Here is a 288358-nt window from a genome sequence, read left to right on the forward strand (position 1 = left end):
TAATGATGCAGACGAAATGACATGTGATAGTGAAAACGATGTTAAGCATCAGTGGCACGTGTGGGAGAAGAACTGTTCGCGATAATGATGATGATTCAAGAAGAATTGTGAAAGAAAAGAGAAAGTTTGCTATTTCTGGGGTGGAAAAAAGCATTTCGGTCTCCTGATTGGAAGGCTGCACTTTCAAATCGAATTCGTTTTGTGAGAAACCTGACGTATTTTTATGTTTTCGTGCCCAAAGAAAATTTTTCAAATTGTTTTATACCATATAGATGTAAATTAAGCTCTATTTTTTTCTCCTTTCACTTCACTTTAACTTGATGTCCTACGACTGGAGTATTTTTAATGAGTTTGCTAACTAATGAAATATTAGAATACTTCATATTTAAGATACTCCGGTATAATATAGCATACTTAAGAGCTCATTTTTTTTATCTTTCCTCTTCATTATTCAGGACCGAAGGGATTAATTATGAGAAAAATTTGGAAGAATTAGTTATTTTTGAAAAATGCTCAAATTATGAAGACTAATCCAAACGTTTCTATACTTTTACGATAAAAACATGATTTAAGATATAATTGAGTAAAATTAACTCCATTCTAATTTATTAGAAATTTATAAAGAATTGAACTTGTATGTTAACATATTAAAGACAGAGAAGAATGTGGTATACTTTCAGGTCGTCCAGTAAAGAATATTTCATAACTCTGACTGTAAAACAAAAATAACACGTTTGCAACAGAAATTCTATTTTTGTTCTACTTTTAATTAAATTCTGACAAGATTCCTTTATCACTTCCTCTCCGTAGGATAAAAGACAGTTTTTGTGGAATCAGGAGTATTAGAATTCTAACCTTAGACCGAAGATCAGGGAGAAATTTCTCCCAAAAAGCTGTAAATGTTCTTTTTTTTTTAATGTCAAAGAAACGATATTTTACTGCTTTTACATTTTAAAAACTCTTCGATAAATGTAAAGATACATTTTTTGAAATATTCAATATATTTCAATATACTATATTTGAAATGTTTCAATAAAATGTATTAAGAATAATGTCTTTTTTTTTCACTGTTATACTTGGAAATTAACTTTAAGTATATTGTTATACTTCTTCTTCTTGCGTACAGCCGACCACCCCGCCACCACTGAACGTAGCAGTATCGACAGGATTTGTTGTGGCCGACTGCTATCTTGAGCATTGTCCATCCTTGCATTGACCGATTTGTCAAACTGAGATTCTCCTCGAGGTAATTGGCCACAAAGTGGTCAATTACTGTCCTTCTCTTTTATCTACAAACTCTCAAATAGTTGGTAAAAAAATGACAATTTTCGACATCATGTCCTTCAGAATTTTAAGATTACCTGGTACCATCAGTACTGTACTAAGGTCATTATTTAAAATTTTCAGATTTTTTCTTAACTCCGAGATTTCAATACATTCCTTTAAATAGTGGTAAACAGTACCGATTCCTCCACAAATGCATTTATTGTCCTGCATTCTTCCAAATCTTTCGAAATATGCAGGAAATCTCCCATGTCCTGATATAATTTGAATTATCAGTGGATGGTATCTTCTTATTTTTATTTCCGAATTAGGAATAAAATCGAAAGTTACTCTTCCGTTTTTGGACATATACCATCTGTCAAACCATTGCAGCTTTATTTCTTCTCTTAATTCCCATTTTAAGACACCATTTGATTTGGGGACAACCATATCAACACCCTCTTTCTGTGCCGCCAACTTTGCATATTTATCCGCCTTTTCATTACCATATATCCCAATATGGGCCTTAACCCAATTCAACTCTATCCACTTGTTAGTTTTGACACTTTTTATCTTTTCTTTTATCGTCCATATTTCCTTATTACAACTGTGAGATGATTGTATGGCTTGTAGAACTGAGAGAGAATCTGAAAAAATTGAGCACTTCTGTCCGTCTTCCACCCTTTCACAATATTCAATGGCCATCTTTAAAGCTTGCACTTCTGCCTGGAAACTTGTGGCATGGTTCGATAATTTCACAAGACTTTTATCGATTTCTTTCCCATAGTAGTATACTACTATTGCATCTCCTACTTTATTTTCATCTTTTGAACCATCCGTAAAAATTTCTATTCCATCCATATCTGGGATTTTAATTTGAAAACCGTGAATAAACCATTCTGCTGGATGTTGTTCGAATTTGTCAAAATACATCTCATAATCTTTTTTGCTGAAGCATTTGTTTCCTATTTTAACTTTATTACTAGAAGTTCTTATTTGAAATTTAGTGAAAATTTCCGTTGCTCTGAGGTCCATTGGCAAAATTCCCGTTATCACTTGAAGGGCTTCTGTAGAAATGGTTCTATAAGCCCCAGACATAATGATGAGAGGGCGCCGTTGGATTGAATTTAATGCTTCTCTGATTTTCTTTAGATTTAGCCTATGTCCCCATGCTCCGTGCCCGAAAACAACAAATGGCTCAATGGCCCCAGTGTAGATTCTTCTTAGATGGTATTTCCTTTTTCCATAAAATTTATCCGCAACTGTCACTAGTTTATATGTTAATACATCCACTTTTTTCTTGACCTTATTAAAATGTGACGTAAATGTTAATTTACTGTCCCATGTAACTCCCAAGTATTTAATTTGATTTGACACATTTATATTGTTATTGCCCATTTTTATGTTAGGCGGATATGTTAATTTTAAACGTTCTCCAAATGTAATAGGCATTTGAATTGTTTTCCTTTCATTAAACTCAAGTTTATGTATTTTGCCCCATTTTACTAGCCTATGAATTATTTGCTTTCCTTTAATTTCCAGTTCATCTTTTGTTCTTCCCGAGATTATTAGTAGCACATCATCGGCATACGCCTGCATAAAGCAGTTCACTGGAAGATTGATTTTAAATGCAGAATTCATAACCAAGTTCCAGAATAACGGTCCGCTGCACGAGCCCTGTGGCACTCCTCTATCCATTATAAATTCCCAATTATTCTCTCCATCTTGGTAAATACATTTCCTTTCATTTAAGTAATCTTTAATCAATTCAAAAAGATTGCTCGGGCAATTCATTTTTATAAGGCCATATAAAATGCTTTTCCTCCATACGGAATCAAATGCTCCAGCTACATCCAAAGATATAACTGTTGTTTTTAGTTTTTGATTCATCGCACTTTTTATTTTACTCCATAGTGCATTTTGGGCTGTTTCACAAGAGTGGTTATATCTAAAACCATGTTGATCCTGATGCAGTCTATTTTGTGCCGTTAATAAGTGCTGTACTCTTTGAGTTATCAGTTTATCCAAGATTTTACTTGCTGTTGTTAGCAAACAAATTGGTCTATAGGATTTAGGATCCTCTAAATCTCTATTAGTTTTAGGAATTAAAATCAGTTTTGCTACCTTCCACTGATTAGGGAACGCACCTAATTCTAGGCACTTGTTGTATAACTCTAAAAGTATGAATGGATTCTTTCTGTTAATTTCAGCAAGCATCTCCATTGGGATGTTGTCTAATCCAGGTGTTTTCTTTTTGGCCATTTTATTAATCGTTGTTCTTATTTCATTTATTGTGAATAATTTATCTTTTTCTTTTGTTTTATATAACTCAATACTTTTCCTGATTTTCTTCTGCTTTTTACTTTCTTGTTGGGATTGTTCCTCTTTGAAAAGACATCTCACAATAGTTTCAATAGTTTCTTTTGTATTTTTGGTTTTTGTACCATCCTGTTTTTTGACACCGTGCAAAACTGTTTTCCTTTTCATTTTATCTGCCGCTAATTTATAAGGTAGCTCAAAAGGGTTCATTCTCGTTATTTCGCTACATAACTTTTCAAAGCATTCAATACTTTTCTTTCTTAACATCCCTCTGTATATTGATTCATTCTTTTTATAAATTTGTCTTCTCTTCATTCTCTCTTCAGTGTTTTTACATCGTTGGTATCTATGCCGCAAGGCTCTTGTCAGTTTTCTTTGTTTCTCCAGTTCAGTGTCCCACCAGGGGACCCTGAGATGATTTGTCTCTTTACTGTTCGATCTTTGGCTAATTCCTTGAATGAATTCTGTAAATTCTACTACCCATACTTCTAAATCTTTTTTAGTTTTTATCCTTTGCATTGTTTCTCTTATATCAGCATATTTTTCAGCCACTTGAGAACTAATTTTTCGAATTTTCCACTTGCTTAGTTTAAATCTTTCTGCTGAAACAACTTTGCCACCTATATTAATTTGAAAATCCAAAAAGCCATGGTCACTCAGAGTACTTCGGATTACCTTCCAGCCCATTACTTTGTCATGCAGGTCTTTAGTTGATAAGGTGACATCAATCCAGCTTCTTCCACGTGCAGATTGAAATGTTGGCAATGAGTTTGGATCATTCCAAATAACAAGGTTCTTCTTAAAAATGAATTCTATAAACGAGCCGGCTTCATCTCGTGGTCTATGATCAGGAATTTCATTTCCCCACAGACGGCTATGAAGATTGAAATCTCCTCCAATAAGTATGGATGATGTCCCCAACTGTTCAAACAGATTTCCAAGTTCTCTGCAGATTTCTTCTTTATTGTGAGTCGGTGGGAAGTATGCCGATACCATAGTAATTTCAGTATTTCCCACTGATAAATTAGCTGCTACTATGTTTTCGCTAGTAAATCTTGTCAAAACAGAAATATCTTGGTTTCTTACTGCTATAATCGCCTTCCCGTAAGGGTGAGAAATTATTCTCCATCCTAGGGGAAGTCCTATTATTTTTCCTTTCATTGTATATGGTTCTTGTAACAAGTAAACATCTGGAATATTGTCCCCAAACAAATTTGGAAGTTCCTTTGTCGCATATTTACCCCGACCTATATTATGTTGAATAACACGCCAAGAATTATCATTGAAAGGCTTATTATTCATAATTCGTCTGTTTAATCAACTGATCTCTCTCCCTGATAAATACAGGGCAATGCTCCGATGTTGCAATATGATCCGTTCGAATCATAATTTTTGTTCTTTTCCGATACTCTTTACAGTTTCTGCATTCTGGATTTTGCTTTGTGCAATTTTTATAGTTATGCATTTCCAAGCACTTGGAGCAGCTATCTTCTTTTTGCATACATTTAGATCGAACATGCCCAAATTTGAGACATTTGAAACATCTAAGAGGTTCCACAAATTCTCTAAATCTATACGATCCGAAACCGCACTGTAATCTTGCTTTATCTTTAATTGTTCGGAACGCTTTCGGGTCCAAACTTATAACCCAATGAAACGAGCTGCCTCTTCCTTTTTTCCTAAATAGAACCCGCATATTCCCTACTATGTCATTGCTTAGTTTGATTTGATTGAGAAAATCCAATTCCTCCTCCTCCCTGGGTCTCTCACTCTTTTCCACATCATATATAATGATTTGAGGCATTCTTATCTGTGGAGTAGTAGCCTTGCATACATTTTGCAAATTTGTATGACTGTTAATAGCATCTTTTAACTTTGTTACCATTTCCGGTGTTTCAACTTGAATCAGAACTCCATTTCCCATTGCTGGCTTCAAACCCATAATTTTAATTTCCATCCCCTTTGGGCTGATATTCGCTTCTAATGTCTTTCTCATTTTAATCGATGAGTCTATTGTCTCTGTAATTGGCCTAACCACCAGTGTAGGCAGGTTTGCTTTAGGTCTTAGCAATGGTGTTGTTTTATTATCGTTTTCCTTCTCGTTAATTATTTTTTGTTGAATTTGATTCCTTTCTTCCCCTAACAGCTTTTTAGAGGCTTGGATCCTTTTAATAAACGTTAAACCTGGTTTTAATGGAATTTTTTTCCCCACTATGCCATCACTGTTAAGATTTTTCACCACATTTGCGAATGTTGGTCCATGATTATCATCTGTTGAATTCATTTTGGTTGCTGAAGAATTTGACAAAACATTCAAAAATAAGTCTCTCAATTCTTCAGCCGCTTTACCTTCAATCCTATATTTATTGATAATATTTTCAAATGTTTCCAATATTCCCAATGGTCCAAAGGGTTGCTTATTTTCCTCTGGTATTTCGTTTTCACTTGTATCCACATTCTTTGTCTTTTTAGCATTTGCAATACCATCATTTCTTTCTTTCTCTTTGCTTTTACGAGGAATGCACGGTCTTTTATCTTTGGGGAGATTTTCCCCTGTTTTCATTTTTACATTTTTCTTTTTCCGTTTTGTGGCCATTTGTATTTTGCTGTCCGTCTGCATTGACGGTTCAATTATCTCATTTGAATCAGAATCCGACGATTTTTTAAAGTCTTTATATGTCAATCCTTTAAATCCTTTAATTGGAGTTGGTGTATCGGGGATTATCATTCCTGCGCCTTTTGGCGAATAAAATAAATTTTCATCATCAGTTAGAATATCGCTATCATCAGCAAAGTGTTCCCTATCCGTCTTGTTTATGTCTGATTCCATTTTTTTTTCTCCACAAAGTCTAAATTTCTAGTGCAACAGAGAGTAAAGCTTAAGCAAGCTTTTAATGAAATGTTTGGAAAGCTTTCCCAATTTTAAATTTGAATTATTAAAAAAAGAATGTAAAAAATTGTCCAAATAAAATCTCAATAATTTTTTTTGCACTAAAAAACAATCTAAAGCGTAACAAGAATTTCTTCTAATTAGATGCACTAAAGAGAACTGATATTTTCCAAACAATTTTGTTGTCAACTAATATTCAACACATTTATGGACACTTTCCATAAATTGGAATTTATAATTGGTAAAAATTCACAAAATAAGAGTCTGCACAATAAAGAAATCTTTAGATACAGAAGGACAATAGCCGAGTCCTGCAAATAGTTCATGCACTGAACGCGGATATCGATAGCAGTTTCTAAAATGGTAAACAAACAACAAAATGGCTACCCAAACAAGTGGGCGTTTCTGCCACAACTACACTTCAGAAAGTCAAAAACTTCTAAGATGCTAAAGAATTTTGGAATAAAATTCAAAAACCTGTTACTCCAGGGTTTCAGCTACACTTGATCATCACATTCAACAGAAATTATCCATCATTTTTCATTTTATAGCCATATTTTGAAGAGCACAGGAAAATATCAACCACGCCGATCACTGCGGATCCGAATCTCAGTATATTGTTATATTATTCATAGTTTAATAAGTGTATTTTTGATGTTACATAAATCAGCTATAACAGCAGATCGCTAACGTCGATTCACAGTTTTCAGCATTTGCTAAATACCAAAATGATGGTTTCCAGACATTGGTAATAGTCGAAAGAAAAGTTTATTATGGTTCTTAACACGGATCACTGGAAGGCGTCAATTTCGGAGAATTAGATACATTCTAAAATTGGCCGAAATCTAACTACTGTCTAATAATCTACTGTCTCACAGTAGAGTTATTTACAACCTTTAAAAATATTGCTATAATTTCTAATTTTCATTTTTTTAAAAGATGGAAATAAACTAATAAATTTCAACTTTTAAGAAAAAATTTGTTAGCTAAAGTTATACGAACTGTAAACGAAAACCAAAAATAATACTAGTATATAAATATGCAATTGGGAGATGTAATATTAAAAACATAAAATGCGAGGGACTTTTTTCCAAACTCTGATAGATCATTAAAAAAAAAGGCAACGGTAGACAGCAAAAGGGAGATTACCTCCAAAAGTTATCTGCAAACATGGTTACATTTCCACATAATCGTCATGAAGATTCAGGCATTTGTCATATCGATGGACCAGACTTTCGACTGCAATTGATGTGAGATGAACTCAAGATTGCCTCCTCCTTACTCTGAAAGCTTTGGCTTTCAGCCAATTCATTAAATCAGAGAAGATAAAAAAAAACTCACTCAGCTCTAAGACACGTTCTCGATGAAGAAGGATAAGGACCCAAGTCTGAAGCAGCTGAAGACTTTGTTAAACGAGTTTATGATATTATATGAAAGAAATGGAGGATTTTGGAAACCTAGAAAAACAGCATGATGATGCCAAAACTGCGAATTTGAAAGGTGAATGTTTAGATATTCTTGCTCCCTACTTTTTCTTTGAAATAAATTGTTAGACTATTGAGGAGTCTCAAAGTAGCCTTAAGCCTTTTCTCACATCATTGGCAGAAACGTTCTGCAAATAGACATTGAAAATCGGATCCACCGATATGACTAATGTCTGAATCTTCATGGCATATGTCGAAAAGTAATGTTTGTATATATCTTTTGATAATAAATTCATTTTATCCTCAACTCTTGTCCCTTTTTTTCCCCCCATCGGAGCTTGAAAAAAAAATTGTCCTCGTATATTCAGTTATTTTAATAACAATCAGAGTAATTAAGCAGTAATTTTTTTAAATAAAATATGTAGATCATTCTTAAAATAATTAGTTATTTTTCCATTCATTTCATTTATTCTATAATATAGTTCTCATAGCTTATTTCGTTTAAAATAATTTATACTATTTTTTTATTTGTTTTTTATACTGGAGTCAATTTGAAGTTACCATGTCGGTGCATCTTGTATCTAATCTCATATCATATTTTCAGTTTCAGATTTCTTTAAAAGTAATTATAAAATTATTTTAAATAGAAAATAAGTAGATATTATTTAAATTTCTTCCTTAATGTACTTCAGGGAATCGCAGATTATTATCTTATACAGATTGCACAGGAAATACCTGGAACCATTACGAAAAGAGATAGTAGCAGCAAAAATAAACATAAATTTTTAACAAAATGTGTACTTGGATATAGGGTGTTCAAGCGCTAGGGAGGTTTAAAAAATGAAGAGTGAGTTGAAACAGAAAATGAAATTGATCAAATTGTTTAATGAATGCTACAACAAGCAATCGACCAACAGCACGAACACATGCATCATATACTTAAGCATTCAGCGAGTGAATGATGGAAACATCCTAATATCTTCAATCGCAACAGACGGTCAGGCGACGAGATTTTGTCTGTGTCTGTGGGGATAAAACACTCGGTGCTTTTGAATATCCCCAGAACAAAAAAATCCGGTCAAGACAAATCTGGGGATCACAGTGGCCAAGAATCAGGCTCATCGTAACTTATCCAACGGTATGCACACATGACTCCTTGGTATCACACCATTTACCGGAGCTTAATCCGGGCACACATTTTATGATTTATAAAAGTGCTCATTTTAGTCTTCTCTGCAATAATTAAAAATTTATTGCGAGTGATTGGAATTTCAAATCTAAGGAATTATAAAATGAAAAAAGAATTATGATAGCTTCATATTGGCTTTGTAAAGTTGGAATAGCGTTGAATAAGAAATGCCGACATAAAGAATGGAAATGCCCACATACAAATGATGTTGCAATGTGGACAAAATTCAAACAAAGATTATAAATGAAGGAGAAAAAGTCAGGTCATAAAAACATTTCAAAAGAAATTCCAAATGTGAATTATTCTTTCAAATGTTGATATATTTCTATATAGAAAATATTTAGAAAGAAATTTATGACACTTTTTATTTCTTGAATTTTTATTTTCTAAAAGATAACACTCTACATTCTTAAGAGTAATACTGCAGTTTTATTTGTTGAAGGGATGTAACGTTTCAAGATTCTTATAAAGATTCGCAATTAAAATGACATTAAAGCATGAGCTGAAATCTCTCCTTTAAAATTTCATTCCCCTGCATAAATATTTCGCTGTTTTGCTTAATTTAACCAGTGCATTTGTTCTATTTTTTTGAAATAATGACTATTTTACACTAACTACTTTTTCGACATAATTTCAGCTCTAGTACCATGATGTGTAAATACCATCCTGCATTTTACATTCTCTAACGGCAATCTATTTAAAGCGGCCTTTTCAGAATTTACTTTGTGAAATAATGAAATCCTCACTATATAATTAGAGACTAAAAGCAGTTTGAGAAAGCTTAAGAATCTAAAATCTACTTCTTAAAGAACATATTATATACAAACTTTGAATTTTCCATAGATTGTCATTTGTAGAATGCTATCTACATTTAATATAGTGAAGAATTTCTATATCTTGATTAACATGATATAGATATCTTAGAGAAGGTTTTTCATCCTTCCATGGGCCGCAGAATATAACAGTTTTTATACATTTACAGGTAGAATTTACATGGATGTTTTATCCAATTACAAAATATCTTAATTTAATATCTTATTTTATAATATATATTTATATGCATGGAGTTGCTAAAAATAGACTCTGAATTAATAAAGGAATAATTGTGGAATGAAGGAAATTTAAAAATAGGTGCCAGCGTAAAATTGATTTCATTTACAATTTGCGCAGGTTTTGTGTTTTATTAAAGTTTAGTGTCAAGTCTTCCAGATCAATTGTAGTTTATAATATTTGACAGTGACCTTTTTGATAGCGATTTTCAACTAAATCCTGTCTCTTAAAATCCATTTTGAATTACAAAAATATTTTTGAATTAATTTTCTCTTTCATCAAATCTTGAAATGGACCTGAAAGGGAAACATTTTTGGAAACAACCGTAATATATCAAGCTTGGGATATTTTTGTCCAGAAATTATATATAAGAGTAAAACTTTATTTTCAACTTTCAACATGATGAAACAGATATTTGTTAATAAAATATTTCCTTTTTGAATTAAAAATATCATTATTAAATGTTTCGTCAAAAGACGGAAGGTTTGTAATAGTAAGAGACTTCGATCCAAATCTATTACCTGCCTAAATGCCTTTGACTTTCTGTTGAGAAATTTAGGTCAGGACATTTTAAAATCATAGGAAAATTGCTTTATACTCTTATTATATGTATAAACAATGTCAAATTCCTCTAATTTTAGGCAGATCACTGGCAAGAATTACCGTAGTGCCATTTTCTACTATCATCCAAATGATGAGTAATTTTTTTCCATCTGACATCGAACAAGAGAATATGTGAGCCAAATTATGTTTTGATACAGCTTCTATTTTGCCCCAGGTGATTCCTCGGCACTTCTTGTTCAATTGAAATCCTTCTGTATATTCTCTTTATTAAAATCAATGAGAAATAAATGTAAACTAAAATATCCTTAGCCCATGGAAGGATTACTTTCACTACAGAGGCCAATATTTTTACATAAACTTGGAAGTAGACAGCTAACATTATATAAATATAGAATTAAATAATCACTTAACAACCAGTAATACAATGTTTTGTTTTCCAGTATATATATTTGTATATAATGATGTATTCATTTAGCAACAAGAAAACGAAGAATTCAAGATTGGACTATAACTTCTTTAGATAAAATACTTGCGCTAAATATTAAAATTTTTAAAATAATTCTACATTTTGCTATCTTGATACTCTACTCTCTTTGCTATTTTTCTTTTCTGTAGAAACTTTTCATTACAACAAAACTGATATTTTTTTGATGTATCAACTAGAAGTTCTTAAACTGCTTTTTCTAACTCCACTCGATCCTCGAGGCTTGGTTAAGACTTCCTATGCATCAGTTGGACGAACGATGCATCTGTCGCTGATTCTACTTTCTTCCATCTTGAGGAAGCTCATTGAGATGTAGTTGCTCCTTCATCTCTCAGGGTTACACTTGATGGAACTACAAATAAAAAAATAAAATACGCTAGATCATTTGCTGTGGAAGAAAATTGTTTCCATTATTAGCTTCAATTTTATTGCTCGACTGTAAACTCCCACATTTTTTTTTAAATATGAACTAATGACTTCATTTTCCTATTAGCTTCGATCACAAACCTCGTGGATGCAAATTTATTTTTATTATCATTATCAGAATTTTTATGCCGGCGTCCTGGCATAGGGGTAGCGCGTCTTCCCCGTGATCTGGGCGTCCCGGGTTCGAGTCCCGGTTTGGGCAGGGTTGTTGTTCTATCTGTGAGATGTGTGAATGTGCCCTCCTGTAAAAAGGGGTTGTGCAAGCGAATGAATGATGCGTGAGTGGCAAAGTCGTACTCTTGGCCCTAGTTGGCGCTGCTATAAAAAAAATAAGAGACGTCCCCCTCAGGCTTAAATCGCTGTCTTCGTAACAGCGGGCTTGTCAGTGGCAGTGCCATAAGAAACAAACAAGAATTTTTATAGTTAATATCTTCTATGTCTACTGATTGCCTAAAGTTTAATGGTGGCTTGTTATCAAGGTTGTGTCATTGGATATGGAAGGCTAGAGACAATGTACACGGTTGCAGGAACGCTCCTATGATGGAGAAAAAAAAAGCCAACTTAGGTACCGGTCCTTATTATCTGACTAAGGTTGAATATATGAGGTCCATATCTAAGCAATCCTCCTGCAGCATCGAAATGGGCGAATATCTCATAATCAATTTATGACCGATGGAAAGGCCGTTAAAAACGCTAAGGAGAGAATAATTCACAGTTAAAGAAAGTGTTAATCATTCTCTCATTAGCGTTATTAACGGTCAAACTTCCTAATGAGTGAAGAATTGATTACCGCAGATAAAAATTTAAGAAAAATATATTCATTGGTGAAAAGGTATAGTAGAAGGCGGAAAATGTCCCGCGAAAATACATATTTTTCTAATAATAGACTGATAAACATTTTTCAGTTTTGTATACTTAAGAATTTTGAAATAATTTACACTCCCTTGACCCAATAAAAGATGCTGTTAAATTTTTTATCGAGTCTTAAAATAATATTAAAATTAAGCTATAACACATTTTATTTATCTACAGTGTTATCGCATGTTCATGTTTAAAATATAATGATTTTACATCTATTATTGTTTCATGACTTATTTCAAGAATTTTTTGTTAATATTTAAGAAAAGCAGCTCATTATTATTACGTGTAACACAAATCGATAACGTTAATTTTTTCAAAATTCTCGAATTTGAATACTTTAAATATATTTTTCAATGTGTTTGTCTGCAAGCTCTATTGAGTAAATGCTGCATCTAAAATATTCTGGTCTGATTGCATCGATAATATTTTCGTAACATACTTTTTTAACACTCTTTGAACACCTGAGTGAAGTAAATGGAATGTACTTTGAACAAATGTTGTGATTAAATGAGTTTTGTCTTTTTTCTTGATGCGCTGCCTTTTCGCCTCGAGGTCGAAATTTGAATAATTAATTTTTATTACAGATTTCTTCTTCCTACAACCAAAATAACGTATATACTATTAACAAAATACGTCCACTAGAGAAGTTTGGATAGGGTAATTTTAATTATAGCGCGAATTCAAACTTGAATGTGAAATCAATTATCTCTTTATTATCTATGAAGCCCCATACAATCAATTCCAAAAAGTAATTATCCTGAGGGAATCGAATAGCCTTCCAATATATAGGGTGGTTATAGTTAAAGTTACCTTGTTTAGACCTACGTGGTGTCCGCTCTAGAGGAAGGATGTCGAAGAAACTTGATATTTAGGTTGTATGGATCATGGGAAAAAGAAATCTGCAATAAAAAATAATTTAAATTTCGGCCGATAGATAGCGGTTTTCCTATACGATAAAGGCCGTTATGCAAATTTAGAGTAATTTAAAAACCCAGTACTCATTGCCGCAAAATCATTCTTCCCCATGTGGTTAGAGAAGAAAGGAAGAGCTTTACTAATAAAGTTGTTTTATTTGAACAGCAGTAATTTGTCAGCTGCATTACGAGAATATCGGCGCTTGAAAGACTTACGGAGAGGGCCTATGATCAAGCAGTCTCTGAAAAAGATGATTATTAAATTTGAAGAGATTGGAGAGTTGCGCATGATACAACGAAGAGGACGGAAACGGATTTCAAATGAAATTGCGGAAGAAGTCGCTCTTGCCGAAAGAATGTCCGATTCGTAATATTCTTCATCAAGTACTCGAGCGGTGGCACGTGATTTGTCCCTCCCTTAGTCTACAGTATGAAAGGTTCTTCAATCCTTTGTAAAGTAGTATCCATACAAGATCCATCATGTGCAAGCACTGAATCCTGCAGACGCGGAGAAACGAAATCAATTTGCTAGATTTTTTTTTTATAGCCGTTGAAAATTCATGGCTTTGGAACATTTTGTGATCGGACGAGGCTCATTTTACCCTAGACGGAGCAGTTATTACTCAGAACAGTCGCATATAGGGTACTGCCAGTCCGAATGATGTGCATGAACAGTCTCTATATCCTGATTACATTACTGCATGGTGTAGTGTTACTGCTGATTTCATTTTTTTTTTTTGAGGAGAACACTTCTCATGGCCCTTAAAGGTGTTCCGTTACGGCTGCCCGTTACCGCGACTTTCTTCAGCAGCAAGTCATTCCTACGTTACAAGAACGAGAATGTTTAGGGACTACTGTCTTCATACAAGATGGTGCACCACCTCACATTGCTCGCTCAGCGACGGCATTGCTTCGTGCCTACTTTGAATATCAACGGGTAATTTCAAGAAGTTTTCCGACTGCCTGGCCTTTGCGTTCTCCGGACTTGAATCCCTGTGATTTCTAGTTGTGGGGATTCCTGAAAGATCGTGTCTGTAGAGGAAGCATACGGACTCTGCATGAAATGAAAGCAATCATAACACGTCATGTTGCTGCAATTGATAGAGAAACCCTTCGTGCCACTGTTGAACATGCCCTAACACGCTTTGAACATGTGCTTGACGTAAATAGAATGCACATTGAACATATATTGTAATTAAATAAAGTTTTTAAGTTCCAAATTGTGTCTTTTGTTTTTCATGCACCACCTTCTCACCTGGCGGTTGAAATTTGAACTATTTTTTTATTGTAGATTTCTGTTTCCCATGATTCATACAATCTAAGTGTCAAGTTTCTTCGACATCCTTCGACTATAGCGGACACCACGTAGGTCTAAATAGGGTAACTTTAATTATAACCACCCTGTATATCTTCCATTGGCACATTTAATAAAGAAACCAAATAATTGGCTCCAGTCGGGGTTAGATGCTATTCAGATTACTGTCATTGTATTTATAGATTTAGTTTTAAAAACATTTAGCATAAATGTATTGAGGAAATGATATCGAAAGCGTCGTTTGCCTCCCTTCTATTTCTTAATTTTGAATAAAAATGGCTTTCACTTAACGGGTAGTTCAATTAACTTTACAACTATATTTTGCACAACGCTATTTTTTGAAAAAGTAAAATTGTGGAAATATTTTACTTCAGGTGAAGAAACTAATACCTCTTTCATGATGCCCTTAATTCTCTGCCAGCACTAGGACGGAGTAAAATGTGCTATGAATATCAAATTACAGTTCCGTGCGACATACAATGACAGATCCTTTTAAAGAGGAAACTTGGACCCCGTAATTGTCGTAGGCCAGCGTTTTATTTTATGGAAAATAAGCTTCAATTTTCTGAATCGAGAAGTTTTAACACGCAAGATATCGTGTTGTTATATCTCGTTAATATTAATATTTTAGAAAACGTAAAGTCTTTATTCATCTTATTTGTAACAAAATAATCGTTTGCGCACCTACATCTTGTGTTTAGAATTTATTAGTTGGCATAACTATGTTATTACCTTACTGAATATGTTTACTTACGAATCAATTCAATATATTTTTCCATAACTTCTAGTTGATGAATCAATACTCTTGAAATGTGGCCCTTTAATGCTATGAACGTTAATTTATCATAACAGAGATAGGGAAATTTACTGAATGATTTTAATATACTTGAAACTCTGTTGCTGTTACTAATCCCCTTGATCAAGACTAACAAATCAAGTTCATAAATTACGTGGTAAGAGTAATATCTAATCTTAGTCAAAGCGACTTTGGGTACCCTAGATAGAAAAAGTCTGATTTTAACTCCAGGAAAGGGGGTTGCTTTCCTACACGATTAGAGGGAATTGGCCTACATTTGCGTTACTCTTCGAAAGAACCCTCCAGCAAGCAGCAAATATTTGATAGATTGCCAATCGATCAACCAATGTTTGAATAATGCTAATTCATATGAAAGCTGTGAATAAAACTAAAATCCTTCTTTCCCAACTGATGTTCTAAAAATATTAGAGTCTTAGACCATAAAGTCATTGTTGGACTTTCCCCATACAATTAATAAGTAATATTATGGCAATTAGCTGGGTCGAATAAACCTATTGGCATAGATACCTACATTTTTTCCAAGCTAGGGTTTATGTGAGATGCAATGCGAATGAAGAACAGTTATTTATTAAGCCTTCCACTTAGATCTTCTTTTTTAAGTTATTAGCCAAGCAAATTAATATCTTTCCAGTTTTTATTATTATAAGTCTATAATTCAATAATTATAAGTCACACACTTATAATTATTCTTAAGAACTCAAAGTATAATTATAAAATAAATATAAATCATTGATTTGGAAGAAGAAATACACTATGCAAAAAGCAACAATTTTACATTGAAATTTTACATATTTAAAGGTATTTTCTAGCCGAAAACAGGACTTTCGCAGATTTGAGAAATTAATCCGGATGCTCTCTGCTGTGAATATTAAAACTGAAATTGCTACATTTTCTCTCTAAGAAATGTACATAATTTGAAATTTACCAGTAAAAGAAAAGTACAGTGGCCTGTTTCTTCTACGATATCATGAGAAAAATTAAAGGGCTTAGAAAAATTCTATGATATAAAGGCAGTTAAATAAAGAAAATGTTTTGCGAAGAATATAAAATGCTCTTATTTTACATAAAATCTCTCTCTGATTATCGCTAAATCTAATATATGAAATTTATCCTTGAAAAATATGCGAAAAAATAAAAAAGATTGAGATACCGTTTAAACAGAGCCTGTCCGTACCCTCCCGTTTTCTCCGTTTGGCTCTCCAGTGATCGACATTCGAACTTTTGATTTCATGGCATCAAGCAAGCTCATCTAAAAAAAAAAAGATTCATTTCAGAAAAAGAGAAAGTCGGTGCAGTTTGGATTCAAATGTCTATTCCTGTCGTTATAGAATGAATTTCTTTTCATGCATAATCCATGCAGATTGCGATTATGATAACATCTGATCTGAATTATTTTCTATCGAATCATATTCAAAATTTGCTTTTCCTAAATATAATAAATGCAGAAAAAGATAAAAGCACATTCCATCACTTTCCAATATTTGCTTATTGCATTTCACTTCATAAAATGGATTATGATAATTGTAAATTAACATAAGTTAATCTCACATTTAAAACCAATTATCGCATTATTTCATACAATTTTTAAACTACACAATATGAAGAATTCAATTGCATCGATTGTCTCTTTCTCTATAAATACATTTCTTTATAAATCTAAGATAGAACACTTGTTATTTTAGAGAAAAGTTGAGATCATGAGCCTCACAATATTAATATTTGTTTTACCAACTTACACTGATTAACAGCTAACAACTGAGAGAAAGAATAACCCTTATGTAGATGCGAACTTGGGGGCCGGGATAGTCTGGTTGGCAGGGCGCTGGATTCGCATCCCTCAGGCTGTGAGCCCGAACCCCGCCGGCCGAAAAACCCCGCGCATGTGGCGACTGTTGCACGCATAAATCTGTCATGGCCACAAAATCCTCAAAACCAAGACAATACCACTGGGGGCACTGGATCAGATGCGATCGTTCTCTGATTCAGGCCTAAATTATGATTTGTAATGAATGAATGAAGTCCGCCCCGTGAAAAGGGTTGTGGTGCATGAGTAGCTAAGTCGTGCTCTTAGCCTCAGATGGCGCTACTGAAAAACAAAAGACGCCAAAAACTATCGGCTTAAGATCGCTGACCTCGTCAACGGGCTTGTCTATAACAAGTGCCATAAGAAACAACAACATGCGAACTTAAAAATGCATGTATGATTTGTATATATTCCTTCTGTGCCTATGAAGCGCCGATCACTAAACACGAAAGGATTACAATAAAAAGTATATACAGTTAGCAAAAAGAATACTTCCCATATTCAAAAGGTTCTCACTACAGAGAGCTACTTGTCCCAACATTAGTATTGAAATCCTCTGTGGGCACAGGAACTCAATCAGAAGTGCAATATTCTCATCTTTATTAAATGCATTCCTTCCTAAAGACCTTGGGGAACAATGAATTACTTTCGTCATTTACTTAATAAAGTAAACTTCTTGATCGGAATGATGCGATAAATATCAAATCCTCTACTACAGTATATTAGGACGGGGCATTCTGTTAAATCAAATATTTGGTATTCAAATATCGCTTTCAAAGAGACAACTTTATTCAGATTTATACTTATCTCATTATTCTGCAAATAATTTTCTTCCTCTTGTGAAGGTTTTTATTGATCAGTCTATTTCAATGTAGAAGTCATCAGTGCAACGAAAAAAATCGATTTGAGTAGGTAGAAAAACTGAGAATTCATTATTTGAACACTTGCATCCTCAGGTGATAACAATACATTGCTCGATATTTCCTTCGATTTAGTATTAAAAGGGACACTTCACAAGGATATTTAATAATGCATATTGAGTTTATTTATCATATGCTCAATTCACACAGACATCACTTTCATCCAAATGATCAGTTCCATTCGATTAAGCATGTATGGTGAGGATGCTATATTTTTTTACAATGTTTATTCTCTAATGATTTTCATATCTAAAAAAATTCTAATTTTTAGAATAAAAATAAACTGGAATAGTCTTCTTGAAGCTTTCCCGCATCAAAACTGAGCCAAACCTTGAACCCATTCCCGTACGAGAGTCTTTTGGGCTTCGGAGTATAAAGAGAAAGGCGCCATTTGGATGTCTAAAGACTGAATCCAAAAAAGACATTTGTTGTGTCAAGGTTCTATAATAAATTTCATCTATCTCACTTGTTGTATTATAAAATTACAGTTGGTAGATAGGGTTGAACATTTCATACAAATCTTTACCTTAAATTCAGAAACTAACTTTATTCATTTTCTAACTATCTTGTTCACTTCTTTTGAGATTGACTGACAAACTTCTTGGGAATGGATTTCATTCAAAATTGAATGAAAATCTACACATTGAGTATTAAAATCATATATTAAATGACATTTGTCAAGCTCAACCATTTTTTCAATGAACGTATTCATAGGTAAAAGCAGATATAATTACAAAAATATGTCTTTCAGACTCTGGAAAGTCCAAAATGAGGATATTATTGGAATCCGGTGGTCGAATATTTTATAGATTACAATATTTTAAAAATCAGAAAAAGTGGAATGCATCTGGGATAATAAGGCCTCCAAATACTTTAACATCTCATATTCTACAAGTCAAATGTTGCATTTGGCATTCCAGCAAAAAATGTAGGTTTTATAAAGTGTAATGAAATTTAAATTGTAATTTATGCCCTCGCCTACCTCTGTAAATTTTGTATTACTTTAATACATTCTTTGAATTTTTAACTACCATTCGTGATTTTTTTTTTTTCGCTTAGAGAAAAAAAAGTGGAAGGTCATTTCAATAATGTAGACACTGCTGCATTTGTAACGTCATTCATTTGAAGAGAATTGAAACATTCAAATCACTGCACCTAAATGGTGCTCATTTGTGAATAACGGTATTTTCTGTAGATAAAATAGTCTTTTTAAAACTATTATCTTTTAACTTTTCATTTTAATAGAATTGCTTTAATGAGATGTTGCAGATTTGATTGTCTCGAAAAAGAAAACCACAAAAATATTTTTCTTCTATGTCTATCTTTTTTTCATACGCTCTTTATTATGCGCAATTGTTGAAAAGTAAAAATTAAATAATCCACTCAACTGATAGCAGCATCCTTATGAAATCAACAATAACATAAACATGAAAGCATTATGCCTGGAGAGAAATAACCCATGAAATTATTGTTTTCGATCCATGGGTACATTCAAAACGCAATTTTCTATATGTATAACACCTCGATGCATGCGCATGAATATATAGTAATATACATAATGTATGGCTGAAGAATAATAAGGAATCGCAGGATAATAAAGTGGAGTTTCAGACATTCTGTAAGGACATTTTTGTACATTGTATTGTTTGCACCTGCATTTTGAAGACAGTTATAATGGATCCTTAATATTACACAGCCGTCATCATCTGGCTGAAAACTTGGATCATCTTTAGATAAGGCATTTTTAACAAATATTATCCCGATAACACTAACGCCCATCAGATACATCTAACTTAACATTTCTTTTAGTTAAATAATAATATGTCCATCCATTTTGATGCTGTGTGTGTGTGTGTGTGTGCGCGCGCGCGCGTGTGTGTGTCTAAACATAATTTTGAAGATGCGTGGTCGAAAAGACGAAACTTTTGAAATTTTAACTTTGATTTATTTTAAACGGGATGCATATTATGTACAATGAAAACGATAAGACAATGTTTCAGTCTATGTCGCGACACAAGCGCAAAAGAGAGAGAGATTTGTCCCTGATTTTATCACGAGATTTTGATTCTTATAGTAAAATCTTTCTTTTTTGATTCTCATTTTGAGACATTTCTTTGTCATATGTCGACTTAGGCAAGGGAATACCATCTTTTTAAAAAGAAGCATAGCTATTAAGGACTTGTATCCCTTCTCCCCTGTCATGAAAATCACGGAGTCCGCAATTTTCTTAAGCTCGTGTTAGAAATAATTAAATAAAAAAGTAGGAATTGGATCAGGAAATAGGAGAATATTTTTGAATAGCATAGGCTAATTTAAGATAAAAATTAGGATATTAATTAGGATTTAAATTAAATTAAGAGATTGATTACACACACACACACATATATATATATAGCATTTTATGTCATTTAATAAGTGTGCAGAAGTTAGTCATAAATTAAATCCTAGAATCTTAAAACTAAAAGCGATTTATTCTGTGTTTTAATTCACAAGATTAATTAGCGAGTGATTTTTGCTACTAAAAGTCTTCTAAAAACTTCAGTTATTTTATTTTCTGCATCTGGTTTTATATTCTTTATATACTTTTTATAGGACTTTTTTTATGATTCCAGTCAGCTATTTTAAGACAAGATTAGGCATGTATTATTTTTTTTCTAAAGTCTTAGTAGCTTTTTTTTCTTTACTAATGGTTGTACAGGCAGTCTTTATTGCCTATGCTCTATCTTCTAAGCAAGACTATTAAATATTTTATATGACTTTAAAGTTATTTTTTATTTGAAGCAAAACGTAAATAATCTGGCTTTACATATCCATTATTAGGTAGAAAAGTTACACAGTTCCTTCCCAAAGTACTTTTCCTTGGATTCTGCATCTGATCCATTGTTTCTTATTTTCTGAAAGCAGCCATTTGATTGATGTAACCGAAATTTTCTCTTTGAGTAGTCATCTGTACCATTCACGTTACTTCTTTGCGCCATCAAAACTGTTTGAAATTCTTCTGGGGTCCTTTTTCAGGAAGACAATGAGCATAACCAACTTTTCTCTCTTTTTAAAAATAAATTGAAAAATCTAAGAGATTGTGCTTGGATAGAAATAAGAAGCTCCAAATTTTCTAACCAATAAATTAATAAACCCTATAAAATAAGCAGTAAACGATGATTTAAACGATCATAGAATTTTCTTACGAGTAATAATCAAATAATGTGGCGATTCATCCGTACATTTTAAGATAAGCATATGTCATGCCAAATTGCAGAATATTTGGAAGTGTGAACATTATTAAAATCATCCTTCTGAATATCTTATTATGTGTTGGAAGATGGATTTTATAGATTGGTCTCTAAATTAAGTGTTAACTGGGTGCTACTTCTCAATAACAATATTTATATTATTGAAAAGTTTTATGCATTGTATTGAGAGCATTATCAGACTGTTTGTTATCTCAGATTACTTTAGAATCTAATATATACGAAATTGTTCTTGATCTTGAAAGTAGTATGGATTAGTTTTTCTTTAAACAAAAAAATGAATGAAATTCTAATAAGTTTTTTTTCTTTTATTTTTTTTTTTGCTTAATCTTATGAGAATAATCAACAAAGTATATTTTATTGCCACAATGGAGCAAGTAAAATATAAGTAAAATTTTATTTCATGAATAGAAAGAATCAAATTAAAACTTTAATTACTACTGAAACTACTAAAAGTAATTCCTTATACTGAAAGATCGGTATATTATTATGGTACAACCAGATTTTAAAGAATTCGGACAACAATTGCAGCTTGCAGCTGATTGTGTGTCGTTTTGTATGAATAATGAAAACAGATCCAATAAGCATATAAAATTAAACATTACGCAATACATAATGCAATGGTTGATTTTTGAAAATACAATCTCCAATACTTTGCGAAAACAGCCACGTTTCAAATTGTGTCTTACTGCTCTCGTTGAATGCATCTGGAATAGTTTCTGATACTGCACCATTCATCTGCGGTATCAGAATCTGCATCAAGGAGGTGTCACTTTTTAAATGAATAAGACAACAATCCAAGAATGGAAAGGAATAAAATTTTATTCAGAAAAAAATTCGGCATTAAACAGAGGCCTGGCGGGCTGATATGACTTTCAGCTGACTGATGTCCTGAAAGAGATATTGGAATATGTATTATGATATTCTCTGCGGCTTCTCAAGAAAATTTATTGCTGCCTTAAAATGATATCATGGAAAAGAATAAAATTAAATTAAACAGAAAAATGCAAAAAATAAATTACGCCGTGCTTTTTCAAAAGTATGCGTAAGGAATCGTACTCTGATTCCCTTAAATTAAAAGAAATATTCCCAAAAGGGCAATAACTCGTTGAAAATAATATGTTTCTTTATACTGTAACTTTAAATTGTACTTTAAATACTGTAAATTATACTTTATACTGTATTCAGTAAAAAAGCTAATAAATGCACAGGTACTCAAAACACTGTCACTACAAATGGAATTCTCCATCTGCTGTTAGCATAAAAATGCGTCTTTAAAAGTAGAAAGATAAGGTAATATTTTCAGGCTCAGTTTGATTTTATGCATCCTATCGGTTTTCTGTGCATAATCAATAGAATTCAACTGTCATTTTTTTCTTCTGATTCTTGTTCATTTATAGGCACCAGTGCTTGCAAGCAGAAACAGTGATCACATTCATCTTCTCTTTAAATTACTTTGTCCTGAAGCCGTAAAGAGATTAATAAATTATAACAATGATTGGAATGAATTCATTTGGTGCTAAATATAATTTTGTGTATTATTTATTATTTGCTGAATATAAGTAGTAATAAGTTGAATATAAGTAAAAAGTATATGAAAATTATTCATCATTTGTTATTCTTTTAAAGCCCCTGCCAAGCTTTTTTAAGTCTGCCACAGTGTCCACCTTCTATATTCAACCGCTTTCGTGCATGAACGCAATGACATTACCATTAGAACCGGGCCTGTTAGAAGGAAATGAGAATCAGTTAACTTTCCCAGGCACATATAAAAGTTTTAAAGAGTATATCGATTTTTTGCCCTGACACTGGCGTCCAAAAATTAACGGGATTGCCACTCAAATCTGAAAAAATAGACTCTGTTTTATCCCTGTATGTATATGCAATACAAGAGAAATGCACGAACATCATTCATCAGCTAGTTATAATGGAATAACTATACTGCATAGTTTAATGAGTGACAAAAGCAAGGTTCTTCAATAGATGTGGATTTAAACAAGGTACAGTTTTTAAAACAGTAACACTTTTGGACATTCATACATATTTTTATAGTTTTCTTCACAAATATAAAACACATTGCTAGAAAGGTTCTTTTTTTCAGTTTCAGTAGCTCCACTAGAAATCGAGTAATTTGTAGTCATTATTCCAATATCGGTATTTTTTTTTTCTCAGCCTCGAATTCTTAGGATTATCAAGCTTATGCTCTTGACAATGTTTATCATTAACAGTTTAACAAGCCTTAAACGATTTTCATATAAGAAAGGCGCCATTGGTTCAGATGCCTTAACTTTCCAAAGAAATGGTTGACGAATATTACCAATATAACAGGAGTTAATTTTCGAATCAATTTATCTTGACAAGCATTTATAATATTATCACTCGCTGCAGATCTAAGAAAAGTTTTTTTTTTTTTTTTTTATTTATTTAAATCTATGTATTTCTTTATATTGTCAAAAAACTTTACAGCACTTTCGCAAATACTGATATTTTCTACCCAATGAAAGGAATAAAAATTGAATTAAAAATTCAGAAAAACTAGTAATTTCCAAGAAATCAGCGCGTCTAGCTGGATTATCTTTAAATATAAGTTAGGATAAGACATAAAAGTCAGGATTCATATTTTTATCCATCTACGTGTATTAAATACGGATTTTGAACAGCTCATTGTTTCAAAAATTTCTCTAATCCAATCTGAATAAGCTAACAATTATTAAAATAATAAACTATTCAATAAAACTAACGTGTGAGTGACTATAACACCACTGCGATGCTTCCACAGACTGAATGTTGCTATAACCGCCAAACAAATTTAATCTATTCACTGACGCAGATATAACAGTCTCGCGCATCCTCATTAGCTGCAATCAGGAAATCAGCTGTCGTTGAACTCGAAATAAGATTGATCTGAATAGGGGGGGGGGAAGGAGTAGAAAAGGGGTGAGTTTCCGTCATTACACGGCCGTGCTATGGCTATGGTCTTTCTTATTCTTGCAATGTTCAGAGATCACCATGTTTAGATGGAAAAAAAGAATTAAAAAAAAACTTAAAATTCCCTGTATTTTCCCAGTGCCGTGGAAACCCTGAATCAAGCAAATAACGAAGAAAATCTACGTTGGAGTGGCGGGAAACGTGATATGCGAATATAAAACGGTAATAAAATAAGAAAAAAAAATGAGAGAAAGTGATTATAATCACTATTTTAAAACAAAGAAAAAACTGGTCATAAAAGAAGTTTTTATTTTAGGGGGAAACAAAGGAAATAAAAACGTGGTGATATACCTAGCTGTGATGATTTCTAACATCTAGGTACACTGCACAGTGATTCCCCAAACTTTCTACGGCATTGTGGATAAGTTATGGACTCAAAAGAGTTCCAAATGTCACAAAGAGCTCTTTTCAGCTCCAGAACGAAGCTTAGTAAGTACCGAAGGGCTTCAAGTTGTTTCCCAAGCATACTATACACATTCTCCATAAGATTCAAATCGGGTCAATGAGCAGGTCATTATATGTATTCGATATTTTCCATTTCAAGGAATACGTCGATCGGACTCACACGGTGACAAAGTGGGCTACGACACTTAAATAAGAGATCAGAACCGACAGAATCTGGAAATAAGTGCACATAAGGCTCCAGAACTTCATATCTGCATCTTTTAGCAGTGATAGACCTCGTTCCCAAGGTATGGAGGTCTGATAGGCCGTTTAGTATAATGCTTGCCCTTTCGTTGGAAAACAAAGTTTTTAAGTGATGTTTCCCTGAAAAAAAGTTTCATGTTCTCGCCAAACGATCAGCCGATAAGAACCAGTGTTCAGACTAGATTCCTCACTGTACATCACACAGTCTCACTATCTCAAACTCCAGGATTGATGTATAAAACTCCAATTTAAGCGAGCATGTTTATATGTAGAAAATGCAAACTGCTGAGCATCTAACATAAAGCCTAACCAAACTGAAGTTTGCTGTAAACAGTTTGTTTGGAAATTCGTATACATGGGGGCGACTGGGGGCATTGAACACAGTTGTCTGACGCAGCTTCACTTTGGAATGCTTGTTTATATGCATTCCAAAGTGCACAGGTGCTTCGCGTATGCAGACATTTGCTGCAATGTTATTTTTAAATAGAAAGTTTCACCTTCAACAGATAATTCTCCGCAAGTTATTTCGGATACTCAATACATACTCACATTCCTATGCATTTTACGAAATTGGACTTCTGTGCAGTAGTGTACATTCCCTTGTAATTTGTTACTAGCCGTATAGGTGCAGCCATTTCTGGGCTCATTGGTTTGGAATATAATAAATTAGACCTGAATAGCAGTCGTTTGGAACTCTCTTATTATAAAATAGCAGAGCAATATGTTAACTTAAAACCGGCAGTGAAACTCAGTAGCTTTTAGACAGTAAAATCAGTATTACGAGGAAGCTTGAGAAAAGTTTTGAGTTTTTGTTAATGCGATTTTTTTTTAATTTTTATTTATTTATTTTTTTTACTTCAAATATTCAAAAATAATACTTTCCTTTCTTTTTATTCGTTTGAATTAAAATGTCTGACAGTGAGTTGGATGACTTCTTTCTAAAATATTAGGATCAGGTTTTCTCCATACTGGATCTTATATTTACATTTTATATTTTCTAACTTTTCTATTACTGCAATAATTGTTTTAATTGCAAACAATGCTGATCCTTTCCTCCACTCACTGTAAACTGCTATCGTGTTAAAAAATGTATGGTAGTTCTACATTTTCATCAGAATTTAAAAGTTAAAAACCTTTCAGAAACCCTGATCCAGAGCATTAGATTATAAAAATGCAGTTGTTTACATGAATGAATTAATTTTGTTATATTATTATATAGTGTTGGGGTGAATGAGTTCGATGATGTCTTGTTAAATTATACGTAGAGAAAATTAAAAACGTATGTAAAAATTATTAATTCAACTAATCCTACTAAAATAATTGTTATTTTAATAAAAGGGCGCCCTCTTTTGCATGTCAATTTTTTTAATATTAATTTACTTTCTTACAATTTGAATTGTAAATAGAGTTCGAAAACATTATAATCAATTAAGTTTGGTCAAGCCACATTACGTTTGTTTCTACTATTCATAACTACTCTACTTCAAAATGTTGCAGCAGATATGTTCAATTATAATCTCACTTTTGATCGTCTGGCTTCAATTCGAGCTTTGTAGCAGAACTCCATCAATGCGACTAGCATGGCTAGGATTAATCCACCTATAAGGATGTAAAAGCATCCTGCAACATTGCTCAAAGTTAATTCGTTTTGTGTAGACTCCTGGAAAAAAAAGTCAATGAAATATGTTAATTGATTTACTTTTGCAAATATCAAAATATATTGATGATAGTTACATTAATGAAAATAATAAAATGAACTCATAATGAAATTTATCCATGCTCACATTATATTAATAAAATGCAAAACATCAATTTATTTTGAAAATTTATTTTGCATCTTTCAGACATGGCATCATTTCTCAACGAATAACAATGTAGAATTAAATATTAAAATGAACCCTAGAAAGCAGGTTTTTTTATTTCTTCATTTCACAAGGGCGAATAAATAATTCTTTTTGCTTTTCATTTAAATCTAGGGCTGTAATGTTAGCATCACTGGGTTTAATTTTTAATTTTTCAACTTTCCATTTCAAGCAGATTCATTTGATCATTGTAACTGAATCAGAAACTGTATAAGGGAATTTATTCGATGGTGATATTACAGAATTTACTTCCACGTATACAAACTTCTGGAAAGATAAGCAACTCAGATTAAACAGCAATGCATGAACTGAAGCACAACTGTAATAGTTTGTAATATCTTGATCAAGATTGATCAAATAAGAGAGGAGCGTAATAAAACAATTCTTATACTTACATGTACAAAAAAAACTTGTTCTCATCTAGGTTAATATTACTGACAAAAATCAAATAGCAGTTCAATCACACAAAATACTTCCTCGATCAAATCGGGGGAAAAAGTCACCAAAAAACCGCCAGCCGGCTGTTAACTCTAATCGGTTTCCCCAGGGCCACTGCAGAAATCCACCGATCTTCATCGGAATCGGATCTTCATCATGAATCACACGAAGCTTTTCAAAAAATCAGAAACAACTTCTCCGAAAACTGACGTCTATTAGAAGCCTTTGACTCCTCTCCTCTGAGGAAAAATATCTCATTTTATTTCCCTCAGATATCCGCCTCTGATTTCTCATTGGTGAACTTGAGTTCTCTATTACCCAATAGCTGCTAAGCAACGCTTCCTCAATGGTCTCAACTCTATCGAGGGAGTGTCTGTTAAAGATCCATCTTTGTGGCTGACTGCCTCTTCAGCGTATATTAATTATAATCAATTCGCAGCTAACACGGGCTGAAGTGTACCTGGGTTTGACACTTAATTGCAACGGCTGTTCGTGATTCATTGTTTTTGATGACTTGAGGAGTTTCTTGATAAGAGAAAAAATGTTTAGCATCTGAATGTTTTAACGTTCCTCTCCCTTCAAGAAATGAAGGATCTATTTGAGAAGATAGGACACACAACTGTGTTTCCACACCTGGATAGTAACAAATGATCAGATACAATGACTTTCCTAGTGAAAGATTGAAATCTGGAGGTCCGTATACCCTTAGCTATGCGTGGGAAAACGGGAGATGCTACATCTGGTCTGAATGCCAGTTAACATATGCGGGAAGAAGGAAAACGTTACAAGGTTAAAGGAAACAAATGAAACGTCCTCGTTATTCCGTCATTCAATAAACCTCCCTTGAAATAGTATGAGTTTATGAAAACCTCTGTAATTAATTTTTTTATCAAGGTTTTTCTGACCGAACGTCTCCTTCTAATTCATTAAAATTATTTTTCCGACTCTGCATCGCGATTCCTTTTTGAATAAACTACTACTTCCTAGAATTTGTGCACGCTATTGTGAATTGAAAGGTATATTATCATATAAAAGTCATTTTAAACAAAATATTTAATATTTTTAAAAAATAAAATCGATATAAATTAATGAAATAGGTAAAGCCGATTTTGCTATATAATTTTATTAATTAAATTTGTGTGAAGATGTATCATTTTTAACAGATACCAGACATCTAGACGGATATTCAATCTAATAAATTTTACATTATTGATTTTATTTTTAAATTTGTAGTACACACATAACATAATATTTCTTACCCAACCACCCTTACTACATTCAAGTACCCCTTTTGAAAAAGTTTGCATTTGGCATAAATACATTTCCATTAAGCTATTATCTGTGATAATATACTTGTATATGACTCACATGCAATAATATACCTTTTAATTCGCAACTGTATACCCCCTCAAACTACCAATAGAGGGCGTACATAAGTTTTTAAAGTGAAGGCGTTCAAGTTTTAAGCTATTCATCATTTCTTATATTTAAGTGAATATTTTATTTCTTATAATAAGCGATCGGCTTTAATAAATTGAAACATAATTTCTTTCACAAATCTGACTGATTATTGTAGTGCTGATTGAAAAAATATTTTTTTTATATCCAGATCAGCACATTAGATTATCATCTTATTACCAGAAGCAGAGTTCAAAAGTAATTAAGAAAAAAATGCAATTGTCTGTATAAAATTGATTTTTTTCTCAAATTTACAAAACTACTAAAATGCATAATTCGAACTTTAAAAGCAGAGTAATTTTATTCCTGAGCTAAAATACAGAGAAAAAGCAAATTAAAATTGATAACAAGTGTTTACTTGTTTTCTAAATGTGTTGCTTGTAAAGCTTTTTCTTTTAAACTTATTTCTTTATGCTTCTTATTAATGAGAATCCTAGACAGTTGGATTAAAGATGGCTATGACTATATGATTATAAATAGGTTCATTGATGCTTTTTTACTGTTCATATACATTTCTTTTTGCTGCACGCACCTTAAATTACATCTTTTTTTTTTAAATTCGCTTTTGATAAAGACGGTGTTTGTAAAGTGTAAGCCAAAAGTTGCAGCTCAGTCTACAATATCACCTTTTTCTGGTGCGGCTTATTCAATCCCTTATTTTTTGGACCGTACAATTTGGTTCTGTTCAGTTATGTTTGATAGGGCAGTCCTAATCTTTGATGTTTTCCCTTTAGATGTGTGTGTTGAGTAAGAAATATTTTTTAATATTTTTGTATTTATTTGCTTGTGTATATATGAATGTTTTCGGCAAACTTTATGTGAAAAAAGCAATATTTTATGAGCTTTGAAAGAATATTGGATCTATGAAAAATTTATAATGATAAACCTAATTCAGCTAAGGTCGGTTCTCGGCTATTTTGTTTTCTTTTTAAATATTTTCTTACCAAAATTTCGCCTCTGTTTAATCCATGAAAAAAAGGTCATTGCCATTGCAATTATTTAATACCTCACCTCAAAAACATCTTATTTCTCACAGATTGTTTGCTTGTATGAAGAACTTATTTATTACATTTCATATAGTACCTCAAATAAAAATCATCCATAAACGGTAAAAAGAAGTAATTTCTCATTTCAAAAGTAACTTTTTCCTGTATTTTTTTTTTTTTTTTTTTTTTATCGCGGAACCGCGAGATTTTCAGTTCATTTCAGCAATCTTTACTAATAACGCTGAAGACGCTACTGAATATTCTAAGCAAAGAATTCTGACGAAGTGTTTGTTCGTGTACCGCTAATTGTTTCTCCCACTTTTGGGGAAAGTTTGAGCTATTATTCTCAAAATTTTTATTTAAACTCTAATCTTATTAAATTGCAATGCCTAAATGAATACTTTTGAAATTCAAGGCACTTTCGTGAAACAAAGAAAACACTTCTTTTGAAGTTATCTGTTGCTTCAATTAGACCGGTCGAATCTCACGGAACATTCATGATTTTTCCTATTCCTCTTATAATTGAAACCTTCGAGGAGCTTCTCCAACAGAAGGACACTATTCCTAATTGTCTTCTTAATCGTTCAGGTATTCATTAAGCTATTTACTGCTACATACACTGACCATTTATTTATTGGAAACTAAAGTAAAAGATGCTAAAATTAAAGCTAAAAATTATTTGCAAATACTGTACAGAAAATAGCCAGCACTTCGCAATTTGAATCCAAAGTAAGAGATAGTTGCCAGAAAAATCCATGATATGGAAATGAAAAATCCTATTAACTTCATTATGAAAGCAATACTGGAAAATTACAAGGTGTGATTTGAAAAAAAAATTATTTTGTCAATGAATATAACTGAAAATAGTTAAATATAATTGAAAATAGTCTTTTATAAGCGGAAGGGTAAATATTAATTTGGATGTTATATTCCTGTTTGTATTATTAGATTTCTGACATCTGAGCCGTATTAATTATTTTGAAATAATAATATAAAAAATTACCATATCTTTAAAAATATTACATTTAGATCTATTATAAATGAATACCTTATACAATATGCTAGTAGCCGCACTTTTTATTTAAGATACTGAACCACCTATCCAAATGAGAGAAAAAATGAAATCAAGCAAACCTTTTCATTTATTGACACAATAATATTTAATGATAATGCAATAATTCAGAGAATTTTGCCTATTTTTTTTGTCCCACTGGCATCATTTGTCTTTTTTTATTCTTATCTTCTATACACAATTAGTTTTAGCAAACACTGATAATTTGTTGCAATTCTTTGTATTAATAAGTTTCTGAAAGTCTAATTTGAAACTCAAAGGAAATTATTCAATTTGATATCAAACCAGCTTAATATGCCTAAGTGATAATATATACTGTTTGGAAAATGTCACCTTGTTTGAGGGAATAACCAGAAATGAAGCCGCGCTTGATGCAACTGTTCCTGTACTATTTACCTAAAATTTTGAATCTGAGTCTGATTCAAAACATAAAATTCCTCTCTGTCTGTTCTGTTTTTTCACTTCATTTTTTAAGTAGTAAATGATGCAAAAATAATGCAAAACCTACTCTTATATTTATTTAGAAAATATAAAAAACAACCGCACGAATCCAATGATTGTTATTTTACATCCTTTATTTAACTAAAGCTATTTCAGTATTAGTCGAAATCCAATACAGAACAGATAAATAAAAACTCATCAGTCTTTGATCCTTAAAAATACATTCATAGCAACATATAGCGATTAATAATTCTATCACCATTTTGTCGTTCAGAAAATATTACGACATTCAAGTTTTCTCCCTAATAACATCTAACAGAAGCATATAACTATCGAAGATTTTTGAGGGACAAATCTAATAAATGGTTTTGTTTATCTTCATGTCAATTTATAACTTGAAAACTTACGAAATAAAGTAATTTGAAAGGTAACTTGATTTACCGCATCTCCATTCATCTTTTAAAGCTTCGTCATCGTTATTCGCCAATTATGCTGCCTCGTCATCTCATCGCGTGTCAATTATCTCAGTCTCTTTGTTTGGACAAGGTCAACTAGAGACAGAGCTTTTCATTTAAACTCCGTTGATTCGAATCCAAAAGGAAAAAGATTCGGACATCCGCCAAATATTTCAAATGGAGATTTTCATACGATCACGTCTTTAAAGTAATGTTGAATTTCACACCGTTTATTGTAAACACATGGCTTGAACATTCGATCTATAATTAAAATTTAGAATGTTTTTCCATGTGTTGAAAGTCTGTGAGCTGTTGTAATAACAAGTTTTCCTTCATTTATTTATTATAGCCTTCTTTATTTAAATTTACATTAATAGTAGTGTGCATTGCTAACGCAGAGTATTTCTTAAAGTTAGATTATATTTTACAAAACTAGTAGTTTAGTATCAAATAGGTTTGGATACTAAATTGTAGTGAGTAATCTATTTTAAGGTTTCACTTGAATTTAGAATGTCAAAAATGTGGCTTGAACATTCGATCTATAATTAAAATTTAGAATGTTTTTCCATGTGTTGAAAGTCTGTGAGCTGTTGTAATAACAAGTTTTCCTTCATTTATTTATTATAGCCTTCTTTATTTAAATTTACATTAATAGTAGTGTGCATTGCTAACGCAGAGTATTTCTTAAAGTTAGATTATATTTTACAAAACTAGTAGTTTAGTATCAAATAGGTTTGGATACTAAATTGTAGTGAGTAATCTATTTTAAGGTTTCACTTGAATTTAGAATGTCAAAAATGTGTTCAAACAGTTTTACATTATTATGGATTCTAATAATGTAGAAATTCTATCCGTATTTCATATTTTATCTAGTTCTTTTTTTTTTTCAGAAAATTGAAACTGAACCTTGAAAATATGTGTTTAAAAGCAATGTTTCATAACAAGGTCCTTTTATAATCCTTTTAAATTTTACTATTTGAGATTTTTCTTAGTTTATATTTTTTTCATACATTCAATAACTTATTTTCGAGAGCATTAAGTAGCTGAAATTGGCGCAGTATCAATTTTTATTTCTCTAAAATTTATTAAAAAAGTCTTGAAATAATAAAACTTAAAAAAAAACGTTTGTTTAATAAATACAAAAAAAAATTACCGATGCTTTGATTTCATTATAGATGTTCTCGCATATTGGACTATTTACTTATATTTAAGTTTTATATATTTATTACTTTTTCAATTTTTTATGTTGTTGAAATAAATATATTATTTTGGCCAACCATTAAATGATTTTATTATTATCTAAACAATCTCTATTTGTTTTTCGCTGACAAATATTTACTAATTTCCAATTCGACCAATTTATGTACTCTTTTATAAAAGTTTCTGAAATTTGCTTTGCTTATTCTTGTGTTTGAGCATGTACCAAGCATTTATTTTTTCAAAATCCACTCCTATTCTTTTCGTTTTGTTTTCGATTTCCAACATTTGAATCATCTTTTCTCTACCAGTAATCTTATCCTCTATTCCCGAACATCTCAGTGTCAGGCTATAAACATTGGTCCTAGGTAATTGCACTTGAAATAGATGGATCACAGAAAAGGATTCCCCTCATAGTCTGAATATTCTTATTTTTTAATGTAAAAATCCATCCTATGTTTTTCACTGTAGCAGACTACTTAATCTTTCCCTTTGTCCAAAAATATACAACAAACGAATGTCTTTCAGCTTTAATACATAAAGGAAAAGACAATTTTAATGTTTACAATATTTAAATTGCATTATTAAATTTAGTTACATTACAATATTTAAAGGTAAATATTAGTTTAAAGTATAGCGATAGTTATATTTCGAATTTTGTTGGAAAGCAGTTTGAAATCAAATTTTAATATTGATCGAATAGTGCAGAAAAATCAATGACTTTTATATAAGGATTTCAAATCATTTTGTTTCACTTACCTTGCTGTCTCCATTTTTACATTCACTTCTGTCGTACCACCATTTGTTTTCAAGACGAGCTAAATCGCCTTTTTCTTTCATTGACAGTACAGCCAGATTCAAAAGATCCCTATTTTGAAATAAAAAATCTAAATCCATTTAGATATGATTTAATGATAATTAATAAATAGATCAGTGTTTTGGGTTTCGATCATAGTATTTTTAGTATGTCTGGTTCTTTTTAACCATTATATTAGTTGATAATATGAAATAAGCTTTTTACGTATTTTCAACTATGTCCGATTCAACTTTTAGCACTAATTTTTTCTACTAATATTTTTTTATGGGGATATACTAATTTTGAGATTATATTTACATGTTTTCCTTGAAATATAACTTGAAACTTTACTATTGGTTTTTTCAATTATTTTTCATAAATTTGTGAATTTATTTACTAATTAGAAGTTATGAAAAATTAATTTTCCTTCTCCACAACCACAATCAAAACGATTCAAAACAGAATGGAAAGAGAAGAATAGAAAGTTGTATGAAATGGATGATTATTTTCAAGATGTAAGGAAATATTTTTTCACTTCAATACAATTTAAAGGCTATTAAAATCGTTTATGGGCTCAAATAGATAAATTAGACAAAAAGTTGGTTAATGAACATTCTTTTAAACAATACGGTTGCTATGACTATTCATATGGTCCTTAAAGAAGACCAAAAATTTGCATGCATATTTTACATAGCTATCTTAAAACGTTGATTAACTTATTTAATAATACGTTTGTCGGATTTTGTCAGTTATTAGATACATTCGAATTGTTGATTGAATAACTGTCCAATAACTGTTTTTCGAATAAATATCCAATAGAATGGTAAACGGCATAAAACATATCAATTAGCATTTGGGGGAATTTTCTTTCAATGAATGTTCTCAGGTTGTTGCTGATCTTGATATTTAAGGATTGTTTTCGTGAAATACGTCTGAGGAAGGGGAGATTCTGTGGCTGTGGGTGAAGTTTCAATTTTATATTTGCCTCCGAAATATTGGTCATCAAGATGGATCTTTGAGTAAATCAGACCCGTCTAGTTCTATCTTATTGAAAGAACCTTTCTTCATTTTGAAACATCTTAAGAATACAAGGCATAATGAATTTCTTCTGTTAAATTCTGGAAAATATAAACAATGACAGCATATCAAGAGAAGAAAGATTTGATTACCGCACTAATAACTAGCAACTCTACACAGTTATTGCTTAGTAAAATCAAATAATGTTTCACTATAAAATGAAGGTTATCAAATGTAAAATAGTCGCAATTATGCTGATTAAATTCAAACATTATTGATGAAAAATCCTCGTTTTAATGTAAAAATTGAAAATTATTATATTTAATAATTATGTTCCAGAAATTTATAATAATTATCTATACTTGTAATTATTAATCTAAGTTATAAATCATTATTATATATTATTATGAATGTAAATGCTTTTTCAATGAGCGGATGTATTTTATTCACCATTATTTGCTTTAGAGTAGGGGTTAATTTAGGTATTTTAAATTTAATATAAAAACTAATTTTCCAATAAGGGCTAAAGGTTGCGTATTTACATGGCAATGAATGGAAAAATATTGAAACAAATTTGCTTTCCATCTTCAAGTCACTCAAAGGGAGCTAAAGGCACTTCGAAATATTCGAATAAAGATAGTTGATTTGAGACTGGCTCCCATTGATTTAGTTATGCCGAAGAAAAAAATATCTGCGAATACCTAGAGGCGAACGTTCGGTGACCATTTTATTGAAAGGGTAACTTTAGCGACAAGGTTCTGAAAGATAAAAACAGTACAATGATCTTTTTTTTTTTTTTATAGAATTCTGTCTGGAGTTGGAAGGTGATACCTTAGGCTATTTGAAAAAGAACTTCTTTATTGTTAAAAATCACGTGAAGATTTCTATAATATTAGAACTGAAGTTAAGTTTATTGCTACTATTGCAGATGTAAAGAATAATACTGGTTATCGAATGAAACTTTTATATCTGAGGAAATAATTATTATGCGCTTTTTTGCTTTTTTAAAATTATGAATTTTGTCTTTTAGTTGTATTGCATGGTTTGTGGACTTTTCGTTCTTTACAACAATTTCATATGGAAGTAGCAAATTGTTTTGACATGGTGATATAGTCTTTGTAAGAGAATTTTTCAGTTTTTCCAATGTTGGGAAGATGCATGATTACATAGGGTGATATGAACTGAGGCTGGATTCGTCCTCATGAAGCTGTACTATAATTCATTTCCCCAAAGATGTAAGAAAATAATGAAGTTAATACATCTATTGAAGAGGATATGAAGAAGGACTTGGAAATGATCGCTTATTTGTTACAATCTTGTATTTTCAATTGAATCGAAACCTTGTGCCTTTCTAAATTAAGGAGGACATATTTAGTTTCATTTTGTAAAAGTAGTGGTTTTAGGATGAGTTAAATGGTTGCGACATCTGATATTTATGCTTGAGAGTTGAGAATTTCGTGGATGAATAAGATAGTTTCACCTTCGTTTCAATACCGCAAGGATTATGATATTGACTTTAATGAACTGAAACAAAAGATTGTGATGTTGTAGTATAAAACCTAGGGAAAATATATCATCCAAAATATAGCATCTATTGTAGTGGTTAAATTATTTATTTCACTTCAATGAGGCACCATTCATATATTTATGGATGGAAAAACAACTGAGATTAGAGCCATTCTATAGGAAATTGGATAAACAACTACCAGATTATAATAAATCCCCTTAATACATTTCAAATTTGAACTGAATGAAATCAAAGTAAATAAAATCGATCTTAGTAAAGACCGATTGCACTATCTGGATATTGCCAAATAAATCTAATCTGAATGCATGGGAAATGGTTGCATCATATAAATTAATTAATCATATAAATTTAAAGGGTCATATAAAAGGGTCATCGTATAAATTTAAATAATAATCAAAATAAATCTACTGGGTCAATGTGCTCCAAATTCTGCCGTTCAGTGTGGCGATTGTACACAAGAATAAGGGCAATATGCTCAGAATCTGATACTGAAACTTTAAGTCACTCGGAATTATTAACATGTACGAGCCACACTTTGTGACTGTTGATTTCTTAAACAAGTTCTACAAACGATTGGAATTTATTTTCAGACTTCACTGTGATAGCATATATTTCGAGCTGGTTTTCCAGCTTGTGAAATAAGCTTCTACACATAATTTGAAGGTTATTCAAGCAACGAGGCATTAGCCAATCGACAATAACGAAATCCTCGATTCTAGTGGATGAGAGATAGTATATACGACAATTGGGTTACGGAATAATTCAGAGGCAAGAACTCAAAATCAGAAAACAAAGAATTTTTATTCCACGGACTATATTGAGCTGATAAAATGTAAGCTGCAGTTCTCTCCAAATATGAAATGCTTGATCTAAGAGAGAATTTCATTAATTCAGTAAGATAAAACTCGGCTTAAATTAAAATTTTAAAATTTATATGCTTGAAACTAGTCACAAAATTTGTAGAAATGGTAAATGGAGATGGGAGAAAAGAAACGGGTATGGCTACATTCAATCGACTTTACTTTCAAGATCCCTATGTCAAAATGTATTAAAAATCTGAATTTAAATCAGTATTCTTGATTAAATAAAATAAATGCAACGCACTTTAATTTGTTGGATTACTTCATATGTTGCGAGTGTTGTGAGAGAAACTCGAGTTGTGGGGGTCTCTTCATTGATGACGAACTAAATGATGTATTTTTATTCTAAATAGAATCACCCACACTATTGATTCATTCAGAAAGGTGACAATTTATAATTTAAAATACTTTCAATGCGTCTGCTTTTAAAACTGCAAAAACCGCAGTACTTCGCCTAATAATTTAGGCATGTTATGAAATTTCAATATGTAACGCATAGTTTTTAAATATAATTTTTGTCAACAGGAAATAAAAATAAAATGAGGCTTTTAGATAACAAAATGTTTACCTTATAAAATTTTTAACATATGTTTAAATAATTACGCTTTTGCTATTTTTTTCCTGCTTAAGGAACCCATTTCGAAATACGAAAATTCAAGATATAATTTTTTTTCAATATTTTCCACCGATTAGCAGGTAAATGAAACCTTGTAAAACTCAATATTCGGAAAATTAATTACACTAATAGACAATTGCTAAGGACGGATCACAGACAGCCACATAGCGCATGAAAAATTAAGCGTTTTTGGATGCAAAATGAAATAAAAGACATTACAATAAATAATGCATGTTAGGGCAATACAATAACAATATACTTTACTGCGGTCTGAAATCCAGAAAAGTTTGAAAAGTGTTCAAAGAATGAAATGATTATCTTGAGCTAAATACGTAAAAGTGAAATGCAATTACCGTCTGCAAATAGTCTGGCAGAAGTTATCAATACGAAATATGGTCACCAAGGAAGACAATGAAAAATTCCAACCGTCATGGCATGCTTCGAACAATATTATCCAGTATCTGATGGGTTAATCTATTTCATTCCTTTGTCAATGCATTGATGAGGGTGTCCTTGTTTATTCCAGGGCATTGTCGACCGGCAAGACTCCTCCTCAAAACACCGCAAACATTTCCAATGGTATTCAGATATCGGGCTATTCAAGGCACTGAATATCTTCGACCACTAGACACTCCTGGACAGCAACTGTGCTATAACGTGTTGCGTTGTTGTCCATGAAAACAAATATATCAGCGACAGCACTACAGAACATGCCAACATAAGGCAGCAGAACGTCATTAATGTATCGTTCGCCAATCATAGTCCCATCTGGAAGCTCATATATGACGTACGGGCACTGAGCATGATGCTAGACTATACCATGACACTACATATAGTATTTATAGCCTTTCCGGTATATCAGACTATATATTATTTTAGAATGAGTTACTAGCTTGAGTTTTATAATAGAAGATTATAGATTTTAGGAAATACACAACTAAACTGAACTGAACTGTGAAGAAAATAATTTATCTATCGTATCATAAAGAAGATAGTTGTGACATCATACAATAAAAAAATGAACTGTATTTTTAATATGGTTTTTGATTATGATGCGGTTGCTTTAATTGCTGCAATAAGTTCACGGGAATAATTTTCTAACAGCGGCAGCAGGAAATTAAATGAATAAGCACAAGGATTTATTAACAAAATGTTAAAGCACAAAAGCACTAATCTTATTCGTCGATAGGCTCACATCCATTTCTAGAAACAGAAAAATTTTTCATGAAGCTTAAAATTTAATTACCATTTTCCATTATCGCTCATATATTTGAAATATTGATGAAAAAAATTACTTTCATGCATACAACATTTTTTACATACTTAGTTATTGCCAACGTTCTTTGAGTATTTCATTTTTTAGATCTTTTCAGACTAAACAGAACATTAACCACACTTTTGTAGTTTAAATTAGAAACAATAACTTTCTTGAGAATATTACATAAAATATGTGTTTAAAAACTATTGTGTTATTTTTTGGTTTCGGGAATTCTCAATTTATATTAAAAATTGAAATTTAGAAAGATTTGCAATCGCCTTATTGAGCTGACTCACTGTGTAAGATGCATAGCGAGTATATTCTATATATGTATAGTTTGAAGAAATAAAGTTATACAAATACATATTTTCATTTTAATACAGGAAAAGGAAATCTATTTTGCCAGTCAGAATAATTCTGTAAATGAAAAAAAAAAAAAAAACTGCAATGGCTATTTAAATACTCAGTAAAAGCATAGATTTTAAGAAAATTCGCAACAATTACTTTCACATTCTCCTCTTTTCTGCCTTCAGTTCCGAGGAGAATTTAGTAGAAAAGACTGCATAAGACTAATTTTTCTTTGTCTCCCACTTCTTGTTTTTTAGAAGCAGGCCCTCGATAAAGCAGTAATAAGTTAGAATTAATAAAAGTTAACTGAGAAAAATTGATCTTTTTAAATATCCAGTTCATTTTTTTAATACTTCCATGGAAAACATATCAAAAAATTCAACAAAAGTTATTCATTGCATTTGTTACTCGTTAAAACTTTGGAGCTGCAAGATGTCATCAAGTTCAATAAGCATTTCTAACCTTTATAAATTGAAAATTTTAAATGATGCTTAGGATAAAACGGGCAGAAATGTTAAATATTGCGAATGATTTTTAAAATTTGTGTATATATATACATATATATATGTACGCACACACAGGGTGTTGCCGAATTTGACCAATTCAGAGGGGTGATAGTAGTCATCAGCAGGATAAAGAATCACCATACAACATGGGGTGCCAAATGACGTTTAATTGCTGAAAATCGCAAAAATATAAAGATAGTCAGAGAACTGTTGGAAATTGTAAAAAATTAGTAAAAAAAATGGTGTTTAAACTATTAATTTTTTTAAAATGAAAGCACATTCTTAAAAGTTTTTTTTTTTTTTTTCATGCTGGTAACATGCAAATTTGATGATTTGGGGGGTCGTAAATTACTGAAAACGAAAAAGTAGTTTAGAACTCATATTTGCAAAAATATTAAAACTTGAAGAAAAATAAAAGCTTGAAAATGTAAGGAATTTTATATTATATAACTTGATATAAGTGTATAGTGTGAGAACTGGTGAGTTTTAAACATATTCAGGAAAAACTGAAATGGGAACCAGAAAACATTGCTGCAACATCAGTACCGATATTCGCAGAGAGCGTTATCAAATTCGAAGGGCAAATTCAGTGCAAGGATAATAGGCCTTAAGTAGATGAAAAATTATCAGAAAACATATAGTTCACAGGTAACGTTTTTAAATGAAAATCGCAAATCGGGCGGAGTTCGCACACTGGATGCTTGATACCACACAGGAAGATGCACACTTTTCTGCTAGAGTTTAATTTTCAGATGAAGCTAGCTTTACGAGATAAGGTATCTTCAACACGCACAATGCGAATATTCAGTCATTCGAAAATCCCCACATCACTATCTCGTCGAACATACAACACAAGTTTGATTTTAACATCTGGGCAGAGTCATCTATTTGGACCGTATCTTCTGCCCGAACGCCTCAGGGACAAAAAGTACCTTGTTTCCTTCTAGCACGTTCCGCCTGATTTACTGCAGGCGACACATACAATTTGGTTAATGCATGATGGAGTACCAACACATTTTAGTTACATTTGTGAAATCTGACGTTGTTTGTGAATGAAGTATAACGACCATCAATTCTACAATGCTCATTAATGAATACTTTCTGGCTGCTTTTATTTTTCCTGAACGCATGAAAAATTTACATACGAGAAGGCTTCTTCTCGATTACCTTGTTTCTAATCCTCGCATTCATCGGATCATTCAGTTCGCCAAACTCATTGTCTTTTTGACGTCTGTTTTGGCGATTTTCACTGAATAAACGCTACCTTCTACCCTATGTTTTTCGGTAATTGTTCATCTACTTAAGGTCTATTATCCTTGCTCTGAATTTGACAACGCTCTCTGCGAACATCGGTACTGATGTTGCAGCGATGTTTTCTGGTTCCCATTTTAGTTTTTCTTGAATATCTTAAAAACTCTCCAGTTTTCACACCACACGCTTATATCAAACTATAGACTATAAAATTCCTTACATTTTAAAGCTTTTATTTTTCTTCAAGTTTTAATATTTTTGCAAATATGGGTTCTAAACTACTTTTTTGTTTTCAGTCATTTACGACCTCCTAGATCATCAAATTTGCATGTTACCAACATGAAAAAAAAAAAAAAAAAAAATAAGAATGTGCTTTCACTTTAAAAAATGTCGTAGTTGAAACACCATTTGTTATTTTTTTTAATTAATTTTTTACAGTTTCCAACAGTTCTCCGACTCCGATATTTTTGCGATTTTCACCATTTTAACGTCATCTGGGACCCCATGCTGTGTGTTGATTCTTTATTCTCCTATTGCCTACTATCACCCCTCTCAATTTGCCGGTCGAATTCGGCAACAAATGTATATGTGTGTGTGTGCGCGCGCGCATATTATATACAAATATATATTACGAATATACAAAAATGTAAATGTGCACACAAAAAATTCTGACTGTCCAAAGGCATGTATTTTGTTTAAGGTTAATTCTGAATCCAATCCTTTATTCTGAAATAACTGTATAGAAAGAATTTCTAGAACAGAATTGTTAACTAATAAAAATTAATCCTGTCCTTTTAAATATCTTTAACTTAATCTTGAATTTATCTATCGAAAACTCTTCACAGTTTGAAGATTTCATTAAGAGAAAAAATAAAGAAACGTAAGTGTTTAAATTATTGAAATATATTGAAGTTCTTTTCCCTCATTTTTTTAAAAAAATTATTTCACTAATTGCATATTTATAAAAAGTAAATTACTTATCCCAAAAGAATGGAATAGGCGTTTATTTCCCTAAACATTTCGGAAAATTATAAGGTAGAAAATATTAAGAAATATAATGATTATGATATCTCATAGAAGTACTGAAATGTTCTACAATGAAATAAAATACTTTTTTTCATTATTGTGTGTTTGATATCACGCTTTTAAGGAGAACGGCTACTTCAGTTCAGTACAAAGGAACGTAATGAAATGCTTATTATTTACGCTGTATGTAACCGCAAACCTGGCCTAACTGTAAGAGAATACAAACATCATTTTCCAAATTTCTTCAAGGAAATATAGTTATTGATCGACTGAACGATAGATAAGTACAGAATCCTTACTCCCTCGTGGAAGAATGGAAAGGATAAGGCTTGAGGCATATGATATAGATATTGACATTTTAATTTGCTTTTTAAATTAGCCTCGTGCAAGAATAGGAGCAGAACTCAACTTTTTAAAAATGAAAGTGCTGAAAATGGTATTAATTAGTGGTATTCGTGAATTCTATGAACAGCAACAATCAGATCATTGATCGATATAGAATTTTGCATTTGGATTCTCTTTAAGCTAGAATCCCTTTCTGAGAAACATTATCTGGAGAGGCAAAAGTTGCTTTAATAGAGATCGACACATCAGCTGTCAAAATGATCGCATTTGTAATGATAAAAATCCATTCTTCGTATGGAAGGCTTATTATCAGCGCCAGTTTTTTTTTTTTTTTTAATGTGGAAAACTTTTTCAGAAATTCATTGGGTGATCCCAAATTGTATAGCAGAAGGCTGAATGGCGACCGATATATTCAGTTAGTTTTGAATACATTGTGTCTGAACTAATGGATGGCAGTACTTCCACACAAGATGCTGTGATTAGAAAATTATCCTCGTGCGCTTATCACTCTTATAAGAAGATGGTTGAATGCGAAATTCTTTGATAGATATATTGTTTTAAAAGGACCTGTTCTCATAGATCATCTGACTTGACACTTTTTATTTACAAGGCCGCTTCTTGTCTTCTCTGTATAAAATGCTTCCTTCAGACATAGGAAAAATTTACTGACTAATTTCAGGAGCCTATATTGCTGTCACAAGTAATGAGCTGGATCACCTGTACCCGATTATTGTTAAAAGACTGCAAATTTATATAGGCGTCTAATATGTTTATAGTAAACATTTAAATTTATGCATTATTTGACTAGTTTTTAAAATTTAATCAGAGTTAATAAATGTATTGTTATTTTTTGATTCCACCGTTTTATTTATACTGTGACTCATATATTTTCCAAAAAATATACAACCAAATAAGCGTTGGAGCACCGGTCTAAGATGTGAAAGCTGATTGAAGTCAATAAATCTGCCTTTTAATGTCTCGGCATAGAGGAGGATCAAACTTTATGATATGCTCAGAGATGAATGTAGAAAAAATGTTTCACTCATTCACAGGATTTCTTTACGGAGCTGTAAAAATTTTAATTTTATAACTTTTTACTATAAATATTTACAGTAATCAAAGGGTTTTCATACACCTGGCCGCCTTATTTAATAAAAATTAGCAATCAAAAGTTTGTGTCTAATTGAAATATTGAAGAAAGAACTCTTTTAGTTTCACTCTTTTTGGAACATTCTACTTACAGTTTTATACGATATATATTTAATACTTCTCGGGCATTATTTGTTGTACGAATCACACCCAGATGGTGCAAGATTTCTTGTCATATTTTCTTGTAGCGTGCAATGTAACGCCTTCAGGGATCTTTTTCCTTAATTTTATTCGTGTCACGTAGCTTAGAAAGATATAATGTATCTTTCGTTTCTTACTGACAGATACACACTTCGCTCTAAACGTTGTGCATTTTATTGAGAAGTAACTAGACTTCGGAAGTTTAATCATCAACCTCTATTTCATAAACAGGATATATAAAATATTCAAATGTGATCACAAGAATTTTTTGAAAGTAAAGAAACTTTGGGGAAACCTTGTAAGAGTTCATTTAATGGTAACGATTTTTAAGATAAAATTCGACCCTTCCATATTTGTTTCTATTGAATTATTCTATAAATCTATAATTATTTTATCCTGAATTGCTTGTACTTTTATTGCGAGAAGATTAGCTACACATTTAATAAGCTTATATTTTGTTAATCTAAAATAGCTGGCGATGTTTGATATTATACAATTTAGCAATTCCAGTTCTTTTTTATAATATATTATGGATTTGTCTAGGTATCGAACTGTTAACAGACTAAAATACAACAGGCATAAAGGTATTAACAAGTAATCTCGACAGAATCTAAATACAATTTTTGGTAATGTATTTATAATAAATATTTTATTTCTAATCTCCTCTTGAAATTCAAAAGAACTACCAGAGAATTCAAAAAAAAAAAAAAATGTCAATCTAGAACTGAACCTAAATGCATTCCGTCTGAAGAAATGAGAATCAGCTTAGCACTAAATGTCTTAAAATCAAATAATGAAATTTCTTCCACATTTAACAGAAAAAAAAGCATTCAAGTGCATTTTGCTTTCATTTCAGTTGTTCGATTTCATCAGTTTTGGATTCTAATTTTTAAGAATCTATTTTTGATGGAATCTTAATTCCAATCGTTCGAATATATAAATCTTAAATTTCGGAGCATTATGACGATTATATTAAAAAAGATTATTAAATTTTATCAAGATTAGATCAATATATTTTAATAATGATGGCTCAACACGTATCTCCTTTTAATATATCAATGCAATAATAGTAACAAAAGAAAAAAAACTGCAAATGTTATGCACAAGATATTAATTCTTGGAATCAAAATTTCGGAAATTTTATCCAATTCCATGTGATATCTGCATAACTAATTTCATCCAATGAATTATGCATTACACTCTGACCAGGACATCACCAGCTAATTAGATTTTAATCATTACTAAAAAATACAACCTCTAAAAAAATTCTTAACAAATGGAATGGTATCTATTTAATTTCTCTGTCAATTTTTTTAAGTGATTTTAAAAGGCACATCGCCTCCTTTGGCAAATGAACCTCAAAAGTGCTACAGGCAGGCAAGTAAAGATAGATCTGTATGATATTTTAGTGACATAGTCATATACAAAAGGACAAACAAATAAAAGATGTACTTCCTTTTACATATATTTACTTCCCGATGCTGTTAATAATATTTTTCTTCTTCTAACATAATAATTCCAAAGTCTTCCCTTTATGCTATGTTTTATTTCTTTTATTTGAAAATTGATTCGGGAAAAAATACCCAGAATAATTGCAAATTTGAAAGTACCTTATATTCGATCCTAAAGGAGTAGCTACGCCGTAGCCTTTGGCATCCAAATTCCGACCCACTTTCATTGTATCGCAGGGTTGTCTTTCGTTGATATAGTCGTTTTTTGTGGACTCTATAAGGAAAGCGTATTTCCCTTTGGACTCCCGGACTCTCCGTATTCCTTCTTCATATGATTGTACAAATACATGCTTCCGGGAATTCATGAAATCCCACATACGGGAGTAAACACTTATTTTTGATCTCTGTAAACAATAAAAGACATTTAAATTGTTTTTATCAATCAATTTTAAGGAAAAATATTAAAATGGATGAAACTGATGTAAGGTATTAAAATTATTTGTAGGTAGATTTCACTATATTGATCTCATCATATGAAATATAAAGAATGAAACAATCTTATTGTCTTAAGAAATTGTTTGGTAAATGTATAATTAAACTAAAAAATGCTACAATGTCTTTTAACAACAGTATTGACCAAATCCGAAAAAAAAATTCAGAAAAAGGTAACTATTAAAATATATGAGTTTCTTTGAGTTCCATCTCCTTTGGAACAATTCTTTTTAATCAGATATTTTTACAAAATTATTTTACCAAAAAATAGTTTTATTACGACATTTCGCAAAAATATACAACTGATTAGTTTGATGAATATATTCTGAAAAAAAAATTGAAACACTGAAACCAGTTGAAAATTCTAATAAAATTTGGCAAACAGTAAAACACAGAGGACTTAATGATAGATATTTTTATAGTATTCAATAAAATTCTTTCCCTAGTTTGCTCATATTTTTAATAGTAAATAAAACTTTTTCTCACCAGAGAAATGAGCATGTTTAAATCGTAATCATATTCACTAGGAATTAATTGAATCCATAATAATTAAGAACATTATTCGCAAGCTCTTTATTATTGCGGGAGACCGATTTCATATTTTCATCAGTATAATTGCATTTTTACGAGAAAACTGTTATTTCTATTGAAGCAAGCTACAGAATTTTTAATACCATTAAATAAAATGTAAAAACGCTTCCATTATTTTTTAGTTTCGATGTCATAAAACATGCTTTGTTCTCACCTTTCATTCTACGAATTTTTCATCTCAGAACGCAGGAGGATTTACGAATATTTGTATCTACATATTTAGTCAGGTACAAAAATATTAGTATGATGCTCCAATTTATTTAAACAGAAGTACAATTGTCGTAAAATTTCTGTTCGTGGAATTAGATTTGGAAATACTCCTACCTATTCATTCCATAATTATTTTTATTAAGACCTGTACAGTAGGAACAAAAATAGCCTTTTATTTTTTTTTAGATTTTAGATTTTTAGTTTGGTAATAGTGGGGAAAAGCTGCCTTTTAAGATTCAAAAAGAATTTTTTCAAAAATTGGTTGAAATACTGCAACATCTAGAGGTGCCGAGAAGAGCTCAAATTTTGTAAAGAAATTGAAAAATTAAAAGTTTTGATAAAGTATTTTTTTATGAATTTTGTCACATATAATAATATAAAAGTTGGTTTTAAATACATATATAAGCATTTACAATTGGGAAAAAATTATTAATTACAATATATAATAATAAAAAATATTTTAATGAGACATTTTTTTTGTTCTTACTTTTGTATCCTTAATGACTACAAATGTTACAACTGCGAAATGTTTGTTTCTACTTCATTGCCACTATAAGCTGCTTTTTAATTAAATTGTGGCATATTCGCAGGTGAATCAATTTTTGCTCTTATGTATCCTTCTCTTGTGATTGAATCAATTGGCATATTAAGCCGATTCAGTCACCAGTTTCACAGCTCTTTCCACTGTTTACGGTAACAAAGAAGCCGGGAAAAGTCGATAACCGAGTCCACTATACTATTTGGTTCATCATCAAATCTTTCAGAATCATTGGAAACATGTTTTAACAAGGGATGTGGGTTAGTCGATGTAATCCTTTGCATCAGATTTTATCTTTGGAACTTTAAACTCTTTCAATCTCTCTACTTTCTGTTCTTTCTTTTAAAACATGTCGTAAACCAAGTTCTCTTTGAATTTTACGCTTATCAGTTAGAACGGACAAAAGGCTAATTTCTGGAGCTGCAAAGTACCTAATTTCTTTGAATAATTAGGCCTATAACTTCCTTGAAATCGTCAAAAAGATACCGTGAATATGAGATAAGGTTTAACAGATGTTAAAGAACGTCGAACAAGAAGAACGTTGCTTTTCTTTTACGTTGTTATTGTCGCCAGTTACTGTTTCTGACACACTAGTATTTTTTTTTGTCTCTTCTTGATTAAACTTAATTATTTTCTGTAGTTCTTTATTTTTTCTTGCTTCTTTCTTTCTCAAAGCGCTTGTGGTAGCTACATCAATATTACATATAACATTTTCCTGTTAGAGCATTGTTCGTTTAGAAACTCTTGTTCCATAACTAACATTAATACAAATACAAGTATTAATATTTACATACTTACAGGCAGCAATATCAAATAAATGTTTGGCTTCTCTAAATTTAGTGAGGTTGGAATCAAACTTATTTTACTCTTTTCTGCTTTTAGACTTCAATAAATTTTTGTACTTAGCATGATAAACTTTTATCATTTGTAAAATTCTTTTACTAGAAACAACGGGAATAGAAGCTCTTGACCATAGCTGCTTAATTGAACTTGAAGCAAATCACTAAATTTCCCCAAAATAGGACATTTGTCTTGTCTTCACTAATTTAGACTGAGCCCTGTTTACTCAAAACAAATCAGTTACGCTCATCAATTACACAATAGAAGGAGCAGAGACACCAATGGAGCTGAATTTTGACTTTTCCTCGCTATTACAAATTAAAAATCAAAAGTTGATTTTTTCGTTTCACCCTACTGTGTAGATTTACAGACATTTTTGCGAATATTTTGAATAATGCCAACTGGGAAAAGAGTGAACTAGTTGGTAAATTATCTAGAAATCCGACTATTAAAGAAGCTATCAATATCACTTATACTTTCAAATTCGTGATTTTTTCCCCTTAAAATGCATCTTGTATTCTGCATCCAATACATCCAATTTATAAAAATACTTTTCATGTATGAAAACTTATTGAAATTAATAATTTCTGCTAATAATAAAGATTAATGTGTGCGTGCAATTTATTAGTTTCATTGGTGATCTGCAAGTCAGACGTTTCGATCTAGAGCTGCCTAATTTGGAAAAGATATACTTTGGAAAATGGGAATGTCTACCTTGCAGCGATTGTTTTGAAACTTTAAAAAGAATTTTGATTAAATAATAATAAGTAAAGTGTTGATCCTATTTTTGCAATAACACCCGCAAATATTACAGCCCAAAAATGATCTTTATACCATTTAAAACTAATAAAAAAAATATGATGTCACTTTAAAAAATCGAGCAAATATTTTCTGGATTTTGGCATTTTTTAAAAAGTTTTTTGTCTGGATTTCAACAAAATATTTCATTGTTTCATTAAAATTCAAATCGTTTTCATTTTTTCGTCAAATATTTAATTGGCTGATTTTCTCCCAATGTTGAAAGTTGAAGTAAAGTATCTGTATAGTTTACATGAATGCCTGTATAGTTTAAATGACGAATAGAAAAATGAAGTTACAGTACAGCGAAAGTTAGAAAATTGCTGTTACCAACAATTGCATTTTTAAGCTATATGATTGTCATAGGACTTGAATATATTAGGATGGTTCATATACATAATGAACAGAGCAGGTGTAAGGCTATTAAACTAACTAACTTTAATTTCTGGCACGATTTTAATTTGTCACATTCTGATGCTAAAAAAATATTTTAATGTACGAATCAGGAATATTAAGTTTTGAATAACAGATTTGATTGAAAGTAAACCAACCGATAGAGCAAACTGACTACATAAAGGAAGCTAGTACTAGCAAGATTTTTAGGTACAATTAATATATGAAGATCCTGTTTTCTTTATACATTTGTTATATAATTTAGTGCATTATTGAATTTTGATTTCATGTATTTGACTATTAGGTTCTATTTTTAATGAAATCCTATGGATTAAAGCAAATTTTTATTTTTGAAACTGTAAAGGTTCCTGCTTCTGGAAAATAAAACCGTGATTTGTTATACGCATTACAACTATAGCAAAAATGCTACTCACATGGATAAATCGTTTTAATTGAATATGTCTTTTACGATATTTAAAAGCCCTGAATTTTCCATTCATTTATTCGACGTCTGTTTTCTCGTTTTTTTCGCAGGGAAGAGAGTCAAATGAGAGAATATTTTTGATGAGCCTCTAATAAATACCATTTAGGTGTTAAAGACTCTTTAAAAATATTACTTGCATGTGATTTTCATGAACCATTTTTTTTTTCATCGGGAGAAATTCAGCGTTAATTGAGCATAATTTATGGTTTTAGTATATGCTTTCGTAAATTTTTACATATACAGGGTGTTTTATAAATGATGGGAGTAACTTTAAGGCATGATAGTATACATCAAGACGAGTAATAGTAAATGGGAAACCAAGTGTCCCAAACGTCTTCCGAAGGAGATAGGCGCCATCAAAGTTTAGGGCCCTAAATTTCAAATGATGATAAAAAACGGAAAAATGGATCGATTCATTTGCGGTTTTCGCTAAAATCATTCTTTAAATTAGTATTTTCTTTAAAAAAAATTTTAAGACAAAGTTTTAAAAATGCAGATAGAGGGCGCTCTAGACTTTGGAGTACCGAGCATCTACTTTTTACCAGTATTTTTTTTATTTTGTTAAATGTTTACTAAAGCTCAGACATTAACTCAAATTTTGAGCGCAAATTTGAAACCATCGGGAGCGGTTAAGTGGCGCAAATTTAACCGCGTTCAGAGAGTTAAATTTTAAACGCTTGTATCTAATGAGCAAAATAATAAATGATGAAGCAAACTTTAATAGGTGATAGTAAAACACCAAAACTATCAACTTTCATTAGAAAATGCATGATTTGAATTCAAACGCAAACGTGTTGGAACTTCTTCAAATTTTATCCATGCAAGCATTATTGCTGCAAGTTTCTGGAAGAACATGAAATTGTGATATTGGGAAGAAGAAGAACGCATATACAAATTGTTATTAAGATAAAAGCCACTGACCCGAGTGTGCAAGTGTAAATCACAGTAGAAACGTAACGAAAGATGTTGCCCTTCACTAATCAAGAAAAGGCTGATATGCACTTCATCTACGGAACTGCAAATGGAAACAGTGCAGAGGCGCGACGATTGTACGGAGAAAAGTTTCCCAACAGGCGGTTGCCCAATGATAAAACATTTGTGTGAGACAGGATCCTTTTTGGGGGCACGTTCAAATGCAGGCTGTGCGAAGTCTAAGAGAACGGTTGCTGTGGAAGAAGAAATTCTGGATATGGTGGCTGATCATCCAAATACAAGCACGCGAGCAGTGGCTAGTCAAATTGAAGTATCACTCTCCACGACATGGCGAGTACTACAGGGTGAAAGTATACATTCTTTTCATGTCCAACGAGTCCAGGAACTGACTCAAAAGGATTTTCCTCGTCGAATGGATTTTGCTCGCTGGTATCTGCAGAAGAACACCCTAAATCCCGATTTTGGTGCAACTGTGCTTTTTACAGATGAATGTACATTTACACGTGAGAGTACATTTAACACCCCCAATTCCCACCAATGGGCAGATGTAAATCCACATGCATATCAGCGACGATTTTCCATAAATGTTTGGGCAGGAATAATTGGTGACCATCTACTTGGACCTTATATTCTGCCAGATTGCCTGGATGGGAAAAAATATCTTGCCTTTCTGCAACAGTTGCTGCCAGAAATGAGGACAGATGTTCCCCCTCGTATCCGGCGAGTAATGTGGTTCCAGCAGGATGGAGCACCAGCTCATTATGCGGCAGAGGTGCGAAATTATCTAAACGCAACCTTTCAAAATCAATGGATTGGGCGAGGTGGTCCTGTCCCTTGGCCAGCGCGATCGCCCGATCTTACATGCCTGGATTTCTTTTTGTGGGGGCACCTGAAGAGTCTTATGCATGAGACTCCTATCGAATCTGCAGAAGAACTCGTCGCCAGACTTTCGGCCGCTGCAGGGGAGGTGCGCGATACTCCTGGCGTAAATGTTCTTTGTTTTCTTTTTTGTCTCTTAAAACGAAATATCTTTCAGCGCCCTCTATCACCTTCGAGCTAAAATTACGACTATGATTTCTTTGAGGGATGTTGTTTGTTTTTGGTGTTTTACTATCACCTATTAAAGTTTGTTTCATCATTTATTATTTTGCTCATTAGATACAAGCGTTTAAAATTTAACCCCCTGAACGCGGTTAAATTTGCGTCACTTAACCGCTCCCGATGGTTTCAATTTTGTGCTCAAAATTTGAGTTAATGCCTGAGCTTTAGTAAACATTTAACAAAATAAAAAAAATACTGGTAAAAAGTAGTTGTTCGGTACTCCAAAGTCTAGAGCGCCCTCTATCTGCATTTTTAAAACTTTGTCTTAAAATTTTTTTTTAAGAAAATACTAATTTAAAGAATGATTTTAGCGAAAACCGCAAATGAATCGATCCATTTTTCCGTTTTTTATCATCATTTGAAATTTAGGGCCCTAAACTTTGATGGCGCCTATCTCCTTCGGAAGACGTTTGGGACACTTGGTTTCCCATTTACTATTACTCGTCTTGATGTATACTATCATGCCTTAAAGTTACTCCCATCATTTATAAAACACCCTGTATATATATAAAAAAATTGTCAAAAGATTCTATGGTGAAAATAATTAAGCTAATTATCATTGACTGTGGCAAAATATTATGCTTTGCAATCAGTGCTATAATAAACTTCCAACTTTTTACCGTTGAACAGTGAAATGTACAGTACAATACAACAGTAATGCTGTTGGTATCAATTTCCAGGAATGTAACATCATATTAGATGACAATCTATTATACTAAATTTTATACGTAAAAAATATTTTTAAAAAATCATAATTATTAAGATAAATTGTCCAGTTTTAAACTTTGCCGTAAAAAAAAACCTAATTGCAAAAAAAAAAAAAAAAAAAAAAACTAACAATATTTCTTAAATTAAGGAAATTAATATATAAAATTTGTAAAATGCATGATAAGGACCTAACAAATTTCTATTTAATACAAATTCAAGAGTGAAGCAAAAAATTAGAAACGATGATGGACTGTTTTCCATAGAAAAAAAATATCCATCTTACTTGACCATTTGGATATTAGTATAATTCATTTCATTTTTATCAGCGTGACTGCGGTACTCTCTCGGTAAGGTGTAGGTTTCAGGGCTAAAACAACTTCGGTTCAAGATTCCATTCCACCAAAAAACCACCTAAATGCAGGTTTTGTGTGCTTTGGTACTCAACATATCTTGTGGTATTTTGTGATGCCAATTAGAAACAAAATCCTTCATTTTCTTCAGTTGATCCAACAAAAGATACAGCAAAATATCCAAACATATTTTGCTTTTTTAAATGAGTTTCGTAACCGCAAATAGTATTATTATGTTCGACTGTTTTTAGAACAGTTGTTTTAAAGACGATACAATAATTTCTACTGGGATTTAGTTAAAAAAAGTCATAAATTTGAATTTATAATGCTTTCAGGCCTTTTTGCACTGTATTTGATAATTTTTACAATGAAGCAAAACAGTCATTATTATTTTAATTAAGAACTTCTACGTGCATTTGCACTTTAAGTTCATTCAATTTGACAAAGCTTTCGAATAGATTTGCCATTAGTATAAACAATATTCCTTATCTGAATCACGATACAAATAGTAAATTATTTTATAATATATTATTGCTCGATTTTTTATTTCATTTACATGCAGTGTAAGCTTAAAAGTTGTTGAATTTTAAACATACGACTTGTTGCTCTTTGAATGACTAAACAATCACGAATCAAAATTCGCAAATCGAGCAAGAAAAATGTAAGATTTTTTGAAAAATTCAATTTTTAGTTTAAAATTAAAAATTCGTTTTATCTGTACATGGATAATTGGAACTTCGAAGCCTTATGAAGTATTGCTAGTTATGAGGAGAGTTCGATCGCTATGAAATATCATTTGAATATCCGACCTTTTGTACTTTGAGTGAAAATAGAACTCTGTAAATTTCTAAGAGTATTATTATTTAAAAGAAACAACTTATTACTGGTTGAGAAATTCTATGCTTTCATTTTCCTTTAATGACTCGATATTTCAACTTCGCTTCATAAAAATATTATTTAATAATTAGTTTCTAATATAACATTGCTCCATAAATACTATCTAATATAAAGAAAGTTTACGATGATATTAGTTTTATAAGAGATTATTTATGATTCAAACGGAATGTTGCTAACCCATGTTATTATTATTTGGGTGCGCTTGATTTTTCGAATTAACTTGAAATTTTGAAGGTCAAAAAAAAAACTAATGACGTTTTTCTTTAACAGTTAAGAACCTGAAGAAATTTCTTTTTTAACCCACATTTTATTCGATTTGAAAACTTTTACTTGCAATCCAGAAAACTTTAATCATTACAATGCGTTCGTACATTTCGATAATATTAGGTTAACTGTCAAAACGCGAAGATCTGTCTAAAATGGCATTAACTGGAGGCGTTATAAAGTAGTTCGCGTGATCGAAGACATTTTTACATCTGTCCAGCTCGAGCTCAAGTAATCTCAAATAACTGGATGGCACTAAAATCAAACACGAATAGGTGCGTGTTCCGATGATTGTTTGAATTCTTGAAGGAACCTTCAGGCCGTTTCATATCTTAGCCAATTTGTTTGATCTATATTTAGTTCAAACTTCCTTCAGTAGCTTATGATGAGGTTCCTTCACAAGAACCCGATACAACGATATCTTTTCCTGTTTGAATGCTGATATAACTAATGACATTCAATGTTTTTCCTTGCATTTCTTCAACTTCCGCAACTGTGTCTGATTGTGAATTTGTAATTTGTAGTAGTAATTAAAGCTTTATTAATGATATTAATATTACAATCTCGGTAGGAGAGAAATTATATTTAGAAGTAATTCTATAATCATTGCTTTTTACAGAATCATTATTTTTATAAAACAAATTGTTTGAAGGGTTTCATTTTTTATAAAGGAATTTTATGGATAAATAACATTGGAAAACATTTTGAAATGTGCTGATTCTAATCCCAAATAGTTTTCTATATCTTGTAATGTCTATTGATTACTGGCTCATAATAAAGAGGGAATGAGATATTTTTATCGAACATATCGGCATTTTATATATAGACAGAATGTTTGTAGAATGCTGTTAACATTCCACAAATATTCTGTCTATGCGTTATGCCACAAAATATAAAATTCAATACATGCAATCTTATTTCTTGGTGAAAACAATAAATTGTAAATATTTTGTATCATACAAATATGCAGACCATTATTCCGAATAAAACACTTTCTATGTAATATTTTCTTTATGAAATATACTAAACTATCAGTGAAAAAGCCTGCATGTATTTTCTTTCACATAAAAATATTCTTATGTTATTCACTAAATTATAAATATCAAAGCAGCCTGAAAACTGGCAAAATATGATTTTTATTCGACAATTCTTTTTGCCCATCTTTAAAAGCTCATTGCATCAAAAGTTCATTTTCTAGTATTTCAGTAATGAATTGTTATTATTTACAATGGCAAAGGAAATATATTCACAAATAAAGATTTCAAATTTCTTTTCCTCATCTTCATTTATTTATTTACATTTGAGTTTTTCAACTTCTCAACCTCTATTTCTTTTCCTATTTAAAGTAGTGGCTTTGAAACTTTTTCGTTAGGAATATGTTCTGATGAAAATTACAAGATCAATAATGTGAGTAAAAATCCGTTGAAAGCTTGTGAAAAATGGATGAGTCAATATAATTTAAAATGAGTAAAAATCCGTTGAAAGCTTGTGAAAAATGGGTGAGTAAATATAATTTGAAATTTAGTAAGAACATGTCCAAAAATACAATGATTAAACACAAGAAGTATGTTACTCATTCTACAATAATTTTTCTGAATGATGTAAATCTTGAAATATCTTAGAAATTGAATATCTAAATAATTGAAATATCTTAGACTACTTTTTTACCCAAGCACAAATTTAATTCTCTATTTAAACAAAATTTATGAGAAAGTCATAAATTACTTTAAAAAATTCAAAATATAAATAATTAAGGCAACTTAGACTGTAAAAGATGCAATTGTAAAAGAAATTCCTTTAAGAATTATTAAACAAAAATTATTCATGATGCATGGAAATTTGGTTCCATGACAATGTCAAAAGTAGAGACAAACTAATTTAAATTCGAAGATATCTGTTATTCAGAGTTGAAGTTATTATTTTTCATTTGATATGAAAGCGTAGTTTCGCACGGAAATAGACAGCAAAGTAAAATATATCAAAACCAGTAAAGTACAGGATAACTCTATCAACTTCAAATTTGAAGAAAAAATTGAGGGCTGGGTAGGCTAAGAAAAACAGGTCGAAATATCTGAAGAAAAATTTACTTTTACTCATGTATCAAAGATTTACCATATTGTTGGATGCGCCTTTTGTACTGTAATAATGAAAATGTAAAGGAGTTTCAAACTCCCCAGCCTCAGTTCAGACTCTTCTTGCTATAATATTTGAAATGACATTGAACACAGCCTTGAAAATACCTTAACTGTTTGGGATTCTAAATCTACATAGAAGGCTTCGGATTTCTTTGATGGGCAATATTAAAAGGAAAATTCGAGGTTTCAACAAAGGGACAAAGCAATAGTGAGTGAACATCCATGCAGGGCACAAAGAGAATGAAAGAGCCGATGCCGCGGAGAAACCTGAGATTGATATTTATCTCCATGAAACGGCTGAGAATTAGCAATAATAAAAAAGGGCTTTATAACAAGGGAAGGAAAAACTCTTCTAAAGGAAGAAAGAAATTCACTGATAAAATAGATCGAAATGGTATTAAAGGGGAGTTATATTTAAACCCTGTGAAGCCCCTTTGAAAAGAATAGAAAATGTCAATATGAAGCTTAACCACATCTTAAGGAGTGGGAACTCCGCAAATGCGAAATAAATAAATTCAAACTTGATATTCTCTTTAAGATATATGTTCCGTGGCTTTTTTGAAAATTGCGATTCACAGACTTCTAACTATGGAAGTGAAGAAATGAGTGTTTCTATACTCGCTGTATTCTTGCATTCATTATGCTTCATTTTATTTACTTGTTTACTGAGAACAAATAATGGAATTCTCTTATTCTTATTGTTTGATTTTATTTATTTTCTCTATTGCTTTTCTTATTTTCTTATTCATTTTATGCTAGATTAAAATAGGTTTTTTTAATGACTGTTTTATTTCTTAAAGTCATCAATAAGGACAGGACATAAGGACTTCCTTATAAATATAGAAAAGTTCTGAATAATGCACATAAACCCAAACTCCCCATCGCTGTTTGAACCAGTGCAATTCCTACTTGATAATAAGAATAAGGGAAAGAAATACTCTAAAAATTCATTTTTATCTAGGCAATGAGACGTAACAGCAATGCATAAGTATATGATTTTTGTTAAATGAAAAGAAATTATTTCACTGTAAAGGAAAATAATACATGAGTCATAATACATGAAATAAAACATGAAACATTAATACTTGAATAATACATGAAACATTAATACTTGAATAATACATGAAACATACCTAATACATGAAATTATTAATAACAAATTAATATTCAATGCCATTTTACAAAGTTATCACAAGGAATTTACATTTATCAAAGCTATTACAACAAAATTTTAGCGCATTACAAATCCCTAATTTTAGTTACATCAGAATTAAATAACTTTCCCTGAAAAAATTCTTTCCATGAAAATTCCATGAAAACGAATTTATATAACCTAAGACTGAAGTTCAATGAAGGTGAGGTTTTAAGATGAAAACAGCCTTCATTTATTGATAAAATGTTCTTTAATATTTTGTATGTGTTAAATGAAATAAATTTATTTCTATAATAGCTGAATACAGCATATATTCTGAAACAATTCCTGAAAATTTTTCCTTAAATGGTAAAATACTGTTTTAAATTTCCAGACCCGAGAATTTAAATATCTTTTATCATGGATAAAATCTAATAATCGTGAAGTAGAAAAATTTAGTTGAAATCGCATTTTAAGTTTGTTGGCAAGATATAAATACTGTAAAAGCATACAAAGATGGAAAAAGTTATGGCAGGATAGTGTTGTCGAACGCGACCTTTGAAGCCTTATTCGACAAGATTGCGTCTCTGGCCGAGATTCCAGGATTAGAGGTGGATGGAAACGATAGGAGCTGGTGGAAGAACACAGCCAAGACAACTGAAGAGCTGCATTCTGTGACATAGCAAACAGTTGACGATAAGATTTGGCCGGGAGAATTATAAATAGTATCCCCAGTAGAAGAACAACTATCCAGTGAAGATTCAGAAAACATGGGAAATTTATTGCATCATAAGTTGGTTTACGCTGTGTTTACTTTTTTCTAAATTTTGAAGCGCAGTCAAAGGCAAATGTATCTGCACAATTTTCTTATAAAAATAATATGCATTATAAATAATAAATGATATTCTTTTCAGTATTTTTTTTCGAATTGAACATACTGTTCTATCTTATGCTCAATCAGTATTTCGCATTACGAGTAAGATTCGGGAAAGAATTATACACCGAATTTTAATATTAATAGAAACATTGCAAATCCGTTTTTAAACCGCTGTAGAGTAAATATTCTTTGCTGGCATTAAAAGATTGTATTCTTTTCTCATGACTTAAACTCTTTTTTCTTAAAAATAAAAATTCTTCTTCATGTTTCTTTCTGTTCTATTTCTCAAATTGGTTGCATTTACTTGAAATGGGCGATTCAAAATCATTATGAAATAGAGTTTTTTGGCTCAGTAATCGTATTCACAATTAATAGAATTGTTTATAAAAAACATCGGATAGTTTAAAGTTTTAATTAAATTATAAAAATAACCATTTAGAAAGATGAAAATGATGAGGAAAAGAGTGCTTTTTCATCGCAAGGATTACTTAGAACTGCCACTAACAATAATACAAACTTGGAAGCGGCAATAGAATGCTTGGAGTTTGGGATGAATTACTTTGAGGATTTCGACTTTCCTGGTGGAGGCAAGCTTGGGACAAATATCTGTAACATTTCACTAACGCATACCACGCACATGTTTTCTAGCGGATGCAGTTTTAAACCCTCATTGTATAAAAAATTTTCTGAAAAAACATTGCCAATTTATATTGTCAGAAAATAATTTGAATCCTTTCATATCTTTTCGTGTGGCTATGTCTCAACGGATAACTTGCGCCCGTACTCCCTACACACACATACAAGAAAAAAAATGGTATTGCTTATTCAATCATCCCTTAAAGTTTAGACTACGAAATACGGTCTCTGTGGTAATTGGTTCAAGGTTCGAAACCTGCTTCCAGCTCCGAATCGCAGCGCAAATGGGTCAAATGCGTTGGGGAAAAATGACGTAGTATAGTGGGGACATTTGGAAAAAGAGGTGTCAGTTCTGATACCGTCCTTATCATTTGGCTGATATACAGAAAAAAAGATGCGTTTCAAAATGACCTGATGTTGCTGCAAAATAAGGCGTTAAATTAAATAAAACCAAGCAGTCAGTTTTAACTCACTTTGTATTTTCTGTTACTATCTTATGTTCCTACGATCTTTTCTGTTTCCTCTTTATTTCATATCTATATTATTACTTCAATTTTTCCTGTACAGTTTTCCTGTACAATTTTTCCTTTCAAAATTCAATAAAATAAAACAAGCATTCTGAGATTTCAACATTAACTATTCTAAAAGGATAGTAATTCATTCAATCCATCAAGGTAGAAAGAGAAAATTGCCTGACGCTGAGTCGATTTTTTTTTTCAGATCACTCAATATAAAGGAAAAGAATGACACACCAATCATATAACAATAAAAATTTGCACTGTGAACTTGATGCTTTCATGTTTAATCTGAAGAAATCGCTAATCGATGGATTTAAATGTTCCATATTTAATTTCAGTTCTTTTGGAAAGTTTTCCTACGGTTATAAAAGACAAATTATATCCTGACTGTTCTATCAATAAAATCATGGTAATATATGGAATTAAAGGTCCATTTTAATTAATTATTTTTATGAATTCATTTGCACTTGAAATTTTAGATTTTTTATTCATGTGCTGAGTTTTCAATTTTAAAAAAGATTTGGTTTAAAATGTTAACTTCTGATACCATATAATGTCACTCTATTGCTAGGATCAATTTATTTCATTTTTATTTATTATTTTAAGTTCCAAATTTATTTATAGTTTTCAGCAGTTAGTTTTCTGAATGCTTGTAAGGGCAATTATTGTTTGAAAGAAACAAGGCACAAAGACAGATAGTTTTTCATGCTTACCCTGAAGAATTCCTGAGTCGAGGAATACATCAGAGTCCCGTATTCGACTTCTGTTTGTTTGGCCAGGTCGTCCGCAGAGTTTATGGGCGTAACCATCCTCTCAACTGTCAGAAAAGCTGCCAGATTAGCTGTGTACGATGATATGATTATTAGAGTGAAGAACCACCAAACACTCCCTACAATGCGTCCAGCTATAGATCTGGAAAGAGATACAGACGTTTGTTTAATATTCGCGAGGATTCAGATTTGAGTTGATTATTTTTGTTTTTTTCCTAAGCAACAAAAACCGTTTTCCCAAACTCGCTTTGTACGTGAAATTTTATCATTTTTATATTGAATTTACAAATTGGGGACTGCCTCCAAAAATCGTTGACATTTTTCTACAGTGCTTAGAAGTGAAGTTATGGTCAAAAGTGCAAACTGGACGTGAAATTTTCGAAACTGAAACTAAGCCACAGGCATGTTAACAGTGCATCTATATAGCTCTTTTTTTACTCTTAAATAATGTGAATGTACAATTAATTTTTTATATATAGAATTAAATTTTATTACTCATAGTTTTAGGTATATCTATTAACTCCTTCTTAATTTAATTTCAATTTCATTACGAATTCGGAAGGAGATACTATTATTATTCTCACTCCTGTCTTAAAAATATGAAATCATCTGTAGTAGTGTCTTTTTTTTTTCATTGGCCTTCAAGAAATCAAAAGACAATCCATGGACAATATCTCAAGGGTCTCGAAAGTCGGTGTAATCATAAGCAAACATTGCAAAATGAAGTACTTATGAGAAGAATCACCAGGACTCCCAGATAAAAGAAAGAAAATAAAAACTCAAAAGATAATAAAAAGAAAAGAAAAGCACTTTGTTTGGAACTTTAGAAAAAGAACTATTAAAATAGTGTTTACATTCTATTGTACAGAATAATAATGAATCAGTAGTATTCAGTGGAATAGTTGACCCAAAAAATTTCTTTCACCTCCGAACACTAGTGTTAGATACTAGGACAACAGTTTTGTTATTCACCTTACGCTACATAGAATTGATATTTGAAAATTAATTATCCTAATATAACGCATGAACCAAAAGCGATAAAGATAACGACAAAGAAATTGATGTTGAGAGAGTTAAGAAATCAGGATGACAACTAAAAAATAATTATCAAAAAATTATTAAAGGATAAAAGAAAATCAAACTTAATTAAAACTGATTCCAATAAAATTGTTGAATCATAAATATTGTGAAATTTAAGGTTTTAAAATATGTATATATATTTTTTGTGAAACTTCTAAATCTTTCACTATTTTTTCTGGAAAACTGCAATTTTCATTTCTTCGGTTTATGAGAAATCTCATTTCTTAGAAGGTTTTAAAGATATTCAAATGTATTGATACCATAATTTTTTGCATCTATTCAGGTATATTCGGAAGCTCAAGCACAGCTTATAAGTATATAATTATTTATTTTTACAGAAAGAGTGGCATTCTTTTCATAAAATCTTACTGTGTGCAAAACTTTTGATATATCTCAATAACTTTAATTTGCTTCAAAATATATGCACCTATATAACAAATATATTGTTGAAACAAAAAATGATTTCCATTCATTAGTTTGTCATAGGAAGTTTTATGTTTTGCTAAATTTGGCCAGTATTTAGAAGATAAAAAAAAATTATTCTTTTCTAGCTTTCTTTATACACCATTATAAATGAAGCTTCATCAAAATTTCGCTACCTTAGTAAAACGGTTTTATTAGTGTCAAAAGAATTAAAGTTCTAAAACTAGACTAAGGATTAGATTAAAAAGTGAAAAACTTTTGTTTTAGTTATTTCCAACTTTACAGTCTTTAATTTATAATTCTTTATTACAACTGCTTTGGAATTTTAAAATATTTTTTTTTAAATTCACTATCAGATAGCGATGTTCGTGTAGCATCAAGATTTAATTAAATTAATTGATTATTAATTAAATTCTGTAAACATCATTAATGTATATCCTGTGATATTATGTAGGAAAATGTACATATATTTTTAATGCTATGGTAAGAAAATATCTTGAAAGAATATGAAGAAGTTCTTGGACGTTTAAATTGAAATAATTGCGTTCTATGAGAAGTTTGTTCAATTTCTGGCATGGAATTTATACTCGCATTCATCTCGGCTTGAAACAGATTGATTTTTCTCGATTTTCCATTTAACAAAAGAAAGATGCAGATCAAATATTTTTTTTTATCTTAACCCTTTCTAGGGCCGTGGGAAGTATGCTTTCCATCAAATTTATCACTCTTTGTATGAAATTATGTAGGTTGGCATAAGTTCTGACTAATTTTTTTAGAAAGACAGAAACTTAGATGCTTCAGTTCTTTATCTCACGCAAAATGATGTGTCTTGATTTGTTACTTCATTATTAATTAACCAAATGTATTAATTAATCAAATTAAATTTATCTAATAAGCTGAATAAATCGCTTTTCTTATTTTAATTTCAAGCCTAAAAATATTTTAACATAATATGACTAGAAAAAATGGCCCTTTAAAGGGTTAAATGCTTAAAAATTTCTGCACATATTTTATTCAATGAAACATTTGCAATTTCTAGTAGTGCTGATGCATAATTGATTTATAAACATATTTTTTAAAAATTATTCACCCCAGTGTAAAAGTATTGGTGGTTGAAGGATACGAAGTCATTTTCATTGTTTTTTTATTTGCACTTTACAATTGTGTATAGAATTTGGCCATTCAATACAATCAGAAACAGAGGCAAAATCTCTTTCCTATTTCAAAACTAATCAATTGCAATTTTTCAATTACGAAAACTTGATTTTTTGCAGGCGCTGTCTGAAAAGAATATAATCCTCTAATATTTATGATAAATGCTAATAAAATCATTTTTCTGGACACATTTAAATCTGAACATTCCCTTTTATATCAAACTTTACAAAAAGGAAACAAAAAAAAATCTTTAAGAAATTCTAATCATTTGAATTGTCTTCCTTTTCTCTTGACGTAAAGGAGAATTTATGATTAAACTATGTATTGTTGAATTTTATGTACTATTAGGAAACTCCTGCATTTTAGAATTAAGTAAAAAATTTTAAGAATAATAACTTTAAAAATACTACTAAGAGATCCAAATTAATACTTGGATTTCTTAACGATTCGAATTATTCTCTCATTATTTAGAAGCCTATCACTTTTTCAGAAATAGAAGATACGTTATTCATATTTCACATACATTTTTATAAACTTTGATACAGTTAACTAACATTTTGGAGGAATCTAAGAATAATGACTATTGTTAAAGATCCTATTCTATTTCGAGAGTTATCACAGACAATTTTCGGGTGCAAAAATCCACAGATGTAGTTAATTGGAACCCTCAGCGAGGTATCACGAAGTATTCAATACCTTATATGAATTGGAAAAGAGACATATATTCTGAATGAATTAAATTTCGACCATTTCGATGTGCTCTGACAAGTCTTTATATTTCTGTGACAGTTGTCTGTTGACATGTGTAGCGCGTCGTTGACGATTTCGACGAGTGTAGCACGTCTTTTCACCGCAAGTGGTTAAATCATTGAATACAGACAACGGTTTGCTCTTTTATAAAATAATGCAAAAATTGCTGATGATGACCACGAAAAGAAAATAGTCATACAGCTTTCTGAAATAACTTCTTTTCTCTATTTCGATGCAAGTGACTTTTAGTATTCAACACATTATCACTCTATATATCTTGAATAAGGTTATGAAATTTTTCATGAGATAAAATTTTCGGTATAAGTATAGCATCATCCCTATATTAATCATTAACTGTACTGTGATGAATATAATGATGATAGACTCGTGCATAATGCATGAAATCAATCACATGAGAGCAAACTGAGCATATAAATCAATTGAGAATCGCATGAAATTGATTCTTAAGCATTTTCTGAATCTATGAGAACATCATCTGTATTTTCTGGAATGGGACACCACGAGTAATAGCTTGTATAATAGATAATAAATTCGTATACTGTTCTATCCAATTTTTCCACAAGAAGTGGATGGATTCTACTAATGTTAGTGATCATAGGAATGGCTTGATTTTTCGTTTGACTTCGCAGGAAATTTTCTTGTCCAAAATGACATAGATTTCGCTAATCCTGATCACCAATTTGGCATCTGAAATATGACTTTTTCACAAAAGGAAGACTTCAAATGTTATTTTTTGCATTAAGAATAGAATTAATGCACTACTATTCATCAGCTTTTTCTAGCACAAAAAAGCCGTTGACAACTCACAGCCATCCATTTTTCCTTTTAAAAGGTAGAGAAAAGTATCAACAATCAGACTTGTATTGTCTCCTGTAGGTTGATTTTTGCGAAAAATTTTACTCGAAAGTCGCTTTAAACTTTTTAATAGCTAATTTCTTAGAAAACTATGCATCCAATTCTTACTTTTCAAAATATTTAATATAAATATAACATATATCTTCACCTTTAAATATACGTATTCAAAGTTTGAGGCATTTATTTTAATATACTTTTCATCATAAAAGTCGCTACATAATTTACGAATTATAGAATGTGAGCTATATAAATTACATATTTCAATATTTCATTTTTCAAAATATTTCTAGAAAATTGAGTTAACCGACTACCACCGTATCGTCTGCTACTGAAACAATTACCAATTTTTAATATTTCTGTCTTCAGTTCTCCAGAATTAGTAAGAAATAATTATTGTCATGTTCCAGAAAATTAGTGTACTATTTAGTGTAATGTATTAAATTTCCATTCATTATTGTGCAAAAATTACTTTCAATTTCAAACACGGTCTTTAAAAATAACTAAGTTGTTGAATGTATCTCAAACACTGATTAAATACCAAACTTTACATTAATAAAAGTTTAATCGTGGTTAAACAGAAATCTCTACCATAAAATTTTATTTTTTAAATACAGCACTTCTATCCATGCCACACTAAATAAATTTATAAATGACTATTTCATGTCAACAGATCTCTTATACTTATGTGAAGTAAACTACTTAAAGAACGTTGAAATATTTCAAGTAAATTCATTTGACTAAATAATGAAGACTAATTTTGGGACTTATTTATGTAACTTAGTTACTTATTTAGTATTTTAGTAACTTTATGTTACTTATGTATTTAGGAACTTTGTAAGTGCTATGGAAACTTGGGAATAAAGTGCAATTTTGAAAAAAAAAATACTCTTACAAGAATATTTATTTGATTTTTTAAGCATTAAACTATTGAATCTCTTGAATTGAATATATTATCTCTTAAACTAAATTAAACGAAGCAAAGTTTTGGTTTTGAAGAAAACTTATGATAGGATAGGATTAGGTATCTTAAGGCTAATAAGGGAATTCAGTATCCCGATGATAGGGAAACTTGAGAAAACAAAAATAAAAACGTACAAGGAATAAAGAAAGAAACTCCCTTTAAATCGATTAGAAAAACGAAAATAAGATGTTTTCTTTCTGAAACGAAATTGATTTCTTGTAAAAAATATTTCAAATACAACGCTAAAAATGACAAACAAAAATGGCTATGATTTACTTTTCAGTGAATTGTGTATTTAAAACATTCTCTGTTCACAAAACCTTATTATGTAAGCGAAAAAATAGTTTATTATAAAAGATAGCTTCACAGAAAACGTATATTTTCGGATAATCGATAATTTTCTTTATGTTTGACATTCTTTTCATATGATTTAATGCAAATATTTTACGCTTTCTTAACAATGATTTAATATTAAGGGAAAAAATAATAATTATTGAAAAATATTTTTTTCATTTTTTTATTCATATCAATATTTAAACGATCTTAAAAGTGCGTATTATTTCAAGACATTATTCAAAATAAAATTTCTATAAATTTTTAAGTACTCTAAAAGTATTAATAAAAATAACAAAATTAAAAACTTCTTAGAAACACGCTTCAATAATTTACTAATATGTAGAAGCTTTTTTATCAAATCTTTGGAGGTCAAAATAAAATAATAAAACAATGAGATGGTTAACAAAGAAAAGCTTTAAGCTAATAGGAATTTTAATCATTTATGTAATATATCTTTAATTTTTAAAGAATTATTTTCAGAGGCTTATGCTTTTAAATCTTCATTTTTTACCTCGTTATTTTTGATTAAAAAAAATAAAACCGTGTTTATAATTTCTAAATTTTTTCCTTCTTTTTAGTATACATCATAATTACTTATTGTAAATGCCATCGAACTCTGTTTTCAGTTCTTTTTTTCAAAGTTACTTTCTGATGTGCCCCCTAAACGAAATGTAATTAAAATTAATCTATTAAATTCTAGAGTTATTACAATATTACATCGTCATCGGGAGTGAAGAAGTGAAAATGTTTCCAGTACTCTAGCACATTTGAGAATCAGTGAAACATCTATATATGGAAATACGAAACAAGTAAAATTACAAAAAGAAGTAAGTATTGTAAGAATTAAAAAACTTTGCATGAATTTTTTGGTTCTTAGACATATATTATTTTCAGGTGTTTAAGATAGATATATACATCTCTCTCTCTTTCTATATATATATATATATATATAGAGAGAGAGAGAGAGAGAGAAAGAGAGAGAGAGAAGGAGAGAGAAAATATATACGAATTTATTTTTAAAATTAAATGTGTGAAAATTAAAACATTTATATATTTATTAAATCTTTCTAATTATTACCTAGGTTTCCTTATTTTACATCGAATTATTTCAATAAGAGATTATTTAATCAGGAAAGAAATAATAAATTGTTTATTAGCTTATATTTTCTACTTTCCTTTCCTGAAAAATCATTTTATAAGAAATTAGTTACTAATTCGAAGAATTCCCGCCAAAGCATAATTCTTCTCATCCACTTATTCAAGCAGAATCTTCCTTTCTGTTCGTTATCTAATTCCCAATTTATCTTAATTCTAAAAAGGAACGATGTCTATAATGTTTTCTTTTCGTAAAATTTATATATATGTTAGTAGATTGTGTAAAAAAAGTTATTATCTTACTTTTGATTATTTTCTATTTCTCAATTACGATACTCTTAGCATTTGCATTCAAAGAGAGTAAATCGAATGAAAATTAGTGTCATAACAATATCCAAAACATGAGTAACGATAAATCGAATGTATTAAATGGAAAATTAAGAAAGAATCACCCCTATAAAGTTCGATAGGGAAAAGTAAAAGTTAAGTTCCTAAGGTAAAGATAAAGTTAGAAAAAAAGCCCTTTCTAAAAGAAATAATCAATACAAAACTTTTGCTGTATTTCTACGACGAATTAACGGCTAAGCATTAATTAGCTTTATGTCTAGTATTACTGAAAGTTTGATTCTCTTATTTTTATATTTATTAATGTATGGAAATAATATGTAATTGTTTCCCCTTACTTTGAATTAGGGAAATAATTATATGGATTGTTTTATTATATAATTGAAGAGTAAAAAATGATGTTTTTTACTACACAATTTCATATAACTTGATTTGTTTCATCTTTTTAATACCAAAATTTTGGAATCAATTTTTCCCTCTCCTTTTTGCCATTCTATGTGTATTCGAATTTTGTACATTTTGTCTATCATTGATGGCAATATGTTATTTCAATATTTTCATAAAATTATCAGTTAACCGATAAATTAAGTTAAATTTTGAATCTGTACATGGTGCCACTTTAACAGAAACTTAAAAGTTGATTTCATTATCCCGTGATATTTAAAACATTATTTAATGACAACAAAGTAGATATTTTTAATAAAAGTATTTTTTAATGCAATAACAAAGCAAAGTGATTTCATTAAACTTATGTGGCTATATTTAAATCACGTTTCAATTTCTTACCTCATAGTCTTAACAGAAAAAAAAATGTTTCAAAAGCACATTGATATATCTTAAACTCACCTGGGACAAATATCACAACCTTGTTGCATGAAGGCCCCGAGTGAAAACCACAAACTGTTGTAGAGAGAAAAATCATTTGAAGTATTCTGTCCCATGAACTGCTCCACATATTTCCATTCTTGAAGAGAAAAGCGACTGACTAAAAAAAGTACGACCGAAACGCCAACATAAGCAAATATGATGCACATCCAGATTTCCTCGGAAAGAGGGTTCATAAAGGAAAAGACTCCCGGTTTCTTCTTCATGGGCTTCTTTATCATGATACTGATCCCCAGAGACATGAATGGTTTCGTGAAGTCAATAACCCTTTCCCTCGCTGAGGTGATGGTCAACGGGGCTATGGCAATATCGGCTTCCTGTAAATAAAATAAGATTGCTTCAGGCGAGGGCAGACATAAATGTCTTAATTTTATACCTGCTACATAAGGGCGTGGTAACCTATTGGTAGATTCATTTATTTATCACTTTGTGACGAAAGAGATCAACTTATCCCGCCTCCAAAAATTACGACAGAACTATAAATAGAATATTGAGATAAATAATCCAAGGCTAAAAATTATTTTTGTTAGAACTTTTGAGATTAAAAAAAAAACTGTTGTATAGTGTATTTTGACTCACGTTTGTTCACCTTGTTTTATGATGGAATTTTGTAATCGATTTTTCATTTACTTTCTAACAGGTCGCCACCCCCGGGGAGGACACCTCAAAATAAGGATGAGATGCTTCCGGCATAGTAATTGGATCTCGCCACCCTGGAGAGCATACGAAAAGGTGGGGAGTCTGGCTCCTTCCATCGATGACAGGACGTACTTCCTTAGGGAAGGGTTGTACCGTGGCCGGTGATAGCGAGATCCATCCTTAGGACTCAACGGCGGTCCGGTCATTCAATATTTGTTATCCGTGTGCCTTCGTCCGGGCCGGAGAGTCAGTGATATAACTTACTTTCTAACAGGCTTTAACTGTAAACCTTTTTTACACTTGTATGTTATTGATGACGATACACTGTTGCCTGAAACTTAATATCAATACATTTTTATATGTATTGTATATTTCTTGAAATTAGATTTTTGTGTTGTTTTTAAAACAATACAGAAATAATAAATTGATTTTCGAATAATACATGCATTAACAAAGCACTTTATTTGTGCTTCTCTTAATTTATATTTTACATTTAAATTATCTGCAACTCATGAAATGTTATATTCTCTTAACACGGAATTAAGAAACCCTTTCGATCCCACAAATGCATCACTGTGATTACCCAAAAGTTGTATAAAGGTATCCACAAGTTTCATTCCTTTTTTTTTTAATGCAAAATGAATATACGATTTTTGTTGTTTGATTCCTTACGGTAAATATGAACCTTTCTTATCAATAATCTTCTTCCATCTATCAGGAAGCCTCATTATACCGTCTTTCCAAAGCTTACAAAATATTTCACGTGGTGCGTTTCCATTTCGCTAACGGATTGAAACCTTTTATCATGGAGAGAATGTTTTAATGGCAAGAACAAGTAATAACCGAATGTAGAAAGAACCGGAGAGTACGGCGAATGCAGCAGAGCGTCCCGATGAAATTGTATCAACTTTTCTTTTATAGCCTATACAACATTTGTCATTTTGGTGAAAAATAGTTCCCTGGTCGGTAACCCAATTTTGGCTGTTTTTGAAATGTTTTTTATGCCTGCTTTTAGCTTATCAAGCTGATTTCAGAATTTGGCAGAGCTGATGGTTTCCGAATTCGTTGTTACTCGGCTGCCGTTGTGGGGTCTTAATCTTTCTAGTTAAAATTGCCATCTCAACATCGCTTAAACCAATTGCGGATGGTCGTAATAGTTGTAGCATCAGCCCGTAAAAGGTACAAATCTCGTCTGCAGTCACCTTTGCACTTTTTATTTTCTGTAAGGCAATGAAGCATAAAATACCTCAAATGTTTACCTCGGCTTCCCATATTGAACAGTGTAGAAAAATGTTTGAAATGAGATAGGGTCATCAATGAAACATATTAAAAAAACAACTGTTGACGGACGGAAACCGACTCCAATAGATAAGCCTGATATTTTATATAAACACAAACACTTAACCCCTTCAAGAGTGGGTCATTAAAATTTTTGAAATATTCAAAAAACTAATCAATATGATTAATAGGTTGTGTAGACATAGATTTTGCAATCAATTTTTTTTTTTTTTAATATTTTTCCTTCCACAGGGGGTAGTGACCTCATTTGGGGATACAGCCCATCTAGAGAAATCTCTGTGTAAGAAAATATTTCCAAAAATTGTGCATATTTCTTATGACAATAGCAGTAATTATGAATATTTTAGGTTAATAAGCATTTTTATTTATGTTTTAGGCAATTTAAAACATTTAAAATATTAAAAATACAATTTATGATATATTTATTACGAAATTTCTAAATTATATATATATATATATAAGTATTAGAATCAAGTTAATAGGAAAAACAAAAAATCAAATAAAAATTAAACCAAAAAAATTATAAAAAATATAAAAAAGAATCCGGCCTGAAAACTTTTTCAAGGGTCACATTCAGACAGGGATTCAAAGAAAGGGATTTTTTCTGTGAGGAAATACAGACATTGTCTAATAATGATTCCTCATGACCCGAAAATCCCCTGAAATTATGCTCAAGAGATATACCATTTTAACAGAAAGGAAATATAAAACAACAAATTAGAAGAAATTAACCACAACAAAGTAAAAAAACCATAACAAAAATAACAATAAAAACAAAAAATAGCACTAAAATTAAAAATTAAAAACGAAAAGGCCAGTACATACCATCAACAGTCAAGGAAACTTTAAACTATCGATTGTGATTCTCTGTTTTTAAAAAAACTAGCGGTAAATTATGTAAACAGATGTAGGCTCCCAGCGCCATCTATTGAGTGATCCAATATGCAAGGAAAGTTTTATTTTTATTTAAGCCAAAGGATTAATCCCAAACCATACCTTGTTTAATTAAAAAATTGACATTACAGTAATTTCTAGGAAATTCATTTTTAATTAAATTTTTAAGGAGGTTGTTTGATGCTTCAATATAAGAATTTTTATTATTGCAAACCCTTTTCATCCTGTTAACTTGTGAGAAAATTAGATTTTTGAAAATTTTAGAGTTTAGATTGGAATGGTAGTTACATAGTTTTGTTATTTTAAAGTTGAAATCATCCCTTTTATCGTATATACCAACTGTTGTTTTATCATTAGCAATTTCGATTTTTAAATCCAGAAAGATAGCCTCAAGTTGATTTTTATTTGTATCTTTTAGAATTAAATCTTTTGGATAGCAATAAGTAATAATATTAGCATTGTCGAAGTTAATCAAAAGTAGGTCATCAATATATCTCCACCCGTTTATTAAATTATATTTAATTATTTTTTTCTCATAGTAATGCAGGAAAATATTAGCTAAAGCACTTGAGAAAGCTGTTCCCATTGGAATGCCCTTGACTTGTTTATAAGAATTAATACCATTAAACACGTAATTTTCAGTAATATTAAAATTACATAACTGAAGCCAGTTATTTTTAGGAATGATATTTTCATTTAAATATTCGTCATATATAAAAGTGCAGACCTTTATTAATTTTTCATGAGGTAGATTAGTGTATAAATTTTCGAAATCAAAAGTATTAAGTTTATTAATGATGTTATCTTTAAGAAAATCCAATACTTCTTTGTTATTAGAAATAATAAAGTTGTCTTCATTTTTTATTTTGTCCAGGATAATTTTTAAGTATTTAAAGAAATGTTTACCCGTATAGTAATTATAACTGCCAGTGCTAAAGGTTACGAATCTGAATTTTAATGGATTTTTATGAAATTTAACTGTTGGGAATAAATAAGGATAGTTAAGAGAGCAAGTCTTAGTTTTGGTTTTTTTTGCGAAAGCTAGCATTCTTTTATCTAATTCCTTTCTCCCGGTGTTCTTTAACATATAAGTTGCATTAGAGTTATATTCATTAATTAAAAGTTCTTTATAATAATATTTACAAATTAAACAGAAATTATTTGCTGATTTATCTATTACTGTAATAACAAATTTTTCTTTTAAATTTTTTATTTCGTTTTTTAATGTTTTACTAAAATAAATCCCACGTTCTTTAGATCTGTCAAAATCAGTATTCATTTTTAGTTTAATTTCCTTTAAAATTCTCACTTTCCATTCCCCGAAACCTTCCGCAGGCCAATGGTATTTTCTAGATAATTTGGCAATAAAAACATCCAAATCATTACCAATAGAAATCCAAATTTTGTTATGTTTTATTTTTTCTCTTAATCTAAATTTTGTTCCTCTTCCCATCAAATCTCTTAAAGAGTTGGATTCAATAATTTTTAAATTACCTGTAATAATATGACCTTTATCAATATCTATAAAATCTTTATATTTTTCTTTGTTACAGTAACAATCTGTTTTATTTATTTTATCTAAATTTTTGCTATAGTAATTATAATTACAAATTTTTTTCTTTAAAGTTGAAGTGTAACTAAACGCTATTGATACAGTTGTTTTATCTGCAAGAGGAAAAAATATATTATTATTATGTATAATTTTGGGTAATTTTAGATATTCGAAGTAACTATCCAAGAATTTAATCACACAGTATTCTTTGAAAACATTATTTTTATTATTAAAAAGCAAATCGTTTTTTCCAATGTTAAGTTTACATTTAATAAGATCTAGAATAATACATTTAGTGTACGAATTTTTAAACTCTAATTCCCCGAATTTATTATTTAAAAACCATTTCATTTTATTATTTCCAAGACCATTCCATTTAAGACCAAAAATGTATTTCCTAATTTTGTGAATGTTTTCACTATTGTGTTCCAGATTAGAGTAATTTTGAAATTCCTCAAATATAATTTGAAAATTGCCTCCTTTCCCTTTACCTACACATTTTTGGTCTTAGAAATAATAAAATGAAATGGTTTTTAAATAATAAATTCGGGGAAATAGAGTTTAAAAATTCGTACACTAAATGTATTATTCTAGATCTTATTAAATGTAAACTTAACATTGAAAAAAACGATTTACTTTTTAATAATAAAAATAATGTTTTCAAAGAATACTGTGTGATTGAATTATTGGACATTTACTTAGAATATCTAAAATTACCCAAAATTATACATAATAATAATATATTTTTTCCTCTTGCAGATAAAACAAATGTATCAATAGCGTTTAGTTACACTTCAACTTTAAAGAAAAAAATTTGTAATTATAATTACTATAGCAAAAATTTAGATAAAATAAATAAAACAGATTGTTACTGTAACAAAGAAAAATATAAAGATTTTATAGATATTGATAAACGTCATATTATTACAGGTAATTTAAAAATTATTGAATCCAACTCTTTAAGAGATTTGATGGGAAGAGGAACAAAATTTAGATTAAGAGAAAAAATAAAACATAACAAAATTTTGATTTCTATTGGTAATGATTTGGATGTTTTTATTGCCAAATTATCTAGAAAATACCATTGGCCTAAGGAAGGTTTCGGGAAATGGAAAGTGAGAATTTTAAAGGAAATTAAACTAAAAATGAATACTAATTTTGACAGATCTAAAGAACGTGGGATTTATTTTAGTAAAACATTAAAAAACGAAATAAAAAATTTAACAGAAAAATTTGTTATTACAGTAATAGATAAATCAGCAAATAATTTCTGTTTAATTTGTAAATATTATTATAAAGAACTTTTAATTAATGAATATAACTCTAATGCAACTTATATGTTAAAGAACACCGGGAAAAAGGAATTAGATAAAAGAATGCTAGCTTTCGCAAAAAAAAAACCAAAACTAAGACTTGCTCTCTTAACTATCCTTATTTATTCCCAACAGTTAAATTTCATAAAAATCCATTAAAATTCAGATTCGTAACCTGTAGCACTGGCAGTTATAATTACTATACGGGTAAACATTTCTTTAAATACTTAAAAATTATCCTGGACAAAATAAAAAATGAAGACAACTTTATTATTTCTAGTAACAAAGAAGTATTGGATTTTCTTAAAGATAACAACATTAATAAACTTAATACTTTTGATTTCGAAAATTTATACACTAATCTACCTCATGAAAAATTAATAAAGGTCTGCACTTTTATATATGACGAATATTTAAATGAAAATATCATTCCTAAAAATAACTGGCTTCAGTTATGTAATTTTAATATTACTGAAAATTACGTGTTTAATGGTATTAATTCTTATAAACAAGTCAAGGGCATTCCAATGGGAACAGCTTTCTCAAGTGCTTTAGCTAATATTTTCCTGCATTACTATGAGAAAAAAATAATTAAATATAATTTAATAAACGGGTGGAGATATATTGATGACCTACTTTTGATTAACTTCGACAATACTAATATTATTACTAATTGCTATCCAAAAGATTTAATTCTAAAAGATACAAATAAAAATCAACTTGAGGCTATCTTTCTGGATTTAAAAATCGAAATTGCTAATGATAAAACAATAGTTGGTATATACGATAAAAGGGATGATTTCAACTTTAAAATAACAAAACTATGTAACTACCATTCCAATCTAAACTCTAAAATTTTCAAAAATCTAATTTTCTCACAAGTTAACAGGATGAAAAGGGTTTGCAATAATAAAAATTCTTATATTGAAGCATCAAACAACCTCCTTAAAAATTTAATTAAAAATGAATTTCCTAGAAATTACTGTAATGTCAATTTTTTAATTAAACAAGGTATGGTTTGGGATTAATCCTTTGGCTTAAATAAAAATAGAACTTTCTTCGCATCTGTTTACATAATTTACCGCTAGTTTTTTAAAAACAGGGAATCACAATCGATAGTTTAAAGTTTCTTTGACTGTTGATGGTATGTACTGGCCTTTTCGTTTTTAATTTTTAATTTTAGTGCTATTTTTTGTTTTTATTGTTATTTTTGTTATGGTTTTTTTACTTTGTTGTGGTTAATTTCTTCTAATTTGTTGTTTTATATTTCCTTTCTGTTAAAATGGTATATCTCTTGAGCATAATTTCAGGGGATTTTCGGGTCACGAGGAATCATTATTAGACAATGTCTGTATTTCCTCACAGAAAAAATCCCTTTCTTTGAATCCCTGCCTGAGGGTGACCCTTGAAAAAGTCTTCAGGCCGGATTCTTTTTTATATTTTTTATAATTTTTTTGGTTTAATTTTTATTTGATTTTTTGTTTTTCCTATTAACTTGATTCTAATACTTTTGTATCAATTCATCTGTGTTTTAGAAGTAGCTGCAATTGCGCTCTCTAAATACTATGAAGTTCTTTTTGGTTTTAGTTTAAATAGGTTATAAATTTTAGTTGCGATTTCGAAACTGTTTTTGTTTCGTTTTCATTTTAGTTTCGTTTTCAAACTTTTTCGTACTTAAGATTGGTTATATATATATATATATATATATATATATATATATATATATATATATATAAAATAAAAAATAGAAACCATTGCAATTTAATACAAAATATCAATTAAGAATAAGAATTATCTAACTAAAATGCTAAAAATATATGTTCACCATTAAATTTAAATTGATAAATATCAAATAAAAAAAAAATCTTTCGAAGCATATAGGAGAGTCTTTTTGTCTAACACACAATATCCCATTGCATGTTTTGCACAAGGAAGAACATCACCGGCTTCTCCCAAATCTGCTAGAGGTAACGATTCATTTGAAGAGCTCTCAGAAGAAGCTATTGAATCATCATCTGACGGAAGCTCATTAAGAACTATCAGATCTTCGTCTGCACTGAGATATCTTTACAGCATTTTTTTTCACAATTTTCAAATGCAGAATATAATAATATTAATTACGAAAAAAAATTAATACAAAATTAAGGCTATATAAACATAGATATTTACAGGAGAAATTCTTAAAAAATTAAGTGAGTATATGAGCGTAAAAAATAAGACACCGTCTTGAACAAAAGGCAAACCTGAAATGTGAAATGCTTTCTGGCTTTAAGTATAGGTGGTTTGACTCCGAAGACAGTATATACCTCCCCCCCCCCTCCGGAACACAAAATCAGCATCGCACCCTTGTCTGAAAAAATATCAAGTTATAGCTTTCCCACGGAGAGAAGAGGCGGCAAAACAGAAGATAAGTGAATGGAGAAACAGATGCTCTAGACGGGCAGTGTCCCCAAATGAGAAAAGCCAGAAATCAATCGCTTTGGTTCGTTCTTAATTTGAAGCTTCAAAAGAATGATGATTCAAAACCTCATGGATAGTGTAAGAAAGCGGGTGACTGATTTTGATAAAATTTCAATTCTTACTAACTCAAAAAAATTCCTACATTTCAGGCAAAAATCAATACATTTTTAACATAAAATTAATACCAAAAAACAACATAAAATTGCTCGTGTCGCCATCTATTCATTAGAAAAGCATTGGTGACCTCTTTTGCAATCACCGCCCCTGAAAAGCTAAAAGTCATCCCTAATGTTCTGAAAAAGAAACTTATAGAACACCTGGCTAATTTTTATGCGTATCAGTGATCAGCAAATTACTGCTTTCAAGACACATGTGTTTCTGAAGCAAAATTAGAATTAAACTAAGACAAAGAATATTTTTAAATCAATTTTTAAAGAACTAACACAGGTTCTTGCATTGTATTTTAGCAGGTTCTCGAGTCATTCCTATGAAATATGCTGTCTCTCAATGGCATTACTTAGTTTATCACAGCAATTTATAGTTTTTCTTTGCTGGATTTTTTTTTCTATATTTGTTTCCAAATAGACGAATATATTAAATTTAGAAGCTTCACATTTTGGAGTTACTAATTCTAACTTGAATTATTGCTTTAAATAAATAGCTGCAAATTTGGAAACTTAATCATGAGTTACAACTAGCTGCTCACACAGCTTAAAAACAGTGAGAATAAAAACAATTTATAAAAACTAATTTTTATTTGTTTTACTTTCATTAGTTTCTACTTTTCAATCTTCAAAGAATAATGCATTGTTATATATTTAATGGAATTCCGTACAGGCGATGTATTTTAGGCAGATAATAAATTTTACATTGAATTTTGTTTTCTTAACACAAATTCATATTTATTTTGGTGTATTGTCACTTAGTAATTGATCTGATATTTTTCATTATTACTATTCGTAAGAAGCAGTAAATAGAAGGGTAGTCGTTTCATAAAACAAAATTAAACTCATTACAGCTAGTAAAAGTTTAATTCTAATTATTATATAATATATAACTTTCATATGACAATATTTTTCTATAACTATATATTTTTACTACAATTATTTGAACTGAAAAAAACTCTCTGAGATTCGAGGAACAGCTTAAAATTAAAAAGAGTAATGTTTTTCTGTTCATGGATTCAAAATGAAGTTATTGAACCCTTGAATAATATGTTAAAATGTCCGCCATTACAGCTATTATCCTTCCAAAATCATAATCGGATACAATTTTACAGTACAAAATATTTTCATTCTAAATATTTTTCTTAGAAAATAATAATTTAACGAGGATATTATGCAAACGAATGAAGTAATGCGCAAGATTTATTTCACATTTTATGCAAAATTTTCAAATTTGAAAATAAAATTTCGAATTTGAAAATTTCGAATTCAAAGAATTGAAACTAATTTCTAAAATTATTATTTTAATCGATATTAATTTTTTCCAGAAATAAATTTTTCCGAATGACATCTGCAATCTTAAATTCATTACTTTTCACTTAAAGAGAAAGACGTTTATTGGGGCTATTTTAAATGAAAACTCAACTAAGTTGTAAAAAATAACGGGTGAATGATATTATCTTTTTAGTTATTACAGTTATTTTTAATTAATCACATTCTCCAGTTTCTTCTTACAACTGTTTGTTAACAGAGGATAAGATTTTTTTGAAATAATCTAAAGAATGTTGTCTTAATCTTTTACGTGAATTAACTACTGAATTGCAAAATAATGCTACCATATTTCATAATCTAAACAGGAGAATTTACCTAGTTGCTTAGACTTTGAATCATTTATATTTAACTTCATCAGATTTCATATATAAAATATTGATTTCACGAATAAACAGCAATATTTTATTTCATTTTATTATATTTACGCCTGAAAGAAAAACCTGGGGGAAAATTATACGAGATGTCTTATAATAATATTAACCGAAGCCAATTGCTTTTCCTTTCATTAAATTCGTGATTAAATCGTTAGACGTTTTGCGTCTCAACAGTATCGCCTTACTCGTGATATGTTTTATTTTTAACTTCAAGAAATTAAAACTATTATTACAGATCCTAATATTGTCATTTCATCATCAAACATGAAAAAATCGGCCTTATTCTTAATGAAAATAAGGAAATAAAATTTTCATCCTGGGGAGCTTTACGGCTTCATGCTTAGCTTTCCAACAAAATATTTTCGATATATGTCACACCACTTTCACGATATATGCTACATATTTGGTTTGAAAAATGATTTTGTTGTGGCCTTTTTAAAGATGCTTTGAAATTAAGAATCGTTACTTTTGAATAAATCTTATATATGTATATTTTAAGACATATCCTAAAACATCATTCAATTGTTAGAGAAATCTGATTAATCAGATGCGTAATCTCTTTAACATAATTAAATATTTTTTTTCTTCGCTTTATTTTCTTTCAAAATACAGCAACAAATATGTCACACCTTTTTTTTTCATATTCATAAATCCTTTCCTAATTTAGAAGGATTATTCTAAGAAATTTTATTAACTGCTTAATTATTTTGCCCAAGTGCCATACGTGCATAGATTTATCGAATTTTGTTAATTGTAAGCAAAAAATAAACCATTCATAACGATTATAATTCAATATTAAAATGACTTCGAATACATAGATAAGTCAAGTATTCAATGGATTTCTATTTGAAACAAAATAAGAAAATATTCCCAAAATAGATGCCATCTTATTAGATAGCAAAGAATATACAACAGTTAAGTGGTTAAAATTGATAGGGTTGATAAATCTTCCACAGGCCTCTTCTCTAAATTTTCCCGCTTAGAAATGAATAAATACGAAGTAACATTAGTCCAAATATAAATTCTGAAACCATTTTGAGCTCCTTTATTGTAATACAATAAATGCGTGGGTTAAATATAATAATCCTCTACGCTGATTAATGAGATTGAAACTGTAACTTATCCTTTGACGGTATGTGAAATTCCTATTTTTGAACGCCTAATAGAAGAAATTTAGTTGTGAATGTACATTACAGAATGAAAAAAGTAATGACATGAAACTTCATTTATTTGAAGAGCCCATTTACCTTGATCTACCTGTCCTCTTCACGTATTAAAGATTACTCTAAATGAATAATACACCACTCACCTGTAATCTGTAGTCTTTCTAGAGAAAAATCTCTATAGTTAGCATTTAATGCTTTGGAAATGATGATGCATTATTGATACATGCATAATAAGTGTATTGCACTCAGAAGCAACTCACAAAAAAAGCTAATTCCCTGAGTTAAATAAATTATAAATAAATGCTTGCTTGCTTGTAAAATACGACATTTCGTATATCCTTGACCGAGGGTACTCAGGTGAGAAAAAAATGATACAAAGTCATGTCATGCACCAATGACCTATGTTTCTGAGTCCTTGTGCGAAATGAGTAGCATGACTAGAATATTATTTTATAGGAGATGTAAGAGAATTTTTTGAGCGGAAGATTTTCAGGAAACACACGCACGTATAGAATATATTAAGTCTCAGAAACAAACAAAACTGGAATGATAGGGGTGCTCATTAATTTTAGTGTTAATAATTCGACATTTTCAGGAAAGGTTCCAACATTCGAATTGTTATCTATAAAAAGCATAACGGAAATATGAGCGAAGTACAGCGGGAATGTTTTTGACGAGGAAAATCGTCCAAGTTCGAGTTATAAATAAAATTACTTATTTGCAAATAAAATCTATATCTGAAATAAATGACAACAATCCTGAAAAAAATGTGATGCTTTCACTGTAAAACTGAATAAAAATGATTCTTTTCTAAAAAATAATTATTTACGAATAAATCAAAAGTGAGTCGCAAAGTGGTAATTCGTAATTGCAGAGTATGAAATCGGTACTCTCAAAGGGAAAAAAAAAACATATACTCTCAAAGTGGCGTAATATGCAAGTCAGGATCAATAATTACTGTGAGCTAATTGTTATTGTAATAGAACAAAAATTTAAAATAATATTCATAATATTATTAATTTCTATCAAAAATTGGTACATTTGAAATTGAGAATAAAGTATTATTAGATACTGTATAGATGTTAATTAAAAAACAATGTCAGTTGACTGGTTTAGTAGACCATTATTTACAGCTTATACAGGCTGAAAATCAAACAAGAGTTTTTTTAAACGATCAATTACAATTCTTACTAACCAACACCTATAGCAAAATAATGGCACAAAATGCAATATCTAGGCGGCAAATGTCATTTTGATATTATCTAGCATGTAACTCCATATTGTGCTATAATGTCCTGTCATTTACCTAACGGCTAGAAACAGAATTGAATTCAAAAATTATGCAGGAGAATTTTACGCAAAATTTTAGAGCATGAATTTACATAGGGTAAATTAATATACAGTGACTCCCAAAACTGAGTATGCACTATACTCTTTCTTCTTTAATTTTATTCTTTTTGATCTTAAAATTCCTATTTATGGCTAATATTTATAAGAACGACAAAATAAACATTAACAAAAGTATTAGGCTAAAAAAGAAAACGGAGAAATCAATAATATTTTTATTACAGTAATTCTTATGTCAAAGTTACAAATTCCAAAGTCACAAAATTGAGTATACACCTTATAAAATATGAGACTTGACTACTATTATTTATTTTCAAATGAATATGTAAATCAGTTTTGTTACTTTAATTGGCAATCATTGATTTCCAAGCGAAAACAAATTTTTTGGTTATCATAATGAGCTCCAGAAATGAAGCAAATGTTGAAATTCGGAAACTTGTTATTCGATTTTCTGAAGATGGTAAATATCTACGAGAAATTGCAAGGGGAATTCAAAGCAGTCACGGATGCGTTCAAAAAATTATCCAGAAGTATAAAATGTATAGCCAAATTGTTAATAAACCTGGAAGAGGAAGAAAACAAATCCTCAGTGTCACGACCAAGCGAAGAGTTATTCGAGAGGTAGCAAACAATCCTAAGATGAATGCTACAAAAATTGCTACATTTACTTCAATAACAATTGGAAAGGGTGTTTCTGCAGAAACAATTCGAAGAGTAATCTGAAAAGCAAATTATAATGGTCGCCTAGCCAGAACAAAACCATTCATTTCCAAAGTAAATAGAGAGAAAAGAATTCCGTTTGCTAAAAGTCTATTTCAAAAAGCTATTTCAAAAAATTTGCTAAATAGCTATTTCAAAACCTCCGGACTTCTGGAATCAAGTAATATTCTGTGACGAAGTAATTTCAATGTTTTGGTAGTGATGGTCGATGTTATGTTTGGAGAAAGCCCAATTCTGAACTTCCTCCTAAAAACACCAATGCTTCTGTCAAGCATGGAGGTGGTTCACTTCTTGTATGGGGCTATGTGTCAGCAAAAGGAGTGGGAAATTTAGTATTCATTGATGGAATCATGGACAAAATCAAATATTTGGATACATTGAAGAACAATTTAAAGTACCCAGAATTTGGGTTTAGGGTCAAGTTTTCTGTTTCAACAAGATAATGACCCGAAGCATACAGCTAAAATAGTGAAGTTATGAGTGTTGTATAGTTTTAAATTGCAATTGCACACCCCTCCTCAATCTCCAGATCTCAATGTGATTGAAAATTTGTGGCATAATTAGGAAAATCAGTTCAAAAACACAATATTAGAGGCAAGGAACACTTAAAAAGAGTATCACAAGAAGAATGGTCGAAAATATTCGCTGAAACAACTCAAATTCTGGTCAACTCAATGCCACACCGTTTACAAGCTGTTCTAAATGCAAAAGGATATGCAACAAAATATTAATTTAGCTTTTTCTCTTTTTGTTTAGATTTTTCTAGATGTATACTCAATTTTGTGACTTTGGAATTTGTAACTTTGACATAAAAATTACTGTAATAAAAATATTATTGATTCCTCCGTTTTGTTTTTATGCTAATATTTTTGTTAATGTATATTTTGTCGTTCTTATAAATATTAGCCATAAATAGGAATGTTAAGATAAAAAAAAAATAACGAAGAAAGAGTACAGTGTATACTCAATTTTGGGAGCCACTATATATTTAATGACTGGAAAATTTAAGTAATGGGCTTAATAGATAAATAAAAATTTATATTTGTTCCTGCTCACATAGATAAAAGGATCCAGTGTCTTTCAAAACTGCCTGAAAAATTGTCTCAATTTTTTTCCTAATCTTCTTTCATTTTGGAGTGGATTATTTTTGCAGCAAATGAGCTGAGATCCGAATCATTCTTGGCAGGAAAACGCTAATAGCACTGAATGACTAAATGTGAGGTATACTTCATCTATTTTTGTCAGAAATGTTTTACTTTTAATACCATAAAATGTTTTGGAAAAGAAAAGCATTTATTGATAGTTTTAACTGGTTTTAAAACAAGCTTGTTAGAAATTCACTTCTATGATTATTTTCCATCCTATCAATTTAGGAATCAATAGCCATTCAGTAAATTTCGAAAGAAACTTATATCATTAAAAAGCACATAAAAAAACTACTCTGTGGGTTCAAAATTAGACATTTCTTATTGTAATGCAATTGACAGATTTTTTTAAAATGCTGAACACAGCTTTTATTTTATTTTTAATTTTAATCATTATTAATAGCTTCATGATCATTTTTTTTATTTTAATCTCTAAGCTCAAAAAAAATTTTATCGTTTCAAAGTCAATATAGGCAACTAAAAATAAATATCATGATTTTTTTATGTTAATGTTTATTTCTGAATGTTTACAATAAGAAGAATGTGACAACACTTTATTTAATAAAAATGGTTATCGTTGAAGTCCTCTCCAGAACTGTGAATCAAATTATGTTTTATGTTTTTTGTTATTATGTTTTTATGACTACTTATTTATTATTTTTTAATTTCCATTTCTCATCTCATGACAGTTTTTTCTTAACCGATTAAAACTCGAACTAATTTATCTGAATTTTACGGCAAGCAACATAATAGAATAAAATAAAGTAATATTATAGAATATAAATATCTTTATAAATAGCTTTATTTAAGAAAATGAGAAATATGAAAGCCAAATACTGATGTTAAGAATTGCTTTGTTAACAGTTTTTAAATCTATAAAAGTGTTTATACGAATTTTGGTATCCCATGAAAGTAAGATGCTTAAAGGTTATTTGAGAATCCAAATATCAAATAACGCTTAGTCTGATTCAATTAGTCAAAGCTTTCGAGTGTAAGTGAAAAATGCTGAATAAGTATCTCTTTATGTAATAATCTGGATGGTCCGACAAAATATAAAGAATCAGATCTGAATTTTTATTTGCATACTCATTTATATATAATAACCAATAGTATTTTTTTTTTACTATTATTCTATTAAAATTCTTTCTAAAGAAAGTGCTAACAAAAAAAGCCCATTTCCCTTTATCACCTTAATCCCACACTGCATCCAAGAGAATTTTTCCGCGAGAAATCTCCTCATGTTCTCCTTGAAATATGATTAATTTCTTAAAGTGCATCTGAAGAGAAAAAGAAACAAGACGTAAGGTACAGTCTTAAACAATGCAAAGATTTATTTTTGTTAAAAAAAAAAAAGGAAGGAAATGGTCCTTTCAATGAATAGAATTCTGAAATTGGAGTTTAAATAGAACAACCCAGTTTTAGATTTTACTTTTCAAATTTCTAGTGAAGATTGTTAAAATAATCTTAGAATAATAAAAATATATGATAATTAAATTCGAGACAAATAATAAATGTAAGGATATTTCATAGCGTGAACTTCATCTGGGAATAATTGCTGTTTTTCTGCTGTTTTTCGTTCAATTTAAAACTTTAAAATGGGAACGCGGGATTAGAAAATTTTTTTTCGATAATCCGTATCTTTATAATTTTTTCGAAAAGTAAATGAGAAATCATCATGTCTAAAGTTAGTTTGTTTATACCAGACATAATGTTTTGCGTTATTTATAAAACATTATCGTTTATAATGGCACTTGCCATGGACAACCTCGCTGACGAAATCAGCGGTTTTAAGCCAAGGGGGCGTCTCTTGTTTTAGTAGCGCCAACTAGGGCCAAGAGTACGTCTTAAGTAAGACGTACGCCAAGAGTACGTACTCCTTTTTTACATGGGGCCACATTCACACATAGAATAGATGAAGAACAACCATACCCGAACCCAGGACAACGAGAAGACGCGCTACCCCTATGCCAGGACTCAGGCATAAAACAATTAATAGGTGTTTAATAATGATTTGATAAGAAACAATTCCATGATCTTATTTAAGAGTAAGAAAGTGCAATTTAAAATTATATGTTGATTTAATTGTAATAAAAAAGAACTCGAAAAGAAATCACGGCTAGAAAACATGTTATTCTAGATTTTGTCGTATTTTATACATGAGGCTGAAACAATCATTCAAAGGATGACAAAGTAAAAAAAAAAAAAAAAAAAAAAAAAAAAACGAAGATTGAATCATGTTCCAGCTGAAATCGATCAAAACTCAACAACTATCCTTTCAACAGTATTATGTTCTATGAAGATTAAAACAAGCTACCAAGTGCAGCTTTTCCAGCATAATGAGACCTGAAATCACGTCACAGGATAATTTCTGCACTTTCACCCAAAATAAGTTCACTTATAATAAGGTTTCTCAGTCAAACCCCTTCCTCAAATAAATTAAACTTAAATCAAATATCAGGAACTCATCTCAAATATATTCAGTATTGTTTAGTTTGTATTGTGATATAGCTATTTTCGTGTAAAAATTTTTTTTCTATAAATCATTCCGCATGTACTTATTAAACTGACGAGGAAGTCTAACGGTTCCGAATTCAGTGGCAGTGAAAAGAAAAATATTATTTGTTCAGTTTAAATTGATTATGCGTAAAATATAGAAGTGGTGCATTTTTATTGGTCACTACTGCTTCATTTATTTCGATTTCCGTGATTATATTAATTGAAGAATTTTGTCCTTAAAAGTTATCGATTTTTGACTATGCATCTGAAATGGGAAAAGAAATGTGCATTCATAAAGAATAAAGACTGAAAAAATTTTTCTGATGTGCATACCTAAAAAATTCATCTAAATGAGCTTTTCATAAAGTAACAAGAGATAGAGTAAAGTAAAAAATGAGTAATAATAATTTATAATTATTTTAGTTAAGTTGCATGGATTTTAAAGAGAGAAATTTTGTTCTTTTTCAATAGCTTATAGCGCTTCAAAAAATGTCAAACTTCAATTAATTTTAAGAAAAGAAATGATAGTATTAAACGTGATGAATGCCGTGAGAGCCAAAATCGAAAAGTTTGGTATTTCCGTGAGTTTTCTCCCTGAAATGATTTCCTATTAAATATGTTGCATAGAAACTGTAGATCATGGGCAAAGGCCCGACTTTTCAAATATTTCTTTTCAGAGTTCTGCACTTGATTGTTTTGTGCTTCGTAGTGCCGTGAACGCATTTGGGACACTTTTTATCCACCGTTTGAAACAAAATTTGGACATAGAAGAAAACTTTTTGCAACAGGATCGCATACCAAATTGCGTTTTCAGTTATTGCATTTACATACATGCAAATGTACAGAGTGCAACATTTGATGGATTTGTTTTGAAATATGATAATTGAAATGATAGAACTATCTACCAAATTTCATAAACATAGATTTTTAAGCTTTGTTGTTATTATGTTCACTTGCTTTTAAAAAGACAAACTGACAAAGCTTCCTGCAAATGTGTTTCGTTCAAAATTTGACAGAAATCTTCCAATTAGGTATAAGGACCACATATTCAATTTCAAGTAAAGCGTTTGTGAGTTATAACATTCACAGATAAACTGAATTGAAAAATGTTGTTTCCGGACTCATCAAATGATCTAGGTCGAATTGTCTGGTGATGACACTTCCTCTTTGTGTACTCCGCACAAAGAAAGTGAAAACTCTTCGGAAATAGTAAAAAACTAGTCGATTAGCTTGTACTCACTACGGCCTCTCTATAAGTTCTTTTCAACAGACTTTAATGATTACCAAAAAATTTTAGATCATATTTGCCATCTGTATGCGGATGAAACGAAATTATGTTACACTCATTGCACTGTAATAGTGCTAGTTGATATTAAGTGTTTTGTTTCATGAAAGATTTCTATAAAAGATTACTTTTTACTTAATTTATTAATTACTTTTTAAGCAATTTATATTCGTTTTGTAAGACTTTTTTTGCATGTAATCAATAAAAAAATGCAATTTATGAAATTACAAATAATGTACGGAACATACCTTATCAGTAAAAATCAAAATTTCTTTACAATTTTGATGTAAAAGACTGATAACTTTAATTCATTTGTGAGAAAATTAATAAAAAACTTATTTATTATTATTAATATTGAATCTTTTGCAAACGGCTGCATATAAATCGTGATAATTTTATTAAATTAGTTCCTGTGTGTTATTGTTCTTGTGTAACTAATACTTAAACAAAACTGAATTTTAAATTAAACGTAAATCCAGTTGTAAACAATGGTGGTCATAGAATAGGAAATCTATACCTGGTACTTATAGATGAAATTATTGCCAACCAAAATTAGCCTTCCAAGGAGACTCCCCATGTAATACTCGAAAATCGATAAAAGAGCTGATTTTAGACACTTTTAGAAATTTAGTTTGTCACATTAGAATATTTAGTATTTTAAATTTAAGGGAAAACCAACTGTAAATGATTACTATTAGTGAATAAGAATTTTGCACCTAGTTTTTGAAGCAAAAAATTCTGCAAAACTGGGTTAGTGTTCAGGACGAGGAAGCGGGGGGGGGGGACTTAGTCGAATCGATCTAGTAACATAAAAGAATTTCACTTAGTAATAAGACCCTTTTGGAAACGTTTTAAAAATTAGATCCGATGTTTTTATCGTGCTTCCAATTTCCCCGCAGTCCTCGAGGAGCAACGCAATAGTGAATAACGATTCCCTTGCGTGCTTCTTTGGATTCCAGCATCTAGCGGGCGTGACCACCCTTCAAGATCGAAATATTTGCTTCTGCCATTTGACGGGGCAAAGGTATTGATCCGAGAAACCGGAGGAAGGAAAAGCGGCCACCACAGATTACAAAAAAAAAAAAAAAAAAAAAAAATCCAGCTCTCTTAGTTTTTAGATTTTTAATGTATGGAAAAATAAATCATTTCCCATACTATCTCTCTCTTCAGTTAAAAAGAATAGAGCTTTAGTTTTGTCAGAGGAGAAGGTGAAAATACATGTATAAAAATACTTATTATAGGATTTAGTTAATTTTCATGTCTTAAAAGAATTTTAAAAAAAAATCCTTGCTTTTTAATTTCAAACCTATTTTAATTTTTAAACGCTTTGATTTGATTTCGTACGTTTCATGCTTTCAAGCATGAAATTGATTTTTCACTCATTTCCTTATCTTGCACCTTATTCCACAATTAGAGTTCTTCCATAATTGGTTGCAAATAACTGCAAAATACTTTAAAAATTTCACATCTCTTAGTTAACTGTTAATGTATTAATTTAACCAAAAATTGGCTTCACAGACATTGCGTCATCTAGAATTCAACTAAAGAAATAGAAACTTTTTTAAATTGCATAATATTTCAAATCATGATTAATGAAATATATTAAAGGCTAAAAAGTAGAAATAGAAATAAAAGGGTTTAAAAACACTATGTTTAAAATATATTAAATATTTTTTTATAGAAAATATATCAATATTACAAAGAAATTATGACACAATGCAACTCGAGGAAAAAATTCTGGATATTCTTCTAAATTTAAAACGTATTATACATACGATTAAGATTTCAGTTTATTTCGAATATTTCTATCAGAATCTCAAGATTTATAGATTATGTTTTGTTTTGACATCCATACTTTTAATTAAAATATTAAAAGTAAGAAATTAAGAATTACTAGGATGATAAAAGATTTATTCTAAGAATAAATAGAAGAGAAATCCGAAATTAAAAACTTATTATTCAAGTGGAATGATCAATACATAGATTCTGTATGAATCGGAATATTTATTGTTAAATATGAAAATATTAGAAGGTAGCTTTCATCAAAAACAAATTTTATAAAAATTTATAAATTTAATTTTCGTGTACGTTTTTCAATTTTATGAGGTGATTTGCGGAGACTTTGAAATTTGAAAATGAGCTTTTCAATTCCTGTTAAAGGCTAAGGCTTTTATAAAAATGCACAACCGATTTCTGCTGTCAGATACGCGGAAGAAAAGAAGCTGATATCACATTTAATGATAGTTATTTGTTGAATATATTAAAAACTATTTAAAATTAAAATAAACTTTTCCTGAAAAAAAAGACATTTTTTTCAGTAGAATAACACGGAAAAAGAATTATCAAAGACCTGGGGTTCGAAACCAACTCGTAGAAGCGTGAAAAGCAAGAATTAATTGGAAAAGGCTTTCAAGCTAAACTTAATATCATAAAAAATTAAAAACTCGAACATTCTTTGTGGAAAAATAAAATTGCATTGTAAATGTGATTACGATTTCCACTCACTTAAATATTTTTATCTATGACTCACGATTTTGCTATTTTTATTTTAAGCTTCATATTTTTAATTAAAAAACTGTTACAGCTTAATATGCTGATGCAGTTCCTTTAACGTTTTTAATATTTACTATTTTTACTGAACTTTACTACTGAAGAATTCCAAGTGAATGTTTTGATGAACCTCTTTATCAAGAACTCTGAAGAAAATTTCAACTGATTTTAAATTTGGGGAAACTGATTTTAAATTTGGGGATTTTCTTGGGGAAAATGTCCGCTTGCTATAAATGCTTATAAAAAATGTTTGTTTCTTTTCACTTCACTTTGTGCTTCTATAGAAATTGAATAAAGATACAATTTGAATCAAATAATTCAACCCAATAACCTGTTGGGATTTGATTTATACGGAATACTCCAAAATGAACAACTTTATGTCAATTCGGCTTTTTTTTTCTTACTACTATTGTGGGATAGTGCGGTGACAACAGTGTCTGATGTTCTATCACTTTAGATGCCAAGGCAAGGGGGGGATTTTCTTTGTGATGACCATTATTCATGAAGAAAACGGGTGCAGTTTGGTTATAGAAATTGTTAAAGAATCGATTGAGTCCCACATGTGTCTTGACATTTTTTTAATCATGCACTCTACTTTATAGAGCGAAAACTCTCCAAAAATATTTTTTTAAACAATTAGAATTAAACGAATGATTCTTTTGATTCTCAATAGCTATCAGGAAAATAAACTTAAAATTAAAATATATATTTTTTGATAGGAAAATATTTTGTACTTTTTCTAAAAAAATTGAACTGCCGCTTCAAAATTAAATGTTATTTTATTGCTCTTTTATAAATAAAGACATAATCAAATGGATTGCTTTCTCTTTCTTTCCTTTATATCATTTATCTAAAAAAATGATAATATTATTTTTTTGGCTGCATTTATTCCTCAGATCTAAGTATAAAATAAAAAAATTCCTTGCCATTAGAAATAATTTACCATTTTCAAGTTGGCAGCTACTGCCAAGCTACCGGGTGCACATTTTCTATTATATTTTGACGACAATAATAATATTCCAAAATTACATTTACTGTTACAATCTGTATTGTTGCTAATTTATATATTAAAAATGTAATTACTTCGTGAAAGATTTCAAAATGTTAGTTAAATTCAGAAGACAAAATTATAGAATACTTGTAAACATAAGAAAATATCTTTCTTTAAACATCCATTCATTTAAACGATGTATGATATTTCTTTCAATGCTTTAATCTACTTTCAAATCTGAATTATGATTCCACAGATTAAATAATGCAAAAATATTTCAAATTCAATTCATTCATTTCAATAAGTTACGAACCGTAAGCAAAAGCTTATATTAACTCTAAGTATTATTCCTACATAAAATGACAGATTGTATTTTAATTACTTACATTGATGCACTTCGGAAAAATATTCTAGTAGAAACATACAAATTTGGTCGTCAGTCGATTCAACAATGGATCGAATAAAAATATTAATTTTTTTTTCTTTCGGTTATTTCTTAAATATTTATCTTAAACTGCATTTAGTTGGCGTTTCTGCTGACAATTTGTAAAAATGGTATTCACCAAAATCAAGTTTAAAACAAGGTGCTATTCAAATATTGCTTTAAATTTGAGAAAAGATTTTTTCTTAATTTGTTTTACCTTAGAAAGCTTTAAAATCTTGAATCTTTAAAACCTTAGGAACAATTTTAATTACAAAAATCAGTACTACACTACAATAAAAATCCATATAAAAATATTCTTTTTTAATGTTTTCCTTCTTTCTCTAATTTATAACTCATTATTATAAGTATTATGAAATCTTGTTATCAGTTAACCTCAGATTCACTACCAAATGAAGCTTGTATATATACACCGAATCTATCTATAAAATAATAATGAAGCACTGAAATTGGTAAAGTATTGTAATATCATCCAGAATGCTCAACTGTACAAGATTTCAAAACTCTAACCAGTTCTGGCTGATTATTGGTTTAAAATTTTTTCTTTAATATGAAATAAATCAAGTTAAATAAGGGCATAAAACGTTATTCAATATAATTAAGGTAAAAATTTAATTTTTCCAATCATCAGTGCATGCATGATAAAAAGGTAAGATAATTCTGCGTAAATTTTATTTGATAGTTACAAAATAAAGCTAAGAAAAATTAAATTATATTAATCTCTGCCAAAAATTTATTAATTGGCTAGATTTCTAGCGAATATTTTTCAGATGCTTTGTTCTTAAACCTAACAAAAAAGAAACATTAAAAATAAAAGGTAACCAAGCGTTTATGTGAATAAAGGCATAAAATATCCATGCCGAATAATAAAAAGCAGAGAGTATCATTTTGACTCGCCCTTTGACGTTTCCTCGCATTACTTTGTCTCACATTTGCATTAACAGCTTACCACCAAATTCTTCTGAGAAAGGACTCAATAATGTGTTTAAATGTAAGGGCACAGGAATTCGCTATTTTTTAAGCTACATTTACTGAATTTGGTTTTGTAATTATTATCAAATTCTCAGAGAATCTGGGATTAATTATTTTTTAACCTCATAACATTTTCAGTTTCTTAATTGAAACTGGAATTTTGGATGTTATAAAAGATCGCGAGTTTTTATCAATAATATGACTAAATTTGATGCCTTATTTATATGTAAATTAGTTTTTCACCAACTTACTTAATTTTTTCCCCTCTAAGGTTTTTTGGCCAATGTACAAGGCTTCAGTAGACAGCTTCATTAAATACATTTATAAAATCTCACCCATAGCCTTGAAAGATAAATTTATCAATATTAACATAAAAAAAAACTTATGAGAATGAAGTTTTGTCTTCCAAAATAAAACTGAAAACAAAATGATTAACCTACTTGCTTAAGGTTAAATGTCAAATGCTAATTAATCATATACAGAGCATTATTTTTTTTCTAAAAATGCATGGTATATATATATATATATATATATATATATATAATTTTAAATTCAGAATAACTAATTAGTTGTTTCCATAAAAATAATTATGAGCGATTTGAAGGAGATAAAGTCATTGTAAAATTGAATTACGTTATAGCTGCATAGACAATCAAATAATCAATTGTGTTATGCAGTTACTTTTCAAATATATAAAATGATTTTATTATTAGTTTCAAAAAATAAATATTTCTTATTGTATTTTAATTGAAGCATATTTTCGAGATAAACAAGTTATTAAATTTTAATGAAGGATATTTTGAGTTTTGCAAAAGAAGTTGCAGTTAATTTTTTATTTCAAACGCTTAATAGGTAGACAATTTTCACTGCGGTGTTTTGCATTTATCATTTTTTTTATTTTAATAAATGCAATTATTTTTGAGCAACATTATGATAAAAACATTTTCGCTCGATAAATTAAAAAAAAAATAAAGAGTAAAAATTAAAAAAAAAAACTTTTATTCCCTCTCTACAAATTTCAAGATTTTGGGTTTAGTATATTAATTTATTCTCATTATTTCAAGTAAATATTTTATTATATTTGTGTATTTATTTTATTTCAAACGCTTAATAGGTAGACAATTTTCATTGCGGTGATTTTATTTATCATTTTTTTTTTAATAAATGCAATTATTTTTGAGCAACATTATGATAAAAACATTTTCGCTCGATAAATTAAAAAAAATTAAAGAGTAAAAATTAAAAAAAAAACTTTTATTCCCTCTCTACAAATTTCAAGATTTTGGGTTTAGTATATTAATTTATTCTCATTATTTCAAGTAAATATTTTATTATATTTGTGTATTTATTTTATTTCAAACGCTTAATAGGTAGACAATTTTCATTGCGGTGATTTTATTTATCATTTTTTTTTTATTTTAATAAATGCAATTATTTTTGAGCAACATTATGATAAAAACATTTTCGCTCGATAAATTAAAAAAAAATTAAAGAGTAAAAATTAAAAAAAAAACTTTTATTCCCTCTCTACAAATTTCAAGATTTTGGGTTTAGTATATTAATTTATTCTCATTATTTCAAGTAAATATTTTATTATATTTGTGTATTTATTTTATTTCAAACGCTTAATAGGTAGACAATTTTCATTGCGGTGATTTTATTTATCATTTTTTTTTATTTTAATAAATGCAATTATTTTTGAGCAACATTATGATAAAAACATTTTCGCTCGATAAATAAAAAAAAAACTAAAGAGTAAAAATAAAAATTAAAAAACTTTTATTCCCTCTTTACAAATTTCAAGATTTTGGGTTTAGTATATCAATTTATTCTCTTTATTTCAAGCAAATATTTTATTATGTGTGTGTATCACGGAAAGTAAATGATTTTGTACAAATAAATGAAGTTACACCCTTAAGAAATTTTTAAGAAAAGAATTTTATTATTTTCTTTTCTCGATGGTTCATTTATAAAATTAGATCATATAAGTATTAATGAATTAACTTTATTTCAACATTAGCAGTTAAATTATTTTCCTCAGACGAATGTCAGGTTTAAAGCCTCTTTAAACTGTTCTTGGTGCTCATTAAACCTTTTTTTAATTGATTTCTAATCAATAATTCGATTATCTATGATGAATTTATTTTTAATTAATTAACAGTATCATGTCATGAAAGCAAATTCTCGCACCAGACTAATGACACAGAATAGATCATAGTAAAGAAATTTATGTTTCATTGCAAAATTGCTGTCCACTATTGAGCAGAAATGGAACAAAATGAGTCATTATAAATAACTGGTTCTCGACAGGAGGATTTATTATGTACTTCTACATTATTATATCGTTTTTATTTGGATGGCTTTAAAGTGCGCATACAGGTGGGACTATTCGGTTTCATAAAGGTGTTTTATCTTCCAAATAAAATGCTCACATAGATATATTTTATTAATATTTCAACTTTTTAACTCATTCTTAATTAACTAATTAATCGTTTGATGTCTTGTGAATGTATGAGCATTTTTTACCTCTCTTTATATCATCTGCATTAATCCCACTCATTCTTAGACATGCAACGTTAGATTTTAGAGTCCACTCTGCATAATTTGCACTAGGGGTTCAGAGCATTAGAGTTTCTATGCACTAGATTTTACAAACACTTCTGCTGCCATGGAAACAAATGATCTTAGAATTTTGTATGTCTGTTCTCTCTCCTTTCTTTAAAGCAATTGTTAAAAACAAGCATGATATGCATGAAAATGAATCTTTAAGGGTGAAAAATGGCAGCACAACTTGCTATGATTCCACTGTTGTAGACTTTCGTTCCAAAAATGTTAAATATTTGCTAATTGAGCATCTCTGTCCTCACGTGCAGTGAGTCATATATCAAATGTCAAGAAACTTTTAACCCAGGAAACAAACGTGGATTGTTTCCAGAATCCACTCAAACCGAATGTTTAACAATTCATGGATTCGAGATAAGGCATATTTAAAAGCATAAGAACAGTTATCTAAGAATTCAAATGGCAAGGAGATATTTAGGTCACACATGCCAGCTCTCAATGTCAGATTTTGAGAAAAAGAATGTGAGAGGAAATACATATTTTAACATAAAATTCCATAAAAGGATTTCTTAATTCATAAAACGGAAAAATGTGAAGAATTTAAGGAAAGAGCACACATATTTGCAACTACTTTCATGCATTGCGTTTACTCACTCTTATTTAACTTGATATTTTTTCAGTTTGTAAAAATGGAATTTTGTAACTTACTTTTGTGTTATGTTTTTACACGTTTCTTCTTTCAATAATAAAGCCTCTCCATTTGGAGGGTTCATGTACATAATGAATAGAACATATGCAAGACCGGTAAATGAATACGGCTTTAATGTCTGATGCTTAAGAATAGTTTTGTTGAGATAATCACTGACTTTAAATTATGTCTGGGAGATTTAATTAAGACAAAATACAACTAATATCCTCGATGAATCAACTGTAATGAAAGGCTGCTAATTATTTTAATATTTTCATAATTAAATTATCAGTTAAGAAATTAATAAGAATTAAATGTTAATGTTATACGATTGGTGTCATCTGTAGTGAACTTAAGAAAATATTGAGTACAACATTTGCATTATAATAATAATAATGAATTTTAAATGAAAGTCTAAAGAGAAGAAATTAATTTATATGACGAAATTTCACTTTTTAGAGTTTAAATACATGTGTAATCTTACAAGTTGTTTTTATTAAACGTATTTAATTCTTCGATTGCTGCATAACTTTAAATATTAATATTAATATGGTAACAAAGCCGTAATTAACAATAGATACTTTAAGCTTATTTAAAAATTTAGAAAATGATAATGTTCTGATAATTTAATATGGTATGGAGTATAGTCTTACCCTCATATATATTATTTTTGAAAATGAAAAAATATAGTGAATGACCTTTCTTAATTATCATTCATGTTGGAATCAAAATACATATAAAAGAACAGCTATTATTCAGCGTTAAAAACGATTCATCCTCTAAGCAAGAGATTTGGAAAGCCGACTTTTTCTGTTGAAACTGTTAGTTATCAAATTATTTCCTGCTTATACGCCAGTTTTATTTTAAAATTCATTGTTTCTCTTACAGGAAAAAGAAAGTTCGCAATTAAATGCTAGGAGATATATGTAGCCATACTAAACGAATAGATGCTACTGACACATTTCATTGAATGGTGTGAAAGTAAAATCTGCCTCTAGTTACTACATTAGAATTCTAAAATTTATATCTTGCCTAATGCATGAAAAATTCAAACCAAACTCCATTTAGGGTTAAACAAAATTTCACAGCCAAACTTTAATAAATGGTAGAATACATTGAACATTTTTTGAATTGAATGTACGGGCTCAAATCCTTCGTTTAAGTATAAGAAATATAAGGAAACAGAATGATCAACTCATGATTAAAACCATGCAAATGCAAGCGAAAGTATATTCAAGATGTTATGTTGATTTATTCAGAATTTAAAAGATTATTTTAAAGCGGAAACGAAGCTAGCATGAAAAACTAACATTGTAAGAAAATTAAATAATGAAAAGAAAAAATACAGCTTCTTTTTCAAACAGTGGCATATCAGTATGTCTCAATTGTGCATTCAGAAAAGCGCCTGACTTCTAATACTAGATAGCTTCCTTTTTCTCACCTTTGCCATGAATTTCTTTGGACCTTTTTATGTTCAATCCAATTTTATCTTTATCTTCCTTCTTTATTTTACTTTAATAGTAATTACTGCCTTACTACATCTCTGCCAATTATTTCTTCGCAACAATGCTTATAACATTCATTCGTCCACTAGATGTAATCCAAACCAAGAAGATAAAAGTATCATTGAAGATCTAAACTCTTGAATCTTCGTTGAAGCTTTCGCGCGAAACGATATTTTTGAAATCGTGCATGAATGGCTCCTTTGATGCCGGTTGATACCATTGAAGCAATTATTATAAAATTAGAGTAATGAAATTCTTATCAATTTGGCTGTTAGTAAATTAATTTTTCTTTCTTGTCTATCTCTCTGTCTTTCTTCCTGAAAATTGTTGTTTTTACTATCTTGAAAATGAAAAGGAATTGATTGGAAATTTAATGTTTCCAATCATCAGTGCATGCATGATAAAAAGGTAAGATAATTCTGCGTAACTTTTATTTAATAGTTACAAAATAAAGCTAAGAAAAATTAAATTATATTAATCTCTGCTCCCTTAAAATGAAACGGAATTGATTGGAAAGAATGTTTTAAACATTCAATTGGTCTTTTGATTCGAATCGGCACAGCTCTTCTTTTATTGCAATCGATGGCAACGACGAAATATAAACCCAGCATCAAAGGATCTCTCTCGAGACTCTCCTAAGAAGATTCGTCTTAAAATTCTATTTCTTATCTTTTTCAAACCACATTCAAAATACATATCATATAAATGGAACAATACCTTGTTTGTAAATGAGATATGAAACGTTGAATTTCGCATAGGCTATTTTATTAACTTCATGAAAATCTTATTTTACATTTCTTAGATAAATGCAAAATATGGTGAATCTTTCAGAATTTATTATCAAAGACAGCATCAAAATACTTCACCTCCTTTACGAAAGAAAAGAAAATTATGAAAATTTTTTCTATGAAAACAAAGAAGCAATTCATCAGCAAAGGCGAAACCATTTCATAGAAGTCCTTCACTTCAGTAATTAAATATTGATATTGTTGCAGTTCAATTTTTAAAGTTAAAAATAGCACTAGAATAGAATGCCACCCAGCTTTATCAAATAATCCTTCTCTATCTAAGAAAACAAGAATTTCCCTTTTAAATTATGCCATACAGTTACATGAAAGCCTCCTCAGAGTATTTCTGAACTATAAACTGATTATTATTTAAAAAATGATATTATAAACTGATTATTATTAAAATAATTATCCTTGTAGAAATACCAAATCCCTCTGTTAGCAATGAGTTTTTTTAAACGTTCACCCAAGGTTGACAGTAAAAAAGTACAATGAAGCTTGTCTAAGCAGGACACGCCATTTCTTCGTTATGTACAGAATGGAAAGCACAATTTTTTAAATTTCAATTTGCCTCACTTTCAAGAACAGTGACGAGAAGATCATTATTTGCGGAACTGTTCGTAAGAGCGTCAAATTCCATTTGTTTGTAACAATCATCGAAAAATGAATTAGAGAATCTCATTTATCATCTTTTCTTCATTATTAATCACAGTTTCACATGAAAGAGAAATTTCACTAATTCAACACTTCTCTGAAATCTATGCTTGATTCTAAAGGTCTAAATTTTTTCACTCAGTTTTTTCCTTCCAAGAATTATATTATGTTCTATCAATTGTTCATATATATTTTTCTCTTTATATTTTCTTACCATAGTAATATTTTATTATTCTTTCTTCAACAACTCGTAATCCGTCTGCGAAACGATGCTAAGATTTACAGGAATCTGTGAAATACCGACAGATGTTTCCAATTTTCTTTTCTTTTTATGTTATAAGAACAGTTGCTTTCATCCATTGTTAAGGAATCAAAATTCAGTACAATTTCAATTTCATTAGTTCAGTAAACGGAAGGAGAATCCTAACTGGAGAGAAAGCAACAAGAATTGCCTTTCAGCAAATTCGTTCCTACTACCATTTGATCAAAGCGATTCGATTCTTGGGAAGTCCTCGTTAATAACTAAATGATTATTCAATCTAATGAATTCGGAGAGTTTGGTACCTCTGGACGGGTTATACGAAGTTTCTGATTTACTGTTTGCATCCATGAGCCAGACCAGTTGATTTATAAAGACGTTGAAGTTGATTTTTTGTAAATGAAATTCAATATTCACAGAAGGTTCGTTATAATAAATGAAAAATAGATCATTTATTAATAGTCGCATGCACTGTTATATTATAATCAAAATTATTTATATCTAAGAAGGTTGAATTTTTTATTAATTTTGAGGATAATGACTGTCTTAATTTAAGTTTTGATATTTTAATAATCTTGCTTAGAGGAATTCAGGAAGCGTTCCTTTATAATTAATTCTTGCATACAGTCTAATTTTTGATTTATGCAAATTAAGCTCTAAGAAACATAAATGCGATTGAGACAAAAGATTGAGATCAGATGTGATAACTAGATTCATAGATTCATAGTGATAACTAGAATGAATAAAAATAAATGGTAAGGAACAAATAAACATAACTCAGAAAATAAGGTACTCATATTGCATCTGAGATTCTTCATAAATTAGTAACAAATACAGCAACCATATTATGGTTTATGATCCATATCAACTTTCCAATTTGAGGCTCTTCTTTTAAAACCTGATACAATTTACGTGGACCTGGGTAAATATATCACACTAACTCCAGCACAATTAAAACCACGTAAGCCATTTTCACTGCCATCGGCATGATGAAGGCATGGAAGGCACTTGAAAGGTGATTAATGATTAAAAAATCCTCAATTCTGCGAACATTTTAATTTGCTCTGAAGAGCTTCAAGGCCAGGCATACTTTCCGACAGGTAGAATTCACTTCCAAACCAGATTCACTTTTTAAACCTGAAGTACGAGTAAAAATGAATTTTTGTTTCTTCCCAGAATTTCTTTCGCTCTTGTTTAATTAGGGATTTTGATTTCTGAAGAGCTGTCTAATCACTAATTTCAATCGAAAGATATTTTATTTCGGATTTCCTCTCTTACAAAAAGATACTTGTAAAATATTATATCTGTTTTTAACACCAACAAGAAATCTTCTTATATTTCTTTTAGAAATATATTGTATACGCTTTCAGTTGCTGTTATTGGTTATTAACCTTCTAACACGTATACAACGTTTTTTTGGGTTTATTTGAATATTGAATCTTCTTAAATGCAAAATTGTTTTCATTAGAGATATAACAACATTGTTGCTTATCAAATAATTCTCAAAGACAGATGGCGCCCCAATAATAGCCTATGTTGGCTTAACAAGTGAAATTTTGACATAATTAATCTCAGTATGTCTTTCATCATCCTGTCCAATTAAGTCTTTTGTAGAATTTAATTTTAATTTACTAAGGTCAAGATACTTGCACCTTCACACAATTCTATGATTAAGTTTTCACAGCGATTAAACCGTCTTTAAAAAGAATTCTTAAGAGACTGAAATGTTTCATCAACAGCAACGTTCTCCATATTGCCACTCGCTCTATTATTGTCATTTTCAACCACACGGTTTTTAATTGCGATCGTAATTTAATCTCAGATTACATCATTTTTTAATTGTGGAATATTCTAATATTGTTCTATTTTTTTCCGCCTGGATGAGAAAAAATATATGTATAGTGTAAAAGGAAAAATTGCGAATCTGTTTTTTCTTCAAAATATTGCCTATTACAAATTTAAGATAAACAATATTAATAATTGTTTTAATAATAAAAGTAAATATTTATTTACTTGGATAAACTAATAGTGCATGATTTTGTTCTCTGGTTTGAGATCAAATGTTATTACGGTATTTATTTTATCATTTTCTGCGCTTTATATCATTATCTACCTACTGCCGGCACCCTGGCCTAGGGGCAGCGTACCTTCCCCGTGATCTGGGTGTCCCAGCTCGTTTTGGACATGGTTGTTCTTCATCCTGTGTTCTATCTGTGAAAGAACCCCCCCCCCCCCGGTAAAAAGGAGTTATGCAAGCGAATGTGTAACTGTCGTCTTCATATGAGCTAGAAGTCAGACTTCTGCCCTCGGGAACTCAGGGGTCTTTACCCTCAAAAGCTACTCCTCCCTCTTTCCGTGGACACATCATCATCTATGTACTGTGATTATTTCTAAAACTTTTAGTTTTGCTAAATTATTATCCTGCTCATTTCCGAATTGCTAAATTTCATTTTGGATATCGGATAAAACACAGGTAAAACCGAATGAAAGGGGCAAAGACTGAGGTGCTTAAATGATCAATTTTCTTGAATTCAGAAGTCATATTATAAAGCATCAAAATTTACACATTGAAATTTTACTTTATAGAGGAGGAAAATAAATATAATCAATAACAACAAATATTTTGTTTTCAAGTTTGCAGTGAATACGATTGCTGGAGCAGATTATATCAAAGTAGGATTAGTACAAGCTTATATAGAAGAAGAATATCTTCCAACAATAGTGAAGAGAAATGAAATGGTACCTTGGGTGGGATTAGTTCTTTCATCCTTTGTTATTATCAGCCGTTTCATCAGGGTAAACGGCAGCCAGGACATGGTTTTATTTTCTCGCCCTTCATTATAATTAAATGTGACATAAACAGACTGTTGTTTTGTCTACATGGCGCACCCTAGGTCTGCCGTGCATGGTATCTATACCCCCTTGCCCCTCGTCGTAGATAAGGTAGTTTATATACAATTAAGTACCTTATATATGCTATTTATATATAGTACTATATACACTAAATTTATAAGGTACAAAATACGAGAGAATGTTCAAACTAAAAATAATCTGTGTATAAAATAGAGACAAATGTGGCTAAAACATTCCAAAAACAAAAGTCAAAAAATGAATGAGAGTTGCTTTTTTTTGGCGAAAAACAAATTAATATGTCAAGACCAGAATAGATTCTGTTATTATTACTGAGTGTGCGGAAAGAACCAGAGTGGTTTTCTAAGCGTCGTCATGAAGGGTTTGCTTACGAATTAGCTTTATTTGATACAACAAGTATAGTATTTGTTTCTAGTGTTATGGTCTCAGATGTATCAAAACATGCTGGTAATTTTTGTAAACCCTCATCCGAAACTATTTTCAGACGCAGTACATGTATCATAATCAACATTCAAAACTAGATTCCACGGGAATAAAAGCATCTATAAAAAAAGCAAGAATCTATATTTACGCCCTCCTAAGAGTATTTGTGGTTGTCGGAAAGCACTATTCACTGTAGTTGCAAGTAAAAGATTGAAAAGAGTTATCTTTTTATACTTGGTTTAATTTTGATATAAATTACGTAAATATGCTTGTTTGGTTGAAGAAATTCCGAATGCTCAATATCATTCATAGTAAGGGTTCATATATAAACAATTTATACTAAAATATAACATCATAATGGTTTTACTTCACAGCATATAATAGAAGGCTTTGGTTATTCTTTCACCTCTTCTGTACTTACTTTTTCAGGTTGATTGTATTTTAGTGGCTCAAGAGCCATTCATGTCTAAACTGCGCCAAATTTTCGTTGAATTCAAATAAAAAGTTAGAAAAAATTTTAATTAAAAATGATAAAGATTTTTAAAACACTAGAACATATATGAAATAAATGTGATTGCTTTTTTAGAGGAATAACTTTTGATAAATTTTAAATGGAATTTAAAGAAAAATATTGATTTGTGACAAAATTTTGAAAACGAACAGTTGTAGAACATTAAAGGGATCTAAAATCTTAGAAGAAAAGAAAAATAATAGAAATAAAAGAATTAATTCAAAACAATACGTCAGCCTTACTCGTATTTCGTAAAAAATGAATATTTGAATTTTTTTTCTGTCGAAAATGAAATAAAAAAACAAGCACTTTTAATGAACATTTTGCCTCCCACCCCACAAGGGAATATTTGAAGCATATATATCAATAGTCCTTTCAAGTCGTATGCGTAATCTTAATTTCTGAATCCTTTAAAATTAATTTATTATTTTCTAAAATTGTAAGATAATGATGTAAATGGCAGATGAATCTACTGTTACTAAATATTGCCTGGAAGGAGCTTTGAAATATTCCTGATTTGATTCTCTTGATCAATGACATCAGGTTGCTTTCATGGTGGTGGCACGAATTACGACTGCAAGAGCAGCGGTGTCCCAATCTTTAAATATTTTTTTATAAACTTGTCATTTTCAAGTAAAAATTGTTTTAATGGATTTTCAAATGTTTCTTATATTTAAAAACAATTACAGTAGCACTGAAAATTAATTAAAATACTTTAAAAATAATTTTGAATTCTTGACTTTTCAGTTGATGAAATTCTTTTTTTCTTCCAGTGCAAGAAAATCTTTTTTTGGGTAACTGCAAAAGAAATCATTAAGATTCCAAATAAATGCAGTTATCGTCATTTCCTTATCGATTATTGAAATAGGTGGAATAAAAAAGTTCATCTAAAGCACTTCACTTTGCTCAGAGTTTGAATAGAATGACATTATTCATTTAGATAAGGTCATTTATATAAGCTTTGATTAGATTTCATACTGATGCCATGAACTAGTTTTTTCAAATGAATCCATGTAGGGGCAGAAATAGTAATTAGTAACTCCTTGATTTCCAATATGCACCAGGAAAGCTTTAGCGAGCTGGGAATCATATATTTTCGTTAAGGCACTCTGTTGGATGACGAATAACCTTTTCCGCTTTTTACAGTGTTATTTTCTAACGTTAGTTTAGTAGCAACAATGTTAAAAAAAAGGGTTACCAAAACTTTCATAAACTTTCATTCCCTACATTAATTATTAGCAAGGTAAGTTGCAAAGCTATACGTTTCTTGGATCTGTAATATATAACGGTTACGATTAAGACTCCATTTTCAATTTTGGATCTTCTGTAAAACAGGATAATGCTCTCAAATAATCCTCAAAATTTTCATCGTAGGAAACAAGCATTTAAAATAATATAAATCTGTATTTTTCAAGCATTTGGAATATTTTATTATATGATAGGAAATGATATAAAATCTAGAAATGCGGTAGCCTCCCGTCCTACCTATAATGTTTATTATTTTATGTCAACTCACTAACTGATATTTTTAAACAATATACTATGTGATCTGCTTATACGAACGAAAGTTGGTTACTAATAAAGATTTGGTTGCTTAATAAAGTTGGTTACTAAGCCATCTGTTATCAAAGATGGAAGAAAGGAACAAAATGGACGTTGAAGGCAGGGGAAAGGAGGAAAGAATCTGCAAATGCTGATTTTGATTCTTTTCAATAAGAAATGAAAGATGTAAAGAGCGTGGAAATTACGTAAATAATTCACGGTTCATTTTTAAACAAATATAGTGTATTTTAAATTCTTATGTTGAATCCTTATTCATAAGTCTGAGAGACTTAGAAACGGAGGACGGTTGTCAACTGTATATGACAGGAATGAATAGCATCCATTTGACTAAATCAAAATGAGTTTTGTCGATGAATTGACAAGTAATAGATAACAGTTATTCGGCAAAATATGCAAGAGAAAAAGGAGTTGAATCGAGGATTCCTCTTGAAGCGAGAGTTGCATTTTCTTCCTCTTAAGGAACCTTACTCATTTGAAAGTGCGTTTCTAAAAATTTCCTCCTCGGGTCTCATAAAATTTCTTTTTTTATAAAGGTTCATTTTCCGACTGTCCCCGAAAAGATTGGGGGTTAAAATGATTGTAAATTGCTCCAAACTGAAGACATTAAATAATTATGACCATAAAAAAGAAAATATTTTTATTAAAAGAATAAAAAAGCACTACATTGGTGATGAAATGAATTCTGAGAAAGTGTCATGTCGTTTCTTATCATTTTAAATCTATTCGTCTCAAATCAGTTCGTTGCAGTGATTAGAATCCAATATATAGATGTTCTCATGATTTCGGAGATAATTCTGGAGGAATCATAAATGTCGATGTGACTGATAATGGGTAATGATAAAAAAGTATTATTTAATGAGCCCTCCGAAATATGATTATACACTCACATAAATTATAGACCTATTTTCCACCTCACACGATCATTTCAAATAAAATCAAATTATAAAGTCTGAAAAATCCATTCTCAATTGCACCCTACAGTAGAAATAATATACACTTTTAATAGAACATTAAACGTATCAAAAAACAAGAAAAAAATATTTATTGAAAAACACAGACACATTTTTAAAAAATGCTATATCTTCATTTATTTTCAGCAGAATAGTTGAACCAAAAATATTCATGTGTTTTATAACTTCACAACTCATCTAAAACGAAGTTATTTGCTTTCATTCATTTCTTTCTCATCAAAAATGACAGCGGTGTTTCAGAATGGCCGAATATCCCTTTCAATTTATTCATTCCTCCTACTTTTGAAAACTTATTCCGTATTACACAAAAAATATTCTGTTGCTTAAATGAGTTACTGAAGGTATTCAATTAAAAATCTGCGCAGCTTTTCTTTGTGGATTCATTTCCAACTGATGGGGAGGAGGCTATTTTAGTTAAATTTAGTGTCCACAAGCACGTATTATGCTTCCAAATCCTTTGTTGGAACGAAATAATAGCACTAAGCACACGTGATGACAATGAATTCCCGTTTCTTTCCTTCTGAAAATCCAAAAAGGAAAATTAGGTGTTTTTTTTTACCGCAACATCTATCTTCAGGTTCCAACATTATTCTGAAAATTTCGATGAGGGCGACATCAATCAAAATACTGGAAAAGAATATCTGATTTGAGTGCTCAATGTGAGAAAATTTTTCTATTACAATCATAGGCATAATTTCCAGGAGTTTGAAAAACGGAAACCAAATTTATGCTCCCGATGCAAACGAGAAATCACAAACAACGGCACGACTTGCGGAAGAATCCAAACATGCATTTTAAGGTGATTTTTTAAACATAAAAGGGTTAAAGGGTTGAATATTTTATTCTGCAAAATCGCAATGGTGATTGTTGTAAAGTCTCTTTTCTTAAAAATATAAATAATTATGACAACTATTGGAGAAATCATTTTTTTCTTTCGAAATATTAATACGGCATTCGTTATTTTTATTTATTTATTTATTTTGCTTTTGCAAGGAAAACTATTCTATGCCATATCATTGATTAATTTTGATACATGCAGCATTCTTCTTTTCACATTCTACAATTTTTCCGCTTATATTTCCGAATAGAATGAATCCTGACTTAACGCGGATGTATTACTTTATCTGTAATCAAATGCTGTAGGCAAGCTCCGTAACTTCCAAACTGTCGGTAACCGCTTGCCCCTCCGCCCCCGTCGCCTAGAAATTGAAAATTTCGTAGTCAAAAGTCTTACCCTGTTAGGAATATCTGTGGAGAGCTGGATACTAATGAATAGAAGAGTTTTAAAACCATCTTAACCCTTTCTAGCGCCGAGGAAGTATGCTTCCCACCAAATTTATCAATCTTTGTATGAAATTATGTAGGTTGACATAAGTTCTGACATTTTTTTTTAGAAAGGCAGAAACTTAGATGCTCCAGTTCTTTATCTCACACAAAATAATGTATCTTGATTTGTTATTTAATTATTAATTAACCAAATTAATTAATTATTCAACTTAAATTTGTCTAATAATCTAAATGAATCCCTTTTCTTATTCTTTCAAGCCTAAAAATATTTTAACATAATATGACTAGAAAAAAATGGCCCTTTAAAGGGTTAAAGTTAATATATTGAAAACAATCGATATATCCAAATAAAGTTTTAAATCGGCAGAATACATTCTGTGTTGACAGGAGGTTGTGCCAAACAGATGTCGGATTTCGCAGATAATTTTTGAACGATCTATTAAGTTCTCAATACTACGGGTGTTGACGACGTTATGTCCACAGATTTTCAGATATCTGATTTGAATTATTTTTGACAGAATAACTGACAAGGTGACAAAAAAAAACGATGTCGCATTTTTGCCTACTACTTTTTGTCTTTCATAAAAGATATCATTATGATTTATGAAAAATTATGTTTTAAATTATATCCACTATTTCGATCACCTGTTGGTGGAATTATTAAGAAAATTGAAGCATTTGTATTATACGCTATTCGTCTTTTGTAACCAGCTGTTTCACTGAGGATATTGGTTTTCTTTATTTTCAGTTAAATCGCTTCAATACAATTTCATATCCATGATATGAAATTGTATTGAAGCGACCGTGAAATTACCATGACATTAAAGATGTGTGATTTAAATTGTCTTACATAGGCACTGCACATTTTGTAAATAAAACTTTCTAAAGTTTACCAGTACCATGATCTCATGGCGATATTAAAAATAGAAATAGCGATATTAAAAATACTATCCAATAAATTTCGCAGCATTATATAACTTTACTTGGGATCATTAAACATACATTTTTTTTTCAATTTTTAAACTGTGTTAATTCATTTTTGTGCAATGCTATTTTCAGAAATTATCGTGAAAAAACAATTTAGCTTAATTTTAATTAACTAAAATTCTGTTTAAAATTTCAAGCAAAACGCTCTGAAGTGCACATTCCTACCCTTCAAGATATATACATGAGATAAATTCGGTATCTGTGGATCAAATGATTTGATCTGTAAAGTGCCAAAACATACACACACGCATTCATCTTTATTAGTAGTAAAAATAAATAGAGCAATAGAGTTATTCCCTCTGATTCATAATTTAATGAATAAATGAGAAAAGAATCGTCATTTTATTCATCTAATTGTTACTTCCTCAGTAATGATGCTGCAAATTTTTATATTATATTATGCTTGTTTCTTTTTGATAATTCTCTGACTAAAATATATTTAATGGTTTAAAGCAAATTTAATAAAACCTAAGCAGTTATTGTCGTAACGCTTTTGCAACATGCTTGTTAAGAAGAATTACTTTGCTGTTATTAAATTATATGAATTCACTATAAATCACAGGAGTACGTAAATTATTAAATTGTATGTAAGGTTTACTAAAAAGTAAATACCTGGGACTTTTTGCAATCTAATTTATTAGATACCAATTATTTCACTAATTAAATATTATCGACTGCAATCGAAGACAGAATAAATATATGAGATATGGTAGCTTTTTAACTACATTAAAAGACATTTTCCAAGTATGCACAAAATTTCTTAACTAAATTATTACCCTCATTTTTCATATTCTACATTCAGTATTACAATTATGCAATTGGGAATGTAATTTTTTTTCTTTCTTTAATTGGTCTTCACGAAAATAATTATACAGCTGTAAGTGTTTTTAAATTTTTAATAGACTTTGGATAAAGGTGTCTTAATAAAACAATGATTAAAATAGTTATTCAGAGAATATTCATAGATAACACATTAAGAAAAATCAATGCATGCAACTGAGAAAAAAAATGAGGAGTGGAGGATATTACCTTGCAATTGTTTAGCCGGAAAAATATACCACGCTAAGAACACGTGCCTAAAACTAGATAGAAGATTCAAATTCAAGATCTAATCGTTTCTAAATTAATTGTTTTGGTTTGGAAGTCACATATGAATAAGTACTGCATGGGTAACTAATGTTTGAATAGTTTATTTTTCATACCTTACTAAGCATTACATAAAAGAATAGTCTGTACATATATTTACAAAATATTTTCTCCAGCCTTCTTATATACAACAATATCATCCTACCTTTTCCGCATTTTATATTGTTTGTGTACGAACAGTAATACATTTTTGTTCATGCACACGAGTTTATTCGGCTCAGACTTAAAATACATCTGAATTCCAGCTCATTGTTGCAATTCTTTTTTAAAAATTCTTTTAAATGAGACACTAAGCTAGTGAATCGATTTTTGGAAAAGATATCGAAAATGCTTTCTTTATAATGATCTGGGATTGCTTATAAGTTTTTTTTTTATAAAACTGTTTTGAATTTAGTTTCTACATTCAGTTATATATCTTCCCTCATTATAAGAACATACATTCGTTTATTTAGTATGACAAGACATCTAGGTACAATCTACACCGGAATTTATTATTATTTCTAATTATAATTATTTAAAATTATAATTTAATGTATTGCTTGTAAAGAATGAATTGATTCTGTCGCTTAAGGACACATGGCTGTGAAACTTCTCGAATTAGTACAACAAAATCAGGTAGCTCCGGTCTAAGAAGTGGAAGTGGTGAAGAGAATGAATTCACTGGAAATTATTTCATCGAAAGTTCCTCAATTAAAGACTTAAAGGTACCTTTGTCAAAGATAAAAGATTTTTGCTTTACTTCCTTTCTGAGTTGGAAGCAGTTTATAAGAGTTAATGGACGATAAATTTTTTTGTGTTTTCTTATGCGTCGAAAATGTCTTCTGCATTAATTCTTTTTGTATAAGGATATATTGTAAAAAAAATCTGCACTTCCAAGAAAATTTCTTATGAACTTTTATATTTAGTTATATTTTAAGTATTATTTTGCATATGCTATCATTATCCAATATTAGGCATTTATAAATTACTGTGTCTCTTTTCTATTAATTCATTTTTGTTGCGATTGAAGCATTTTATAAATATTAAAGAAAAATCCAAAAGAATAAGAATTTTGCTGAATTAAAAACAGATTTTAAGTACTTAAAAACGTGTTCCTTCTTAAAGTCAATTCCTTGATCATGTTACAACAAATTTAGGTGATTTATTTCGACAGCCTGATTTTCAATTTATGCACTAAAATCTAGCATGAATATAATGATATTTTTTTTTCTAGAAATAGATCTCAGTGCAATTCAAATCTCCTAAAACTAGACTTAAATATTTGCATTCGTTTGATGGTAAGTAAAAGAAGCCGAGAACACTTTGTTTACAAAAATCCTAGCAAATTTTTAACAATGAGAGAAAAGTTAGGACTAGTGTCTGATAAAAAAGAAAATTAAGGGGTCGAAGAATTTCACGGAGCTAATTAATACTTAACTGGTTTTAATTCAAAAATGTAAAATTAATTATTATTAGTTATTTTAAAACTAAATTTGAGAAACTGTGCCTGCCTTGTTGTCGGATTTGTTGGTAAACCTCCGCTGCCGCCTCTGCAAAAATCCCAGTTTTCATTCGGGATTTATCATTCGGGGATCTTTCCAATCGATTAACACATTAGATCTCATTAGCTAAACGGTGGAGCTCAATAAGTGCAGAAGAACTCTTTGTACATTTAATTACTCGTCTTCGACGTCGGATCGATTTCTGTACGTGTGAGTGCTACATTCCATTTCCCTAGTTACCTTTGAAAAGGCTTTTGACACATTTCGCTACCAGTCATTTATCACTTTTGCCCAATGTCACATTCACGAATGGCAGATTCGGGAGATATTTAATATGATAGATTGGTCAATTTCGTCGGGATTGATTACTTTTAATTGATTGACGGCGAATGACAGAAAACTATATTTACTTTTGATTAGAGAGAGTGGAGTTGGAATTTAGTTTCATGTGTGTCAGAAGCGATTTCAATTCGATTTGGATTTTTCATTGATATCTATATAGCATCTCTGGTAAACATTCTATGATTAGTATTATATTTGGATCCTATTTCTTATAATTGAACTGCTAATATAATTCTGTAATATCATTGTACGACAAAAATATTAACAACGAAAATATATTAACTAGAAAAATCTCTTATGTTGTGAGTCATAACCGGAAAACAATTTCTTGATTTGAATTTTGGAAGTTTTTCTTGATTTTAACTTTCAAAGCTCTCATGTAAAAATTAGTTATACAATTTTTTATCCGTAATAGAGTAAATGATACCTTTTGAATGCATGCTACTTAAATGTCTTGGGTAATTTGCATTAATAAAGGCTTTGCAGAAATAAAAAAAATTTCCTTCGCGCATTAATTAAAGCGCTTTGTAATGTAGCAGTCTTAAACTACGGAATCAATACTGAAATAGATTTAATCATTTTAATAATAGCAAGAAGTAAATTAAATAATTATGCATTATTCATTAATTCTCCCTAAATCTCTTTTACCCTCTTTACAAAATCCAAAACCACGCTTTTCGTTATTACTAGGATCGAACTACTTTATACATATTAAACTCATTAAATGTTTCCAGTCTGTTTGGATAGATGGCGCCATGACATTAAAAATTTGTCTTCGAATACGCGTTTGCTCCTCATACCAGTGAAAAAAAAGCACGAGTCTACTTTAATTGTTGAAAATGTCTAAACATTCTCAATAAATAAATTTAAAAAAACCGAGTAAACCATTTTTCTTTCTTTTTTTCGGTTAAAAAGAATTCAAACTAAATCAATCGTTCGTATTATTTGTAAATACAAGTAAATTACTTAACTAGATTTTTTTTATATATATATTTTATTTTATTTTAGAAGTATAATTTTCTGCTATTGAAAAAAAAGTGCTCAAAATTTGAGACGAATTATGTTTTAAATATATTTTACTTACACCTTAAATTATTTTTTCAGAATTTTCTTTTCAGTGAAAGTACTATCAAAATAGTTCAAAATACTCTGCAATAAAGTTATAAGGTCCTCCTTTTAAACGCATTCAGAACCTTGAAAAGCATCACAAAAGTTTCGTATATTATGTTTGAACTAATTTTTAAAAATGTTTTATTTTAAAAATAGCAAAATTTAAACTCTCTTAAGAAGACATATTCGTAGAGAAACCAAATACATTTGGCACTGATGTAGCTTCTTTTGGTTAAACAATATTTTGATTTTTAGTTTTTATAATTTTCTTTTTCTTTTAACTTTTATTATACTTTTGTGTCCCTTTGTATAAATCTGTAAACTGCCAATTGCAATGAAACTTAATGAAAAATTATCATGTTTTATCCTGTTTTAAGGATGGTACATTGTAACGGCTTTAATAAAATCTTTTTTTTCTCGTTCGTCTCGTGCTGGCGGTAAAAAATAAAATTATAAAACAAATAGCTAATTTAATCTATTAGCTCAAATTAATCTGCAAGCCCGGATTCTAAGTCCTGCGTGAAATGCATCTGCAAGCGCTGGACACGACTTAGGTACCCATTACAACTAGCACAATTTTTATGCAATATTGTAAAATTTACAAAAGCAATATCATAATACTGGAACAGTGTGAAACACAATGTTATTGTTATATTGACAAATACTGAGTCCCGATATAGTATAATATAATTTTCCCGGTATTCGCCCAATTATTTATTATTGCTTATTATGCTACTGCTACTGTATTCTTCAAATGAATTCTAACTACCCATTGGAGTATAAAAAAGAACTGCCTTTTTTCGTAATCTTTTAGTCTAAATTCTGCTTGCCGCTTCGTTTCAGATTTGCCATTTGGCTTCCAAGAGGCGTCTCATCCTTGAAATGCGAGTGTTGGCTCGGTAGAAATATCCTCTATGTAGTTTTGGCTTGACCTTTCAATATAATAAATGTTTTATAATGAAGTCAAAGAAAAAGTGATCCCGTTTGTAACTAAGATCGCCAATTGAATAGATGATGGAAGTCAAATTAAGATGTAATAACTTTTAAATAAATGGGAAATAAATTATTATTATTCCGAACCCTTTTTCAGTTTATCAAAATTAAAATGTCAGTATCAAGAAAAGATGAATAAAGTTCTCTATAAGACAAGGGCTGCTCAAAAAAATTCTTAGTCTTCTTAAACATATCATTTTTTCGGCACGTTTTATTTATAGCAAAAGGTGGAGAAAGAATTTGTTTACTTCTTTTAATTCTCTTTACTTATTTTTCTTGTATTTTCCAACATGGATATATTTTATTTTAAATAAATCAAAAACAAAGTGTCAAAAATGTATCCATGTTGTCAGATGACTGCAGAGAAATGACATAAAAAATTAAATGATGAACTATTATATCGTATTGTTAAATGCATTATTTGCAGTAGTATCGTCACAACATTGATCAATACAGATAAATGTAGAATTTACTATACAGTTTTTACAACAATGTTCAATGTTACACAATGCAGAATTTTCAGTATGGTTTTCCTAATATTGTATAATATTATACTTTATTTGTCTTTTAATATATTATTCTATTTAATATTTTGGAATAAATCTCAAATGAAATGAATTATTAAAAATAGCTAATATTTTGCGTCTGAATTTTTACTATATCAATGCTTTTAAAATGTTCAGTATCTTTTGAATATTGTTGTACAAAATTGCTTGCATGTTATTCGGTATTCACAATATTTGTCAACATTTTCCATATATTATGCAATATTTTGATGCTTCTATGGATAATTGAATGCACGTTCTTAATATTTCATCCAGCAACTCGACCCTTTTCTTCACCACAACACTCAGCAAGAATACATAAATCTCCTTACATTGAACAGGGATATAAAGTTAGTTGAATTTGTGAAATGTAGAAAGTCAATACGTTACTCATATTTTGACATCTTCGGATGGAATGATCGACAATGTTTTGGCACGTTATTTTGGAGTAGCTTTATTTACAGCACTCATTTTATTATTTTCGATTGAAGCAACCCTATAGCAACTTCTGAAAAATGATGGACCAGTCGAATGGCATATTGCAGTAAAAAAATAATATATACTAAACTTAGCCCAAAGCTTATTAATAATTAATCGAATAAGTTATTTATTAAAAGAAAGCATTTATAATTTTTTTTCCTACGAATTTATGTACTTAGTATTATCGCAATTCATCGACTTCATCCCCACATTAGAAAAAGCAAGCATTCTTTATATTTGAATGAAAACTAAATATGCTAGATATTGCATTAAAAATTTATTTATATTTTTATTTGATTTTATTATGAATTTCTAAGAAAGCAAGAAATATTAAGCATAAATGATAAGAGAAATAACTAAATAACAAGAATCAAGAATGATTAGAAATAGAACTTTCCTTTCAATAATATATCTCCTTTAAATAATATGTCTCTTGTCATAGATTTCTTTCCTAAATGCCTATTCACTCAAAAGTAATCAAAAATTTTTAATGTTTAAATGACACAGAAATCTTTCTTATACCTGAATTAAAATCTGTCTATTTTACATTTATTTACATTTAAATAAATGTAAATAATAAATAAAACAAAAAATATAAAATAAAAAATAATTAATCCGAAAATAAAAAGTAATTAATCCGAAAATAAAAAGTAAATAATCCTCACAAAATAAAAAGTAATTAATCCGAATTAGAAAAGCATTTATAAGAGGTAAAATAATGTATTAAAATAAATTATTAAACAGAAAACATCGTTTTAAATGTAAAAAATCTTTATATGTACCGAATTTATTTTTCATGTGGCTGCTACAATTGTTCATTTTGGTCGAAATATTTTGTCTTAACAGTAACATATTATGAAGTTAAATAAAAGTTATTTTTAAGCATTCATAAACCATTAAATTGAAAGTTAATAGAAAGACAATAAAAAGGGGGGGATCTGTCAGTAATTGGAAACATTTACAAAAAAATTTATATACCGCTGATGTCCTTCAAATATCCTTTCCTTGCGTTGTTAGATGATTGAGTCAGAAATGAAGCCTATTAAAATCAGAATCCTAAAGCTTATGAAATCGGAAAAAAAGAGATAAAAGATTATAAGAGCACTTTTTTAGTATGTTACGGCGATTATAATAAAATGTACTTACAAGAGAGCATGCCTTTATAAAATATAATCGCAGGTCGCATAAAGTGGGTAGTGAAATTTCATGTGATTTAAAATAAGACTTTCTTAAGTTGGAAAGAAATCAAGTAAAATGCTAAGTTATGACACAAATTAGTCCTAAAAAAACATTCTCATCACTCAGGAAAACGAATCCCGCTATCATCTATTTTGCTATAACATTTTATACTTTCAATTCCAAGAAAGTCTAGGCTACACCAGACATTTTGAAACATTTGCATGGATTTGTATATTTTGATGATGTAAATTAAGCCTAATGCTGATTAGAATTTAGATGAAAACAGAGTAAAGATCAAAAAATATTTAAACGGAGGAAAAATCCTTCATATTTTAAATAAAATTTTAATATATATTTCCCATATTGTACAAGTTGTTCATCAAAACGTGTATAAATCAATCGGAAGGACGGATTTTAGGCTAAAAGGAAGAAAAGGATGTTCAAACTTCTTAGCTAATTTATAATTCAAATGACATTTTTTATTCATGTATTTAATTCATACTATTCAGCCAAATTTAAAAAAGTTTTAAATTTAGGAAACTGTGAAGTGACTTAATAATGACCTATGAATGTATTCTTTAGCAAATTAATATTCTTTTCGAAATTGTTTAATACTAATGAGTAGCTTCACCCTTGTTGCATATACCATATAAAATTATGAAGATTGGTTATTGTATTCGTTTAGTTTTCTTTTGTACATTCAAACATTTCTATCCTTTGCGTATTCATTTCTCTCCTTTAAGACCTCTCTATTCTGCTGAGAAACGAAAAATTGCCTTCCAAATATATATTTTTTCTATAAATTTAAATGACAATAAAGCGTTAATAAATCATTTATAATTGCAAAATTTCTTTAATATGTAAACACACATCGAAGAAAAAAATAATAATAAAATTATACATATATTCCATATCTCCGTGTTCTAAAATAATGACAAATGTCTCATGAGTCATTAAACGACTGAACAGATTAATTTTTTTTACGTATGAAAAATTAAGTACCAGAAAGGAAAATATACAATTAATCTAATTTAAACAGCTACTAATCGCTATACAGGATTTCCACTTACATCTGTTACACTCCCTTAACTTCTAAAAACTGACAGTTTAGGCCATAAAATTGGTGTTTATATACAGGGTTAAACACCAATACATATAAAGTTTGTCCCATAAATATTGGGACAAACTTTAAGGGGAGGTAGGGGAGATCACAAGGATTCAGATTTTAAAGTTTGTCTCAATATTTATGGGACACCCTGTATAGTTAAGAAACCATGCCCTACTTATGAGATAACTTTCAATGCCATCTATAGGCAAATTTTGGAATTAACGGTCATATCTTGTAAACGGTGAAAGACACAAGAAAAAAGTCAGTATGAAAGTTATAGAGCATTCTTGATTTAATACGTAAAGACATCTTGTGCGCATCAATATTCAAAACAGAATGAAAAAAAATATTTTTGACGACGATTTAGAAAATCATAATGTCATAAGGAGTCATGTCGTAAAGAGTTGAAGAAAGTAACTGAGACACTTCCCTGTCTTCAGAATCATTTATTTATACTGTTCAAAATGCTCGTTGTTAACCACTATACGTATTTGCTACCTGGCTTGATTTGTCGCTGCACATTATGCAATATAGCAGGTGTTACGGAGACAAATGCATCATAAATTCTCCGGTTAAGATTCCGCAATGTTTTCGGAGGTTTAGCATTACCTGCCCTTTTATGTGCCCCCATAAGAAAAAGCATAATCGGGTCAATTCAGATAATGGCGAGGAACACTCTACGGAATCACCATGCCTCATGACTTTATTCTGGAACATCCTGCAGAAGCTTCAAATACCGTTGTTCCGCTAACGTTTCCTTGTAAAATACTGGTCCAATGAACCTGTCATTAAAAATTCCGTAACAAACCTTAATCGATCAGTGTTGTTGATGTCAAATTTTAACAGAATATCTCAGATTTTCTAACGACTATGTATGCATGATCTGTCAATTAAACATTTCGTTTCTTGAAATACATGCCTCATCCGTCCATATTAAATCTGCTAGGAATGTTTGGGGGAAGTCTAGTTATTCATCATAAATTTGCACCACGTATAACATCACTCAACATTTCTTGGCAGCAATTCCTGCGCAAGTGTGGATAAGTATAGATGAGACCCTGATTCATTCAGAATTTTTCAGACACGACTTTTTGACACAATTTTTACTGATCATTTTTGTGCTTCTCTTAGGATAGGCGAGATTGCATACTGGCACATCTTAAAATAACACTTTGCGTCCGACATTACGAGGTGTATGAACTCGAAATCGGCTGGTCACACAGGCGCTTGCCCTTAAAAGTTTTGCAAAAACTTTTAAGATAGTCTATCATGTAGGATGCGGGCTTTCAGGGAAACGTTCAGAACACGGATTTTGCGGATGATTTTGCCTTACGTTCACATTTACTGTAAATTAATAACATCTCACAATGCTTGTTACTGTCAAATTTTGATATAATCCTTAGTTTTAATGAACACCTTTTTTTTTTAACATTCTTTTTATAGTAGTAATCTCTGGTGAACAGGCATGGCATTTCATCCGCATTTGCATAATACATGGGATAGATGTAATTTTTATGCCAGAGATATTTAAATTGAGTTGTCAGTTTGGAAAGACAATGATGAAACATGAACAGAAAGTTTTTATTGTTTGCAGAGAAATTTGGCAAAATACGCAACGATGGGGACATAATCGTGTTCCCCATGAATGTGAGTCACGTTTCCCCCCCTGCGTCATAACCAGCGCTGGCCCTATGGGAGGGGGGGGGGGTTGAGGCCGATGCTAGGTGCGATTGAGGCAGCCCCATCATGACCAAAAACTAAAATAATGTTCTGATCAATAATGGTGGGATGGAAAAAAGGTAGGAAGAAAGTTAGTTGGAAAAATCGACTGGTTTCGAAATATATGAATTTTATAGAATGATTTATAGATATTATAGTTTAGTGAAAGTATGCCACATACTATAAAGTAGATTTATGGTCCTTTATCTTACCTACTATGTTAGATTACATGGAGTATTTTGAAAATTCATATTATAAAATATTTAATATTGTTAGATTTAATCATATCCATGTCAAAGAAATATCCTTCTGGGTGTCAAAAAAGAAAATCAGCAGGGGGAAAAAAGAAGAAAAGCTAACTTTCAAGATGTACATCTGTTTTCTGGGCTACGAAGTTTTTACGGCGATGAAATTTCTTCGACTTCAGAAGTTACAATTCAAGCTTCAACTGGAGAAAGTTCCTCACAAACTATACAAGCTTGCAAAGAAAGTGTTGACCGTTCACCGTTTGGACAGGATAGATGGCGTTGTCAGTTGTCTCGTCGAGTACCGCATAGTTTTTTTTACTATATCTAGGCACTGCCTCGTGTGCTCAAGGGTCCTTACCCTCAGAATCTACTCCACCCCTTTTTCCCCGATTTCTTGGTTTGAATTGGAGTTCAATCCAAGAGGGATAAGCAACAACAGAACTGTCAAGATACAAAAAGATTCTTAATTTACCAGAAAATAAACCAAATTTTAAAAAGATTTATCAATAAATCTAAATAGAAAATAACTTAAGTTTTAAGAATAAGATAATCCCAAATTTATTACTGAATGTAGCATCAAAATATAAAATGTTTGATGTAAATATGTTGCGGTAGTTAGACGAAAACTAAAACTTCATTTCGCTAAGCTAATATTAGACCAGTTAATATTAGCTTATTAGCTTAAAGCTAATATTAGATCAGTTTTATTAATAATGAGTAGGTATCGGCTGAATAACTATAACTTGAAATGCCTCATTACTGCATTTAAAAAACCGAAACAATATTTATATGACACACATCGCAAAAGATTTATTTATTTCATTTCGCATAATTCTTGACGTGAAAGGATAAAATATAGAATTATAAAAGGTAATGTAAACTATAACTTCTATAATATGTATTAAAAGATAATACCTTCTTTTTAATGTATAGAAAAGCAATACATAATTAACTTCACTATTCTTTGAGATAATTATTTTTAAGTTGATTTTTTTAAAAGTGCTAAAAGCAGGGAAAATAACAAATGTTTTAATATTTTATAACTAATAACTGATGTGACATCAATCAGTAAACTAACTTTATCATAATCATGTTTTTCCAATTTTTAATACTAAACAAAAATATTTTTAAAAAATGGTTTCAGTATTGAATAAATAAGGTTTTACATTTTTTTTTAATTTACAGAGTACAATTTTTGTATTTTATTTGTTTTTTTTATTATTATTATTACTCACTTAGCATTCCACAGAACTGTGCTACTAGAACACTAATCAAAAAACAGGTTATCAAATGCATCATCTTTTATTGCCAATAATAGAAGTAAAAAAACCTTATACATGAGTCCTAGTATTTGTGTAGGAAACCAAATAATAATCATCACAATAGAAGATTCCAGCATCCCGAATCAAGAAATAATAATAAGGAAGGCCGCAATATTGTCAAAATCCTGCTGCCTTTTCTCTTTGATTTCAATGCTATCGTTCATCATGAATACGCACCATGCATCCTAAGAAGTAGTAATAAGAGGCCCTGTATTACTTTCGTGCTGCTGCGAGACGCGGATCATTGACGACTGGCAGCTCTCCATAGATGCTATCATGCTAATTCTTCTCATTTGATATTGAGTTTCTTGAACAAACACAACAAATATGTGCTTTGGCTCTTATTCTCCTGATATCATTTCGTGCAACTTCTCGCTTTTACCCAATCTGAAAATATCCGTGAATGGATTTCCGCTCTGAGAACATCACATAGAATGCATTCGAAAACAAGCTTCCCAGTTCTGAGTCCGAATATGGCAGAAATGTTGAGACAAGTCTGTAGTAAGCGAAGAGGACTAATTTGAATGGAATTAATGGAACACAATTGTATAGCAATATAAGTATTTTTTATGAATCAAGGACGGATACCAATGAAACATCCTCGTATGCTAATATCCTCAACATACTAATTTTTTATATGCATGTGAAAATACGCTTCGTGTCTGTTCGTTCGCTATAAAGAGAGAATTTTATAATTGATTTTTCACTAACATTCTGATGTGAAAATATTTGGTCTACTTGAATGCTCTTAATAACAATAAAAATTTTTAATATTTTCAAATTATTGGATAATCGATTAACTTACTTAAATTTTGATTTCATTCAAGAGGTACCACTTGGTAATGAATACAAGAAAAACTTGTGCTTGAGGAAATTACCTCAAAATGCTGGAATCAAAAACCTTAAAAGGCTATTTTTTCTTTTGTTCTGAAAACTTAACTGACAGTTCATTTAAGATAAGATTAATAAAATTAGAATTGAGTTTAATTGTTAAGTTTCTTATGGTTATCGCATTTTATCACATTGTAATTTGTACAAACTTTGGAAATCCTTGAAAATGTATGAAATTTGTAAAGTAACAAGATCTGAAGTTGATCATGAATGTTGTTTAGTACAAAGGGCCCTGAGTTTTGTTCTGTTCTCAAATCTCGAGCCGATTGGGTTGAAGAAGAACAAAGTGCTATAAGGTTGTGTTTTTTTTTTTTATCAATTTGATAATTTTTAAAGAACTTTTATGTCTTTAAAAAGTGGGAAAAGATTGTAAATCAATTAAACAAAGAACTTTAACAGATTTTGGTAGAGCTTGAATAGTATAAATTATACATTCATAAGATGGAGTTTGAATAAATCGATAAAAATGTTTCAAAACAAATGAATAACAATGCATGCTGAAATGAACAACTTAATAAATTCTATTAAGGGAAAAAAGAAATAATGTATTTAAAAATTTTAACAATCAGCATTGTTTTCGATAATTTTATTTTCAGATAAAACCCAATGCCTACATCCATTAATATTTCCCTAAAAATAGTACTCATAATTTGTTTCTGAAATTTATATCTAAACAAAATGTCTGATGATGAAAATTGTGGAGTCATAGAATTTTGATAATCTATATCCCATTTAATCTATTTACAACAAATAATTTTCTTTCTCTAGTGAAAGCGGAATGAAATTCAAACAGAATTCTTGAAATAGGCATAAATCTATAACAATTATTTAAGCTGAAACATTATGATGTATTTTTTTTTCAATTTCAATTTTGAATGTTTAATATGTCTGCTATAATGGTAAAAAATGATGTGTGTGAAAAAAAATTAGAATGAAAATTTGTTCATGTATTTAATACAAACATTTTTACAATATGTTATGAATGATATTAAATGATAAACATAGTTACATAATTATATTACTTCAATCTATACAGGTCGAGTTCTAGAGGCATAGAAGTTGTCGTGCTATTTGATTTTGGTCATTCTATAATATAGAGGTTCTCAATTTTTTTAAAAATTTTGTACTACTTAAATAATAATTAAAAACATGCAGCATCTTAGAAGCATTTTTTCGATCAAAATTCTATGCACCCTAAGCAGAGTGTTAATAATTAAAGAATAAAATATTTTGGCATTATAATATTTGATTATATTCATGAATGAAACTATTGCATAGAATAACGTGTAAATATACTATACATTGTAGCTATGATGCATATGGGAAAATAATGTTTTTATGACGTGGATTGTTGGACCAAATATGTCCATTTCGATCAACAGGGCTTTCAATTGCTTCGTGTTCTTCAATATTTCCAATTATTTCATATTCAAAGATGAAATAAAATATTTACTTTAAATGTATCAATTTTCATGCTTAAAGGGGCTTTTTTGCCTTAGATTTGAAATGATTTTGAGCATATTTCTTTTCTAAATCTTTCATGAATTTTCAAAGCATATTAAAAGTGATTTTATTTGCGCTTTTATTTTTACGAAACATCAATAAAATTTCGATAACACAACTTCCTAAATCTTGGTACACCGGGTCTCTTTCTTTGTTTTTGTTTCTTTGTTGATTTTCAAATGAAGCTGTCTTATATTCGAAAGGAGATATATGAGTGATTGGAATTCATATCTTAAAATCATGAGTAAAGTAAAACATTAACATTATGCTATGGCACATTATGTAAATAGAATCTGTTATATAATTTTCATCTTTCTGTTTCATAAAACACTTTTCCTATATTAGCATATTTCTGGAGGTAACTAAATATATTTTTCGTAACATTCATAAAAAATGCATTCTATTTAATTAGGATAATATTTCGAAGAATTTATCAATGTTAAATGTGATTCTCAATACTTGTCATGCAATTTTCAGAATATTTTAAAAATCGTTTTAAAAGAAATGACGTATTAAACAATGAGTGGAGTTAAAATATTACCTCTTAGTTAAATTTAAGTTTACGATTCATAATTCTAACATAACTAGGGAAAGAGATTAGAATGAATGATGTATAAATTGAATTATGTCGATAATAGTTTTCTAGGTTCTTGATCGTTGCATTAATGCTGAATATACATAATGTATAGATAAACGCTGTTTTAAGTTGTCTTTAAATGCATGTTTTCCACAATAACAAGTATATTTTGCATTTCTAATATAATGTAATCAATACTTTTTCTGTGTTTCATAATTAAAAGAAGTTAATTGAAATAACTAAAATTGTATTTAATGTGCATTCAGCTGCAATAATAAATTTGAGAAATTCATGAGGGTATTTTTTTTCTGAAGAACATTTAATTAATTATCGTTCATTATTTGTAAGACTTTGTGCCTAAAAGTTCAATTTCAATTTAAAGTCGTTGAAATGTTTTTCATTAATAAAAATGTTTGGAAAAGAAAAGAAACATGTCCTTTTTTCTTATTGCAAATCCTGTCCGGTAAAATTCGTCATAATGCAAGATTTATTTAATAAAATTGTCTGTAGACGTAATTCTGAGAATTTGTTAAGTAATTATTAGTACAAACCGCAGATACTAAAATTGAAATTCTAAATAGCTCACTTACTTTGCGTATGAGTTCCCCCACCATACCATTCCAGCCTACTGGTGAGTTGGGATCTTGCCCACCATAGGCAGAGTCATTAACTAACTTCAATACGTAATTAATTTTGAGATTTTCCGCGATTAAATCAGCTAAATCTTTACAATAACCTTCAAAAACGTCGTTTCCCTCTAGGATGTCACCAGGTTCTGCTTTTTTGTACATCAAATAAGGTTCTTCCTGCAATATATGCATATATAAGATAAGAAATTTGATATTGATTATGATAAATGATATTCAAATATATACTGTGTTACAAAGAATGACAAGTTTTCTCAAGCTTAAAAAAACGACTCTTTAAACCTTTCGAGAGAAACTAGATTCCACTTCCCTCGAATTATTCGTTAAATTACTTTTCTAAAATAAAGTGATTACATTGAAAAACTATCAATTCAAGTGTATCACTTCCGAATATGTATTAGAAACGAGGGAAATTGCAATGGATACGATAAGTAAAGTAGAAGGATGTCCAATTTCTATCTGAATGTTTAGAATTTCCAGAAATTATAATTTAGGTTTATGTATTGCAAGAAACAGGAAGAAATGTTATCCAACGTACAGCAAAAGTGAAAAATACTTACCAATATGCTAGTAACAATATACGTTTTATTTTCCATGCCGACGGATACTTTGATTCGTTTGTATTTTGGAGGGAACAACATCAAACCGGAAATGTCAGACCAAGTGGCTATCTGAAAAGGATGAAATAATGAATGAATTACTTTACTGAAGAAGAACATATTCGTTATGTTTATGCCCAGTACTCTTATAAAATCTGCTTCGAAGGATGTTTGCCCATTCATTATTACAAACTATTATTCAATACTACTCATTAGTCAGGAAAATGAGGATTTTTATTAAAAAAATACTGCTTTTGTTAAAATAATATTTTCGAATGGATAAAAAATAAACTAGAGGTAGTGGTCTTCCTGAAATTTTCTCGCATACTCTGAAATAAAGGTCTTATCCCCTTCCTTACCTTGGGCTAGGCCAGTCATTGTAAAGCCATGTATCGTTCATCAATGCATGGCACTGGCAACATATTGTTACGAACCTTTGTCATGATTCTAGCATTTTTACTGAATTGATAGCAAAAATATGAAGTTTCGTCGCTTTTTTACCAACTGACTGTAACCAAACTTTCGCACAAAATGACAGTTGTAACCATAAAGTAACATACCGAATTTCATTGCTTTAAGTCATTAAGCTTATGAATTATATCATGTGAATGCATACAAAGGTACATGTATTTAGTTGATAAGTATTGATATTTTAGATCCCAAAGCTGTGTTTCATCTACATAACTCTTTGCATTTTGTAGTTCCTTCTAATGAAACAGATTCCTTGTGAATGATTTGGTTTGATAGAAATCGACAAAGGGTCGTAATTATATGTGCTCAAAGCGTTTTGAAGTTCTCATGATCACAGAGAGATAGAGAGAATCCAAAAAGTTAGTAGACTAAAACGTGGAGAAATCTAGAATTTTTGACGATTAGAATAATTTATTTATACGTTGTATAAAAGACAGTAAAAGCTCTACAAAAATTTTCAAATTACCAGATGGAACTGATACCACCTAAAACATTTTACAGTATCCTTCTCTGCAGAAAAAAAAACAATTAATCTGATAATAATAATTTTGTGGATGAATTTTTCCTTTTTTTTAGAGAAACTGAGGACTAAATTTCTGAGTAATAAAGTAAAAATAGCTGATAAATTAAAAAAATTTATGAAATGCTTTTCACAAATTGGATAAAAATCCAAGATATAACGTACATGAACAAAAGTTCATGCTTTTTTAAGAGAACGCAATTTTTATTAGTGAAGCATTTTTTATTTTTTTATTTCTGGTTTCCGCAGTAGGGTGGAACGAAAAAATGAACTTTTGATTTTTAGTTTCGAATAGCCTTTGGTGCCTTTCGTTTGCCTTTTGGTGTAGATAAAATAAATTATAAATATGAGCAATATTAGAGTACGCCTTGAGGTGCCGCAAGAGTGTTAAAGTTTCATAAACGTTTTTTTTACAAAATTATCGATTTTTGATTATTAATTTGTAATAGCGTGGAAAATATGTCTTTTGGTATAGATAAGATAAATAAAAATTATAAAAAATATTAGAGTACATCTTGTGGTGCCACAAGGACGTTAAATTTTCATAAAAACACACGTTTTGCAACTTTTAAAAGATTTTAGCGAGCCTTGATTAGGAATTAAAAACTTTAAATAGGCATTATAATATCAATAGAAAAATAAAAACAATTTTACTCTTGCATTGATATGGCATCCAAGGAAGCTGAGTCATCACTGAAGTAGATATTATTGAGGGAGGCGGAGTTATGCCTGCGTTCGGTGATTAGATCAGAGCTGGTGCTGAGTTCAGTTGAGTTTGAGTCTTCACTCCGTTTGTGTGTAATGATTAACGTAACTGATTCATGAATTTATGCGCTTGTGTACTTTGTAGTAAGTAAAAATGGCTCGAGTTAAGTTAGGGAAGAAAAGATAAAGGTCAGAATGCCCTATTTTTGGAAAATTTAGGGATTTGCTTGAAGTTGAACTGCCTACTTACGAATCTGTTATGAAGTGCTATTTTTATATTAGACATAACCTCAAAATTGCTTCAGAGAAGGATCCTTCTGTAAGTGAAATATATGACACTTTAGTTTGCGAAATAGAACAAATACAGTCAACAGCTTCTATTCCCGTTGTTTTCAGCAAAAGAATTTTATAAATGAGAAAAGCTTATCATGCTAAATACTGGAATTTATTAAAGTCTAAAATCAGAAAAGGTTCAAATAAGTTTGATTCCAACCTCAGAAAATGTAGAGAAAAAGCTAAAGGTTTTTTTTTCGATATTGCTGCCTGTAAATGTGTAAATTTTAATACTTGCATAAAAGAAAACAAGGTACCAGTTATGGAACAAGCGTTTCTAAACGATCAACGCTGTAACATGAAAATGGTTATAGGTAACATTGATGTAGCTACCACAAGCACTTTGCGGAAGAGAGAAGGAAGAAAAAAGTAAACAACTACAGATAATAGTTAAGTTGAATCAAGAACGGGCAAAAAATACTAGTGTGCCAGAAATGGTTATTGATAGAGCTGAAGTACAACAGTGTTCTTAAAGAGAACACACACAAGAAGAGACAGACCAAACAAATCCATCAAATAGACAAGAAGAGATAAAACTACCATACCCTTTGAAACTAAAGTAAGAGAAAAGCACTCAAATGCGTATTAAATTGCCCTCTGTAGCTTCCATTGATGACCGTATCGGAATATCCGATAGAGCTGCTATCGGATATTCCGAGTGCTGCTTCACAGACTTGGGTGTAATCACAGAAGAAGACAAAACCTATGTAATAGACAGGGCAAGATCAACAAATCGATGAGTTCTCATTAAAGACAATCGTTATACTTAGATAACCGAGGATTGTTTATTAATGGGAGAAAAGACATAACAATTGTTCAAAAAAAAGAGAGATAGTAAGTTGTATTAAAAAGTTATTTCAGAAGTGCACTTTTCACTAATAGAGGAACCCTACTCAATGTTTTTTGGCCATGTAACACCTAAATCTGGCACCGGAAAAGACATAGCAGACGGTATACAGGAATTTCTTAAAGATAGAGAACACAACAAACAACTTTCTTTGATGGAAAAGGAAATAGGAAGACCGTTACAATGGTTAATCTGTTTGTTCTATTGTCATGAGCTACCAGTGCGACATCTTTTTTGTCATTTAGATGATAAAGCGAAAGAGCATAATGAGTTTAAAGGCGAAATAGATCAGCAGCTAGAAAACTGTGCTTGTCTTCCTGTGTTTACCTTCTTGCCAATTGAAAATAACCTTCCTCTTCTGGAGGACAAAAATGATTTAAGTACAGATCAAAAATATTTATTGGATATGTTTATCGCTGTATCAAATGGAAATTGCTCACTAGATTTATCTTTAAGAAAGTCTGGGAAACTTGCTCACTCCAGGTGGTTGACATTAGCCAATCGCTTCCTTCGATTGTATGTGGCAACTGAAAATCTTAAGACTCTGGCTGAGTATATTGTGAAAGTGTATGTGTTCGTGTGGTTTAATATGAAGTTAAAACCATCGTGTACGTATGGTTTAATCATATCTCATATTCAAGCGATCTCTCCGACCATCTCACCGTGATAGACCCGATTGTTCAAAGAAATGGGTACTTTTCTGCTCCAGAAAATATGCTTTTATCCATGCTGATGAACGCAAAATTCAAAGAGAACTTGGTTTACAACGTGTTTTAAAAACAAGAACAGAAAGTAGAGACATAGTTAGGAAGTTCAAAGTTCCAATATAAACTTCGATGCAAAGGTTTACATTGACATGATCTCATGGTCGAAAAGGACGTAACTGAGCCTTGTTAAAACATGTTTCCAGTGACTCTCTTAAGGACTTTATACTGAAGGCATCTGAAGTTGAACCAAATAATATAGTGGACTCGGTTATCGACTTTCCCTGGCTTCCTTGTTACATGCAAGTAGTGGAAAGAGCTGTAAAACTGGTGACCGAACCGGCACAAAATGTCTGTGGTTCATTCGCAAGAGAAGGATACTTAAGAGCAAAAATTGACTCACGTGTGAATATGCCAAAATTGAATTTAAAAAAACCCAGTTTAAATGGGGCAATGAAGTAGAAGAAAAGATTTTGAACTGCTGTAGCATTTGTAATCATTAAGGATACAAAAGTAAGAAACAAAATTTAACATTCAGTATATTTTTTTATAATTATATTTTGTAATTAAGAATTTTTCGAGCTGTAGTGCTTATATATGTATTTAAAACCATCTTTTGTAACATCATATCCCCGAAAAATTCATAAAATTCTTTTTATCAAATTTTATAATTTTTCAATTTTTTACTAACTTTTAGTTCTATGCGGCACCACAAGATGTTATAGAATTGCAAACAAATTTTTTTAAAAATTTTGAACCTAAAAGTCACCTTTCCCTCTCTATTACCAAACTGAAATCGAAAAAATAAATTTAAAGGCCATATTAAAATGTGTCAGTTTTTTCATTTTTTTTTCAAATTTCAAGCTCTTTGCGGCATCTCAAGATGTTGCAATATTGCAACCAAATTTTCAATCATTCTTTATGAACCTAAAAGGCAAATTTCCCCCACTATTACCAACTAAAATAGAAAAAAAAAATTTAAGGCCGTTTTCTATTCACTCTATTTTACAGCATTAGTTATTCGATTCTTTTTCACATGTATTTCAAAGCAATACATTAAAGTGAATTTCAAATTCGATTCCAATAACACAGTGCAAATAATTGAAAACCTTTACCAACGCAAATATTATTCATTACTCATTTATTAGACTATTTTATTTTTCTGATCGTGCACCCTTTGATAAAAAAGAAATTAGGTATGTTCCTTAAAGCTTTACAAATTTTTATTTTTAATAGGAATGAATGACAATAATATACATTACCCGTCACGTGATGAATGTTAGTAAAATAAAAGCAAGAAAAACTTTTAAAAAGTTATCAAAATAAAGAAAAAAATTATATATATATATATATATATATATATATATATATATTAGTAAAACTCAAGATAGAATTCGCCAACCCGAACCACTGGTTCTAATTCAAAAAATTTAAATAAAAATGAAAACTCATGACCCTATATCATTAGTGGTCACCTGCCTCACAATTCTCCATTTTCAGAGATAACTCTATTTCACTTTACATTTTCTAAGTAGAATCCCATCGATTCAATTCCCACACAGTCATTATACCGAATCGGAGATTCATTGTTCTATTTCAATGCTCATTACTCCCAGAAAAATGATTCATTTCTACCGTCTTTCTCATGAGAGATATAAAATAGATTTCGTCTTTTGCAGAAGTGCTTTGAATTGTAATTTTGTTAAGATTAAACGAGTTTCTTCACGCATACCTTCTATAAGAGTTATATTTCGTAATAATATTTTAATACATCTTGTTTTTAAGCTTAAATTATACTCCAAACTGAACGGAATATGTCCCATACTTTTCGCTGATTCAAACAAATAAATAAACGAAACATGCGAGCTATTTCTAAATGGCGATTTATAAATTTTGCTTCCGCATTAATTTTTTTTAAATACATTTTTACAATTCTTGGTTTCCTGTTCTTTCTTTTAGCAATGTGCCATTCTTGCAGGAGAAGTTCCTTATTGAATAGATCAGCAAAAAAAAAAAAAATTATTTAACTCAGCTGGAAAATAATTAATTAAATATCAATAAACGAAGGTATTTTGATCATTATTGTTTTAAATTAAAGAGAAATTTTCAAACAATCACTTCAACAAGTTTGAATAGGATAAAGAAAATAGAATGTGTGATGTAGAAATTTTAGTTTGAAATTTTAATATAGACTAATTTAATAATAGACTAATTTAAAAAAAAAATTTTAAAATAGAATAATTTTAAAAAAATTTTAAAAATAGACTAATTTAAAAAAAAAATAAAAAAAACTTAAAATCAAAATAAATTATGTCAGAGGTCCAAAACATTTTTTTTTAGAACAACAATTGTTTGCTCTTTTTATGATGCAAAGATTTTTCTTTTTACAATCATTAAAATACGGGAAAATAAATGCGAGAAATCCCTAAAACAACACAAAACATTAAATAAGAAATTTTCTACACTGAATTTTTCAATTCAGGCTTCGACATACATTCGAGATTTGTGTGTCAAATTTGATGGATGTAAGCGAAATATATTTGTCTGGATATCGCCGATATATAAACAGACAAACACACCAATACTTCCTTTTATAAGTATAGACGTATTACCAGGAAAACTTTATATATTAAAAAGATTTTTTAAACTTAGCAGGAGATCATTGTAAAATGATTAATTCATTTTTTAATCATATTATGGACTATTTCTAAACTAAATCTAAGTTCAAATATACTCTAAACGGCAATTCTTTAAGAAAAGGAGAGGATTCATTTGGGATGAGCAAAAAGTTTCTTGATAACAATTTTGGCAATTATTATTATTAAGTTTATATCATTCAAAAAAGAGATTTTTATTTCGAAAGAAGATTTTACTATTCTAATTTTACTATTTTTTATCTGCTTCATGTCTTCCATATTTGTATTAGGAATATATCAGTTTTTAAAATTCCCTTTCGAGTGAGACAAAATTATTATAAAAACAAAAATTTGCGGAAGAAAAGGGGAAAAAAATAAAAAATAAAAAATAAAGTTTCTCTTTTTTTTTTTAGTGACCTTGCGGCGACGCTCAAATTTTTGAGTTCAGTCAAAGCTCCAAACTAACATTTCAGATTCATTGCTGATATTTTTGAAACAAAATATTCCTTCTAAGCCCTTGTGCAAAACTCTTATTATTTCATTTCAACTATTATTTAAAACGGAAATATAATATTCGATATTTTTTTAAAGTGCAATTTCAGAATTTGCCGAAGATACTGCACAAAATATATATATGACAGTGGCGCCATCTATATTATCATAAAACAAATATTACTACTACAATATGTAAGAGAATGGTCTTCTATATTAAAACTTAAATGTACTTTCATTCAACAAATGATGCGTTTTTGGAAAATGACCCCCTTTTATGTATTGCTTTCATAATTCCACATGTGACATTAAAACATACTATGGATATTCTTCCGGAATTTTCATTTGCTGGATCGCAGATCACAAGAATTGTTAATTTTTAAAAAATAAGCCTCATTGAATAATTAGAGTTATGCATTAAAAATTTGGCTTCCGTTAAAAAATATTATAAAATGATAAGTTGAAATAAAATACAAATCCATTTCAAAAAGATTTAAAATTTTTGGAAGAGAATGAAATTTGTGTTTTTTACTCTTAATAGTTTTTTAAACTTTTTATATAAATAACATAAAATGAAATAATTTTAAAAAGGCATTAAGATTTATTTCATTGCAAATAAAAAGAACTAAAATTCCTTTTCATACATCCATGTCTAATGAAAATCTTGTCCTTACCATGCATCATTTAAATCTCCAAAAATAACAGAAAAACAATCGTTGCAAGGAATCAACGCTATGAAACATAGTAACTGCACAAACCTTTGTCATATCAGTGTTCATCGTCATTTCAATGACATCAACTGTAAAATTCTTTCGATAACCACGATCATCAAAGCTGATATTTCCTGTAATGCCGCGAATATCTGTCTGAAAAATTACATCGAAAAAAGGTATTTTAGAATCTGATTAAATATGAATACAATATAATGCTAGCAAATGCATATTTAAAAATAGACTTTATAAATATGCAAAGTTTACTATTTGAAATTCTAAATAATAAATAAGATGGGTTAATAAGGGAATTGCAATGGGATTATTAAAATATTAATCAATTACTTTTTAGTTAAATGCAAATACGCGTTTTCCTAGTTGTATTAGATTATATCTCCATCTTCAAACTGAAACATTCTAAACATAGTGAAAAATACATATTCTGAATTAAATAAGAGAAAAAGTTTTTGTTATAAAATATATTGCCCAAAATGAGTTAAAAGAGAAGTAAAATGAGAGATGATTAGCTTTATTATTTTACTGTTGGCTTTAATATTACGATGTAAGTAATGACTCTTACAAAATATATTTACAGTAGTTATCAAGCCTTCTCTGAAGTATTATTAAAAATTGAAAAATGATTAAGTATGAATTAATTAATAATTACCATGCAAAGAAAATAAATGTGAAAAATGTATACAAAATTATACAAAAGAATAGGTACATATTAAAGCAATTCCTAAATAATATTTAAGAGAAACTGACCTTTCTAATATAATTAGTAATTTTATCACCATGCTCCCATGGGATAACGGGAAGTTTTCTACAGTCGATTCCTTTAGTTCCATTATTATATACCTCTCCTCTACGAAAATTATTTCTAAAGATATCTGGTCTTTTCTTAAGAAGTCTGCTATATGCGTCTAAAATAACTTTTGTACCATCATAGGTTAAGGCCACTGCTGCCTGCGAAAGAGAAATTTATAGGTTTTTTTTTCGCTATTCACCAGTTTTATAATGAAAGATAATACATATTTAGATAGATTATTTGTGAAAAAGCATTGTTTTAGTCAAGTAAACAAAAAACTCAACACAAGATATTTTTGCAAAATTTAAAAATGTTTTAAATGATACACATTTTATGAAGTGCATCAGCTATGGAAATAGTACCGATAGTAAAAAAATCAAAAAGTAACTCTACAGCTTAGTATGATTCTTATATACATAATTAATATTTGGAAAAATAATCACACATAATAATGTTGATGATTATAATAGTAATTCTTTGAATATCTCCCTTCTGTGTTCAAATGATTCGTCATGTGATTAAAATGACATTTTTTTTATTTCTTCCATCTTCTAACTCAACAATTTATTCATTTATTATATTACTAGCAGTACCAGCACAGCGTTGCCTGTGGCATAATATCCAAGAGGAAAAATTAGCTTTTAACTTAAGTCCAGCCTCCATCCTATATGACGTGAGCATGTTATGCAATATCAAACAGACATAAAAAGATATTCAGAAATCATCAAAAATAATTATAAAACAATTTTTTATAGCACACATTCAGAAATATTTAGGGCTGAGCTTTGATTTACAGTCATTTGGCGTCTTGCGAGGTTGGCAATTTTTCGGTGGCGCTTTGTTTGGAGTTACATTGCTGCATTTTTTTTTATGTTACTGTATTTCGATCTTTCCTGTTTTTTCCTGCTGCACATACTCTTTCTGTTTACTTTCATTATTTTAAATTAAATTTTTTTGTGTGCATTCCATTTTACTGCATTTATGGATTTTTTTTCTATATTTATGTTAATTTGCTGTAGAGTTCCTCGGAACCTCACGATTGGAAACTCTATTGCTGCCGTTCACGCCACATTCATCCCTTTCGCTAAAATTTGGCGATAAAATATTTTTTGTGCAAAAATGACTGTATATCAAAGCTATATTACTTTTAAAAAGGTAAAAAATTAATACAAACAAATTCACTAAAAATATACAATAGAAAATGTGTTTTAAAATTTAAAAATATACAAATAAGTCATTGTACTCACTGCTTCACACTTGTTTATCCTCTCTTTATAATCAGATATGAAAATAAAATTCAACTTGCTTCATAATATTTCTTTGTAAACTATATTGGTTGTTTTTAATTCTGGTGCCAAGACAAAAGAGACAACCAGCCAAATGGTAGACTTCGTCATGTACTTTAAATGTTAACATAAAGTAGTATTCATGCACTCATAAATGAAATCATTGAAAAGGAATTATTATATTGGCATATGCTCTTCGTAAATTCTTTGGAAGTAAGATGCTCATTAGTAAGAAGTGAATGTGATGGTTCAGAAGGGGGAGGACTTCTTCTAATTTAATTTTCCTTTGTAAATAATACATGCCTTTTCATTCATCTTTCTATTGTAAAGCTGAACAATATGGAGAGACTATAAACATTGTTCATATTGAAATCGAAGCATCATTTCTGTAATCCACACATGGATCATAATTCAGGGCGAAGTACTCCTTTGCGAACCAATATCAGGAATGTTTGTTCTTTCGCTTCTCTGGCTCAAATTTAAATGTCTTTTTTAATGTCTCTTTTAAAATGTCTCTTTTTAAATGTCTTTTAAATGTTTTAAGCATGCGCAAATCGTAGTAGGAAAATAATTGAAATCGTAATTATAACCCTCCATTTTTGTATTTTGATATGACTTCAATATATTAAAACATTAAACAATAAATGCTCTACAAAATCGTACAAATATCTCCAATAATAGTTAAGTATTTCTTGAGTTTTTCTGGTTCAAACCTACAGACGCTTTCAGGAGACTTCATTTTATACTATGTATAGATATTGCACTGACTGCCTTTTCCCAACTTGATTATTAGATTTAACTTTTATTGCATATAGAACTATAGGCACCTCATCATTAAGTCTTATTTACAAAGCTCTCGCATAAAGTTAGATTCTAACAAAATTCTAATACAATTAATAACAATTAATTACATTAATTAAATTCTAATACTATATTGATTTATTTAATGTCTTGTCTTATATACATCAATTTTCTGTTTATAAATCATTTTTAATAATTGAAGGCACCAAACAAACATATTTTATTTTTTGACTTATGCATTCGTTAAACTAATAAAAAAAATAATAAAATGAGTCATTTTAAGAGAACAATCGAAGCTATTTTGCGTGATTATACATTTTGGTGGCATTGCATTGAAATAAATATGCCAGCTTTCGTTTAAATAAAATACAGTGGATATTTAAATACGTATATCGTCTCTGTCATTTTTCAAGCAATTCGAATTGATACGGAACAAATGAAATGGATATCCATACATAGACTTACCGAAATACGTTCAATACCAGCTCCAGGCCAGCGTGAAGAATTTAATGTTTTCCATATGCTAAGAAACTGCATAGTTTCGGGACTTTGGGATTGAATTAAGCGGAAGCCGGTAATATTAACAGCTCCAAATTCTTGGACGTCACTTTTCCAATACTCATCCATCACCTGTAAGAAAATGTTAACGTCCATGATGAAGATATAGAAATCAGTTTTCGTTGAGTGGAAATTGAAGCCCCAAAATTTGTTTTATTATTGCGGCATTTGTGATTTTCAAGAATGCATTTTTTTCTTTTTCTTTCTGAAAGCTCCCAGTTTTAACAATTTTTTCTCTTTCTGTGATTTTGAAAAAGGATTCCTTAAAATAAAAAGATCTTGTGATCAACGACGATGAATAAGTTTGCTGAATTTGGTAGACGTTTTAAAATAAGATTATTTCAGCTCTTCATTTTATTTATAAAACAGATCATTTCTGGAATTGGTTGATGTAAAGAATTGAATGTAATAATCAAAGATATGATTTTTTTTTCAAATCAAATAAGTTTAAGACTTGAAATGATTTAACTTTAGCATATGAGAACTTCATTTTTATCGCGTAACACATTTTTATGAACAGGAAGGACATAGAGGTAGCGCGTCTTCCCCGTAATCTGGGCGTCCTGGGTGCGAGTCTCAGTTCAGATATGGTTGTTCTTCTTCTATGTTCTCTCTGTGAGGTGTGTAAATGTGCCACCCCCCCCCGTAAAAAGGGGTTGTGCAAGCGAATGTGACGCATGACTAGCTGAGACGTACTGTCGGCCCTTGATGGCGCTACTGAAAACAAGAGACGCTCTCTCGGCTTAAAATCGCTGGCTTTGTCAGCGGGCTTGTCTATGACGATAAGTGCCATCAGAAACAACAAAAACGAGCAGGTCAAAATGACACGTATGAACCAAAAATTCAATTATTTCTCTGATGATGAAAATTCTCTCTCAGAGATTAACTCCTCATTTGTTTTCAAGTAATAATATCATAGCTTTCTTATTGGATTAAAATATGTACTTTTCTGAAATACAATATATTGCTTTAGAATTCTTATCCAACCATTTTCTTCTTCCTGTTTTTTAGTTATTTTTAGTTTGCTAAATGTTCGTATTGGCGTCACGTGAACATTTAAAATTCATAAAGCTAATCATTAAATTAATATTTTTTATACGATGTATTTTCAAAAATGTATAATATTACGTACAATTTTAAGTATAGAGAAATTGAGAGATTTTCACAAGAAACACTTTTTATTACTTTGATTTATATTGTAATTGATATAAAAATATTGAGAAACGCAATGGTAGTATAATTATTTTGATTATTCTTTCATTTCGAGAAAATTTGAAAGATATCACAAAGATATTAGATTTTAGATTTATAAAATATTTATTGAGAATGTATAATCCAAAACAATACAAATTTCTGCATAAGCGAAATCTGTTTGATTCAATTCCAATAAATGGTCACAGTGACGCTTTGTTTCTTTTCGTGCACAGATTTTTCTGTTTTTCGATCTATGTTGAAAGTATTTATAAATATTCCATATCAAAAGCCTCACAAAGTTTAAAATAAAAGTTTTGTTAGATATTCTAATCCTTAGGTGGTAAGATCTAATCCTTAGGTAACAAAATCTCAATATGGTTTTCATTCAAAATCTTAATGATTCTGCACAAGTGAAAAAATCCTCAATCTGAACACACACACACACAAAAAAAAAATGATTCAAAATTTTTATGAAAGCGAAAGAGTATGCATCTGAATGTAATATCACATTATATAAAAATATCATGCAATAATCAATGCAATGGTACAGCTATAGCTATAACGCAACATTATTTAAAAATATCTTACTACACATCCCAATAATAAAAATGCCACTCTCAGCATATAAGAATATTGTCAACTATCTTAAGCCTCCTAGATAAATATCTGGTTAAACAATTCCATTTTCGTATCATAAATAACGTTACGGATCTACTTTTATGTTTTCTTGGAAATTATGAGTCGAAGAAGTTTCTCTCTGTGATGTTTCATTATTTATATTTAGGATTATATGTCGAAAAATATGTATTTCTGAATACATACAAATTTCTGAAATACAATTTTTTAAGGAATGAAATTATTTTGATTATTTTTTAAACAACTTAAGGCAGCTCTATAATATCTGCCTATTTCACATACAATTATAACGGAAATAATGTCTAATCAATACATTAAAATAAGGCAGAATAAGCAAATGTCGTATTTTTCCTTATTATGAAAGTAATGCATATGTGTTTAACAATTGAAGTTTTCAAGTATTATGAATTAAACATATGCGAATAACTAATAAATGACATTACTTATGAGAAGTTGTATTAATTACTTTAATAATAATTTTAAATAAAGCCTAAGAAAACGACATAGCTGTTTAGTTTTTACCTACATATGAATTCACATGTTTGAATCTTACAGTTAAAATCAATTTTCTTTTTCAGCATGTACATTCAAGAATTTAAAACAATTCACTGCAGTTTTATTATTTTTATGGATGCTTTATAAAACTCTCATAATAATTCCATCCGGAGATAAGTGAATTCTTGAGAAAAAGAAATAATTAACATTATTAATTAATTAAAATTCTAAGAATTGATTTTTTTACCCAGGTTAAGCGAGAAAATACTTGCTGAATTAAGACCAATAATTTAACTAAAGCTATTAAAGCTGTTCATGTAACGTCTCAGCTTGGAGACCGGAAGCCTGCCTGTTCGAAACTTGATTTTCCTAAAGGCATGTCTGTATGCGCGCCTGATGCACACCAAATCCTGTGTCGTGACTGAAACGTGCTCCATTTGGGGTGCAGTGGAAGTTTAAAGAGCAAAGTGCTACCTCGGTATCATCCTCTTCAAGTAAGTGACATTTAAAATTATACGGTACCAAAAGGATTCTAGTGTTACTTTCAAATGGGACATTAAAATAATTTGCCTTTTTAAAACTTCTTTAATTATATTTATTTACATTTTTTGGATTTCCTTTCTAATATCACTTGGGATATTTAAGATTGTTAGATATTTTCTAATTCAAATTATGTCTCAATATCTTAATGAATAATTTGCCGATAAAATGTCAATTTTCCTGACTGAGAAATGCAAAAAACCTTTTTTCGTCATTGAATGATTTTGAGAAAAAGTCACATTTTATACATTTGAAATACTCTAAAATTCTAAAATTATGTAGGGCCAGGGAAGGTACTTGTGAACAGCGACCACAGAACCCGACTGAAAAGCCCTAAGTCAAATAAAAAGCTTGTATGCTCTATGGTTGAAACATTACAGAAAAATAATCTTTTCCTGCTTTTGCAGTGTTATCTGATGACGTTTGTTTACTTGTGCAGTATTTACCTGCTTTTGCAGTGATGATGTTGATTGCAACGATGTTGAGAAAAAATGAAATCAAACCTTTCATCAGTTTCAGTATTCGTTCTCTAGTCCGGTTATACATATGGTAAATTAATAAGTTAAACATTTTTTTGGATCTTTACAGAATAATGGTTACGAGAAAACTGCAATTTTCGATACTCCATTTTTCCTAAGAAACAAGGTAAGTGTTCTTAGTTAGCACTGGATAATTTTCCTCGCGGAACAATTGGGAACAGTATTTCATGTAACTAAAAATTTATTTTTTAATGCATTTTGAATAACAGTATAAAAAGTAATTTTAAACAGCTTTAATGTCTTAGCAATTAAAACTAGGATGGAAGATTTAAAGAAATGATTTTTAAACTTTATTTTCTATGTGAAATTAACATGTGACATTTGACAAGACCTACAATGTCATTTTCAGACTTACACCTATGATTGTTGATTATTAATAATAATTTCAAATTATTGGATATCGATTAAAACAATCAATATGATGCCGTGGAAGAAGAAAACGCTATAGTAATGGAGGAACCGGAAGATGATTTTTTTCAGTTAGAAATAGAGGATGTGTGAAAAAAAAGAGACTCATTTACTCGAATAATCCATGACTGATTTTTCAAAAAATAGTTATTTTTTGTTGACAAAAATTTGATATTTTATTGATTGATACCAGAATGAATTCTCATTATTCATACACTTGCAGGATTGATGGATTTGTTGGTGGTGAAATGAATATGAAAGGTTTAAGAAACACCAATTTTGTCAAATCAAAGATGGTTTTAGTATCCAATGAGTCGTTTGCAATTTTGACGTGTCATATAAAAGTGCGCTGAAAAATGTAGTTTGGAGTAGCTGGTAACAAGTAGAAAAATCTAGTCAGAAATAATATGCAGTATTTATCATCATTTTAAACATATTCTCTTGAAAAAATTTTCACTACTGCAATCCGAATTAAAAACACGCGCTCCTCATTTCCTCACCGTCTCTGGGATTAAAAGTAACATACCGGAGTAACCAAAAATGCCCTTATAAGATAAAGTTTCCTATTCATATTGGCTGAATAATTATAGTAAAAAATGCATTGCGTAATCACTCCGGCAGAATATGATCCTGTACTAAAAAAGCATAAATTTATTCTTCATCTTAATTTTAATAGAAAAGAGTGAAAATCCATTCCCAACTGACTTAATTTAAAATTTTGCTGTTCTTTTAATCGGATTTGTTTTTACCAGCAAAAATTTCCGTGTTTGGAAATGAATAACATGCATTAACACATTTTGTTATAAGTATTTCCCTTGGTGTTAATTACTCACGAAATATTGTAAATTCAGTAATATTCATATTCACGATTTTCTTCCTGAAGGCACTCTTTTGATAAATATAATCAGGAAAATCACTTCATCTTCGTGTATTGAAAATAATTTTATTATATCATATATGTATCTATTTGATTTAACACTGGAAAAATTTTAAATACCCTACGTTCGAAAAACTTCGAAGAGGAAACAATTGTGCTCTGAGCTCTAAAATGAATTAGAAATTATAAACAATTGATTCAACAAAGCGGCAAAACAATTACAGTGGGGAAAATATGTTAAAATGCTTCCTCTTCTTTAATGTTTTTTTTTATTATTATTTTTAGGGCAAAGATATATTAAACAGTCCTTAATAGACATAAAAGAACATATTTCATCTCTAAACTAAATGAAAAAAGCATAATTTTTGGTTATACGATTAATGGCATTTTCGTCTAAGTTTTAAAGTCTGTCTTTTCTAAAATCGGATAGTTTAGTTTTCAAAACGGGTTTTTTTCCCCAAGAGATTTCTTATTTTCGTAAAAATGTTCAACCAAAACTTTAAATACTTCCAATCACAAATTTGCATGCATGGGAATTAAGTGTTTCTTTTATTTATTTTTATTCTTTTTTTTATATTCTTCTTGTTGTATAGAGTCTTGTAATCCTTTAATCATCCAGTCATACAGTTTTTAATATAAATAAGTAATTTGGTCCCAGATTTGAAACTTATATAAGATTCAGTACTCACATTAATTTTTAGATGTTACCATTGAAAGCAACACTCAACTAATTTTTGGTATATCAACAATGTTAATTGTAATGTATCAGTATTTTTTTTTTTCAAAAATTCAGTAAAAAATATGAAATCTTCTATTTTACAGATTTCATTATGATGGATAATGATCAACGCATTTGAAATAATTCAATCAATTAGGTCAAATACATAATTACATAATACATACTCAAATTACATAATATTATATTAAGCCACTTTAAATTGAATATTTAAATTGATAAAAAGCTGATAATTGATACAATGAAAGATATAAATTGCGAGTAAATTTTAATCATATGAGCACATTTTGAAACATTATTTTGTAAAGAACTATATTAACTGTGCAAATAAAACAATTTCAAAGGAAATTATATTTAACAATGTTGCTAGACTTTCCGTAGCAAAATTCTGAAGATTTGGAAATTACCTTCGAAGAGAGTTTAAGTCTTGCAAAAATGCAGTAAAGATCCGAAATTTTCTTGCAAATTTTTGATCCCCAATTTATTTGTGAAGAACATTTGATTTTAAGAGCCTTTATTTAGAATTCAATGAAATTTTAATCGGACATGGTTTCAGCAGTTCATTATAAATAAATTGATTGTGCAGGAAGCCTTGTAAAGCAATTCCTCAAGCACATAAATTTGAATATCGATATATATTGTCGTAAAAAGGGCATCTAGACATAATAAAGGAGTTATGCACCTGAGAAGATACGAAGAGATCGTCAGCATTATCTTTTTCGTGAGAAATCAGCGGCATGCGTTCGAGACCGCGAAAATTACAAAAAATGGGGGATCAGCAAGTCGAAATTGGGAGAACAACAGCGATTTAAAATGGAAAGATACGTTGCATGTATTAATAATAAGCATAGATAACTGCCGTCAATGATACATTCTAGTAAAAATTTCAGATCTGTTTGATGTGGAGTCTTACAATTTTTCCAAGCATTGGCTTTGAGCTATTTCTTATTGTAAAAGCATCATTGAATGATGTGTATGTCAGGAGAAAAAACTATTTCTTAGTTAAATTTGTAAAATATTTTGGGGAAAATCAAGTTTTAAAAAGCTCAGGAAGTGTAAACACTAGTAATTGACTATTGTAAAATAATAAAGTGTTAATCGATGAAAGAATGAAGACTCGATCTTTGATATTTGCTTCAAGTTGCACTTATAAAAGCAAATTAGAAAGACCAAATGCTTCGATTAGATGCTAATTATTTTTTTTACATGAAAGTTATAATTCCATGTATTCAAATTTTTTAAAATAAAAGAAAAAATTCTTAGTCGCATGTAAAAAAAATGCCATTTTATCAATCTAAAATAATTTTATACCTGTTCTAAAAGTTTTTACTATTTTTGCGTATTTTATAAACCCCTAAGTACATTATGAGTTATTTCAGGTTAATTAAAGGCATTCGAAATGTACCAAATTATTTTTAAAAAAATGGTTGAAGCTAGTTTTTTTAAACAGTGAATTAACAAACACGTAAATTAAAAGAAATATAAAAATAATTATGAAAAAAAAAACAATACTATATGAAGTTAACTGCCATAACAATTTATAGACGGATACAAATACATCAATTATCCTAAGGTTTCATTCAAACATATAAAATCATCATAAAAATAACTTATGATTTTGGACTTTCCGTATTGACATTTGTATTTTTTTAGACAAATCTCTCATTTATTTTCTGAAGACGCGTTTTATTTTAGAAATTTTAAATTGATTAGTTATGTAGATGTCCTTGAATAACGGAAGGAGTTTTTTTTATCATCCTAAATTCAGATAAGAACTTCTTGAAAGATGAACATTTGCGTGGATATGTGCTAAACCGTTTCCAGTTTGCACATCGGGGATACGATATATTATTATTCGATTTCATGTGCCATTGCGATCCTATAACAAAGGCAATAATATTTGCTATTTCACGTGTCATTTATAAATTTTAGATTATAATGGCATTTTCTTTGATAGCATGCTAAATAAATTAATGAAATGCATACTGTACTAAAATTCTGTAAAGCCAAAGCTCAATAAAGAGATCAGTGATAACAAACAACTTGAAATAAGTTTCTAGGTTAAAAATTTATTTGATTAGTGTATCGCACCTAAGATTGGAAAAGATTGTATTATATACAGGAAAAAATGTCCCTGAGGAGTTTACATTGAATCATCCATATTCTTCATTGTCATATTGTTGGATAAGAAATACTAGCAGTATTTTTTTTAAAAAATTCAATAAAATTTATTGCATTTGCTTTCATTTTTTTGAGTAAAATTCTTAAATGTAAAATATATATATATATATATATTAGCTTGAAGTATTCAATGCAAAAGTGCTTAGAGTGGAATTTTCCTAGATGTGTGCTTTATTATTCTCTCTCAGGTTATAAAAACACAAAATTTCAAGCATGGATTTGTTTTATGATTTCTAAAGCAAAAATAATTATTTCTGAACCACTGTAGACGCCAAATCCTTTTCTAGTGCGAATACTTTTGAAGAACGACAATAGAACAGATTAATCATAGGATATTCATCAGAAATTGTGATTAATTATTAAGATAAATCTCTAATAAATCAAATACAGGCTGAGAAAATAAGCTTGAATTCAAGCCTAAACGATGGCATCGAGCCAAGTACATTACAACGAATCACATTAAGAAAGGTTGTTATCGTACTTCATAGAACTGAACATTTTCTATAGTTCATTCGAATCTTTCTTTGTCATCAAATAGCAGGAATTATGTACTCATTTGCATACATACGCTGCTTTTTTTTTCTGAGCTTATTTTTCAGTTTTTGTTGACTTTAGTCTTTCCTCCACATTCATTAGATAGTTTTAAAAGCTAATAGCCCTTTAGCGTAAACAAAAATATTTTTTATCAAGTTAATTACTAGCCCTCATATGATTGCAATCTATCTAACTACCTGAACATTGTTTCTATTTGAATCAAATTCTTAAACTGGGTTTACTGATCAATGGAATAAATGTCCTTTTTGAAATGCATAAGAATGTCGTCTTCATCATCATTTCTTAACATTAATCTGATTGCCAAAGTGCAAGGAACTTCTTTTACTCTTTGTCGATGGAATCAACCGATGCTCATGCAAATTTAATTTTGGAATCCATTGCACATCTGACAGGAACGCCTCAGTGTTAAATGATATGAGGAATTAAATTTCTGCTCTGATTTTGGTGTTACTATTAATACATTTGGTCATATTATTTTCCAAAAAATCAAAAATAGGTGTAGAATTAAATAAAGAATTATGAGAATGAAATACCGCAGCTTAAAATCAACAATGGAAGATCATAAGAAGAATATCATACCCTTGATTTGATGTTGCATCATTAAAAGTATATTAGTTCATGAATGACAAAAATGCATCAAATAGATTAAAGCCAGTTAATTTATTGAAGATTCCTTTTTTACTCACTTTTTCCAATTTCAATTTTTAAAAGTATTATATTAATGAAAAACACGTATAAATAATATAAAGGGATAAAGATACTAAAGGAAGGAGCAAACTGAGCATCCCAAAAACGACTTTCTCAAATAATGACAGCAAGGAATGAGTAGTGCATGCAAAGGAAATGGATAGACTAGGAATTCATGAAAAAAGACTTCCTAGAAAGAATCCTGTTACATTCGTTTCAATCTGAATTTTAAAGAATTTGCATGAATATACTATAAAATACTTATGAGGAAAATGTAGTTATAAAATTATTATCACACATTTTCTTTTTATTTAACTATGTAACAATAAACTTTTAAGAGAGATACTGCAAGCAATCTTCCGAACTGGAGAATAAAGAAGATGGATTTCTTTGTGATTATGACACTCAGATCATTTGACAGATGATTGGTTTATGTCAAACAGCGAAGACGTAAGTAGAATGTGAAAATTAGTATTAGATTCTCAATTTAAGATAATTATTCAGAATATTTAAAGGAAATTCCTATATCACTTTAAATCCAATTTGTATTGAAAATTTACAAACATATACAACATTAAATATGCAAATAAAAATAAATAAAGAGAAAAATAAATCTTGCGATCTTGGAAGCAACAATTTCAGAAATAGGAATTGTGATTTTCACTCTTTAGCGATCAGTTATTGAAGTAGAAACTTCATTAAATCCCAATCCTTGAAGTTCTATAAAAATTGTTTTAAAAAAATGCGAAACCTTTGTCAAATGCTTCTAAGGATAAAAGTATTTATTCAAGCAATCTGAACGATTTCTTGGTTTATCAAAGTGTTAAATAGCAGTTTATCTCTTAATTAATCATGGGCTTAAAATTCTAAGAGGCAAAACTTAGAGTTCCTTAGGTCATGAACCAATGAAAATTTTACTTACCAGACTGGTCAGGAGAAAATGATAATTTCTTCTTCCCATGTAAATATCATGGACGTGCTTCACAATAATTGTCTTTCCATTTTCAGCATTGCAATCGAGAACTACATATTTTCTGCTTTCAGGATCCGATGCTTCCACCTCTCTAAGAAACGAATTAGCTTCTGTAGCGTTGGAAATTCTCTTTACAGTCCGTACATCCAAATTGTAATCATCGGTGGTCAACTCAAAAATGTGTTGAAGTTTCAGAAGGCCTGTAAAAAAATTAATTTGAAGATGATATTTTTTTTTCATAGAAGACCTGTTATTGTATTCCTGTGGTCAGTGAAGGTTCAATTGTTGTTCGTTGGTTCAAATTCTCAGACCACAATGAAGTGAAAATTGAAGAATTGGAATTTTCTTTTTTCACTTTGGAAGAACCACCTTTTTTTTTCAGAGAAAATTCGATAAGAGAATTTCGTGAATTCGATAAGAGAATTCTGTGAAGAATTTCGTAAATAATGTTAATGCTTCTTACAGATTAGTCAAAAATATTTTAGAAGAATAACTTTGATATTAGAATATGTCAAGAATATCTTAAAATACCTGTCCTAGAAAAGTTTTTGCGTTTTGTTGACGCACATTTTTTGTTATATTGCTTCCTCATATGCTTACTTTCATTACATTTCCCTTTTATACCTTCCATGTTTTAAAAAAGAAACAAAATCTTTGTATATCCAAAGCTCCTTTATTTTTGGAGGATATTTGGATTCAAAATTGTGGATCTGAATTAGATTTTGGATCTAATAGTTAGGACGGAAGAGATACAAAAAGAGTATGCAAGATTTTCTTTGTTTCATCTATAGATATCCATAACTTACTTCGATGGTCAGTTAACTGAGATAAAAATAGTTCCTTCCTATTTTTCACCTTACAAATATCTTAGAAACCCGGAAAAATTTTGAATATCTTTTGAATTACATGGAGCAGAAATAACTCTGTTTGATGTAGATCTGAAAACTCTCACAGCAGAATCTGGGACAGAAATATCAGAAGCTCTATATTAGAGGAAATTCCTCGAAACGCCTCACCTAAAATAGTATATAGTTCCAACTCTGAGCAGCACTGAGACAAAGAGATAAGAATTTATCGAGCATACTCTTTGCTAAAGGGGAATCATTTTCACTTTAATGTTTTCCTCCTTCTTTGAAGATCATCATGGTTTTCTACAAGAAAGGCGATAACAAATCTTCCCATCATTACAAAAACCTTCCAAATAACCATCTTAAAGAGAATATATCCCCATCTCAGAATCAACATTCTACTACACAGAAGTCATTTTGGTTCCGAGGTGGAAAGTACATAGACAATGTAACCCATTACTAAAATTCGTAAATTCAAATAAAAAAAGAAATATATTATGGTTATCTACATATATAAGTAATTTACCTTCCATGCCATATAATATTCTTCCATCCGCAATGCTTACAATCAATTTAATTTCAATTCCAATTCTAGAGAAATTCTTCAAGAAAGATAATAGACCAACAATTAAATGAAAAATGTGGCTATCAAACGTCAATAATTGCTGAAGTATTACGGTGGCATCCTAGACAATAAATTTTATTAGACTCCTCATCTTCTCAGCATCCAAATCAAAACAAGCATTCTAAATGAGCAAGCATTTTGTTTCAACTAAAATCTGAAAAATAATCCTACATTCGTTGTCCGAATAATCCTTTATGGAGTTACTTTCTTCTCAACTCGGCAATCAAAAATTCTACTATTAATAAAAAGAAAATTTCTCCTAAACCTTTCTAACGCACATTCTCTACTATAGTACTTACTCCAAGTCATTGAAGGAATTTTGCAAGTCGGCATTACAGCTGAATTAAGATCTCATTTTAAATGTAAACTATCTTATTTCAATTTAGACCAATATTTATATGTAAAATAAAAATATATTTTCATATTAATTGTCTAAAATGCTGCAACTTATCTCAATTGGACATGATTAAAACTCGCAAGAAAAACTTAGTTCTCAAATGAAATATTCTTCCATATTTTTCGTGTAACCATTCTTCATTAAGAATTCAATATGAAAAAGAAAGAATAATTCTTGGATCTCAAACCAAGTCACATCGCATATTTTCATTTAATCAAGTTCCATCTTATCTGTTACAGTGCTTCAAAATGTGTGTGAAATATTCCCTAATATCTTAAAACAAATATTAGAGAATAAAAAAGTTTTGGGATTAATAGCAAATAAAAATGCTAAGTTCCATCGATTAAATATTTATCTAAAATGCAATTAGAAAAAGGGGATATAAATAAGTGAAATAACTTATTTCATTCAAGCAATGAATCCATTGATCATTCAGAGAATGACGAAGTGAATGAATGCCTGTAACCTCAATTAAATTGCAAAACATGTTTTCTTATAAATGAATTTCCATGTATGATATATTAAATCTATCTGAAAAGTTAGAAAAAGCGTCATTTAAAAGAATTGCATCACGTTTAGTTATTCTAAAGTATGTATATTAAGGTTAATGTGGTTAATACGTTATTAATAATAATAACTGGATATAGTGATTAATCTATCCCATTGACTGTTTAGTGTGAATAATTAACCAATATATCAAATTGACCGGTTATTATTAATAGCCAATTAATCCTATTAACCAAAATATACATTTTAACTACTATTCCAGCACGATGATTTTGAGACGAAATATTTCTTCTCAAAATTACACCTATAAGACCCTCTTTTAGAAGACAGGAACTGTCTAAAAAGACTTTCAGATGGATCCAACTTTCAGACAAGATCAACATTTTTACATGCGGTTCTGAAGTTGACCAGAAACTGAGCGTTTAGTCAAAGATTCGAGTCGTTAAAAATATGTATAGGATAATATGTATAGCAACAATGCCAAGATATGAAGAGACAGCGAACTTAATTTAAAGGCGGTTAGCTTCTTTTGCCCAACTTTATAAAAAAAACCCATCCAGACTATCTTGCTCAAGCACCCTCCATTCAAATACGGTAGATTAAAATATAAGTGGTGTCACAGATTTCTTGATCTAACAAGCCGTATTTGTAGGATATTCGCTATAATATCCAGCATCCTCAAACATGTAGTCTTCGGCGTTGGTAAGAAGAATGCAACAATGGTTAAACAGGAAGAAATATTCATCAAATTATACCATAAGTTTCTTTAATATAGTAACCCTTGGAGAAAAAAGATTTGAAACAGTCTCAACACATTGAAAAACTTTCACATCAAAGAAATTGCCATGGTTGCAGTGAAATGAGCGATCTACCTCATTATGTCACAAATTGCATGTATATCTTCACCTCAATAAACTCACCTCGAAGTTGTCGATAGAACAAAGTAATGCAAAACCAAGCCTAAGATTAAAACAAGGAAGTTAGTCAATTCAAGGATCACGAACATCTTTCCCGACATCTAGACTCAGAACAAGCTTCCGTTAATCCCACTTAAAATGCCATACAAATCACGACTTATATGATATTTTAGTTACGAATTCATTTTATAAAAATAATATCACGGAAAGCATATTTTCAGAATGGGCTTTAATACTGTAATAATATTTTGTCTGAACTCAACAATAAATTTCGAAACAACTATCGGAAAAGGCCATGAGAAAAAAATATAGTTTGCGAGAGTGTTTAATTTTATTAAAGGAAGCGAAAGAGCAAATAAGATTATTCTGTGAATGTGAGAAAAAATTGCGAAAGGCATTTAAGGGAAGACCCGGATTTCCTGATTTTTCGAAGCAAATTCAGATCATGCAGAACTTAGAGCTTGAGAAAATAAATAAAACATTCTTGGATTACGAAACTTCGTTAATGAAACAGAACAAATTACATTGTTTTTCTTCATTGCAACCCAAAATCTGAAGAAGGTGAAATATTATTACTAATTTTTTTGCCCATATTTTTCTAATATACTTATGCACTGTTAACTTTTAAATAATGAAATTAGTTACTCTTGTAGAATATTATTTATAACAAACTGTCTCAGAAATTTGAAGTGTATTACTTTAAAAAATAAAAAAAAATTTAAAAAAAATCATACAAATATTTAAAAAAATAAATGCAAAAATAAGCTCAATTAATACTAAATAAGAGTTTCTATTAAGATAAGTTTTTGATAGTAAGGGTTACAAAATAAGATGTTTTATTTACTGATATAATAAAATTAGAATAATTATGTTTATATAAGTGTATGTTTATATAATTCTTTCTTTCTCTTAAAATTTTTTAAGACAGTAATTTAAAATTATACATTCATTTCAGTATCTATAATATAACAACATAAGAAGAAAAAAAAGATATATTGGCAACCACATTAAGTACCGATGAAATTTTCAACAGATGATCTAGCTGTTTAAAAGATCTTCCCTCTGAGGGGTTCATCACATTCAACACAGTAATTCTACACATCAAAAATTGGCCTGCTTTAATGCACACAAAGCATATTTCCCCCACATCCCTAACCACAATAAGCAATAAGGGAATCTGTACTTTCAAAAGGGGATTGAAATGAACGAAGACAGGCGGGTAATTTTCGTCCCCACTCTACTATGTCATTTGTTTTGTTAATCGGAGAGTCATTCCTGGAGGTTACCCAATTACCCAACCGTATGCGATGGGGGACTGTGATTGAATGATGATCTTAATGTTAAAATGCGCCAGAGTGTAAAGCAAACTGTGGTCAGTAAAGCCAAATGATTTACCCCGATCCTCTGTCACTTCCCATTTGTCAGCGATCAGGGGAAACTTCCTTTCCTAATAGAAGCCCATTTGTACTAGATTTTTAAAAATCAATTTGAGAGTTGATATCATTTCATAATTCATGTAGAATTTGTTAACTGAATACAAAGGGGATTTAAAATAAAATGAACGCAATGAAAAATTGGCTCATTTTTACAGCGCGTTTAGCATAACTGAAACCTGTTAAAGTGCAAATAATTACTGCAAAAATTCAATTCAACTGAAAATATGTAGCATTGCTATTTAATCACGATAAAAAATGAAGACTGTGAACAATATATTCTAAAAGTATTGCCAGGTATAAAATTTGGCCATTTTCCAAAAGGCATCCATTTTGTCTCGAAATTCTACACCTCAGCAAGATATCAGTTATTTGCTCAATAAACACTTAGATTTATGCTTTTTTCATCCTTCCATTAGAAAAAAAAAATATTCTTTTATGGGGAAATTTTTAATGTTACTAGAATGAAGGCCAGAAAATTGACTCTTTATTCCATGTCTCCAACTTCCTTTAAAGAAATCAACCATAAACTATTCTCTTAACGTCTGAAAAAATTCTCTCGTCGAATAAAAAGAAGAAAAAAAAATAGGTAGTTATCTAAATTTAAAAGTGTTCATATTTGTTACTTCCTATCAATTTTCCCAACTGTTCAAAAAGAAGTTTTCTCAGTCAATACAAACATTAAATTAATATACATGTATATATATTTTAGTTGAATATTTCCTTTTTGATCTGTTATTATTTTACCAAAGGATATATTATAGTCATGTTAAAAGAAACACATCCTTGCAATATTTATAAACCATGACGGAATGTAAAATGGCTCTTCATTTCTTTCATGATATTCATAAAAATACATAGTGAGGCATTTATCAATGTTTTGAAATCTAATCAAATTCTAGTGTTCAGGTTCGTTCTTGTAATTTTTCAGTCTCCTTGAATGGAAAATCTTTTTACAGTCTTTCATTAAACAGCTTTAGTCCCACATCGGTCACTTTGTTTCAAATCAACTTTCCTGACTTTCTTATCGTTGTACTATTGGGCCTCAAACTTAGCCTGTGCTTGACAAATTGAGCGTATAAGGCTTGACATGCGACTTAGTGTTTCACGTTCAATCGTGTAAGCTATTGGTTTCCTTTTATTTTTTTTTTCTTTCTCTTTAACGCCAAGCCAGACATATTGATTTATTGCTCTTAACCCCCCCCCCCTCTCCCCAGTCAAGAATGAGCGTATGAACTGGTAATTTATAAAGATTAAATCTTTAGGCTTGGTAATGTATTTGAAAAAATCCATTACCATTGAAGACTCAAATTTTAGCTGGCGATATGATGTAAAAAAATTTACAGACATCAGAATGCTTTTGTACATAATACAGAGTAATAAAGTTAGCAATGTTAATGGTGGAAGAATATTGTTATTGATCAGAGATAAAGTATATACAAAAGAATAATTGCATTACACTAAACATAAAAAATAGGACAATCACATTTGCATTAATCAATTAAAACAACTCGCTTTTATAATTTTCTGTTGAAATGCTGAAAATTACTATTAAGTAGTTCATAATGTCAAGCTATTTACGCTAGTGTTTCTAAAAGAATGAATTTTATTTCTAATGGGAATGAATTTCCTTATAATTTATCATGAATTATATCTTATTAATTTATCTTATCAATTTATGATGAATTTCATTTATTTAAAGTGCTTATATATTTTTAATTTTAGGATAGAATTTAATTAATTAGAAGACTATAGCAAAGTTCTTTGAAAATCTTAGTTGACAAAACACACCAAGTACATTTAATATCCTTATGTTATACAGAGTTAGCATAACTGAATGACCGGTTATAAAATACTTATATTTTCAAAATTGTTACACATAATAAAATCAGTGACATATAAAAACAAAAAAAAAATAATCCAGTTTCTTTTTTTTTTTTTCTTTTTTTTTAGTTACAAATGTTTGAGGGAGTGAACCCTTCCTAACACGTCAAATATCTAATTTGTAGTCACGGTTTTTTTTAATTCAATTTGAGGTTTTACACGTTCAACGGTGTTTTATGCAGCATTGGTGCATTTTTTAAGTTCATTACCTGCTTTCCATAATGAGGGTGTTATCAACAAATTATTTCGTATAATCCCACCAAAAGAAATCTTATTAAGTAAGATCCCGGGAATTTGATGGCCATGTGACGAAGGGTAAATCAATGTTACCAGCACGCCTAATTCAGTGTTCGGGAAGCTCCTCTCTTAGGTAGGCGAGGTACACCCAAACCCCAATGAGATGGGATCCCATCTTTTTGAAAGGTATAAAATTCGTAATATCCGCACGTATTGTAATAACTTAAAGACGGAAAAGACAATTAATGTAATTGAGTGAAGTTGAAAACAAAATTTGAAACTTCTTTTCTTCATTTTCAAGCATCAACTGCTTGAAACAGTTTTAAAAATATAAATTTGTAAAAGAAAAGATCATATTGTTTATGTTAGCTTTGAATGTGAAATTTGATGAGATATAAAGTCCCCCTGAAACATAGTGTTACAAAATTGTCTGACACCAAATGTTACAAAATTTTTCTTCTACAAATACCGCTAATCAATCGCAACACATTTAATCGCTAGTTCAGCAGCTTGCTTGCTTGCTGTCTAATCCTCTCAAAATATCTACTTGTCGGCGACTCCGACTCTCTCACACACACAACTTTTGACGATACACACGACTTCTGACGATCTACACAACTTCACTGCAGCTTCAGAGTGCCCGTCTTTTACAGTTCCGGGAGGTGGGGCTAGAATCTTCAGACCATTCAGGGCGTATCTGAGTGTATCTTGGTTCCTACTGGAAGGCTCGTGAAACTTCTCGAACTTTCCAGTATAATCCATATAGTCGCCAAACTCGCCAAATTCGTCGCCAAGTCGCCAAATGGTCGCCAAGCTCAGTACTCACAGGACAGATTTTACAACGCTTTTTCTAACGATGACACTATTCGTGCCGGGTAGCAAAATTACAGATTTGTAACAATAGCTTTTCTGAAAAATTTGTGTGTCCTATTGAAATCAAGCGATGCATATTTGTTGAAGACATTCTAATACAGTTTTCCCCCTAAGAGACATTGTGAAGAATTGTATTACGCAAAATAAAAGCAAATTTTCGCTATTTAATTTGAGAAGCTCTAATTTATTCTTGAAAGGGAAAGCAAATTTTCCGAAACCTAATTCTGTAGCAGTGAGCTAAGGAGAATGAAACCAATGCCAATTTATTCCAGCAAATAATAACCGTTTCACTTCGCAGATTTGATATATTGTTCATATTAATGAAAAAGGAAGTTCAATTACGCAAAGTATCAAATGTCAAATTTCAACTCGGGATGCTCATTTCGAAATATACGAGAGCTAACAGGAATTTTATCTTAAGTAGTATCTCTTAAAATAAGATACTGCAAGTAAGAAAATGATATTGAAATGTATGCTGTTTTGTTACCAATAAAATAAATGAGTTCACTCCATTCCCAGTTCATTCAAACATTAAATTAACTTCGACAACAGCCGCCCAGAGAAATGCTGCTTCTTAGGGGAATAATATATATATATATTGGTTTGTATTGCGAAAGCTGAAAGGAGGTTCTGCTTCAAATTAAAATTCAGTTACTTTGTTATTTGCTTATTTTTTATAATTCATAGATTTTCCGTGAGGAAAAAGAAAGGAACAATTCTTCAAAAATTACTTTATATCTTGTTTCAGTCTAATTAAAAAGGGTTTGTTCTCCTGTTTTACTTGAAACACACGAAAGCTCATTCTTCGATCTGATATCAAAGTAGAAAGGAAGGAAATTATTGTAAACACTGTTTTTCTAAACCTAATCCATCAAAAAATTAGTATATCGGCTTATAAAATGCCTTTTGAAAGAAAATTTGGATTTGCTGAAAAGAATGAAAACCGCGTTGGTGCTATCGAAATATTTTTCATGGATGAATCGAAGTTTTGTGAAATAACAATATTAAGATAGCATTTTTGTGCACATAAATAATCATTTGAAAGCGATTAATGTATTTTTATGGGTCATCTAAATTTAGAGGGATTATTCACATTTTGAAAATTTTTTATTATGTTTTGTCAAAGAATGCTTGGAATATTGAGGAAACAAAAAGTGAAAATATGCAAATACTTTTAGTGATAACAAACTATTTCACTCCTTATTACTTATTGACTCGATTAAGAATCCAATCATTTCAATTGAATTGTTAGATGCAATCGTTTATAATTCTTAATAAAGTGATCCCAGTAGAGTTCAAGACCTTACAATTTGTATCGTTAAAATTGATTTATTCGAAAATAAAACATTGTTGTACAATTTTAGAGGGCGATTTCTTTTCTATTATTATTCAGAACGACCTTACTTTATTATGAATAATTATTATGTACAATTAAACTTATCAAACAAAATTTATGTTTCTATCAAAAACGTCATTTGGAATATTAGTACCTTAAACACAGTAAATCAAATGTTAAAATGATCATTTAAACTTTTTCAGCAGGAGCAGGTTATCAGCTCAGAAATAAATTGTGCTGAAAAAGTTTTTTCATGTGGTTAAATATACGGATTTATTTTAAAATGATTTTTAACTTTTATTAAGGTAAAATCCTTACTTGTTGCCTTTAATATTGAATATTTTGCAGTTTACCTGAGTTAAACTAACAACATTCATTGCGTGGTGAATCTAGTTACATCATAATTAAACTACCTTCTGTCAGTATTATATGGAATATGGATGAAAAATTTTTTCAATCGTTTGTTCTGCACTCATTCTTTATTAAATCTGGAACAAAAGTCTAAGATATATTTGTTTTTTATTTAATGATTTGTTTTATCTATTTGTCTTATTAATATAAAAAAATGAAACTAGTTGCAATAATGTGCACTAAAATAAAAGTGGTTTCCTTTGTGTCATTTGCTAAAGCAAAGTTATTAAAACACGAATCTCTTCCATACCTTTAAATAATCCAAATTGGTGTAGGGGAAGTAATATGACAGAGAAATCAGCAAATTGACTCAATGTTCTTTTTTCACATTTTCTTTGGCGATCTGTAAATTTTGCATCAAGGCTGAGAAAGAGCCATCTATTATCGTTAGCATGTATACCCTTTTGCTTCTAATTCGTTTCACGATTCGGAAAATGGCTTCTAATTCATTCAAATTTGTTTTGAAAATGTGTGCTGTTTCTGTCTTTTTCGGTGCTTCCTATTGTTTTTTAAAATTTTATTTAATGAGCACATTGTGACTAAAGGATGTGACTAACAAATTATTTGACCTGCACCTGCTTCAGAAAACTGAATAGAAAGCTATAAATAGAAATGAAAAGTACTTTTCAAACAATCGTAATGGATTTTGGGAATTTTCAGTTGGAATGGATGAACTTCACTTGGAAAAAGTAAGAACAAAATAAATTGAAGCTGAAAACAGTATTATCATAAAGGGCTATTATTTTTTTTCAACTACAGTACACAGATTAATAGATGAATAAAGAAGTAGATGAAAAATTTCATTGCTGTGGTCACTATAGTAAACGGTACTGAAACAATGCTGAAATTGAAAATCAATTTTTCATGTTAGAATATTTTATTTATAATAGGGAAAATATATCATCATATTTAAATGTACCTTTGGCAAAATAAATAAGAATTTCCAATTTATAAACATTAAAAGAATTAGAAATACGGATTCAAGCGTTATGGAAAATTGAAGTTCATTTATTAAGTAAAAAATTATTAGACATATATATAGCCTTATAGAGAAATCTTGTATCTACACTCATGTCCAAGATTAAGGTCACAAACATAAAATATGCGAAAAATGAAAAACTATCCACTGTGTTGCCACGAAATTTGTCACAGAGGTACACTGCAATGGAAAAAAGAACATAGACACATAACAACATGGAAAAGATTTTAATTCGGAATTAAGAAACAGTGTATATCAAAAAGTGTTACATTATGAATCAGAGATAAAGCATTTATCTCGAGAAAACCCTGTCTGATATGGAGTGTGACCACCATGCACTGCTATACAAGCTTCACAACGAGCTTTCATACTGTTTATGAGGGTGTCAATAAATGTTTGGGGCAACAAAGCCCATTCTTCCAAAAGCGCGGCTTTTAACTCTTGGAGGGTATTAGGAGGGGGGTTACGCTGTGAAATGGCTCTTTCGAGACCATCCCAAACATGTTCAATAGGATTGAGATCCGGAGACATCGAGGGCAAGTCCATACGTTGAATATCCTCTTTCTCAAGAAAATCATCAACGATCTGGGCTCTGTGTGGACGCGCGTAATCGCCCATAAACATGAAGTCTGGGACAAAAGCACCCCGGAACAACCTCACATAGGCTTCAAGGATCTCATCCCTATAGCGATGTGATTTGACAATACCCGCTTTGAAGACGTGCAGTGGTGTACGACTGCCCAATATTATGCCACCCCGGACAAGGATTCCTCTGCCACCAAATCTGTCGATTTCTTTTACGTAGGAGGGAAGATAGCGAGCTCCTCGCTCCCTCCAGATGAAGATTCGACGAGTGTCCCTCTGTGTGGTAAATCTCGACTCATCACTGAAAAGAACATGCCCCCATTCTTGCTGTGCCCAAGACTGATGTGTTCGGCACCACAACAACCGGACTTTTCTGTTGGATGCAGTCAAAGGGGCGCACTCAACTGGTCCCCGGGCATAAAGGGCTCTCTCTGCTAGACGTCTGTATACTGTTCTCTGGAAATTTTTACTGCAGACGCAGCAGCAAGGTCACGAGCAAGTTGAGGAGACGTTGTCAGCCTATGCCGTCGTGAGCTTAATGCCAAATAGTGATCCTGTGCAAGCGTTGTTGCTCAGTGACGGCCTTGGCTGGCCTTCCTGGTTACAGTACCACTTGTTTTGAATGATTCCACAACCTGGATACCACTTTCGGGGCCACTTGTAACCATCGAGCCACCTCCGCTTGAGACAGCCCAGATTAAAGCCTGTCAACGACTTTCCAACTCAAGAAATCGTCTAAAAGTCTATGAGAACTCATTTTCACTGGAAACAAGTTAAATTTTTTGTTTTAATGCAATATTTAAAAAATTGCAGGCAAAAATCCCTGATGCCCAGGTTAATATCGTGTTACCGTCCTTCACAATATATAAAATATAATTTGTTTAAATTTTACTGGTAGCCATTTAGAATTAATTTGAAAAACACTTTTGTGACCTTAATTTTGAACATGAGTGTATATAATAAAAATAAAATATCATGATATATTCCTCTTTTTATATATGCAAATAAGTAAAAAAAATCTATATTGCATTGAAGAAATAGGTAATTGCACTAGAGGCAAAAAATAAGGTTGAGAGCAATTACAATATAAAAAAGGATTTCGGCAAATTCCCTTTACCGATAGCAAATTTAAAACGAAATCCATTTCGAAACAGAAATTGTCCGCAAAACGGCTGAACGAGGTTTATTATGACAACTTGTAATGTGAATCTTAATCGAAAATTAATTCTCTAGATAGAATAATAATTCTCGGGGCTTTGCAATTTCCTGTTTGAGATTGATTTTTAGCACTCCTATCCTTTTACCGAAAAGAAATAAATTTCTTATCATTCATCGTTATTTCCAACAATTTGGGAATATTTATCATCCATGAAATAAAATATAAATGATGGTTCTCTAAATTACAGAAAACTTTGATGAACTAATCGCAAATTGCAACGCTCCTATTTCTTAATTTCGATTGAGTCTACTGATCTTATTATAGTTATTCACTGCTGTTTTAAGGAAGACTTTTTATTATGGCTGAATCTAAAGGACAACTGATGAAGAAAATTGTTTGCTTTTCTTTTTAATGGATTGAATTCGTTATCGACATAGAAATGAATTTACATAGAATTTTGTCCTTTCAAATTCACATATATAGGGTGAGCAATCAACTGTAAGAAATAATATATAATAATTCTTAACGATTGTTTTTCGAAATGCTACCTTTAAAGTATTCTAAATTTTTTTTTTATATTCAGTCAATCTAAACAAAGTGGAACTGTTTATATCTTATGCTTCCTGAACCTGTACAAACGATCAATTAAAATTTGCACAATTTATACACTGTATTCCATCGTCAGTGTTTTGAATCAAAAATTTTCATATGGTAATAATTCATATATTGTACTAACTCATAGGTCATTAAAATACTTTAAAAAATCATCTAGATCTATTTATGGTGTTGCATATTGGTATACACAACTCATAGCACTGACTTGACCACAAGCAAATTCCTACTGTATTCGTTGAAAATCTTTATTAAATGACTAATGAGATATTTTTGAAGGTGTTTCTTTTCATTTTTTAACGTCTCTAAGGATTTATTTTAGATCCCCCCAATATAGAACTAAAGATTAAGAAAGGGGAAAAAGTTGCTATAAATTCTACCGAAAAATTTATGCTAATAGGTTTTTTTCTTTCTCTTTCTACTTTTCCCTCGCTCCCTCCAATTGTTATACTGTAGAATGAATTGATGCACTTTATATATTTTCTGGCTCTTGACAGCGGGGAGGTTCGTTTCATACAAAATAAATTGTCATGTTATTATTGTAATTGGTAAAACTTTTGTTATTCGTCTAAGCATTAGAATTTTCAAAAATAAATATATTTTATAAAAAAATATGTAATATCAAGTTTTCTACATCAACCAGAACACTATTCAAAAATGTTCATAAATCTGGATTCTACCAACTAATTGTCATGTTTCATTAACATTAACTGTTCTCCAATCTTTTACTGACAAAGAGCTTTGGCGCTTTCTCAAAAGTATAATGAAACGATCCTTTCCATATTGTTTATTTTATCGTGTACTTCATTATTTAAAAAGGTATATAATTATTTAATATTGAGCGGATTACTTCCAAAAATAATAATAATCTGCAAATTATTTGATTATAACAATCCCAACATTTATTTGTTTCCTTTCATTTTGATGCATTTATAGTTTCATCCATAACATAGCCTATAACATCACAGCTTAGTATAGCATTCAAGAACATAATAAAATTCATCTGTGTAGATTTTAATATTATGGTAAGCCATCTAACTCACATAACTGAAGGTTGCATTTTCACAAACCGTTTAGTAATGACAACCTTGTCCCCAAATCATGAAAATCTTCGTGTTCCAAAACGTCTTGCCTAAAATTTATGAAATAAAAGTCAAGCATTTGTTTTCAAAGGATAGTTTTCTCTGAAAAGATTTAAAATTATCGTTCTGATAGTAGGCTCATATGTACGAAAGAATTTTATAACTGATTTAATATATGAAAAATATACCATGACAATTCAGTTTTTTTTATACCATCCAGTCACAGATATGAATTCCATTGAAATAAAACGAATCATTTTTTTTCTGAATATTTTTTATAAGGCTTCGAACATTTTGTGATAAAAAATGTATGTACCAATTTTAAGTTTCACGAGATTCAACTCTATGATAAAATAATTGAACCCCTGTCTCGATTCCTCCTTCCCCGCAGCTATTTTTTAAGTTACAACTACCAACTATTCATTTCACTTACACATGTAAGAAAAGAAAATACTTAAGGAGGAACATCCTTAATTTTATGCTTAGAAATCGGAGAGAAAAATCTTATCCTCACTTTTAGGTTTTCTCTAATTCTATTTCTTTGTTGTGTAAGCCAATATATAAAAAGCCACCATATTAAATTTGATTAATATTTATTTTATATCTTTTATCTCTTTTTCGATTAATCGTTACTTGAATGTGTTCGAATTTTAGAATTTCTTTTGTTATAACGTTCGTTTCGGTAGCAATAAATTTTGTTTTAAAGTAAATATTTATCATATTTATATTACATTTGATTTTTCAAAAAATATTTTGTGAAATTATAAAACACTAGTTTCAAGCGTAATTTTGACAGGAAATTAGAATTACATAATTTCACTTATAGATATGAGGTCGGAGAATAATTATTATTTTTAGATTATAAGTCACATTAATTTTTAAAAAATGTCATATCTGGTTTCATTTCAAATGCAGTCATTTCGTTTCGTTTTGTCGAAATCAATTTTTCTTACGCTTTCGGACTTATTATTGGAGTTGAAAATGCTATAAAAGCAAGTATTAATTGGACATTTAATTAAATTTATAGCTTTGTGTCTTAACTCTATAATAAGCAATTTATCAATATTACAACAGGATATCTACTGTAATGTTAATCGTTTAGTTAATGTATTATATTTTGTTATTTACTGGCTTTCAATTTTAATCGTGGCCAATTTCTATTAGAAATAGTCAAATTATTTAAATGAAGCGCAGGATTCTATTTGACTGATTTCAGTTAATAAGAGCACAGTTCAATTCATTACCCTGAATCTTCTTTAAAATAAAACTGTTTGAGTAGAAAAGGTCGTCGGTAAAAACAGACCACGTTGTAAAGCTAGGGTTTTAGATGACTGTGGACTATTCCAATGACTCCCTCAATGAGCCGTTCATTCAATTCTTCATTTTTAGTCGAAATTGGATACAGCGTTTTTTGTTAAAATGATAAGGATGTGAAAAAAATATTTCATATGGCTATTAGGGGGGCAGTAGCAAATGCATAAAGGATTATACTTTGCAAACTTCACGAAAGCACATTTATTCACTCAAACAGAACGAAACATAGTTTGTCGTGACCTTTCTCCAAATGGGAGATTTTAAAACAGTTTCAAAATTCGCTATTAGTGCAGATTAAAGTGGACATTGTGTGATATGTAATAGCATTTTATTTGTTCGCTACCGCATAATATACATAGGGACAAAACACATTTAGAATCAATTGGATGGAAAAATTGAATGGAGTTAAGATGCTAAATTCAGTATTTCGAATGACTTTGTTCTTATATGTTTGTGCAAATTTGATCATTATAATGTCATATTAATAAATGTATTACAATAAATACCCATGCAGTAAAAACATTACTATATTAAAAATTAATTGTTGTTTCATTCAAGAACTGCATATACTATGCATGTGCTAATAAGAGTTTCATATAAGCTAAATTTCAAAAATATCTCAACTGAATCTTCCTGAGGTTATTTTAGGAACTAATAGTGCTTTAAAATATCTTTCTTTATGGCTAATGAAGTCGCTTGAGTTATATAATTTTACAAAGTGATAATACTGAAAACTAATTTATTTTTAAAATAATAAATTGTTCTTTCGTTTTAAGAAAGTTTCTGTCTTAGAAAGAAACATTTCTGTTTAAAGACTAGATAGATTAAGTTCACATTAAATCAACCCGAAAGGAGTAAATATTACAAATTATTATAATGTTCGTGATTTTTTTGGAAATGGATTGCACTAACTTATTATTGATGAAATTTATAATTTATCTTTTGAAAAAAAATTACTATTCATATGACTAAGCGGAATTGACAATAGTCAGTTTCAGAAACTAGCAACGCCTTAATTTGTAAAGCTTAGCGTTTTATTCGTTATAAAGATTTCCTTTATTTCATTTTACTAAAGATAAAATACAGCTTTCACGTAAATCATTGGTGAATTAAAAGATCGCAAAGCATATTTCTCCCAATGTTAGAAACTTGGGTTCTAACCAATGTTCCACTTGGTTTTAAATAAATGCATTATTTTGATTTGATCATTATAATTATCAGCTTATATCAAAATAGTGAAACTTGCAAAGAATATGAATGAATTTTAAAAATCTAGTAATATTATATTTAGAAGTTGTATTTCGTTATAAAATGAAATGTCTAAAAATTGTCGAAAATAAAGAACAAAAGAACAATTGAATCAAGAACTTTTCAAATGCAGGTGCAAACCATTTCAGATTTTCGCTTCTGGTAGCTAATGGTAAGCAGTAAAATTCATAAGTATTTCATGCTCTCTCTCTTTCTTGAAATGTTCTCTTAAACTTTACATAAAAGAAAATAAAGTCCAAACAAAATTTTAAAAAAATATCCTTATGATAACAGCAAAAAACATTAAAAATAATTTGATTTAGAAACGATCTTAGAAAAAAATATCTAAAAGAAACTATAATCTGATGATTATAAACTGGAAACTATACACTGGTGTAACGATAAAAATACCATTCAATGAACAGAAACCATTCATGTGAAAGTGATTTCAATTGCTGAAACTACTGCTTTAAGGGGGCTTTTACATAATTTATCCTGCTTCGCAATCTTAATGTCAAAACTAAACTGATGAAATGACTAACTGCTCTCGACACGAATTGTTTGAGGCAATGAAATTTTTGAGAATTAAATTGTCTTGCGAAATATATTTGAGTGGTAAAAAATTTGTCTTGGTACTCACCATCGTCGGAATCATAAAGATAAATGATTGATTTCCATTGATAGTATTTGATAATATCTAAAATGGCTTTGAGGTACTGAGGTTTCATGCTAATACCATATTGCATAGGCCTGTCATAGTTGACTTGAGGAAGTGAAGGACTTAAAAATGGCAAATGAAAGGCATTTGTATATGCTGCTAAGGTTTCATACGTTGCATCTGAAGTTGAAGATAACAGAGTGAAGATTCCTCTATGGAGCTGAGAGCACACTAGAAAAGAAAATTATGTTAAGTGGGAAATAAATAACTTAATAAAGGATTTTAGCATCTATTAAAATCCTTAAGCATAATGCCCGAAACGTTTGACTTATGTAATTAGAAATGACATGTGCACAATTTCCAGAAACAATACAAAGCTGAATGAAAAAGACCTCATATGTTTGATCAATACAATCTTAGTTTTGTCTCTATCTGGGTATAAATGAGGATTAACGAAAGTTTTCACTAGAAAGCTTGCCCTTCATATGTCGTTTACAGAATGCTTCCCTTAAATCTCTTTTTGCGATATATTTACGTAATACCAAATAATATTAGCAACTTGATCCAAAACTGACTTACGTGCCAAACATTAAATGCATTTTTGTTCTCTATATTCTTCACTGCTCATATTATTTTGGCTTCGCTATTAGTTTTGCACAAATAACATTTTGGCAAAAAATATTTCATTTACTCGACATAAATAAATGTTCACAAACGTACCTGAAAATATATATTTCAGTATTTCTGGAAATATGTGTTTCATATTTCCTACTGAACTTGTTGTAGAATTTCATTAGCAATACTTTTCTTCAAATGCTTATTTGTGTGTGTGTAAACATATTTGAGCAGTTCCGTCGCCGAATAGAAGAAACTTTTCAAATTTTAAAACTTCGATTTATGTCACCACGGGAGTCATAATATAGGTACAAAGAATAAGTGATAATAAATACACCAATCTACATCGCGGCACAAGAGCAGAAGAGACCAAATATTTTTCCTTCAGTGGTTTTACTGTAGATTTTGATAGGGGTTTCTTTAACGCGTGTCGATTTAGGCAAGGGAATTTTAAAAGAATGTTGTAAGCCTTCAGGCTTTTTTTATCTCTTCACTCGGAGAGCAGTTTTCTAGAGCAAGTGTATAATTAATTAATTAAATAAAAAGGTAAATTGGATCAGGAAATGGAAGAACATTTTAGAATGAAGTTAATATGGGCTAAATTAAAATAAAAAATTAGAACATTAATTAGGATTTATATTGAATTAATAGATATCATTACACACACACACATTGAAATAGTTTCAGAAATGTTAATATATATTCACTTCCGTATCTAAATTTCCTATAAAAAAATCATGAAATTTTTCCTAGAAATTTTCTTTAAAGAAATTGAGGGAAAATTTCTAGATAGAATTATATAATATGAAGAATAATCATTTTGAAAAATTGGGAAGAAGAAAACCACTTTCCCGCTCTTTCCAATGTTTGTATACTGTAGTTGAAATTTTGTTCATTAAGCGGGAAATCGTATTTTTAATTCATTATTATTTGTTAATTCTTCATTTTATACTTCGGTTATATTAATGATAATATGCGATGCCGTGTATTTCTTAGATTAATAGGATATAACGATTTCTACAAAACTGCAGTTTTCACTTTTGGATTTTCATCTGAAAAAATACGAGTATTGTTAGTTTTCCACGCGTGAGAAACAATATATTGTATGATAGAGAACTTTCATATAGTAAATAAACTCTATAGATCTAGTAACATGACACTGTTCCGTCTAGCCACTAATGTTTGTTTACTAATGGCAAATGAACTAATTACATTAAAAAAATCTTCCATGTTTAAACTATTTTCCGAGTTTGAAATTTGGTTAATAATAATTTGACATTAAAAAAGAAATAACTAATGACTAGCGAGATGAAAATGTGATATTGATGGTGAAGAAGATGAAGATTTTGACTCATTTCAACACGAATGAGAGGCTACAAATATAGATGAAGTCATTTATTTTGATCATCAATGGCTGAGTTTTCAACAAATATAACATACTTTCACTGACAAACTTGACAAAGTGTTAGAATGAAACCTCCTTATGCATTCAGAAGTAGGAACGAGGAAAGTCGTGGTACTAGATATAGTAAGTTTAAGGAGCATGAATTTCTTTCAATCCAAATTTATTTTTGTGGTGAATGACTGACTCGTTTACAATTTACATGAGTCAGATACAAGCGATTCTTCTCCATAGAGTTGAATTTCATAAAAGGGAAGTTTTTTTTACAAATGAATTAAATGTAAGAAAAAAAAATAGATGAATTGCACACTCTTGAAATGATAGCTCTATTTTCTGCTACTAAATTGAACTGCTCATTTTTTTATTAAATGTGAAAATGTTTTTCAATTTGAAATATGTCCTTGTCATGTATCCAGTCATTTCTGTTGTTATAAATGTTCCTTTCTCAATTTTTTTTTGGACAAAGAGGCAAAATTATTATAAAGTATTCCAATATGAAAATATTAAATAGTTACGATTATTTACATGTGATATTCCTTGAACTATGTAATATTTTTGGTTAGAAACAGTAAAAAAAAAAGGAATTATTTAGGGCAATGGGAGCAGGTAATAAATTGCAGGCTGAAACAATAGACATATTTTTTTCTTATTTTCATATATTCTCATCAAACAAATTTATTATTCAATTACTGCATAGTTATCCTCTGAAGTAATTAAGAATAGTTATGTAAATGAGGTCACTTAATCAATAAATTATTTTTTTGGAAAAATGGCTTTTTTTAATGACTTTTGAAGAACAACATTATGCACTAACAAAATATGTCAATCTCTCATACTCTCATTTGAAATAAAAAAAGGATATCTATAGAAGTCGTTCAAATGTACCGGAACTGAGTCTACTTCTACGCATTTAACATTTGCGATACTGGAATATTATATATAATATTTCGGAACATGGTATACCTATAAATATACCCTTAATATACCGGAACATGGTATACCTATAAATATACCCTTAATAAACAGGAACATGGTATACCTATAATATTATAGGTATACCATGCCACCATGGATATTTGTATAGTAAAATATATTTAGTCAATCGCCCGGTTATAGATACAAAAGAGTATATTAAAATGCAATGATATATGCTGATTTTGAAGCAAATATTTGAAGGTACGATGACTAGTGCATATACGTTATATATTACTAAATATATTTAAATTTTGCACTCATCTCTAACAAATGCTTCTCAATGCCATTTTCATTTTTCAGTTACCTCACATCTCTTATATTGATTTGAACCAAAGCAAGTAATAAAAAGGAATCATTTACGTTATCATTGCATTGTATCTTGATATTACAAAATCGCTTCTGCTACCTCAAATCGTCCGACATATAAATAAGTATCAGAAATCTCATCACAATTGAGAGCTACAGAAAAGCCAAGTGTTGATCAATAACTATGCATAGAAGGCTCAAATGGGTGAGGACACAAAGAGAGGGGCTACTTTCAAAGTTCAAAAGATTGTTTCTAGAAGAATTTTATTTCCTTTCAATGCCATGCCTTAAGGAAATAAAATGCATTTTCCCAGGAAAAGCAGATGTAATATCCGTTTCCTCTTTTAGCCCTTTCCGTTTATACCATTTTTTTAACTGAAGATTGTGGCTGAGATATCTATTCGATTTTGACAAGAAAAAGCACATTTACTGAATTTTAGTAGATATAGAAGAGTAAAATTCTCTTTCTTTATTTTTTTTTCTATTCTTCAAAAATCAAAATTGCTATTCCCGCTTTGTGATCCTTTTGCTCAGTGTTTATATTTGGAACTACTGATTTTTTTTTTTTTGCTTCCTTTATTTGAAACATTGAAATTAACAAATATTACTATTTGAGCAAGATACTTTAATAATTAAGTCTGCATTATTAAAAATTTTTCACATTCAATTTTCTTTGATTAGAAGCGAATATTTTTTATTATAAAAATTTCCCTTAAATTTTTAAGTCATTTATCAGAAAATAAAATAACTACAATATTTGGGACTACATATTTCGCTGTAAAATAAATTTATTTAAAGGAGTAGTGTTTTGTTCTACAAAACAGCAGTACTAATAGTCGTTTAGTAAATATATTAATCGTATATTGTCCGTTTAAAATATTTTTAACCATGAGTTTGTAACTTTAAAAAGCATGGATTATTTGTACACGGGTGTGCAAAACTTAAGCAAGATGTGTGTTTTTAGCCATAACTCTACGAGAAATCATCTGACAGACATGAAATTCAAATATGAGGGACAGCATTTTGTACTTTTGACGATGACGAAAGTTTATTTGCTCATAATTGAATACGATGCATATAGTATGAAAAAAAAAGACTTTATTGAAATAAAAAGTATCGTTATACATGATTGTCTGTCCAAGAGGAAAAATAACAAGCAGATGTCCCATAGTATGGGATATGCCTTCCCTTATTGCAATAGTTGCTTCACACCGTCTCTCCATAACCAACATCAAATTGTCCATCAGTTCTTGAAGTAAGATTGCCCATTCTTCAATCAACATCTGTTTCAGGTGTTGGGTGTTCCACAGGAGGAGGAAATCGTGCCACAAGGCGTCTCCCGAATACATCCCACACATATTATTTAAATCAGCATCCCACACATCCACACTATGGGATTTGAATCAGGGGAGAATGCTGCCCAATCCATTCGAGTGATATCTGCACTTTCCAGTAGCTACTGAACATCAGCAGTCAGGTGTGGACGTACATTGTCATCCATAAAAACGAAGTCTGGTCCAATAACATCTCGGAACAGAAGCACACTCGGAAGGATCATCTCATTACAATAGCGATCTATGGTTACAGAACCTCCATCGAAAACGTGGAACTCATACCGCCAATTCAGCATAATGCCTCCTCAGACCACAACTCCAGGACCACCGTAACGGTCACTTTTCGTGGTGTTACTGGGGTGAAACCGTGTCCCGACCTCTCTCCAAATCAACTGGGATTGAAAATTGCTTGCGTTACTGAAACGACACTCGTCCTTAAAGAGGATACGACTCCATTGATGAAATGTACAACACTCTAAACTGCGCCACCGATGGCCAACTTTAAAAGGGATGCAGCGTTCAGGACGTCGGGCGAATAGGTCACTTTTGTGAAGGCGTTTGGCCATAGTAAACGGTGACACTCGCCGCCCTGTAACTGCACAGTTGCTGAGCAATGGCACTTGCTGACTGGTATCGGGATCTTTTCGCCTGCAGGACGATATCGGTCATCCACTGCAGTTGTTTTCCTAAGGCGGACACCACCAACTTTTCTAACAGCTGTACCTATGATTTAAAAGACGTTCCAAACACGTGAAAATTTTGCGCTTTTGTTGCTTCCGAACTGTTCAGCACACTGGTCAAACTACGCCCCTCCTCCAGCTTTCAATCATTCTTCCACGTGTTGTCCAGGTGATTTCTTCCAGCCATATTTCACGAAAGAACTCACTTGCACTTGAAGCGAATGTCTTTAATTGCACCTCCATTCTTTCTTTCTTCGTAGTCGCTTATGACATTAGTACACTTACGTCGCTTATGACATTTTGTTCCTAACATTTGCACACGCATCTACTTTCCACTGAATTGCTTATTCATTGTACTGATGGCAATTACCCCTTTTCTGCAATTTCATGGCTATCTGCTTAAAATTTACATTGTTGCTTAACTTTTGCACGCCATTGTATAATATTATATACAGTATTTGCCATAGATGTATATTGTAACGCCACAGTTGTATATTATCATATAGAACTCTTGCGTTATTTCAAATTTAATTGAAATTAAGTATTTAAATCGTTTAGAGAAGATCAGATTTTTGAACTCTTTTATGTAACTGTATTTGTTTCGTGCTTTTAAAGATGGGAATTTCGGAATCGATTTTCTTTCGGCTTTCTGATTCGGTCGAGTTTTGAAATTTTGTACGCGTATGCGCCCTTGATGATAATATATCAACGAATTTTCAGAATTATCAGCTAACCAAGTGATTTGATACAGACTTTCATTTTATATTTATAGTCGAACCTGGTAATGAATAGGAGAAAAATTCGATTTCAAACTTTCATAATATTAAAACTCTAATAATAAATTAATATCTAATAAATTAAATCTAATAATTCATTGCTAAAAAACAATAAATTAAACTCTAAAAATTAAAAAATAATTAAAATAAAAAATACTTTTTAGTATGTTGGTGAAGATGTGTCTATAAAAACTGTTCATGTTAAATAAATTTAAAAGCTCTTTTCAGAATTCATAATTTAAAAATTAACTCATGCTTTTTAAATTTTTAATTATGAAAGCAATAGATCTTAGTATCATTTTGCAGAGTATGCCAAGTTGCAGAGTATCCTCTTACTTAGAACCTCAGTACACATATTTCGTACAAGACATAAATTCGTCCTTTCAAATCATTTAGCGACTTGTTTCTCAGTGAAATTATAATAAATGTTTTGTAATATAATAAGATCACAATCAATATCTTTTTGATTCTACAAAGTTATGATTGCACATACATATGTTTAATGTTCGCATGTCAATTAAAGATAGTTTTTAGAATTTGCTTGCAGCCTGGCAATCAGAAAAGTTAAATACAATCGTATCAGTCTGAGACACAGATTTGACATTTGATACTTAAAAATATAATTCTTAAAATGAAAGAACTAAATATAATTCCTCTATATAAGTCATCTCAGTACATCTTTTGAGCCTAATTTATTCTATTTTGTATTCATTAATTTTAGCAACTCTTCTTAACCCTTAACTGGGGAGACGAAATTTTAGGACTTAACTGGGGAGGTGCGGTCTACGAGACCTCATTTCATTTACACGCAAATTAAATTTTCTAATGAATGTATAAGTATGAAAAACTGCCAATATATTTTGCAGATATTTTTCTCGATATATATGTAGATATGTTTTAGAAATTTTTCAAAATATATTATTATTGAAAATAGTAAATGCGTTGGAACATAAATTTTCGTCTCAAATTACATGATACAATAAATAATAGTCTTGAAAAAACATATTAACTTTTACTTTTTAAATCATATTTATTTTCACAGTATATTAAGGTAAATAGAAGACAATATAATGTAAAATTCAACAATTATATTAAAAATTAAAAAAAATGACAATGCGTAAAATTGGACATTATTTTATAGGCTTGTGTGACTTTCATAGCACGGTTTTCTATGGCATTTTAAACATACAGGTTAAGAACTTGTATAAAAATAAACCTATAAATTCTGTATATATATATCTTGGTATATTAATATATTTTATAAATTTTTCAAAATACATTATCACTAGAAAAATTAATTATGTTTGAACATACATATCACAATCAGTTGAAAGCGAACTTTCATCGAAAAACTCTTCTGTACAATTATCCTTATCACTAAAATCACTTTCTGCTTCATTTAAAAGTACCTGGAACATTGTTTCATAATAGGATCAGTAAAATTGGATAATATTTCGGGGCCTAAGTTTTAGCCCCATCTACTAAGTCTTGTTTATCACTGGGACACTAACAGGGAGTGCGGTCTTAGAGACCACGCTCAAAGAAATAACTGAATTATTTTGAAAAGCATCCGCTGTAATCGGTTGAAAAAGTGCACGTGTATTGAAGGTCAAAAAACAGGAAGCTGTAGGGTCAATCCATTCAATTGAGCTAAAAATAGAATAGGGTTGACCAAAAATCCATCGCTAGCGGTCTCAAAGACCGCACGTCAGTTACGGGTTAAATGTTTGTGCTTTTATAGTTTATTTTTTCTCGAGAAATTTGAAGCAGAATTATCCATTAAATTTTAATACGCTGGTAACATTAAACCAACTCAAATAATTCATTAACGTAATTTTTGTTTCTGCTAAAGACTAAAAGCTTTATGAATTATCTTTTTACTTATTTTTACTTGAATCTCAAATTTAAAAAAAAAAGTATTTGCAAATCAAACGATGGAAAAACATAAAATAATAGAAACAACCCACAACGCAGTATCTCAAAAATAACTATATGATTAATTATTTTGTTATATTAAATAATGATTTTAATCAATATTGCAGAAATTGTAAATGAATTGAAAAAAAATTATTGTAACTATTCCTCCAAAAAAAACAAGATTATTCGGGATATTCAAAGAATTTTATTTCTAAGCTTCTTCCATACTATACTGAAATAAGTAATGAAAATTTTAAGTGCATTTGAAACAAAGAATAAATGTTTTAAATATCATTCTAGCTTTGGAAGGAAAAAAAATAGGTAAATAAGTAAATAAAAGAAATCGGTATGAAAAATGGGTTCTATCAAACTGAAAAGAAATGAAATACATATTTCATCATTCTTTGATAGAACATTTTTGTTACTAAAATAATTTTTTTCCCCTTCAGTGCTCATAGGATACTGAAATCTTCGATAAGAAACCAAAAATATATAAAGATTGATAAAAATCTTGTCTCTGACAAGAGTTTATGGAAAAAGGAACGTGGTCATCATTCAGTTTTTGACACCATGAGACGCACCACTGCCATTGCGCTTCGAAGATTTCTCTCTATCATTCTTCTAAAATATGTACATGCATTAACCTTCATATCATTTTCTCATTTCAGATAGATATGATACCATTTACATTGCAAATTATGTAAAGTATCCTTTCATTGCTTTTTGCAGTATTCAGTTTATGGCGTTTATTCTTATACTGGGAAACACATTTAAAATTCTAAATCTTTTCTAAAAATCCAATGGAGCAAAGGTAATTTTACCCATGTGCTCATTTCTTTTTACAGTTTTTCATATCCAATCTTTGGGTGACTTTTAGAATTTATAAAATGATGTCCGCAACAGCCAAATGCAATATCTAGATAACTTTTTCCCCTTGATATAAATTTTTGCTTAATTTTAGTTGTTTCAGGCTTATAAAGATTAAATTAGATCATTGTTTTTACTCACTTTCTGAGCAATCTGAGCTCTGAAATTTTGTGCATTTTAGCATTCTCGATGACAGTATTCTATTTTTTTTTTTTCAAAATTCAGTTATAAATTGATTGATTAATTTTAGTTGAATTTTAATTTTACGTAAATAACGCTACCTGGCAGAGAATTGAAGAGAAAGAAAAAGGACTTTTTAAGATTCCATAATATTTCAAATAATGAATTATCAAATGTATTTAAAATCCAATGTACATAAAATATAGAAAATAAACTAATTTTTAAAAGCCCCTTTTTTGTGTTCTAAAAAAGCGTATCTTAAAAAACTGTTTTTATTAAATTTTTTTCAAAAAAAAAAAAAAAAAAAACCGCCATATGATCATATGGGCATTTAACTAATATATACAAGTTTTAGAAAACTAAGCAGTTAAGTAGTTAAAAAACTTGTAGTTATCCTAACATTTCCTTTCTCAATATAATGAATCATTCATGTATTTATTTTTTATTTACTTTTTCTAATGTCTATATGTTCAAAATTGATACAAAAAATATACAACATTTATTCTGAAAATATTTGATGATAGTATTTTTAACTACAATATGTAAGTTTTAGAATCCCAAATTTACGTTAACATTTTCTTTCCCCTGTAATAATTCTATTTACTTTTACAAACATCTGTATTTTCAGAGTAGATACAAAATTGCAACGAAAATCGAAATTCTAATTTGCAAATTTTTCAAGAAATGCTCTATATTTACGATTCGATTTCTTATTTTGAAGAGAATATTAGCATTAAGTAGATTTCTATAAACATGAGTGTAATGGATGTAATTACGCTTTACACTAATCAGAATAAGAACTTGTCTTAAAGGATATTAAATTTTGTGATAAAAGTTCTTGTGGTTAAATAAAGATATCTTTGCGGATTATCCTTACAATTTAAAAAATAAGATGAGATGTTTTATAATTATATCCCATTTTTATATAATTTATAATTAAGTAACGATGATACACCTTTTCCCCAAAAATATTCGTGAGATTAAAATCCAAATTTATTTAAATGTGCAAAAATCTAAGTATTGCTGAAATTTTCTACGAATTTGTGATTTCCTTTAGAAAAAGTAATTTTTAGAAGCAACAATCCCTTTGGAACACTCGAGAAGTTCCTAAATAATTGCTATCGATTGCTATGGAATAAGCTATAAGTTGGATAACATATGCCAATTTAATATAAACGGGAAATACACACAAAATATTCCACAATTTTCCAAGGCTTTTGAGATAAAGTTTTGCTTTTTTTATGTAAATATTTATCATCCAAATGAGATTTAATTAAATGTAAATATGAAGTATACAACTTTTTTAATATTATTTTTTTGAAAATCTCTTACTTCTTTTAGCTTACATTTTCAAAATTTCTCTCAAATAAATTCAAATATTTCCGTTACATATTTTATGTTCTTACAATTGCTTACATACTAAACCATGATGTTTTAATTAATTTCAATTGAACATTTGTAAAAACAGAAAAAACTTACTTGTTTGCAGTCAAAAACCCTCTTTTCTAAGACTTTATTTTTATTTCTAGACCATTTCGATAATTGTAACGAAAAGGACTGAAAAATAATTGATCGCAGATATGTTCATCAACTCTCCATAATAAAAGCAATGTAAAATTTTCGGCCAAATTTTACATTGTTCTTTTCCTCTTTTTTTTTCTTGAATGACTCTAATTGTTTATAACACAGAAGTATATCGATTTCTATCATTACCTTTTATGGTAATATTTTTATTATTTATTCCTCTCTATATATTTAATAACTTAGATGCACAGTACTATATTCGTTATAGTTTCATTTTCTCATTTATTATAATCTGCATTACTTTGATTTTTAATGATGTTTTGTAATAAGGCTGGAAAACAGATAACAGAAAGTGAATATTAATTGCTCTTTGTACTACTTTCATTACAGAAATTATTTGATTTCAAAATATATTTTATGAAACAGCAAATCTGAAGCTAGATATTGCCATTTTCATTTTGTGAAACATAACTGATCTCTAACAACACTAGGTCATAAGCTGAAATGCTGGGTTACATGCACAGCCTGTCTTCAATTGTTCAACGATCCGACACCTACTGTATTTTCTTTAACTTAGACAAATTTGTATTCTGAATATCGATTAGGCTGGTATTCTTTCGAATTACAAGTGGTAGAATGTTCGTATTCCATACGGATTAGTCTAATTGTCAATTATGTAAAAGATATTACTTTTTGCTCTAAAATCATATGCATTTTTAATGTGCTAATATAAATTGATGTATAAAATAAATTATTTCTGTATTTGCCTTTCCAATGATTATGAATTATTTACTGTTTCTCTTTTTTCACATTTAGTAAGAGAAGAACTAATCAACTGTCAAATTCGATTCGTTTCCTGAAATCTCAAGCTACAGTCAAATTCTTGAGGAGAACAATTTTAAATTTCTCCCATATTTACAACAGCTACTCTAAGATAAATTTTTAATGAGAATTCTTTAAGACGAATGCCAAATACTTACTTTTCTTCTGTATCCTAGTGGATATTCTTTCCTTTATTTATCTCGAGAAAACTGTCATCTCCAAGTCTTTTGACTTGAAATCTTTGACTTATTTCATTTGATTTCGTTTAAACGAAATTTGATTATATCTCGGACTAACAAAAAGTTTTTATCCTTTAAGGAATATACGAAATATTTTGGTATACCATAACGATAAACAACTGTTTTGACGTGCACGAAGACACACGGAAAAATCAGAATGACCGTATGCAGATAGATGGAAATTAAAGTTGTGTCTGAAAGGCTACCACTGCCATAGTACAGCCCCTCCCATTGGAGACATGTCGTGTCATCAATAGGAGGTAACTGGTCCCCACACCATTTCTGTATCCACCAGGGCATCGAGAACAAGTCACCATTCCTAAAGCTTATCATTCCCATGTCTGAAGTGCTCCACTAGGGAATATGTTTTGATATAATATTAGTTTTCTCAATTCCATTTTCATATTGGTGACAGTAAATGAATTTAAATTCAATTCTGTTTTTGAATTCGTTTGATATTACAAAATAATTCCATATTACAGATAATTAAATTTGCCTAGCTAACACTTATGTGAAACTTTTTTATTGATTTTTATCGATTATTTTTTGGAAGCCTATATAGACATATATTTGAAGTTCTAAATAAAAAATATTAAAATGTTGAGTACTCAGTAGAGTATAGTTTTATCGTGACGTATTCAAAAGTGAACAGACGTGATTGGATACTTCTATGCAGTGAAAGTCTTATTTATTAAATAAAGCAAATCTTTGTTTCTTTTTATGCCTTATGTAGACTCATTTTTAAATATAAAAAGTCCAAAAGTTTATATATCAGTTTAATTACATTTCAGACAGTGGGCTATGCAAATCATATTTCTCCGTTACTGAACTAAATATTGAACTGGTTTAGTTTCAATGAAATTTTAATAGTAAGGTTGATAGAAATATTTTTCACTCAATGTTTATAATCATTTTTTTTTTTAATAGTGATGTTTACAAGAAAAAAAAATTGTAAAAATTGAAGTAAAAATGAAATATTTTCGATATGTTAAAAATTAAAAAAAAAATTGTATTTTAAATGATCTCACTTAGATATTATTCAGCGGTTTTCTTTTCTGATAAATGTTATATTTTTTAAAATCATTTCTGTTATGCAAGAACAGAAAATAAATGTTGTATTGCTTTCTTTGAATGATGGGCAATGTGCATCGAATAACCGCAATTTTTTAAAAGATATGAAAGGCTTTTATTATAGGGGAATGAATATCTATAAGAAAATGTAGAAAATAATTTTAAATGTATATCATATGATGTGACTAGTAAAGAAATATTAAAAGCAGCATAGCAAAAATAACGCGATTGGTTTCAGTTTCATAACATTGTTATGATAATTAAGCATTATTACAAAAAAAAAAAGTCACACATTTTAAGCAGATCTTTAGTTTTAGAATTCCACGTGGAATTTCATTAATAGATCACTTTGCTTCTTCGAGATGTTATGCACACATATATAGGGCATTTTGATCCTACCGGATAAACTGTGTAGAAAGAGACCCTGACTACATAAAAGTTTATATCTCTGACAAAAATACTAAAGAAAAATTAACCGGTGTAGATAAATAAGTTTTAATATAAATAAAGAACAGAATAATTTATATATGAAATGGTATTTACACGAGTATCTTCTCAAAATGATAACCATGTGTTTAGTAATACTCGCGACGGGCCGAGTAATGGCTCATTGTGTTCAATCTAATATCGTTGTGATAGCCAAAATGCAGATAAGTAACTGAATCTATTTCAGATACCGTTCAGATTTCGGTATACCGTTTTCTTTAGAATTCCCAATACGAAAAAATTCGAAGAAGTCAGAATGTGACAACTATCCAACTGGATAGCCCCCATCCAATCTAATGACTAAGATATTTCATGATTTCCTAGTGAGCCGAATAACGTCTGCTCCTCTGGATGATAGATAGGCGTCTGCCATCTATTTCGTTGTAAACTGTTCTTTTCTCGTAAGATTAAGGAGAATATTTGATTTCAAAATCTTTGTTGCACATAGTTTTTGTTTTGCATCTTTCGTAGATTTTTCGACATTCTTAGAGATAATTTGTCCAGTGAACATGAGAACAAGTCGAGCCATTTCACACATCACTAACAAACTGACGTTGTTCCAAAAGGAGTGCTTTCAGAATCATCTAGATTTCAATTGAACTTAATATCTCGAAATCAAATTTTTGTTTCTTTTGGTTTAGAACATAGCAAATTGTCATAAATAATTTCTAATATGAGTTTCAGACTCAAAAACTCTTAAAACATTTGTTCTCACTAATGAGTAAGATATCTCTATTTGTTCGGAGAAATCTCCTAATGATCAAACATTAAATGAAGAGTGCCATAAATTTTCATCCGAACCCGGAAGGAGTTAAGTGAACAATAGAAGGGAAAAGCTGAGATTTGCAAAAACTCAACTATTCACAAAATTGACGAGTTTTGGAATGAAATAGAATCTAAAGTAATGAAACAATTCACTTTTAATTTTCAAAATAAAAACCCACTGTTACATGACTCTCGAGGTTTACGCTCATTTTTTTAGAAAACTTTCACTTTCTGTATTAAGCATCTGAAATTCGCATCCTTTTTGTAAACAGTATAACTCTTTATTAGCTCGAGCTTTTCAATGTTATTTACGGTTTTGAGATCGTTTCTTTGGCTTCCAGTTTGATCAAAAATCCCCAGATGTTTCTAGTTGACTCTAAATTTCCTCATACGCTTACAATCTATAAAAATTTGGAAGATTTGTATACTTTGAAATGAAAGGTTTTCAGAAAGTAATAAGTGGTTTTCTGTGAAATGAGCGAAATTTGAAATAAGCTTAAAGCAAATAAGAATTCAAAACAAACATTTAAAACGTGTTTATCCACCTTTTATTCATTTCGGTCAAGGAAGCTAAAAACAATGTCTCTATTGATCCATTCAAAAAGTATTGTGAAAGATCAGTAGAAACGCGTGTATAATTCTCCTAATAAGTAGATTGTAAAACAATTGCATTTGAGAACATAAAAACAAAACCTCCATCTGACAAGAATTTATCCGAAGACTTAAAACTCATCAAATAAGAAATAAAAGTGGGAAGAACTTCACTTAACAAAAAAGAGAAAGGTCTGATTTAAGTGGGTTTTAAGTACTGATACGCAGCATCTGCTGCTGATGGATTCAAATAAATCTTAAGAATTTTTTCTTTGTCAAACTTTCTTCCGCATCTCTATCCATGCTCCTATTTTTAAAGAATGAAGTTATGAAGTTAAGAGCAGGGTTTCAAAATATAGATATAAATCTTAAAAAGAATAGATATAAGATCTAGTTTTTCCAATATATCGTCTTTAATGCTTACATGAGGAGTTCTCGGTCTTCTGATTCTGACAGGTATGGTTGATAGATGACAAGCCCGAATGGTTTTGGTGCTACTTATGATGTCATCGAACTAGGCCCTCCCACTGTTTACGACACTCCATTGTCATGCTTTCACACATGATGCTATCCACTAAGTCAACTGAAGCAGATAAGAATTTGCATAACTTCCTTAGGTATTGTTTGATCTCAATTTTTTCCTATGGATTTCTAGGAGGAAAATTTGCTTTAATAAAATAACTGTGGTTTCCCAGAATAGAAAATTCTCTAAGACGAAGCCAAACTCATTTTTTTCATATAATTAACATAATGTTCATTCAAATAAGATTGCTCTTTTTACCAATAGCTTAATTGAAGCTATAAGAGATTGTTTAAGAATTAGTATCAGGAAATGATTAATAAATAGTTTTAAATCTTGACTTCGCTACTCTTTCAGAATTTAACCATGCAATTATTCTTTTTTATTGAATTAACATTGAATTTATTTTTAAAAAAAATACGAATACAAAACAACAGGCCGTGTTTTCTAGTGCATTGAAATATACTGCATTCCCATATTTTTGAAAGGAATACGACTTATCCATTATATTTCAGCTTTAACAAATATTTATTTTCTTTGCAGACGTTATCATTTCAGAAAAATATCCCTGTAATGAACTAAGCAAATCTCTTTTTACTCAAATGAAATATTCTGTACTGATATTTCTTGCGAATCAAAATATTATTGGGTTGTCATGCAGATTTTGACTCTGGTTTCAACTGTTTCTTAAAAATATTTTTAATATAATTAGTAAAAATTTGTATTATATATTTAATGAACTTTTTTTATTATTTCAAAAGCATTTAACTTACCTATCTCTTTTCTTACCAATTACTTAAATATTCCCGAAATTTTCAGAAATAAGGGCAAAATTGCATAAATATATTTTTCGTCTAAACTGACATAGAAATGACACAAACGCTTGGAAAGTAGTGTAGTATAATAGTGAGTACAATTAAATTGACAAAAATTTTATAAAAGTGCCATATCCTTTCACTTTTTAACTTTATATTTCCACTAGAGATGATACAACAAATGAATTAAGCTTCTGTTTCATTTAGAATAACTCTTTCGTCGAATGAAAGGACTTGCTGAAAAACTAACTGAAATATCTAACCGCTTAACACGGAAGTTCCCATCATTTTTGGCCCATCATTTGAATTTCTTTGATTGAGATTGCAATTTTTAATATAATCATTCAAAATGTTTTAGTTATTACAAAAAGGTTTGTTGAATAGTAGAATATTTTGAAACATACAGTACTTTCAGACTGCTCAATAAACGCCGTATGTCTACAGATTTCCACTGATATTTAAAGTGAAAGTTCTTTTAAACCGAATTTATCGGTGCCCAAAAAAGCAGGGTATTTTTTATTTTAATTATATTTTAGTCTTTAAATTGTAAACTATGATATATATATAGCTGGTGATGACATATATATATATATATATATATATATATATATATATATATATATATATATATATATATATATATATATATATATATATATATGATATGATATGATATGACATATATACATATTTGTACAACAGAATATAAAAATCGACTTTTTCTCAAATACACTAAAAGATGGAATCTCTCATAAGTATTCAACCTTTAATTAATTTAATGACTCGCTAATAGTTAAATATTGAAACTATTAAAATAGTGCATTGTCATTGAAAAAGCAAATTGCAAAATTCTTAACACATCAGAAAGTGAGTGAAAAATCAATTACAACATTCCATCTTTACAAATCGCAAAAAAATCAAGTTAAATAAAATGCGTATAAAGAATACATGTGAAGTAAGAGAAACACATTTGAGACAGGTTTCCGAAAAGAAATTTGATGTGCATTATTATAAATTTATCATGGAATGTCAACACTCCCAAGAGACCTTGCAACGAAACGCGTATTCGCTTTTAGTATATATTGGCGAATCTTAGTTATGTTTATTTTGTAAGAAAAGGAACGCATTCACTACTTTTTACAGCATTCATTTCTAATACATAATAATAAAAATTTATTGAGTGTCATTAAAATAGAATGTGATAACTGAAAAAATAAGATTGTGTATTTGAATTATAGTTAGCATCTATCTATATCCAATAAACCCACTCACATATAAAAGCACATTATACTTCCAACCTTTTCTTAATTCTGAGGGAAGGCATTTGAAAAAAATACTCAACTTTCTTCTACCTGTCAACGTAATCTCGATAGAACGCAAAATAAATAGAAGTTTATTTTCATGATTCTTCAGAGTAAAATAGTCGACATTTTGATTTTTTTCTTTAATTTAGTCTTTTATCAGAGAACATACTAATAGTAAAAAAAAAGAAAAGAAAAAAAAATCTGATATTTTTTTTCTGTTTGCACAATATAAACTTTTCGAACATGCTTTTGTAAAGATGTATTCATCATATTATTGTATCATCTACTGTATAGTTTTAGCATTTTCTTCCAATGAAGTTTAATGACGTTATTCGCATTAAAAAAAAAGACTTCCATGAGCGGAATCTTCCTCCTAGGTTTTGTTATTCCAGAATAACAGTAATTATACATAAATAATAACTATTATTTTTGAGATGAATATCTTTTATACTCTCATTGAAAATATGTTTGTCACTTTTTACATAAGAAATATGTAGTTTTGGGTTTGAAGCAAAAATTGCAATGCGAGTGATATTCAACCTAAAATATTGTATAGAATTAAATTGTCATGAAGATTGTAATATCACATAATGCCTTTGTCTCTAAAGCTCATATATAGTTTTGTATTTTAATGCACATGGAACAATATGTAACTCTAGAATGCTTTGATGCATTTTATGAAATCATTTTCTAGCAAATGTTAACAAATAATTTTAGTGAAATTCTTTTACAGCATAAAAAGGACATAAAGAATTGCTAGGAAAATTTTAAAGCATTAAATGAAAAATGGAGAATATTTGTTTGGACTTCTTTTCAGCTCAACTTGATTATACATTATTTTACCAGGAACTTGCAAGCATTTAATTGCAAAGTAAAAAAAATTGTTTCACAACTGTCCTTCAATTTTTGAAAGATTTTTTTAGACCTGAAGTTGTTACCAATATCTAACTTATTGTGATGGTTTTATTGAACAAAAACCTTATTTACCTCATTTAAAAGATTGAAAACTTATTTCAATACGTATTGCGTATGTGCGAAATGTGTGTTTGAAGCTAGTTTTGTCGTTAAAGGAATTTTAATTTGAACTAGAATATAGTAAGAATAATTTGATTTATAGGCCGTTCCAAATTTCCAAAATGTCCAAAACATGTCCATTATAATCATTCTTTTTGTTAAAAACAGTTTAAAAAGTTCTCAGTCGAAACACTAATAAAATACATACAGACTAATACTTTAGATCTAAATAATCTTTTATCTTTCACTGCAAAATGACTCTTCTTTTTTTAGGGTTACTTCTCCCAGGAAATATGAAGAAGATTAAACGCGCTTGAAATGTTCTCTTCTGAAATCAGAATAAACACAAAACACATTCGCTCTTGCTCTAAGCGTAGAAAATGAGTCTGGACTCGAGCCAATTGAATTTCGTAATAGACAACAATTGGTAAGCTTCCCTGGAGTTCTTGTTAGCTCGTGATTGTTTTAAGTAATCAGAACAACATATTTGATTCGCCTTTATGGAGAGCGCAGTTATAATTCAAACAGCTGCAGTAAATATTTTAAAACCTCAAAAAAACATTTGAAATCAAAATAGGCAAAATAATATTTTTTAACTAACTGAATTAATTACATAGAAACGACTTTGAGCATGCCGACATTTCCATAATTCATATAAGATAAGAGGTACTTTTCATTGCAAAAAATAAACGTTCCACATGTCAGAATTTAATATATAAGTATGTAGAATTTTTTTCATTTCACACACGCAAATAAATGTCAAAAAACCTATTACAGAAACTATTAATTAAATATTATTCACAGAGATAAAGAACTTGATAATTGTTGCGCTCTTATGTAAAATTTCCATATAATTTGTTCGGTAATGAACGACTGGCGTTCGTTTTGCTGACACGTATTGATAACTTTATCATTTTGTTAAATGAAGCTTATCTTTTGAAAAAAAAAGAACTCTCCTTAGGAACTCAAAAATTTATTTTAATTAAATGAAAACGCTCTTAGCAAAAGGAAATGTATGTAGGTTGCATTAAGATATCAAAAAAAGAAGATTTTCCAAGAAAGTATTTTTTTTTCTTTTAATTTGAGTTGGAATTTCTCCTCACAATAGGTTGATAATTCTTTCTAATTCCATGGTAATATTTTATCAGCCTATAAATATGTTTCTTTTCTGTCTAATAAATTATAGTTTTTAAGACATATTAACATATACACATTACAAAGGAATATAGAGATTCAATAAGGTTTATTCTGTAAGAAAATCATACTGAAAATCTTTAGGACCTTTAAAAATGTCCTAAAACATCAACTTCCATTTTTGACGAAATCAAATAAAGTAATTTTAGATGAACAGAAAATCCTTTCATTCCAAACTGGAAGAACTGTTTTCTTCTATCCTAAAAATAGGTAACATTATGTCTGAAATATTAAGTACACTTATCGGAAACAAATAATTCGAGAAATTAATGTAGCGGTGAATCAAAAAATATTAGATATCTTACACGTGATATATATAACTGCATTCAGAAGAAATTAATAATTAATAATGACAATCAATTATGACACATATAATACTTTTTTTATCTATATTTGAATAGTAAGATATTTCAATAAAGATCAAATTATTTTGAGTTTGAATTACACGAAAGATAAAAGGTGGCGAAAAGAAATGAGTACTACAATTAATAAAAAATAAGACAATTCAAGAGTTTCGAAATAAAAATGATTTCTTCGAATATTCAAATAATATTCTTCACTCCAAGATCAAATGAATAGCAGATATTAACTTGAAGTTCGTAGAGTAGAATTATTCTCGTTTATTGTTGAAGATATATTTTGAAATCAGGCCTTTTCTAAGGAAAAGTTATATGAACTTTGCCTAATATCTGCAGTCTCTGAACGATAAATAAGATTTTATTTTGCATTTTAAGGAATATTTAGTATCATTTAATACAGTGTTACTACAAATGGTTTGAAAATGGTCAACTCCTTTAATATAAGCTCAAGTATAATTTTGTTTTTCTCAATTAGCTTATCGAAAACTAGAAAGAAGATATGAATATGACAACTTTTTAACAAAGCTTCTAATTATTTAAATTTTGGAATAGGAAAAATTTAGTAACTGGTTATTTATTATTAAAGACAAGAATATGAGAATGGATTTTCAACAATGATGAAATGCTTTACATTATTAGCATCAATAGATAAATATTGAATAGTTATGGTTAAGGTTCCGATTAATAAAATATTCCGTAGTAACACTTTTACTAAACCCATCTTCATATCAACAAAATTATTATTTTAAGTATAATAATTATTGGAGTTATGTTTACTAAACATTGCATAAAAGCTCTCCTTAAGAATTTTGAATATTAATTTTCTTCGATTTCGAAAAAAATCTGTTAAGGAATAAATTAACCCGTAACTGCAGACATGAATTTTCTTACGCGGTCAGAGACATAGAGTCGAAAAGACTCCACTCTATTTTTCATTTTTGTCTTTTGTAAACAGCACTAGAATTCATTTTGGGAACACAATATATTCTGGACATCATGTAATTACCAAAATATATTAATATTAAAAATGTTAAGTGCCATAATATTAAATATTGGAAAGTTGTTATAAGAAAAACCAAAACAACTTTGTAATGAGTACTTATTTCGTTTAGATTATGATCTAAAAACTATAGAACTCTTTACCAGAAAACATTACAACGCTTTCAGAATTCATCCCCAATTACTCCAAATGTATATCTCAAAATATAACCTCTTGAAATTACTTTAAATTATGTCATTTAAATTTTGTTAATTTTTTTCATCGTATAAATTAGGGCGGCGTAGTTTTAAAAAAAATATTTTATGAATACATTTCATTGCTACCTAATTGTAAAGTATTAGAATCGTACTATTTTTTTTTTTTTTTTTGATTTTCTTTAAGAAAACTTTTTTTTTCATACAAATTATATTTCCTAATAGTATATAATAGTGCCAATATTTGAACATTTGTTACTTTCTGTTTTTTGTTTAAAAATTACAATTCTTATATTAGCAAATGATGCCCGATATTTTAAAAGGTACTGAAACAGTTTCAATTTTAATCACTATCGTTTTCTTATTTTTTTTTTTTTCGTTTTGTTTCTAAAGGTTTTAACTATCGAAACTTCAGTGTTAATTTAATTACTTTTTATTAAATAAAATGAATTGCAGTTTTTCAAATTTACTCCATTACACTATACAACCATAAAATTAACCATTTATTAGCTATGTAAAATTACATTTATATATTATTTCATATTATGAAATGCATTAGCTACGAATATAGAACATTTCCCAAGAATTGAAATTCACTCAAGCACTAGTAATTATTTAAAATGTAATTAAGTTATCATCAAGCTAGTAGCTCTCGAAGTTTAAATAAATTAATTAAAGTGTAATATACTCATTTTTTCCTACCAGAAAAATTTGAGATTCCAGAAGTAGGAAATAGCGTGTCTCATTATGGAAACACATGTTTAACAACAGAAAGCGAATATCACAATCGATGAGTGCTGGTATCGTACTTCCGTTTGAATATTCAAACTAAAATTTGATTAAATTCCTGCAATCTCTATTAAATGATTTTACAGTTCTTAATATAAAATTAAATTTATTTTAAGTAAATTTAAAATGATTAACAAATTATTTCCTTTAAGATATATTCAAAATAAATACCATATAAAAATATACCACGGTTTTGTTTAAATTTAAAAACAAAGATATGTTTTAGGAAGATTCTGAAACAATCGTTTTTTCAAGAAATGACTATTTGCAGGTATTTTAAATACGAATAAAAAGTCATTAATAGATGCTGTACATATAGATAAAGCGTATTTGCAGATACTGCCAAATTCAGAATTTCATCTATAGATTTTTTTTCAACCTGTGTAATTATCCTTTGTTCTGTAGTTCTATATTTTTTATTCTTGAGGTAAAGTAATTGGTTTTATAGGAAGGAAGGTTAAGGAAATTAATGCTTTTTGCAAGAGTTTTAGTATTTCAACAGATAATGCATTCTATTATCTTACTTTGGGAGCTAGTTTTCCAAGAATTTAATTCAATTTGTTGCAGAGAGCAAGTTTATTGATGTTTTAAGAGAAGAAATTGCATCCGAAAGTTCTATAAAAAATCGCGCTTTCGATTTTTACCAGCTCCTTAGCCTAAAAGGAATTTTATTCAGAAAGTTTCGGTAATTTTCTTCAGTTATTCGAATTCAAATGACTTAAATCTGCAAATAATGGCATTCAAAATGTTGAGCATTTAAACAAGAGACTTTCTAGGCATATAATTTGGTAAATCGGTAGCATTCCGATATGAGATACAGTCCTGGGCTTTGCTCTAGGAGACCTTCTCGAATAATCTTTTAAATATTCAAGGCTTAAATCAATTTTTCAACTAAAAAGTGTATATTTTTTTCATTCCTCTGTCTAAATCAGGTTTATTATCAGTCAATTTTAAAATAATCATGTGGTAACTTCTTTGCACCCATACTAGCCAAAGTTCTAAACTGAAAAGTGTATATTTTTTTCATCCCTCTGTCTAAACCTGGTTTATTATCAGTCAATTTTAAAATAATCATGTGGTAACTTTCTTGAACCCATACAAGCCAAAGTTCTAAAATGAAAATGAATTGATATTTGTTTCGAGAAATATAACATTTCTTTTCCTATAGAAAAAATAGAAAATTTAATAGAATGAGCAGTACTTATGAATAACATTTTATCTATAAGTACAATACATGCAATTGACGCTATCTAAAAATAACATCATCTTACTTGCATCACTTTATAAAAATGGATTAAAAACGAACTATTACATCTTTGTAGATACAGTAGAGATGGTTTAAACACAAGGAAAAAAAATAATATTAATAAATTTTTAAAGAAAGTTAATTAATTGAAACAATTAATCCTTTATTCTTAAATTGTAAATAATTCTTATACGCAAATATTAATTGATTTAATATAACTAGACGCATATGTAAGTAAAGTATTCGAAAACAATGGCAACAGCACGTGATATCTCGGGGGTCATCCTCTCAAGTACCGGTAGCATTCGATGTTGCTTAGCTATGAAAATCGTACGAAAGGCGGTTTTTTGATACTGGCTGGTATACTTCATTTCTAGGTAAAGACACTCAGTTAATGCCTTACTTAGTTTTAATATTTATAATGTAAATGTAGAAGTGCTTGAAATGTTATTTATTAGGTGGTATTTCAGTTGGAAATGAATTAAGTCAAAATTTGCCTCTACTCGCCTAGCACTGTAAAAAATAATAACTAATATAACCACTGAAGAAACTATACTCGATTACAAATACATTAAATATACAGAGAAAAAAGACGTATTTCAATATAAATAACATAAAAAATGCATCTGTTTTCTCTTAATTCGACAAATTACTTAAATAAATTTCTGGTTCAAAACGCCAATGATCGCATTTAATCAGTTTATCTAGAAATGTGTCGAAATTTCGAAATCTTTGAAAAGCAAAGTATGGAACATAACGATATTAGATTGTGTAAATTACACCCTCTTCAAATCATGCATTAAAGAGTGATTTCTAAAACATATATATATAAATTTGGCAAATTTACTATTCTATTTCTGTTTTCATACAGTTTCTTTTTTCCTGCGACTTTTACTATCTGAAAATCGTGTGTGTGCAGTAAATCTGCCTTTTATTTTGTTAATGATTGCTTTTTTTAAATGTACCATATTTGTGAGATTATCTGTAAAACTTATACTTTGAAACTCTCCAAGGATCGAAGGAGAGAAATCAAGTGAGTGAGCTGACCAAATGATAAGAAAAGAACATCCGAATTCTCCCAAAGGTTGATAATCCGTGCATCAGTAAAAGCTCGTAGCAATATCCACATTATACCAAGATAATTATGGGAACGTGCACCATTCATCGTAAAAATAATGATCGAAACGCTGTGACGATTCTCGGATCACAAATGTTGTCAGCAATTTTTATGCCATTAATTATTGATTAAATAAGTTTTCAAACATTGTTATTCACAAAAAACAGAGTCTGCAACTTTTTTATTATTGCAATTTTGTAATGCTTTATTTTAATTCTTCTTTGATTTAATAGCGCAATTGCAATTGCTATCATCTTTCATATCTTTCGCATGTTGTCTTCACTGATAAAAATGAGAATATTTGTTGATTTAAAATGGAAAATAGAAGGTTTCCTCCTAGCATGTATTTGCATAGGCTACAATTTTCAAATACATACCTTTATTTGAATTACTTTTTGATCGTTTACATACATATACTTTATTTAATCGCACAATAATATGACATTTTAAGAAAAACATACATTACTAAAAGTCAAATAACGAAATTAACACATTAGGTAGAAAAGCTTTTTCGATTATATATAATAAGGTAAAGCAGTGTAAGAAATATTTAAAGTATTGGTGGCTAATTTATAAAGTGACAGTAAAGCTAACCATTAGGAAAAACACTGGTACTGTATTTTACATGTTTTACTGTGTTTTACTCCATCTTTATTACAGAGGAAGTTTACTTAATTTAGTTATCCATGCAGTAATATTTTTCCTGCAATATCGATTTATTTTTTTAGTCTCTGTAAGCTGTAATATTTTTCAATCTTAATTTCCTTTTTTCTTCCTTTCAAAATAGTTTAGATTGTGTTCGTGACAAATTAATTTTATATTTATTTTAATTAATCCGAATTGATTTAATTTTAAATTTAATTAATCAGATAGTTCAAACTTAATGCAGATTCTAAATTATGGCTAGTACTGAATTAAGAGAAACTAAATATAAATGCAAGTGAATATATAATTCAGTGAAATGTGGTACTACATTTAATTTTTCCACTTTTTTTGTTAAGATAAGGAAACATTGACTGAATAATCTTCACTATTTGGGACAGATGCAATAAATATTCTCTATTTCAATTTAGAAATTCTCAGATGTGTGTGTCCTACACACACACAAGCATATATAATTTTATATCCATTATGTTTTTACAAAAATGAATGCAAAATTATAAATGTAAGAGCTTTACTGCTCAGTACTTGATAGTATTGAAAGTAAGCCTGATATCAATTTTAAATGTCTGAAGAACCGAATCAACGAGATCTCTAATTACGAAACACTTTGTATGAGATATGCAAACTGACAGATTTTGTTGACTCGATATACAAAAACGAATAAAAAATAGTTGCCTCCAGTGTTTTTTATCGATTGGAAGAAAAGTGTTTCATCCCATGCGAGCTACAAATACATTTTCTATCAACTTTCTTCTTCTAAAAGAAAAAAAAAGATAAATTTTTAAGAGAGTATTCTCTAACTCCTTTAAGGTTCAGTATGTGTACTAAAAAATATCCTTTAGATGCCTGCAGCTTAGTAGATGTTCCTAGAGTGCTTTCGTGCCTTTCTCAAATCATCAGTCGTGGTGTGCTTGAGGAAGGAAGGAATAAAATGTGATATTCATCTTCCCTGCATTCGTGAAAAGAATTTTTTATTAAGAAATTTCAGAATATTTTGAATAATTTATGATTTTCATTGATGAATTATTCCTTGGAGAAATTCTGACTCAAGAAATCTTTGATAAAATAAAATTCAGATATAATTAACTATTATTTTTGTTTCTAAAAATCATTCAACAACAATTAGTTAATATCTAGAATTTCTGATTATGGGCACTCCACTGTATTTTAATGTCCATAAGAATAAGTGCAATCCTAATTGAGAAACAACTATTAAAAAAGAAATATCTTTATTTTGAACACAATGAGGAGTATTGTGCAAATTTTAGGAATATTCTTTCCATAAAAATCAAGGATAAGCTCCCTATGCAACAGTTTTAAAGAATATCGAATTAATTACAGATTCTATTAACCTCATTAAGGACTTCAATAAGCATGCAAATGTTGAAAGTCAAAGCATATTTTTCTTTCTTCAGCTGAAATGAATGGAAATGACAGAAATTTTGATGTCAAAAAAGACTAGTCATTTTTGCCTTCAAAATGTTAAGCGTAACTGAATCACTTGCAAAAAAATGAGGACAAATGCAGCATTTAAGATTCAATTTAAACAGAATTTACAGTTTGCAATAAAGAGATAATTAAAGTGCATTTCTTTATCCATACATTTCTAAATTGATATTTTTATTTCATTAATATACCTTCTACAAATTTTACTGTCCAGGCATTTTTTTTTCGAACATGCTTCTTAAAATAGATTAGAGTGTTTCATATTCGTATTCCCTTATGCTTCGAAGCCATGCCAAATAATGTACTATACGGAATAGATTTCATGAACATCCTATTCGTAGAAGATCTTGATGCATTGCTTAATTTATCACCGAATGATTTCCATATTATTAATATATTTTAATTATATCGTATGACATGTTTCAAAAATGCTAGTTTCGAAGTAATACTTTATTAGAGTTGAAATTTGAATTTCTCGCTGATAAGAAGCATATTCTAATTGAGAATTTAATAGAATAAATATGATTACTTTTTAAAATTTAAAAATCAAAACATATTCTTAATTTTTCATTAAATCGAAGCTTAATTTGTGTTTAAGAATTATTTGTTTATACATCTTTGAGTACCTGATATCATTTTCTTTCTCTCTCTCTCTCTCTCTCTTGACATATCGAAGTTCAAGTCATCCATGCAATATATATTTTAATATTACCATATATTGGATATAATAACTTGTTTATTCGAGTAAACAATAAAAATCTAAAAGATTGTACTTTAAAATCTACATAATCTTAGGTAACTCTGCAATGTAAGAGATTCCTTCCCTCTAAAAGAAATGCTAAGATTAAGACACGTTGCATATAAAATGCTTCTATTTCAAACATTTATCAACTTGAAATATCTTTGGATACGAATTTGCTTTCTATCTATTTGATTTCATTGCTTTCTATCTATTTGATTTCATTGCTTTCTATTATAATCTTCTGTTTTTGAAAAACATCATATTACCATATTTTCAATTAGCTTTTTACTTTTATTCATTTATTTTATTACCATTATTCTTTTAATCTTCCTCTGCCAAAACAGCTTAGTAGGAAATGCAATATATGTTCCGTGGCAACATACTTATGAAATGTTTTCTTCATTTGCGAATGATAATCAAATTTAGGTTTTAAAAATCTTTCATAACCAAATGTCTTAGATCTGCAGATGCCCTGAAAGTTCTCTTTCATTCTCTCTCACACATTTCATTCACATTTTTATAATTTGCAATAAATCATAGCTAAGAGAGTTTTCTTTCTTTATTTTCTATTTTCCCAGAATATCATCGAAATAATTTCATAACCGTTTTCAAATCTAGTAACTAAATCGAGAATTACTTATATTTTGAAATATCACAAAGTCGAGATAAACTCTTACCTCACACATATATGAAGGGCAGGAAATAAATAATTCCACTATTTTCAAAAAACTATTGAGAGCTTGGGGGAAATCGGGAAAGAACGATGAATAAATCACATCGTTTTATTAAATTAACAACACTGAAACAGTTTCATATAATTCGTTATGTCCTATCACTTGATTTGATCTTTTGTTTTCGTCATTATAGAAACCCTAAAATATCATTGATTTCATTCGTCTCGTTGATGGCCGTTAAATGATCCGTATCGTAAGGAAAGATTTATTTTCAGAAAAAGGAAAGCTCTCCAATGCTTCATTTATTACATTTGGAACAATTCTTTCTAATATTTCCGATACAGAAACGGAATCGCTGAGGAACTGGTAAATAAAAGAAAATGAATTTAGAAATCCATCTTAAATGAAACCTTCAACTATTTCTTAAAAATTTAAAGAAAGAAGTTTGAGTTATTTCTTTTATATATATATATATATATATATATATATATATATATATATATATATATATATATATATATATATATATATATATATATATATATATATATATATATATATATATATATATATATATATATATATATATATATATATATATACGCCGAATTATGTATGTACGTTGTGAAACATTGATTCTTTAAATATGTATTGGTCAAACATTTTAGTAATTCGATCATTTTCTAATACATTAAATATTGATTTCGCAAGGATTTCAACAGCATGAATTTTCTTTCAATCAATTTGTTTCTTTAAAATAATGTTCTATTTTAAAGTTGCACGATTACTTTGCAAAGCGATATCCGCTGCTTTAACTTGTTGCAATCAGAAACAGCACTCTATCCATAGTTATCAAGTAAGCAAATAGAAGCCGTATCCAGTGCAAAGTCATCTAAATTTACCTAACTCGCCAACGTAATGACACCTGAATCTGGATTAAGCATAACACACGACGAGTAAACGCAACCCTTCGATAACAAAGCTGATACTTCAACCATGACTTTAGCATCCTTCGAATTCATTAAAAACTCAAATTCCTGCAACATTAAATCAGTTTTATGCATTCGAAATCTCTCCACTAAGTTGCTGTACAGTCATTTTATAAACACTAGGCATTACAGAAAGAATGCTTGCACAGAAAAGAATGTAGATAAGTTCCATTTTATGGCTGTAATAGGGTATACTAATCAGGTCTTGGTTCAAATTGATAGAAAAAATTTAATCAAATTTAAAAATCCAACATTAATCTATTATCATCAAAGCTTACATCCAACTGTTTGACAGCACAGCAAATGTTTATTTCGAAAAGAAAATCCAATGACTTCTCTATGATTCGGAATAAAAAATACTTGTCTTAACTTCCCCAATATATCATTACAATAGTTTATATAGAATTTGAAATTTAAAAATAAATATATTATTACATTTAATTATGATATAGCTTACAGTTGCCATACAGAATAATTAACAAACAGTAAAATTCATATCTTTCAACACGCTCATCTGACAATTTGACATCTTTTAAAGATATTGTATTGTTTTAAAGATATGTGAAATATTCATGAATCACAGAGTTTTGAAAAGCCATGATTCACGATTATCTTCCTTACTCTTATACTAAATGAAAAATTAAATAAACAAGCCGTGAGTATTAACCACAAAAGACCATACCGCCCTTCTTTTAACAGACGGAAAAATTCAAATAATCGGAACATCACGATAGCATAAGCTGGAACCATGGTTGTGTAACAAGGGCCATCACCTGCCACAGTACAAACCCTCCCATAAGAGGCATGTTTCGTCATCGGTAAGTAGGGTAGACAATCCCCTATCGTTTTTGTGTTCACCATACCGGAAGCTTCACATCCCCATGTCTGAGGTGCTCCCTGGGGGATAGCTTTGAATATTAAAATGAACTTCATCCAATGAAGATTGTTGCCATGACAATGAAAAGAAAATTAATCCGCTAATTTATTAAATATCATATTTTAGAATACAAAAAAAGAGATTTTAAATACTACTAAAGCATAAAAATGGCAGATTTTAAAGTTTAACTTGTATGCATGTTATAGTACGTAATCAAATTCCTAATAAAAACACAAAGAATGGAAGAAAGTTCAGATAAAAAAAAACGCTTCGTCTTTTACTAAGTACATCAGTTTTTAAATTGAATGATAATCTGAAAATGAAAGTTCTCACAGCCATAAAACTATTCCAATCCTTTAAATTTAGAAATAGAGAAAAATTTCTCGTCATACTTCTGCTTTACTGAGTACATATTTATTTGGGTGCAAAAAATATTTAAATCAATTATCTCATCTGATATATATTCAGTAGCATTTTAAAAGTCTATAGAAGATAAAAAATTCATATTTTTTGAAAAAACAGTAGCAAATACTCTGCTTATATTAAAATCAATTTTTTAAAAAAATCAGGATATTTGGCTTAAATAGATTGTTGTGAATTGTTTCCTCTTTATAATGATAAGAGATTTCATCAACAAAGGAAACATTAGCTTTTTGAAAATTAATCGATTTGAGAGGAAATAAATTTAGTATAAAATGTTTTTCTATGTCGCCTTTCAAATCACTTTTCAAAAAGTTATAAAAGCCTGAAAAATAGTAAGATTTACAATTCTATTCTTAATAAAATAATTGATTCTATTCCAAGACAAATTTCAAAGAAGATAATTTAATTTCTGAGACGTTTTAAAAAAAGCTTTGCTAACTCCTAGTCAAATGATAACAATACATAGTTACGAAGTAATCTCAAAAGGTCACTGCGACACATCACCATAATTGAACTTATAAATTAATTGACAGTGAAAGAAAATTAGAAACAATGCTTATTAAAAAGAAACACAAAATTTGTAGTGCTGTTACGCTTCAGTCACAAATATTGTAATATAATCTTAAAATCTACACGTACTCTCAGTTCAAATATTTAAAGTATGTACTGATATATATTCATTTCATTTCTAATAACAATGTATGATATATTATTGCAAGTGAAAAAAAAAGATAAGGATTAACTTTTTTCCGGTAAAGGTGATAATGAATCTGAAGAAATTCTTCCGTTATATTTTGTATGATGCAATTTTCTATGGCTCAATAAGTATCAATTTCAAAATATAGATTGGATATGCAATGAAATACAAAATTCTTTTACCTCGCTACCAGTTTTTAAAACTCCCGAGGATAGATTTTCACTTACAGCCAAAAGACATATGGAATTCTTTGTCGCCAATTTAAAGCGATTCAAACATCTTGAAACAGCTTCCGGCCATTGTTTGCGGCTGTAAAGCAAAAAACATGTAAGAATTCCGCTTTATCATTCAGTTGCTTTTGTTTACGTCTGTTCAAAGATTTTTCCATTTAGTGGTTATAACAAAAGGGGGAAAACACAAAGCCAGTTTCAGACTTTTGGATGGCAACAAATTTCAATGAACGAAGCTGATTTCAATAACTCATAGCTTGTTTCTTTCATTTTTAAATTAATATAATACGAAGGAAGATAATGATGGATTATGATCGAGCTTTTCAAAATTCTGTTATACACGAACGTTTCACATACGCTTACAACATTTTTAATGGATATTGAATTTGCAAATGAATCTTGGAGAATGATTAAAGATATGAATTTTCACAGAACATAAAAATTGCTTTTCTGTTAAATATTCTGTAGCTCCATATGATAAACGTACTAATAACATTGATACACTTTAATTAAAATAAACTTTTTAAATCTCCAATTCAAAATTAAATCTTATAAGATACAAGGAAAAGAAGCAAAAATTGTTTTCGCCAATGTCATGGATAATTATTTTTTGCTTTTTTTGTATATACAATAATGTGGAGTGATTTCTCACGGAATCAATAAATGGCCGTTCATTTTTCTCAGCTAACATTAGGGTTACAGAAAGTATGATTAAAACTCAAATTCAATTTAAAACTGTCTAGTATTTGCATTACATAAAGATTCATATTAATCGGCTCTACCAAAACAAAAATATATTCGTTTTAGTTTCAAATCAGTCAAGCGATTTTTTTAAATGATAACAGCTAAGAACGCAGCCAAATTCGAACAAGCACGCTTCTTCTCTGAAAGTCATTTATATTTCCATTGTTTGGCTAAGCAAAATCCAAAACGGACTGAAGATTTCAAAAAAGGAGGAATATCTCTTTTTATTTTCCTCTGTACATTGAGGGTTTTTCATTATTTTTATTCAGCCTTTGCTTAATGACATTCAGAAAATAATCTGTACTTTGAATCCTAATAGAGAATTCCAGACATATTGTGGATTTAAACTAATTTTCAAGAGAGTTATGCAATTGACAATAACTGCAAAACTTTTCGCCTTGATAAACATTCGAAATATATTTCAACCATCTGCATTTTTATCTAAAGATCTTTTTTTATATATAACAGTATTTTTCTTTAAGTCTTTTAAGAAATCATGACAAAAATGTAGATGCAATCAAAGGATTCGCTTTTAATACTGAATGCTAAATAATAATCAAAATTTTCGGTACTAAAAATATCAATATATAGTTCTCATAATAAATATATTATTATAAACCAAATTTAGCTTCCGTTTCTTATTATTTTTTTAGTATTTGAAGTATTTCCTCAAATTCAAATTTATGAGACGACAAAAGAGAAAAAATTCCGCATTACTTTGCATTCTAGGTGATCATAGACTTCCTGACAATAGTGAAATTAAAATTTTAAATTTCAATGAAAGGAGTTATAATTTTAAATGGATGTTCAATATTATGATGAAGGCATTTAGTTTTATTTTGACGTTTATGCTTTAGATTGGCTTGAATTCCGTTGAAAAAACTATTTTTTATACATCGAAGTAATCACAAGTTTTCGGGAAATACTTCAGTTGCAGCGTACTTAAATCATATTTTCCTATTAAACTTAAACAACTACACGTTGTAGTTGTCCTTGAAATGAATGTTTGAATTTCGTTTAATGTAACAATAGAAAGAAGTTCATATTAAGCATATAACAAGTTTCCTGATTAAGTGTAATTCTCTGAAGGATATTCGTTTCAATCTCTTACATAAGCTCATCCATATCATGATGCTGATTTAGCATAGCATGTCACGATTTATGGAGCATTCTGCTTAGAAATTTACTAAGTCGTTAATTCTTCCATTTGAATTGATTTTAAGGTTTTAAAACTCTATATGCTTCAATGTGTACCAACACTGACAGTCAAATAACTACCAATTTAATGATTCAACATTTTCGCAACACATTTTGATATTTATTAGTGAAATAATGTTTACAGTTTCGATCATTTGAAACGTTACGACTTTCAGTTATAATTCACAAAATAATCAGCAGATAATAAAGTAGAATTTGTAAATTCATTACAGTGATATGTATGGCTAAATTTAGAAATATCGCTTGTAAAATCAATGAATGTATTTCATATAGGAAACATCTAATAACATTTTATTATTTTGCTGGGTTATCTTTATTTCATATTTTAATGGAATATTCAAGCGGCTGTTGAATCTAAATTTGTTTGTCGAATGTTCTAAATTATTAACATGCTGATCTCGGAATTCACGTTCCATTAAGTTTTGATTAAGATTTCATAACTCCCATCCCTTAGATATAGAGACAAAAAGCTTCCGGTATGGTAATCGGTTCTCACTGTCCTGATGGATACTGAAATGGTGTGGAGTCGGCTATCTCCTACCGATGACAGGGTGTGCTTTCTACGGGATGGGTTGTACCACTGCCAGACTCATGGACTCATAGGACTCAAAAATAATTCCCGTCTATGCTATCGTGCGGTTATGATCATTGAATTTATGCGAACGCCATCGGGTGGGGAGGAATAGCCACTTTTGGGTTAAGATCTCTGTAGATGATTCATTTAAGCAGGCACAAAATTTTATTTTATATAATTTATTTTATTATTTGATATACTAAAATATTAAAACTTCTCTTTGCTATTTAAAGGCCATATTTAATACTTTCAAAAAGTAATCTAATAACTAGAAAGGATGTGCATATTGATAGCATTTAAAATAAGGTTATAATCGCATCTATTGATAAAATATCATTTAAAAAAATTCTTTAATCCTATTAACTTTGACATTTCATTGCAGCATAAGCATTGAAATATTTTAATCAAGAAATCAGATCAACTGAAACGAACACGAAATTTTTATTTTTATTTCATTCATCAATTAAATCAAATGTCAATCAAAAATCAATCAAATCAATTTTAAACTTTTATTAGGGAGTAAAACTGAACTGAATGTCAGCTCTGTTTGGTACGGGATTAAAAGTTTATCATTATTTTAAGGAGGACATTTCTAATTTTATGCTTCTAACTCTAATTTGAATTTTATATGAAACAAAAAATACTATTGCAAAATTATATTTCATTACCATTATACCCCACATTCAATTGTACGTATTATTATTTTGAATGCATCCCTTTCCTTATATGGAACACTTTTATTCTATTACAAGGCATTATTGACTTACAAGAAATTGAAAGCATGCAGCTGTTCTTTATGCTCGTTAGGTATATTTTAAAGTCCTTCATTCTTCAACAAAACCTCCCTCTCTTGAAGAAAACATAAAATATAAAACTGCCTCGGCCTTTGTTGATGATCATTAAAGTCCCTTGGCAATAATCGACATAGATGGTCTCGTAAAGCTTCAGAACGCAGCAATGCATCGGATTCACAGAATCTTCATTAATACTCCCATCGATCAAACAAGCCACGAGGAAATACTTCGCTTCTGTGAGCTGGGGGAGCAAATTTTTGTGCAGTTTTAAGCCATTAAACTTTCTTTTTTTCATTTGCGTTGTTGAGAATGAAGTAAAATTTATTTGTGAGGAAAGCATTTTTGAGTTTCTTCCAAGTCAAGTTTTTTTCCTGTACATTGGTTTTCACTTTTGCTTCTTTATTATCGACTTTTTCCGAGCTTTTTTTTAAGAATAAACTTCATCGGCTGAATAGTTTGGCATGCAGAAAGAAATATTACGAAACAAATTTCGATACTTGTTGAGTTTTACACCTAATTTCATAAAGTGAAGGGGAATAGTTCGAGAGTAATATATTTTTGATTATTACTTACCTTGAAATGTGTTCTTTGAATGATGAAATGTTCTAATTATAATAAAATAACGCATGAGTTGAGGGATATATTTCCTTGAATTATATTTCATTTTTTAAATATAAAAGCAATAGCCTCGAATTTTTAAAATGAGTTACTAATGCATTAGTGAGCTATTATATAACATGACTTACTATTTATTACGATTTATGATTTCTATCCCTCTATTTAGGTATATTGTCTTAACAGAATTGTAAATATGTTAAAGTTTTAAAATTATCTATTAATTTTTCCTATTATAGTGATATTTTACCGAAAAATATATCTGGAAATATTATAAAACCATAAATTCAATTCAATTAGTGAAATCTCAGAAAATGTGTGTCTGTATATATGTAATACTTCTTTCATCCGAAAACTTTTGTAACAATGTTAATGGGAAACTTCTGTTTCAGAATTCCCTTCATTCATATACAATAAGTCAGTGAAGTCATTTGATATCAGCTCTGGACAGGCTTTAATTCTGAAAATAATATTTTGTTAAACGTTTCCAAAAATATTTGGATTTTTCGAGATATTTATACTTTATATGAAAATGTTTGTATTTATTAGTTTCGACTATGTTAAACGAGGCAGTATAAATATCCGCAATTGTATTATCATTTACAATAATGAAAACAAATTTGCTTCACAAAAACTTGAATAAGCGGTAGTCACAGATAGGGTATAGTAATTCAATAAGAACTCATTCTCATGTAATAAATAATTTCAGAGGTTCCAAACATAAAATAATCAAATCAATCATAAACCAAACTACCATATAAATAGAATTAAATCTATTTGTGAAAAATAATATATATATATATATATATATATATATATATATATATATATATATATATATATATATATATATATATATATATATATATATATATATATATATATATATATATATATATATATATATACTGCTAATCATTAAAATTGCAATACCATGAAGGAAAGCAAACACAAAAATTTTATTTATTGTATGTAAACAGCATGCGTGAAGACAAAATGATTAAATTTGCAAACAGTTTGTGAGTTTACAGGGTGCGAAATTCGTAGAAACACCCACTGCCCCTGGAAGCTAAAATGGCCTTTACTCGGTAAGGCATGGAGCGGATCTGGGCTTGGTGGACAGAAACGGGCAACTCATTCCATGCTGCTTCAAGTTCATAATACACTTCATTAACCATATTAACTAGAGAAGGGTGGCGAGCCAGTCTCTCAACAGCTCAACAGCCCATGATCAGATGTTTTTATCGACATCTCGACGTGTCGATAGTTCTGGAGACCGTGTAGGCCAGGGCAACAATTGAATACCCTGCGTATCGAGGAACATCAGCACACGACGTGCGACATGTTGTCTTGCATTATCTTGTTAGAAGATGTCGTTTGGCAGGCCTCGAAGAAAGGGCACAGCCACTTAACGTAAGATTTCAGAATTGTACCAATTAGCGTTCAAATTACCGTCGATCCAAACTAGAGATGTGCGTCTCTGGTTCGCAATGGCTGCCTAAACCATCACACCAGGTACAGGTGTGCCTATGCCGATATCGAATACCGATGTCCCCCTATGCTGATATCAAATTGAAGAAGGCGATGTACGGTCTCCACAGAGCCTCCAGACACATATACGGCCATCAGCATTCTGCAAGCAGAGCTGGGACTCGTCTGAAAGGGCGACATCGTGCCACTCCTGCATCCAGCTTTATCTTTCAGTGCACCAGAGTCGCCGTCTCTATCAATGCTGCATTGTCAAAAGTAGCCAACGAATTGGTCGCCGTCCATGGTCCATTGGTCGCCGGCATTTCACCGTCCATGCTACTGCAAACGTCGTCGCACTGTATACTAGGCGTGTTGCAAACATACACATTTCCTGACTAATGGTCGGTGATGTTTTTGTACCGCTATGCAGGGCCGACTTCCCAATATGTCTGTACTCTCGGGTGTTAGTTATGGGAGGGTGTTAAAATTCTACACACCGTTCAGTATAACCCTCAACAGTCCATTGATTCCCTATTTGCATGGCAGTGGTTGGATTTCGATAGTGCGACTGACGATATCACGGAAAGGTAATCCACTCGATTGATAAGCGACGATTCTGCCTGCACCGAATTTCGATACTTGCTGATAAGCATTTCTTCCTTTTATTCGAAGCTTAACACTATATTCTGAGTAAATTCCAACCTTACAAAATGTTTTCCGAGTGAAATCAATGAGAGAAATCAATGCTTCTCTCATGTAATGCTACAGATATCGCTATAATGAAATTTTTGATTCACATCTGGTATTGGTAATTATAATAATTTATAAATTTAAAAGCCTGTATGTTACATAATTCTAATAAAATATTTTTAAAATTCGAAGAAAAATTGTTTCACGATTTTACAAACATAGTTTTTTCTTTCTTTTCATGAAAGAAAGCTATCAATGACAGAAACTGCAAAGAATAAGATTGCTCAGTGTGTATATTATAGCTCATTTACAACACAGCAATATATTAGTACTTCGGCTTCATTAGATTCGAAAAGAATAGATGAACGTGTCCATTATTTAAATATAATCTAAAACATAAAAGAATCTAAAGAATCTGCATTGTTAACAAATACCGGGTGCGGCATAAATTCGTGCAAACTTCAAAAAATAATAATAATAAAAGTAATGCTCGAAAAAAATTGCGGTTTGCCGGAATATGTTCACAGAGCCTTTGGATTTTGTTATTTCCATTAAAAAAAGGAATTTAAAAATGACCGACAGATTGCGCTCACACTTCATACCGAGACTGTTTATGCAAATCAGTATAGCTATAAACCACAAGGCTGGAAAGGGATCTGTCATTCGACGCCAGTTCGACGACTGTTCTATAAGAACGGTGAATCCGCGACTAAAGCATTGCGACAGTTACGGACGGTGAAAGGAATTAAGGCGAAGAAAAACCCAATTTCATTGAATGGGATATTGAATTTAGTTCGCCGTTTTGTGGAAACGGGAAGATTAGAGGATCGTCCACGAAGTGGCAGACCATCCGCCAGCGCTGACCGCGTCCCTGTTTTCACTTCTATATGGAGTTTCAGTGCACGTGAAGCAGGCAAAATAACAAGAATTCCGGAAAGGTCGATCCGACGCATTCTGCACGAATTTTTGAAGCTGCGTCCGTACAAGATAGAGGCATTTCACCGGTTGTTGCCAGCAGATTGCGAGAAAAGACAAGCCTTTTTAACCTGGGTGCTCGCACAAATGGAACGTGGCCCACACTGGTTACTGAACATCATGTGGACAGATGAAGCCCACTTTTCATTGCATGATGACGTCAATACGCAAAACAGTCGTATCTGGGCAGCATCAAACCCTCGTGCGTACACGACCAAACCACTACATTCTCCACATGTGACTGTTTGGTGCGGTTTCACTGCGTCCTTCATTCTAGGCCCTTTCTTTTTTGAAGACCGTTGTCCTGTATCTGGTTGGAAAACCCGTTCCGTCACTGCAGAACGCTATCTTAGGCTTTTGTGAGACCACGTTATGCCTGCTTTGCAGCAAAGACGTGCGTTATCTTCCGTCACCTTCATGCAAGATGGTGCCCCGCCCACGTTGCTAGTTCCGTTAAGACGTTCCTCCTAGACACATTCACTGAGGACAGAGTGATAAGCAGAGGGTGTAAGAATGAGTGGTCCTCACGATTGCCAGATCTTTCTCCAGTGGACTTTTGGTTGTGGGGATACCTGAAGTCTCGTGTCTACCGGGGCTCTCCTGCCACTTTGATGAAACTGAAAGATGCCATTCAATTGGCCGTTAGTGGCATCGATGCCGACATCTTACAAGCCTCACTTGCTTAATACGTTGTGGTGGCAGTCATGTTGAGCATCTTTTGCTTTAAAATAAAATGTACTATAATGTTACTGCGCTCCGTTTTCCTGATTTGCATAACCGTCTGGGTATGACCGTGTGAGCGCCATCTATCGGTCATTTTTAAATACATTTTTTTATGGAAATAACGAAATCCAAAGGCTCTCTGAACATATTCCCTCAAACCGCAATTTTTTTCGAAAATAACTTTTTTTATTGTGATTTTTTTGAAGTTTGCACGAATTTATGCCGCACCCGGTATATGAAACCTTCCAGAAATTTATATTTAGAAAAATTATTATTGCTGAAAAGAGAAAACAGTTTTATTTTTATAAAGTAATATAATCTTCTTTATTATTTTTAGTAGTTCAGTTGATAATTTCACATTTATAAAAAAATATAAACATTTTCTCAGAGAAAGCGATTCATTTATACATACAATTAATTGATAAATACTCAGTTCAAATTCTGTTCTAAAATTATAGTAGGAAAATATTCAGCTTATAATGAATATAAAATAATCAGTTTAAAAAAGCATCACTTAACTGCTCACACTGCACATTTTTTCGCAATTCCAAAACTATCATAGTTTGAATTAAAAAATATTTATCCAGAATTTCCCGTAGAAAAATTGTTATGTAATAAAATGTGAAAATTATTGAATGTAATGAGTTAGAAAAATAATCCATAAAAAGTCCGCATTTTATTTTATCTATAGAAGATTAAAATTCCTACTTACAAGCTCTAGCCATTTTAAATGCATCTGGGCTATCAAGGACTTCTACAACAGGTTCTACTTTAAATCGGGCTTGAGAATCATTGGTATTATGCAGATGGATTAGGTATTTAAAAACTGATTGTTGTTCTTCTGTACCTGGAGTAAAAATAGCACCTGAAAGAAAAATTTTAAATTATTATTTAAAAATTCAGCGATAATATTTCAAACAAAATTTCCATAATAAATTTGGGCATTGTATAAAAGGCTCAAGACACAGAATTTTCAAAAAGTTATTAAATCAACTTTTAATATTATCTATATTTTAAGTGAGTGTATTCTTTATACAAATCCACAATTTTTGACAAAACTGTTCTTCAAAATGAAAGAAAGAACATTATCAACTGTTCAAATTAATTAAAATCTGCTAGTTAGATATCAGTTAATTATAAGTTAAATAAATTTTTGCCGTTTTTGTTCTGAAAATGTTATTCTATTAAAATAATTTTTGTATCCTCTAAAAGTTAAAAAAAAAAATATATTATACTTTAAATTTCAAGATACTTATTTTCAATAGTTATAAAAATTTTTCTCATTGCCAATAAATTATTTTTAATTGTTATTAACAACAGTGTCAATTGTTGAAATCAAATATTTTAATTTTATTATATTTTTCATTGTAAAGCTACGGTTAATAAAGATTCTTAGATATATCAGTTAGAAACCAGAATCTTTCTTACTTTTACCTTGATATTATATTATTTTCAAAAAAATAATGCTTCTCAGAACAAACTCATTGAATGAAATGTTGTTTGTATCATTTAATATGTCTTGCCCAATGCAATATTTTTGGTTTAAATATTTGCCTTACCTTATATATTTTTACATTTACTTTTATCTTCTAAATTGAAAAAATCCAGGTTAAAAGTGTGGAAAATAAAAATAAACTTTAACGTTTAATAAAATTCAGTAAGTAGAAACTTCTAATTGATTGTTCGTTTTAAAGTTTTATTTTAATTTGTTAATCGCCACTTTGGCGACCAAAAAATTTGCCATGATTAATTCTCGCTAAAATTTTGATTTAAATGCTTTATGTGGCTTGGTCTTAGTGACTTTTTTAGGAAAATACTTTTAAACAAATTTTGATAGATATATAATTCATATTTCTATTTTAAAAGCCCTGAGGCGTTGGGTTCATTTTGTATTTCTCTTATTTTCTTTCAGCCCCCCCCCTAAAATTTAAATTTGAAACGTAAGTGATTAAATTCAACTAACGGGAAAACAAATTTATTAAACCAAATATGTTCTTTAAAACTATGAGTATAGAAAATAAATCTTTCAACACTGAAGACTTATTTGGAATGCAGATTATTTTAAAAGTTTTGCAATACCTGAATGAATTATTCAAAAAAAAAAATTTTTAATCTGGTTCATCATATAATTCAGTTTTTTGTTTTACTTTCAAAAGGATTTAAATGACGTGAGTAATAATATTTAATTTTGTTCTTACATTTAACAGCGTAACCTAAATTGTAATCTAAAAGAATATAACATTTATCATTTTTATTCATGTTAATATTATTTTAAATATAAATTTAAATCTTATCTTTCGCACGTTCTACTCAGAATAAAATCGCTTGCTTTCCTGAAATCTGCTATGAAAATAATGATTTATGTTTAAGGATAGAATTTTAATTTTTTTACTTTGCACATTTCTTTATATTTTAAATAAACATCTCAAGTAATTCAGATTTTAAAACAATAACGAAAAACTGCAACTTTAAATGTGACTTATATCAACATTTTTGAAGTTCCTCCCGAATTCTTATGTTTTTGTATTATTGCTCATGAAACATTTAATATTCATTCAGAATTTTTGTTCGGGAGAAATATGCTTAAAATACTTTTTTTAAAAATTGATTAACAATAAAAAAATTACATGGCAAAAAAAATTAGTATAATTGAAAAAAATATTTTTTGAAATCCTTTTTGTACTGTATTATTGTCGGATGATGATGTGGAAAAAAGCCGAAATTTCGTTTATTATTAACTATTTAGAATTCTAAAAAAAAAAAAAAAAAAAAAAAAATTCTCCGAGGTATATATTCCCGTTTTCCAAAGTATATATGTACTATATTTTTTAGCCCTATGTCAAACCGTCTGCTTATATAATGTCAAAACATAGATAGACACACGCACACACACGCACAACTTTATTATAAGTAAACAAGATTGATTTTATTTTGAAAATTGATTTGCCTCCTCAAATTATTTATCTGTTTCTCTAAAGCAACAAATTATTTTTTCGGCATGATAATAATGATGTAAAAAAAAATTTTCCCCCCTTCTCTGTTCATTTTTGTGACTCATGTTATCATTGCACAGCAGTTCGCTCAAGACGTTTAATTACATGACGTTAAAATTACATGTTACATTCCGAATACTGGCAAAGAAAAAAAAAATTATCGCATACATTTAAGTTTCCATTAATTCCTTAATTTTTATACTTATCAAAGAACAATTTTTAGACAATTATGCAATCCAAATTCCAGTATAAGAACCAGGAAAGTCAATATTTGGAGCAAACAGGTGGCTAATTTTTAAAATCCAAAAAGGCTAATAACAGTTTAGAAAAAAAAATTGGGGTATCAAAAATCAAAAGAATGCTCTAATTTCTTTGACAACATCTGAGCATCCTATGAGTCGGAGCAACAAGAAAATCTTTGCAAAATCAGCTTCTCAAATGACGTCATTTTATAAAGTAGCGCTCAATTTTGTAAATGGTGACAGCTTTAATATATTTGTATTCTGACTTAAGAAAAATCTATTTGTTCAAACTCTTAAAATAAGTTCTGCTTATATTTCTATTAAAATAATAAAACTATTTGCAAATGTATTATCAAGTAGTTTGTGTGTATTTATGGATTTTGCTTCATTTTTATATTATTTTTAGGAAACTGTAAAAAAAAGAAAAAAACGCTTGCATTTTCTAACCTCAGATACCCTCCAAAATACCTTTTCACAGAATTTTAATTATTTTTACTTTTACAAGCCAAAAAGTAAAAATACTACTTTTTTCGTATAACCTTGGAAAAACCTTAAATTTGAAATTAATAACTGAGATGAGTAGTTAACTAACTGTAATCGCCCTTCTTGCTTGTTTATTCAAAGTCAAAATAGTTACTCATCTTAGTGATGAATATTAAAAAAAATAAATAGCATTTGGAACATCCATTCCGGCAGATTTATGAAAAAATTGGTTTCAATTAAAACTGATCGCTCATAAAATCGATTTTTATCTAAAATATTATTAACCATTCAAAATGCGCTTATGTTGTTATTATGAAAGTTTCTGTATAGCATATCATAGCCTAGAATTACCTTACAAATTTCATTTCCTGGAGTTGTCTCATATCGTAATAAATTTCGAATTCTGCAGTTGCCTAATTTTGTTTAGTATTTGATATAGACAGATATATATTTGTTTACATATTTGTATAGATCAATTGTAATGATTGAATCGTGACGTAATAGTATATTTTATATATATATTTGTATTAATATTTGACACAGATATTTATAAAGATCAATTGCAATGAATAAATCATGACGTAATAGTACATTTGATATTGCAATGATTTCAGGCTTTACCTAGAAGCTTTGGAAAGATTAAAATTGTGAAAGATTTTAAATGAAGTCTTAGTATTTGAATTGTCCTTAACTTCGAAATGATTCTATTTACTGAGATTAACACTTCTTTAGTTAAGAATATTTTTTTCGACATACTATTAATTTTAAAATTATATTCAGACTTCTGTAAATATTGTGTAAGGACGAACTCATAACCATAAAGGTATATTAAATGATCGTCGAAAATCCCTTCGGAAATGGGGATGTAACTGCTGGAATTGAATGTTTCAAAATCATTATTTGTTGATTCACATCGAATAACATTAAATGCATTAATAATTTTCTGCTTTGAAATGTTTTACAGAACCTGCAGTGACTTAGTGAAAGTTGCGAAAATACCATTTGGCAAAAAAGAGAGCTATACATTCAAATTCCAAAAGCTAAAATCATTGGAGCTTTAATAATTAACATTCTTAATAATACGGGTTATATATCAGGCAAAAACCAGAGACTTGAGGTGGGGTGTGGGATGAGCAAGAACTGAGTATGTTTTTCATTTTTTAACATTAACTGTATGAATTTTTTAGAAAAATTATCAAGAATGTATTCAGTCTTTCAGTACTCTCAATTTATAGGAACATAAAAGCTTTTGTAAACAGATTAGGAAAATATAAACAATTGCGCATTAGACATTATTTATTGTTTTAATTGAAAGATCCTGTGTCTGCTTTTGAATCTTTAATGAATTCTTTGGCATATCATTCAGATGACCTCTTTTGTTATGTGTCCCTATGTTTATTAAAGAGAAAGTGCTTTTTTTTCATTATGAATGAAAAGGTAATGTAATGAGTCAGAGAAATTATCATTAGAATAATTGTTTTTTTCCTTTTGATGTCACACAGAGCGTAAAAGCTGTTTTATGCTCTTCTTAGAGTAAATAAAATGCCAAAGGTTGGAACAATAATGGGGAAATTATGTACAGGATGACCATAAAATAATTTTTCTATTTGGAGGCATGTGAGGCTAAAACTAATGAATTGCGTGAAAACAATTTTTCTATACAGACTGTGGAGAAGAATGGTGATAGATTACGCAAAAACAAATTTTTAACCAAAAGTCGCTCATAGGAGAATACTTGACATTGTGGAACCGAAAATGGGTCAATAATTACATGAATAGATAGAAAATGGGTTATGCAAATTTTCATAAATGTAAATGAAAAAAAAATATAGGAATGAATGAAATACAGCATGAAAGAAAAAAAAATATTTTTTAATAATCAATATTGTTTCAATGTACAGACATTTCCATTGCATCCTGTATATGACGTTCTCTATTGGTTATCTTAAACTGTCATTTCAGATGTTTGTAACAGACTGTTTAGTTTGATTCTTTTCTGATGGTTGAAAAATGATCTTATGATCCAGGATCCTCACATTTTTTTCATAACAGCTCTCAGTGCTACAACAGACATTGGAAATTTATGTATGTTATGAAGCCTTCTAAAGTCAGTAGAAACCGCCGCAATACCACACCTTCTATTTAAATCATCTTTACAAGTAAAGCATTTTCAGACAAAGCAGCACGCATGATAAACACAGATCAAGAGTCAATCAAAAAACCTTCCCTTTCTAAAAGGAATGAATGACACAGCTGTGACGTAAACTTAGGAAATATTCAGAATTTGTCTAGAGTGTGCTGGCTATTTTTTCTCAAAATTCATCGTTCCATATCTTCCATGGCCTGTATATGAAGTTTCGTTCCATTCCGATGATCAGATTTTGCAGCAGATGTCCCCAGACATGGAAAGTTATATTATACTCTCTTTGTATATTATGGCAAGTTAAGAATTTGCAAGATTTGGAAAAAACTGACTTCTATTACAGCAAAATTGAGATTGTTGAACAAATGTTACTGTTTTTTTAATATTATTAGATAATAGTGTTAATAAATTGTTATTTGGCATTATTGAACAGTAAACAAACATTTTCCTGCGTTTATTGCTCATGTACGTTAATTTTTTTAAGCGAATCAAAAGTCTTATGATAAAGAAACGGTATTTGTTTAACAAAACAAAACGATAATTAAGAAAATAGATTCTGATCAGATCAATTACGCATGAAATATTTCATTAGAGGTTTACCTATTTTTTCCTTCATGTAACTACTTTTTATTCGATTAACTGAAGTCTTTCCAAAGAACTAGAGAAACTGTAATTTTTTCTTACAAATTGTTTAGAGAAAACTGAGAATCATTTGTTTCGATAGACAAGACATTAGAGAAAGCATATGAGGCGTATTAAGTAAATAGAGCAAAATAGAAAGTCGGAAATAAAAATAATTCTCGAGTACGTTATTCAAACATTTTACATAAATCTAAATTATATGTTTAATTCGCATAATTATATAATTGTTTTTTTATAAATGAATCCTACAAGTTCTATTTGTGATATTATTTTTTTGTTTTTGTTAATACAGTATGTTCGCAATTTTTTAATTTCTTAATGAATATGTTACTTTTTCCTTATTAATTTTAAGTCTTAAATTAGTTGCTTGATAATCAGAGACAAATATTTCAGGTATTAGAATACTGACACTGTTGTGTTCATGAAATTAAGAATTAACATAATAAACGCGCAAATTTTAATTTAATACTAAAAGAAGTTCCTGAACATTCGGAAAAAGGCTGAAAAAAGCAATATACCTTAAAAAAAAGAAAAGAAAAAAAAAGCTAAAAAGGAATATTGGAAAACCATAAATCTTTAAATTTAATATTTTGGATTCCATTTAAAAGAAATTTACACTGCAATATAGAGGTAATGCTTCGGTTAAAATCGATCTATTGAACATGTCTTTTTTGCTAGATCTGAACTTCATGGAAGCATAACTGAGTCTTCTTATTTTAAATAAATAAAACTCCTAACTTAAATATTATTTTCTTTATCCTTTCATTACCATGTTGAAGTATATTGCAGTGTTATAAAAGTGATAAAAAAAATGGAAATAAAATTGAAACGCAATTTACTTTGAAATCCACGTCATTTTAAATATATTTGAATTCAAGATATAATATCTTTGAGCGATAAAAATCATTTATCAGTTTGTGTCTATTTTATTGAATGGTAAATTTGGTTTTAAATTCCTTAAATATTTATCCATTTTTTCAATTATGTTTTTCAATCAAATAAAGCAAAAACGTTTGCTTTTTAATAATATTTCGTTTTATTTCTTTTATATACACAAGCATTCTTATTGGTTAAAACTCGTTGCTATGCACATTTTTCTTCATGGATCGAGAGATAATAAAGTTTAACATCTAAGGATAAAAAAAAATCATTAAATAAATTTTTCAACAGTTGAAAGAGCAAAAGTTTCCAAAACACATCACTGTTTGCATAATATTTCAAAAATAATAGCGCTCATACGAGAAACTTCGTATTACATAAAATCTCTGCATCAGTTCAAAAATATTTTTATCACATTTGTTAAATCAAATTTTACAACAGAAATTCCGTTTGTCATATAAACCACATAATAATAATAATGATATCAATTATGACAAAAAAATGACACTTTATAATTGTGAATAATTCTGGAATTGACTTTATTAACAGTTAAAGAAAGTATTTTAAAATAAATGGAAAAAACAAATATCTTAATTTCGATTAAAATTCAGGATGAATTTGACAGTGATATATGCGGATATAAATTGTCTTAATCATTTAAAAATTCTGCACTTCCAAATTATACCCAATTTCGTTAAAAAAAATTTTACTTTCTGTCAATTATTACAAAAAATTATTACATAAACAATTCTGCGTTATTTACAAAGCATGAAAGACTTTTGATTAATTATTAAATCCATTATTTTCTTTTAGAGCTACTCGGTCAGATGGGGCTAAAAATGAAATTTTCAAATGGTTTATTATAAAGTAGTCGAAAAGAGATTTGGTTTTGAATATAAACTTAATAATGTCCCATGTCAGAATTTAAACTGTCTTGTTACACCGCATTTCTTCCCTTAATCTATAATATGGAAAATAATGCATGATAATTTCTAAACAATTTCGCAAAAAGTAATTAAATAATTTCATTTGTCAATTACCCTTTATTTGCTACAATGTAATCTTGCCATTGTTAATTAAGCTTCTAGCGTCCTTCTTAAAAGCCTTCGAAGAAGTTTCGATAGTTAGAAGAAGCATTTTTTGTAACAAAAACAAGCTCTTCAACAAAATTAGATTATAAAATATAAAAAAGCCAAATACATTAGATCAAACATTTGGAGACTCAAAGTGAATTTTTTTGTATATTTGCTATAAAAATACAAATTATAATAATAGGTAATCGAAAAAGCATGCAAACAATAGCGTTGTTATAAAAATTGGCCACCATAATTTTAAAAGTGGGTTTTTTTTTACCTATTTAGCATGAATGTTTTTTAAGATATTTCAATTAACAGACAGTCCTTCTGATATTATTTAATTTTAAATTCTTTATTTAATATATGAAAGAGAAATCTTATTAGAATAATCCTCATCACAAAATTCTAATTTCGAAACAATGTATTCTTTCGAAATAATTCAGGAAAGCTTTCCTAAAAATATTATGTTGCATACAGCCAAATGTCAAGAAGGATTTGTTTAGCAAGAATGTATTTGCAAATCGTAACTTCCAGCTTCTTTTCGAACCATAGGTTCCAATCTCCTTGATGAAATTCGAAATAGTCTTGGCTTGATTGAAATTGTGTCACGCTCCTCTCCAAATGGTCTCATTTAGAGTTCCATGTTGTTTTGCGTGAGAGGTATTTTGTCTCTAAATCACTGTAAAACGTTCGGCTTCATTTACCCTGCAGGTAATTTTTCTGAGAAGGTGTGTTTACAGCATTCTGTGCAGAATTTTCTCTTAGGAAAATAGTTTTCAATGAAATTTTTTAACGCCTCATTTGTATAGGAATTGTTTTGATTTGGTTACTTAATTTGTTTTTTATAGTCTTGAAAGGGAAATTAAAAATAAATATATAAATAATATTCTTTTGCTTTTCAAATAATATCAGTTGTTTATTACATTTAATATTAAAAAAATTCTCTCAAATAATGATTTAAATATAAATTAATTACAAAATATAACAAATGTTATAATCACCATTTCTTGCTTCAAGTTTTCAAAGTTTGAATTCCAAAGATCACAATTAAAATGTGTGAGTAGAGATTAAAGAGTAAGTATGTCAGATCAAGTTACATTGAAACACATTTCAGGTTATCATGCTTAATTTCATTCTAGTTAAAATTAATTGTTAAATATTTTCATAGTTACTCATGGCATATAAGAATGAACTAATTTTCGTAAAATAAATAATTCATCGACTGCTTTTTAGGTCTTTAAACAAATATCTGTAATTGGAAATTTCAAGATTTCCAAACGCACAGGAATAAAAATATGTTCAGGGAAAATAATTCACCCATTGTCATTTTTATTCATACATAACCATATAACACATTCTTATATAACACTTAATCTTTTTAAAAATTGAAATGAAGAATATTTATTAGTAAATCTTAAAAGTTTTTATTCCATAAAAAAATGCCATGCCTTCAAGCAATATAGTTTAAGGTTATGCTATGAAATCACGGACGACATACATAATCAGAAAATAAATTCAAGAAAGTTATTCAAAAATTCTTGATCTAATAGTTATTTTTGTCAGTGGAGATAAGTATTTCCATAAACAATATTAAATTTCCGTGCCTTGGCCTCTCTTGGGCCTAATCTGAAACTCAGTGCAGTACTGACCTCTTCCATTCGTTGTGCCCATTTATTGGATTTTCTTGATTGAGAGTCAGTTATTTCATTTAAATTCCGAGCTTTGAATATAAGAATAAAACTTATAAGAATTCAACTAAACCTATATCTTGCCAGCTGAATTGAAACATAAGATAAGCATTACAAATTCGCAAACTAATTGAACATAGGTGCAATTTTCTATATAGATTTATGAACTGGCAGAAAACAGTAGTGTTGAAAATTTACATCTTAAAAATATGTTATTGCTGAATTCATTAGCTAAACCTTAAATCTAATAAAATTAATTTTGATTGCTAAATTACTTAGCCAAAAATTTACGAATTTTAGAAAAACCAAATTTTATATCAAAATCTGTTTAATGAATTTACCATAATAATAAATTTAGGCTGAATAATAAAAGACGGACTTTTTATATTAAAAGTCCACCACAAATTGGATTAAAAGAATTTTGAGATTTGGAAGACCAGTGAAATATTTTTAGAAGGACAAGGCATTTAGCTTGAAATTATTGTAAATATTTTCTACTGATTTAGCCTAACAATTCTGCTTACAATTACACGAATTAAAAAATGGAAAATTGCACGAAAATTATTAAATATATCTTTGCAAAATTTTATTGAAAACTTACTTTTTCTTCATATTTCATTCCAAGTCAATAGTAAAAAATTCTCCGTCCAAGCTAATTGGACATATTTATTTATGAAGATCAAAAGAGATATAGCGGCTTAGCGTGGAGAACAATAACAATACCAAAAGGCAACTGTAAATTTCAAGCAAATAAAATATTATTGAGTGAGTTCCAGATATTTTTTCTTGAGTGAATGATTAAGAATGATATAATTCTTCTTAAAGAAATTTTATAATAAACAAAATAAGATATGTAAAAATATTCTAAATAATTAGAATCTTTTGTTGAAATAGAACACTTGTAGAAATAGTAAACGCAAAAATATCGAATATTAAATAAATGCAAAGGGAGTGTTTAAACTCATAGAGAAATCTAATAATGTGCATTGTCTTAATTCAGACGCTCTTGCGAAACAATTGATTTTCATTGAAATTCTACTAAAGTTAAATCATAGACAACAAAGTTTATGATTTGGGTTCACTGAGACAAAAGGGTTCTATCCTCACTACCGCTTTATTTGTACATCAATTCCTTCTGTTTCCACTTGAAGGTTTTAAGCCTGAATTTTCAGCCATATGTGAATAAAAATGACTATATCTTTTAAATTAAAGTACTCTTATTACACACAATTTATTTCATATTCTATTATGGAAATTACTATATGTCTTGTTTTGTCCATATTCCCGCGTTAGATAGTGGATAAATATCAAGAAAGGAAAATTACATTCATTCATTAATGTCTAAATAATAAAGATAACGTCATCTAAAATATTCTTTTTTCAGAAAAGGGCAAGAGCAGCAAAGACATTTATTTTATTCGTGTCTTTTCATATATGTATTTATTCATTTTTTTTTAATTTAGCATCTTATCTTTTCGTAAATATATCGTTTTCGATTCATCTACTAGCAGGATATTAATTCAAACAAATTACAAACAGCATTCTTAAATTTCTCATTTATATAAGATATACGTTTTACAACAATCATATAGATAAATATAGGTTAGCTAATTTTCTCTGTTCATTCATGAGCAAGAAGCATTCAATATTTTTCTTTCGATATTCGAAAATCATTTTCTTTTCTTAAGAACTTTCTAAATTATATTATGTAATCATGGTGGCTCTTTTTACTTCATTTTTAACAAACGTATAATGTTAATAGGACTCATACCTACAGAATATTTCATTCTTAAAATATCAAGATAAAAAAGCCAAGAAAACAGTGCAGAGAAAATTTTAAAAATGATAAAGACCTACACTTGTTGCCAAAAAACAACAACAATAAAGTAATTGTATTTTTTATTGCTCTGATACTATCAAATCTAAAAGAATTTGACTCCCCAAGTTAAATGCAAAGTACTTGGAAACAAATTTAAATTTTAATGAAAATTGTTATCTGCAAATAATTTACGATCCTCATCATCCCCTAGACATTGCATGTAATACTTTAGAACAAATCCTGTGTAGCTCTTACTAAAATAGTTGTATGCTTAAGTGAAGCTAGCGTGCGAAACAAGTGAACTAAACCAGATTCATAGCTTACTATTCAAAACAGAAATGAAAAGAAAATTTCCTTTACATAGAACCAGGAAAATGCACACAAATTAAAAAATAATCCACCGAAATTGGAGAAAAGTTAGAAGGGTATCATTCCATTCGTGTTTCTACTGAGCACCTGAGTTATCGAATAATAAAACTTATTAAATTGCATAGCAACTGGCACATATTGGTTTTCAGGAAAGAATTCTGTATAGTTTTTTTATATATGACCTGCTAAAAATAATTAAGTTAATAGCATCAGAAATTTATTTTTACAGATATTTATATTTAATAGCTGATTTTACATTCTTTTAAATATTTTATCATTTTGCTCTTATTGTATTTCAATATTTAAAGATACTAAGCATGAATATTTTATTTGTATATGAAGTATACGATTTTAATCATAGCAAAATACAAATTTGCTCATCTTCAGCATTTTCTAAAAATGTTTTGCGTATTTAAACTATAAGTAACTATCATTTTAAGGTAGAATTATTCATTAAAGTTCTAGCTATAGAATATACTAATTATTTTGTGCTGGTTAGCGTATAAAAGCACCAAAATATATTCGACCTGTGAAAACTATTAATTTGCTAAAATTTCATGTGAAATGTGCTTAAAATAGATCGTGCATATGTATGAAGACTAGCATATATTTAATTATTAAATAAAAACATTCTATAATAGCGTATTCTATTGTTAATTCAGCTCTATTTTGATTCATGTGGCATCAGCATAAAGTGCTACAAATGAAGCAATGTTGCATTATTGCTGATCTTAAATTGTGCATTTCCACTGATTTTTGTAATCACACGACAGCTTTAAAAATATTTTTAATATTTTATTTTAAATCCTATCCTAAGTATTTTATTTTATATTCTATCCTATTTTATATTACTATAAATTGCATTTAATTAGTTAAATATTATTCTGCATTTACATTTGAGTTTATTTTCACTTTGAAAAGTTTGCTCTCTTTAAAATATTTTGAAATATTACTAAGACGAATCCTTTTACTGATTTAAGGCGAAAAGATTTCTGTTGAACTGAATACTGTGTATTTCCAATTATTTTAGAATATGTAACTGAATCTTTATGCAACAAATATTAAATCAGTTGTATCTTTAATCTTGTTTCAAAAAGCAATTCAAAAATTATCCAATAATAGACTACATTGTAAACAGATATTTTTAAGAATTAATCAAAATTTAATTGTATCAGAAATAAATTTAGAGCATTCTATCTTTTATTTTAATTTCGTACAACACAAAATATTTCCGAAAATTGTCTACTTGTTTAAATCCTACTTTCTGAACACCACCATACATGAATGAATGCAAAAGGATATGTGTAGTGTGGAATATGTAGCTGTGTAGTGTGGAATATGTAGCTGTGTAGTGTGGAATATGTAGCTGTGTAGTGTGGAATATGTAGCTGTGTAGTGTGGAAGAAGTTTCGCAGAGATAGCCAAGACATTATGTCATACAAATGTTACTGTATTAAAAAGTATGTTCTACAAAATAGATGCATACAAAGTATATCGTATCGTAAAGTGTAAACAGTATTTCGCAGAATTATATTACAAATACCATAATAGTATTTTGCAAATTTTTGAATTTGTTATGCTTCATTGGAATAACTGAACAGCAAATCAATTTAAAAATATTTATGATATTAGATTCTAAATTTTGATTATCCTAGTAGGGGTTATTATATATAATTAGCGGTTATAATATAACTGCTAATTATATATATTAGTTATAATATAACATATATATGCTATATTTAGTTATAATTTAGCTACGTTATATATTTTTATTATATAGTAAATTTATTATAATATTATAATATAGCATATTTATTTATTTAGTTATAATATAGTAAATTTATTTATTTAGTTATAATATAGCAAAAAGGATTTTAAAATCCGTTTTCCAAATGATTTAATTCACCAACGCGTGAGTTTGTAAACATAACTTTTAAGAATCTTGTGTAGTAAAATAATTCAATCTATTTGGAGAATAAATTAGAGAAATTCTCAAACAACAACCATTGCACTACTAGATGTACTAAAATTTACATTAACGGAAATATCCGAACTTAGTAAGTAAAAAGTTTAATTTTAAAAGGAATTTTTTTAAATATTACATATCAATACAGTAAGAACTATTTTTTGAATTTAGAAAAAAATCATCACATAGAAGCATTTTTTAATGTGGCTAAAGAAATTATTCTTTATTTTGTGTATTGGAATTATGCCCTTTGGTAAGCAATATACAAATTACAAAGAGCATTGTGAAATTTAACTCAATAAAAATAGTCAGGATTAGAAGCCCTTGAAGTAATACTGTATTTACAAAATTCAATTCCCAGAGATACTTATTTATGAAAAATTCTATCAAAATAAATAAACAGTATATAAAATGCCAAATACAGATCAGGATCCACATCAAAAATCAACGCAAATGACAAAGATGCAAATCATGATCTTGCGAGTACGATCTCTTTATTTGTAAAATTTTATTTAAAAAGCTCAAATAAAAATTAGAAAATTGAGTCATTTTTAAAACTAAATAATATATAAGCAAAAGTATCACTGCATGAAGCTACCCAATTTTATTGAAAGCATTTTAGAATCTCACTACTTGAATTCTTTGAAGAATGCATTGAATGAATGCATGCATGAAGAATGCATTGGATAAATGCATGCATGAAGAATGCATTGGATAAATGCATGCATGAAGAATGCATTGAATAAACAAACAGTAGTATAGAAAGAAAATTCTTCGAATAATGGGACTGCAAGAATTTATGCTTGTTATTATAAAGAATTATTTGTGCCTGAAAATTTTGCATTGACAGTCAAATAATTTGCAACTGATATTCAATGGAAAATAGAAAAATTTAAATGACGTTCATTGTTTTCAATCCTGAACACAAATTGGTTTCATTTAGAGGTAAAAATATATTTCAAAAAAATCCAACAAATTTATGCTGAATCGAAAAGAAATATTATCGGAATTTATATAAAATCTTATTAAGTTGTATGAAATATAATAATTCTATTTATCGTTATTTCAATAATGATAATGGTAGATTCTATTTGCAGAAATACTTCAATCTTTTAATGCGATGCTCATTTATTGTTCAGATTCTTTTGTATGGCTTCATTAGCAATGAAAAACTATTTGAACTATTTTCACCACTTTCCACATGCAAATATGAGTACAAGCGCCTAGCGTCTGCATCTGCACCTGCACCTGCACCTAACGTTAGTATAAATAAACGTTCATCAAATTTGGGATTTCGCATTTGTAGATGAAATTTAGAGCATACATCTCATTTCTTGTGCTATCATATTGCTGTTTCATTGGCTGTTCAAAAATAAGTAAAGACAATAATTGTAAAATATTGACAGGCTGACAAAAAAAAAAAAAAAAAAAAAAAAAAACCCTTAAATATCTCAAGGTCATATAATTTCCTTAAAAAAATTGCCATTTTGTTGTGGATAGTAATATTACTTTCTTCCTTGTATTAATTTTCCATCATTCTCCCTTCTTTTAATAATTTAAACTATGGAACTTCATTGGCAATGTTTTGATACTTTTGTTTTCAGCATTTGTCGTCTTATGTAGCATAAATTTAAAAAATAATAACTGCTGTTATAGATCTGTTTTCGCCAGAAATGGATTCGGAAAAACATAACAATTAATTGTCAATCAGTGCAAAAATTCCTTTACTACAAATTGAATAAACTACGGTATGCCAGATAATGACAATTACTAATTACCACTAAATTTCCACAGGTATATTGTAGCATTTAGTGAAAACAACAAGTTGGTATGAATAAGCAACAAACTATTTTACGCTAAAGCAATTGTGTCTATTCCATGAAATAAATAAAATATTTTCAGATGCATAAAATATTTTCGGAAATGAAATGAATTTTGAAGTAAACAAAAAACGGATTAGTGAAATAAATATTAATAACAAAAAATTAAAAGAAGCATTTAAGTTTGAATACATATACCAAACACTAGGCAATTAAATATATAAAATTATGTGTACATTTAGATTGCATAAAATCCATACATCTTATTAGAAAGATCTTTTATTAAAAAAAAAGATTCAAGCTCTGAATAAACTAAAAAATCTTCATACTTTTAATGACCATCGACTCTTTGAAGTTTTCTGGATCGATAAATTTATCGGGAAAAGTAATTCGCTTAATAAAGGAAACGATTAAATATTTGCAAACGTATATTTGAAAAATTAGCTGTCTGTTATATCTTAGAATATCATTAGAGATATTGTGACAAATTTCCAAGAAATTTTTTTTTTATTTGATGCTTTGCTTTCTTCTTAGTTAAAAGAACGCCATATTTAATCCATACATTTCTTTACTGAGAAGTATATCACAATTTTCTTCACACTTTGTGATAAGCAAAATTGTGTTACTGCGCTCGATTATTGAGAAAACTATCATTTGCATAAATTCAGATGTATTGCCGTGCATATTTTCTCAAATGCAAATACTATTTGTTTTAAAAAATAGCAGTTATTTTTAATACAGTTTCATTCATTATGAGGAAAAAGTTAAATTAAAATATTTATCTGATGATTATTCAGAAAATCACGGTATAGTTTGACGAAGAAAATCGCAGGAATTACGGCAAAGGATTTATTCTTATCAAAGATAACTAATATATTTTGTCCTAGCGATTAATTATTTCATTTTTTGACTGAAAATTAAAAGATTAGTATAAAAGATTTCTTTTGAAAGCACCCTGTTTTAAATTTACTCTTCAAATTAAATATTTTTTTCTCTAGAAATAGCCAAGCTTTTTTCAAAGCAAATAAGAAATGCATGATTTTCTTAATTGATTTTGTAGCAAACTCATTGAATTTTGTTTATTTTTCTCCAATCTGTTTTGCCCCAGTTGAAAAAAATGTAGGAAAGGATCCAGAATTTTTAAAAAGCAAAATTTCAAAATATTTTAGAATTTATAGATTTTAGATATACGTTTCCTTGAACGAAGTTTGTTTACAAAGTTCATTATCAGATTTAATAAATATATTAGCATACTTGTGCATATAATAAGGCATCAGAGTTTAGCGTGATGAAATATCCGTTGCTTAAAAAACATTATCTCAGAAATTTTAGAATAATTTATATTTTAAAGAATGCATGAAAAATAAAGGAAATTATCTTTCGGAAAAATTCTTCTTTTATGATGTCATGAATACAAAGTTTTAACTTTCGGTAAAGCAATATGTATCACTATCAAGTTTCTACAACACGTTTTAAAGCATATTTAAATAGAAAAACCTATAAATTAATAATATTAATATTAATAAAATGTTTTTATTTTTTCCACCCTATTACTTAGCTTTATTTTGACATGTACCTTAATCTTTCACTATAGACCGGCGGAACTAAATTTCAGTTGTAGAAATGATACAAAATACAAGTATATTAGACACTACCAAGTACAAAGCAGTAAACTTTTAGAATTCAATATCATTAAAAAAAACAAATAGAAAGGAGAAGCTATATTATCTGTGATTTAATTAAGCTTGTGAAATGTAACTTATTTAGTTTTGAGTTAAAGATTATAATCGAATTCAGATTAATATGAAAAGTTAATTGGCTGATCAGTTATTTGCTGTTACGGAAAACTGCAATTGAGACAAAAGTCCGACTAATATTATTCCTTAACAGTTAAAAATTGTTAGTGAGAAATTCCTTATCAGTCAGAAATTCACTAGAAAATTCATACATTTACTATATTATATAATTTCAAAACCTCAGATTTCATTAGATTTCGGGGAAGGTAGTTTCTTTTTCTTTATTTTTTTGTTTTGAAAATAGATCAATGCACAATATATAAAATAAGCTAATATTTCTCAGGAAATTGTAATTTGCTATAGTAGTGAAAAAACTGAACGGATATATGTACTACTTCAAGATGATTTTTATTATTATTTGATGAAACAATCGTATAATGACAAATTTGGAGTATAAAAACTTAAAACAACTGCATTTTTGTGGTTTTGGAAATAAACTTTTAACCTAACCTGAAAGTAACTTAACGAAAAGTAATCTTTTTGATTTTATAAATATACATATGGTATATTATTTGCATACAATATTCTTTAAATAAATCTCTTTATGTTTTAGAATCAGTGATTTACTCACTTTACATCAAAATAATAGAAATATCTGTCAATGAATACAAAAAAACATTTCAAAGGCATTGTCAAAATATTTTTTTTCTACAGGTTTGAATGAATTAATAGAAACAAATTAATTTATACAACGATCTTTTAGAATAGCTAACTTTTAAATAAACTTGTATGCAAAAAAGTTAAACTAAGGATAAATAAAAAAAATCTCAATTCTTAAAGTCCAAGTACTCCGCATGAAGAATAAATTTATTCATACATAATTCTTTAAAACTCAGACAATGAAGTAATTCAAATATTCCGGGAAGTTTCACGAATTGGGTAGAAGTAGTGAAAGGCTTAAGAATCTAGATTTCAATATTTTAAATAAGAGTGACGTATGCGATGTGTACGAGGAGATGTTTGGAAATATCTCTTGAATAAGAATCATATCACTTTTGAGGTTTTGTCGTGTTTCAAGAATTCCATGATATCGAATATTTTAATATTAATATATGGTAAAAAAAATGGGAATCTTTTAACAAAGAAGTGATTTCTTTGTAAATAATCAGTGTTTCCATATAGTGTGCGCTTTATATTTAAAACATATAGTTAAATTTATACATATCGTATCAAATGCTTTAAATACTTCTACCAAAATCATTTAAGAAAACTCAATTTTTTTCATTTAATTCAAATGTTATACCAGGAATATTTACAGTTTTCGAATCAAAAATAATATATATTGTAATTAAAATTAATTACAATTCTTTCCTTAAAAGGCGATAAACTAAGTAATATAATAGCTTAAACAAAGATGTAATCCAGATTTGAATAAATTTTGACAAACTGAACTGCAAAATATTTTAGTTTTTCACTTTAGTTAACTGTCTGCATAAAATACGTTTTTGCTGCATTTTCACTGAGAAACATTTCGGTTCCATTTAAAAATTTGGAAAACATCTAGGTAATGAGCAATATAATGGCAATATGTAGTAAAGTAAAACTAAAATATGTTAATAAAGGGTTATGAAGTATAATTTATTTTCAAAACTTACAATTATAAGAAAATATGAAACTCCTTTTGATTCTATATTTCATGTCTAATCTTAAATAGGGGAGAATGCTAAAATTAATAAGTCCTTTAAACTAATAGAATGTTAAAGTCTCTAATCTTCAAAATTAAAAAAAATAATAATAATAACCTTTAGACCAAAAAAATAATTAGGTTATTGCTGAAGTGTTTGGGAGAAAGTAATTATTCATGGTATTCTGTCCTTAGTTGAATTATTTATTTAATGTTTTTAATTCAATTAGAAATTGTGAAAGTAAATCTACATCAGTGTTGATCTTTTGCAGACGTGTTAATTTAATAATATTAATTATGATACTACTTAATGTTTATTAAATTTCGAAAGTGAGAAAGCAAATTAAAATGTTGCACCTTATTAAATCAATAGTTTTCCACTTATCTTGATTTAGATTAGTTCAATATCAATCAACGTTTTACCATATCAATCTAAAGCAATTCTCTGCTTTATTAAAATTATTGATTCCTTAACTTCGTGATGATGAGCCACCCATACAACTGATGCTGTATAGTTATCTGCAAAAATTCGAGTATACTGTTCATTCATTATGGCAGTGAAGATTTGTGAAAGCACCATATAAAAAAATTCCTACATTCAAAAGATATCAGATAAGTATTTGAAGACATCATTTATTTATTCAAAATCTATTTGAAATTATCTTAACGCTTTCCCTCTATTTAGAGCAATATTTCAAATAATCAATTCGTCCTGAATGAGGACTGTAAATAGTTATTTTATCAAATAAATTTCTTGCCATTATTAACTGATTTTTTTTAATTATTTCATTCCAGTAGCATAAGGTGCTCAAATGAAATATATTTTAAAATTTTAAAAATGTGTCACATCTTATAAAAAGAAAGAAAGTGTAACAAAAAATATAGTTTGAGCATTCCAACTCAAATAACGTATCGAAATGAAAACCTGACACTTCACAGCAGAAAATAAGTAATAAATTTTGGTCATCTGATTAGCTACATTAATCCGACTTGAATTAGAAGTATTCAAAAATCTTTTGAAGCATGTATTTTAAATGTCAGAAATTATCTGTTTCCGTATTTCTTTCAAAGAGGCGTGATCAAGGTTACAATTTTATGCAGCTTGACTGATTCGACTATTTCAAAAAGTTTTTTTTAAATCAATATCTATTGAGATGCGTTTATGTTTGAGACGCATGCTCTTCAGATTTTTTCAAAATGTTATTCATTAAACAATTATCTATATGCAATGAAGAATAACACGCATAATCAAATAAGGCTCATATTTAAAAAATGAATCGATAGAATTTTATCTAAATTCACATCATTCATTAGAAATAATTTTAAGAATAATTCATTCCATTCATTTCTTCTAAAAACCATAACTGTATTAATACATTCTGAACCTGTTCGCTGATAAATTGAAAGCAATTTCTTCATATAATCAATGAATTATATTATTTTTAATTTTAAAGGCTCTTTTTTTTTCATTCTGAATAAAAGGCTATATTAAAACTCAAAGAGCAAAATGTCCTCTTTGATATCATAAAAAATGAATAAATAAATAAATAAAATATTTGAACTTAAAACTTTACAGCTGATTCTCGAATTTAGAAATGTTAGTATACGAAATATTGAATGTCTGGAGCACGTGTTTTATGAAAAGGTTGAGAAATTTTGTCTCCGAATTAAGTTCAATAAAACATGCTTACCAATAGGAATCTTTTCAGGTACTGGCCGAACCAGTGCAAGAATGCAAGTAAAACACAATAACTTCCACAAAAGGAACATTCCCTTCATTTTAAGTATTCTGTTTCATGCTTACAAAAGTTTTCTATTTCAACCTAAGAAACACATTTTTTTTTGCATTCCATTATTTCGTATTGTACGAGCGCAGAATTGGTTGTTTTCTTCCATTGCTTTCATCAAGTGAAATTTCACGAACTCCTCGTGCCTAACAATTCTGACTCTTTTTCACATTGTGCAGAGCGCACTGGAAGCGGGTTGAACTCTCCTCTACCGATCTGCTTCTGCTCTCACTCAATGGGATGGGCAATTCTCGAACAGGTTAGCGACTGCGCATTCTCCGCGGACCCCTCATCGCCAAGTCAGAAGGTTACACGGGAAAAGGAGGGTTTTACTTATTCGCGCCAGTAATTCAAGAGGTTCGAAAAGTAACGTGCACTATTCAAAATGTAGCTGCAAATTGCCACCGTGCCCCTCTTAAAGCAAATTTCATTTTGATTCCATGTTGCCAGATTGGAAGCCGTACAAAAATGGCTCACCCTTTCAACCTTTTTTCTGAAAATTATTCTTAGTGTTCAATGTGTTAAATTAATATTTTGTGAAAATATTATTTCCGACATGCAGTACTTTCTTCTTTATAATCAAGGAATAATTACCTATGTAAGCATATTTTTGTCCAAACTAATTTGATTCAAATAATTAATTCGAAATCAAAAGTATTGTAAAAAGAGAGAGATTATGTGATAGTATCTGTTTATACTAAAGTGATAAGAATTTTCTTTATTAAAGTTTGAATAAACTTTATCATTACTTCAAATCCTATCTGAGGAGTTATTTCAGAAAAGGAAAGAAGAGAAAAAACAATTTTCTCAATATAGTTTTAAAGCTATAAAATGCTCGAAGATATTTTTCCTGAATTATTCGTTTTAACATTTTATGTGTATTTTATTTTTAAATGACTATGTCTGCAAACGGTATTAGATATTGTGTTCAAAAGGATTATCAGTTTTCACGCGAGTTCTGTTAGGAAAAGTAAATAAAATCAGAATATATATATATATATATATATATATATTTAAAGCCTTTAAGCCTTATTCTTTATAACTTGAAGGAGGTGTAAATCTATGTTGCAGTAATTTAAAAGTTTCAAATAAAAAAAAAGTAACAAATTAGTTTGCTTTCGTACTATAATATACAGTGTAAGAATATTGGAGAAAAGGTCTTGATAGTAATTCTGTTTGAAGGAAATCACTAGCTCAAATATTGGTTTTTAAATTTTTAAATAAGAATTCGCGAGTGATTCTAACCCTTTAGTGCTGAAAAAAAATGTTTTTCCTTAGATTTGTTTAAATATCTTGGTAGAATATAATTGGTTTCTTTTTGAGCCCAAAATTTACTAAAAAAAATGCTAATAATCTGGAAGTTTAACTGAAGTAACTGAAAGTTTCTGTAGAACTTACGCAAATTTCACATACAGTAATAAATAAATAGGACTGTTTATCATAATTTTAAACAAAAACAATAATAAATTTTTATACGGGAATAAACTTTAGAAAGTATTTAACTGATTCTGTTTCCCCTATCATTTTTATAAACATTTGTAAGAAACTAAGAAACTGAATCGAATGCTCAAAAACTTACGTAAATTTCATATTCAGTGATAAATAAATTGTGCCTTTTTTATAATTTTAAACAAAAATACGAATCAATTTTCATACGGAAATAAACTTTAAAAAATTATTTTACTCATTCTGTTTCTCCTGCCATTTTTATAAACACTTGTAAGAAACCGAATCGTATGCACACAATTTTTAGAAATTAGAAATTATTCTGATACATTTTATAGAGATATTGAAAAAATGTTGAATTGCGAGCAAGATTAATTAAATTGCGACTGAAATGTTTCTATTTCCCTTTCCGACGATGGAAGCTTTTCATTCATTGAAATAGCTTGTTTTTTTAGAAGTCTAGGTAAAGTTAGCAGAAATAACCACTTTTCTAAAATGAAGAATCTATTTTGATTCAGCACGAAAAGAAAAAAAAAGTGAATTCCACCCAATTTCAAAATTTGTAATTTTCTTACTGTTAGCTCCGAATTCCTATTGAAATCTCCGTAGTTTCGTTTGTATTTTTATTCCGATCCTCTTCTTTTGTCGTATCGCAATAAATAACTCGAATTTGAGGAATTTATTGTTCTCCAAGATTCGAACCTAATAACGCCTTCGATTTTTCTGAAACACTGCCTCGTACTAACATTTTGAAGTCTAATGGAAGATTCTTCTTCAACCCTTCAACGAGTATAAACTGCTCGTTTACTGAATTCTTGTTTAGGTCTGTACTTGTCTTTAAACGAACTTAACTTTTGTTAAACAGAAAAGACTCATTCTACATCGAGGTTTCTTAGGTCACAACTACTTTAACAAAAGTATTGAATTGACGGGAAAAGGAGTACCAATAAAGTTTATATATTAATGGTAAGTGGTGCTTTCTTGTGTTTCAACAAAAACTGCTTATTTTTCGATTAAGAGGTGTAGATATAAAGTAATTAAAAATTAACTTCACGGGCTGTAATCTGGTTGCGGGAATAGTTTTCTTTTTCTTATAATATAAAAAGCGCATCTAACACATTTAATTCATTTTTATCAGCACTTTCAAACGATTTCAATGTCCTCAATATTTCAATTAATTTAAATGATAAGCAATTTAATTACAAACAAGTGAAATATTACAAAGAATGAAAGGATGAAGTAAAAGATATTATCCAGACATATTAAGATATCAAATTAAAAATGTAGGTATGCCTTTTTCAGTGTATAACTATTCAATATGAAAACGTCAATTACTCAGGGAGTTATCTCTAAAAAGATGAATCGATATTTCGCTTTCCTTAATTTGATTTCCTTCGTTCTTAATCACTAAGAATAAAAAAATATTCGTACATTCTCGTCTACGAATAATGCAAAAACAGTACAGAAGAACGTATACCCCCTTGGAAATAGAAGAAACCGTAAACGAAACACAATTTCGTGAAATTTATATCATGTTGCATAGAAAATTTCAGGGGCCCGGTATAAATTTCATCATGAAATTGCCATTGAAATTTATATCATTCTCCATAGAATTCAAGTGAGTCTAGAATTCTACGCAGCAGAAACACAATTATGATTTTTTCATAATATTATGGCTAAGAAGAAAAAACAGAGTAATAATAGATGAAAAAAGTGTCTAAATTGTTTTCACATATGTATACAAATTTTAAGATGCAATATCAATTAGTTGGAAAGTTTGGATCACCATCATACATTTATATTTGACTAAGAATGAAATGTTTTCATTTGCTGCTTGATTTTAAATATTATTTAGCATTTTAGGAATGGAAGAAGTTAAAATATACCACATCTTAGGGGAATTTTTTCATTTATTAGCAGTTAAATGTAACCCTTATTAATGTATTTGTTAAACATGTCTGTATCTACGAATGAAATGTATTATTTGTACCATAAAATATGTTTAAATATTTCAAATCAAGCTACGATTTGGTCATTCTTCCAGACTTATTAAGAAAACTGATTTTCCTGTAGTGTTTCCTCATTATTTTTTTAGTATACACATCATATGTTAAAGTAAAAAGTGACAAAATAAATCATTTTGATTCAATTACTTTTAGTAAGAAACATTTTTTAATGTAAAAACATTATTAAGGCTGGTTTCGTTCGATATCATATGTTATTTATTATTAGTTAATATCATATGTTTTGATTTGTTGTATTTTAATGCTTGCTTTCTTAAGACACCATGTTTTTCTTTATGCTATTATAGGTATTTCAATGTTATTTGCTCTGATTTCCTTAAGTTTCATTTCCCATTTTAAATTCAAACTCAGTCTTAGCCATCTATTGCATCAATATATATATACTGCTTGATTCAGTATAATAGTACATGCGAATGGCACTGTTAAGCACCAGAATAATATGAGATATTTATTAAAAATAGTTTTAAAAAAATTGGAGCGTATTTATTTAGAATGTTGACTTGAAAATGAATTATGTATCTGTTTATGTTTCTTCGCTTGTGAATAGATACGTCGAATCCAAAAATGAATAGAAAAGAACTAATGTAAAACAATAAAAACGCAACTTTTTAAATCTGAAATGTTATGGTTTATTTTATGTTATGCTGTAGACGAGTTTCTTTCATGTGATTCATTTTTAAAAGAATTCTGAGTTTTCAGTCATAGTAAACTTAAATGAATATCAGAAATGGATTTGAGACATTAAATAACAATTCTTTTAATGATTCAAATTTTTGGAAGAAGGGCAATGACTTTGTTGTTGTTATTTTTAAAATCTTCCAAATAAATATTAATTTCAGAGTTGTACAAATTTGCTTTGAAATTAATAATTCATTTTGAATACCTTTGCTATATGAAATTTATTTATTTTTTTACATTCTCTTTTTTCTTTGCTGTCTGTTTCTTTCTTAAAAAGGTTGAAAATTGAGATGGATTTTTATGTAGAAGATTAACCTCCATCAATTTGAGTTAACCCTTTCAAAATATGATAATATTTAAATATATGATAATATGATAATCTTACTTTTCAAAAATTGTAAAGGGAAGGGTTATAGTTAAAAAGGCTATGAGAATTGAAATTTAAAAAAAACAAAAAAACTGTTCTCTTTTAAAAGGCACCGACATTGTCTTACAGATGGATTAGTTAGTTTTCATTTATGATGTCACTATAAAATTCTGTTAATAAGACATTTTATAGGTACATTTAGAGTAACATGACAATTTGGCAGTTTGAGGATTAGTTTAAATTTTTTGTAAAATAGGGTTAAATAAATAAAATAGGGTTTGTAAATAAATAATAGGGTTAAATAAATAAAATAGGGTTTGTAAATAAATAAAATAGGGTTTGTAAATAAATAAAATAGGGTTTGTAAATAAATAATAGGGTTAAATAAATAAAATAGGGTTTGTAAATAAATAAAATAGGGTTTGTAAATAAATAATAGGGTTAAATAAATAAAATAGGGTTTGTAAATAAATAAAATAGGGTTTGTAAATAAATAATAGGATTAAATAAATAAATAATAGGATTAAATAAATAAAATAGGTTTGTAAAATAGGGTTTTTTTGTAAAATAGGACTCTCTTAAAAAGGAAGCTAAGAAGTTCTTGAGGCGTATTGAGCTTTCCTTTGCTTTCCTTTTCTACCGGCAGTTCTAATTTTGACATCGCAAATTTAACCTTTTTAAGTGTAGTTATTGAATTGGAGAAATGTAATATATGATTGAACCTGAAAGAATTTATAATGATTTTTATTATTATATGTTGAATTTTCTAAAAATATTAATGGTTCTAGCATGAGATTCATGAGGGATATGGAAAAAAATATGACCACTAATATCTGCAGTACATGCTTGGCGTTATTCCTTAAAATGTATGAACATTTTTATTTAAATTTTTACTTTCTCTCTGTTTTTATATGGTTTCAAACTTCTGAACCATTAGATTTTTTAAGCCATTTTTGAGAGTCCTAGATTTTGTTTTTAAAAATTCACATCTGAATTATTCCAATTGAAAATAAATAAATCCTCTTTATGAATATAGTAAAGCTATATTTTCTTGTTACAGCCTTTTTTTATTTAACTGAGATGAAACTTAATAAATCGGATTTCATTTAGGAAACTGGGAAAGTTATAGTTATTGATAATACTATATCCTACGAAATTTTACATTTAAAATTGAAAATCAAAAAGTAAAACAAAAGTTATCTAAAAGAATTAAAAAGGATAAATAAGTACCATATAAAAGCGCATGGTTTCTTGTAAACTAAATAATAAAAGACAATTGTACAAACATTTTTCCTTTCGACACATCTAATTCTTGTGTCCTTATTTGATATCAGGTCACCTTCCAATCAAAACAGTTTCATTTGTTATTTATTTCAAATATAAAATGCCTAAATTAGTAAAATTTGAATAAATAACTATTAGATATGAATGTTTCAATTTCTTCAGAGTTCAATTAAAATGTATTTTATATTTAAAGTGTTTTCAATAGTAATCATAATCTATTTTAATTTAGTTTTGAACACAATAATTGAAATGCTTTTTATTTCCTTATCCTATGTATTAGACATTTATTATTAATGGTATTTCTATTTTTAGATTTAAATCACAAAAGTTTTTAATCCTTTAAAAATTTCAAAAAAATTGCTTCAAATAAGTGAATCCTTTTAACCCTGCAAATCTTCAATATCATATCCAGAAAGGTCGAATTCTGGATATGAAAAGATCGCAATCGAAAACCCCAACTTTTGAAGTGATATTTTAAAGTGCGTTGCTTGTGTGTAGTTGGATAAAAAAAAGAGGGGGTGCTGCATTTGAAAATATATGCAAGAGGGAAATATCTGCTTTTATATTCTGAAAGCAGGGAAAAATTAATATTATTTTTGAAATATTATATGTTAAATAAAATCACTATGAAAAATTTATAACAAGAGTTAAATCAATTAGAAGTAAAGATTATTTCTTACATGAATGAGGTATTTTCTTAAAATTTATTTTTAATAGGAAGTAGATTTACAAAAAGTATTGAGTATTTTAATTTCTTTTTGTCATATAAAATTTTCCTACATTGATTAAAATATTTCTTTTCATATTCAGAATTTTATAAACAATTTTTTTAGTTTTAAAAATGGGGGAACATTTAGTGATATTAAATTGCTTCGAAAAAAATTGTATGTATGTATCTACTTTTGGTTGTTAGAATTCATTTATAGTTTACTAATAAAGATAAGAACTTGATTTAGGACAAAGTACTTAACCACTTTCCTCTCATCCAATGTATAGATTTTATATTATTGCTAAAAGAAACTATTCTGCGATGTATTGATTTTATGCTAACATCGCTAAATTCTTCCGGTTGCAAAATAGTTTGTTCAAAGTTTTATTTTTTATCCATTCTCCTATTTTCAAACTGAAATGTCCTCCATATCTTAATTATAAATTTTTCAGATAATTTTCCTCGTTTTTGTTGTAGTTTTATTCACATCAAATTGACTTTATCTCTTTAGAAGCAACATTTTTTTTGTATCGATTTAAGCTAATATGCATTATGTGAAAACCTTTCTTCGTAAATAATACAACCGATTTCTTTTGACAATGTATATTGAAAAAAAGAAATTTTGTTTCATGGCTAACAGCTGCGGGGTATTTCCATATTACTTCCGAGGTCCTTGGCCCCACAATTGAAAAATTATGTATTTAAGATGTTCTAATATAATGCATCCGGGAGTAGCTTTTAAGAACTAATGAATATCTCGTAAATCTAATTAATGTTAAAAGAAATATTTATAATACTTGTTTTATTTCAATCAATAATCTACAAAAGATTTATCTCATGAAAGCTATTTTTACCACCATTTTAAAATTATAATTAATTAGCTTTTAAACCACACTATTGTGACTGCTATTTAAATCTTAAAATAATTGTTTGGAAATAACACAATTACTAGTATTGTTTTTTATGAAGCCTAATTTAATACAATTTAAATTGGGTACTTAATTTATAATAATTTAGAGGGCTTCAGCGTATTTATAACTTATATGCAATACAATATAACTATTTAAAGATCCGAGATCAAACAATATTAGATTTTGGAAAATTTCTCATCATTTTGTTTCTTTTAGATATCAACAGAAATTCAACTCATTGCAATGTCAATATATTTTTGAATTTTAAGAGCATTTAATTGGAGTCATATAAAAACACCAACTGCAAGTTCCTAAGGTTATTTTTAAGTTGCTCTATATAACTTCGAAATTATAAAAAGAAGAAACTTTCCTATAGTCTACACATGCATAATGAAATTTATTTTCTACAAATACTGTTATTACCTAGATATTCGAACTACTTACTTTTAATTTCAATATTATACATTCAGGTTTTATTATTACATATCCTAAAAGTTTTGAATGATTCGATTGAAATCTTTTTATATCAGAACTATTTTATAAATAGACAAAATTTGGAACTCTGATAAATTCTTCAAAACTTCCTGAATCTAAGTGATATTGTTACGAAAATGCATATAAGTAATGTACACAATAAACAAAAGAATTAATGAAAGTTCCAAAACATTATCCGCTTTCAATAAAACGGAATGTGTCCAAATTATTTCCTTCTTCTTCAATTTGTGTTTTGTCAACTGAATCCTTTTTTAGGCATACTTCCCATGAAATTCATCAATTTTTGTATGGATTTAGGAGCTGTTGGCATAAATTCGGACACATACAGAAACTTTAATGCTTTAGTTACTTATCACATCAAAATGGCGTATCTTCATTTGTTACTTAATTATTAATTAGGCAAATTAAATAATTAATCAAATTAAATTTATCTAATAAGCTAAACGATTCACTTTTCTAAAGTCACTCCCAATTGTAGGAATATGTTAATATACCATAACTGGAAAAAAAAGGGCATATTAAAGGGTTAAATACTTTATTGAACTATATATATTCCGAAGTTGTCTGAATAGTTTTGATCATAAAGTGTACATTACCTTTAGAATCTGTCATCAAATTTTCTTTCTATTAAATTAATAATGAAAGAATCATCTTCAGATACGTAACCAAACGCTATCGCTATTTAAAAATGTATCTGTTAATCACCATTTAATCTGCAGCGGCCAAACAGGCGATAAATGACTGTTTGTTTCACCAGTTGGCGATAAGCATCAATCATACCTAAGGAGATGAACTTTGCTCTCCAATGAATACGAGTGACTCACTTCCTGCCTTCGCCGGCTTGCTCCGAACTTCTGCCTCGTGCTGGTCGACGGAATTACGGCCAATGTATCATATTCTATATTTGTTAATTTAATTTGTAATTAAAATTTATTTTTGTTATCTACATGGCTGGCAGTTTTCATTAAGTAAAAATGTTTTAATATTTTAATTTAAAGTAAATTTGGCAATGCGTGTTAATCCACGCACCAAACTGGTGACCTGGTACTTTCGTTCTTACTCTTCTAAAATTTGCGAAGTCCAGCCTCAAAATTTCTAAAAAATGCTCAAATCAGATTTTAGTACCTGAGCTCTTCAATTATTTTTCGTACATACCACCCATTATGGATTATTTTGGATTATTGTGCCGAGAAGTAATGCATCAAGGATCAGGTATGTGTTCTAATTTTATTTTCATTTCTCTGTGACTGGTCAATATTTCATTTCCCCATTATTTTGGCGAAGAAATCGTATTATTTATATTCAGTATTATTTTTCGTGTTATTTTTTGTATTCGAAGTATTAATTTCTTATTACTTTCGTTTTGGATACCATGTTTATTATTATGATTCTTAACTCCTAAATTTATTTTTTTTTAAATATGTGTATTTAAATAATAATAACTTTTTCTGATATTTGTAAATATTGTAAAATTATCAGTTTCCCATATCGAGTAACCAAAAATGCATAATACTGAAAACGAAACTCAATGCTGACGCTCCGACAGAGTCGCAGGTGTCCCATCTTTCGGTGAAAATACCGCCACTGTGGAGGAACAATATAAAATTGTGGTTCATCCAAGTAGAAAGCAATTTCGCTCTAGCAAAAATAACTAATGACCTTACAAAATACAATCATTTGATTGCAACTATTGATCCGGAAACGTTATCAGCGGTTGCTGATATTTTACTCACACCTCCCTACACCAACAAATATGATGCGTTAAAAACTCGACTTATAGCCGAATTTTCCGCTTCGGAAAATGAACAGATCCGTTGACTGCTTTCTGAACTACATTTGGTCGCCGATAAACCATCACATTTACTCCGAAAGATGCGCGAACTCGGTGGTGGCACAGGCATAAAAGACGATTTTCTCAAAACTTTATGGCTACAAAGATTGCCGTCAGAAATGCAGGCAATTTTATCAATACGTTCTGAACCCCGGGACTATTTGGCCAACATGGCCGACAAAATTGCGGAGGTCCGTATTTCCTCAGCAGATAACAGCGTTTTTGCTGTCAGCCGAGGCGCGGAAAGTACTGTTATGCGGAAAGCTTCCACTCTGGATGAGTTTACTGCGCTCCGAAACGAAATCACCGTTTTAAGTAAGCAGGTACAACGGCTTTCCCGCGACAGAAGCAGAGGCCCTTTCCATCGGAAAAACAAACAGCGCAGATTTTCGCGTGGGCGTTCCGGTGATCGTGGGAGGAAATTCTGTTATTATCATGCGCGTTTCGGAGAAAAGGCACTGAAGTGCGTATCGCCATGTTCGTACTCAACTAACGCGGATCAGGGAAACTCGCAATAGCGGCTGTCGATTAACCTACATCAGCGGCAGCCGCGCAATCGTATCGTTTGCATGTTTTTGATAAAAGATCCCATTTCAAATTTTTGATAGATTCTGGCTCTGATGTTTCGTGCATACCGCTCAACAAAAACCAAAAAAATCTAAAGCCTGATTCTCTGCAACTTTTTGCAGCTAACAACTCCAAAATTCATACTTATGGATCTAAATTATTAAATGTGGACTTAGGTCTCAGGCGAAAATTTCCACGGAAATTTTTAATTGCTAATGTGCCTGTTCCAATATTAGGGGCGGATTTTTTACAAACTTTTGACCTATTAATAGATCTCAAAGGGTGCAAACTTATTGATAATGTAACTAAATTTACCCAACCCGGAATAATTTCAAAATCAACAAATTATGCGTCTCTAAAACTTATTTCTGGTGAATCAATATACCATAAAATTTTGGAAGAATTCCCAGAATTAACAAAATTAACATTTGGGTTAAAACCTGTTAAACATAATACGGTACATTTTATTGAAACAACCGGTCCGCCTTTCCATAGTAAACCTAGAAGACTAAATCCAGAAATGTATGACGTCGTCAAAAAAGAGTTTCAGTTCATGATGGACCAAGGCATATGCCGACCATCAAAATCACCTTGGTCATCTCCTCTTCGTGTCGTTACCAAAAGCTCAGGCAGCATTCGCCCTGTGGGTGACTATAGAAAATTGAATGCCTGTACGGTACCGGACCGTTACCCCATACCCCATATCCAGGATTTTTCCAATGCACTCCACGGAAAAAATATTTTTTCGAAACTTGATATAGTCCGTGCTTATTTTCACATACCAGTGCATCCGGATCATATACAAAAAAAAACCGTAGTTTGTACACCATTTGGACTGTTTGAATTCCCATTCTTAAATTTTGGACTATGTGGGGCAGCACAAACTTTTCAGCGATTCATGAATGAAATTCTGGGAGATATTAAATTTTGCTATGTCTATTTGGATGATATTTTAATATTTAGTTCCAGCCAAGAAGAGCATAAAGCTCATTTACGAATCGTACTGGAGAGATGAAACACATATGGACTAACCATAAATGTTACAAAATGCATATTTGGCGTCTCAGAAATTCCTTTCTTAGGTCATTTAATTACTAGTTCGGGGACCATAAAGTTGAACCGATTCTCAAATATCCACAACCAAAAACAGTTAAAGATCTTCAAAGATTTTTAGGTTTTTAAAATTTTTTCCGTAGATTTTTACCTAACATAGCAAAACATCAGGTACATTTAACTTCATATTTAAAAGGAGCTAAAAAGAATGATAAAACGAAATTGGACTGGTCAGATAAAGCGGAAGAAGAATTCCAAAATTGTAAACAATTAATTGCAAATGCTGTTTTATTGGCACATCCAAAACCAGATGCCACATTAATTTTACAAGTCGACGCTTCAGACTTTGCAATCGGTGGGTCATTGTCTTAATTAGTAGATGAAAAATTGCAACCACTCGCATTCTTTTCTCGGAAACTCTCCCCAGCAGAAAGAAACTATAGCGCTTACGACAGAGAGTTAATAGCAGCTTATGCTGCCATCAAACATTTTAGGCATATGCTTGAAGCTAGAAATTTCTCTTTGTTTACGGATCATAAGCCTTTAACTTACGCTTTCCAACAACGCTTGGACAAATGCTCTCCGAGACAGGCTAGACAATTAGATTTTATATCTCAGTTTACTACCGATATTCACCACATAAAGGGCTCTGAGAATATATTAGCAGATGCACTTTCAAGAATAAATGCTATAAACATGCCAAATCCCATAGATTATAACGAAATTGCACAAGCGCAACAAATGGATTCTGAATTAAAAAATTTAATCGATAATTCTGAAACATTACAATTTAAAAGAATTGCTTTTCCAAATTGCAAAACTCCCATTTATTGTGATGTATCAACAGGTACAGCTCGACCTTATATTCCTGAATCATTTCGTCAACAAATTTTTGCATCACTACATAATTTATCTCATCCTAGCATTCGCAGCACATCAAAATTAATCCGATCGCGTTTTATTTGGCCTTCCATTCGAAAAGACTGCAACAATTGGGCTAAGCATTGCATCCCGTGTCAAAAATCGAAGGTAATTCGCCATACTAAGACCCCAGTAGGAAAATTTGTAGACCAATCACAGAGGTTCGAACATGTGCACCTGGACCTTGTAGGCCCTCTACCTCCTTCCCAAGGAAACTATTATTGTTTAACAATGATAAATAGGTTCACGAGATGGCCAGAAGCCGTACCAATTCCAGACATGACAGCACAGACAGTAGCACAAAATTTTTTTAAGCACTGGATAGCCAGATTTGGTTGTCCTGTAAGAATTACTACTGACCAAGGCAGACAGTTTGAGAGTGATTTGTTCCGTGCTCTCTCTCAACTACAAGGAATTAAAAGGATAAGATCTTCTCCTTATCATCATCAGGTCAATGGCTTGATCGAAGACTTCCACCGCCCATTAAAGGCAGCTTTGAAAGCCTATAACACAGATCAGTGGTCTGCAGCACTGCCCACCTTGTTACTCGGATTCCGGTCCGTTTTCAAAGAGGATCTACAAGAGACGACTGCTGAGCTGGTATATGGCAAGTCTCTGCGACTACCAGGAGAATTTTTCGATCCAACACCTGGAGACACATCACCCAAGCAACTCGTGGGGGACTTAAAACACCATTTTGCAACGATGAGACCAGTTCCAACTTCCTGTCATGGACAAAGAACTATCTTTGTACATCCTCACCTCAACGAGTGCTCACATGTATTTGTGAGACATGACGGTGTATTCAAACCCCTACAAGCACCATATGATGTACCATACAAAGTTCTTGTCAGGCGACAGAAAACGTTTGATCTCGAGATCAAGGGAGCTTCCCATACCATTTCTATAGATCGTCTGAAACCTGCTTTTATAATTCCTCCTGAGTTTTCCAGTATACCACCAGCCAAGCAACAAGCAAGTTCTACTAAGTGTACTAAAGCACTTCCAGCTGATACATCCATCGTCGTTCCAGCAAGGCAAACAACTCGCACATGGCGACAAGTTCGACCCCCACGTCGTTATGTCCATTTCCAATGAGACTGCGGAGGGAGTGTGCAGCGGCCAAACAGGCGATAAATGACTGTTTGTTTCGCCAGTTGGCGATAAGCATCAATCATAACTTTGGAGATGAACTTTGCTCTCCAACGAATACGAGTGACTCACTTCCTGCCTTCGCCGGCTTGCTCCGAACTTCTGCCTCGTGCTGGTCGACGGAATTACGGCTAATGTATCATATTCTATATTTGTTAATTTAATTTGTAATTAAAATTTATTTTTGTTATCTACATGGCTGGCAGTTTTCATTAAGTAAAAATGTTTTAATACTTTAATTTAAAGTAAATTTGGCAATGCGTGTTAATCCACGCACCAAAAATCTTCTTGTTCTTTTGTTTGGTAAGGGAAAATCCAATGGGCAAAAAATCTAATATTATGACTTTAGATGCGAGTAGCTATAAATATCCATAAAGAAATTTTCGTAAATTAATCAGTCATTATTTAATGCGCTTCATAATTTTGTTGCGTGCATATACTGTTAAACTGAGATCTATTAATTTTCACATTTTACGAAATTATTTCTATAATAAAAAAAAGCAAACCAAAAGTTCTTACTTTATCAAAATCTTTTAATTGATAAGAATGTGTATTTTTTCTTATAGTTTTTCGAGTAAACATTTTCTTTTTGTATTTAAAAAGACTTAAAGAATCGAAACATACAATTTTGCTGGAAGCCAGCCAGATCGAGGAAATCTACAGAAATACAGACTGGAGACATTCAAGGGAATCAACCTCAAATCTTTTTAGTTTTAAAAATATTTCACAAAGGAAAAGTTACTGGACAGTCATTGCCGATAGAAACAAGAAATAAAACACAAAAAAGGCTCAACTATTAAAGAAAGTAAATAAAAGCGTTTTCTCCCCTGAAGAGTGAAGTCAAAATATGTTGCTAGCATCTATACGATGAAATGCATTTTTAGTGCAATCGGTAAGCTCAAGAAAGCGGAAGAATATTTCAATTCTGGCAGAAACAATCATTTTCTGTAAGCTGTGATCCTAAATTTTAAGAGACCTCGTTTATCTGATATGGCGTCATAGTGGTCTGAAGAAAACGTTAAAACAGCGTTCTTATTTATGTTACTTGATTTATTTAATGCTTTTTTTTAAACATTTGCTTCATTCTTTAACAAACGCTAATTTCTGTTTAATTAAACTGGTAAACAAAGCTACTGTACAACATTCAGTGATGATTTTTACATTTAAATGGTTGCTGACAAAGAATAGACATTAAAAGAATTCTCTGACCCAAAAATAAAAAAAATCCAAAACATTAAAATTTTTAATTTTTATAACATTTATTCAATATACACCCATGTCCATAAATGAAGGATAATGCTAGTTCAGGAAAAGAAAGAGTCAGAAGCAAAACAAATGTGACTTATTTGTAAAGCCTATTTATTAAAAAAAGGTAAAAAGCAAAAAAGATGCTATATGTTTGATGTTTTTAATAAAAATTACGATTTTTTGATCCCTGGAGCAAATTACAAAAAAAAAAAAAACTATTTACAAAAAAACAATATTACATTGTTGGTATGATGGTAAATACATAGTATGTCTTTCAGACGATGCAATACAGTCCGCACAACGCATAGGCATGCTGAGTATCAAATATCGATCTGATCTTGGGGAATATTACACCTCTCATCAAGAAATGCTCTCCGAATTTCCGCTAGACATGTGGGAGAGGATTAACGGGCTTCAACTCGTCGGCCAAGCATGTCCCACACATGCTCTACTGGATTCAGGTCCGGTGAGAATGCTGGCTAGTCCATACGGGTGATATCCTTCGATCGAAGGCATTCTTTTACGATGTTTGCACGGTAAGGACGGGAGTTGTCATCCATAAACACGAATTCTGCGCCCATGGCGTCCCGAAACAAACGTGCATGCTGTTCCAGAATGACATCCCGATAGATTTGTCCTGTAATGGTTCCAATTTGAACATGCAGGTCAGTTCTGGAACCCAGAATAGTTCCTCCTCAAACGAGCAATCCTGTACCACCGTAACGGTGTCTTTCAATGATGTTCTCTTGGTGGTAACGGGTACCTGGTGCTCTCCATATGAAAGTCCGGCGAGAATCAGACTGCAAGCTAAACCTGAACTCGTCGGAAAACATCCCACAAGCCTGCTGCTGCGGTGTCCACAATGCATGCTCTCTACTCCATGCTAACCGCAAATGACAGTGAGTTGCAGTAAGTGGAACACATCTGACAGGCCTACGAGCATATAGACCAATCTGCCATAAGCGTCTGTATACGGTCTGCCTTGAAATTGCCATACCAGTGCCTGAAGAGAGCTGACGAGACAGGTCTGATCCTGTGCACTGTTACGTAAGTATGTTGCGCCGCCTCTCACTTGTAACGCCCTCTAGCGGTATATGTAAAAAACCATCAGTCGTTGTAACATCATCGACCAAGCAGCAACGCCGAAAGGCAAGGCTCAATCCAACTCCCGAAAGCGGATAAACAATAAAAATCTTAAAAATACAAAAAAGGTCCGTCATCATTATCGAACCTCTCCATTCTGGTCCTAGCGATCCGGAGACGAATTAGCGAAACTATGGAGAAAAATAAAACTCAAAAAGCCAAAGAGTTAAATAGAATCCGTGGAAGGATAAAGGCGAAACTAACAAGTGTTAAAAAGTTTGTTGAAAGTAGTTCAACGGTTGAAGAAGAAAATAAATTTATATTCACCTGTCAACAAAAGCTGGCAATTGTGGAAGAAATAAAAAATGAATTAGAAATTTTATTCAAGGAGTATTTAGAAATCGACGAAGATGAAACGTTAAGCCAGAAGTGCGATCAAGAAATATTGGATATCGAAGAAGAAAGAAACGAATTAGAGGTAAGTTTGAAATGCTTACTCTCTAATTATAATGTTAACGAAAATGTAATTCATAATATAAATGATCAAAATTCAAATTTGAACGCTTATATCAATCATATTCAATTAAAAACGAAACTTCCGGAAATTCCCTTACCGTTATTTTACGGAAAAATGGAAGAATTCAGTAATTTCAAAAATCAATTTATGTGTCTAATAAACGATAATATCGAATTAACGAATGATCAAAAGTTATTTTATTTAAAAGCTGCCCTCCGTGGTGAAGCTAAATTTATAGAAACAAGTGACGATACATTTGAGTCACTGTTTGCTGCTCTCGAAGAACGCTTTGAAAATAAGCGAGCAGTTGTTGATATTCACATTCGAAACATGCTAAAACTAGAAAAATTAAATTTTGAGTCTGCAAAGGGCTTACGAAATATCACAGACACAATAAATAAAAGTCTGAGAGGTTTAAAAAGTTTGAATTTAGAATGTAATGACTTAACAAATGCTATATTAGTAAATATAATATTAGAAAGACTTGACAAAGAGAGTAGAAAGGCATATGAAATGTCCATACAATCAAAACAAATACCTTCATTGAAGGAGCTCTTGCAATTTTTAGAATCAAGAGCGATGGTACTCGATCAATTAGGGAAATACCCTACAAGTAACAAATTTCACAAGGAATTTCAAGGCGCAATAAATAAGCCGAAAAACTTTCTTCTTAATGCGAATAAACTAAGTAATGTAAAGCCATGTATTTTATGTAAATTTAAACATCCTTTACAAAGATGCTCTGAATTTTTAAAACTGAGTGTTTCTAAAAGAATCGAGCTTTTAGAAAAATATAACATTTGCAAGACTGTTTGATCTTTTGGGTCTTATCAGCCCAATTATAACCAGCGCCAAGATATTTCTTCAGAGACTTTGGCTACAAAGGCTAAATTGGAATGACCACAATTTCTACAGTCTGAAATTCCCCATAAAAAGGATGCTGTAGATTGTAATACCAATAATGACTTTATGAAAGAAGTTAAAACTTTTTGTGAATTGAATTTACTAACTAATATTTCTAATAATTTTATTTGAATATTTTAAATTTAAGTAACAACTATACTAAAATTGTAAGTTATCTTTTCAGATTTATTAATCATTTGAAGTGTTCTTCTAAAATGTATAAAAGGTAAGATAATAATAATGGAAATTCAAGCAGCATCCAACTTCATGGTAAGCAAGGTGCAACCTTCTGAATTTTCAGAGGAAATTAATTATTTGTCAAAATGGCAAAATTAACTAAATCAGTACAACAAGTTTGGAAAAATTAGAAACAAAATTATTTGAATAATTTACATCTTAGAAACAAATGGCAGTTAACTAAGAATAATGTAAATCTTAATGATATGGTTGTAATCAAAGATCCAGATTTGCTTCCATATAAATGGAGACTGGGTAGAATTCAAGAATTAATAAAAGGTTCTGATGGTTTAGTCAGAGTTGTTGTAATAAGAGTTTCGAATGGTGTTATTAAAAGAGGTATTAGTCAAATATGTTTACTTCCAAAAAATTAATTGGATTTATATGTGTATATGATTGTAAATAATATATAGAGACTTTAACTCATTTGTATAAATGTGTATATATAAGAATTATTTCAGTACTATTTTGTGTAAATTTATATTTAAGAATTATTTCAGTATTTTTTTTAATTTGTTTTTACATTTATTCATTTTTTGTAATAATTCTGTCGAATTTATTGTTATGTGTGAAATTCATATGTGTCTGAATATTGAAATTGTGCAATTTCAAGGCGGGAGTATGTTACGTAAGTATGTTGCCCCGCCTCTCACTTGTAACGCCCTCTAGCGGTATATGTAAAAAACCATCAGTCGTTGTAACATCATCGACCAAGCAGCAACGCCGAAAGGCAAGGCTCAATCCAACTCCCGAAAGCGGAGAAACAATAAAAATCTTAAAAATACAAAAAAGGTCCGTCATCATTATCGAACCTCTCCATGCACCGTCTGTTTCTTTCGGCAGTAACTGCCAAATACCGGTCCTCATTCGGCGTTGTAACTCGGGGGCGACCTGTGCTGTAACGTCTACTCACATTACTATCATCTTGGAATCGTCGTCAAAGCCTGGAGATGATACTCTGGGCGATTCCAAGTTCCTCGGATACTTCCAGCTGGGCACGCCTACATTCCAGACGGCCGATAATTCTATCACGTAAAAAATTATCCAAATGCGTCATTTGTGTCATAACTATGCTGTTATTGCACTGAAAGGTTTATAAACCGCTTACAAAGAATTTAACTTCTTTGCCTGTATTCCTTATACATCACTCGCTTACAGTCTCGTCATTGTGACGTACTATCGGTGTCATCTGCTGTCTTCCTGCAATTTGCATATGATTTTTGAAGTGTGTAGTCATTTTACGGGTCATATACGTATTTTTGATTTCGATTTCCGAGTGACTCTGAATTATGCTTAATTTATGGGCATGAGTGTATTTACGATATAAATTTTGGTATTTAGTATTTTAGCATTAATAATGGGTTAAATAAAAACTTGTAAGGCTTAAAACTAATAGTAAACATTCGAAAACCACGTTGCTTCTAATGTTTAAAAAAAATTAAGAAATTTTTGTGAAAAAGTTATGATATACATAATTTTTTTCCAAATTTTATGTTTTATGTAGCAGTAAATGCTCTCTGCAATAAATAGTTATGTAGCAGTAAATTCTCTTTACACAAAGTCAGTAGATTCTCTAATAATGTTTTAATTGTAATCTCCGTACGTATTAAGGCTCCACCTACGTTAATAACGGCCTTCCAATTCAGAATGTATTGGTGCAAATGAATTTTCAAAGACATTAAGTACTCTAAATTTGTGTACTTTTTAACATATCTTTAATTATTATTTTTTTCCGATTTCATTTATTTCTTTTGAAATGTGTTGCAACATTTCAAAAATTATTCAATTAATTCGAGCTGAATTTGCTAAACACTTAATGCATCTTCCAAATTTCTCTCCTTCGTAAGGTGCCTAATATGTGGGCCAACGAAAAAAAACCACCTTAATGTTTGCGTATTTTTGCTAAGGAAATTATTTCAGCCTCTTTATTCATCCCTTTAATGAAATTCTTCATCAATCCCAACTTTAGGTTTAATAGAGAGAAAATTACATTTTTATTGATTAGAGCAACCTTTTGAATATATTTTCTTTCATCCGAAATATATTGTTCGCGCTTTTGTCATTTATGTGTCTTTTTGTTACTTCAAGCGGCATATTTACTGTTTGAAATGAAAATTATTTAAGCTATACGACCGCACTATTATACTTTTATAAGAAGCATTTCATATATAAGTGTGAAATGGTTCAGATGTATCGGGGAAAATATTCTAAATTAATACGAACAAAATCACGGTTTTTATGCAGTTTATAACGCAAGAGTATTACTCAAGATGATGGATGTTACTGACCTAAGTGATTTTTTAATTAATTCTAGTTCAATCATCTGAATAATATGTTGAGCTGCAGATTATATAATGAAACTATTTTTTAAATAATTTTTATAAAGTAACTATGTCACATTTTTCTAAAAATAAAATTGCATAAAAATGGAATATGACCCTACTACATTTTGTTCATGATTTGCGAAATCATTCATTTGTTTATAAATATGCACCATATATGCCATGGTTTCATACAAAGCTGTAAGATAGTTTATATGCATAATAAGCCACTTCTACAATAATCAAGTAAAAACGTGAAAAATGTCATTAATTTTCATGATGACTAGAATGAAAAGAGAATTAATTTTTGTTTGCTACATTAGTTCTTTTTATTAAAAAAAATTTCTTGCGATATTTTCGAAAGAAAAAAAATAATAAAGAGGTAATAATCTCCCTTTCGATTTTAACTTTAAAGTGTTATGAATATGAAAGGAAAATCTCCCTTCAGAAGCTTAAATTGAAAGAAATTATTGATTGTTGAGTAAATGGTACTATCCAACAAAATATAATTATACAAATACTTATCTTCATAAAATAACAGACTACATATACCCTATCAAACCAATGTGTAACAAGCCAATAAATCATTTCATTAAGAAATGAGACTCAAAAATGTATAAATTGAACAGAGTTTAACAATAATATTTAAAAATGGAAAATACTTCTTATAAATTTTTTAAGAAGAACCAAACTGTCAAAAAATTTCAATAAGATAATATGCAATTAAAAAAAGCTATATTTCTTTACATTTCGTTTGGTTTTAATCTTATATGTCAAGAATTTCATCTTTCTGCGTATTTTGACGAAAGAAATGTGGGTGTAATATGATAGTATAAGTTATAATGAAAGAAATTTCTTTTCTTTCATTTCTCTTTTGAAATTGGTGAAGTTAACAGCTTAAGCATATTTATCGATGGTAAAAAAACTGCATTTTGATAACAAAATAATATTATTTTACAAAAAAAATCATTTCAATTATGGTCAGAGATATTTTGCAATAATATTTGTTGATATCTGTTAAAATACTTTTTAAGATTTTAAAATATGAATGTCCAATTAAAAATTGAATAACATCTTTTATTTTTGTAGCAATAACTCTTATTAAAAATTAAATGATAAATAATTTTATCGACGAAATCAATAAGTTTTGCTTTTCTTAGAAATGCATTAAATACTTCTCCTTCTGTAAGACGGCAATGCATTCATTATAATTAATCTGTATTTATTTTAAAGGATGTTTATAGAAAATACATCGAATTTTATATTAATTTAGAAATTCTTTGGACTGCATTTCTTCACGCATCAGAATATAACAGTTGTGTACCATACATTATATGATATAAATTTTAATTAAAAGGCTATTATTCACAGTAATATGTTGAGAAATTATTAAGCTGTATCTTAATTTTTAATTTCTTTCGAAATATATGTAGAATTTTTAATAGAAAGTTTAGAAATCTACGTAGAATCATAAATTCGAAGATATTTTATTAATACAATTTAAGAACAGTTCTCAAACTTTTTCAAAAAGACGTTGAATGTAATCAAAGTAAAATCATAAAATGCATATATATTCGTTCCATTTTCTTCAAAACTGTCCTTCTTTGTTGTATTCTATTGCTAATTAATTGAAAATATGTTTTTCAAAGCTATAAAATAGAATATCTCTAGTATCTCAGTTATCATCCAACAAAGCAACGTACTAGAGAAACAGCAAAGAAGTTCAATCAATTTTTTATCAATCAATTTATGAAATACATAAAAATGAGTTTTGATCAAGTTTACTATATGATATGAACTATAATTTAAGATAAAATTATGCATGAAATTTGAAGTTTACTGAATGTTTTATTCCCTTTTTTCACAAAAAAGGTTTTTTTAAAAGCAATAAAACAGAAAAAAAAAAAGCTTTGTAAACTTCTTTAAATAAAATGGGAATTTCTTTTTTATTTTGTTACTGTTTTTTCAATCACTGTTAAAAAAAATGCAAGCAAGGTCACTAGATAAAGGTCACAAAAGCAGAGCATATAATAGAAGTGTTCCTAAAATATCATTCTGCTTAAAAAGCTTGGAAACATTTTTCCCTAATAAATATGTTTTATGGCATTTTAACTCCACACACTACTGCTTGAAACCTCCTTAAGCATCTAGTTTGATAACGAAACTTTGAGAGTAGTATTTCTGGAAGAGAAAAAAAAAGAATTTTGTGAAATTGCCACTTTTTTAGGATTCAATTTTTATTTGTTCTGGTGTTTTATTATCCTCACAAAGCTTGAGAAGAGAACTTCATTTTCTTCTATACGCTCAAGGTTTTTCTTTCTATAAAACTTCGGCTTTTGGGTAGGGTATAAAGGTGACGCCATTGACGTACTTAACTTTTATATTCTTAGAAACATTACTTTTGCTCTCTCTTTCATTCTCTGGATCTAATATTTTTAGACACTGCGTCTCTCTGCCTAAAGATTCTTAGTGGTTAAACAGAAAATTAATCTTCTATTAATATATCGTCCTTCAAATATTATTTTCAAGTAATATAAAAGGTTTTAATCATAATTTGAAATTGTAAGTCTTTTAGAGCGATTTTTTCCCGGAAAATATAAATAACGTACTGGATACATTTTTATAAAAGCTTTCATTTCACTAGAATCAACTCATTTTTTTTTATTAATTTACATTTTTTATCCTTTTTGGAATTTTATCTTTAATACTTTAAATCAAGGATCTTTACAGTTTTTTTACTTCATTTTCTCTCAGATTTGAAACTTCCCAGCAATTTCTATTAGATTATTCAAATAAAGATTTGATAAAGATTTTACAATAAACTATATAAGGCAGATATATAATAAGGAAAAAACTTTGATCCTCTTATTATTTAAACTTTCTAGTATTTTTCTTAACGCAAGTTCATTTATATAATTTAAAGGAGCGAATAAGAGACAGACACTCGATATTTTCTGCATGAAAAAAAAAAAAAAACATTGCTTAATGTCTTGGGAACAATGACAAATGAAAAAGAATTAATCAAGCATATATTTTTACTCAAGCAATAAGTTTTGACTTGCAGTGATATAGAATGCGTGATATCCATTTAAAGTTCGGAAGCAAAATACCTAATCAATCCACAGTGAAATGTAAGTAACAGTATGAAAGATACTACTCACTCATTTTGCACTTTGAATTCAACGCTTTCATGAATAATGACTGACCAAGTAATAGATGTTTCAAGTCAATGGGAATCAGATAAAATTTATTTTTCTATTAACAGTTATCAGATTTTGAAAAAGTAAAATGCTTGGACGAAATTAAATTGGCATTGTAACTTTTGAGTTGGTTTAAATATTCAACAGAAAAGCTTAAAGTAAATATTCGTCCCCTGCACAAAGAATAATTTTAAAAAATAACAAAGATTGCACAATCAATAACAGGATACAAAGAACTAAATCATTCCCTTACAAAATGAAATAATATTTAAAATAAGATTATAATACACATTTAGTTACTTTACTGTTATATTTGCTCGCAATGACTTTCTTGGTCTCTGAAATACAAAAAAATACCTGTAAAACAAACTCTTCTTGAAAATTATAAAATACTTTTCATGTAGCAAATTTATATACCATAATAATAATACGCCTATCATATTACCCAAGTTTCAATTTTATTTCATAGTTTTTATCTTTTAAGTATCCCCTAAGGAAGTCATCTAATGAATTTAAATTTTGTGATCTTGGAGGTGACACACTAGGACTCCCTTTACAACGATGTTATTTTCCCATATATTGATCGAGAAAAATATGTGGCTGAAAAGATGTGTGAGCTCGAGACCACCGATTTGTCAAATAATGGCTCAGATAAAATCAGTCGGATATTATTTAGCAGACGAAACGAATTGATTCAATTTAAAGTACTCTTGAATATTCAGAATCAAAAATTCACAGACCAAATTACTTGGTGTCTATTGATCTGAAGTGAAGAGGAATTTGTAATATCCAAAAGTGATTATTGTTTGTCTTTTACTCGTGGAGGTTTTCTCGATAAAAAGGAAATTCTCATTTCTTAATTCGGAAATATTTTGACATGTAATTTTTGGCATTCTGGATAATTTGAAATTCAAATTCATTTCTTTAATATGCCAAGTACTGTAGATGCAAAAGGCTTTTCTTCAAGTTCATCTTCTTCCAATAAATAATTTTACACACAATTGGATTTCATTCTGAGGGTATTAAATATTTTGTGACTGTAGCCTTTTGATTTTTTTTTTTGTTCCTCTTCAAAACATATCGATAAAATGTTACTAATTAAATGAAAATAAATTATTTTTTCGGTCTATTTATTTATTTTATAATGCAATTCTTCGTGTGTCCGTCTCATTAAATGCAAAATGGAGATAAAAATTTAGTTTAATAAACGTTTATATTCAGTGCTTGGAAATTTTATAATTTCATGCTAAAATAGAAGCAAGCAATTCGTTTTATTTTATCAAAAATTGAGTAATAAGAATATTTACTGAACATTTTATTTCCTTCCTTTTTCTTTTCATTAATTTTTTTTTTTGTAAATATTCATTAGACATAAAACCTTGGGAGATGGTTTTTCACTTAATGCTCCAAGATAAATATTCTTACCAATTTTTCCTATATGCTCATTAGTATCAGAATTTATCACCCTTTAATTCACAAATTAGCAATGGCTGATTATATAACCGGTAAAATTTTGATGTTTTCTTTTTTATTTTACAAGATCAATTTATCGTAATAAAACCCAAACATCTTAGAAAAATCCCTTGTTTATAATCTCTGAAGAGTAAATTAAAATGACCAAATATAAGAAATATTAAATCTCTTCTAGACAAACAATTTAATATTATATGACACTTTGAAAAATAGTAATACCTCTTGCCAAATAATCCAAACAAAAATAAAACAGATAACATATTAATCCAAAGTTTCTTTTTGAAACGACCTCCTAAAAGAGTCTTCTTGACACCACAGGAATGAGTTGTAAAACTTTTCTGAAACAACGATGTTCAAACCTTCGTAACTCGGTAAATTTTAATTATTGAATAAAGGAGCTTTTTTTTTTGTTTAAATTTAAGTGTATCAAAAATATTTTGCTAAGCATAACTACTTGAATAGAGAACTCCGAATGCCTGCAAGTAAGTCACATTGACTCTTCTGTAAGAATTCGTATTCTAAAATGAATCTGAAATACTAGTACACGATTGGGATATATCCCACAACTAGCCATCCCATTTTTCTTACATCACTCACTCTGATCACCCGACTCTAAACCAACCATAAAAGTGCAGTCGCGGGGAGAATGGCTCCAATCTGCTTTGTTTTGCTTCCGATCATGGTATATGAAAACTAAATATACCATTTTAAAGCTAATAACGTACACTAAGAGATGCAAATGTTCCAAAGGGATTGTCTGCATAATTAGAATTGTACACACTTTTTTAATTTTTTTAGGTAACACTCTCTTTTGATGTCATATTAATAGATTTCCATGAAAAAGTTACCCAGTATCCAAATTTTGGTTAATATGCCATGATGACATCGAAAGCTATTTGACATTTATTGTTACGTGTTGCTTCCATTATTAGTCTTGAATCGGAAATAATTATTCTCATAATTGCATATATAATAATTATTCCTGCAATTATATCTACTTTCAAATTTCTATTCATGTCAGATATATATGTGGATCAGAGCTCTTTAATGAGCTTAAACCAATTATTTCACAAATTGCGATTGTTCAAATAATTGAGATCAAATAAAAGTCACTTATACTCTCTTGCCTTCTTTATAAATATCAAATTTTTTAAAAAGAAGTAATTTAAAAATGGATTTCATTCGAAATCTTTTGCAATTTCCTTTGTAATGTAAAATATATATTTTGCATTGTATTAATGTAAGATATTTTTTGCGTCCAAGAAATTAATAAAAAATGCATTATTTAAAGCTTTTTTTAAAAATTCCATGAAAGATTGTATACAGCATTATAATAACTTCAATTAAGGCAGACTAATTCTATGAGAGATTAAATTGAGATTTTTATAAGATACCTTCAGTACATAAACAATTCAAAATGGTCCTTTTTTTGCTACAAAATTAGGAATTCATTAGGTAGAATTAATTACAAGGAGAAAAAATTTGTTCAGTATGTTTGCAAAATTAAATAGTTACAATCCTACAAATTATTTATTAAGAAATAAAATTTCTTTTTTTTTTTCAGTAATGTGTCGTTTTCTGTAAATTACATTATACGAGACAATGAGTAAAATTTATATTTTAAGGAATAAAATATAATAGCACTGGAAAGCATTGAAATTTTTTTTCGCAAATTAAAAATTACTTCTTATGTTTGCAAAATGTATAGAGTAAATTATAGTTTCATAACAAAATGAGTTTAGGTTAATAATTATAATAATTTTTAAGGTCTGATAATAAAAGCCCAAAATTTTATTTTATCATTGGAAGGTCAAAATTTCATTAGCTCATAATTTCGAAACGAATAGGTCTGGACAAATGAAATTTGGTTTCCATTTGGTTTCCAGGAAGAACTTCTGATGCAGTTTTGAAATTTGATGAGGAAAATGAGTTTAGCCATTGGACATTTTGAAGTTTGTTCTTATTTCAATATATAGTTGGGTGGTTCCTTTTTGTGTGTGTGTGTGACTGTGTGATTGCCCATAAGTAACAACTGCAGATTTCGAGAAATCCCTAATACTTTTTTTTAACTAAAAGAAAATGTTGGATCTAAAAGGTCGCGCTTGTGTGATTGTGGAATTCGTTTTTAGAATTTAGCGAAAAAATACATGGCAATGTTTTTACACAAATGTATTTTTATTGAGACACTCAGTTTCTGATTAAGACTAATGATTTGTTACAGAATGATCAGTTTTGAATCAAGTGTCATTCAACTACATCAATAAAACTATCTTAGAACATCCAAAATAATTGTAAAATACCTTTTCAAGGGTATCAGTAACCCGATAGCCTGAAAGATTAGAGTCATTACTAATAAAATGCCAATTTAAAAAAAAAGGTTCATTCAAATTTATTGAAGATTTTAAAGCTTTTTCCTTTTATTTTTGAAAAGTTTTCTAAAAGTGGTCTGGGATTCGTCCCTTAAAGTAGCACTCTGTATATCTGCCAATGTTTCCATCAAAATCAATAGATTGACATTAAGTCAACAATTACTTTTCTAAGCATTAACCAGTGTTGAAAACCAACTTTAAAAAAACTATCAACTATTGAGGTGGAAAATCCTATGACCAAACAATGAAAGTATCTTTTGGAATTTTATACTTATTTATTTTGAAGCGATTCTTTCTCAAGCGAAGGAATTATTTCTCTTTCTTATTGTATATGATAATTTTGAAGAATAGTATTCTCACATGAAGAATATTTTTAAAATAGAATTCTCGTACATGAACTTTCATTTGTTAAATGATTTTCATTTCATTAGAAAAACATTTTATTAATAGATGTTTACTTTCAAAAATACTTTGAGTGTTTCATATTAATATTAAATTCTCCCTCATTGAATTTTTAGAAATATCTCGTTCTAAAGATAAGTATTAAGAACTGAAATTCTTATCCCCACTAGGCATTTTAGAACATGTAGGGATAATCTGGATTTCAGAGTAGGAGGATCCGGAGCTCTTACTTGATATTTGAGAAAATTCACGCATGTGCTTTCAAACTAAAGTTTAACCATCAACAGTGGATGAGAATTCGTTTTATCAGTTTCATATCTTGGGCTATTTTTAATGACTATGCATAACTACAGCTTTAGAAGAAGATGCAATAATTTTATAACGAATCATTTGACAATAAATCCGATATCTAAATGCAACAATATAATAGAGTAACTAGCAAAATTATATACAATAATTGAGCAATCTATTGGAGGAAGGGTGAAAATGCCATCAATCAATTCTTTTCATTCTGATGTAATAAAGAAGTTTTTAGAGTAGGCTGTTATCTAAAATATAGTCTTAGTAATCTGGACAAGATTTATTAGAACTCAGATTCAGCATCAAATGTTTTATTCCACTGTCAAAATCTGATTTTTAGAAAATATTTCAAGCAACTGTCTCTGATCCGAAATTCCTGGTGATATTCTGATTAAAACCAATTATGGTGGAAGACTCGTGAGTTTTTTATTTTTTTATTAGTAATAAGGCAATCCTTGTGCACCACAAAGTACAGCACAAACCTTACAGAAGTAAGTAGAAACAACTACATACATAGATAAAAACAGATAAAAATAAGGAAAAAACAATAGAAAAAAAAACAACAAGACTAATTAAAAATTGAAGCAGAAAAAGCAATAAATTTACAGAATGAGAAAAAAGTCATTTTGTAGTCCACCAAAACATGAAGCGGAGGCAGAAACTTAATATTACAGGCTTCGAGGTCCACAATACTCCCTTCAGTAAGTTTGGAGCAGTCAAAAAGCAAGTGTTCCATATTTTGAACTCCACCCACGCTGCAAGAGCACAGATCAGTGTCCGATATTCCAATTTTTTTTTTTTTTTTTTTTTTTTTTGTGATAGTAATTGAAATTACCGTGGCCAGTAAGAAATTTTGTTAAGTGAAAATCACTGAAGAAATGCTTGTTATTTAACCTTTCAGAAATTGTGGGGGAAAATAATTTAGTTAAAGAGGCAGTTGATAATTCCGGTACAGCTCATTCCATAAGAGAATGGTCTTTTTGTGATTCTCATTGCGAATGTGAGATTTGGGGATGCTCATGAGTTCTAACTAATGTTTATATTAATGCATATTTTACCAAAAAAATTAATATTTTGATCAAAAAAAACATTTGTAGGCTAATGAAATAACAAACAAAAGTATAAAATTCAAAGCTTTATTGGTTTTCTTTTTACAATCCTATATATAGAGCCGTAAAACCTGGTGCATGGCACTTCTACAAGCTTTGTTAACAAGCATCTTGGTTTTCCAAAAACGACAGTAAACATACATAAATTATATTTTTCACAAATATTTATGAGTTTTTCTGTAGATTTTTTAAAATGAGATCGTCACTGCTCTTTTCCATAAAGAAATGATCATTCCTACACCATAAATCGCTTTATATGTGAATTGGTTTTTCAAATATCCTTTACAGGTGGGGGGGGAAAAAAGAAAGAAAGTGGATACAAGAAGCCAACAAGCCCAGCTTTTATCAGAACGCACAATTGGTCTTTCCATCTTCTAATGGGATCATAAGGGGCGGAGAATTTGAGAAAGGATGAAAGGAGAGAATACATCAGTTTCCTCCAGGGGATCAGGCAAATCGATAGGTAGGTGCAATGTGCGGCGTTCTTAATCTCCCTACCACACAGTACAGTAACGTGATTACAGAAGTGGGGGGAATTTTGACATTGATGTAAACTAATGACTATTGATGGGGGAGGCTCCTTGAAGGTGGGGACGCATTTTTCTAGAAATATTTTTGCAAATTTCAGGCAAATAGTGGATTATATAGATCATTATTATTTGAGGAATAAAATAGTAATTTCAGATTTAGACAAGTGATAAATATTATATTTGAGATTAAAAGTGAAGAAGATTTAACACTGCGGATTAGAATTTTCAAATGTATGGATTCTACGAAGAATAATGTATGAGTTAACGATTATAAATAGGACAAATTGCTTAAAAGTTGAGAAACATTTTTTTTTTCTTTTAAAATTATGTAGCAAAAAATTGAACGTATTTTATTACTTAGAAAAATGAAATAAATACTTCAGAATTAAATCAGTTATCAACATTATGATTTATATTAAATACAAAGATTAAATTTCCTGGATTGAAATCTTCCATTCGGTCTTAATTTATGAATTGTATTACGAAGATGAGCTGATGAACTTGGGTCGTACTTCTAGAGCAATTCGCTTGAAAGAAAGATTTTCATTGATTGTTTGAACAGTAGATAAAAATGGAAAGGGAAAACCCGGCAAGGGCCGAAATACAAATTTTACATTAGTGTGAAAAATAAGTATTATGTAAATTTTAGCACTTCTTGTGTTTTCTGGAAAGTGATACTAAAAAGCAGATAAAATGAAATCCGAAAGTATCCACGAAAGTAATCATGGTGTTACATTCTTCAGGTCATTTATCGCAATATTTGTCTAACTTCCGACATCTATCAACATGTTTTTTGCTATTTATAGTCTTCATCCTTTCCCAAATTGAACATCTTAGTTCAAACTATGCTTTGAAACGGGGGAGGATTGGTTGGGATTTAAAGGTGCAAGAACCAAATTTGACTATGCTTGAAGCGAGAAAAAAATTTGCACTTATTTCGTATTCCATTTCTAGTCTTCAAAATCATAAGCTCCTAGAAAACTAAGCGAGAGGGTCTTACTTTCTTATTTTTACTTTAAGCGAGTATGACCAATCATGTTCATATATTCTTTAGTCCATATTTGCATATAAAAATTAAGATTTTCAAACAAAAAGAAAAAGAGTAATTAAAAAGTTTTTAATAAAAGCCTCTCAAATCTAATAATATTAAGAAATTTTCCCAAATCGAACTATATTTCATGTTTTGTTACAAAAAAAAAAAAAATGGAACCGTCTTGTTCATCAAATAAAAATTTAAAACTTAACATTTGGAATTACCATGAAAGATAGACAAGAAATCAACTTAAAACCCTCCTACTTCTCACAATAATAAGAAACAACATGAAAATAGAAATAATGTAACAACGGATGAGCGATTGTACTCAAGTAGCGTTGGAGACCAAAATTTTTTAAGAGCTTCGTATAGTTTTCCATACCTCAGACTAGCAACTGATTAGTATTTGTTTTGTATGATTTTTCTAGATCAACATGATGCGTAGACTCATTTATTTCTTACTATAAATAATTTTTCTACAGTTCTACAGATAATATTTCAATCATCTCACCGTTGGCAAATATATTAGTCATAAATAATACATAAGAAAAATATTTAAATAGACAAAGACAACAGTTTTGCAATGCAAACAAAGGGGTTGTTATTATGAAATTAAAATCAGCCACAGCTTCCAAAAAAAGTACATGTAGTTTCTACATTTTGTGATCCCAATTTTGGGTCGTGTTCAGAAAAATAATATAAAATGTTGCAAAAGCTCTACATGGTGACACAAGGGATGTTCAAACTCAGAAAGAGGAAAATTTGTGTTTAGTTTTTTTTATAATAAAAAAAACTCTAATTTTGAGTTATATTAATTTACTATGGACTTATATTTTAAATACAATGATACGTGTGCTACATACACGTATCATTGTATCTACAAGAAAAGTGCTTAACCCTGTTTAATTAACTAGTATACTGTCTTATATCTTCTAAGAATAAAAATGCACTCAGTTTTCATCAGGACTGTCATCTTGCCCTGATATGAAAAGTCATGATGCTTCAATGCAGGGTCAAGAAGATTATTTTTAAAAGGGAAAATAATATTGCTTATATTAAAACAAAAATCTATCAGACAAGGCACAGCTTAAGAAAAAGCTTTTCTAATAATATGTACAAAGAAAAATAATTTATATCAGAAGCAGATTTCATTAAATAGGGTCAACTGTTGTCATGCCCCAGCTTCCGTTAAATGTTACAAATATTCTACTACAAACACAATTACCTCGATTACAAAATTCTGAAACAGATCAATTTCATCTAAAAGTGAAGGCGAAGAGATTTAAACCATGATACATGAGAAAATAGTATTTGAAATTCAAGTGATAGTTTTAAGTTTAAAGATATACTGAGTCACTATTTTAAAATTATTAATAAAAATTTAAAAAATCCCAATATTGTTTGCTTATCAAAGAAATTAAGGACTAAGTTTTACATTTTCAGTTAAATAAGCAATTTTCAGGAAGATAACAAATCGCACAGAATAGTGGCCAACAAAAACATTAGATATAGAAGTGTCCACTAAAATTCTTAATCCCTCCCCCTCTCTTCACTTCAGAACGATTGCAGCTATAGTCACGAAAGGGGCGTCTACGTATAGTAAAGTAGGTATGCACTAATCGATGAAACAACTTACAACGGCATGTGATTGCGTAGTTAGCATTTCTTTCTTGAAAACGTACGAGATACAGAAGAAAGGTAAATATAAGTTATAGAACATCATCGATTTAATATAAGAAGATATCTCGAGGACATTAGTACAAAAACACAAATGAGGACTTGTTGGTACACGAATTCTGAAATTGTAATGAGACGAAACATGCTAGAAAGAGAAAAACCAATAGTTAACACTAGATGGTAATCTTTGGTATATTTTCGATGTTTAAACGGCTCTCTGTTAGCATCAGTATACATTTGATACGTGTTTGAATTTCCCGTTTTAAACATTTTAGCATATCAGGTGAAACACTGGCACACACATCAATTATACATCGTTGATGCTCTTTCATTGTTCAACAAGACATTGCATACACTTGCTGTTTTTGCCATCTTCCAAAAGAATGTTTATTCGGGTCAAGTCATACGAGCATTAGGGTCATTCTTCAAAACAAACTCATCCGATTATTCATTGTTGGACTGTCTCTGCCAGAAGCTACTTATCGTTTAATGTCTTGCACCGTTCATTAAGAACCATAATTTAGTCTAAAAGACAGCATCTTCTTCTGTCCATGTTCCATGATATCACAGTTTCAGAAATCATGAAAAACCAATATACGTTTTAGTTTCTCTTTTCTTATCATAATGTGCACAACCAGTTTTGTACTAAATCAGTGATGTCATACAATTTCTAATTGAACTTGTTTCCTTGTCCTGTTCCGTTTTCGAAATAGGAAGACTGATTCAGCAATTTATCACCAGGTGAATGTATCAGCTGTAACAATGCGTTGTGCATATCCCCCTTACTACACCTAAACATATATTATACAATGACTATATTGGTAACCGTTATGAACTTAAGAGGGGCTAAAGGACTTAAATAAACGCCTGCGGATTATAAATAATATTTAAACAATGCTGTTTTCACCATGTTAAATACCACGCTTTTCATTTGCTCAGAAGTCGAGTAATATTCAAAATAATATTTCTTCAAATGCTACAAATGTTAAGTTGTATTAAGTATTAAAATGTTGCATATTTCACGACTCGGTTTACAGAATCTTAACTAAAGTGCGGACGCTTACCTTTAGAGAATCAGTACATTTGTTCTGAATAAAAAGGTAACAATATTCAAAAGTTTAGATAAGAATGTGATAACAAATCTTCTTGGTTATAATCTACTTTATCAAGAAATACTGTTCGTCCTTTTTATAAAAAATGTCACAAGGGCGTCGTTTAAAGAAATCGTGTTCTAGACTGAAAAAATCTAATAACGGCTTTCTTTCATGTATTTGAAGGATTCCGTTTATTTCATTTGTGATTTTTTTTCTCTTGCAAGGTGACTTAAAAAAATTGCTTTCTTGCATTAAAATGTATAGAAAATGATCTATACATTTTAATGCAAGAAATGCATGATCGCATTTTAAGAATCAATACATATACCCCTCCTCTCGAAAAAAAATGACACTAATTAAGAAGCAGAAAAAGTATATCCAATCAAGAACTTCAATCGAAAGCATTTTACGATTCAATAAGATGTGCTGCAACTTTATAAAGTTTTATTAAATATCATAGAAACCTCTAAAATCTCACAGAATATTCAAATTTACTTTTAATTTCACCTGTAATATTTAATTATTATTTTTAACCTCAAATTCATCTATATTGATTAGTGTTTATAGTTGATTGTTATTTGTCGGCAATGTATGTCTCCTAATGTTCTTAAATTGAATACAGAATTCCTCATTAATCGAAAGAGAGGAATGTATTTTCCAACTCTGAAATTTTAATTCCCATAAACAGTAAGATACTCAAAGATAAAATTCTGATAGAGAAGAAACGTTAATCAACAATGATTTCTTACATTCGTTAACAATAATTATTATACGGAATATTTTTAGGAATTCTTTACAGAAATAAAGATTTATTTTTTCCTTTTTTTAAAACATTTGTCTTATTAAAAAAATGCATCCACTTAATAGACGTCGAGTCTGTTATAAATCAGTATTTTTCTTTCCTTCTAAGTGGCTGCTTTTAAAATATGCTCAATTTTTCGTTGGAGTGGAAAAATGATCACAAACACTTGTGGAAATTAAAGTGAAACACGGGAATTTTAATTATAAGATTAGACTTTGCGTCATTAAGTATACTTTTTTATAAATAATCGAGAAATATTTCAAAATCACATAGTTAATGAAGACAATTTTGACAAAAAGAATATGAATTCTTTTGAATGAAAGAACAATGCAAAGTGTTAAGAAGTATTCATTATTAGGAAAGACTTGATTGCGAGAAGCATAAAAAGCTACCACCCAATTAAAAAACCATCTTTCCCTCTCAAATCAAACTTTCCGCACTTTCAAATTGATGTAGAATGCTCTTGTGGAACTCAATTCGTATGTTTTAATTCTATCGGAAAGCGAAGTTTCTCGAGCATTTCCAAGTTCTCTGATTGTCGCTTTCAATAATATTCTGCAACCGAATAATAGTCGATGGAATCAGAAGCTCTGTGCAATTCCCAACGCTAATGAACAATATTTCCTAGATTGCTCATAAAATGCATCGCCCAAATCAACACGAAACGGAGTTGTAAATAGAAGTTGAAGCTATGCGCTCAATGTGAAACTGGGAGTAGAGGTTTGATAAGACACCCTTCGCTATTAACTCCCTTCGCTATCATCACTTTTACGCTATTATTACGCTTCCCCTTCATTTTCTCGTGCACTCCCGCTCCCTATTATTTCCTGTGAAGCAGAGAGTATGTGGTGATAGGCCTTTGTTACGGCCCTGTTCGTTGCCATTGCAACAACTTAGATAAGGGAAAACAGCTCCTGGTCGAACAGGGTTGCTCTTATCGAAGGCGAATCATTTGTTGCGAATTCCCTAGCCTTTCATTGATTACAATAGAAATGGAAAATATCAATTGAAGCAGCCCCAGGCAGTAAATTTTGGTACTGTTTAGAAGTCTATATTTTTCTGACTTCAGGACTTGCATTTATGAATAAGTAAAACTATGGCTTTGATAGGAAATTACAATTTATTTTTCAATTTATGAATATGTGAAAATATTTCAGCTGAATGGACTTGAGGCTAAAAGTGAAGTAAAGAAAGAGTTACAGATGCTTTCCATATTTTTATTTATTCGTGAAATAATTTCGTGATATAATTAAAACTTTCATTTAGTGCATTATGCATGTATTTGTTCATTTTAAATTAGATTTTTGAAAACTATCATTGTGTAGAATAAATTCGGGAACAAAAATGCAATAATGTTATAATTTCCTTTTTTGTGGGGGTGGGGGGTCACCTTGATTCGAATTAAATAAAAGTATTGAATTCAACTGAATATATATAATGGTTTCAATATGTATAATGTTTTTTTTTTTTTTTTTTTTTTTTTTTTTTTTTTTTTTTTTCTGAAAAGTAGCAAAGTCACTTCTCTTGATTTTAGCCAGAACAAACAATGAATATGAAAGGAAATTAAAGGAATAACAATTGTAATAAAAATAACAATAGTAATTAAATATTATTTCATAAAATATAAAATTTTCTTTCATTTTTGGTATCTAATATTATTTAGTTCCATTAAAAATTGTGTAATTAATTTTTCAAAATGTGTTTCTTAATACATGAAAGAATAATCTAGAATCAGATCCCACCAACCATTATTTTAAAAGTTTGAGTTCTTGTTCAAAACCATGTAACTTTTCAAATAGTTTTGAAAAAAAAAAAAAATTCTCTAACAGATCAGTGTGAAATTATAGACTACCTATTTAAATACTTTACCTTTAACTTCGATTTTTTCTTTCTTTTTTTCATACTTATTTGCATATTTTAATTTTTATATCTATAAGAATTGAGACTTTTGAATTTTATTCTTTCAATTGCGATGTAAAATGTTTTCCTACTCGTAAAATAAAATTTTCTTTTATATCTATAGAAAAACAATTTGAAATATTAATTATTATTTAATGTTCTAAACATGTCAGGTGTGCGATGCATAAAAAATTTTTAAGTGCATTACTTACTCACGAAATCTTTTTTGGATAATAAGCTGCATTTCTAAGTAGACAAACTAATGCATTTTTCCCAGAAAATAAAATTTGCAGCATTTTTAGCATATTCCCCCCTGCTTCTTAGCTTGGAACTTTTACAAGATTTTCGGCCTTTCGTTTCTCCAAAATTAAATAAGAAGATGGCTTCCAGTTCATTCCTACGAATTTGCTAAAATAATTGCTCCTCTTTATTGATTTTAGTTTTCTTGTAAAGCAAAGGGTGATTAATATGTTGCCACTTAATTTAAGTTCCATTATGACTAAGTTTTATTACCGTAATGGTCATGCCTCTGCTTAATGATATGGTGGAGGTATTAGGTATAATGAAGGCAATGAACGCTAAGATACACTCTGAAATGTTCCCAGAACAAAAAAGAAAAAGCGAACAGTCTTTATTAATAAATCACTAGGAAGACTAAGAATAAAAATAAAAAGTCAGCAGTTTTAATTGTTAAAAATGTTACATTGCATATGAATGACATGAAAACCTATATAGTGAAATACACAAATATATATATATTTCTTTTATATTGAATGATGTTGAACTTAAAAGTTAAAAATTATTTTTATTTCCATAGGTCAGACGCAATTACAATAACTAATTATGTTAAACCGTAATGTGCTTTAATGATTGTTTTAATAAAGATAAGCTTATTAGAATTTTTTTCAATAATACGAAATTTCATAAATTATCCAAATAACATAGATATAGTTTAAACGATTCATTCAAATTTCTTTATTACAGTTTTAATTCTCATAACGAGCATTTATAAAGAAATAATTCAAATTCTTGACAAAAAAATATTTCACATTTTAAAAATAATTTGAATTTTTACAATAAAAAATTGAAAAAAAAATTGAATATGTCAGATTTTCGTCAACTGTTGTTACATTTCAATTGTTTAATGATATATAATGACCATTAAATAGTCGAAGTATAATAAACAGAGCCCAATTGATCCGAATTATGTGACTATCTTTATATTTTTAATAGACTTCATCAATGTCAATTCGTTTTTTTTGTTGTTAATTTTTTCCAAATGATTCGAAATGGTTCAAGAAAACACTTTCATTTTTTTTTAAATATTTTTAATTCTTTTTTTAAGAATGGTCTTCCCGAAACTTTCTCGCATACTTTTTAGCAAAGGTCTTATCACCTTCTTCAGGAATAAAATTGTGGTAAGGCTTCGAATATCTTACATTGGCGAACGATAGTTAAAAAATAGAGGTCTCTGACATGAATCGAATCTATTAATAGCATATTTTTTTAGACGTCTTTCTGATGGTCCTGAAACTTTTAAACAAAACTAACGATGTAGTCACAAAGTAATAAACCGAATTTCACTGCTATAAGTCGCGATTATATGCATGCGAAAGCACAGACCGAGAGACGGCCAACAGTTTGAGGGTTCAAAATGTGTTGATCTCTATTTCAGCTGCTAAACCAGTGTACCAAATTTTATCTGCCTAACTTTTTACATTATCGAGTCTACTTGTACTCTAACAGACAGAAATACTAACTTCCTGTTAATTTGATAGCGATCTCTAAAGTTGATCATCATTCCTTCTAGCGAGCTCAAAAGTGAATGTGTTCACAGACAGATTGACTAACACACATAATGCGATATTCTCACTCAGGTAAGTATGAAACGTCGTCAAATCTCCAGTTCGAACTTTTTGACGATTTTAGTACTTTCTCCGTGCACGAGAAAGTAAGAAATATTTGAAATTTTACTTTTTGTTGACACAATTGACTGGGCCTAATTTATTTAAATATATCAAAAATTAAGACAGTTTACAACTTTGTAAAATGGCCATTGAGAGCTAAAGGGAAATAATATGAATATCTAACAGTAATATTAAATATATAAGTGCAGAAAATAACGGCCCAAGAAAAATACTTTTAAAAATTATATTTTAAGTGCACATACAGTAATGGTTCACTTTCCCATTTTTTTAATTATCGAAAGCAATTCAATATAGTTTTTTTGAAGAATACACGAAAATTTTCTTTTCTGATAGAAAATTATTCTTTCTTGATTGAGACTATTACATCAATTATAAAATATTTATTCTGACTCAATGCTAAAAGAAATATGTTAAAAATAAAAACCTACATTTGTTAACAGGGATAGAGATTATAATGCAAATGTAGATCATTGAAACTCGCACCTCTAGCCAAACCGAAATCTATTAAATCATTGTCAAAAATATATTAACCGAGATTTACTGTTATTTGGAACAATTTGTTTACTCGAAATAATGAGAAATGTGTGATTTATTAGTAAAAAATTATTCGAAAGTCATAAAAGACTTTTTAAACACTGTCACCACTAATATTGTATAAACTGTAGCGATAAAAGAGGTATTTAAAATATTCTTTTTTCAAAAAAGTGGCAAGTAAAAGAAAATTTCATATCATCAAGCTTATTCTAAAGTTCGAATTTCTTATACCAAACATTATTTCTAACAAACTTATTAAACCTTCTAAAATAAACATGTAATGATATAACTTAATCGAATTTAATTACTTTCCTATTTTTATTTTAAATTAGACCATACTATTTTATTCCAAAATTTTCTTTGATTTCCTGATTCGAATCCCAGCTTTTAATTTGATTATTTCTAACATGCTCTCTAAAAAATTGATGATGTTTCGATTTTCATACTACTAGCGAAGAGATAAAAATCCCTAATGTCTACGGCATAACTTCCAAAGATGCATAAAATTCCCTTTCCTAAATGGACAAAAGTTTCAAAGAAATCCCTAAAAAAACCCTTTAGTAAAACACTAAGGGAAACATTTCTCACACTTTTCTCTTGTGTCCCAGGGTGAAAAGATGTGTTTTTAAATCAGTCATTCCATTATACAAATCATACCCTATCGTGGAAAAATAAATTGAAGTTAAATTCCCAATTAGCTTCTTTTCAAGCACTCGTCTGCAAAATGATGTCACATGCGTGCCCATTAAGGTGGAACGAAAATTGTCTTAATTTTTTTATTTATTTATTTTTTTTGGTAATAGTAGGGAGAAATTGCCTTTTAGGTTAAAAACCATTTTTAAAAAATTGGTTGCAATACTACAACACCTTGAGGTTGCCTCAAAAAGCTTAAAGTTTGTAAAAATTTTAAAAAAATATAAACTCTGAGGAAATATTTTTTAAGAATTTCTCGTACATATAATGTTGCAAAGGATAGTTTTAAATATATATTTAAGCATTACCACTAACAAAAAATTATTAATTACAAAATACAATAATTGTAATAAAATATTTTTTAAAGTCAAATTTTGAGTTTCTTACTTCTGTATCCTTAATGATTACAAATGTTAATGCAAAATGATTGTTTCTACTTCATTGCCCCATTTAACTGTCTTTTTTTGTGTTAATATTTGGCATACTCACGCGAGAATCAATTATGTATCCTTACTGTATATGTGCTCTTATGTATCCTTTTCATGAGATTAAACCATAGACATTTTGAGCTGATTTGTTTCACAGCACTTTCCGCTGCTTGCGTGCGACAAGGATGGCGGGGAAAATTGATAATCGGGTCCACTATACTATTTGGCTCAGCTTCAGATGCCTTGCGTATAAATATAATATTACTAGTTAATATTACCTAAAAGGTTATAGATAATATTGATGCCTAGTTAGCTACCACAAACGCTTTGAGGAAGAAAGAAGCAAGGAAATGTAAATAACTACAAAAAATTCATAAGTTTAATCAAGAACGGACAAAAATTACTAACGTTTCAGAAATGGGTACTGGCGACAATGGCAATGCTGAAGATTATCAATGTTCTTAACAAAAAGAGGTAAACTAACCAGATTCTTCAGATACACTTTGGCTGAGTGCATTTTGAAAGTTTAAGCTTTCTGTTGTGTAGTTTAAAATTAAGTTTAAGCTTTCATTCACTTATGATTTCAAACATCTGTTTAATATTATCTCATATTCAAGATATCTCTATAACGATCTTAAGATCGTTATAGACCCGATTATTAAAAGAAATGGGTATTTTGCTGCTCCAGAAAATATCCTTTTGTCCATGATAAGTGATAAGCGTAGAATTTAACGAGAACTTGGTTTACGACGTCTTTTAAAAGCAATCACAGAAAGTAGAGACGAAGTCAGAAAGTTTAAAGATAAACTTCGATGCAAAGGCTTGCATCGACGTCATCTCATGGCTTGAAAATGACATAACTGAATCCCCCACTCCACCCTTCTTTAAAACATGTTTCCAGAAACTCTCTCAAAGTATTACATATTTCACTTCCAGAAGGATCCTTCTCTGAAGCGTTTTTGATGTTATATCTAATGTAACAGTAGCACTTTATAACATATTCGTAAGTAGGCAGTTCGACTTCAAGCAAATCACTAAATTTCCCAAAAATAAGATATTCCGACATTTGTCTAGTTTTCACTAATTTATTCTTTTTTATTTTAGTTTTTACTTACAATAAAACACATAAGTACACAAACTAACAAACCACTTACATTAATCAGTTACACAATAGACGGAGTGGAGATTCCAACTCAACTGAACTTGACAAAGTTGCTGACCTGACACCAGCTCTGAGCATGTCACCACACCCAGACAAATCTTCGCCTCCCTCCAATAACATCCACTCCAGCGATGACTCAGAGATCAGGATGCCATACCAGTGCAATAGTAAAATTGTTTTTATATTTCTATTCATATTGTATGCTTATTTAAAACTTTTTATTTCATAATCGAGACATGCAAAAATCTTTGAAAAAGTTCCAAAATTATGTTTTTATGAAAGTTTCTAACATCCTTGGGGCACCTCAAGATGTCCTCCAATATTTTTCATATTTTTAATTTATCTTATCTACACCAAAAGGCAAATTTTTGGCCCTAATAGAAATTAAAAATCAAAAGTTGATTATTACTTAAAAAACTTTAAGTTCTTGCGGCACCTCAGAATGTACTGCAATATTTGTTTATATTTGTAATTTTTCTTATCTGCACCAAAACGCAACTTTCCTGCGCTATTACAAATAAAAAAATCAAAAGTTTTTTGGGTTTTTTGTTTGTTTGTTTGTTTTTCCTTTTTCTTTTTCTTTCTTCCACGCTAATGTCCATATACATTGAATTCATGCAATCTGATCTAAAAAGACCCGTTTAACCTATAGATTCGGTTACTTTTTTCAAGTACCAATTCTGCCTTAAGTGATAAATCTTCTACAATCGCAAATTCGAAGTATCATTTTTGTGTTAAATTGTTTTTAGATGCTGGAAATCTACTCTATTTGTATGCGGTGAGAGATAAGTCCGATTTTCAAGTCTCAAAGTTAATATAAATCTATGTATTCAAAACGTTTCTCTTATTTTACATTAGTATAATACTGATAAAAAAAATCAACGATAAATGGATCTTTTGCTTAAGAAACATCTGAATTTTCGACTTAATTACATACAGATCAATTTTGCATAGTAAGCATAATATTTTTTGGTTTATTACACGATTTATAATTGTTGTGTAAAATAATACGCTTAAAATGAAATCATTTACTAAGCAGTCACAAAAAAGAAACATAAACTTACATTTCATGTAATGATTTTACATTCATTTTAAAAGCATTACTCGCAGTAAAACTGAATGATATTTTTAAACGCTATTTTAAAATCGAAACATATAGATGAATTTAAAAAGTATGAGAAGGGGACATTTATCCTCCACATTCTTCTTTAAAGTGTAAAATACCTAATTTCGTAAATTTTAAAAAAGATTTACGAAAAATGAATTATTTATTTTAAGGAAGAGGTGGTGAAAGTGGCGCAAGTGTTCATTCTTAAATAATAAATCATTCCTTATCTTAAGTAATTTTTTTAAGAGGTAAAAGGAAAAACATCGTTACTGAAGGTGAAACTGCGTCCGTTGTGTAACTATCAGTTTTGAAACGCACTTTATTGAAACGAGTATCAGATTTATAAATATATATTAAAAATAACTGAACTAGAGAGCGAAATTCTTTTGAATTTTTAGTATCGGCTAGTTTTACTTTATGACATTATAATTAAATTTTGTATGTTAGAATGCCATTATTGATCTCGGAAAAAATTTCCAAAACATGATGTTAAATCGCCAATAAAAAAATTATTTTATAAATTTGACCTCAAATAACTTAATGCTTCATTTCTGTACTCTTTTAAATGGAAGAAAATTTCTCCCTCTCTCTCTCTTTATACATACATATATCCTAAATGACATTTTAGAATGATTTTCTTAAGAAATATTACAGATAATGATCTTTCTGCTCTATTTTGTAACTCTTGAGTGCTTCAGAAAGCCTCTAAGTTGATTATTCATATGAGAAATTTCTGAAATTATTCATATAAATACACTGAAGAGATCTTTGATTTTAAAGTAAAGCAAGAAAGATCCAAAATATGGAAATGAAGTAGCCTTCACCGCCTTCTACATTAAGCACCAAGAATGCCTCAGGGGAAAATCCTCTAAGCGGGAAGCTGTAGACCCCTGGAAGCAGGCGGATTTTTTTTTCCCCTTTGTGGATACTTTAAGAGCAGATTTACGCTGTTCAGGAGAGGGCTATGACTCATCAAGAGATAAAAAGTTATTGTTCCTTCTCCCCCTTACTATAAACCTTTCCCTCTCTTTTATGAAAGGGGGGGGGGGTGGCAGGAGCCTTCATGCAGTAGTAGTTTGAAGTAATGCCGGACGTTCAGTTGCATTTCTTTTCAGCATTGAGTCCAACATTTCAAGCAATTTTCGTATTATGAAAATCGTGTATCTAAACTCCCTCAAATTACTGCATTTCCTAGGAAAACATGATATATGAATGGGGAAGGAACAATTCACTAAAAACATTTCTCTTTTTAGATGATAAATCAAAAATAAATATTTGATACTTCCATGATGAATATAAAAGTAGCAAGGAAAATATGTATTCGTTACCATTTCATTCTAAAAGAAGAACTATGTTACATTTCGAGAAACTGTACTTGATAAGAAAATACTTATTCATTATACTTTAAAAATTTAAAATTTGCATCCGATAGCCTCTTTTTGAGATATGAATGTCTTTACATAAAGAGGGAAATCATTAAACATGCAGTAATATCAGATCCATATATAAAAGAATAAAATAAATAGCAGAAACTTTCTTTTCTTTTAGATTCCTGATTAACAACGGACGGAATATCATTGAGTCATCTACGCAATTTCACTTGCTTACTCGAAAGGTCCTCAAGAATAAATACATGGGTTTAATTTTTCCTTAAATCAAAAATTTTCTTAATAAAACGAATAACATATAGTGCGTAAAAGTTGAAGTAAAGATAGTTCAATTTCACTGAAATTTTGTTGATTTAAAATGAATCAAAAATTAAATTAAATATTTCAAATAAAAATTTGTCCCCCAAAAAGGTAACGAAATAAACTTCTCTTTCATATGAGTTAATAAAGATTAATAAGATATAAATTGTACAAATTAAAGCCAGATCAAGAGTTTTGATAATGTTATTAAAAAAATAATAGATTATTTGAAATTGCTTTCCTGCTATTATAAATGTAGAAATTAATTTCAGGAAACGTCAGTAAATTAATTTCTTGTGTTTTAAATTTCAATAACTTGAGGTTTCCTCAGATAAGTTTAGCAATATAGGATAACAATATATTTTGGTTTCAAATGTATGATGGAATATATGACACAATGTTGTTTAAATTCATTGTTTTCTGCGTTAAGAAATTTAGCTTTCAAAGAACAAAATAATATTGAAGTTACTAAAAATTTACTGATTTCACTTAAATCATTTTAATATCTTATTGATAAAATCTTAATATTTCACTGACAAATGGAAAGCATTTCCTTAGAAGTATGTGCTTATAAAATTGTTGCATCTTCTATGACAAATACTTAACAAACACAAAATCAATGTATAAATTATAGAAAAATTAAACAATCTTTGTGTTTAGAATCAAATATCACAACTCTTTCGCTAGACTGGATGAAGAATCTGCATAAAATTAACTTGATTTTAAGAATCGAATACATTGCCAACTGTTAATTGTTATGTGCAAGATAATTATTTTCCATTTCTATATCAGAATCTCATGTTTAGAAGCTTTTTAAAAAAATTGTTTCATATGCATCGGTTAGTGCACTTGATCAGTTAATAATTCCTCAGTTAGGGATTCAGCAGTTAAAATACTTTGTATGTCCGAATAATATCAATGATATTTCTTAAATTTTCGCATCGTATTTACTCTGGCTGAAGATCTTATAATTCATTTCTTAAAATAAGATTCAAATTATCTTTATTAATTATATTTCTCATGATTTTTACAAAGTCTTTCTTCAAATTCTCCAAGGAAAAAAATCAATTTGCATATATTCCCTCGATTTCTCTTGAAAGAGCAGGCACTCCCTCCCCCTCCCAACACACAAGAACGGGGAAAATATCTTGAACATGAACTAGCACGACACGAAATATATATATATATATATATATATATATATATATATATATATATATATATATATATATATATATATATATATATATATATAGTTATGTTCAGATGTTATTTAGATCATCATTATGAGAAATTTATAATGCCTTTTGAAAATATCTATACATTTGTTAATTTGCTGTTAACTGTTATTACTGAGAAACTTTTTTCCCACTATTTTACTGGAATGGCGATAATTAACCAATTATTCTAAAATTGCAAAAAAAAAAAAAAAAAAAAAAAAAACATCAATGAAGCAAAGAGATATTTCACATTTAAGTAAGTTTTTAAAAACTTATATATTTTATAGTTACATACTGGATAAATCCATATGAACTCTCTCTGTCTTAACCTTGCTCTTCTGTTCGGGTCTATTTGACCCGAAATGATTTTTAACGGCTCACCAAAAACAACATTATGTAAATATTTAAATGATACTTTATGACTTTGTATGTAATGGTGCTATATTATTCCTCTGAAAAGTATTTTTTTTTTCTATTTAAATATTTTCTGGATGTTTTTAAAAATTGTATCAATATAACGTTCGGGTCAATATGACCCGATTCTAATTTTCTTTTAATTCTGTTTAAAAAATGCACGCTACATTATTAATTAAGCGGGAAACGAAAAGAATAACTTCTAAAAACAGTTTTTAGTACACATAATGAGGTACAGAGTTCAAGCTTTTACTTCACAGATGATACAACTGTTATGAACTGCATTCCAAAAAAGAATAAGAATGTTATTCTTATGAGCACAATGCCTCATGATAAATTGATTAGTGACAGACGAGACAAAAAGCCAAAAATCATATTAGATTACAATGCCACTACAGGATCTGTTGATACTCTTGATCAGCTTATAAATACATATACTTGTAAAAGAAAAACAAATCGATGGCCGCTAATTATATTTTATAATATGCTGGATACCTCTGTTTACAACGCATTTATTCTGTGGACATCTATAGATAAGAAATGGAATGAAAACAAATTGACAAAAAGAAGGTTGTTTATAGAAGAACTAGGCAAGTGTTTGGTTGACCCATACATTCAGACAAGACAACATCTCCCTAGAACTGAAGAGTCCTGCAATATAGTAAAAAAGATACAGGGTAAAAGGCAAAGTGATACATCACCCAGGCCTGCTGTTAATTTACAGGTGAATAATAAACGTGCGAGATGCAAGTTCTGCCCATCAAGCAACGTCAATAAAACAAATATGTTGTGCAATAATTGTAAAAAATACATACGTAAGTTTCATGTCTCATATTATTGTCCAGAGTGCTAATAAAAATAAGGTAAGATTGAAATTATTTTACAATTATTTTAAGGGTTAATATGCATGCTCATGTTATTAAATATTTTACAAGCAATTACACATTATAACATGCAATTAAACATTTATAATATAATTATATATATATTAACTATATCATGCTTACTATATTAAAAGAAACTTCATACATCTTTAAAAAAAACTATTTTACTGAAAACCTGCTTTACAGAGGCTTCCGCAGTTAGTATTTTGTGTTCGGGTCATAATGACCCGAACGTTACATGCGTATAGTAAGTGCGAACAGAACAGCAGGGTTAAAAGATGTAATGCGTATACAATTTTTAAAGCAAAACACTTCTTTTACAAACAGAAAATATATCCCCTTATTTTCTTTGACTCCATACCATCAATCTGTAATCTTTTAATATCATTATGAAAACTCAAGATGCCGAATTAAAAAAAGATGCTAATAGCAGGCATGCATTTTTAAACTACTGTTTTTGGATTTCGACAAACTGTAAAATATTTAAAATTATTTTATGGTGAATAATTTTTTTTCCTTGCTATGCATGAAGCCAGAATTGGAAATTTGATTTTTGAATAGAAATTTCAGATGAAATTTCATCACTGACTGCTGTATCATTCATTACTGTAAATATATTGTTTCTAGAAAATCAAACGTAATAAATGGAAATTCAACATCCAAAATCAAACAATGAAAACTAAAAGCATCTTAAGTCTATTGAAACAAGACAAAATTTAACAAATTATCGTACATAAATAGAAAAGTAGTGCTTTCGAATCTCAAGTGCAAAGAAAGGAGTGCCAGAGTAAAGGGAATTATTACAAAGATAATAAAACAAAGATTGAATTCGACAGAACTTCAAATAATGTATTTTCAGTAAGTACTGTATCTCCAAATATTTATTTTCCTTTTTAAAAACAAAATAACTTATAACTTACAAAATAACTTTGGAATAAAATGAATACTTTTTTTTTCTCTTGCAATCTTAAACAAGATATTAGTTTTTAGCTAACCTATTAAAATAATCATAGGAAAATTCAAAGAGATGAAAAATTTCATATATAATCTAATTATGCGAAATTCAACATATTCGATCAAAACATGCATAATTAATTTCTGTCATAATTTTTGCTCAACCACATCCAATCAGCAACATCAGAATGCTTTTGGGTATGTAGTGGTTCATCTGCAATGCAACAACTGATAGATCATGATATGAGTGGAATTAATTTTATAAGTCCTTTTTTGACACAGCTCATATAAGCTAACAAAATTTCTATTCATCATCTCGGATGAACCGAAATGAATCTCCCGTATTCAGGCTACAGTTTCAGAATGTAATGTTATTCGATGGAGATTACCTCCTCCGCTTCTACTGTTGCATTTATTTGAATACATTCAGTCGCATTCGATAGAAGAAACAAGTTTTAACCTAGGAACTTTTTTCCCGACTGCTTAAAATTATTTTTCATTGCTGTTAGAAGTTGAAAAACCTTAATTTCAGCAATTAAATATTGTTAAAAAATTTTTGAGATTGTGTGAAATAAAAATAGCAAGATGGAAACCTTTGATTTCGTGCATCGTTTTGCCGATGTAGGTCTTCAAATTTTCAAAAAGTATATAAAAACTGAATTCTGGCTATATGATTTGCAAAATAATTTTCTCTCTTTTACGATTCACGACGCGTAAGGAAATCCGCCCTTTGATTGATTGTGACAGTTATTGCATACTCCTCTTCTATCTCCCTGAGAGCTTCCAAATTTTGTCCTTTCTTTTTTATTTAATATCCCAGTTACAGTCATCTGCACAATTTACATTTAGTTTCTGCAAGTGTTCTCGCATCATAAACAGGATCCTTAGTCTTCATTCATTTTTCTAGTATCTGATATAGTATAGATTGCATACTAGTATACACTTCATATTTCTTATTAGCTTTATATTATTCAAGAAAAATAATTTCAAGTACCTTAATGAAAGGAGTGAAATTTTACAAATGTAACAGAAAAGTTTACAAAAGTTTGAGTATTACGAAAACATTAAATATTTTCGTTTGTATTATAAATAAAAACTTATTTTGTTTTTGATTTCAGTATAACAAGTTTATTGAATGATAGGTTTTATTTTCAATGTGGAGAATAGTTAAGCACAATCATTTAAAAATAATTCCATTATTTAAAAATAATTGTGTAAATGTCTATTTTTTTGTAAATATTACATATGGAAGAAAGTTTTTCAAAATTTTATGAACAATTTGTTGAAATTACTTTCAGAGGCAATTTTCTGAATAAATTATTTTTGATATGAAAATAAAAGATTTCATTGAAGTGATATATTTTAATCTAAATATTGTTCCCACCATGTTATGGAATTTAATTTTTTATGTGAAATATCAATTCATAATCAAAATTATTTGCAATTTGAGTATTATATTATCAAGCATGATTTGAGATCAATTTGTTTACCGGACTAGTTGTGTTTCATTTCAATTAAGTCTTATATACACAATCGGATGTACAATACTCCTTCTAAAAAGTTTCTTAATCGTGAATTAAGGTACAAATAAAAGAAATGGTATATTACAGGGTGTTCCACAAGATATGCAGCGTTTAATATTTGCAAATTCGGATAGAACACGCCAAAACGAGTATTTTGATGTATAACGTGTGGGGTCCCCGAATATAACGTCATAGTCTGTTTAGACTGTTACAAATACATCAAAATACTCATCTTGAATTTTTCTATCTGAATTTGTAAATATTAGGCGCAGCATACCTTGTGGGACACCGTGTACAGCAGTACTATTTACTATGTGTATAAACTCTAATGAAGTCAAGTAACATGATGTTACAATCCTTTGAAAACTGTCTACACCACCCAAAAATTAGCATATTGTCTTATACGATGCTGTAACTTTACTTTATTCCATAACTCAAATGTGCAGTTAATGCAGCATGAAAACAGTATGCATTTTACCCGATTCATAGCATGCTATCTGAATTTGAACGTGCTCATAAAAAACAAAGAATAACTCGTATATTTAATATAATATATTTAGTATCTTAGATGACTTTTTAATAGGTGGTACAGAAACATTTCTGAGGGAGATATGCTATCTTTCCATTTACATTAAATTGTTTATCCGTATCATGTTGGACCCATTCTGTTTTATTTTTTTCTCCGATTTCAGAAAAAATTGATATTCTGATTTTATAGAATCTTATTTTTCGATATGTATTTTGCATTTAAATTACTCTGCCTTTTTAGTTTTACCATATTTAATAGAAATAGGAAATAGGTTCCATAGATTATTTTATCGTCATTTAAACTATTTTTACCATGTTTCCTTTTGATTTCGTTTGAGATATAAATGAATCAAAAGAAAAGTTGATGAGTGCAACTTAAAAATTATTTAAAGCTTCCTTTATATTTTGGTGTCAATGACACGTTTGAAAGAAATTGCCAGTTACTTTTTTAATTCAAAATAATCAACCATAATGAAACGCTTCGTGATTTTTTTCATATCAAAACCATCATGAATGATCACGAACAGCAACAAATGCAGTTCATTGTAAGAAAAAGACGCTCAAAGCATCCCTCCTTTTTCTTGGTCAAATAATATTTCTTTAGAGAAAAAATAGCCATTGGGATGAATGTGGGTGATTAATATTCACTTTCCCTGACTTAAATAATCAAAGTAGAAGTATTAATGTTCTAGAAGAAGTATGATAAAATGTTGAATACCACACAGCGGTGAAGATGATGGCCACTCAAGAGTCACAATTTATGCAAAATGAACTACTTTAGACAAATGTTTTTCATGTCTTTGTCGAATCGAATGATAATCTAACTAATGACACTCGTAAATAATAACGATGCGTAAATTCCGCTCAATGTAATGAAAATTCAAATAATGGTGTTCCGTATTGTAAATAAAGATGCTGTTATTTCAGCATTACAGATATATTACTTGATTTTATTCTCTTTTTTTAACAAGCATCATTACCTCCAAATATTTCTACTATTTCAGGGATTCTGGATAATTTTGTCCTTTATACTATTTTAACGTATATAAAAATGACATTTTTAATATGCAAAAATGTAATAAAAACATGAAATAAAAATGTATCATAGGAAAAATAAAGTTTATCAAACAAAAGATAAAACCTATTGAATGAAACACAGAATTTTAATATATGAAATATTAATGGATGTTCAACTTAGCTCATTTTCAAATATGGAATATGCATCCTTAGGACGACTTGACCCAAAATTTATTCCAATTGTAACGCAGCAATTGAGTTTCAAATGATGAAGCTCATAAACCAAGGGCAATACAGACAGTCTTTGACAACTTTCATAAATATTTCATTCAGACAGCTCTTTTTGTTTTTCTGTTATCCTATTCACAATAAGATCGTTTCAAATTGAATTGGAATTCAATTGAGGATCTTCTAGATGGTTGCGTTTCTGAGCTATAGTATTATTCACAAATATCATTCAGAAATTGCTATTTCAGATTCATGAAGATCCGAAATACAAACATTCATTAGAGTTCAAGTTTTTCAAGATGACATACTTCATACACAAGAAAGTAAAAAAAAATGTAATATTAGTGACTCTCATAAACATAATCATTTGTTTTTCCGGCTATACATAAAAGAAACATCTCTCAAAACTCTGAAATATAATAATTGAGATGGAGTTTTTTTAAAAAGAAAATATAGAATTTGACTTCGAAAGTAGTTTTTATAAAGCAGAAATTGACATTTGTTGTAAGAAAAAACATATCTTTAGTATACGCATCGAAAAAATTAAATATCATCAATATTTTTTAGTATTATTAAATTTAAATTCACTGACTTTTGTGGGAATATTCTCTAGCTTTCATCATTCAGCTTGTTCTTTTTTCCGCACTCTATGAATTTTTAAGAAACTCATCAAGGGCATTTAATTGAGAATATTATAGCTAAAATCAGTAAAACTATTTTCAACAAAGTATTCATTTCGTAAAAACAGCAATGAATGCAAATTCAACAATTTCTTCCAACATTTAAAGAAACAGTACATTAATACCCATGCAAATTATAAACAAAATTTTCTTGAACTGCAGCTTCCTATTTATTAATTGCTTATTCTGATAATTTCACAAAATTTTGTATGATGATTACATTCATAGGAAGTAAAGTCTGTATTCCTTAATTTATGAACGAAAAGCCACAAAAGTAAAAAATTCTTCTCATTCAATTATTGTTTCGAAAAAATTCATTCGAAAATACACAAAATATTCATTCTGAAGTAGGTGCAAAGTTAAGAGATTTTTATTTATTTGTTCAAAAATATATCTAGATATCTATATGTTACAGTGAAAACCCGAAATCAGCGAAAAAGGAAATTAACTAAGGAAAACGCGTTTTAACTAAGAGCGCTAGGGAGAAGTCGAATTAGCTAGGGAAAACGCGTTCTAACTGACAGTGTTAGATTGAACTCGTTTTCTGTAGTTGTGTCCGGTTTTGTCCAGTTAAAGCCTTATGAATCTAGATTTTTGCTTATAAATTTTTCAAAGCAACTTCAGTCGTCTAATTTTATTCTTGCTTGTGTTGAGCTAATCGGGATACAAGTTGGATGCAATATGCACTGATTTTCAAATCTGGATTCGATGTTCTTGACTCAAGAATGAGGACCGAATCAGGAAATTTCACTGAGAACAGCAGCAAGAAAAGAAGAACTGGTCCGCTGTTCTTATAAAAAAAAAATGTAATTCAAGGAAATGTTTCTGTATGAAAAATGACTCTTTTTTTTTTTTTTTTTTTTTTTTTTCCTGAGTGCCATAGTAGTGTGCTTTGTCGAAATAAATAACGTGTAATAAGAGTACTGTTTCAAACAATACCCACATAAAGTATTTTTTTTCCTTCAATGATAGGTTTTTTCCTCAAACACTGTTTTACTAAGTAAAGTTTAATACAATTATTTTGGATAGATACAAATAATAGTGTCTAGCAAATCAGTCCAAACATGAATAAAACGAGTTCTTCCTAGCGCTGTCACTTCACTGTAACATATATACTGAAAAGTGTATTTACAACAAAATAAACCAGATTCTTCTAGTTCGTTATTTGCTCATAAATTAGAAAATGCTGCGTTTATATTTAGATTGAAATCAGTGAACCGAGAAAGAAAAATGCACTCCCCAACATTTGGAAAAAAGATATCGCTCGGAAAACATATCCTGAAGTTGCATTAATTTTTCAGGCTGAGAGAGTAGTTTATTTTTTTTTAAATTCAAAATCGCTACAGGAGACATTATTCAATATTCTTTGACAGAATCGTTGCCTGAATTTTAAAACAATCTAGAAAATAAAAGCTATTAAAATTGCTTTTTTTACAACTTTTATTTCAACTTTGTAGCCTATCTGACGAGAGAAGAAAAATAATGAAAGAGAAAAGTCATGGAAGCTCGTAGCTCGTGCGTGAACTGTAAACGTCTTTTTCGAGGGATGACGACGAATGGGGATTTTCTCGAACAAGGGGGATTCAGTACGTTTCTCGCTTTTTTATTAGTTATTTGTCCTGTCTCTTCACTTTCCGCCCTCCTGACTTTTACCGGTTAAGAGTGCTTGAATTACATGTCACACGCCTTGCCGACAAAGCTCTGCACCACAATTCAGAGAAAAGAGAAAACCGTTGGATTTTTTTTTTTTTTTTTTCCTGCTGTGGTATTTTGTTATTGCAAGTTTTCGTCTTAGCGCCTTTTTTCTGTGAGAGAATTTCTCTCTCTCTCTCTCTCTCTTTTTTTTCTTTTTTTCTTTTTCTTAGCATCAATAAAAATTGAAAAGAAAACAATAAACATTTTGATCATTTCAACTGAAAAAATATTCTACAGCGTTATCTGTGATCAGAGACAGTTTTTTGCTAAGTAATTGGATCTATAAGTAGGAAAACAAAGTGTGTCAATGAAACATTAACGAATTATAGACGAAAAAAATTTAATTTGATGCTTTAATTTCTAATTTCAAAAGAACTGTTACAAATCAAAAAGGGATTCTGCAATATGTTTTCCTGTTTTTATTAATTAATTTCATTTTTTCATATTTATAAAGACGAAATATTGCAACCATATTTACTGAAATGTTGCACACTTAAGTATTCTCGATGACAATACTCTGTTATAATATTTTTAGAACTGTATTATCAGCTCATCAATTATATAGCAAAATTTTGCTTCCATAAGTCTAGCACCAAGTTACAGTGATCTGAGGAGAAAAAATGATTTCATCTAGTAAAGAATTATAAATCAAAGATTAAAAAAAAAGAAATAATCATCTGATAAGAATTCTGTATTTTAGAAAACTGCAAAGAATGATTATTAAAATCTGTTTTTATTAAAATTATTGTTTATTAGTATTGAAGAACCCGAAAAAAGTACCTTTGTTTTATTTTTTAAGATATCTCTGCTACTTAAAAGTGGGTCTATAGTTTAAGAAGCGAATATCTACTGTTTAAATTGGGGAATAATTTAAAGTAGATGATTATCTCTTACACAAGAATCCTCTTTTTTAATTTTTTTTTTAAATATAAAACTCAATCATGTGTTGGCTTAGAAATCTTTATTAAGCCTATGAAAAAATGCTACTTTAAAGAAATAGTTTGAAATGTATTAGCTAATGTAATACGTTTTTGAGAAAGAATGAAAATATCTATTTTAATTAATTGCAGGAACTGCAGTATAGTATTTTTTCAACTGAACTCTATATCTCTACGTTTTTAAGAAAAACTGAAAGGAATTAAATAAAGCATTCATAATATTCATCATGCAATATTTTTCTTCTGATAATTGAATACATTATTTTCTGAAATCATAAACTTATTCCCTTTTTATTGCTAAAGAATATAAAATCAGCAGCATTTTTTAAATTCAAAAATGAATAAAAAACGTTTGGATTTGCCAATAACTGCTAGTCATTAACATAAACTCCATTATTTTCTAAGAGTGTTTTTGTGTATTTTATTTTTAGTGTTATCGATTGTTTACATAAGTATTGCATTTTGTACTTCATATTTGATTCCAAAATGTGCTTCTTTTGATTTGTTTCAACTCGGCACCAAAACCAAAACTCCCTTAAATTGCTAAAGAGAGATAGAGCTGCGTAGCGCTTGTTTAAATATCAGTCAATAATTCGCTTTATTTTTAATTCATTTTCGAAATAAAGATTTTTTTTTTTTTTTTTTTACACAGCGAATTGTTTTACTGAATTAAATTTCTCTAAACTTGACTAATCAGATTTTTTTTGTTTTCGTTTTAGTTCGATTTTCGAAATGAATTAAAATAATTTTATATTTGCGTGTATATGTTTTTGTATTACATGTTCATTTGATTTCAAACCATTGTAATATTTCTTCTGCAGAAAAATCGAAATCTGATTTACAATTTGAAAATCATACAAAAATCTAAGAAGCATTTTTACTGTCCAATTTCATATTATCAGCTGAAAGTGAAAGTTTGTGGTAATTATCCTATTTTGTCTACTTTTAATAAATAGTTTTAGTTTCTAAAGGAACAGAGGCTATCGGCAATGTGTTAAAGTGTCTTCATCACATCTGACAAAATTTCACTTTAACACAATTCTCCGTATAGCACGGAATACAGCAGAATATTTTAAGTGTTAAAAGCATCTCATTTAAATTTCGAAGACATAGGAAAGTAATTAGAGCTTTTAAAATCAAAATAAGTGCCCTTTAAATTTAGGGAAATTACCAAATATATCATTGAGTAATCAAGGCCTCTAAAATGGGAAACGACAAAATCGGAAATGACGCAGGAACTTATACAATAAGTATTAAAAATCAGAATAACAACCTGTCTTCGTAATATGAATTCATTCTTATTCGCTTGCATAAAGCATGTGATACGTTTAATTCGATAGCTAATTTTTTTCAGAATCAATCACAAACGGAATTCTAATATGTTGAATTTTAATTCATATGCATTTACAGTCCTTAAATACATGAATTAGAATAAATAATTACCTATTAAGACTGAATTTTGATGCTTTATATTCTAAAAAACGAAACCAATGTTCTGAACCAAAGAGATGGAATTTTCTTTTCTTTCCTTCTCCATAAAAATAATAAAAAATAAATGATTTTCAAATACATGAAAAAGGAATTCTTAAATTTCCTTTCCCAATAATGTTGCATAAAGTCTGAAAATAAGTACAGCCTTTTAAACTAGGGGAAATGAGAATTCCTAATGAGCTAACATATCTAAGGAGAGAGGTGAGCGAAGCTAAGGATGATTGCGTGCTTTACGTCCTGCTGAGTCGAGAACAGGGAACGAGTTCCAATAAGTGACCCTGTTCACCTCCTCTAATTTAATTTCTCAGTGTTTCCCTTCCTATTCACCCTTGACAGAGGGACTCATTGCGTCACCCATAATCACATTTGGCGTTTTTATTCCCAGTATGTGCAGGCTACATCCTGCAATAATGGAAGAGACGGCTGTAAAAGATGGGAGGGGAAAAAAAAACCAATTTTTTGTTTGATTTTACATTCTTTATGAGATTCTCCAATGTTGCCAATGTATAAAATAGAGCAGAGTGTATTTAAAGAATATCTGTTTGACAAGTAGATATTTTCAAGCTGTGAAACTGAAAAGTAGCACTGATTTAGATAGAAGTGTTTGATTCTCTATAAAAATAATGGAATATAAAATGTATCACCTTAGTTTTGCTGAAAAAAATGCAATGCAAAAATACAATTCTAGATACTATATTTGTTCACAGTAAATAAATTTCAAACTGTCTCTGCGACAATTTATTAATACTGAATGTAAATGAATTTGGGGCTGAAAAGTGCTTCTTCTGCAAAACTTAAATGCTATTTGCAGAAAACGAAGGAGAAAAAATAAAATATCCTTTAAGGAAACAAGTTTAAAATAGAATATCTTAGGAGTGCGGAAATAGATTTAATGAATAAAATCTGGAGGTAGCTATCATAATAGATATCACTTCTTTTCCACCTTACAGTTCTCCAGAAAAAAGGATTAAAAAAACATTCTCATATAAGTAAATAATATTAGCACATTGTGAATAAGTTAAGAAATACACACAAGATGTGAAAAAAATTGTGTTCTGATTGTTGACAACTATTTTCAACGGACTTGATTTTAAATATTTTTAGGTTAGCTGTATGCTTTTTTATATAAATTGTATTTATGTTAGGTATATATTTTTTGTATATGCATATAGTTTTAAGTACATCGTTTTTTAAGTAGTTTTTTTAACCTGTTTTCGACCGATTATTTTAAGCGATTCATTTTATTTTCTGAGTGTTTGATGCATTTAAAATTAAACATTGTTAATGAATCGATCTTCTCATGATGAATCTGAGAAAAGTTTGTTGACAAATTCTTGAGATATTACATAAATTAAGAAAAATATTGTTTAGTGCCCTTAAAGTTTAAACGCTCAGTGACTCTGATTTCAGTAATCATATTATTAAAAAAAATGCTTTGTTTCAGTAAAAAATATTATTATATTAATTGCAGATTAACCCTCTCCACTTTAATTTAAAGTATAAATTCTACGTTAGCTAACAGAAAATTAGAGAGATACATATTACGTTATGATTGAAGGCAATAATATTATGAGTGAATTATATGACTATCAAAATTCGAAGTTTTAAAATATTTTGATGAAGAAGCTATTCAAGTAGGAATTGCATAAAATATTTAATTATTAAAATTTTAACGAACATTAAGATTGGCGAACCGGCTGGTCACCAAAGGCGGCTAGTATTAAATAAAGGGCAGCTGGAAAATTACATAAATAGGCAGGAGATCTATTACTAACTAAGATATTACTAATCTTTCAAACACGCAAAGAATAATTATATTATATTTCAGCAAAATCAGAATACTATTTCATAAGGAAAGTCTGATGCGAAAATTGAATATCAAATACTTACTAATATCATTCTTCTAAAGACTTCTTAATGGCAAAAAGGCAATGAGAATTGAAATGATGTATCTGAATAGCTCCCATGGAAATAAGCACAAATGAATTATTCTGGAAAATACAATTTGTTAAATACAGTTTTTTTTTTTTCCTTCATTGGAGTGGTACAAAAATCAGTTAAGATATCTATTTCGCTTGAGTTGAGATTCTGAACCGAAAATTGAGTTTTCGGGTATAATAACCATTACAACTTTTATCCATTTGAGCAAGGGTTTGCTCCATCATTTTTCTTAGCTTTAAGGGATTGATATAAATATGTATTCATTTATAAAGGAAAACAATTTATGCACTGCAAAGGAAAGTTTGAATCGAGATAAAATGTGTATCATTGGATGGAAATGAAACAATTATTACAGCAAAAGATACATTTTTCTTTCTAAAGATATAATTTATATAACAAAATAATGATAAATAAAATATGAGATTATAAAAAAACATATTCGGAAGGTTTATAGTAAAATATTCCTCATGCTTTGTTTCATCACCAAATATATTTTTTTTTCATCTGCTAACACTGCCTATCATTTATATTATATAATGCTTCAAACGTTTAAACGGAGTGATAAAACATACATTGTAAGTTACTGATAAAATAAGCAATATTAATTTTTCTTTCGAAAAGATGAAGATGCTTTTTAAGGATTCTCGGCAGCTACTGAAACTTTCTGTCTCGAAAAAGAGTCGGTGAAGAGTCGGTAGACAAATGCATCGATTTTTCCCTTCAAAGCGCAAAACATGATAAGAAAATACATGGGATTTATTCGGCGTAAAATAAAACAGTCGTGGATGATTTAGGGAACGTAGAGCATTCTTTCAATTTTTTTCTTCTTTTTAGCATATTAATAGAAGCGCCTGAAAGTCCGTAAACAATTCGGTTCCATTCATCGCTGAAGCTTTCTTAATTTGCATTTTTACGAGAAACAGAATGCTCAGGAACAACAGAAATTTCAGAATAAATGGAAGAAAACTTATTAATACTTTCTTTTAAAGTATTGTGCCTTTTTTTATAACAATGAAACATAACTGATATTATTTTTGTTTTCAGCTTTCAAATGGATGATAATGAATCGAATAACACCAAACATGCGACAATTTTTTAAAATAAATTACAGGAGAAAAAATGTACAGTTTATATAACATCTCAATAATCATTATTTACTGTTATGTTTACATACAGAAGTGAAATGTACTGCCCAACTATATATTCACTTTAAGCTAATTTTTCACTTTTACCTGCATTACAGGATTATTTCGAATAATACATTAGAGCGTTTTTTGAACAGGGTCAGAAAAACGCTGCAACGTACAAGAAAGTTATTGTTAAATAAAACTGAAAAATTGGGACTAAATTTAAGGACGCCGTATTATATATATATATTTTGCTTTTCCTAGTCATCTGAAACTAACACCGATTCCATACATTAATATGAATTGCCTCGTTCTGAACGATAATTTAGTCTAATTTTTAAGACAATAGAAATGTTGCATTAACTTACGAAGGAGGAGGCATTACAATAGAGACTAAAGTGCGCGTGACAGGAATGGACATCCGATGATAAGGTTTTAAAAAAATATTTCATTAAATACATAAATCTCCAGTGAAGCATTTCTACTGTAAAATGTCCCTTCATTTTATTCTTGGATATAAAGTTCATAATACATTCTATTCGTATCTAACAGGGAAATAATTTTTTCGGTTTTTATTTGTAATCAATTGTTTATTGAAAGCACAAGAAAATCAAGGGATTTTGTTTGTCCAAATAAATTACTGATACTTGAAGAAAGTTACTTGAAAAGGATAATAACTCCCATTTTTTTTTTACAACTTTTTTATAAAGATACTGAGAATGTAGTTTTTAAGACCTAAAGATTATTGGTTCGTAGAAGTATAGATAGTTTTCTTCTTTTTTTAAAGTAAAAGTTGTTTTATTTATTTCCATTAAAAATTAAATGTACCGTTATTAAACTGTTACCTTTGCCATATTTTTGTGCTGGAAAAATTTTGATAACATTTTTAAACAGAACGAAGCATTTAATTCTTACTTATCTGTTTTTGCAATTTTGCGTATTTATTGTATTTTAATAACTGGTAAAAATAATTTTAAAAACCGGAAAATTTTCTATGTACTATTTTTTTTTCAATATGCACATTCAATAACTATGCGGTTCTTTTCAGTTATTTTAATATGTACAATGAAAGATCGTGTATTCTTATATATGACATTTTTTTTGTAATACTCAATGAATAACATATGTTTTATATATGTTATTCATTTTTTCTTTGTTCATATTTAATCTAGTTTTCAAGTTGCTCTAACTGTGCTTGAAATAAATTTTAAAAATTATATCGTAATATGTCCTTTCGTTAATAAAGTGCTTAAAAATTGCTTTGTTAAATTGAGCAATTAAATATAAGCAAATTAAAGATGCTCATTCAGCTTTTAAGAACATAATTTTTCATATGCAGTAAATTACTTCTTTTCTATTTCGTTTTCTGTATAAAATCCCAGTGTTTTATAAGATATGAAAATGAAATAAATTTTTATATCTTGTCATTATATATTCCAAGGTATCTCTACTATATATTTTACCTTATATTCAATGAATTCGATTAACAAAGGAAGTGTTTTCCCTTCAAATACCTTTCGGATTATTGTTATTAGTATCAATATCATATACTCTTAGTAAATATATGAAGTTGATGATTTATTACAAAGAATACATGGATAAAAATCTCTTTAAACTTTTTCCAGGGTTTCATATTTGCAATTTATTTAAAAAGGAATTTTACCCTTCTGGACTAATCTTTAAAAAAAAGGGGGAAAGAGCTCAACAAGAACATGCCTTTTATTATTACATGATAAAAGAAATAAACGGGAAAATTAAGCAAGGCTATTTTCAAATAGACTTTTAATTTGATTTTCCTATCATGATAAATCTTATCAAATACCGTCCAGAGGAGAAAAAAATCTGTCGCTTTAAAGGAAATCTCCGATAGTTTCTAGAAACAAGTCTAAAACCATCAATTTTCAAAGAAAAGTTTTTGGAGTGAAACCAGTGACTGATTTTCAATAAAGCTTTGAACTTCCCTTCCAAACAATTAAATAAACTTTTCAGAAAAAATGTTTGCTCGAATTTGTACAAATTAACCACGTACGGTTTTTCAACTTCTTCAGAAACCTTAAGTTTTTTTTTTTTTTCTTTCTTTTTTACACATATAAGAGATGCCGTGGTTTTTCAACTTTATAAAAACACCAAATAGAGATTTCACTTAAATACACATCCGATTTTTAAGGTTTTCATTAGTTTTAAGATTTATTAAATATAAGAAAATGCTGTATTTTCTTTGAAATGAATGAGTTTAAAACTCTCAAGGACAAAGTGAGTAATAATTATTTAGCAAATATGTCCGTGGTGGTGACTGATCCTGATCATTTTCCTTTATCAAGAAGCCAATATTTGGCTGCTAAATTATTTCTCAAATCTTCCGGAATTTTTCTCAGTATGTATTTAATAGAATGTACGATTATAATAGATAGATAATTTAATAGAATTATTTATTAGATAGAATGCATAAAAGATCTGCTCTATTAATATTCTGTTTACAAAAAATACTCTGTTCTTAATGATTATTTTTTGAAAATACAACTCACGAGAAAATTATTTGTGCTGGGAATTATTTTATTACGGTGTGATCATAATTTCTGTCACTATTCAGCCGATAACTGCTCAGATAAAAAAATATCACATTTGTCGGTTTTGATCTAAACGCTGAATATTCTTCTTTTCCACTTTATGAGAAAGATTACAGTGGTCTTCAAATATTATTGTAAAGAAACAATTACTATCACAACATCAATAGAGCACAATGAGAACTCACGGACAGTTCTTTAAAATAATTAAAAAAACAAAAAAACAGCGTTTGTTTAGGAATGTACTAAAAGTTTGAGGCCCAAACTCAAGAAAAGTAATAATAAAACCTTTACAAGCAGTGTTTGAAACAATCACACAAAATAGCCTCTGACAGGAATACATGCTTGGAACCGTCAATGTGCGCTTATCATGCATTTCTTGATCGAATCCGTACAAAATCTCATCTCTCAAATATTTATTTGCTCAGGCTGCGTGTATACCATAAATACCTAATATCTATAAAATTTTATGCCAAGCGCACCATTGATTGTATCCAGTTTACGTCAATGTTGGTGGAAGCAGTTCTAACTGTTATTGTCAAAATTGTTATATTGTCAAAAATGGTATAAATAACACTCTCTATGCCCCACTAGGTTGTGCCTGTATAAGCATATTACAACAATGTGTCTTGCTAAGCATTATTTTAAAATAAATATGAAGGATATCAAACATTACACAGATAAATGTTAATAATTTGCACAATTAGTTTTAACCAAAAGATAAATTAAAATGTAACTAAATAACTTATCAAGTAATAATCATCATTGAAAAGATCGAGATTGATGAAAAGAATATTTTTGAAATCTTATATTTGGTTATATTAGTTTGTAATGCTTCTTTAATAGTTTTTTGAGTTACTGTAAATAAAATAAATAACATTAAGCTACGATGGGAAAAAATACGGCACAAAAATATATAGTGATCATTTATTTGCTGCCTCAGTATTTATCATCTGAAGTTAATGTGCCGTAGCACGATGGATAATACGATATTTAAAAAAATCAGCATTGCCTTTATGCAGAAATCAAAACAGTTCTTTCATGTCGATAGATGCTACAATACAAGGGAGTTTAATTTAATTTACTTCTTTACATCATGAAATGAACAGGGTAGGTATTGATCTGTTAAAAAAATTCTTTCCACCAGTGCTTGGGTTGTATGTCAATTGAAGAGCAATAATTCCATTTACGGCGTCTTCCAACTTGGAATATAATAGCATAGATATCAATAATTGCACTTCAGTGGGTCTCTACGGTTAACTGAACACTGGAGCTCAAGCCACATAGTCGAAATTCTTCGGGTTGCCCTAGAAACGGGTAGAGACAGCTCTCCCGGCAAGCACTATTCTCAAACCTCTAGAAGGGTAGAATTCCCTACTCCCTATACACAGACACAAACGGAACAAATGCTTTTGAAACCCATAAAACTTTATGCGTAATGGCAACTGAAAGGGAAAATGGACTTCCTCTTTCGATGAAATGATTTATTTACAAAATTAAAACAGATGCATTTTTTTCTATACCCGATTTTTATCATGTTTGCAAAGAAAGAAATTTGCTTTTCACTCACATCATGTTATGGTAAAATTATTAAATTTCGAACACATGGATGTTTTTGCGGATTCTTTTAATGCTTTCAGAACTTAGCTATTGATTATTCAGCTAATTTAATTTTGATAACATAAATGTACTGAATTTTTGAAAACAAAAGTTTACAAGACTCCATAATATTCATAATAATGTATAATAAATTAAAGACGAAAAAGTAAAAAATAAATAAATAAAATAAAATAAGGAAAATCTACTTGTTTAAAAGAAAAGCATATTATGAAACTAAGATTGCAAATAAAAGTATATTTTAAAAACTAATACTACTAAATTCACTATTTTTTCTGAGTCAATTTATTTTTAAAGAACTTCAAATCAGTTTGAATAAATTTGTTAGGGATTTCAGGTCCATATCTTTGTAGGGAAATTTGAAGTCTTTAAAAATCTTTTGTTTGCTCTCATTTTCATCAATCTGTTTGTTTCAATCTCATCGACATTAAATTTGAGATGAAAACAAATGAATCAGAAAACATAAGAGCTTTAAAATTTTACACAATTTGACGCATTTTACATGAGAATAGTTTTTTTGGAAAATTTCTAATGAATCCTTTCCATTATCTCATTTTGTATACTTTATTTATTTTAGTTAACTGTATTTGTGCTGTTCGATAAAAAGCAAATGCTAGTTTCTTTTATTCAAGTCTTGTATTACTTCGACTTTAAATGCATGATTTTTTCTGAAAGAATAATCAACCAATTTACTTTTATTCCCCCCCCCCCCCATGCCCATGCATTATTATGATCTTGAACATGTTTTAAGTATAGTTATCATTTGCTTCATTTTTGTTTGCTTGCGAGCTTTATTTTTATTGTAATTCACATTTAAATTTAAGTAGACTAATTATCAGAATGGCAAGGTAGATGTTACAACGTAAGTTTAAGTTTCAAATTGTATCTCAATATCTCCCTTCCAATCCTTGTCATCTCTTTATATAAAATTAAAAGTTATTTTTTATTAATTTTTAAATTCTTGATTATAAGGAATTTTTCACTGCTATTCACTGTTTAAAACAATTAGGGGATATTGTGAGCTGAGTATGGAACAACTATATAAACGACAACTATTTTAACAAGACTGAAAAAAGAAGTGGTTCAAAAGGGAATTTATAATGTTTACGAAGTTAAGAATATGCAATTTTTTTTCCGTGACCTAGGAAACTACGCATTTTTGATTAGGGGTGTACAGCTATCTCTGCATTCTTTCGGTACGAGAAGATTAAAAACAATTGATACGTGTTGAATGTTTTGTAACAGTGTTATGTCTTAGCAACATGTCTTAGATGAATCGGTAGCTTGGAGGGCTATTGGTCGTTTACAGGCGGGCTAAGCACAATCCGTTGTAATGCAAGCGTTAGGAGTTTCTCAAAGTGTGATTTCCAGACTATGGAATCAATTTTTGGCAGCTGGAAGTGTTCATCGAAGATCAGGACAAGGTTGTATGCTTGTGATAACACAAAATGAAGATTGATATGTAACATTCGTGGCCAGAAGAGACCGCTCTATGAATGCCACTTTATTGCAACAGCACCTTCAGAGCGCTACTGGTACCTGAGTTTCGCCTCAAACTATTCGAAACTGACTCTGGAATGTGGGTTTGTATGCTCGCAGATCTGTTGTTCGTGTTTCATTAAGAGTGGCCCTCCGCTGCCCGCGGAAGGTGGGCACAGGAACATCTCAGATGTGGACGAGATGAGTGTTGTTTGTTGTTTCTTATGGCACTTGCCACGGGCAAGTCCGCTGTTACGAAGACAGCGATACGAGATGGGCGTACTCTACACGTACCAATCCCGTTTTAGTATACAATCTGACAATAGGTGGATTCTTAAATGGAGAGAATTCGAAATAGTCCTGCATTTGTGCATGAAAGTGTCCGATTTGAGGGAGGCGGAGTGATGGTCTAGGCCGGTATTTGTATCAATAGCCGCACCGACCTGTGCATTATCAGAAATGGAGCACTAACGGCTCAACTATATAGATAAGAGATCCTCAGACCTATTGTGGTCTTTATGCTACCGCAATCGGGGCTGAATCCATTCTCGTGGATGATAACGTCAGGCCACATCGTGCCAATCAGGCCGATAGAACACATTTGGGACAATTTGGGGAGCTGCAAAAGATAATCATTACAGCAGCTGGAAAGCGCTCTTCTACGGGAGTGGGAGAGAATACCCCAGTCCCTTATTGATAACCTCATTGAACCGATATCTCGTAGTTGATTAACCGATTGCTTTCGATCAAAGGAAACATTACCACATTAAAACTCATTTCTATATAAGAAATCACTTTTTTGTTTGTTTTTATACTATACACGAATAGTGCATTTTTATTTTAACGCTAAATATCGTCAATAAAATTTAATTATTCCTTATTCATTTTCTCATACCTTATAACATTTATAAATAATAAATTAGTCACGAAAACATTTCTTTATCCACAGTTTATGTCCAAAATCATAACATTCCCTAATTGTTTTGAGCAGAGTATATATATATATATATATATATATATATATATATATATATATAATTCTGTTTTTGATTAAAATAAAAGTAATTAAAATAAGTTAAAATTTGATGCAATTTCATATTTTGTTTGAAAAACCATAATTTATTTCTAAAATCACAAATGATACAAAAATCACATTTATATATATGATTACGCGTTACATATCATGTTACGTATTATTATTTTTATAGTTAATTTGTGCTTAAAAATATCTGAATTTATTTAGTTTTTTTTTTTAATTTCATTATCTAAATTAATCCGTAGTGAGTCAAAAACAGAAGATTGAGTAGTATTTTCTTATTTGAAAAACGAAATGATCATTTTTACATAAGGCAACATGTTTACTATTTATGGAAATAATATTGTCCAATCTTATTAATCTTAATCTTATTATTGTAACATTTTACAAAAATGATATTCTAAGATATTTTTCTGAAATAAGGGGTGATTTTTTTCAAAATAATTGATAATTAACTTTATTGCAATAGTAAACTGGTTTTAAAATTATTAGTTATTGCAAAGAATTATTTAGATCTGATACGTATCAGAGTTTTTGAAACAAATATCATTTTTTAATTTCTTCTTTTAATTATAAGGATTCAAGATAAGAACAGTTTTATACCTATATAATATTTTTTTATAATATGTACTGAAATAATATTTCTGAAAGAAATTCTTGGATTTTTATAATTATTCATTTACATTCAAAATTTGGTCTTAACTATAAAAAGAACAAATACTTTACTTGATTCATAATGTCTTAAAAATGCAATGATTTGTAGAATATTCTGGGGTTATTATTATTGTTTTTCTAAATAAGTCGAGAAACTTTTTCTACGAAAAAGATTATTATATTTACAAAATAAGGAAATTTCAGAAAACTTTTTTTCATCGAAAAAATTTGATATCAGAAAAGTGCAACAATTCTATACGTCATTATTATTATTATTATAAACAAAAAATAAGTAGAAATATAAGTTTTGATGCTTCAAGTTAACGAGTAGCTGAATTGCACACATTCTAGAAAAGATCCATATCGTCAAAAACTAAAAGAGCGATCATAAAGTTCTTGTAGTAGTTTCTTGGAAACTAAGAAACACCAAAAGTTTAAAATTCTCTCAAAGATGAAAAAAAGGGAAAGAATTTGAAAGAACTACCTGTAGATTTTAGGAGTGATGTTTCATGCTTCGTTGTGCAATGCTTAAACAAACTTGAAGAAGGGAACTATTCTGTTGGAACAAAAATGGCAAGCAGAATCTTTTTTCTGCCTTAACATTTATTAGGGAATAGGTGAAGCTGAAACTGACACCAGAATAAGTAGTTGCTAGTAGTGTCAACCCAATGGCCGCGAAGAAAAAAGGGGCTGTCCCCAAATGACTGCAACAGAAAAGAGTGCACTTATTATAAAAAAAGAATATGCATATCATGGAGTGGGATAACTTTTGACTTTTCTAACGACGAATGGCTTTGAAACGTCAAAGAAATTAAGTTAATAATAATAATAATAATTTTGAACATCATTTCGGAAAATAACTTTGATATAAATTGCGCAACTTTTTTTCACATATCAACCTTAAAAGAATGGGTGTAAAAATATCTTCATTTTCTTACATGTCATAATTCTAAATTTTAAGCGATCGGAAGTTCATCTTCGAAATGCATGTTTCATATTTTATGCTTAGTTACAATACAATCTGTACTAAATGCAATCAGTACCTTTTCACCTAAGCGTTTTTCAGTTAATTATTAAGAATAATGAGTTATTATAAGCCCAGTCTTGAATCATTTCACTTTACTATGAAGCAGTAACATTGTTAAAAGACCAAAAATAACATTTTCATTGTTTTGAAAATGTTACATATGTTAAGACAATTGCATAAAAAGGCCTAAAACTAAAACACAATATTAGTACATCAAAGCTTAATGCAATAGTTGAATTTCCCTCCATTTTGATTGCCTTAGAATATGAAGCAATTATTTAATTGTTCAAAAAAACTACAGAACTAAGAATTTGAAAAATATTTTGAAGCTTATTCATTTTAAACTGTTTTAAACATACTTTTAGCATCATTTAGAGACTTCAGATTCAAAAAAGTTAAAAGTCACTTTCACTGTTTGATGACTGTTTCTAATGCCTTATGTTCTCAAAAATTGAACTTTCTAGTAATTCCTTCACTATAAGCCGTATTTCAAAGGGTAAAAAGCTTCATACACATTTTTTTTTGGAAGAATGCTATATAATTCATTGCATTTTATACTTCATTGTATTCGTGACCTAAGTTTTGAAAAATACTGCCCAAAATGTGAAGAAAGAGCAGCAGAATATTTCAGCAAATAATTTCGAGAACCAATAGTAATAAATTTCAAATTCATCAAGGATTCAAATCCATATAAGTTGTTTTTATCCCTCTTTACTTTCAGATATGCCTAGAAGTTAAAGTATGTTTAGGTTAAATAAAAGGAAAAGGAAAGAAAGAATAGATCTGGAAAGAAAAGAAAAAAACATTAGGGAATTTTTCCCCATACATTGGCAACCTAAGTGCAATACTGCTATCATTAAGAGAAAAGACCATAGAAAGTGCTGCTGCATTGCCGTACACGTAATGCTGTACAAGTAGCATGTCCCTGGAGAAATGAGGGCAACTTTTCCTGTTGTAGAGTGTTCTCTACGTAAATGGCTTTTCAAGATAGCTGATCAAAGCTCTACAAACTATGGTGTCAAATGCGAAGTGTATAGGGCAAACACTTCCTAACAGTTGCATGCAACGTAAATAAGAAAGAAGGCGAATAAAATCCCTAATGTTCATTACTGAGTGAGACTTGTCACTTTTTCTGTTTTTTACAAGACACCCTAATGGAATAGATTTGTACTGAGTGCAGCAATGCAAGAAATAGTGGTACATTTCATACATGGGTATTCAGAATAGTGATATTACTTCATCCCTTTAATGCTATTAAAAATTGTGTTTCGACTCTTTTATAACTCGAAAAAGATTTGTGAAAACTGAATGGGAATCATTCATCTTTAATGTAAACTGTCAGTGGAAATCAGTCAGTTAAATGGAAACAGTTAAACTAGACAATTTTTCTACATTCATTTTAAGATTATTATCCAAAAATGGTTATTTATTACTGAATGAGAGTTTTAAAATATATTTAAATGTTGAACATTTAACAATAAAATGTTTTGAAATAATTTTAACCATACAATGAGGCTTAAATACATCGTTTGATTGTAAGCTTTATAAATTCAATCTCGCTAAAAATTTCATATTAACTGAAGAACAATTGTAGGATGTCATTTTATATCGAAACACACGATGGATTTAAAGATTCTTTTAATTTTTTCTTAACTCTGTTTTATCTCTGTGTTTCTGAGGATATTTTTAATCACTGAGGAGTTCATTGTTTCCTTTAATGAAATTTTTGTTTGAAAATCTTTAAAATAGGATTATGTGATTATTTCACTTTTGCATGTTAAGTAAACATGTCCCTTAAAATATCTATATAAGCGATTTACGTTTATTAATTGTAGTACTTTTATTATATACTAGCCGCCTTTGGCGACCAGCCGGTTCGCCAATCTTAATGTTCGTTAAAATTTTAATAATTAAATATTTTATACAATTTCTACTTTAATAGCTTCTTTATCAAAATATTTTAAAACTTCAAATTTTGATTATCATATAATTCATTCATAATATTATAAAGGCCTTCAGTCATAACGTAATATGTATCTCTCTCATTTTCTGTTAGCACCCGTAGAATTTATGCTTTAAATTAAAGTGGAAAGAATTTATCTTCAATTAATATAATAATATTTTTTACTGAAAGAAAGCATTTTTTTATAATCTGATTACTGAAAATAGAGTCCCTCAGCGTTTAAACTTTATGGGCACTAAAGAATATCTTTTTAAATATATGTAATATCTCAAGAGTTGGTCAACAAAATTTTCTTAGATTCATTATGAGCAGATCGATTAATTAACAATGTTTAAATTTAAATGCATCAAACACTAAGAAAATAAAACGAATCGTTTAAAATAAACGGTTGAAAACGGTAGAATTTATGCTTTAAATTAAAGTGGAAAGAATTT

General features: G+C 29.5%; 2 protein-coding genes across 3 annotated transcripts; one reads left to right on the forward strand and one right to left on the reverse strand.

Annotated features, from left to right (window-relative positions):
• Nucleotides 1-9512: 9512 nt before the first annotated feature.
• Nucleotides 9513-219969, reverse strand: LOC129958974 (glutamate receptor 1-like). Of its 2 annotated transcripts, XM_056071734.1 has the most exons (16): nt 219673-219969; nt 199154-199306; nt 159778-160026; nt 142640-142890; nt 132777-132941; nt 130182-130382; nt 129465-129572; nt 121960-122070; nt 121343-121558; nt 67860-68215; nt 59936-60134; nt 45485-45729; nt 33793-33901; nt 26647-26784; nt 16667-16765; nt 9513-11535 (listed from the first exon to the last, which is right to left on the reverse strand). In XM_056071734.1, exons 1-15 carry the CDS (start codon nt 219758-219760, stop codon nt 16670-16672), a joined length of 2685 nt encoding a protein of 894 aa, XP_055927709.1. In that variant the 5' UTR covers nt 219761-219969; the 3' UTR covers nt 9513-11535; nt 16667-16669. The 2 variants fall into 2 exon arrangements, with proteins under 2 accessions (XP_055927709.1, XP_055927710.1); XM_056071735.1 differs by lacking the exons at nt 9513-11535; nt 16667-16765 and adding an exon at nt 22299-22379.
• A 9585-nt stretch (nt 219970-229554) lies between these two features.
• LOC129958487 (uncharacterized) lies at nt 229555-233152 on the forward strand. The gene is made up of 3 exons (XM_056070992.1): nt 229555-229828; nt 230122-230263; nt 232057-233152. Exons 1-3 carry the CDS (start codon nt 229555-229557, stop codon nt 233150-233152), a joined length of 1512 nt encoding a protein of 503 aa, XP_055926967.1.
• Nucleotides 233153-288358: the final 55206 nt, after the last annotated feature.

This window comes from Argiope bruennichi, chromosome X1, assembly GCF_947563725.1.
Source record: "Argiope bruennichi chromosome X1, qqArgBrue1.1, whole genome shotgun sequence".
Taxonomy (NCBI): Eukaryota; Metazoa; Arthropoda; class Arachnida; order Araneae; family Araneidae; genus Argiope; species Argiope bruennichi.

Excerpts from the sequence above, each read along its gene's own strand:
- LOC129958974 (XM_056071734.1), bottom strand. The coding sequence starts at position 219,760 with ATGAAGGGAATGTTCCTTTTGTGGAAGTTATTGTGTTTTACTTGCATT. Across the intron at positions 121,559-121,959 it reads ATATTGTTACTAGCATATTG|GAAGAACCTTATTTGATGTA; the intron begins GTAAGTATTTTT and ends CATATATTGCAG. Across the intron at positions 26,785-33,792 it reads GTAAAAATGGAGACAGCAAG|GAGTCTACACAAAACGAATT; the intron begins GTAAGTGAAACA and ends TTTTTTTTCCAG.
- LOC129958487 (XM_056070992.1), top strand. The coding sequence starts at position 229,555 with ATGCGCGAACTCGGTGGTGGCACAGGCATAAAAGACGATTTTCTCAAA. Across the intron at positions 229,829-230,121 it reads AAACGAAATCACCGTTTTAA|ATTCTGGCTCTGATGTTTCG; the intron begins GTAAGCAGGTAC and ends AATTTTTGATAG. Across the intron at positions 230,264-232,056 it reads AATGTGGACTTAGGTCTCAG|CATTCGCAGCACATCAAAAT; the intron begins GCGAAAATTTCC and ends ATCTCATCCTAG.